The sequence below is a fragment of the Ciconia boyciana genome, chromosome 7 (genome assembly GCF_034638445.1).
Source record: "Ciconia boyciana chromosome 7, ASM3463844v1, whole genome shotgun sequence".
Lineage (NCBI taxonomy): Eukaryota > Metazoa > Chordata > Aves > Ciconiiformes > Ciconiidae > Ciconia > Ciconia boyciana.
Genome location: NC_132940.1, coordinates 19730128 through 19971619, shown reverse-complemented (window position 1 = coordinate 19971619; position 241492 = coordinate 19730128). Strand labels below are relative to the sequence as shown.

At 37.4% G+C, this 241492-nt stretch overlaps 6 protein-coding genes across 19 annotated transcripts; 2 read left to right on the top strand and 4 right to left on the bottom strand.

Moving 5' to 3' along the window:
* The first annotated feature begins 26621 nt into the window (after positions 1-26621).
* Positions 26622-107156, top strand: BCAR3 (BCAR3 adaptor protein, NSP family member). Of its 7 annotated transcripts, none has more exons than XM_072868353.1 (12): positions 26622-26724; positions 48429-48756; positions 66066-66105; positions 93781-93909; positions 95071-95513; positions 96568-96668; positions 98515-99155; positions 101904-102019; positions 102874-103045; positions 103231-103354; positions 104218-104430; positions 105304-107156. In XM_072868353.1, exons 2-12 carry the CDS (start codon positions 48437-48439, stop codon positions 105489-105491), a joined length of 2487 nt encoding a protein of 828 aa, XP_072724454.1. In that variant the 5' UTR covers positions 26622-26724; positions 48429-48436; the 3' UTR covers positions 105492-107156. The 7 variants fall into 7 exon arrangements, with proteins under 7 accessions (XP_072724454.1, XP_072724450.1, XP_072724452.1 ...); XM_072868349.1 differs by lacking the exon at positions 26622-26724 and adding an exon at positions 41550-41653; XM_072868351.1 differs by lacking the exon at positions 26622-26724 and adding an exon at positions 41755-42116.
* A 79-nt stretch (positions 107157-107235) lies between these two features.
* Positions 107236-166165, bottom strand: FNBP1L (formin binding protein 1 like). Of its 3 annotated transcripts, XM_072868358.1 has the most exons (16): positions 165882-166165; positions 136532-136647; positions 128261-128314; positions 126571-126718; positions 126105-126167; positions 124403-124507; positions 123735-123863; positions 121427-121573; positions 120419-120622; positions 117861-118019; positions 114598-114612; positions 112503-112612; positions 111747-111879; positions 111206-111300; positions 110555-110703; positions 108939-110157 (listed from the first exon to the last, which is right to left on the bottom strand). In XM_072868358.1, exons 1-16 carry the CDS (start codon positions 165903-165905, stop codon positions 109979-109981), a joined length of 1830 nt encoding a protein of 609 aa, XP_072724459.1. In that variant the 5' UTR covers positions 165906-166165; the 3' UTR covers positions 108939-109978. The 3 variants fall into 3 exon arrangements, with proteins under 3 accessions (XP_072724458.1, XP_072724459.1, XP_072724457.1); XM_072868357.1 differs by lacking the exons at positions 114598-114612; positions 117861-118019 and adding an exon at positions 107236-108921 and having other exon boundaries at positions 109999-110157; positions 165882-166144; XM_072868356.1 differs by lacking the exons at positions 114598-114612; positions 117861-118019 and having other exon boundaries at positions 108944-110157; positions 165882-166149.
* A 10931-nt stretch (positions 166166-177096) lies between these two features.
* On the bottom strand, positions 177097-189913 carry DR1 (down-regulator of transcription 1). The gene is made up of 3 exons (XM_072867587.1): positions 189240-189913; positions 183394-183557; positions 177097-180073 (listed from the first exon to the last, which is right to left on the bottom strand). The coding sequence occupies exons 1-3, from the start codon at positions 189457-189459 to the stop codon at positions 179927-179929; spliced, it is 531 nt and encodes a 176-aa protein (XP_072723688.1). The 5' UTR covers positions 189460-189913; the 3' UTR covers positions 177097-179926.
* Positions 189914-191606: 1693 nt separating this feature from the next.
* LOC140654444 (retinol dehydrogenase 8-like) lies at positions 191607-199579 on the bottom strand. The gene is made up of 6 exons (XM_072867728.1): positions 199246-199579; positions 197928-198089; positions 196486-196665; positions 195298-195391; positions 193379-193562; positions 191607-192417 (listed from the first exon to the last, which is right to left on the bottom strand). Exons 1-6 carry the CDS (start codon positions 199340-199342, stop codon positions 192184-192186), a joined length of 951 nt encoding a protein of 316 aa, XP_072723829.1. The 5' UTR covers positions 199343-199579; the 3' UTR covers positions 191607-192183.
* A 2436-nt stretch (positions 199580-202015) lies between these two features.
* On the bottom strand, positions 202016-229471 carry CCDC18 (coiled-coil domain containing 18). Of its 6 annotated transcripts, none has more exons than XM_072866563.1 (25): positions 229379-229471; positions 228041-228188; positions 227700-227856; positions 227270-227437; positions 226221-226330; positions 225192-225320; positions 223105-223201; positions 222198-222319; positions 220325-220634; positions 218854-218957; positions 218587-218744; positions 217683-217903; positions 216758-216868; positions 215433-215564; positions 214528-214662; positions 213871-213948; positions 212271-212387; positions 210750-210917; positions 210150-210292; positions 209518-209681; positions 208447-208660; positions 207771-207870; positions 206556-206672; positions 205959-206102; positions 202016-202931 (listed from the first exon to the last, which is right to left on the bottom strand). In XM_072866563.1, exons 1-25 carry the CDS (start codon positions 229434-229436, stop codon positions 202917-202919), a joined length of 3420 nt encoding a protein of 1139 aa, XP_072722664.1. In that variant the 5' UTR covers positions 229437-229471; the 3' UTR covers positions 202016-202916. The 6 variants fall into 6 exon arrangements, with proteins under 6 accessions (XP_072722664.1, XP_072722668.1, XP_072722665.1 ...); XM_072866564.1 differs by lacking the exon at positions 202016-202931 and adding an exon at positions 228345-228564 and having other exon boundaries at positions 205917-206102; positions 229379-229455; XM_072866565.1 differs by lacking the exon at positions 202016-202931 and adding an exon at positions 228470-228564 and having other exon boundaries at positions 205917-206102; positions 229379-229455.
* Positions 229472-229602: 131 nt separating this feature from the next.
* Positions 229603-235698, top strand: TMED5 (transmembrane p24 trafficking protein 5). The gene is made up of 4 exons (XM_072866569.1): positions 229603-229889; positions 232460-232557; positions 233260-233443; positions 235105-235698. Exons 1-4 carry the CDS (start codon positions 229698-229700, stop codon positions 235321-235323), a joined length of 693 nt encoding a protein of 230 aa, XP_072722670.1. The 5' UTR covers positions 229603-229697; the 3' UTR covers positions 235324-235698.
* Positions 235699-241492: the final 5794 nt, after the last annotated feature.

The following is a 241492-nucleotide window of genomic DNA, read 5'->3' as shown; positions in this document are numbered from 1 at the left end:
TTGTTATGTGAATATATATTTTTATGAGTAAATAACATATCTTGTCAATTTTCTGTCACATCTCCAGTCTGTAGAGCCAAGAGGTGTGCAATGATCAAACATTCTGTAACAACAGCTTTTATCACACTAAAGAGTACATACATTGAACGTTAAAATCCCAAAAGAAGAGTGAAATCTAAACAGATTCCTCCTCCCTGCCCCGTCTCCCTCCAAACCCTCGGCTATCCTCTTTAGGTCTATATGGGAAGTATTTAGAGAAAGGAAAAGAAGTTGCATGGTGAATACTGATAGAAAGGACCTGGTTTTGCTGGGAAAATTGGAAACTTCTGTATCCCTCCAATGGCATTATTATAAACAAGGTAGCTGTGCTCACTGTTATTTGGAAGGTTCCTAAATTCTTTTACCTGGTACCTTGACCCCATGCATGACACATAATGTATGACATCAGCCTTTTGAGATCTAGCATAAACAAATACAACATTGAGTGACCATATGGCAGGAATTAATTTTCTCATATAGAATAATTCCTATTAAGAGCCATACCAAAATTGATGGTATTACTCAGAGGGACCATTCAGGAAGTGTCAAGGTGTCTAGTGCTTCTCTGTGGACATGGTGGCCACCTTGTGGGAGGTGGGCTCTGGCTAAGGAGCTGATTGAGGAAAAGGAGCTGTGAGAGGAAGTGAGCAGGCTTTGTACCATCAGGGAAGAAAGAAGAGTTCAACAGGAAATCAATCCCAAGATGGAGGGGGCTGGAGCCTAATTATTTCCGGGAACGGAAGAGAAGGCTCCTTCTCTGCCTGCAGAGCTGCAATCGCAGAACAAGTGCGGTGCCCTGGGAAAAGGTGAGGATGAACAAGGACCCATTGGGGGAGGCATCAGAGCCAGCTGAGCCTGAACCAAACATCAACAAGAAGAGTAAAAGACAGCTGATAGGTATTGGAGATTCCCATCTGTAGGGAATGGAAGCACCCATCTGTTACCCTGATGTGATGTTTTGGGATGTTTGCTGAATGCTGGAGCTTGGATGCACGATACTGCAGAGAGACTGTCAAGGCTTGTCTGGTCCTTAGACTTCTGCCCTTTGCTGTACATCTGCATGGGCATGAAGCACATAGCAGGAGGGTGAAGATTACAGGGTCCCAGGTGTCTCTTCAGTCCTTTCAGTGAGCAGAAGAGGCTTGGATAGGAGAGAATACATCCCGAGGAAGGGTTATCATAATCTAAAAAGAAGTGATGACGCAGGATCAGTGAAGAGGTGTCCTTATGATGGGGGAGGATCTCACTCTTCCTCTGTGAAAGCAGCACTGCTGGAGGCCTATCTTAAGTGCCCGTACATAAACGCTTGCAGTATGGGAAACAAACAGAAGGAATTGAAAGTTTGTGCACTGTTGGAAAACTAAGATGTCATGGGGATTATGAACATTAGAAATAGCATAGCAGTTACCTGGAATGTATACTTTGATTGTGACTTTCTTAGTAATTTTTAGCCTTTTAAAATTCAATTTAATGACATCAAATGGTTTTGTAAAAGAAGATAGATTGCGGAATTCCAGTTGTAGGTAGACTGACTCATGGTTAAGTGACTTGGTCAAATACATCTGCCAGTCACTAGCAGAGCCAGGTCAGCTCTGAGTTACCAGTCTGGAGTTCTACTCTATCCTTCTTTTTCTTATTTTCCAGCTATAAAATTGTATAATGAAGGTGATTATATAATGTAGTTTGACTAATATTTTCAGAACTGTAGATCTGCCAAATTTATTGCTGATACAATAGATTATACTCATTATTTGAGGCACATTCACCATCTTGTCCAGGCCAACTTTAAATCTGGCTCATTTGTATTACAGTTGCAAGACTTAACTTACCATGTATTGAAGGTAATAGATGTATCTGAGGCTGAGGAAAGTGAAAACAGCAAAGTTCCCCATACACCAATTAAACTAAAATTTGCTCTCAAGAATCTTCATTGGAATGACTACATAAATAGGCAGCTGCATTGTATACTGGTATATTATAGTATAGAATATTATAGTTTGATCAGTGCTTCAAGACTGACAAATGTAAAAAATAAATGCTTTGTATCTGTAAACACAGTAAATTTGTTTTGGAAGTCATTTAGTATATTGTATAAGTGAATGCCATGTTGCAATTCTGCAGTTTGCTTAAAAGCAGAACACTGAACTCAGATTCTGCACTTCTGTAATCTATCAGCAAAACTTTTTTCTCTGTTTTAACAGCCATAGTGGAAGAATGTTGAACTAGCAAATTATTTTTATAGCTAAACCTTGCTTAATCATTGTTCCATATTCTTCCTTCCAATTTTTGTCTCATAAAACCAGTCATTGATTGGTGAAACCATAATGCAATGTACCACTCTACAGAAGTTACAGTATGAAGAAACGAAGAGCTGCACATCAAAGGCTCTTGTGTGCAGACAGTGCAGACACAAAGGGTTCTTTGTGATCAGTGTGCAGAGTTAGCTCTGCCACTCTAAATCAGCAGTGAATTTTCCTCAATTCCAGCACTGAAGTAAAATAATGTCCTTTGTTCTTTTAGGGGGCTTTACTTCTTTTTCCAAAATGCTGGCAGGCAGTAAGCATTGACTTAACAACCCAAAAAATTTATTTCCTGTGTTCAGAATTGTGATATACATTTGTATAAGTTTATTTTGGTTTATTCAAATTAGTAATAGGTACCAGTCATTTCTGCAGCAAAGCGAAACAAGCAGCTTCCAGAGTCAGTGATATCTGGAAATTATAGGAATCACTGATAACAAGATCTCTTATTTTATGCCATCACCCTCTGTGGAAATAATTTAAATATTATTGTAATATGTGACTGTAGCTGATTTTGTAAATATTCAAGTTTGCAACCACTAGGGTGTGGAATCCAGAAAAATAGTCTGAAAAAGCTGAAAGAAATACCATCACAGCCCCCATCCAAAATTACAGAGAGATTTGGGTAGACATTTACACGCAGCTAGAGGCTCAGGGACATTTCAATCAGATTTTGATACAAGTGGCTTTTATTCAATAAGCTTGCTACAAAATTATCACTTGCTTTTGTGAGTGTTGTGATGACAAGGTATTCTGTTGTACATGTAAAAGTGGGAATATGGCTTCTTAATTTACCTTCAAGCACTAATCCTATTCAAGGCTAGTTTGGAAGGAAAATGGGCACTTTTTGTATTTAGTATTAATTGCTATGTAATTGGTATTAGTTACATAGAGGACTTACTTTTTTTGACTGACAGTTTTGCATCTTGTTTTTCAGCAATACAGTTATCTACTAGAGATAGTTGTATGTTTTATGTTACTAATCAGAATGAGAAGAGAGTGAAACAGCATTTGGTGTAAGTGTGAGAAATGGTATCTCTAGGCAGGCTGGACAAGTAGCATTCACACTGAGTTAAAATGGAATAGCGGAACCTGGCAGAGGAGTTACTCTGGAATCCCTGGAAGATGTGAGAGTACAGTGGAAGGGCCAGGTGAAAAAAAGAAGGGGCAGAGGAGAAACATAAAGACCTGGACTTTGGAGAAAGAGAGTAATGTTGATAGTGCTAATAAAACTTTGATAGGGGGTTGGCTTTGGTTTGAGATTGTTCTTTCAGGGTCTTCACTCCTGTAGTACAGAATGGGGTTGGGGTGAGTGTGCAGCTAATCCCCAGTAGAACATGATGAAATCAGTCCCCAACAGCCTGTATTAGTTTGCTTCTTCATAAAATCAGAAATTCAGATTGTTTCGCAATTGCTGTGCTGGCAGAGCTTGTGTGACATACATCTGGCATGGGAATTTACACCTGCAAGCCATATGTAGCTCAACTTTAATATACTTACATAAATGTTAAAATCATTAATTTTCAACTCGTGAATTTTAACATTCCTGACATCATACCTCTCTGCCTTGGGGTTATACCTAAAAGCAATCCAGTGACCTGTTGTTTTGCACCAGGAGATACTGGTTCATTATGGTCCCAGTAAGGAAGACACTCAGACTGTAAAGTATTGCTTAAAATACCATTTATTGGAGGTAACACTGTAAAGAAAAAGGCTAGCGTAGATAATTTTATGTCCTTCCAGATGCTGAGTTGTGTGGTATCGAACAGGTCTCAAACCAGAGTCCAGCATGCCAGGCAGATCCTGTCCATGGAAAGCTCATCTGACATTTTGGTCTTTTGAGCTCTTACAGATTTTCTTAAAACAATTCTAGTTCTCATTTCCACTGTCAAACAGAAAGCTGGTTCACTTGAGAACCATTTGCTGTACTTTTAGATAAAGACAAGGACACACAGGTGATGTAATCGCCAGTACCGAGTGGGAGCTGCCTGCGGGCTCCTCTGTTACAGTGAGCTAGCTAGCTAAGTTTACCCTGCAGCCAAGGGAAATGTGCCGCACAGCACAGGCCTGACAGCCAAGCTGTACTCGCAGCGCAGCACTGGCCTGCGCCTGTTATGTGGATCACTAACTCCTCAATACAGTGATCTTCTGGTTAGGATCAATACCCCTGTAATTGCAGAAAAAATCACTTGGATAAATAATTGCAAAGTGATGCAATTATACATCTAGGTTTTGAGAGGATAAATGTTTTCAGGGCAGATATACAGCCTAGGTGAGTGGGGAATGATCCTAACTGAAACTCCTAAGTGGCTTCCATAATCAAATAATAATAATACATGATAAAATATAATGTGATACCTGGAGTAGATAAGTTTACTTCTCCCATCGACTGAGCTCTGGACTGATGGAGGGTGTTCTGAGCTTGTGCATAGTTTCACATTGATGTAAACACATCAACTTTGTTGTTGTTGTTGGGGGGGGTCTTTTTTGGGTTTTTTAAAAAGTTTTTCTTCCAGTTTACTTATAAACTTTTTTGGAAGAAATTTTTCATAAGAAATATTTTTTAAGAAATAGCCTGCAAAACTCTCAGCTGAAAGTAGGAACTTCTGTATTTCATAATGGCTCATTGGCAAATAGTTGGCACATTTTTCACCTAGTAGAAAAGTAATAATAATAATTAAAAATAAGGTGTGAAAAAGTTCACTCAACACAGTATACAGCTTCTCCTTGATTTAGTGGGGAAAAAAAAAAAGAAACTCACTGCTCATTTATCGTCACTGATTCATCAGCTGCTGTCTCCTAGGCAGGTCTGACTGCTGATTGGGCATAGGACTTCTCAAGGTGTGTCTTTTGCCAAGAAGCTTTTGCATTTTAAGAGTATATAATAGACCATGATAACCTCCTTCTCTGGTAAGAACTGCTGTATGTATATTTATTAATCAGTACTGTCTTATTGTTATGAACAGTGCTTACTGTTTAATAACAAATAATTAGGTATGCTAGCATATGCTTCCAAATCAACTTTTTGTGGGCTTAAAATTTGGAAAGATCTTAACCTTGGATGTTAATTGTGGCAGTTATTCCTCAGTATGCTAGTACTGTTTTTTAAAATTGGGAATTAAAAGAAATGTGGCTATAAAATAGTAAGGGGTATTCTCAAATCCATTGAGAATAAGATTAAAATCTTCTTTGTAATAAAGTAATATTTTGAGAGATAAATGTTTATAATAAGATTTTACATGGTCTGCATTTTTCATTGTGTTAACTATTTGCAAGCTAAGTAAATATTTATTCTCGTGTTGTATAATGTTCAGGGCAATTTTATTTTTTTCAGACATCTGAATTGGTTTTATATATTTTTTGGTCAATTTATCAATCTAAATTATTTGGAAGATAAAATTAATCTTATTTTAACATATCTTTTCAGCTGCCTTTGAAAAAATAAGGGAGAATCTTGAGGAAAAATACAGGAATATGTTGAATAAATTTTTGTTTTGTAATTAATAGTATCATGTCAACTTTACTATCAAACAAAAGGATGCAATGATTGCTTTGAGAGAGACAAAGAGGGATTGAAAAGATTTGAAACATGCTGCGTTGACAAGTTTGCATGTAAATGTCCGTGATCTAATACTGTTGGAGTATGGTAGAAAAGGCTTAGGAAAACAGCAGCTGTAATACCCAGTCAGTGTAATGTCTGCTTTCCCACTTTTACAGCAGTAGTGCTTAAAACTCATTTCATGACTGTACTTGTTTCTGCTCTTGGAAAAATGTTGCAGTCATGGCACAAGCACCCTCTTTGTGAGGGATGATACAGTGAGCCATACTAAAGAGAGGTTTTCATTTTAATGTTGCAGTAGTAGTTATCTTGTTTTTAGCAAATATATAACCGAAAACAAAGAACCTTTTAATGATAAATAACTCATTTTAAGCAAAGAGATATTTAAGAAGTAACTCTTTCACCAAAATATCAAAAATACAAGGATTTTCTTAGCTATTCAAACAAAGGTTTCTTGCTATTAAGTTACATGGATTGGGTTCTAGTGCTTCTGCATATTTCTTATTTTTGGAGCACTAATTTTGTGCTTTAGAATAATAGGATCCTGTTCTTTATGTACATCAGGAGCGTCTCCACAGTTACTAATGTTACGGAGTGGATTTTTTCTCAGAATTTTAACTCTCGGCACCAGTCAACACCAGAGGGTGCCGAAGTGCAATACAATATTCACAAATTCCTAGTAAAATAGTGTTATATCCAGAATATACCTTTTCTAAACATTGCTGTTTTGATCGCTCTCAGCCTTTTCTTGTTTGCATGTTCTCCACCATGATACTGTAATACCAGAATGCCCCTGGTTCTAGGTTTCCTTATAATGATAGCAACACATTCCTCTCACCAGCGGCTGGCACTGCCAAAGATTTTCAAGTGTGCAGATAAACTTTACTTAGCTACAGCAGTAATTTATGTCATGTCCTTGTCTTACTTGTCCTGGCTTTAGTTCTATGTGCAGGGGTTAGAGGCTGTGGTTTCTATTTCTATATGCCACGCTGTCAGCAAAAGAAGTTAGTAAGAACTTTGTAATGCATTAACCATTCTTAGGCAAGATCTCATGATGCAATTAATTTTATAATTCCCTTATTTATGTGATGTTTTTGTCCAGGCTGAAGCTTTTAGAATCCACCCGTGTTCCTCTGTTCAAGCTCATTTCCTCAGTCTTGCAGCTAGTGTGCTTCAACAGAAGGGGAACCAAAATGCAAGTATTGATAGAGGCAAATATTGATGAACTTAGAAATTTGACTTCAAGAAATGAGATGTTGTGCCTTTGTTCCTTGGATGTCAAAAATTATAAGATACTCTGAATGAATGATATATATTTTTAGGTTGTTTTTACTTTCTCTATCCCAGCCGAAACCAGGACACTTTTGAAAGATAAAGAATACCATACCTTATAGTCCCTACTGCTGAAGAATTGCAGTGTATTTCTAAAGTCGGCGTTAGTTCATGAACCAGCTAGGGGAAGATACATGTCTCTGGCTAACGAATACTCTCGGAAAGTATTTGCCAGACTTGAGTCAAGGAAAATCGTTCAGCAGTTTACAATCATGATAATGGTGGACTGGATTAGTGAATGTCCTCTCTGTGCACGTGCATTTGATCAAGTGCTCATAAAGAAGCAAACGCTTCTTTGTGTCTTCCTCTTTGGTCACACTCAGTAATAAACTGAGTTCAAATAATAAACTGCTAAGTCTAAAATTCTTGAAAGCAACCATTAATTTCATGCTCATAATTTTTTTTTTGCCCCAACAGTTGATTGCAATCACCAGTGCCAACATTTAGACACTTACCTACCTGATTTGTTCCATTGAAGATACATATCCAAGTGCATTATTGGTTCCTGCAGTAAATTACACCTCCAAATTGTGCAAGGACTGCATAATCCTTTGCAGTGGATTATATTATATAATTAGATGCCAGGCTAAGAACTCTTTTTGTCATATAAAAGGGTTTCTGAAAAGAAGGAAAATAATCTAGTTGTTGGAGTCTTTTCTGTATATTTTTAATGAAAAGCCTGTCACTTTATTTGTTGGAGTAGTGTCATCAGATTAGTGCTGCTTTCTTAACTGTGTCTAATCTCATTTGATTCAAGCATCGTGGAATTAAAAAAAATCAATGTAGCATAGGTTTGTTTTGAAATAAAGGGGGGGTGGTTAGCAAATCAGTAAACATCAGTTCATCATGTTTAATTAGCTAACAGGGATTTTCTGAAGCTATTAAACAGGATCTGAACTAGCAAATTGGATGTAGGCTTATTAATTTATAGGGAGGTTCTGGTTGGAAACTGGAAACTTTAAATCTGACTCTGTTTTCCTTTATACAGACACTTTCTTTTTTAATTCAACAGAAATTAGGAAAAAGTTTGTCTATATATTTTCAGTAGCTCCTTCAATAATGTGAAGTATTTCTTTTGGTCCCCTTCCACCAAGCTATGAAATCGAAAAGATTAATATTTGCCTCCATCTTTGGAGCGTTTGCAGGAAATAAAAGATCATAAACAACTCAGAAATTCCTTTACATATCAATATATCAAATGCAAATCAAGTGAACTTTGCAGTGTTAGAGCAGTGACCTTCAACCAGACTCTGAGTCAAGAATTTCTGTTTCCAAGGCTTCTCATTCTTGCTGAGTATTTTCCTGGCATAATGTATGGATCTTTTGTGGTGTGTTGTTTGCTGGAGAATGAATGAAGGCCCTCTGGCTCATTTATCCTACTGTCTCACTTGGGATTTGAACTATGTTGCCAGAAAAGAAAGTCCAGTCCTCTCACTGGACTTTCTTTTCTGGCAACTCATTCTAATCCTCTCATCATTAATCCTCAAATTTTAGACATAGTTTTTGGGAGAACAGAATAAATTCTCTTACAAATTTTCTTTCTTGAATTAATTATCCAAGAAATGGCAAGGCTATAATCTGTATAGTTTGTAACCTTATTGATTGATGTTATTAGAGTAAATGGTTATTAGTAACTTTAAAGAAAACCTATTATTACTTACCATAAAGTTTGGGTTGTTTTTTTTTTTCTTTAAAGTTCCAAAATATCACTATATTTCTGCTGAATCTATGAGCTGGCTGGGGCATCTCTGCACCTTACATCACTGACCGATAGCTGAAGTAATTGTCTCAATCTGAGAAAGAGTTAAGGAGCATCAACAAAGCTGGCACAGAAGAATATGTGGAAAGCCTGACATTCACCTGTATGGAGGGCTGCTGTTGTTAACGGACTGTAACACTTGTCGTGGAATAGCTGCATCAGTTCTCTAAAATGGTAACTGGATATTCCATTTTATCAGAGATCTTCTATGTTGATCTCTGTAACAGTACCTATTTTCTCAAGAATGAGAGACATCTAGGATGTTGAACTTTTGAATAATAAATATTTAGATACTAAATACTAAAATTATTTTTAGAAATATTGATCCCTGCTCCAGAATCCCTAATTTCCACTGGCATCTCTGTTTGATGCCTGTCTTTTAGAGGTGTTGTGTACCCATATCTTTGAGGACTGATATATTTGTGATTTCTTCTTTAGAAATCAAGTCTGATTGTTATCTCTTACTGTTATCTCTAAACAACTAACAAAACTTAAAATCCAGTTATGGCTTCAGATTTTTCTGAACTTGCTGATTCTTTATTGCATTGGCGAAGGACCTTAAACCAGTTACTTAAAGCAACTGTAAAACGGCATAGCTCATTGTTCTGGAAAATGCTAGGTGGTGAAAATCCATTGGAAGCTTTGTGACACAGTGGACATAATATAACCTGGAAAAAGTGGCAGAAACTTTGATGTTTCATTACACAGTTAAAAAACTAAAAATGGGGAGGTTTTTAATCCTAAATTTCATTGTCAAGTAGTAGTTGATACATTTTAGACTGATCTGTTATTTTTAAATCTATGAAACATTTGCTTGTCTGAACCTTAGTTGTATTTCAGCAGTATATTTTCCTGTCTTTTTCTTACCCTACATCACAACTGTTCAGAATATTAATGATTTTTTACAAATCTGTTATCTCACACCTCTGCTGTTAACTCTCCATTAAGACCTGACAAAATAAAGCTAATCAAAAAACTGCCTTGAAGAAGGCATCACTTTACAGGGATTCAGTCAAAAGACAGCATACCAACTGATGTAGTTCAAGTATGGAGTTTGTTTTTAACAATGGGGAGAAAAATTGTTTCTTTTAAAAAATTGAAACCTATTATCTAGCCAAGTGTTGATCTACTTCCAGAGCAATTAACATGTTTACAGACTCTTCCACTAGTAAAACTGCACTATTGCTCATGTAATGGTGGGGGCAAAAAAAACCCAAGGAAAATTCTAGTCTTTTGTGTGTGTCAGTTTTTTCTCTAATCATGCTTTACTGCATGCTTTACTTTCAGATCTTTGTTTTGGTCTGCGCTAGATTCCTGTTCTCTATTCTCTTTTCACTAACTTCAGCTTAAAATTTTCTTGGTGTCTTTTCATCTGGCTGGTTTTAGCTTCTGTTTTTCTTCCTCTTTACTGCATCTCACATTTCTCTGTTTGGGCCTTTCTTATTAATACGGAGTTTATTTCCTATTTTTTGAAAACAGTTTTAGAAAGACTTCTCTAGAAGCAGAGGAGTCTATGAACCTATAAGAGGGAAAGTGAAAAGTAAAAGGACAAGATGGTTTGAGGAGGAGGATAACAGAGAGTTGTTTAGTTATACCTAGATAGACAATTACTTCAGAAAAACGGCAATAAAATTTAAAAAGATCAGACTTAGGAAAAACAGTTTAGGAAACTTCTTACAGTGCTCTGTCCATTAAGTTTGGGAACCATCAATAATCGCTAACATTTTAGTGAAGGAAAGAAGAGCTCTCAGAGTGATTTTTCATACAGGTTGGAGGCAGAAGTCCTCAAGAGCGGTGTTCTTGACTTGTGTTCCACTGTCTGTCTGTGTACAAGCTCCGTTTGTACACCCATGCCCAGCCATGTCATTAGAACTGAAAGCAGAAAATTTCCTTACAATGTTAAGTATCTTATGGAAATATTTCTTTATATTGTAGCTTAATGTAGTTGGGAGACTTTAATACAGCCCTCTTACAACTACACACTTAGTACAATGACTACTGTGTTACAGACTGGTGTACTTCTTTCATCAGATTTCTGGATGTATTGGTTAATGCTAGCATGACTTTTAAGATTGACATGGACACTTGTGCTAGTAAACCTCAGATTTTACAATGTAATGCTGTCAGTCTTGAAACTTGCTTACCCTCTTGTTCCAACAGAGAACAGACCCTCCCCCACAGTGAGCCTAATCCAGGCTCCTTTTGAAAGCCTGTCTATTTAAACAAGCCCTCCAGGACATGAGCTAGGTTCTGGTTTAGTTTAATTTTGTGGAATACTACTGCTGGTGTACAAGTGTGTGTTACTTTTGCATGCAGATTTACTATTGTATTGTAAACACTTAGAATGTCTTTGAAATAGGTGGAGTAGAAATGAAGGAAAATATATCAAAAGAGACCTGCTGTTACTACTGCACAGAGTTGTAAACGAGCTGTTTCTGTCTTCTTTTGCTCTTCTAATGAGAATACCTAAAGTTTCAGACAGATGCCAGAGGAAAAGTTTAATGAGTTAAACTTCAGTGCTTGAAAGCACTGAAGCACTCCTTTCAGGCTGCGCTTGATACAGCATAAAATTTGTGATGAGTTTATCTGGTAATTGCAAGACTACAGACATAACACAATCAAAGGCAAAGTAGTACTGCAGGTAGAAGCCCAATGCTTCACCTGCAATGCGTTGGGATTTTAATGCAATCTAAAACACACTTGTGCCACTCAACAGCTGTTCAGATATTGGTGCAAATTCAGGGCTTGGCTGAAGCAATAAGCTTTGCTCTGAATCACAGCTGAGTTCCTGTAAATTACACTTGAGGACCAAAGTTCTACTTGATGGTGTCCTATACTGCACAGCAGTATGGATCATCCTGTCTCTGCACTGGTGCTATGTTATTGCAGCAGATTGCTACACGATATCATGATGCAAGGGTGGAGAGCCCTCTGATGAAGAGGCTCAGTGCACAGCGCAGTCAATGGAAGCTTGTTATGAGGAATGCCACAGTACAGAAGTCAGCAGGTAAGGGAAGCTTAGTGGTGATGACTGAGAAATCAATAGAATCCAACCTCAAGCCTTCATTTAAAGGTGGTTCATGGCTTGAATGCAGTAACACTGCATCAAGGAGTAGGAGGGAAACAGGAAGGGACTGGAAAGAAATCCTTTGGGCTGTCTGCAGAAAGACCAATAAAACTGTTGTGTAGACAGACTTGGTAAAGCATGAAGTTTGCTACCACAAAATTAATCAAAAATACTTTGAACAAATTTGAATTGGCATTGCAAGTTTAGACTGGCTCAGCATTTTGTTATCTACCTGTGGTGTCTTTTTATCTGGCTCTAGGACTCCTCACACTGCCTTTACCGTATCTTCAAAGGGAAAGGAAATAGTTCTTTGTTTACCAGACTTGCCCTGTGTTCACAAAAATACGACTGGTAGCATTTTTGCAAGTAAACTCAGTTGATTCAAAGAAATTCCTGACTCACCACCAATGTTTTCTCCAACTAGAACCCAAGTATCTTAACATTTCAGCTAGCTAGCTCTTTAGGTCCAAAGGTGTAGTAGAAAAATGAGCTATTGCTTTTTGCACATACGATCAGATGCTAGAATTTAGTAAGTAAAGGCTCTGTCTGACTTTTACAGGCAGATTGACTTACTAAGAAGGTTGATGAGATTATGACCCATACTGCCCTTTATGGCTGAGCTCCCCATAAAGCAGCTTCTGAACTGTTGCAATTTTTAGTCAAAGTTTTAATGATACTCTGAAATTTTTTTATTGCTAGCTGTCTCAATGTGAGTTACCTGGTCTTGGGAGTTATAGCCCTAAATGTCATGTATGCAAGGACATTCAGTTTAGAAGAGGGAGAGAACATCAATCTAAAATTAAAATAGGATTTAGGTTAAAACTACATTTGTTCCAGCTTTGTGCCCAGTGCTCTATAGATCATTCTCACTGAATACAATAGTTTATTTTAATAAGCCTGCTTATTCGGACTCAATGATCTTAAAGGTCTTTTTGAACCTCAATGATTCTATGATTACTGTTCATCTTCAGGAAATGCACTCTTTTTCTTTTCCTGTGTAATTATAAGTTGATTAAAAAGAAACAAATCAGTGAGTGGTTTTACTTTCTGAGGGGGTTGAATTTACAACTAAATTATTTTTCATTTCAGACAAAGTTAATTATTTCTGTTATTGCTTATTATGCAGCTTTATGAAGTATATCTGGAGGTAGCAGCTAGTATGTTATGTCCTGCTCTAAACAGTTCTTATCACTTCATTATCTTTGCTAGATAACCAGACATCTGAAGCAGTAAATGTTTTTGCTATTCGCTTGCTTTAGAAATAATACCAGGAATTTTTCTAAAAAAATATTATTTGCTATGATATCAGTTTGCTATGTTTTATAAGGAAGAAACATTTTTATTTCAAAGCAATTTCATTTACTGCAAAAAGTTACCATGAAAACACCGTGGCTTAGCAGGAATGTATTTTTCCTGTTCTCTTAGATCTTATCATTAAGTATATTTTGTCACTAGGATTCTGTTCGTTGGTTTTGTGAGATTCAGTACATAACCGGAACAGCTATAATCTAAGTAATCAATATGAAATGTTTTGTCTAGTGTCTTTTCCTCTTAATCCATTATTTAAATAAATAGAAGTAGTTTACATTAGAGGTTGTGCTTGAAATTGTAAAATAAAAGTCAACAAAAATGAGTGCATAGGTGGCTAGGGAAACATACCAGGCATGGCTTTGCCATGACTAATGGGGTACCAGACTAATGGGGAGGAGTGAGAGGGAGAGAGAAAGAAGGAAGGAAGAGACAATCCCTGTTGTTAACTACACAGTTCAGAAGTTTAGAGCAGCCAAGCAGTAAGAATACATGTACGTGAGAGCAAAGGCAGGTTGCAGAGTAGAGAGGCCCAAGACTCCTAAGCTGTTGCAGAAAAGGAAAAGCCAAGATCAGGTAAACTGAGACTTTTGTTCTAATCCATGTCAATGCAAAATCAGCTGGGTTTGCTCAAACCACCTTTATCAGTGTCTTAAGCTAAAAAGATTGATTAGTGCTGGCGTATGTGAGGAGTGCCAGCACAGCCCTTTCTTTTGTTACACTGCAATAAACTGCAATATAGGGGCATAATGAAGCACAACTTGAAAAGAGAGCATGTGTTTGTCCAGTAGTCATAATTTAGCAAACACACACCTGTGCTCTATTTTGTTATTATTACTGCTGCCAGTTTGATTATCATAAGTCTAATTTGGTAGGTTAGATAGCACTCAGTTCCTAGAGTTAATCATGTGAATATCTCGGCCTTTTAAAAAAAGTTACATTATTTGTAGAACAACTTGAAAGACCTAAATTTACCATAAAAGTTCAAGCACCAGAAGGCAAATAAAAAGTGTCTTGTTATTAAGCAAAAAATTGTGGGGCCTGATTCAGGAGTTCTGTATAAAGTAAAATATTGTGTATGAGCAGCCTTATTAAAAATTACGGCAGTCCTACTATTTCATTCCCATTCTGTAGGGCAGAAGAGGTGAAGATGAATCTATTCTATGAGAAAACATTTCAGAAACCTATTGCAGTAGTAACTAGTAGTTAAAGAACTTGAGATATGCTCTTTATTTGAGTGGTCCTGGATCTGCGCATTTTTAAAAAAACACACACTCTGCAGGGGAGCAGTTGTTTTGTTTTGTTTGCTTTGTAAAAGAGGACCATTTCAAGTATACAGTTTAGCATTTCACCACACAAGCGGTAGACTTGGTGCAATGGAGGTTAGTAACTTCCAGGTTGATATGGCTGAGGAATTGAAAGGAGCAGGACTGGAACATTTTAAATTGGATTAGTCTACAGTGAAATTTTAGCTTGGAATCACAGCTGTAATTTCATTTTCTCTTGATCCCCTCGCCCCACAGAGAGCTTAGCATGCTAGCTTTAACCAGATTTCTGATTATGGCATATGCATTTGCAGTCTGTTACTGTTAGGTGCGTTATAGGCTCTGCCTGTTCAAGCTGAGGAGCAGCTGTGGAGTCTTTTCAAGCAGTGCATACTGGCTCAAGTTCAGCATTGCACTAACACTTACGCTGCTTGTGATTGCCTTCAGGTGTAGGTAGAATGAATTCCCATTTAGCTACAAAAGACCACATAGACATACAGAAAGAGGAAAGACTTACTAGACTGTAGTGATCAACACTTTCTGTTGAAGTGCTTGATGATCTTAGTTCTATTTATTTATTTAACTAGAGTCTGCATCACATGAATACCGTTACAATTAGCCCTAGTCTTCAAAATATCTGCTAAGTTGCATGTACTGAATAAATGTGGAGATTTGTACAGTCTTTTCTGGTGAGATGCTAAGTTTGTTAATACTTGATCACCTGATTGCTGTCAGATCACCTGCCAGGGCAAATCTGACCTGCATCAAGCATGAACCTTCACCATTTCTGTCAATCAACAAGCACACACAGTACGCCAGGTGCGGGAAGATGGACAATAACTAGTCTGGGCACAGACTTAGGGAATTGCCAATATGCTAGGTCAAATATTGTTAAAGTCTGCAAGAGCAAAGTGACAGTTTGAAAATTCTTTGAACTAATGTGCACTAGTGGAGCAGGTTTATGCCAGATCCGCACTCCCAAGTGAAATGCAAGAACATCTGCATGGAATCAGACCAAAAGTGAATCAGTCTCTTCATGGGACAAGCTTATGCTTATAAAAGTGTTGTAAGAACATAAGTATACAGGGATACTTATTACCCCAGGATATCACCACAGCTGTTGGTAGTTCATTGTGTAAGGATTTTCAGAGATTTTGGTTGTCTCTGTGTCTTTGTTTTAAATAGTTTTTGATGTTGTTGTTTTGTTTTCTCTGCACATACTGTCTTTTAAGCTCATTTATGCTTTTGCTACCCAGAACATCTGTGACAGTATGTTTCCCATTGAATGAGATTGTGTGAAAAACTGCTTCTTCTGTTTTAGAGCTTCTGCTTAATAATTAAAAGTATGTTGGTGTTATGAAATGGAGAAAGTTGGACTTCTTTTATGTAAGGAAGGTAAATGAAGGGTGGTTACTCTATGCCTTCCATAAGCAGTACATAAAGAATGATAAGCCACTGTCTTAGTTGTTTCTTGTAAGCTACTGGTGATAGGTATTGGCTACCTATACCAACTGAAAATATCCGGTTTGAAGACTGACATAAGGATCAAGTAACTCAGTGTTTGTGGTATTATTTGTGAAGCACCTGGAAGACAGAGCTGTATCACAAGGAGAAAACCAAATAGATATATTCCATATAACTGAATTATTCTGACACAATAGTGTGAGTAGATGTTAAGGCATACACTTTAATTAGCTGTGAATGACAATCTGCTGTGTGGTTACTGAGTTGCTGAGTCAGTATGTATTTAAGTCCTAATTGGTATTTTGTAGACTCTTTACCTTCAGATAAACATTGGCCAGAAAAGCATATACAAGTTCAGTAATGATTTGTGTTTGTTTCTCTGTAGTCTGTAATAGATTTGCTAAATGTCAGACTGAACTAAAAATCCAGGTTAGAAGTGTCACTTCAGTGCCTAGCCTGCCAACAATATTTATGCTAATGGTTTCTTTGCAAAGAATTCAGTATCCTTAAGTCCTTCACAACAATTTGTCAAAATTTTACCAAAAATATTTTGATTATGATAGCTTAAAACAATTGTTTGAACAAGGAAACATGAAGTAAATCAGATATTAAAATAAATGAATGAGAGTATTGATAGTCTGCTCCTTACGTTGTGTGATACTGCATATTCCTACTAGCTTTGTCTGCTCTGAGCTATTATTGTAAAAAACACTCCTCTAGGTTCAGGCTGAACAGCATGTGTAATGTCTGTGACAGTTTGAGGCCCTGGAGATGGAATTGGTTGAACAGAGTAGTCTATTCAGATAAATGCAGGGGATTCATTCACATGGAAATCATTCCTGGCACAGTTGATAAAAAGTATGAGTGAAAGAGGAGACAAAAAGGAGCCACAGAGGGCTGCGCTCCCAACACCAGTAAATCAGCAGAGCTTCATTGTTCACGGTACATGTAAGTTACTTTACATCGCATCAGTCTCACCCAAAGTTTTAAGAGGTAGTGGTGAGACATAGTCCTACAGTAAAAGATTACTTTAAATTCATTTGAAACCTGATTCTCATTTGTGTGTATAAATAAACCATGTTACACCATTATAGCAGCAAACTTTAAAGTGATTGTCATCTTCCTTAAAAGCCCATAGGTGTTTTTCTATAGTACTGAAAAGTTGGATGAGTCTAGTTTAAATTGGTAAAGAGAGTAGAAAAAATGCAGAGCTAGCTGGCACCAGCAAAAGCCCAGTATTATACCTAGGAAATATGCATTTTTCTGAATTTTGCTGTGTCAGATGTGCTTCCACTAGGAGGAGTTGTCATCATATACTTATGCTGTAAGAGTATCAGACTTGTGCTTTAATTATTTAACTCATTTGATGGAAGATGCAATTACTTATAGTTACAATGTGAAATATCGATAAAGTTCACCTATATCTGACTGGCTCGTTGTACGTACTGCTAATTGGTATCAATATAAATATGAAAGGAAGCTTGCAGCTTGTGATATCTTACAAGCAAATTTATGTTTGTCATTTGCATTTAGGGCAAAAATTGAGTGCATTTCATAGAGATTACAATTTGTTCTGAATTTCATGTTTTCCATAGGATATTGTGATAACTTGAGAATTTCAGAGTTTTAAATTATGTTTTAATAGTCACAGTTAAGGGAAAAGCTTGAAATTAAATGCCAGGATGTCTAGAAAGCCCGAGAAAGAGGCAAGAGGGGATAAAGTTAAATCCAATATGTGCACCGCCTTAGGATTTTTTTGTTTAGTTGTTTTCTGTTTAACACTTATGTTGCAAATACTGATTATCACTTAAAAATATGGTGGTTTAGAAGTTCTAATGGGACATGCTTTCATTTGTATTTTAAATTCAATGTAATACAGTTAGTGCTTGGATTTAAGTGCTTCCTTTGATCTGTTTGCCACTCAAGTGTTGCAGGACGGTGGTACATTTGGTGGTACACAGTTTTGCTTTGTTTCTCATACTGTTTTCCAGTACTCATCTTTTAATCAAAACATGAAATATGGTTCTTGTAAAATGTATGTTTTGGTAGTTTTTCAGCAATACAGCTTCTGCATAGACTCCTGAGGGATAAAGAGACAGAGACCTTAATCAAGCCTGTTCTTTCATTAAGAGAAGGGGACTGCTTAGAGATGTATATCAACTTCGTATGTTAAAAAGACTTTCAGATTGTTCTAGAGCAAAAGAAAGCAGATGTTTAAACCTCTTGGGTATCACAAACCAGAACTGAAGTTTTCCATGCAGCTTTACTATTTCTCTCATCTAAGGGCCTTGATTTTTGCACTGAATCGAACAGCTACAATGACTTACAGTGCTGCCACTCCCCAGCTGTCTTCCCCATCCCTTTGCTGTAGTTGTTTCCACAACACAGTTGAGAGAAATAAGGAAGTCTGTGCCTCACTTGCTTTATTTCGCAGTTCAGAATGGATTAAAAGGGTGTATGTTTACATGCAGACTGTGATCTGGATGGCAGAGGAGTCCATAACCTGTAGCAGAATTTAAGAGATGTCTCAGATTCGCACTTCTGCTGTTTGACCACTTCTTCATCATTGCTTGCTTTGTGCCAGCACAAGCTTTTCTGTGGCTGTACAGTGAAGGAAATAAGGGACCCGATTTGACCTGAAATAACAACCCCTTCTTCTGGGTCATTTTCCCTGCTAGATCAAGTCTCTGATCCCCTTCACTGCACGGTCAAGCAAATGCTAGTGCTGGCACAGCAAAGAAATCAGTGCAAGGGAGGAACAAGCACCTCGAGTTGGAGGCTAGTAATAGATGGTAGCTACATAAAATGGCTTCAGCATTGCTGCCACCAGACGTGTAACCATAGCTGAAAGCAACTGAAGACTAATGGTTGTAGTCAAATGAATTTAACAGAGAAAAGCAAAGCAGTGTTTAGACAGTCTATTGGAATATGAATACATTTCTTCTCTATTCATTTTTACAGCTTTTATTCACATCTCTTGAAAACACAGTAGCTAAATGCTTGATAGAACTGTAAGAAAATTGTTCTTTTACAATATATTAAGTGCACATTTGGTATAGACAAGATATTTCCATGTTTGTGGACAACAAACCTCCACATTTTATGTGGACAGTACAAGTAAATAATCAGTTTATGTTAGCTTATAGGTTTTGCTATATTCCAGAGTCTCAGTTGAAATAATTTTAATGAGGTATGGGTAGAAGAAAAAAAAAGAAAAATAAGATTAAACACAAATAAAAAATGCATATCAGTTAGCCAAAGACCTTGGACTTTGTTTGTTTGTTTGATCCAAAACAAATTTTGTTATTCAAGTTTTTTGATTTATCTGCCAAAGCAAAAAAAAAAATGTTATTTGCCTCTTCAGCACAGATGAAGGCAAAATTGAAAATGCAAATATATTTCTAAATTTTTCAAGAATGTGATATACAACCTAACAGTAGTTTAACACCGTTTATGTCAGCCATTACTGTATATTGCCAGCAGTATGGTATGCACTGTGCGAATGCGTAGTGCCTTTGGAGCTGTCTAATTTATTTGCTTAGGCAGATAATATTTAGGATGCTGGTTGCTTTGACTCTACCAGCTTACCCCAAATTACTTAAAACCCCACTAAGTATTTGTTTGCGTTCTCCATACGTACAAATGCATTTATTTTAAATAGCTGATGTGACTCATTACACAGGAATGTCAGTCTTGGAATCTATTTTAAATTGGATATCTGAAAGAGAAATTCTCAATACTTTTTTCTATGTTTCAGTAAAAATTGCCACCAATCGAAATAATACACTGGAAAAAGTATAAATGTAATGATGAAAATTCAGCTGTGTGATACTATTTATGAAAAATTTAGATTTTATAATAAACCTAACCGTAGCTAACACCTTGCTAGCTCTAGCAGATAACATTTGCACTGAAGGTTCATGTTCAGTAATTTGCCCTTTTAGTTTCTTTCTTCTGTTCAGTTAATCCCTCCCAGCACAGTATGAGATTATTAAAATGAAGAAAGTAAGTACATTAGATAGATAGGTGGTTCAACAGATATTTTAGAAATTGCTAATTACTATTGCGTATGCTCTTTTGACAACTGCCTTCATATAGATATTTTAATTGTAAGACTGCATGTTTTTTCCTTTCTGTAGTATGAACAACACTAGAGTCGAGAAAGTAGATTACTTATGTTCTTTTTGTGGTCAAGCTTACTGAGTACCTGCTCATGCTCCCTTCCCCCCATATGTATACTTCCAGATTTTTTCTGAGATCTATTCAGTTACCTATTCCACTTTGTTCACATGCTGCCTTATGGAAATAGCTTGACCTCCTATTTTCTCCTTTTCTAGTACTGTGATAGCACCTGGGCTCTTTTACTACTGTTTTAACTCTGCATGCTTACATGATACAGAGAATAGTTGTATGTCAACAGCTGATTCATAAAGTGCAGAAGGCATTAATAGTTCAGGTCCAGACTGTATGGATGTAATTGGTTTCCAAGAGAATGAAGTATGTATTTCACTTTACTAGGCTACAGATTTTCTGAACTTAAATTGCATGTCTTTATGTTGTCTTAAGTAAAATAATTGGATCATCCACATTTTTTTCCATGATTTTCCTCCTCTTGTGTGTTTTCTACATGTTATAACAGGCATTTAGCAGAGGTACTATGATAATTTTTATTTCTTTCTTTTATTTTGTTAAACCATCATCATTGTAAGAACACTAGCCTTTTTTCGCATTATGTTCTTATGCTTTCTTTTTCCCTCTCCACCCTTGATGCCCTCTGCATGTGATTTGTACATAGGTCACATACCTGTCTATGACATTTTCTTATGTAGGTAATTCTTCCCTTGTAAGATGTTTTTTGATGGAAGTCTAGAGATAGAATCTGATTGTAACCATTAGTACATAAGTAGTTGTTGCCTATTATTCCTTTTCATGCAGAGTTAACCAAAACTTCAAGGTTTTGCATATCGTTCCTATGTGAAGAAAAAAAAAACAGTGGTAGCTTATCTTTGATGTCATCCAGTTTATATGCAACGTACCAAGCTCTGTTTCTGTGAATACAAGAGGATTGACACAGTAGGGGAAACAGTTTTTTTAGTCATAGTTTCCCACTCCTTTCAGCCACAGTCCTTGGCCCAATAAGTGGTTTCTCTGGATTGTCTAGTGCACAGTGCCAGTATTTGTTTGATCAGTGTCTGACACTTTGGTTCTGCTGATGGATTGCTTTTCAGGTATTTCTGCTGCCTGTCTGTCTCTTGCCCTGTCTTGCAGATGCCCTATCCTTTTTGCTAGCAGAAAAGATGGGGATGGCTTTATAATACACTGGTTTTGATCAGTGCATTACCAACCCATAGTCTTATTAGATTAGGAGAACCATGCTTAATTCTTAACTAGAAAATTTCTGGTTTCCATTTAAGGCAGTAGGCTAGAACAAGTCTCACAGAAATTACGGTGGTTTACCATTAATGTATTAACAAATCCTAGAGAAGAAGGTTACTCTTCTCACTAAGATGTTATCACTGCCATAGAGGTGAAACAAGCTTTGGGTCATTGACTGGTATCTTCTGACTTTCCCACTCTGCATTTAGTATTCCTGTTACAGAACAGTCAGCTTCTGAGTTTTTTCCAAAATACACTGATTTACTGTCTGAAACTGTACTACTGACAACATGCTTTACACTTGGCAAATTGTTTAAAGAAGGGAGAGGAGAAAGAGAAATACAACCTGGGCTGCAAAAGAAAAGGTAGTTCTTTTGTATTAAGATGGTAAAATCTCGGAGAGGTGACATCACAAGCATGATGACCACTTCCAGCTTTTCTACTTTTTCATTCTGCTGCATTCAGAAACTGGCACTCCAATGGCAGAAACTTTCTGCCATTCGAACATGCATTACAATAGAACATTCAAGAAATACCTGTCTAAATTTCTTAGCTAACCATAAATAGTTAAGATGTGATCAGCAAAGAGAGCAGACCTTCGGTTGGTGTTTCTACTTAGTGCCACAGTACAGGACCTGAGGTGTACAGAATGTTGTATGGGAAGATCAGCTTTATTAAGGCAGTAATTTAGAGAGTTTGTTGATTCCACTGATGCCAGAGGAAGATAAAGGTGCATCTGAAAATGAAAGTACATCTGAGTACATCTGAAAACAAAACTGATGGGCCCTGGATTCAAGGGAGCTAGTTAGGAAGGCATGCCAAGTTCAAGTGATTAAAATCCTTAAGAAAACTCTTACTCATGCAGGTGTCCAATAAATCAGTTTTTCTTAATAAATGGTTGTGTCACAGCAGGAGGCTAGTCTAAATTTGGAAGTACAATACAAGCCAATTTTGCTGAAGTAGAAAAGGCATAATAAGAGAAATGACTTTCCAGAAAAGATGAAATTGCTGGCTCTGCTGGCTCACCTGAGTAACTTTGGTGGGGACAGGATTACACCATGATACATGGCTTGCTCCTTGTCATATTACAGCCTGAATCCCCAAGGGAGACTGAAAAAGGAGCATGAGTTGTCCCTGGAATACTTACTATATCCACACAGTGATTTTGAGTTGCTCAACCTTGGTGTCTTTGTAATACACATATACCCACTTTTCAAAAATTACAGTGAAGCTAATTTGATGAAACTATAACTGAATTAAGAATCTGGTATTGCATGTCCCTTACCTTGTGTCCGGAGTATAACAAGCCAACATCAGCAACAGCATCTTTTGATAGTTCTGGGATAATGTGATAGAGGAAAGAAGAAAACTAATGAATTATCAGTATAGTAAAGCATTGCAATATGAACAGTTGGATCTAAAAGCTACATATAAAACACCTTTCTCTGTGCTTTGCTTCAAATATGCCCCAATATGTATGACTGCAACTGTGAACATGTTTTTAAGATAATGCAGAAAAGCACTCCAAAAGTAAAAGCTAAGTTCAGTTCAGTAGATCAGAGTGCCACCGTAGGAACCTCCCATTATTACCCATTTGATAACTTTTTGGCAGCAACTTCATTTCATAAAAGCCTCTGAACAGCTGGTGTTCAGAAACAGAACTGTACAAACCTAGGTTGGATTTGAATTGTTTATTGTGATGTAAAAAAACCTGAAATTATATAAATGATGTGGGTACTGCAGCAAGACCTTCCACATAAGGATTTCAAAATACTGTAACTTCACTCTTGAGCTTGTTAAGTAATAACAGAAGAAAAAGTCTCACTGAATAAATAGAAACAAGTCATGGAGCAACCATGGTTTTATCCCATAAAAATCTGGTGACCTGACTAAACCTATGACGATCTCTTTATTGCAGGAAACCTGAGATGTACAGGAAGTGACAGTGTTTAGAATGGGTAAATAGAACATAGATCTTGTATCACCCTCCAATACGTGCTGTCATCTTATATTTTTGTTTCCTTCCTTCCTCTGGAAAGGATATTCATTTCTCAGTGGTGAAAAACTATGTGCCCGACATCTGCCACACACCTTGCTGGTGTATTTATAATTGTATTTTGGATGTTAAAAAATGTTGGCATTACCTTAGAGTTAATCCTATTTTCAGAAATAAAAATAAACACTGTAGAAGTAAAAGAATAATAGGAAGCTAGCTGTTCCTAAAAACAGTTCTCATAATGATATATTTAGGGTCTTTTACAATTTATTTTGTACTTCCATTTTACTCTTAACCTTGAGCAGGCTCTGAATATATCTTGTGTCCTGACCACTAGGTTGTACCCTGCATCCAATTAACAGTGTAATATTGGTTAAATAAGAGATGTTGAGTTAAAGTTTCTGTTAACTGTCTTCACCAAAACTACCATTAGCAGAAGGATCAGGAAGGCAATTAGTTATCTGGTGGGAGAAAGGAGATTCCTTCAGCTGTAGGAACAAATTTTTCATTAAAACAGTAGGGAAAAAACTACACAGGTGTCAACAAAGACTTACTAGCACATAAAAGTATGCCATAAAACAATCACATGCAAAGGTGTAAGTGCCGTATATTTGAAAACAATTATCTTGTATCTCTTAGTAACTTGTTGTATAAGGTTAACGTCATTTTCTGCTTGCACTTGATTTTCCTTTGGTATGGGGGTTTCGAGGCAGGGGGCTTGTTTTTTGTTTTATTTTGGTGGGGTTTTTTTTCATTTGGTGTAAATTAATAACAGAACAAATGCAGCTGGCCAAGTAAGATTAGGTAGCCACTGTTTATCACTATATTGTTTAAAAAGAATGTTGCTCTGTGGAAATTCTGGGATTCCTTTCATGCTTAGTGCTGAATTTCTTTTTGTTCTGGAATGATAAGTGTGGCCACTCTCCACCAATTCTTGTAGATATTTTTTAATTGTCATGTACTAGCATGGAAGCTAAATATTCAAAATGAAATATAAAATTTGTAGTCTTAAATATATTCCTAGTGAGGTTGCTAAACAGTTCTGAAAACAAGTTCCTTTATGACAACAAAATTAAAGCCTGTGACTGAGTTAGAAGTGTATGAACCAGAAAAGAGCTATTTGTCCATGGTTTTACTAACGTCCTAACCAACTAGCTGTGTTTTCCTTTTATCTTCCTGAAAATCGTCTACCTTTCATGCTGACCATCTTGCAATCTGAAAGTACCTGTTTAAAGCAAGCCAATAAATGAAAGATTTCAGTGGCTGAGCTTGTCCTCGCCTTGCATAAGAATGTTCTCTGTGGCTTTAGCATTCCTCAAAGAAATTCTTTTGTGGTGTGTCCATTAAATGTTGAGATTTTCTGATCGATGTTACTCCACAAGATGCTCTTAAGTTACTATAATACCACCATTCTTTAGATGTATACTTGTCATCTATAGCCTGCAATATTTTCACAATAATGAAAAACCTGCAATAAAGCAAGTAATATAGCGGAGTATTCCGGTGGAGGATAGAGGGATTTCACAATGCGATTTGCCAGTTAGCGGGTTTTTTCTTTTAATAGATCATGAAGTGACAAATTCCAGGATACAACGTCCGCAGTGTAATGGTGTATGTGTCTCTGAAGTGTAACCATTTTGACTTGTTTCCAAGGTTGACCACTGAGGCAAAATTAATAGTGGCTTCCAAAACCATGTCTGGTCCAAAACATTGTGTGTCTTACTAACGATACTTGTTCTAATTTAAATGTTTTCAAAATATTTATAGGAATGTATTGTACTTTAACACAGGTAATGCTGCTACTGTCGCCTACCTTTCTGCAGGACAGTATTTTTGGTTTTGCAATTTCTATTTAAAAAAAAAAGAAAAAGAAAAGCTTCAACACTTTTCTAGTGTTCCAAGAATTATAAAAATGCTAAACAGCTTTATCTATCTAACAGAAAGCAACGCTGGCTCTTTGCTGACCATAACATGTCAGCCTTTGGGCAGCTTCTTGTCACATGTTCAGAGCAGACAGATGTGTTGGAACAAGTGGTTTGTGGCTGGAAAGTCATGATTCCAATTGGTTTATACAGAGCTAATGAGCAAGTACTTTTCCTGAAGTATAGATGAGAGGAAAATCTTCAAATGAAAAAATGTATCAAAAACATATGGTTGAAGACACTACATGTCTGAACATGAGCATTTCCTGCTTCTGGCAACAGTGCTCTGATAGGAAATGTTCAGGTCACAAGTTACAGATTTAGAATTGGGCATCCTTGAATTTATTTAGGATATGCTCAAACTTGCAAATAGAAATCTCTTCACAAACTCAGCAATTCTTTGGAAGCTTAAGTATTTGTTTATGTCGATCTTACATAACTGCTTACATAGAGCAGTGGTGTTGGGAGAACGTTTTGTGCATCTGTCTTTTGTCTTCCTGTGTCTATCGTGTCCATCTTAATGTCTATCTTTTATTTCATTTCAGCAACTGGAAAAAAGGTAACAAGTATTTTTATTTACAGATAACTCAAATTCAGATGACATCATGATGGAGACCAAACTGTAACAATCTCTCAGTTGCTCTTGTTGTAGAAATACTCTATAACAGGTTGACTTTAGCTATGTTCACATCTTGGACAAACACCCACCACAGAATCTTTTTCATTTTGACTGTCTTACAGAATATGCAGTTTCATTCACTTCCTTCATATTCCTACAGATAACACTGCATCTTTTGCTATTCCTCTTCATTTTGTACATTTTGTCATATGTGTTACACATGTAAAAAGAATGGCATTATCACTGAATGAGCATATTGAGGAACATTCTCTTTGAATACAAGGGCTGAGTATTTTTTAATTTGTACTACAGTATTGAGTGACTGTTGATTCATCTTCTAAAAGATTAATTCATCTGTGAGAGCTAAACAAAATATAGTCTTTAACATTCCATGTTTGTATGAGGATTACAATGAAACAATGAATTAAATGTAATAATCTTAATGCATAGATAACTACCTATTACCAAGTGGCCAAGAAAGTATTAATCTCTTTGGCCATAATGGTCGAACTTGCATGCTATTAAGTGCTGAGTTGTTCGGTCATTTAACATTCCTATGCAATATTATTTTTAATTGGGTTTTGTTTTTGTTTTTCAGAGTAAAAGGCATTGTGAGGTGAGGGAATAGATAATGAAGTATCTACCCATTTCTAACTGGCTGACCCAGCTTTGTCTTGCAGAATATTGCACGCTCTTTGAACAATATGGTGGCATAGAGGTAAGAATTGGCTTTTTCAATAAAATTCTTGAGAAAATGTCAAGCAAGATGATGTAATGCAAGTGATTTACTGTTCTGTGATGTGATGTTGGAGCAAAAAACCTAAAGGCTGATAGTTTGCTTTTGTCTTAGGAAAGGGGAAAATAAAACCAACGTCTTTTGTAACTGTGTACTAAAACTCACAGAGAAACAGAGTTGCTTACTGGTGAGCTAGATAAAATGAACATGTTACTGTTTCTAATGCTGCTTGTCCTATATTAGTCTTGGCTGTCTCGGATTGTAACAAATGGGCATGTTCACCAAAGCAAGAACACATAGATAACTTTTGTTCTGCAAAAGTTAAAAAATAAGTTTATTAAAATTCAGAACTAGATAAAACATAAACTTATGTGCCAATTGTTATATGAAGTTGTTTATAGGTAAATGGATACTATGTGGCTTAAGAATAATCTTCTCTATTGAGCAAATACCACATTACAGAAGGACCCTACATCAGTCATCTTGAAGATCCCTATACATTTATTTAGAAATTCTTAAGAAGTCCTTTTCCCACAGGTCTTACTTGATCAAAATTTCCTCTTTATTTTCCATTTTGTGTTTTCAGTTCTTATCATCCATGTACAAATTTATTGACACTTGCATACTATATCCTCAATTAAATGCTGCTTTGACGTGTTTTAATTCAGAAAATAAATTCAGAAAATTCAGAAATAAATGTAATTTAGAAAATAATTCAGAAAATAAATGTAAAAAATACAACTGAATATTCTCATCAACCCAAAATATCCTTGGATTCACTTTTAAACAAAGTTTCTACAAATTTTTTTTGTCACTAATCAAAGTTTCATGAAGTGGCATTAAAGTTTATTTAAAATTGGCTTATGTGTCACATCTGTGCTGCTTGTATACCAGAGTTCTTAACGAGTGTCATGGTAATCTCATAATCCAAGCAAAATAAAATTAAAAGGATTTTAAATATAAGTAGAATTTGTCACAACTAGGAAAAGGACAGCATTTTCTCCTTTCCCAAATGGACTCAGTCAGTACGACTTAGAAGCACATTGGAAAATGTTATTATGTGATTCACACTACCATTGTAACACAGAAGACAGTAATATAGAACCATCGGACAGCTGTTTTGACAGTCAACAAACAAAAAAAACCCTTTAGCAAAGATAGTTTACAGCTTACCGAGCCTGAAAGCTGCTTGTAAAAAGTTTTTGCTGAAGTGCAAAATTAAAAATAGGCTTAGTGCATCATTCTGGACACAATGGACTTTTTTTAAGTTCAAGGCCATGAGTCAGAATTTCAGTTCTGCAATATCTGTAGACTAGAAGCGTTATATAATTTCTTAGTTGCTCAGACAAACTGAGTATTTTTCTGAAACAAAACGTTAATTTGAGAAAATGCCTGACTTACCCTGACTTCACATACTAACCTGCTTAATACTAGGCATACGCTTAAGAACCATGTTGAACCAAGCTTCTAAGTTCTTGAAAGTCTAAGTAATTGCCTTTGATGTCTTCTACTTTTAAAAATAATTACTAATAACTATTTACACTGGGGTTTTTATCTCTGCAGTAGAAGGTATGATTATATCCATTTTGCTGAGGAGGACAGTGATGCACAGTTTCTTGAATTAAATTGTTCTTAGCTAAGTAGTAAATTCATGGCAGTAGAAGACAGAGTTCTTGGATTTCAGTCAACTGCTCTAGCCAGTTCTTAAGCCAGACCAGAAAGTGCTTATGATCTTGAATGAAGAAAGAAAACTTCAAGGCAGGAGACTGTTCTCCCTGTCAAATAAAATTTCCACATATGAGTGTTGTCTGCTGCAAAATGCAGCAAGTTCTTTAAAGCTACTAAAAAAACCCCAAAATGCTCCCACTGTGTTACCCTGAGCATATGCTGTTCAGTACTGGAGTTAACACCAACCCTTTTTGTGTCCCTCCTTGCAAGCTTTTTACTAAAGTTTGAAGAGCAGGCATATTGCATTTATACTTCTTTGTATGTGTTTTTTCTTGGAGGATGATTTTGGGGTTTGGGGGGCAGGGTGTTGGGTTTTTTTTTGAGAAGCAGAGGGAGCTTCTGTCACTGTTGCCAAAGCTGAAAAATCCTTTCTACTGAAATGTGAATTCATCATTAGTACCAATTTTTGCATTTGAGTAAACCTAGAAAGGGATAAAGTAAGAGTAATAATTATTCAAAGCCCTTTGTTCACATCATCAGATACATATGAGGTATCATTTGAGAAACACTTAATATGACATTTCAGGCATGGCTAAATTCCCCTAACAGCTTTTGAACACAGTTATACCTAGTGAAATAAAAAACTGAGGCTTTCAGCAATTAGAGGACTACTCAGCCTAAATCAAAGAATGTCACGCTTTTGCAGTGGTTTTAGTTTGAAAGAAATATGTAAAAATGACAATTTCAAAAACAGTGGCTCACTTAGAGTAGAAATCGGTGTCAATTGTCTGTCTTACACAGTGAAACACTGATTTTGTATTTTAGGGTCCTAGGCCTGGCTTGTCAAATTTCCATTAGAAAAGGCCACTTTTAGTAATATGACTTGCCAATAACAAAATGGAGTAGATCCTATGGATTTCTCTATCTGATTTACAGTGAAAATACAGAACAGTAAAAATAAAAAGAAATACATTTGATTGTAAATTTTCTGCTTTGGATGTGTTTTCTTTTTGCTCGGAAAGATGTCATCATCGAATGAAATTTTGTACATACTTATAAATCAACATCAAATTGAAATTTTGTACTGGCTTATAAATAATGCCTTGAGTTATTCAGCAGCTTATTTTGAAAATAAAATAGTAATGATTTTGTGGAGAGAAAGGGGAATAAAAGAGAACAGTTCAAGTTTGATTACCCAAATGCATTATCTTGGAAATTCATGTTCTTCAAAACAGTGTCACAACCCATGTTATCTATTAATTACAGTGAATATCCTCTTGATTATCTAAAACCTTCTTTTCCGTTATTATTATGCCCCTCAGTTCACTCTGAGATTAGCTTCATTAGCTTAAGTGCAATTGGCATACTAGCACTTCTGGGGTTTTTTTTTATTCAAAGGAGTAATAGCTTTTAGAAAGTGTCCAGCTATCTTGACCAGTTTTGTTCTGAGAAAAAATTTAGAGACAATGAATTAATGTTTTAAAATAAAAATTCTTCCTTCAATGACGTAGCTTATCACGACAAAGGGGCTTCATATAACACATAAATATACTTACATTTGCTGTTACGTAGCTTACAGTATCAGAAACAGCAAACCTGCCTGAAAGAAATGTAAATTCTCCTGGACTAATAGGTATAGTATGTTCCTTACTCTGGCATTTGCTACAGAACTTACTCCATCTTATGGAAGTTGATCTTAGAAAAATGGGAGTTGAAAATCAAGTCCACTGAACACACATTATTTCCAATACCCTGCTGCTTCAGGAGGTAGGAAAAAAGAGAGGTAAGATTTCCATGTTGTCTCCTAAAGACTAAGAGAATGAGTTAAGGCAACCCAAGCTTTCCTATCACAAAGAGATGACAAGCTAATACTCTGATTCAGCCTAGAATACTGCTCTGAATACAGATCACAGGGGTACTTTACACAGACAATAAGAAGAATAGCTAAACATTATTCTTTTGGCAGGGTTTTAAAAAATAATATAACCTGTACTTTTTTTAGAAGTTGTCATTTAGAAAAAGCTCCACTTTCATTTCACTTTCTATTGCTCTCACAATATTCAGCTTAAGAAGATACAGTAATGTTAACAGACCATAATTGACAGAAGACTGTTGTGAATGTCTTCCTCATTTGGAAAGTTCGTATCAAAAGGTCTAAACCAAGCTATTTTGTGTGTATGCCACCTCATCCCTAGTGAGGAGAGAGGAAGAGTGCTTACACAGGCAGTCCTGACCCTCCTTTTCCATTTGGGACTTTGCTATGAATTAAGACTTGATCACTACATCTTTTGTTGCTTTTATAATGCTTTTATCAGTTCAGTATCAAAATTCAACTCAAGTTCGTGAGAGCTGGAACAAGCCCTGTAAGACATTCTATTCTGAGTGGAAGGATATAGTGAGATGTTACTCAACTATGACTTATTGTACAGGATATTTTAAGAGTAGTTAACAAGATAACAAGATATGAGTATTACACAGTCTGCCCAATAATTCTAAAGATCACTGCCTAAGGCTTTTACAAATTTAATGTGAAGCAGTGATTTACTTGGCTAACATTCCTGCTTTTACCCTCTCTTGGTCAAGATAAAAAGACTTTTGGAGCATGTGTAGAAATCGAATATTCATAAAATGTGTTTAGCTACTTTAACTTTTCAGAAGAAACTAGAACTGGTTGTGTACAAGTAGATCAGTGTACTTTCTTGATGTTTTCTAAGGAGTTCAAAATTGGTTTAACAATTACATAACTTCTACAATCAATTGGTTTAACTTTCTTAAAATATGAATATAAATATGATGGTTTTGTAACCGCTACTGTGAACAGATTAGGAAATTATTCAAGTTGATTACTGCAGTGAAACTAGACATATTTCAGTTAGAATCTATTTTCATGTGGCTTTGGGACTGCATTTTGTAACCTTTTCAGGTACTGGAGTGAGGAATATATTACAGTTCTCAATGTAACATTTTTTCAGAGGAAAGGACTGTTCAAACTGTCATTCACATGGTGAATTGATTTATAGATAGTTATGTGACATTTCAATCAACTCACTGGAATGTTCCAAATTCTATTAATATAACTATAACTCATTATTGTTCAGCTTCAGATATGTTGAGCTAAATCTAATCTTGCCATACTGCTGGTGATTTCAGTGAATTTGAATTTGAGTCAAACATTTTATCTCCAAATTGGAGTGTATATATTTCTTGACCTTTGGGCATATGTCTTGCAAGGTGACAGCATGATGTCATTTGTCTTTTTTTTCTTTTTTTTTTTTGGCAGTTAAGTGCTAGAATTCTTTAAGCTAAGTTCCAGTAAAAGTAGTGGTGGTTCATATTTTTATGGGCATTTATCTTGGTGAGCAATGTTTTTGTTCAGTCTCTGGTTTTGGCTAATGAAAATAATTAAGTGTATAATTGAATTATGTGCTTGAAAAAATAGAGCTAAATTGATCTCTTGAGTTGTTCTGTTTACGCCAGGATATTTACATTGTAGAGAGCTTGTGCCTATTGTATTAAAGAATTCTGGGAAGGCTGCAAAATAGATCAGTTCAGTCAGTCATACGTGAGTGCAGACTGTTCTGTTTTCACAGTAGGGACTAATGGTTGTTATCTAGTCTCCAGCCTATTATGACATGGCTTTGTTTTGTGTCTGTCTTTGACAGAGTGCTGTGTCTAGGAGCAAAGTGCCTAATCAGTTACACTGAAATGCTTGTTTTCCAGCACTGAACTGGACTAAGTCAGACATTAGAAAAAACATTTATTTAAAATCTTCCATTCTATTAAATACTGATATCCTACCAGTACAGAGCAAAGGCTATATTATTCTGTTTGTTGTCATTTTGAGCTTTAAACAACAGCATTGTATTTGTTGCTGGTTCAACAGTTTCCAGACAGTGCTTGATGTGATAAGTCACTTTAATATGTAAGCATTTTCACAAGGTTAATTTTATACAACTAAGCATTTCTTTGTACAGTGAGGTTAAGTTTTGGAAAATTTTGTCAAAACATTTTCCGTTGTCTAAAATGTTATCTGGTTCTGAAACTGCTTTGAACAGAACATGTCTCAGTACACTAAGATTTACATTCGTCCCGTCTAACTCTAGCTACTCAGGCTGTGTTTCCACAGTAATTAATACCAAGATCTGTGCATTGACATAATGCCCAGCAACACATTTGACCTGGATCAAATATGTGCACATGATCACATATCTGTTGAATTAGGCAGAGTACACAATACGACATTTACTACCTTTATGCTTTTACGCTATCTTTATGCCAGCCAGTGGTAGGGAAGTGATTACAATAACTGGTTTGACGTGAGTAGCATTAGCTAATCAGTAGAAAAATAACCATTCAAAATTGTTAAACCACTTCAGTCCAGCAGAATGAATTTTATAGTAGATCAGTGCTTTGAATAATGGGGCTCTGATATTTTTGATCAGTGTTGGAAAACTGAAAGGCTGCTGTGCCATTGACTCTTGACCTCAATTGAAGCTGGGATTCCAAAATGCCAGCCTAAGCAATCTGTGCCCTCTTCAGCTTCCCTTTAGCTGCTTTTCCCCATCTCTGTATCATTCCTTTTAGTTCTTAAAACTATCCTGCAGCTGCATGGTGAACCCATTGCGAAATTTGTCTGGCTGAAAACCAACTTTTTTAACCCTCATATTCATCCAGATCAAGTCCCTGTGCCAGTTCACTGTTCAGCTGCACAAACACTTGCACAAGTATGAATGGCCAAGGAAGAGACAGCAGAGGTGAGCCCTGGTGGCTGAAACAGCCCCATTGCCTAACATGAAACCACAGCTGAAGGTGTTCTATTAGGAGGCAAGTCACTCTGTGCTCCCTCTAGCTATTAGAAAGAGACAGATGAATTCAGCAGATAATTCAGTCCACTTTCCATTTGAATTACCTTATGTAGGTGTCTATATTTTTTTGTTGATTGTAGAGATATCCCAGGATGGCTGACTTCCTGGCAGATTACTCAGCAAGTGCTGACAGCTGGTGGAATGAATTTAGGCCTAAAAGCTACAACTGCAGTTGGCCTGGAACATTTCATCTCGTCTTTTGAGTGCAGCCTGCCAAATTTCAAGAAAGCGTTTGTTTCCTTTTCTCAGGATTTCTGTAAATCCTGATGATCTCAAATATTTGCTTAGGGCTTATCACTATATTTTGTTTCCTTGCAAATTGAAGTACACAAGTGGAAAAATTTTACCAATTTCTGCAAACTTTCTTCCTAAGTGCAAAATTGTTACCAGTTCTGAACATACTTCCTACCACTGTTTCAGGAACAGAAGAGCACATGGCTGTGTACTGAGTCAAACTGATAGTTGCTCAAGTCCAGGATCTTGTATCAGGTAGCGGCAAAGTAGATGTCAAGTGAAACATGAAAGACAGCAACCTGTAGTGATGCTTTCCCAGAATACTCTCTAAGCATTTAATCTAACAAAAATGAAGTTTCAAAAAGGTATGAATGTGAAGAGCCATAAATACTCTTCCCACACTCCTTTTGACTGTATCTTGACTTACCTTCTGATGTGCACTGCAGCACATTCTGGATCTTGGTGTCCTGCCATCTAGGCCAGTATCCATTCATGTATTCATAGCATGCTGTGACTCCTTTGAGACGTACCTTTTGTTTTATGTTGCAGGGAAATTGTAGAGTCAGAGGGTGGGGCCTGCAGCTTGCCTGGGCTTATCCCAATATGGAATCAAGATGCATCCAAAATTTGGGTACTAACCACTCTCAAGTAAAGCAAAATATGGGCTGTGCTTCTGTCTGTGCTTATAGGAATGTTCTCAGCAGCTATCTAGCACCTTTTTGTAGTCTTAGAAATATTTGTTTCACATTGCAAAGAAGCCAGGAAATAACGTATCCTCTTCTATAAGTAGCTTCTTCTGGTATGAGAGAAACTGATGACAAATTAAGTGTAATCTGACTCCTGTATTACACAAAAAGGTTTTCATTCCCAGAGCATGAGGCATAGCAGTCTCTCCTGTAGCAATCACCAGTTCAAGACAGGCATCCTGGAAGCTATAGCCCAGTACTTACAGAGTAGTGCTCCAGGAAGGAACCATGGTTTTCTCAGTATCCTCTAATACAACTGAAGCAGGGTTTAATGCTATGTGGGATTGGGACAGAGTGATATTTAATCATGTTACCATGTCATGCTACAGTCTTTGGGAGTGTGGTTTTATTATGATTTCTTATGACCTATAGTGAAAGAATAAATTGTGCTTCAGATGTGTTGAGGAATCCCACCATATTGTGACCAGCTTCTTCAGTGCAGTAGAAATGTTACCTATAGAGAGAGTAATGTAAATATGTAAATGCAAATGTCTATTTTGATACAATAAAAAAATACCTTGGATATTGCCAGACATGGAAGATAGTTCTTGGTTGCTTTATAACTATGAATTTAAATATCAAATTATTTTGGAAAGCATTGTATCATTTGACTATTAAAACGTTTGTGTACATTTGTAAGTATTCATGATGTGCTTTTCTGTACATCATTGGTCAAGTTATGAGTGGAAAGATATATAGAAAGCTAAGTGACAAGAAGTTTTTTTTATGAGGTGTTCTAAGAGCTAGAACTTTGTTTTTCCAGTAATTTCTTCTACTGAGCTGAATTCTGATTAATAGCATTTTATGGCTTAATGTGATTTCATTAACATCTTAGAGTGTTTTCCTTTGGGAGGCTAAAGGTATAAAGAATCTTTCCTTTTTGTCTTGTACACATTTTCTTATACAGAGAGATTGCAGTTCTAATAGGATATATATTTAGATCTTTTATAATTTTATTTGTCATATAAAGAAGACCAGCCTTAATGGTTTTAAATAAAATATATGCATTGACATAATTTATTGTGGGTGAATATGAAATAATATGCAAAACCTGAATTAGATTAAATGTAATTAATATTCCATAACTTCTTGCTTTTGGTGGGGAAAAGAGATTTTGCATTTAAATTCTTAAATAACTGTTTCTGCATGTTCTGTATTTCTTGCCCTGCTGCAGTAGTGTAAAGTTAAATATGAAGTGCTTTCTTGCCATGTGGGTCTTCTCCTTGTCATTTGTTATATAGAAGACCTAAGATGTGTGCTATTAAGAAGGAGGATGAGCAAGCAGTACAGATCCTTGCTTATGCTTGGGACAATACAAATAGAGACAAGTCCCTCTTCGAAGGAGGTTTAAAATAACTGAGGGACTCCCTCATGTGTTTTTATTAGATGGCCAAAATAGTTAGCATAAACCCATAACTGGTTTTGCCTTGTCAAACCCAAATATCTTGCCTTTGTCCCTCTCAGATAAAGCCCTTTTACTCATTCTGGTTTTTTTGCTTCTCTTTGAAATATTGCAAACACAACCAGAGTGCTTTGGAGCAGTGGTATCTAGTGTCAACCTGGCAGATTCCAGACTAGTGCTAAAGTATTCCAGTAGGTTTGCCAATAGATGGAGAGGAGGCTGCTTTGAACACTTTCATCTGCATAATAGTTAGAGGTGGTATTGCTACCTGTGTGGTCTATTTTGCTCTCTCTGAGAGATACAAGGATGTGAAGGTTTTTGCCATTTCTGTTTGAGGAGGTCAGAAATATAGATGCTGTTACAAAGTTGTAAACATATACCTCTGACTGTATCATTTAATCTGTTGAAACTTACAAAGTTGTTATTGCTGCTTTCTGGCCTTCTGTTTATCCTGTCTCTACATCAGTTATGTTCTAAATGAAAAATTCCCCAACACCTGTCACATGCAAAGAGAGGCTGTTAATTCTCTTGTATTTGAGACTTTTTACAGAAACATGGAAAAACAGAAGCTTACAAGGAAATCTTAGCTCCATAGTAACAGTTCTTCCACTGCTAGAAGCAAAGAGAGGAAAATAGACCCCCTGGTAAAAAGGAACCCATAAAACCTTGTGTCCAGCTTCTTTCTGGTATTGTTTCCCAGTTTAATATGTCATTTACCAAAACTAGTCCATAAAAGAAAACTGGTTTTAGTGCAGTTTTACCCAGGTATTTCAAACTTCTGAAACAGGTCTGTCTAATCTATGCCAGTACAAGTTGTTTGACATGAATTTCAATACCAAATTGAAGGTGGAAGGGAGGAACACAAAATGTTATTGTCACAGAATATGTGCAATAATTTATTTTTACTATTTTTAATTACTAATTGTTTTTTGTTAATTATGATACTCAGTTTTCTTGTATTATATCTGACAAGGGCTGTACTTAGGTTTTTTTGGTTCTAGCAGTGGCTGATACTAGGTAACTCAAAACACATGGAATTCTGTAGCTCTGAGAACTTTTGATAGCTACAGTGGAAATTTTTTCCCAAATCCTTCCAAAAGTTTCTGTTTCTTTCTGACTTAAGATTTACAATAGTGAGCTGCAGATTAGAGGAGTTTAACAGTAAACCAATTCCTATTGGAAAATACTGATTTGTCAGAACGAAAGTTTTTAGCCAGTAGTAAATGAAGATCAGACATCTGGTGTTATATGTACCCAGTTTGTAGTCTCCTAGGTCTGCAAAAATGAAATGTGCTGTAGCCAGAAACTCCAGCAAGCCAGAGCACGTTCATGCTCCAGTTTGTCACTGAATGAGCTAAGGTTTATACAATTCCTCAAACTCTCCTGCTTTACTACAGCATTATTTCCAGGATGATCAGCTATGGGACATTTCTGCTTGCAGACTTTTCTGAGGCTAGGGATCGCGGGGCTTCTTGACTGTGACTCATAACAGATAGCTCTTTGGGAGTTTCTGAAAGACCTTGTGTCTCCAGACCTAAGACAAACCAAACAGCAAGACTGGATGTTGGTAGCTTTATTGTGCAGGTCTTGTTAGCTGCTGACTAAACTTGCCATTTCAGTTGGCAGCTGGGGGGGGGGCTTTAGAAAGTACAGTTGCATAGGTCATAGTTTTCAAACACAATATTGTCAGATTTCAAGTATCAGAGCATTTTTCACTTCGTATTGTCATTCTAATTTGGCCTGATATGTCTTTGATTATTTTGACAATTACCATTGAATAAACTTGATTTCCTAGCCAACAGTTATGCTGATCATTATTTTTTCTATGTGGCATCTGTGGGAGTTAGGGGAATGTAGCATTTGGTTTGTTTGGGTCCTTTCTCTTCTACAACAAGTCTACAGTAGAAACTTGCTTTGACTTTAGTTTATCAGGAAATCTACAAGAACTGCTGTGTGAGCAATCCATGCATACCCTGTCCTCATCTTGTGTAGTTACTTCTTCATTTTATCATTGCAGCTGCACAGCAGTGCTTTTAGAGTAGATGTATTTTCTCCCAGTTATTTTAGGAAGACTGGAATTCTGATGTTTAAGGTCAAACTGAAAAGTTCCAATGAATCCTCTTGGTTTGTCTCATCATCTCTTTTGTTACCATAAGCCACGCACATTTTGAAAATGGTCCCTCAGGAACTGGCAAACACAACTCTGGGCACAATTAAGGTACACGAGCTACAGCATCACAGGTCTTGGGACCTAGGTCCCAGTTATGTTCCTCCTCACTCATCTGTTTAGATATCTGCTTGTACAAGTGTCTTTGCACTAGGTGGAAAGATGCACCTGTACATACTCCCTTCCTTCAGAAAGCAGAAGTCAAGGGTGACTGTAGAAGGCCACAGCAGTGTGTGATGTGTGGCCAGCGATGACCAGCATGCTGCTGGTGTCTCAGCCTCCCCTAGGCTGATGTCACAAAGGACAGCACTTCACCACTAACGTTTCTGTGGCAAGGTGATACACAGACAGCATGATGGCTGATAAACAGATGATTAAGGGGTGTGGAAGGTCAACATGGAATACTGATGGGGAGGGCTTGACAGAGGTGGTGTGCTTGTTTCAGGACATTGGTGCTTCCAAACTTCATCCCACATCTCAGTGAACCCATTTCCAAAGTAGATATAAAGTATGAAAACAAAAAAAATTTTGCAACAAGGAATCTAATCTAGCTTAATTCAAAGTACCTCACAACTAATATAGGTAGTGTAGGCAGTCCTGCGAATTCTTCATTCTTACAGGATGCAGACAAATTATCTTTAATAGCTTTGCATCAAGTATGTACAAGGATGGGTTGTGTAAATTGTCATATGTGAAGACAAAGACCAATTTTCAATTTCATCTGAAGACAGAATAAAACTCCTAGGAAAAGGATGTAATGACTCATGCAAGAGTAATCACAGTTTATGCAGGGCTGCCCAGCTACCAGTCCCATTACTTAGCACCCAGTCATGTTACTAAGGAAATTACTTCTCCTTTTCTAGTTCTTATTCATAAAACATGACAATGAACCATGACATTACTTCCTATGTCATTGCAGTGCCTGAAAATTTCCTGAGTTTTTAAAATCAGGTAATAGAGACCATCTTATGTGCTAACTGATCTGAGTTTTTGGCATGCTTTTAGATGTTTTTTACCTCAACTGTAGAACATATGGTTTAGATAGAGAAGCAAGACATTTTCCTGTATGCAATGAGGAAAATAATAGTGTGCACTTCTGTAGCATCTTCCACTTGATAAGCTGATAAAGTACTATAGAGTCTTTCCTGAAAAATATCTACCACTGATGGTATGTTACAAAAATGTAAGTATAGGTCATACAGGAAGTAAGTGGGTCAGAATACTAGAACTGAAAGTGTAATCCAGCTATCTCAAATCCTCTTTCTGTATTCTCACCATAATTCCATTTTTCTTGCACAGGACGTATTAGCGAGGCATTTTGGTGTCCAAGATGGGGTCACAGTCTGTTGGTTTTTTGGTTCCTTTCTCCTCCCCCTGCTCTTCCCCTCCCTCTCCCAGGTATATTTTGAAGAAGATTGTGCCTGAAATATCGTATGGGAATTTTCCATAGATTACTTGTGGCAGTGAAATTCTGGAATCTGTCACTGTGCCTGAAACATTTCTGGTACCTCTCTGTCCTCAATACTAACCTGGTTTTGCACAACTGGCAATGACAAAAGCAGAGTGCCATCAGCTATTCAAGATTTGCTGGCTTTCCTAGCTCATCAGTAGCTCAAATGTCATTGCATTTGGGGAAAAACTAAATTGAAAAAAGATTGGAGTGAGTTTTTGGTGTGCATTTAGGCCTCATTTTATGTGAAATTGGTTTGAATTTTGATCTTAACTTCAAGGTTCTGTTCAGTGTCAGTATGATGTTATAATTTTTGTAATTTGGGGGGAGAAAGTTATGTAAGTGTAGAAGTCTGCATCCATCAGCATGCCACAACTGGTGACTTATGTCCTAGCACCAGTGAATTAATCCTTTTGGAAACTGTTGTCTTTCACATTTACCTCAACTTTTCTGTTTTGGAAGTTGTTATTGTAAAAGGTGTGTGGCAATACCAACAGTGATAATGCTTTTCTACTGCTCATGCCTGCCTTAAGGAACCAAAGTGGGGTTGCTATGGGAAGGGGAGCACCAGTCAGAAACACCACTGTGAGTTTCCTTTAGCTTGGTATATTAGATAAATTTAGTTTTCTAATCTTCTGTCTCCTCTTCTTCCCTTACTGCATATTTGAGCACTCTCTGCCTTTATTTTTTTCTCTCTTATGTTATAAACTTAATCTTACTTGAGCTTTCTTATGCAAAGATTCTACTCATATCTATGAAAATTCCCAGACTTTTCCAAGAACTTTCCTCTCCTACTTCTGCAACATACATGATGGCTAAAGAATCTTGTCTTGATGGCTAAATGTTTCTTAAGCTCTAGCTACACTTCAAAGGAAGGTCCAGTGCTCTTTTTGTCTTGAATTGCTTCATTTAAAAAAAAATCTTTTTGCTGTAAGATATTTTATCTTACATATTTTATTGCAAAATTCAGTGTCCTGGACAATGCATAAAACCCCAGACTACAAAGGGGTAGATGTCCTGGTTCTATCCAGCAGTACCCAGAGATGTCACTATGGTAAGTCACTGTGTGGAATTTTAATCCTGCTGTTGTCACCATTGGATGTAGCTTAACTTGTTTGGAGTGAGAATGCCACAGTTTCATTTACTTTTGATGATTGGTTTGATAATACATAGAGGTCCTGGAAGATGAATTATCTGCTCCTTACTGACATTTATAATTTAGATACTTTAGGACCACAACTTCAGCAACTTCATGTGGTTAGGCTCTGAAGTTGAAAAAAAAAGCAGTTTAGTAAAACTAGTCCTGGTAAAAATGGAGAAAGAGAGTGAAAGGATTGAACACTAACGTGAAATGAAAATAGTGCATGAAGAGGATCTCCCAAAACAGAAGAACCATACGACTAGTAGAGATCAAATATTTAATGTCAAAATCAATTAAACGTTTGGTTAGGCAGAGGAATATTTGCCTCTGGAAAGCTAACACCAGTAGGGTAGCTGTGAAGAGGTTTGCAGAATGTTGGCTTATGAATGTTGACAAGAGGGAAAGAACAGTGTCACCAAAACTGCTCTGGACAACTGGAATAACTGCGGCAAAACCAGAGAAATGTTGGCCAGGCAGCCTGAAAGACGGAGCCAACAGGAAAGAGACAAATAAAATGTTAAAGAAAAATTTGATCTAGACGGTGCCTCAGAAGTCAACTGAGTGTACCTTGATTTCAATTTAAGCAAAAGCCCTTTGGCTGAGTCAATGGTACAGCTGAAGGTGCCTGAGGTAATTTGTTAAAAATCAATGTTCTATTTATAATTATCTGGTTGTTTTAAAGGGTGTACTTTACAAAAGGAGATTAACTAGCCATGTGTTCTGTCAGTAGCTCTCGATCCTTTAGATCCTTTACCACTGTTTGACTCTCTGTTTTAGAAAATGTGTCTTATACCACCAACCTGTTGCACAAACTTCATGTAACACGGTGGGATGAGGGGGAAGTCTGCTAATGTAAGGAAATTGTGTGTGTGAAGTATGTAATAGACTCTGAACTGCCCGTGAACAGGGTGGATTTACGAAACTGTTAATTCTTGCTGTAGCGCTAATTTGGGAGGCGAAATTACGGAAGTCAAGTTCTTAAATCCATGGAAAAGGGCACGGAGAGGTCACTGCATGTGAACAGCTCGTGTGCCGGGGGTTCGGCGAGACTCAGCCTGAATAGCCTGCGGAGGGGTGTGGTTGCAGAGCCGTAAATCACGGCTCGGCGCGGGCTGTGCTGCTCAGAGCGCCTGCGGCCGCCGCGCTGCCTGAGCCGCTGCACGCAGCGCACGGCCGCGGGGGGCTGCCGGGGCCGGCCGGCGCCGCCGCCCCGCGCCCGCCGGTGCCGCGCTCGGCAGGTGAGTGGCGCCCGGGAGTCGGTCTGGTTTGCTGGGCTGAAAGCGTGAGAGGCACGGAACCCGGTCCGTGCTTCGCGGCCCGGGCGAGTGAGCGATAAGGCGCCCTTAGAAGGCTCCGGTTGAGTCACCCTTCGCGTAGTTATCGCGAGCTGCTCTTCTTTAGGGCAGGCTGGTGCAAGTGTATGCGCCGGCTCCTACCGCGGCACGGCCATACCTTGGGCTCTCCCGAGAACGCCCCAGTTCATTTCCTGGAAGCGCTCCGGACCGCTGGTTGTTGCGGGTCCGGCCTCCGGCCACCCCTTCCTCCCGCCCCGGCTGCCAGCTCCTCCCGGCACCGCCGCCCGCGGGGCTCCGCAGCCCCGGGGGACCTGGACGGGACTCGCTGCCAGGAGATCGCTTGGCCGGGACAAAACCTCCAACTAATCCCCGGAAAGCCTGGAGAGAAGCAGCAGTGTTCGGACTGGTAACTGTGGAAGCGTTGTCTTCTCGGGCGGAGAATGAGAAGCCGGTTTTGTGTGTGAGTGTGTGTGAGCGTCCCTCGGTCCCTCCGCTTCTGTCGGGGCAGGGAACGGAGGAGCAGGGCGAGCGCTGGCCCAGGCGGCGGCTGACCGGCGGACCACTAGAAGTGCCGTAGCTGTGGCAGTAACTACTGAGACGTTTCATCCAGTGCTTAGATTTTGTAGGAATGGATCCCATGGAATCCAGTACGTATTCTTTAAGTATAAAACACTGGTGTACTCGAGATACCGAGCTGCTTCACTGAGTAGGCGAAAGGAAATGCTGTGTCCTTTTTTTTTTTTGTCAGTTAAAGAGGAGTGTATATAAAAGCGCTTCTTTCTGTCCAAATCTGTAATTTCCGTAAGTCGGGTTGTTAGTTCGAAATAATTAAGTGCATACTCGCTGCTGAAAAGGTTTTTTAAATACTTCATTTTCAGTTAGAGTGGGTTGTTTTGTGTTTTGTTTCTTTTTTTTCAGTAACATCGTGGGAACAGAGGAGCAGGCAAAATAATAAATGACTTCCTATACTAGAGGAGGAACAAAAGCTTGTATTTTGAAGCATTAGCTGAAAAACGCTTAGATTGGACTAACCTTGGTGAAGTCCTCTATTTCTGTCAGCAAAATGGGGAGAGAATGTTTATTTCAAGTCAAGGCTTCATACCGTTCAGGATTACTGAGCTAACTGGTTGGGCACTTAAGTTTCTGAGATAGCTTCGTAGTACACGCCAAATGAGCAGGTCTCTACTTATTATTGAGTCCTCTTAATGATCACTTTTTCATGGCATTTTTTATAGACATCAAGGCACGTGTGAAAACTCATGAAGAGAAGTGTGGGGTTTATCTCTTTCTCTCATCTCAAAACAGAGAAATTTCAACGATAACTTTTCCTGACCTGTGTGCTTTCTGTTGCCTGAGAAAAGCAGTTAAAAATAACATTTTAAATAGATTGTCAGATTACAGTGCAAGGATGTATGGGGGGGTGTAAATTGTATGATGTATATAAGGAGAGAGAAAGAGAGCACGAACACTTTGATAGCACTTCAAGACCCTTTGGAAGCACTGACCTGGCTGTAATCTTGTGGGGAGTTTTTGATGTTTGACAGACTCATGTTTTTTCTGATAGTAGCTTAAAGCCTTTGAACTATTGCGTATGCTTTCTCAATCTATTTCTCCTTATCATAACAGGCTGTCGGTTCTTGAACCTTAATATTCTTCTCAAAGTCCTGTGACCTGTTTGCTGGAGCAGTTACTGCATCAGTTTATCTTTTTTAAAAAAAAGGCAGAAAATACAGGTTATAGAAAGCTGCTTCTAAGCCGCTTTTGGGAGCAGGAATCCTCTCTGTTTTTGTTATACTAATGAAGAAGACTACGTTGCTTCTAGGGAACAATTAACATGTAATCTACCTTGAGTTTATAGTGGCTATAGTTTTAACTATTTCTTCCTATTGTATGTTAACTCTAGTGGCCTTTCAGTCATGCTTTTCTGTTTCCCTAACTTATTCTCTTACTACACAAAAAGTAAATCGGAGGAAACTGATCTGTTATTTGTCCTGAACTTTACTTTCTTCACCGTTAAGGTTGATCACTTTCATTATTTCCTGTGTGCATCTGAGTAGTGCATGCAAATGTGCCACGTAACTTAGCAGGGAGAGAAGAGTAATATATGTCCCACTCATGTAACTTACTGTTACTGGTTTTGAGGGAGAGAGGGCAGGTGGGTGGGAGGAGGTTGTGAGGAGATTTGCTGTGTCAAAAGTAAGTAGGGTTTTCACAGAAGTTAACTCCATCTTGTAAAGACCTGAGAACATAAGGCAGTTGTTCTTCAGTTGGATGTATTAAATCATGTTCAAGCCCTCTTAGCTTCATAGCATATATAATGATAAAGACATGGTAAGACTTTGAGTAAAGTATTGTACCATTGGTGATATGATAACACCAGGTGTAAACTTCAGAGAGTTTGATCTAACAGGGAGAATCACCTGGACTGCAGATCAATAAGACTTTGAGAGAAGTGTGAATCTTTTAATGACCAAAACCGGTTTAGATATAACTCAGAGTTTTGAGATAGCTTGAGAGTGTGATTCAGAACTCTGAAATTGCTTTTCTGTTTCCCTTTATGAGGTTTCCATTAGCATGGGCATATACAGCCTCAGACTCTTTGTTATGCCATTCATGAATCTCTGAGGCCAAACTGGAGATTTCCATTTCTCTGACTTCCCCTCCTCCAATGTATTGAAATAACAAAGTGGCAGCCATTGGCGCTAGTTGTGTTATGTTGTGGTATGGAAGGGACACTTATTCTTGTACCTGTGTCAGGTTGAATGAACCATCAGAACACTTCTTCAGACTGTGTGAACATCGGAAAGTTTTCATGAAGGCAAGCTGAGCCAGAAAGTTTGTGTTTGCATCCCAAAGCCAAGGGAGCAGGAGTAGAAGGAAATTTTGTATGTTGTTTTGGGAAAGCAAAGGTTATTTGTTTCATTGTTCATATGGTTCTTTTTTGTTTTGAGCAATGATGTGAAGAGATGCGCACCCCATTGGATTAGAGCTTGGTGCATGTTTGGTCTTGCCCACCAGATATGTATTTTATTCTGTGTCCAGTCTCATACTGTTTTCCTAAATGCCATGTTGATTTTAAAGACTTCTTTGTTTGTATTCCCTCACCCTCATTCGTAACAAAAAAACAGGACATTTCAGAAGTTACCTGGGAACATTTCATGCCCTCCAGTTCTCTGAATTCACAATCTGACTCCTGCCAGTTCCATTCCTGTATACTTTCCCAGATTACAGACTGAAGAAAGAAATGCCACTCTATATATAAATACAAATTCACCTAGCATTTTTAACATTATATTGGCATGAGTCAACCTTGTTTGCATCTAGTTAGAGGAAACTTGTATGACTTCCAAAGTGCTCTGTTTTGTTAGATGCTGCATTTTGACAAATGGGAATGTGTACAATTAAATTTCAGTTCATTTTGGGCTATTGTTCTGCTATAATTTCTACCATTTCCATTGTTGATTGCATGATGGCAGATGTTCGAAGTGCACTGTCTCTTAGGGAGTAAAATTTTCAGGGTTTCTATATCTAGCAAAGTCAAACATTCTTTGAATCTTATGCTAAAGTATTTGAGACATTCCTGAGTCTTCAGCTGAAGAGGCTCCCTCCTTGCAGTGTTTACATTCAATATGAGAAAAAATGTATGTATAGTTTGACAGGACTTTTGTTACTGAGCTAATTGTTGTAGTTCTTGGTTTACATTTATGAAGAATACACAGTACAGCAGCAGATAGGCAAGCAGATGAATTCATGGGTAGAAGTTAGCAGACCTGTTGTTTTTGGTGGGTTTTTTTTTTTTTTGAGGGGTTTTGCGGGGAGGATTGCTTGAAATATCATCAAAGCTTCTGTGCACGCGTAACTGTGGCTAAGTGTCTTGAAGGTTTTGAATGTAGGTATTTCTTACTAACTTTGGAACTCTACTTGATTCCTCAAAGCAAAACTTGGGTGTGAATTCGAGGATTGGGTATTGAATTTGTAAATCATGGGATGTTACAGAGACTGACTGAAAAGGTGCAATGATTAGGATATAACTGAGGGAGTTTGGTTTTCTTTCTTAAGAAGGGCTTCTTAGGAGGGGAGGTTAAATGGAAAATGCTGTACTTCTGAGGGTCATTGCTTATTTGTTGAAAATTCTCAGACTGTTGGATTGGAAACCTACTGGATTGCTATAATAATTATCCTGTTATTTGGTTAGGAGAGGGAATTCTCAGCTTGCTTTATGGATTCTCAAACATGAAGGGGTTGACAGTTCACTATCATTGTAAGCCTATCATGGACTCATCTGGTATCAACTACTAAACGGAAGCTTTCGTTGGTTATATTTATACTTGCTTGGTTTTGATACCCCTTTGCATGAAATGTTGTATGTTCCATTTCAGCATAGTGGTAATCTTGCAGGAAAGCCTAAGGAAAATCTCTCTGACTGGATAACCTGCACTTAAATAGTCAGCATTCAGAGATTTGGAGGTGTTTTTTATAAACCAATAAGAAATTACGATTATTAAGTACAGAATCTCAGCAGCTGCAAAAAGGAGAATAGCAACACGTTTGTGCAATATGAGCAAGCTAACCTCCAATTTTTCAGATTCTTGGTGTTTGTTGCCTTACTACAGTAAACACCTAAAGTTGAGTTGTCAAATGAATGTGTGAATTCTAAGAAGCTTCCCCTCCCCCTCATTATTTGAGGTAATTTTTATCAGTCCTTTCTAATAATAAAGCTGAATTTATTGGAAACAAGCTCTGTTAGTTTGCTTTAGCTATAGGAGGTTGTAGCTTTGTGGTAAGCATTTGCATTTTAGAGCTTCCTATCTCTGGACCAGTTGTTTTGCTTAGAACAATTGTAATGCAAAACATCAGTTTACAGGGCTTTTTAAAAATTATTTTGAAAATAATTATGTGATATTTTTAATACTAGCCACCAGAAACTGTGTCCTCAAACCACATGATAAATGGAGAAGTGATTTAGTATTTCACATCAAGGGCCCATATGATAATTTACGGAAGATTTTTTTGTGAGAGTGTGGTTTCTTTAAGATTTCAAATTCTGTTTGGAACTGTGTAACTAAAAATGTCAGTTCTTATTAACTTCTCAACTCTTTTCTACTCTTTTCAACAAGAAACCTGACCAAAGTCAAACAGATTCTCTCTGGGCAGAGATGCTATTTCCAGAGGCTTTTCTACTATAGTACATAGTAGTTGTGCTCAGACAGAGCCTTGGCAAATTGAAGGTTTTAAAAAAATTATATAAATGTTATTTATCATCTGTAATTAATGAGTATTTATTGTAGGACCTTCAAGAAGGGAAAAGTGGGAAGGGATTTGTTGTTGAAGCCTGGAAACCTTATCCGCAGTGCAGCTGACTGGAAGTAGCAGAATTCTTTCATAAATTTGAGATCAGCTTTAGTGTTACTGTAAAACTAAGCCTGTTACGATAACCTCTGAGTAAAGTAGCAGTAGTTTCAGTGCAGCAACACTTTGATAGTACCTGTGATGCTGTGGCTGGAGAAGGGAGCAGGAGGACTATAGAGCTAGCTCTGTTTTCTTTGCAACACCTGTGCGTTCCCCAAAACCAGAGGAATTCTTGTGTAGCTGTAAGCAGCTGGCTTCCAGGCTGCTGGGCCTTCAGGGTGCTACTCCTATTTTTCAGCGTGAAACTTGACCAAGGGCAGAACAGATTCTCTCTGTCCATAACTGTTATTTCCAAAAGATCTTCTGCTTTCTGATTTCGTATCAATCTCTGCTGCTCCTGTGGCTTTTCCAGTTTTTATAGGAGGCACCTGGTTGACTACCACCTAGGTTAAATAATGTAGGACTGGTTGACCTTTAGGTCTGTGTGTCTGTTCCATAGAGTGGCTTTTGCAGGCTAATATAACTGGATAGGATAAGGCAGCATGTCTTCTGTAATGTAATACTACGAAGTGAACACAAGGCAGCATTTTCTGAGGAATAGAACAGCAATCTGTTAATGTGCCTGAAGTGTTTGTCTGACAAAGTTTTTTGCTCACGGTAGCAGAAAAACCTGTACTGTACGGCAGGCTATAATTGATTGTACAAGAGACTGACAGCTATGCAAATTGCTAATGTCAACAACGATTTGAGCCAGCAGGCTGTGTGTGCTGAAGAAGAGAATTCCAGTAATCTGCTCCTGCCCTTATCTCTTGGGTAGAGCCCTTTAGTTTACAGCCTGTTAGAAATACGTGACCAGTTCTCTGCTGGATTTATTACTTGAGCAAGACTCTTCAGAAACAGTTTTTTCCTCACAGTATGCCAGCTACTGGATTTAGAAACACATTCTTCCAAACCAAGCTGTAGTGTGTCCTTTATTTTTTGTCAAAATGTTCTTAAAATTTTGCTTTTTGTTAATGATTCCAAGTTGATGTCTGAGTCTTCAGAGGATGTGAAGGAGCAACAAAGAGGAACTTTGTGGATAAAAATGGAGAATTGCTCAGGGCCTGCTCTTGCATGTGCGTCCAGATCAGTTGGTTTTTGTTGTGACTTTTCACACGTATAAAAGTTAATATACGCATGTGCTTGATGTGCAGTTGGGAGCAATGTGACTGGATTATATTGCAGGCTACATCTTGAGGTATCTGACTGCCTCAAAGCAAAGTAGAAGTTCAGTTCTAGATGTTGTTGTTAGTCATGCTATTTAACTCCCATTAAAGTGGGGGCTTTGATGATTGATGTGCTATGATAAATCTTGGTTTTGTTTTTCCAGAACCAAAAATGATAGCTGCAGGAAAATTTTCAAGTCTTCCCAGAAATGGCCCAGTGAACCGCCAGTTCTCATTAGCTTCTTCCATGGACCTTTTGACCACTAAACCTTCACCAACTGAGCATTGCTCAGACTCCTTTCAAGACATCTCTATCCATGGCACTCTCCCGAGGAAGAAGAAGGGGACAATTCCCATTAGGTCTTGTGATATGTTTAGCCACATGGGAACACTGCCATACACCAGAACACACCGGCAGCAGCCACCTCTTGTACAGGACGTTATAGAAGAGTACCCTCCGCAAAGTGGGAAGAGCAGCAAACTCCATGCCAGGTACCTTGTAAAACCTTAATTTACATATGTTTGTTGCATAGGAATTACTATGTATTTTTCTAGACCTTTTAATGTCCAGTTATAGGTGCAGCTGTTTATTATAACTCTGCATTCTAACAGAGTTTGATTTTTTTTTTTCTCCCTAGTACTCAATTTAGGTCTTGATGGAAAAAGCCAAACAAAAACCAGTGTGAAACATGTGCAGGGTGGGAAGGAGTGAATCTGATGTGTAGATTTCAGGAATTCTGATTATTTCTTTTTTTGACTTACTGAATAGCTCAGGCTTCAAAATAATTTTCCTTTTGCAGTAAGATCAGTCAGTATATGGACTGTTAAATACTCATGCCTGTTTAAAGTGCCCTTCTATAACACTCTTTCTGTGGGATCTAGTGATTTGGACTTTTAGTCTTTCTTTTGACATCTATGTAGTTTTTAAAAAATAATTTTTAAGGACTAGGTCTTGCCTCTGAATGTTTAAAAGGTATAGCATTGCATGTAGTAGTCCCATGGAGGAAACCTTTAAAAGTCACTGAATTGCTTTGAAATGACCCTTTGCATTGTTCTAACAGAGCAGTTATAACAAGGATGTCAAAACTGTTCAAACTTGGTTTTGATTTGGATTCACTGCTTATATGGATGGAGTGCAGAGGAAGAGGAGAGAGTGGTGTTCCAGCTGCCTCCAACCTAGAGCTACACGTGAGCTGTTTTTCTTGAAGACTTAATGGAACCCAACGTACGCTGAGCTAATGGCAAATTATCCCTGTTTATTATTCTTGCCTGACTTCCTGGTTATGACATCCATGACTCTTGAGAAAGAATTATACTTTCACAACTAGCATTTATCTTGGGAATCTACTATCATCACCGATATTTCATTGCTTACAAAAAAGTAATTAATTTTGTAAATGTCCTTTTTTTGTTCTCATATTGAGGTCTGTAAAATGGGAAAAATTTTCCAGCTAACACAAGAAAAATTCAGTGTAATGCAGTGGATCAGTTAAAGGCACAAAGATGAGAGTGTGTTAGGTTGCTTGGGTGACAGAGTTAAAGGTTGAGAAAAGATAACCAAGTGACAACTTCTGAATTAGGATTTATACTTTTGCTGTGTCCATCACTATAAGATTTCTTGTTCTCAAATCTTGTGAGGGAAGGACGGTTCTAATTATGTGGGTTGTGTGTGTAGAGTGGTTTCTGTCTGCTTTTTGCTTGCGGCATACAGGATCAAGCTTTCTTCTCACTTGAAAATAAGTCTTTCTTCTCTATACCCCATTCACTTTTAAAGAAGGGCCTCAGTGTGTTTAGTATTTCTCTGTCACTGATCTCTGAGCTGTACCTGCTTACATGAAGGCTTTTTAACATAATTTGCTGCTTTGATTTGCATACTCTCAGAGAACGCAAGCAGCCGGCACTGCTGCCATAAAAAGAATATGGTGGTATACACCGAAGTTTTATCTTATGTCTTCCTTCTCAAGAGCAGTTACTAAGCATGATTTGCAAGAGATGTTTTCTTTTCTTGAGAGACCAAAGCCTCCATATGAAATATATTTATACTTGTAACTGGTAACTTTCCTTGTCCTGTGAAGAACACTTTTGCACAAGCAATAAGCGTATGAACAGAATGCTTGAGAGGAAGATGTCAAGAAGTTCTGCCTACTCAGAATTAAAACATGATGCTTTTGAAATAATAAGAGATTCAAAGGATGTTGTTAGTGCAGCCTATTAATAGAATTTGCATCTTTTGAGTCTTAGCAGCAAGTGTTTGATCTTCCAATTTTGATCTTCTGTTCCTGTGTTTGATCTTCCAATTGCTTTGCTAAAACACACACGGAATGCTATGGTAACAACTTCTAACTTTAGCTTTCTTTAATTTTTACAATGGATCTTTATACGTTCTGCTCCATGACCTGACAGCCCAGTTGTATTGGAGCAGAAGACACTACCAAGTTGACAGTCAGCACATATATCACTTCTTGAGTCGTCTTGGGATGACTCTGCACCTTTCATTAGTATACTTAAAAGAAAATTGAAAGCATAAGTCTGATTTTCCTATGGTAAACATTCTGCCATATATGCTAAGTTATATATTCTAATGCTTACACTCACATTGGAATTAGTTGGGACTAATAGTATAGGGAAGTCCATTTTATCTTATCAGAGTTTTATCACAGAGCCTTGTAATATTTTTATTTCAGTGTAGGAACTTGTGAAATAGTATAACGTTACATGGATATTCTCATTCAGGAGTAAATCAGTCATTGCTATAATGCTGTTTAAAAAAATTAAAAGTGTGAACACACATTTTAATCAAGCTTTTTCATGATGCATTGTTCAACCCAAGTGCTGTATTTGATGTCAGTATACCAGAACTAATAGTCATTAGGGTTACAGTGTTCATGTGCACATGGATCCGATTATACTGAACTGTGACTCAGGCATGTCATAATTTAAGTTTGATTAATTCTAATTTAAAAAACATAACTATGATAACTTTTTCAATAATTCAAAGTGAGTAATATAATCTTTAATATATAAATACACATTACATAATTTTGTGGGACAAAAAATAAACCAAAGTGAGAAGAATAGGAAAAAGATAATGTCATTCCCTAGTGGAACTCTTCTGATTTCCAGAATATTTTCTCATGTCTTATATTACAGCTACCTAATTGCGTTACTTTGCAGCCAAGATGCAGTTTATGTATAGTAATTTATTTGAAGGATTATATTCTGTCAGGATTTTTACATCTATATGACCAGAAATAGTATCTCTTTATGGGATTTCTAGTATCTTCTGGATTAACATGGAAAAATAAAATTCTGACATACAAAAGCACTCTTCTAATGTTGCAGTAACTAATTCCTGCAGTTTCAGGGGAAAAAAACACGAAATGACAGAACACACAAGAGATAAAGTCTCTTCAAACCTGGTAGTCACTTCTGAAAACTTGGAGAAATTATTTTGTCAACTTTCAATACAATAAGGTTGTGTTCTCTTCTGTTTGGTTTGTCTGTTTGGAATGTACACCTGTGCTAGTTAGTTCAAGGGGAAGAAATGTTTTCTTTCTTGAGAAAGCCTATATCTGATTTTTAGAGTTTCTTGGAAATAATTAAATGGCCAGAGTTAGAAGCAGCTGAGCTCTTGAAAGTTAGTTTTATTGGCTAGAATAAGAATTCTCACTTTCAAGAGAGAGTTCTTATTTTAGCCTGTAAAGCTGCTTGTGTGTAATATTCTTTATTATCTGATGTTGGCAATTAAACTGAAATAAAGCACAAGTGGAATTTCCCTCTTACACCTGGTCCATGGGTTATCTTTGTTTAATTAGCTTCACCTTATATTATGTTACGTTTATTTAAAAGAAAAATTGTTCAAATGCATATCTGTTGCTAGAACCTGTAGCCTATTTTTGGCCTGTGTCTTGTGGCTGTCATCAGGAAACCCAGAATTTCCAAGCTCTTTTTAACTATTAAAGTTTCACACTTGTGTGGATGAAGAAGGGGGTCAGCCCTGACATCTTTCTTGCTCTTCTTATGGAGGCAAAGAGTACTTGGCTGTATTTGCTGTATCAAATGCTTCCTTTCACTATGCTGATACTCATGGTCTTTTGCAGCTATCTTGACTAGTATCTCTTCCAGGGAAGGACAATAATTCTTGTTACTCTATTCTAGTGGTTTTGGAAGGGTGATTCTTCCACCCTGCCCCCAATACTTCCCTAGTTTTCACAGGCAATGCTAGCTCAATTATTTGCATAATTTTAGACTCTCTATAGATCTTACAAGGCATATTTCATTTCAAATAAATAAATATTGGAAATGTCAAACTCACTTCAATTTTTCTGTGACCAAGCACATCACAAGTCTGCAGTCCTTATTAGGAAGATTTGTCGTGTACCTACATTTGGGGAAAAATCAGAGAGATGATGAGTTGTTATAAGCACAAACTTGAACTTACATTGGATTAGCAGAAGAAGTGTTGTCACTTGGAACTACCTGTGTACTTGGATGATTATGGTTCTCCCTGACTGACATTCCAGTTTAACAGACATGTGGCATTTTCATGCTTTTTGATTAATGCAGCCAAATATCCCTCAGATAAACAACACCTAAAAGCAATGCAGAACTGGCACTATCACAGCAAGTTTGAATGTAGTGATGAAGGCAGCTGTCTAAGACCAATTTTGACATTCTACGCCATTTCAGTTGGATTTTAACAGTACCCACATAGTCTTGGGTTAAGGTAGTAGTTGTCTCTGTGGGTCTGGTACTAGCTCTGATATGAACATACTTAAATGTTTCCTTGTTGTAGAGATGCAAGGAATTTCTGAGGGTTGTTGAGAGGATGGAATGGAGCAAAGATTTTTGCAAAGAATCTTTTGCAAATATTCCAAAGCAAAAGTAGATTCCAATATTGATACTGTGCTGTCTGTTTCACGAGGCAGTGTGATTGCAAAAGATAGCAGAACAAGTGATTGCTTCTTGGATTGTCTGGCAGCTGACAGCTATACTATTCTGTGTTCCTAAACTTCCTAATAAAAAAATCTAACAGACAGTTTCATAAAAACTAAGAGAGTCTGATTCCAGAAGATGTTTCTCATACAAGGCTTATGTTTTGTTTGAATTTCAGTAGGGCTGCTGTCGTGGTTTAACCCCAGCTGGCAACTCGCCCAGCTGGGATGGGGGAGAGAATCGGAAAGGTAAAAGTGAGAAAACTCAGGGGTTGAGATAAAAACAGTTTAATAGGGAAAGCAAAAGCCGTGCATGCAAGCAAAGCAAAACAAGGAATTCATTCCCTACTTCCCATTGGCAGGCAGGTGTTCAGCCATCTCCAGGAAAGCAGGGCTCCGTCACACCTAATGGTTACTTGGGAAGACAAATGCCATCACTCTGAACATCCCCCCCTTCCTTCCTTCTTCCCCAGCTTTATATACTGAGCATGATATCACATGGTGTGGAATATCCCTGTGGTCAGTTGGGCTCAGCTGTCCCAGCTGTGTCCCCTCCCAACTTCTTGTGCACCTGGCAGAGCATGGGAAGCTGAAAAGTCCTTGATTTAGTATAAGCACTACTTAGCAACAACTAAAACATCTCTGTATTATCAACACTGTTTTCAGCACGAATCCCAAACATAGCCCCATACTAGCTACTATAAAGAAAATTAACTCTATCCCAGCCAAAACCAGCACATTCTCTGAAACCAGCACAGCTGCGTATATACTATCCATTATTGGTAAGCCAATCCACGTACCAGGGAAAGAGGAAGAAGGAGGAGCATAAGACAAATTCTGAAGGTTTTCGCTCCAGTTGGGGTTTTGAGTTGAAATTAGTGCTTTTACAAGACACACAAAAATCCATTCCATAGTCATGCGTGCTGCTGCATGTATTCTTCAGTACTTAGTATAGAATAAACGTCAACGAAGACTTTTTCCATGGTTAGGATATTCATAGCGTTTCTTCTTATGTGGATTCTCTTACTAACAAATTTCGAACCTTGTGCCACAGTCTTCCTCTTAGGAAGTTGTCATGGAGGAAGTAATTCCCTCTGCTGCCTCTAGCCAGTTGGTTTTTTTTTAATTGTGAGAAAGAAATATATTTTTGATACCCCACTGTCAAACAGGTCATTAGTTGTTTTGTGGGGAGAGAAATAATGCAAGTGATATGATAGTTTCAACATTGTGTTCTTGGAGAATTAGGCTAATAAAGATGTGATCTTCACAATCAGTTTAAAGCATGATGAAAGAAAGAAAAAAGGTACTCCTTTCTTGATACTGGTAATTCCTCTATTGCCTGCAAAGTAATGGGAAAAAAACCCCCAGCTGGTATTCCTGTTGAAACAAACAGGCTTTGCAACAAAATTAAGTGAAATTCAGTTTAATAACAGCTCTGGTGTGAAATTGTAAACTGTTAAGAGGCCAGAAATAGGATCCAAATTTGCATCACGTTGGCATTGTTGGTTGGTTTTGGTTTGGTTTTTTTTTTTTTTTTCATGTTTTCATGGTTTTTTTGTTTCATGATGCTTTGAAGGAATTTAATACAAGTTTCAGGATGGATAATCTAGCACAGTAGTAAAATCAAAGCTAGACAGAATTTCTTATGAATAAGGTTATTAATTGTTTATGCAGTTTGTAGAGTAACTTGCCTGGTTAAAGCCCTTAGTGTTTCATGTGTGTCCAACTCAGACTTTTTAGTAAAGATACTTGGCTGATAAAAGCATGTGTATGAGAAATTTAGCATTTGCTAGAAAGAAAGATTAGTTACTTTTGTCCTTGCCCTTTATGTGTAGCATGGGACTCTTCAAAGCGTAGAGCTTTGGATATTTTAGCAGAAACTGTATGGTCACACATTTGCATTAAATCACTGTCTTCCGTCTGCTGAGCCTTCCCCTAGGAAGTGTTGAAGTGCACCATGTGCCAGAAATTATCACTCTAAGTTTTCATGCTAATTAAAGCCTTCAAACAAAGTTGACATTAATTTACACTGGCTGTTTCCCGTTATACAGGATTTTTGTGAATATATTCCTGTTTACTAGCTGTCTTTACACTATTTCATCTGTTCACACTGGCAGAGATGATTTTTTGTTCAAATTCCATTCTTCGTCTATACTGACATTTCAAAAATAGAGTCACTGATAAACAGTAGGGCTGTACTGTTGAAACTGGCTTGGAATCAAAATACTTTGTACATTTCTCTAAATTTTGTATAATGCCCTGGATGCTTTCTTGTATCGCTGTTCATGAGAGGTTCTGACCTACCAGCTGGTCAGAATTAGATTCCCCCCCGCCCCTGCCCTGTTGTCAAAGCTTTACTTTTAACTGTCTATATGTTTAGAAGCATAGAGTTGTAATTACTGAGCTATAATTTCAATCTTTTCTCCTTTTCTCCTGTCTTGATTCTGTGTTTTCAAGCCCCGTAAGTTCCTGGCTACACTGAAAGTCCTGAATGCGCTTGTAGCTACAACACTACTTCTCTTTTTATTGATGTGGCTACAGACTATTCCTTTTTGTAGGTAGGTAAGGCATAACAGCTTCTTTTTACTCTACCAAAACCTCAGACATGAACTGTTCATATCTAACATATTTTTTAACATGGTTTAGGCAAAATTAGGAAAAAAAGAAAATTAAATGGGGGGGGGGCAGGTTGTGATTAGCTTGATTCCTTCACTGAGGAAATGGGCAAACCAGTAGCTCTAACGTCTTCTGATACTCACTGAACCCTGTTGCAAAAGATCAAAATGTGGCAAATAACCTGTAAACTAAAATGTATTTTATAGATTAGCCCTAAGTATCTACCTACAGACGCAAAGAATACACTTAGTTTCTGTAGTTCTGAAAGTATGATCAGTGTATCCAAGTGTATATTTAGCTAGACTTCAGACTCTTGTTTGAGTACTGGTCAGCAGACTTTTTTTTCTCTTGTTTTCCTGTGTCAGCTTTTTCCCCGATTTTGTCAGATAAAGTGCTATCATCTAGCATTGGACTTTCTATTGCTGCAGCAGAGAGTTATTCTAGAGTAGATTAGTTTATCTGGTCATTTAGGATGTTCTGTGCTCTTCAGCATTTCTGATCTTCAAGGCTTTGCATGTTTAGCTGGGTGAGGCTTGCATACTTGTCTCATCATTTATAACTGTCCAGGAAAAAAATAAAAATATGTTCAATTTTAAACTCGAGTAGTACCACTGACATTAATAAGGGTAACTTCATCCACATAAGGTTAAGCAGGCTCACTGTCCTCTGCAGGAGCTTGTCCTTGGAGGGCAGTACATTTGGAAGTTAGCAAGGTGTTAGTCTTGAGGTGTAAAGCCATTAATGGCTGGATTCTGGGTTCCTGAAACTTTTCCTTTCCTCTTAGTGATATTACCACAATAGATGAGACCTGCTGAAGTCCTTGAATTGACAGGTGATTTATAAGGGAAAAAGCTGGCAAGGCAGTACTTGGTGAGGAGCATGCTCTTCAGGGATTTGCTTCTTCCTTGTCAGAATTTGCAGCCTGTTTTGCTTCTCCAGATGCTGCAAGTTCTGTTTTTCTTTGGGTTCTGAGAATGTGGTGGGTCAGGTATTTAGATGGCATTTATTTTGTTCTAACTAGTGATTTTGAAAATGTTATTTGTTGGATAATTTTAGTTTGAATATGTTTTACTTTTTTCTATGAATACTGTGTGTGCACTTACAACATGTGGTTAGGTGGACTTTGAAAATTAAAATAAAATTTTATCAAGTTAAGATTGGAATATGTCAAGTAAAATGAGTATTTTACATACTTCCTGTGTGGCAAAAATAAATAATACTGTTTCTTGAGTTTATAGAATGCAGTGTAGTTCTTCAGGTATGAAGATATTTGCAAGATTAGGAGGAAGAAGATCAATACCTTTGGTTCTCTTTAAATTTTAGGGTAAGGTGGGGAGGAATTTTTTATAAAACCACAGAATTTTTAAAATAAAAATAGTTATGGTTTTGGTATAATGCCTGAAACTTCCTCTTAGGTTGAGTTTTGTTTTCCAAAGAACCTGAACCAGACTGTTTGTGAGCTTGTGGTTGTGTTTTTTAATAGGAGTAAGACAAGTATGGTGAATTTAGGGCTACTGAATATCTCATTGACTTCTTCCATGCACACATAAATGGTTTTTCAAAAGGAAGGATTCCTTAGATGTTGCCAAAGCTTCATGCTTTTTGTCTCAGAATTTCCCATTCTTTCTCTTGATCTGTCCTGTTCACATATGTACCTGCAAATCTGACCTCTGCTGTCTCAGAGGTGGAGCAGAGCTACCCACTAAAGCTGGTACATGTTATTGGTAGAAGGAATGCTCTGTTGTATAAGCAGAGAATAGCTAATGGTCTCTGCTTACATGCAACATCAGATCCTCTTATCCTTTACATTTGGGGGTCATTTCTGTTTTGGCTTCTCTGCCTTTCCTTTCCAGTCCCTCTGTCCATTGTTGGGGCCAGATTCTTCTGTTGTGAAGTTCTACACAACCTAGTTCACCCCTTTGTTCCCATTTGATGCTCACACCTGCTCTCTTTGCTTGCTTGACAGAGACCTGAAGAACCAAAGCTTCACTTCTTGTTTTTTATGGGGATTTAGGCAACAATTATAAAAAGTCTGTCCGTGTGGGATCTTGTGGGAGGGAGATGAGGGGAACGGGACAAAATGTCTCAAAAAGAGAGATGATCTCTCCAGTATTGGAGATTAATTAAACCCCAGTCCTTCAGCTTCTGAGTAGAGGAAATGAAGTACCATATGGGATGGGCACAGTTGTATCATTGTTTGAAATTAATTGTGGGATCAGGACCTTATTGCTAATGAACGACTTGCCAGGTAAACTTGGGCCCAAATTCCTCAAAGCCCAGCGAAAATGAGTGTATGTTATTTTTTTAAAAACTTCCTGAAAAATTCTGTCTCTTCAGGCTGTTTCTTCTTTGGGCAGAGGACACTGTATGTAGTGGAAAGTTTCTTGAATTACTCCTTCCATCACATCCAAAGTTTCTCTCCTAGCTCTGCTGTTTCCTGGTCTCTTTTGTAAAGATTCTGGAGAGCCCTATTCACTTGCACCAAGTACTGTACTGCTTCCTCAGCTTGCCTGCTGTCCACATGTGACCATTTATTTTCCTTTCTGCCCTTTTATGGTTTAAATGAAGATCCACTTTCCATGACTACTGCAGGGCATAACAACGGTATCTTGGTACCTAGGGCGAACAACCAACAATCCTGCAGATAAATGTGAAAGCGATTATTTTCTTTTCAGTCCCTGAATGAAGACAGGTAGAAAGCACGTAGCAAAAAGGCAACTACAATTTTAAAATACCTTTTTTCTCACCTGCGCTTAGGTGCTTACTTCTAGTAAACACTTTTCTTAATCAGGGCAGCAATCCTTTTAGAGGCCTTCTTTTTAAAAACACAATAAATCAGAAGAGACCATGACAATATTGTACTAGGACAACAGTCCTTATATTTTTAGATTATGATAGACCATTTCTATATCAAAAGTTTTACCAACTTTATATATGCTGCCAGGCACCTGTTAATCTGTCCTCTTCTGGGTGAAACTACCATTTGTAGCTGTACTTCCTCCTTTCAGCAAGAAGCGTTTGTTAGCAAAAGATATCCTGCATTGTGATTTCTCCTATGCTATGGTCTGATACGTATTTTTATGATAGGTTGTGAGATACTTGCTGGCCTCTGAAAGTATTGTAGAAGCTACAGTCAGTTCTTCACAACTCCTCTTCTTCCATACCCTTGTTATCCTTAATACCTTAGAACTGCTTTGTTACACTTCACAATTTGTTCTTCTTAAAGGTATTTTCAGTCTTTCTGTTCTGTAGCTGGAAAAAAGTGTAGAGCCAGTGAATTGTTCATGTCTGTTCTGGTAATAAGATAATTTGACACTTCCACATTTGAAGAATTTCAGCTACTACTGCAGAAACCAGTTCACCTAGCACAGAAACATACAGACACATGAAATTAAAATGAAGTATCCCTAACATTTGCTAACCAGCTCCAATAAGGGAACAGTACTTCTATGCCCACTTTTTGCCACTTTTATGTGCTAAGGTTGCATGTTCTCAGAGTTGTGTTCTGAGCTTGTTGCAACTCACTGGTGCAAACTTGTCAAAATACAATCTATTTTGATGATGGGAGGTGAGGAGGGGAGATGAGTGATCAACTGTAATACAGGATTATACATTTTTGTTAGTTAGGAGGAAATCAGTGAAATTGAGTAGAATATCCCCAGTCTAGTTAAATGTCACATAGGGGGATATATTCCTAATGCTCACTCGCAATATCCAATGTAGAGAGGCATTTGATGTAATGAGCTTCTTAAATTGGGCTAAGGGAATAGATAGGGAGGACAGTTCTTCCTCCCACTATCATCTTATTCAGTACTAAAGCAAAGGATTAACTTTCCTATGCTTCAGTCCAAATACGCATTCCTGAAAGACTTATCAGCCAAGTGACAACCATGTGAATAAACTGTACCTAGATTTACATGAATTTCAGATGAATTGGTGGAGTCTGTGATTCTGCTGAGCATTTGTCACTCTTTTGGGAATGTGCATATTCATTTTGCAAGGTTAAATTATTTTTGAACACTTAAACATTTTTGGAGCTAGATTCTGAATAACTACAGCAACTAAAGTGCTGACTGTAAAGAGTTGCCAGCTGAAGGTGTAAGTCGACAGGTGACAGCACATATATAGGGAAGTTTGTAGAAACAGAGACTGTTTCGGATAAGCGATAGTCTTGCTGCCCAACCACTGCTTTCACAACATTGTAACAGTCTTGGGAATAGAGAAGAACAGAGTTTTGGCTCTGGGACTCCTAAATGTTAAGAAAAATAAAGGAAAAAGAATGGGGGTGCCCAGTCTGAGCTTTTGAACAGGTTGTAGAAACCAGTACTGTATGTGGTGCAGAAGTAGAAATTGATTTGGAAAAGGTAGAAAAAAACGGGGTAGATTTTCTGCTGTGACAGGTAAAATGGAGCAAGTGGGGAGATGCAGAAGATTGAAGTGGTAAAAGTAAATGGCTGTAACATTATCTCTGCAGGGGCATTCTGAACAAATATGAATGAGTTGAGATTTCATTAAATTCAGAGAAAGTAATTGTATCTTTTCTTGAACTTTAATTATTGAAGAGTCCCTGCTGTTCTTCTGTGAACTGCAGGTTGTTATGCAGTTAGTCATAGCAGTTTGCACTTGTTTCCACTGGTGTTTGAATGAGTCATGTCCATGGTGGTGTGCAGCTGTAGACAGAAGGGTGGAATGGCCTCAGGAATGTAGTAGGAGTGTGTGTGTGAAGCAGAAGCTGCTGGAGGATAAAATCACTGGGTCTTTACTCTAGTTTACAGTACAAATAACATCGGTCTGCAGTACATATACTTAAACACAGTATGTCTAGCATGCTCAAACTTGCACCTTCATACTTAAGTAGTAGTGTATTTCTTAAATCTACATAGATGGAGAGATTTCAAAGACACAAATTGAAGAAGGCTTTTGATCCCATCTGGTGTCTTTATAGCAGTTCTGTCTGTGTAAGCAGCCATGCAGCAGCTTGGTACATTTTCAGTTTCTTAGGCTCCCTTTGAGTCTCTCTTGTCTCTTCACCCCGATTTGGTGTTGGCACTGTTGAGAAGATTGTTCTTCTTGGGATTGCTCTTTCAATGTAGTAGAAAGGAGATACTTTTGAAAATGTCCCCAACAAAGGTCACTTTAAAATAAATAAGCAAACATACTTTCATACATCAAGTACTGGCAAAGTGGCCTGATGTTTTTCCCACAAGTACATTTATAAAAATGTGGAGTAGCACAAAGCTGCTTCAGGGCCTTTCAGCAGTTTCCATCCCTGTAAGAATGTCTATATGATAGTTGAATGATGGTGAGGATTTGGGCATTTCTGATAATACTGTTGTGTCTATGCTTAAATTTTGTTAAAGTTATCACAACTAATTTATAATTGTGACTGATATGTCTGTGAGGATGCTAAAGGCCTGGAGAAAGCAGATGCTTAATATGGCTTAGTCTGTCAGGGTCTGTATGTTGCAGGATTCTTGACAGCAACAGTGAAGAGAAGAGGTAATGTACAATTGTTAGTAGAAAGATGGAGGTTTTCATAGAACTCAATAGCTAAAGATTACAGGATATCTGCTTAAAGGTTCTTTATTGAAGCAGTGCTATAGAGAGCTATTGGATGAACCTCAGAGTCTGAAAAAAAAGACTGACTATTTCCAAGTTACTGAGATTCTGGCTATTCTTCTGCACCCACTGAACCAAATAATTTGTGTTGGGGTTGAACTCCAGGATTTGGTTTTTTTGTTGTAGCATTGATTATAAGTACATAACAATTTTATCAAATGTTTTTAAAGAAGTTACTAGTTACTCAGACTTCAATGTTTTCTTTACCGGATTTTCATATTTGTTTGCTCATTGTCTTCAAATCAATGCAGGATTTGTAGTTGGCAGTATGGTACCATTTAGTTTGTCATACCAGAGGTACGATTCATGTTGCTTATAGGGATTTTTTCTTCCTATTAGCTTATGACTGCTGATGTTGACAACTTCAAAAGGCATTTCTTTTAATTCTTCCCACACATTTGGCTGTCATTTAGAGGTGTTGGGAAGTGGAAGAATAGCATCCAATAACATCTGAATTCCATTCCCTTTTCTCATCTCAGTCAGCTTTAGCTGTATCTTGAAGGAGTCTACATATAATGCTAATCCCTGTTTTCTGAGAAGTTATATTGATTCTCACAGAGTTCAAAAGTATCAGTACTTGCTCATAGACAGTCACTTCCAACCAGCATGATACTAAGCTCTTCATTGTTGCAACAGATTTTGTTTTGGGGGAAGAAGAAGGAAGCAAGGGAGCAGATCCACATTTTCTGTGGTCTTGTCATCTTCATCTTATTGTAGGGTTGCTGGAGCTCCATGCCTGACTTTAAAGCTCTGTGTATTTTCTTGGAAATATCAGTAAGAAACCCATAAATGCAAAAACCCCCATAATTCTAATAAGAATCTTGTAGCTGGCCTGAAAAGAAATTGAGATAGTTTCCAAGGACTAGTAGGGAGAGATTAAAGTGTTATATGTCTACAAGATCAGCCAGCAGAGAGGAAGGTGTTGTCAGATGTCAGTAGGGATGCTCTAGAAAGAATGTGTTTCTGGCTAGGACAGCCTCAGAACGGTGAAGGTTAAGATAGATTGTGATGACTAGCTGCTTTATTTTAGTGATGAATTATTACTGGAGGAGTGTTTATGCTACTACAGTTTCCACGCAGACCTTGTGCATGTGGAGGGTCAACAGAGGGCTTACACTACTCAGGAGAATGGCTTAATTACATGTATCAAGTTGGGTGCTTTTTTTCCTTTTTTTCCCTTTTTTTTTTCCCCTTTTTTTCCTTTTTTTTTCTTTTTTCCATTCATTTTCCTTTTTCCGTTTTCCTCTCTTTTTTCCCTTTTCCCTTTCCCCCCTTCTGTTTCCCCCCTTCTGTTTCCCCCCCGTGAGCAAAAAAATGCTGGAAAGGGATTTTGTTTCGTCGTGAAATGAGGTGATAGAGTCTGGCAGCAATGTGAATACTCAAAATGGATGTGCGAGTGTGTTTGCATCCCTTTCTTAAATTCTTTTCTGTGACAGAATGAGTATGAAAAGAGCATGAAGTCAATACTGTGTGTCCTACTGCAGCCCTTACCCAACACCTTACCTTGAGGTGTTCTGAAAAATTCTCTATTCCAGGTGACATCTTTCTGCATTAAATGTGCTTTTTATCTGAATGGAAGTAGGGCTTACCTGATTATTAGGAAGCCAAAATGTGTAATAAAACCCAATCTGTGAACCCACAGTTTTACACAGTAATGGTTGACTTATGTGCAGACTCTAATACATACATGTTGTAGGTAAACAGATGCAAATGAATACAGCTGTAAAGTCAAGCTTATTATGAAGATAAACATTAGCATTACTTGAAACATAGTAAAATCTGATGAAAGATGGAGAACTTAGTATTATTGAAACAAACCTTCAGCTGAATTGATTTGAGAGATGGCAGAGCCTGCGAGTACCTTTCATCTGATCTGGTAGTTATCTGAAAGTGTTTTTTTTTTTCTGCAGATCATCTAATACAAGAAGTGAGATTGTGGGTTCACCATTTTTATTAAGATTCCTTGAGAGGGAAAGTGGAAAGGAAAAGAAGTGCTTTATATTTTTCTTAGGTTCCTGACATTATAGATTTCCGTCGCTGGGAGCATATGGCATAAAGGAGCACATCATCATTGCTAAGAGCCAAGATTCAGGAGTTAGTTTTGTGATCTAGTTATTTGGTTAGTTCCTAGTTTTTTGGGCAAACTGCTTAATCTGTTTTTCTGCATATAATGTGGCAGTATTATGGTGGAATCCAATGACAGGAAAGTGCAGTAGTTAATCTTTACTATTAGTTACTGCACATCAATGAAAGTTACCATTCCTTGAAAATAACTTCAAAAAATTTGCACAGAGATGAAGACTTAGACAACTTGGGAAGATGGGGAGAGAGGGGTTGATCTGGTAGGAGAAAGGTATCTGAGGTGAACAGGGCTACAACATAAACATCTTTATATATAACCTGTGCTTGTGGTGAATTGCAGGGTTTCCTACCTTGCAATTAAATATTAAATATTATAGTACTTGTGAAGAGATCTGTTACACCATCTATTTCCTAAAGCCAGAATTTTCAAAGCACTTTTGTCATGTGGCTGATGAAGGAAATGTAGGTCACTTTTTTCCCCTCTCTGTTCTGGTTTTCCTGCTTTATATAGCAGTAAATAGACTGGTTTGTCTTCAAGCTTTTCTACCTCTTTCATTTTGCTTTGGCTTGGTCTGTCCTAAAGATCTTTTGTCTTGTACCTGACAGTGGGAACAGTGGAGTCCGTAGCGAGGCTAGTCTGGAGGAGCGGAATTTGTAAATGCAGATCATAACAAAACATGTTCACTGCTGAAGTCAGCAAGTAAACTAGTTGTTAGCCTTATTGCTCAGGTTCGTTCTTTTGGAGTGTGTTGCATATGCAGTGCTGGTAGACCCTTTTTCCTGAAAGATTCCATGGGCAAGTGAAGAACTAAACTGCAAAGTTTTTCAGAATCATTTGGTACTGGGACAACTTCCCGCAGATCATTTGAATGTGAGAAGAGTTCAGCCATGCTTAATGACTTTGCTGAACTGATTAAGAATGGGATTTTTTTTCCCAGTCAGATTGCAAAGTGTTGAGAAGGAAAACTTTTTTCTGTTTAGAAACTTCCTTTTGCTTTTTCCTCTGTGCTTCACCCCTGTTTTCTCTGATATGCTTGTACGTATTTTATGTTCATACAGTTACCAAGCTGCCCCTTCTTAGTATATTGGCTAGGAAAAAGTTTCAAATGGTCCAAATTCTATTTCCATTGAATTTGGCAGCATTGTTGCTGTTATTTTTTTTTAAACTAAGCTGGGAATGGAACTTGACCCTTGATAAATATTGGGATAATGTGAAACAGTAATGCATGATACAGCCTGAACAGCTGAGCACCATCATTTATGGGCAGGGCTAAGAAGTGGAAGGCTCTGTTTTGCTTCTGTATGGGTATTCTGGATTAAAAGCTGTTAGGGAACCAGACTAAAAATAATAATATAAAATAATAACTTCGTTTCAGGCGATATACAATTACATTCAAAACAACACAGGGAATTTAGAGACTCTATTCTGGGTTGGTTGATTCCAGTGTAACCCAATTTTTACATATCTGAAGCTGCTTATTAGGTTTCCAGTGTTACATCATTGTAACGACTTCCATCAAACAGGATTCTGTTTCTAAATTTATGGGACATATGTTGTCCGTGTGGCAAACTTGATTGCTGTAACAAGCTCCTGATCCCTCTGTAAGTTTGCAAGGTTTTCATTGTGCCTATCAGATGTTTGTATTTAAGGCAGCACCATGTATGTCATCCCAGGTTCTGTAGAAAGCATCCAATCATGTACTGCAAACTTTGTTGACCTGCTAGTTCTCAAACAAAAACAAATACACAAAAACCTTTGAAAATGTATGTTTATTTTAATTTCTATTTATGGAAAGAGTTGTAATTGGTCACAGGGCTCTTCACTTGGGCTTCTGTGCCCTTTGCCATCTGTATGCATAGAAAACCTGCAAAGAGATCTTTACTTTTTAAAATAGAGCAATGACTTGATTATCTGGCTTTCAAATAATTGTAATGATGAAATTATGATAATTTTTAGAAATGTTTAAAAGAGTGCAAGAACCATATGTATTTTTTCCAAATGTAAAGTAAAACATTCTACTATTGCAAATCTATGAATTCTTTGCTTTGTTTTTATGAAAAGTGAATGTTTTACTTTCTGTTTTCTTGTGTTAGCAATGCCCTCTCAATGCTATCAGTAGCAGTAGCTTAAATGGGAAAACATACAAAGAAGTAAATTTAGAAGCCATTGGGAGAGCTCTCTTTTAAATTTATTTCAAATGTTTTAGGTGGTATATAAGTACTTTCAGCCATCTGTTGAAATTTCAAGATTGTTTTTGCTCTGCTTAAAACTGTACAATTAACTTTATTTCCCAAATTAATTACTAGTGGCTCCACTACCTGACCTTCTAGAAGAAATCAGTGATTTATATATTTGTTAAAAGTTAGATAGCATAGGCCATCTAGCTATAACACACAGTTTTTAATGAGGATTTTAACACTATCTGGTAGCCTATTGCTCTTGTGAATGCCTCTCTTCAGTATGAGATTATATTTCGACTCACCATTTGTTTTTTTGTTTGTTTGTTTTTGTGTCCTTTCTTCCTCCCTCCTCGCCCCATTTTCTTACAGAGATCAGAATATTCTGGATCCTACTTTGGAATACGTTAAGGTAAGGTACCATTTCTTACCCTCAAAATATTTTGTTTGGTATATAACCAGCACTGCCAGAGCATTTCCAGTCATTTGTAGTTAAATAGTGCTTCTGTTTATCTTTTGCTACAGAAAAACTAATTCTATATGTCAGACTATTTTCTGCCTGCTTCAGTGAAATACTTGTGGGCACTGTGCTTTGGGGGTAGGTTGCATTTTTATATTGGGGCCTCTTTTCAGTTACATGGTGACTACTTATGGTCTTGTCTTTGTTAACAGATTAAAAGAACCCATATTTCTTGCTTATGGTTTTCTGGGGAAGTAAAGGAACACATCTGAACAGATCATAAAAATGTCAGATTTAGGTTTATGGTTTTAGCAATATACTTAATAATATTACAGTTAAAAATTCACTTCTGGTCCAAAAAGTAACTGGAATCCTGGCAAAATTGTAAATTCTGTTTTCCTTTTGTATAAGATCAGAGTGCTGAAAAATGTATAAATGTGTATTTTGTTAGAGTAAATAAAAAATACTTTGGAGCATTCATAAATTTTATTCAAAAATCAGTCCTGGATTGGCAATATGGAAACTTCGGAAGAAACCTTAGGGATGTGATTCTGTACTGAGAGTCTCTTGCAGTGCTGTAATTTCCACTGAATTAGTACCTTTCAACATGTTTCATTTAAGTGAATATTATTTCTCAGAACCTTGAAAGAATCTGGCTTCTATGTCCTGTCTCTCAACAATGGGCTTCCTTAATTGTTGGGCTTTGTTCCCTGTCTTTTAAAAGACCGTAATCTTCTGAAAAGTGTCTGATAAACACAGGTTATCCTTGAACATAGGATATTTCTGTAGCTCTTCATGTGGACAGCCTGAATTTCTCAGACACCTGAATTTCTGCTTCAGGTTAGAGTTTGGGTGAGGAAGAGACTGAGGAGAGGCAGTTAACTGGGTTCTGCTGCTAGAATTCCCTCTGTGGGTGTTCATAGTTGAGGGAAATGGAGAGGTGCCCAGGTTAGGGTTCAGGCTGATCGAAGAAGTAAATTAGGAGAATGTAATGCAGTGTTGAGAGGGGGCTGCCAAAGGAAACTGCTGATAATTAATTTGCCTGAAAGTGAGGTCCTGTGCTGTGCGCTCTGCCTACGGCTGGGATGGAGGTTTGGAAGAAGAGAAGGGGAAGAGCAGAACACGAAGGTCCATGGAAAAGGGGCTGCCAAAGGACTCTTGAGGACTGCTGCTGGAATTCCACTCTAAACAGTTAGCTTAGTGTTGCAAGGTCCCTGGCCTCAATCCCAGCCTGAAGTTGGGGTATGGTAAAGTAGCAGAGACAGAGAAGGCTAAGAGTCTTCTGAAGAGTACTGCAGAAGAGGGGATGCCAAAGGCAACAAAGTGGTGGACATGTTAATTGCTCTATTTAATTTACTGTGTATCTTGCTCTGTGCTGTGCAGAGTACGTTGTTACAGTTTTAATAATATGGCCAAGTAGACAGCAGAGGTTTCGTGTGCCAGTTCATCAATATGTGTGTCTCGTCTTGTTGCAGCAAGTTCTATATTTTAAATGCGGTTTCTGATCTTTTCAACTTTTCTAGTAGAAGCTTGTCTTGGACTCTTGTCAATAGCAGTGGTGCTAAGCTTAGTTATTAAAACTTTGATGTTGGGGAGGAAAGCCTGGGGAAAAGAGACTTATGAGGGAGAATACAAGGGTTACCATCCCCTTCTTTTCTCCTTCCTCTTTCAGTTTTTCCTGTCTATATCCCTACCTTTAGTGAACTGTGAGTCTGGTCCCCAGTTCAATGGTATTAGAACAGGAATTCTAGACGAGAAATCTTAAACTAAAACTTTGAAAAATATGCAGAAATTGCTTTCTAATAAATATAGCCCCCTCCAACATTTTTTGGCTGTAGAAGTCCAGGTTACTAACAAAACTGATTCCAGAAATGTACTCTTACACAAAAAATGATCATTAATGCCAAATAAAGGAGGACTTTCATCAATAATTTTTTATCAGTTTACTATGACTGTAAAAGATGTGCCTGAATTCATAACAACAGGATCTTGGAACCCGCTTTGTTGGCTTAAGTTTTAGCAAGTATGTGTTCATTTTCTTCTGTAACTTACCTTATGGTAACTATTGTATTAATGTTTATAAATTTTCCAGCTCCTTGAATAAATTATGATGGCAGTGTTAAGTCATGTATAAACTGCAGAACGCTGACCTACTCAAGTTACAAAGCTGAAAGAATAGATTTCTGTAGCATCTCACTATGCTTGCACCAAAGTTGCCATTTCCACAAGTCTATTTGACATATAATGTGTGCATATTTAGTTTGAGCAAGCAGGGTGGGTGCCAATTGGGTAGGCTTTGACAGATGTTGCTTAAGTGGTGAAAAAATACCTTTAAATGAAGAAGAGATAGTAAGAGAAGAGGGAGAAAACAACAAGAGCACTTTTGGGAATCCTATTTTGCCAATTCAGGATACCAAAGTTCTGAGAGACAGATTCATATTTCTGATGCACAGGAAAATAGGTAGTATTGTCTCGAGGCAGAGAAGTGTTGACTGACTGACTGAAAACACATATAAACTTGAGTATTAAGCATGTGTGATATATCAAGCATACATCAAAACTAACACTAGAACAAGCTAGTTGTACACAAAGCCTTGATACTGATTCTTGTTTCTCTCATCTTGCTGTTCAGACTGTGAAGAGAAGCAAGACTTTGGATTAGTTCGCCTTGTAAAAAATTGCATTATCTTGAAAGTAGTACATTGCACAAATTTAAGTTGTATTAGGGTAGTTTGGCTGCTGGTGATTCTAACCAAGAGTTACAGTCCCAAGCAAAGTGTACTATGTCAGGGCCCTGAGGGCACTAATTGGCCTTAAGTGTCCTGACCAGCCTCACTTAGGACCTCCACCCACACCCACTGAGCAAGGGCTCCATTTAAGCTCAGACTGGGGCCTTCAGGCCCTGCCTGAGCTGTGTCTTAGGTGTGCCTGCCCCTAGCCCTGTTCCTGAAGTGCTGTGTGGGAAGCCCTGGATGGACCTTGGACCTGGGCTGTTACCATGTCTTGCCTGAGGCTCACTGGACTGTGATAGGATCTGTTGGTGTCAGCACCCTGCTCAGCTTGCTTGCATCTTGGTGCTGTGGGACTGCACCTTGTTGGTGAGCACATTGCCCACCCTGTGCTCCCGGATCGCCTTTCCCTAGGGAGCAGCCCCACTCTTGCTGCTCCCTGACATGCTAATTGTAGCTGGCTGTTTTGAAAGATCCAGTATGATCAAATATGTGCCATCCTCGTAACTGATCCACTTTATCAGGCTGCACAGGCGTACCTAGTCTCCTTCAACTCCAAGACAAGCAGCTAGTTTTAAACTAGCTAGATTTAAAAAGTAATTTTAAAAAGGGAAGCTGGGCACAGAGCTGATCCTGCAGCTTCATAGTTGTGAATTAGCATTGTTTCTGCAGTGATGCAAACATGCTACTTGAGTTTCTTGTGAGTCCCATAAGAAAGATAATTAATACTTGTTCAGAATGTGCTCCTGCTGGGGAGTGATCAACATCTCTTCGGAATTGGACTCTATTGTAAATAGAATGTGGAGAATTCATTCAGGTATGAGGAAAAGTAACATGGTTATTTTTTTGGTTCAGTGTGCTCTGTTTCACAGTGAAGAGTATCATAGTGTTTATTGTGGCAGTAGTGACTACAAGCAGGTGTTGTTGTATAGGGCAGATGGTAAACTTAGAAGCTGACTGTATCAATTTGCTTTTTATACAAACCTTTCCTTGCTAGAATCTGGTGACTAAAAGTAAAATAAATAGTTCCTTGTATTTAGAAATACTCGGGACAGAGGAAAGGCAAAATAAATTGTTTTTTCTCCTGTTTTATTCTGTTCAAGATACAAGACAGAAAGCACTGATTATAAAATTAATCCTCTGAAGGCGTTTTTTTTAGAGAATGCTCTGTATAGATGTACTACGGTTTCTAATACTTGAATCGAAATTACAGCTCACAAATGGCAGTTTCCTGCATCTTGAATATTGATGTATTAGTTCATTCAGTATATAAAGAGAGCTAATTATGCAAAAGCAAGTTCTAAGGAAAAAAAAAAAAGTACTGATTTGCTGGAGTCTGACTACTGAAGTGTCCATATGGCTTCAACCCTTCCTTTGTCTTCATAGCATTGCTGAAACCATGGTCACAGTTAAATGGCTCTTTCAAAAACCCTTTTATGGTAGAAGAGAAAACAGGCCAGACTGCTTTGAGTCAGGCTGCTAACCAAGTCATGAAAGAGATTTACGGACACAATAGCACGTTGTACATTCTGTGAGATTTTTACAAGTTTTATGAGCCAAATAATAGATCCATTGGTAGTCTCAGCAGGTTCTTCCCACACCCTGAGTCTGCACATCCACAGAACAGACTCCTGCAGGGGAGAAAGGATCAAGTGCTAGCAGCTTTGAGTGTGTCAGAGAACTTCGTGTGAGTCATTTTGATCAAATTCATGTGAACTAAAGATAGCTTTCTGTCCCATTCCTATTCACTATAAATACTTTAGGATCTTTTAATAGAAGTCTGTGCTGTAATCATTAAGGCTGTATCAGGGTGGAAAGAAAGAAAAACAGATTTCTCTCCTCCTTTCATGGAAACCTTTCAAGCATTTCCTGTGGATATAGTGCTAATAATTACAGAAATACTTATCAGCGATGAGTTGATAAGTATTATTATGGCCTGCGGTTTTGGAGTTGTGTTTTAATCCATTAGTGGAAAAATTACAAAATTTGTGACTGATTGTCTACTCAGCATGGTCATAAGGGAAGTTTATATTTAGATTCAGACTTGAAAAAAACTGTCAGTGGTCTAAGGAAGTTACAGCTGCAGAAGAACATCATTCACTTGTGAAGTTCTACTGAAGGATTCTTGTTTGTCTTAGCCCCATAGTGTTTATTTTTTCCCTATTTTTACTCCTTCTTGATTCTGTTAGAAAGCAAACTGTCGCAGAAATTATTGTCATTTATGGTGGCTTTTGTGAGTGCAACTGAAAATAAAATTTTGAGGACATTCTGATGTCTTGGTCGTTCTCTCTGGCTTTGCAAGATAGGACAGTATTTTGTGGGTTTAATTCAACTTTGATCAGGTGATGAGGTCTATTGATGCACAGTTTGTATAGTTAATTGCACAAAATCATAATATTGTGGATGCCAGTCACATATATGTGTGGGTGTTTGTCTCTCATCATTCTAATGGCTGTGCCAAGAAGATAACATGGTAAGGATACTATCAGAAGCGAAGTTTGTATGTGTGTACGTATGTTTGGGAAAGTTTAGAAAAAAATCTGTGCCAGCATGACAAGTAGTCACAGTTCAGGAAAGAATTCTTCCTGATGACATTAAAATTTCATTGCAAGGAGCCTTTTTTAGACATGGAAATATATTAGAGAAATCCCCACCCCACTGGAAAAGTTGCCAGGTACAGTGTATACCTGTTCATGAGCTGCTGCATATCGCTCTCCTGTGCAGACTTGCCTGTTGAGATGCGAGTTGTGACTTGTGAGCAAAAAGTTTGTTGGGTTTCTGCGCTGTCTCACAGCATTATACATTACATATCTGAGTTTGGAGGAATGCCTGACACTAAGGCACCAGAAGATGAGGAGGTTCTTTTTGAATCTGTAGCTCTGTTTTCTTTATTTTTTCCTTTTTGCAACTGCAGCAAGGGCAACAGCAACACAGAAGGTGTAATTATCAGATGGAATGTATTTTGTTGAGGAGAAAAGGTGTATGCCCATACAGCTGACTTTGACTTTACACATCTGTCATTACAGATTTGACATGCAACTCAAAGATCATTATTGGTATCAGTGATGTTTCAGTCAGAAATATTTACCTTTTTTCCCATGTTTCTTCTACTTGAAGCTTCACAAACATCACTCCACAGCAGTTCCCTTTTGTATACAAGTTGTATAATTCAGAAAGACAAGATCCTGTTAGAGGTAATGTAATGTTAAATACATATATTTATCTGTCTCAGAACGAAAACTCAGTTTTGATGCTTGGTGGGTAGTTGCTAGTTATATGCTGCCCTCTGCTGGAAAAAAAACACTATAAGTGTATGTTTTTTTAACCAAGTCATGGCTATTAAAATCACATTCTTCATAATAATTTCATTGTAACTTTTGTAGTAATAAAAAGTCTGTAGCCTGACTGTTGGAAGTTGGTTGCTTTTTTCTGCAGAGGCACAGAATGGGGGGTAAAGATTTCCTCCCCACCACCACCGTTAAGTTACAGAAGTAGGTCCTAGAGGGAACTTGAGAAATTTCTTTGTTGGGGTGTCACTGAGACTGTTAGAATTGATGTTCTGATTTGTTCAAAACCTCCAGCAAAAGAGATTCCATAGCCTCCCAAGATAATCTGTTCTACCTCCCAAACTAGATTAGTCTAATGGTCTTTTCATTATTACTGTGGAAAAGTTTTTCCTAAAATGTGATGTAAATAATCTTTTTTGCACATACAGGTGATTTTTTTTTTTTTTAATGTCCATCTGTCTTCTTTTTGTTACCTAGATTTAATTTTCTAGTGGGATAATTTTGACTGTTGCAATAAGTTGGACAAATAATCTTGTCTTGTACTTTTAATCCTGTTCTGTTAGTAGTCACGTTTTGGGTCGTAGAATTTTTTCCTCAGCCTTATACCAGGCTTGTTTCTTACAACACGTGCCCTTTCTCTACTTAGAAGGGGCAACTGTTTCTTTAAGTATGTATCATAGTTATTCCTAAAAGCTTTCAGCAGCCCAGGAAAATTTCAAAAAAGACTTAAGGAGTTACATATGTAGTTGAAATTCAGCAGCTCTCAAGTAGTTAATTCCCCTAAAACCATGATGAGAATCTTGCCCTATTTATTTGGAGTTAATGAAAACTTGTTTTATTTGATAGAATGCAGTTATCCATAATTAGTGATGGAGTCTTATGCCCAAGTTTCAGTATTTTCTCATGTTGAATTTTGTTTGACCAACAGGGTAGTCTCTGAAAAGATGGTTGAGTCAGCAGGTCTGTAATCTTTTGGGTGCAAAGTGATGAATAAAATCTAAGCTGGTGTTTGCAGTAAATATGCAGGAAGTATGATTCTACAGCTCTGCAAGACAATGCACTTTTCAGTCTACTGTCCTAGTTCATGTTTTCCTAGGAGAGAGATTCCCAAGTTAGCCTGTTACTCCTGTTACTGTTTGGGGCTTTTTGTTCTTTCCCAGCCCCCAATTCCTGAATGACCTGATTAGCTCTAAGATCTGGGTTTTTTGGTGGGGGTTTTTTTGGTTGGTTGGGGTTTGGGTTTTTTTGGGGGTTTTTTTAGCATACTGTGAGGAGGGATTTTTTTCTTTGTGAATGATAATCCTCATATGAATTCAGTGAAGTGGATAGTGGCTTTCTAATTATTCTGGCCTTTATTGTGAAGTCTTTTAGCAGTGGCTCTTACATTCCCTTCTTCTGATGCTGAAATAGAGTTTAGGGTATTTTGCTTATGGAGCATCTTTTGTAATGCTGAGTATGCTTTGGCAAATCTAAAATGCTGATAATTGTTAGAGCAGTGTGCATTCTCTCTATTTGCCTGCTCAGGGCTTAATCTTACGTCTGTCCTATCGTGAATTTGACCCTGTTAGTGTCTGTATTCTACTTCTTGTATTATTCCTCATTAACTCTTAAATTATGTCTGATCTGGAGTCATCAAAAGCTACTACATGCACTGAGATTGTACTGAGCTTTGAGTTGAAAACTGTCTATAAAATTACTTTGCGCTAAATTCCTTGGCACCAGTAGTAATACTAGTGGCAGTAGCTATTTAGTTGATCTTTTCAATATCTTTGTTAGATGATCAGTAACTACTATCAAGCCTTATTCACAGATGAGAAACATAAGCTGGAAAGGTCTGAACCTGAAACACAGGACAGAAGTTTTGAGGTACAAAGAAATCTTATTATTTTGTCTCTAGTGATCTTGTGACACTTGGATTTAAATGAATTACCCTTCTTCTCCAAACTATTAATGCCTGTGGCTCTCAAATGCTGACAGTTTTATATGTTGCTATTGATAATATCCCTAAGTCAAAATGACAGTGTCAGTGAAAGGAAATACTAGTAAACGGTGACATGCATTTACTTTTCAAAGAAAGGAGAGAAAAAGGGTGGTATTTACTTTTAAGACATTGTCTGCTTCACCTTGATGGTCCTTTTTTTGGTCCTTTTGTGGTCATTTTTTGTTGCAAACAGTTATTGTATCTTCTATCAGATACTGTGATTATTGAAGTGACTGATCATTTCTGCCAAACAGTGTTTTCCTCTACTGAATTAAGCCAAGGTGTAACCCTGGACCCATCCATTGCATTGCAGTAGGCACTGTATTGCCTCATTTGCCAGAAAAGAACATGCCATTTCCCACAAAAGTGGTGCCTATGGGGAAGAAAGAAGGTGCTGAATTATAATATTGCCATGCCTATTTTTTTCTACCTCATCTGTATTGAACATTTTATCTATCTTGGTAAAAGCAACCCCATGCATAATGAAAAGGATCTGAAGATTTGAGTGGAGACTAAGCAGTAAAGTGCATAAAACTTAATCTGCTTGTAAAGTGAGTTTGGGTTTTTTTTCCGTTTTCAATTTCTGTGCACATACTTGTGTCAATTGACACAAAGAGAAGAAAAAGGTATCTTTCTGTCTGTGTGATGGCATCAGCTGGAATTCTTACAGCAGGTTTTTATATACATATATGAATAGGTGTGTATATATACAAAAGGTATGAGTGCCACACAGAATTTTACTCCTTTTCATGTGAGATATTTAAACTGTTCATAACAGCAGAGATCTGACTACAGTCTGCCATCTTTTGTGTTGATCTTTTCTTAACTGTTGCTGAGCTGTCTCTTGTGTGGAATACTTATTTTTCTATTCATTTTGGGCTTTCAGTATTGTTCCACAGGAGCTATGCATTAAAGATGATAGTTACTGATGTTGTTGGATCCTTTTCATAATTTTGTAGATGGACTAATAGCAAAAGCAGACTGGGACATGAAAGTATTTATATGTAACTCCTTCATAGCAATGCATTACTGAAGTTGATTTTTAAATGTATATAAGCATATGAACCACAAGGGGGAGTGAGTATATAGCTCGTGGAAGGCGGATTGTGAATAAGCATTTCGGGTACTCTTACTGATAAAGTCTATGGAGGTAAAGCTCCTAATCTCTTGGGGCTGTGTTTATAGATAATAATTAGAGTAAGACTGGTACATTGTGTGTGTCTGTACCTCTTGCCTCTTTTTGGAGACATACTGTTTTGATACTGTTTAGCAGAAGGAATGTTAGTACATTTCAGTTGGGATGCCATCTATTAATGTGTGCTGTCAAAGGAGCAGGTTTGTCTGAGATTTTTGTATGTTGGATACTATTAGGAACTAAGCACCTACACAAATGAGGGAGCATAATGTTATGTTGGCTATCTAGAATACCCCAGAGGTCGTTTGCCTCCATGCCCTCAAATCCTTCTGTTAGTAAAATGTTGAAAGGGAGGTATATGAGCTGAGGTGAGCTTGCTGCTTTTGCTTCATCAAAGTGTATTGTGCAAAAATGTGGGAGGGAGATGAGCCTCTTCAAACTCATACATGCTGGTAAAGACTTTTGAAAAACTGAGCTGTGACAGAGCCCAAGTGACTTTTGAATTTTATTTTCATGTGCTATACATCCAAAATCTCCGTTTGTGTAAAACGAAAGCATTTTAGGGTATTCAGGAGTTTTGGATAAATAGCTGATGTTGAAATGCCTCCACTTACCCTGGTGAAGTAACAGAATTTTTTCATCTTTGAATTATATTTGGAATTGGTGTAAATCTCAGACAAACACACACTTTACTTTGACAGGACTGGGGAGGCTTTCAAAAACAGAAATCTGAAGTTAGCAAATGTGTTAATGGCTTCTTTTTATATGTGAGACAGCTCTTGTACGCTGTCCAGCAAAGCTAAAGCTAGACTAATGACAGCTAGGTCAGCAGGAAAAAGAAGAAAATATGAGCCGTAAGTTGTGAACTAATTCTGAACAAAAGGAAATTCATGCCTTTTCATATTTTCTTTTTTTTTCCAATCCAAGGAACAAATTTACGGAAAGACGGGTGAAGCATTACAAAATTGCTTAATGTTTGTACATGGGTTGGCAGATAGTAGATGGAGCTCAAGAATACGTATACTAGTTTTTGGTAGGATCAATAAAACCTGCTAGTGGCTTCTTAATAGGAAGATGGCTAGTAGGAAAACCAGGCCTATTGCCAGATGACTTTAAAGTTTGTATGTTTTAGTTATAAAAGATCAGATTTTTCAAAGGTGTTTGGATGTCTTAAAGTGCAAATTAGGACCTAGTAGGAAGCTCATAAGCAGGCTGGATGCTTATTTCTTGTAGCTGCCAATCTGGGTTTTTATATGAGTCAGATTTTCAAAGAGATTTATTCAAGCAGTGTTGAAAACAAAATAGATGCAAATTTTCTTTTCTCACTATTCCTGTACAACTGCAGCGTATTTCTGACTTTGCCTCACGGAACTGCGACAGAGAGAAGGAAGAAATTATGCTGACCTCTCCTATACCACGCCCGTGCAATGCAAACAAGTATAATTACAGTTGCAGCTGTATCTATTGATTTGTGATCAGAAGCTGCACCAACAACTGCCTGTAGGAAGTGAGGTTATAGAAGACAACACGGAAGAGTCAGTTCTATTAAGAATTGAGACAGGACATGAGGACATGAGCTGGGTGGTGGGACTTTAAGTGCCTGTAGACAGTTGAGTTAGGAACAGATAAAAGTAAGTGATGCTTTCTGACAGTGTTATCATCCCCTTTCTTCCACTTACTCTACACTTTAAAAAGTGTTCAGCTATAAACAGTTGGGCACTACCTGTATTTGGAGGCATCCCCCACAGAACTTTGTTAGAGGCAATGGGCTCATGTCTGAAGGACTAAGTGCTAAAACTAAATGGCATTGTGAAGTGGGCATTGTGAAGTGGGCATTGTGAAGATGTTGTTTGTGTGGTCAAATTATTTGTCAGTTGTTGTCCCCTGTTTCCTGACTTTTTCTTACATTAAAAAGAACAAATAACTAGTTATAGAGAAAAGTCATACGTATTAAATGAAGAATGTTTCAATCTGAAGATTTAAATGCTTTGATTTTCTTTGGGTTTTTTCTTTCAAATTTTATTCATGTTGTACTTTATTACAACTTTACAGGTGCCATTTTATAGCCATAGGCACTCATAACCATAGTAAGATTGTGTATATGCACTGTGTAATCGGGATGTATCTGTATTCCATATGACGTCATTAGTCCAGCGACAGTGAGCAGCGTGCTCTGGATTGGTTGCGTGCTATATCAAATCAGATTTATATTGTTGACCCTTGTATGGTACACCATACCTTCTTTCATTTACAGCTGTCTTTCTGCCTGGATTGCTTACTTTCATTTAGTGGAGAGAAATCTAAAGCATTACATGTATTTCACTGAATATTGTTAGGCTGATGTAAATGCTTAAATGATTTGTTGATGTGGCAAGCTACCAATAACAGTGGCAAGCCACCAATTCCCTCATCTAATTTAGTCTGAAATTATTTCTCTGTAATATGAAGTCACAAATGATTATTCTGTGTGTGAATTACAAGCACTTCCATGAACATGAGTAGTATTTGGTTCAAAATAGCTTCTTGTAGATCTGCAGACTGTTTTGATAACTTCAGGCTGCTTGTGAGTTTTTGAGTGTTTGTATTTTTATGGAATTCGGTTGCTTACACCAGCCACTTACAACTTTGAAGCCAAAGATTTTTTTTTTGCGGGGGAGGGATGAGAGAAAAAGAAACCAAAACCCCCCTGGAGAAATTATCCCTACATTCTGTCTTGTTTAACCTGTACAATTAAAGCACCCTAAGAGGATTCCCCCAGAGTAGGTTCACACTATCCAGTGTGAAGGCTTCAAACTCCTGCATATGCAATGTGCTGTGAGTGGAGCTGGACACAATTTAGGTGTGTCAGGGGAACAGTCCCAATATGCAGTTCTGGGTAAGTGTAATTTAAACCAGACCATGAAAACACGCTAAATAACTCTAGAGGCTGTGTAATAACATAGATGGGGTTGGCAGAGACACCTTAATTTCTCCTTCTGATGACTATTAGGAACTCGACACAGAATATATGATCAAGTGCTCTTAAACTCATGTGGCCTTGAATTCTATGAACTTAGAAATCCTTTCTTAATAAACTTAGTTATCAAAACCACTCTAGCCAGCCATCCTTAGAGACAGATGAAGGGATTATCAGATATTTTAAGATTCTTGGCAAGAATCTTTGAAAACAAAGAAATGAAGCTGATGGTTGGTTGATGGTGGAGAGAATTAGAAATACATCAATAGATTGACTTAGCAGAAAGATAGTATTTGATGTTTCTAAGGTGCAGGAAACAGATGGTTTATTTCTCATGTGCAGAGTCTAAGAACTCAAAGTGCCAGCAAAAAGTCGCAGGACAAGAGAGTGAAAATGTGGCTAACCATCCTTTGTTTCTCTCAGTCAATATTTACAAGTGTAAATCTTATCTACGTATGAAGTGTAATTTGGAGCAGCCTGAAGGCTGTTCTCGATCATGCTGGCTGAAAACAGCTCCATGATAGCCAGCAGCCAGCAGGAACTATCATACTATCACCCAGAGGTTTCTCATGTACTCTTTGAGATTCTTTCCAGGAGCCTTAATTTTCATACTGCTGTATCACAAGTGTCATGCAAAGGTTCTGGTTCTGACTCTTAAGAATGTGTCATCCATTCATTGAACTATATGTGCAGAAGTCATGTTAACCTTTAATAAAAACAAAAATTCCATTAGTTTTGTTTAAAAAAATTAGATTCACTATCTAAATAAAGCACCCTCTTTCCTGCCAGTTACACTGTTGATAAAAAGTGTCAGCAGCTGCTGCATGAAATTGTACAGTATTATTTTTTAAGGTTCATTATTTCTGGCATTCTCACAGCATACATAATTTTTGATTCTTTACTTACTCCATTACAGACAGGAAATAAGGAACTGGCAATTACCATTTGTAATTTATGCCCTGCTGTTCATGTTGAGCTGTGGATGTAACACTTAAACTTTTTTCACTGCTGCTTAGTAACAAGCTTTTCAAATGAAAAATAGACACGCCCACACTGAATACGTATTAGGCCAAAATTACTTTCCAGATTGAGCTGTGCTATTCCCATTGAAGGGGGGAGATTGTGCCTACAATCCAGGGAACCTGTTGAAGATATACCCATTATGTCCCTTTGCTCTCAGTAGGGAAAAGACTGGAGGGGAAATCTAGGTCCTGTTGAAAAGGTTTGGGAAGATAATTCATATGCAAAAACTTCATTCTTTGCCTCCCTTGTGTTTTTACTACTTGTTTTGGGGGAAGGAATCATATTGAAAATTAGATCATTCAAACTAGACCAATAGAACTATACTAGTAAGTATCCCTGAGTAAACGAGTTATACAAGAAGATGCAAAACTAATAGGTCTTTCTGTAAGACATGAATGTACACGTAAAGTTATCGAGGCCTGGGGAAAGATGTGTGTGTTCGCTAGTGAACTACTAGGATACTGCATCCTCTCTATTGTCACAAGTACCGTATCATGCTACTATGGGGACTTGGGTGTTCTTTTTTCTTTTTATAAAGTGCTTCATGTTGAACTCTATAAGAACTGCCACTCCAACCCTCAATTTTTTTGAAAGTTGGGGGGTTTTATTCTTGGTGATGATTGAGAACCTTTGTCTAAGTTCCAGTGCAGGTTTACTCATTACTAGGTCATAATACTTCTTGTTCTTTTTTTTTTTTTTACCCCATAAAGAACGCCTCTCCTTTTTGGAATTTACTTCTAATTCTTTTCAGAGCAAAAGTGGCCCACCTTATTTTGCATGGCTACACCAGTTGGTTTCTGCTGCCAAAATAGATCAGTCGTCCTAATAGCCCTTCTTATCACCTGCTGTAGTTGAGTTACTTGTCTTGATAGTTTCTGTTCATGATATTCCAAGTGAAACCTTAGTGTATTGTGCAGTGATACTAATACTTTCTTGTCACCATTATAAAGCAGAAATGCCTCGACTGATGCATTCTTGACTTTCATTTCCCTTTTTGTAATCCCCCCCTTCTGTAAATTGGATTAGGGTGTTCTTATAAGAACTTCTTGATGGAGATTCTTCAGAAATACAGTGCTTGATGAGATGCCCTCCCACAGCACCAAAAAACTCCAGACAAGAAGTCACAGTTGAGGCTTTTGTGTTTGGAGTTCTGCAGAGTATCTTTTCATCTTCTCTTCCCTGGCTACCTGCTAAAGCAATCCTATGGATTTCCTCAAAGTGGAAAAACAACTTGAAGTAAATTAAAATATGCTGCAGAATAGAGTAGAGAGAAAAGGAGGATGCTTTCACATTCTTACTATTTATCTACTCATTCATTGTTTGAGGTTGTCATAAACTACTTGGAGAGGCATTTCCTCTCCCCAGCTATAGCAGGACTCCATCTTCAAAGTCATTATTTTCTGCTTCTTTTCTGAGCCAGTCTTTCAACCCTTTTCTTGCTAGGGTAATCACTTTTCAGTCCATTTAATGCTGTGATCTTTTATTCCTACAGAGTTTTCCTTTTCTCAAAAGAGTCACAGGCGTTACATTCCTACACATCGCCAAGTAATCTGATTAGCTTTATGAACATTCTGGTTTTAGTGCTTAACTTGGTGCTAGATACCTGCAAACCTTAGGTGGTCAAACAGGTAAGAGAACTTTACACATCACACTTCCTTTTCCTTGTTATCAAGACTGAGGTTTCCTTTTCTTTTTGGATAGGCTCTCCATCCCACTTGCTTTGAAAGGCAGTGCACATTTTATGTCTTTCCTTTGCTCAGGACTGCTGCTTGGTTTATGTGCCGAGTCCCATTGCTTGATGCAGGCACTGAGGGCACTTCACATTGTTCACCCAATGTGGGAAGGAAGTACTCTATTATTAGTGAGAAGTATTGCCTTGCAAGTAATACCTGAGGACATCAATAAGCATTTAATATATGTGCCCTCCTAATTATGGAATATATTTGTTGCTGATGAAAAAGACAAGTTACTCTTCCTTTTAACCACTCCTTGGGACTCATTTATTCCTAATCTGAGATCTGAAATACTTGTGACTTCTGGACTTTTTGGTACCATCCAAGTTATAAATGACTAATCTCTTCAAAGTTTCTCTTTTTTAAGTGTTACAGGCTTTCTTGTACCCCTCAATCCAGTGCATTTTGTTTCCTTTCACCAAGTCTGTTAACTGGGCTGCTATGGAGGTGAGGTCTTGTCTCTAACGGCTATTACAATTAGCCAAGTTATTTGCCTTTTTTGCCTTCATTCTCGAGAAGGCCTTGAGGTATGTAGGACAGACTCTTTGCTGATGAGTGCTTTACTGGTCAGTAAGCTATGGACTATGCTGTCCAAGAGAATAGAATCACAGGCATAAAAAAACCTGCTGCTTTTTATTTTGTTTTAGTGTTTATTTTTACTTTGCCAAATCAGAGGTGTTCTTGAATTCAGTTCTTTCTTTCTCTAGCAGTTTGCACAATCCCATGGGAATATCACCAAGCTAAAGCTGTCCACTGATAGCTTTAAATACTAAACGTACCTTGGTTGCACTGCTAATACTGGCCATGCTGACAGTGTTGGTTTCTTGCTATTTTTTCTGAGGACTGCTTGCCAGAAGCTTCCTAATTAAAAATAAACAGATTTGTCATTTTCCTTGGTTACCTAAGCTCTAAGGATGTAATTCTTATTTGAGTATGAAGAGTAACAGTCATCAAACAGTAATCAACTGCTTTTCCTCTTCGTTTTTTTCTTTTATGAATTTTATGTGTGTATTATTGATGATGCAGATAGAGACATTGCATGATTGAGCTGGAGCAACTGATTAAGCCGTTATCAGCACAGGGAGACAGTCAGGTATTGTATCTCATCAAGAAGAGAAGTTTGCCTTGAGCTGGTGGCTTAAATACATCTCTGAGCCAGGGGATACCAAGACAGAGGAGCTAGGATTTCACTGGTGAGTGAAACAGATCACATGAGGATTCTGGCACTCTCTATATGGCATGCTGGAAGCAAGCATGCCAGCGGCCACTGAATTGATAGTATCAGCTTCAGTTGTGGAAAGTGTCGCAGACTGATACGTGAGTAGGGGGGTGTAGCAGCTCTGGCAGGCAGTGGTGATACTAAAGAGCTTGCTAAACCTTGGAAAACTGTAATAGTGACTGTTTATCTTCAGTCTTGAGAAACCACGAACATCAGAACTGAAAATGCCAAAGGATTATAATGTTTTTCAAATGCTGCTTGCAGCACTTTGCTGCTTTTATCATCGTAAGTCTATTATCAGAGTCAAGGTAGGTGCCCTTTTTCAATAACAGTAAATACAGTGTGCTAGTCAGTAATGCTTTTAGTTTTTGTTCAGAAGTGTTTGTTTTTATACAATGGTTGGGCACAGTGTGTTTCTGTTCTGAAGAACATCTTTAGAATTCACCGTTGTCTCAGAGAGAAGCTTAAACAACTTTCAGTTTCATGAGCCTGAAGCTGACTGTCTTTATGCTTAGGCACTAAGTTAAAAATGCCATGGTTTGGGACTTCCTGAAGAGAATTTTAGCGAAGTTTCAAGTTTTCAGAATTTAACTGATCAGACCACTTGGTTCCCTAACTTTTTCACCTGCTTATTGAAAACACAGGCAATTGTGCTCAGGAGCTCAGGTTTTTTAAACACTTCAGACAATTTTGGACTTGTTCTTATATTTTAGAACTTTTAAAATTACAAAATACACAAAATCGTATACTCATAGAGTGGTTTGGGTTGGAAAGAACCTTTAAAGATCATCTAGTCCAACCCTCCTGCTATGGGCAGGGATATCTTTCACTTTATGTAGAAATGCACTATATGCAAAGAAAAAGCTTTTATAAACATTTTGAGCCACACTTACAGAACTAAGTGACTTGGGAATGGAACTGTAATCAGGTGGGTATCTAACTTTTGAGGATCTGTGAGCTACACCTAAGCTTTTAAATCTTTTTATTTAAGATTTATGCTTGAATTGTTATTTGCATAACAAAGTGTCAGCTCTGTAAGTCACTATGTAATGTGTATAGATTCTCTGGAGTACTTGCAATGAGGAAGGATGTGAAGGTTGCTATCTTCTGGCCTGTCAGCTTTCAAACTTTGATGGACACACTTAAAAGTTGGGAACAGCTGCCCCCCTTCTCTCTCCTCCAGTGATTTAGCCTTTTAACTGTCCATTTCTGAAAGTCGGGTGTGGGGCTTAGTCTTTTGGGCACACTGAAAAAGTGACTCTGCTCAGGCTGTCTTCTTTTTCTCACTGAGGCAAATGTCAGAAGTTATCATCAGAATAGAGAGCTAAAGATGCTCTCCTGTTACAGAAGAATTACTGTAATTAATTTTCATTTTCATTCCAATTTTAAGCATAAGGCTTAACTATTCTGTTCTAAAACTTTTAAAATGACATTGAGTTTTATTGTTGGCTGTCAGAACAGTTATAAAGCTGTTGTTCTTGACTATGCATGCCCTTTGTTTAACTTGGCGTGAATTTCTAATACCTAAAATAACGGTGGTGTTGTCATGGCAACTTTCCATTTAGTCTAATCCATATAGTCTCTAGAGAAACTGAAACATTAATAGTGTTTGCTGTATGGAGGGTAAAAAATAAAACCTTTTATGTAGAAACAAATTACAGCTGGCCTCTTTCAAAAATAAGGTTCTATTTAAAGAGATTTGCAGCATTTAAAATAGATTTGAATGCATGTGTTCCAGCATGCAGATTTAGCATTAGTTGAGTCTGATGAACTGCTATTTTAAGAAGTTCTGATGGTAGGAAACTGAGGTGCGTTTGCTGAAGAGAAAGTGGCTGTAGGTATAGCTGTTTGCTGGTGGTCAAATCAAGTAAGGTCTGCACCTTGGGGCCAAATGATGTACGTTCTGTGAAATGCCAGAGTGCCTAGGATGATATGAACACCTGAGCCTAAGTCGTCGTCTTACTTGATTTGTGAAAACGTACCACTTCAAGCAAAATCAGTTTGTGTAATTAGATGAGATTAATTCTTAGTTTTAATAGTAATTACAATTGTAATGAAATACCAAATTGATCCATAAATAAGCATGCTGAAGTCCACAGCTGCCTCTGAGAGAGTCAGAGTTTTTGCTGCACCGAGATAAATTCATTGTAATTATGTTGTCTGATTTAATTGAAAACAGTATGCGGCCAAGCTCAGAGATGCCTTGTTGTGTCCCATCAAAGCACAGGAAACAGTACAGCACTTGAGCACTCGCGTTTTCCTGTACTTAGTTTCAGCATGTGAAATTAGGATCTCAACAGCAGATGTTTGGTTTGTTTTCCAATACATTAATAGAAAATATAATGATCAGTGCAGAAGATCTGAACTTGGATCAAGTCATTCTTCAGTCATGATGTGTCAGTACCTTTTACAATCCCATTTGGTTTTAATAGCTGTTTACAGTTAAGGGCAGCTTCTACATTTGAGGAAAATAAAGGGAAACTTCAAGGCAAGGGGTTCCTGTCTGTGGTTAAAAATTTGTGAATTATGCCACTTCCAAGCCAAAATATTGTTCTTTAATTTTTGCATTTTTTGGAAGTTAAGAATTAAGTTAAGAGTCAATCAGTGATAAATCGTGACTTGAAAAATGAAGAGGTCTAAATTAATAAACTTTGCCACAAGACAGTTTTTTTAGTTCTAGCTAGTATGGTTGTTACGACGGAGGGAAAGACCTTGAAGTTCAAGTATTTTCATTCTTAATTCTGTGCTATGATTCACCCTCAGCTGAAGCTGCGCAAAAGGGGAAAGCCACTCAAATTATCAGGACTGCCAAGTTTTAAAACTTCCAGCACATTGATGTAGCTCATTACTGGGCAATGTACTAATGCTATGAATGTGGCATGCGTAAGAAGCCTTTTATAAGCAGCTACTTATTGCAAGTGCCATCTCTTATCTTGGATGAATTGCAAGCACATTTATAGATAGTAGATCTTAATTAATATTTCTTCAGTATGTGATGATCTAAATCTGTTTCACTGGCATCCTCAGGCTTCATGTATCCAGTTTCAGCATGTATGCGGAGGCAGTTGGATTTGATAACATGAGTTTACAAGTCATCACCACCCAGCACTATCGGTCTGCCTTTTTGATGTTAGATTTGTTGTTGGAGAGGGCCAGATGGGAAAAGACTGACATCAAAATGATGTGAAGTTTTGTATAGCTCCCTGAACTTTGATTCCCTGTTGTCTTACTGCTGAGTTTGAATTTCAGTGAGTCTTATACTGTTGTTGGTGGGTTGACCCTGGCTGAATGCCAGGTGCCCACCAAGCCGCTCTATCACTCCCCTCCTCAGCTGGACAGGGGAGAGAAAATACAGTGAAAGGCTCATGGGTCGAGATAAGGGCAGGGAGAGATCACTCACCAATTACTGTCACGGGCAAAACAGACTCGACTTGGGGAAATTAGTTTAATTTATTACCAGTCAAATCAGAGTAGGATAATGAGAAAAATAAAAACCAAATCTTAAAACACCGTCCCCTCACCCCTCCCTTCTTCCAGGGCTTAACTTCACTCCCGAGTTCTCTACCTCCTCCCTGCCAGCGGCACAGGGGGATGGGGAATGGGGGTTGCGGTCAGTTCATCACACGTTGTCCCTGCCGCTCCTTCCTCCTCGGGGAGAGGACTCCCCACACTCTTCCCCTGCTCCAGCCTGGGCTCCCTCCCACAGGAGGCAGTCCTCCACGAACTTCTCCAACGTGAATCCTCCCCACGGGCTACAGTTCTTCACAAACTGCTCCAGTGTGGGTCCCTTCCACGGGGTGCAGTCCTTCAGGAACAGACTGCTGCAGCGTGGGTCCCCCACAGGGTCACAATTCCTGGCAGCAAACCTGCTCCAGCGTGGGCTCCTCTCTCCACGGGTGCACAGCTCCTGCCAGGAGCCTGCTCCAGCACGGGCTTCCCACGGGGTCACAGCCTCCTTCGGGCATCCACCTGCTCTGGCGTGGGGTCCTCCACGGGCTGCAGGGGGAGATCTGCTCCACCGTTAACCTCCATGGGCTGCAGGGGACAGCCTGCCTCACCATGGTCTTCACCACGGACTGCAGGGGAATCTCTGCTCCGACGCCTGGAGCACCTCCTCTCCTCCTTCTTCACTGACCTTGGTGTCTGCAGGGTTGTTTCTCTCACATATTCTCACTCCTCTCTCCGGCTGCAGTTGCGCAGGGGTTTTTTTTTTGCCTTCTTAAATATGTTATCACAGAGGCACTACCAGCATTGCTGATGGGCTCGGCCTTGGCCAGCGGCAGGTCCGTCTTGGAGCCGGCTGGCATTGGCTCTATTGGACATAGGGGAAGCTTCTAGCAGCTTCTCACAGAAGCCACCCTTGTAGCCCATCCGCTACCAAAACCTTGCCATGCAAACCCAATACAACTATATAACTTTTTTCAATTTCCCATGGTAATTTCATACAGTTTATCAAATTTTCACTGCAGTATACCCTCTATCATATATATATATATATAGATAGATAGCAGAAGGACCACTGGTGCGCTGTAAGCAATTCCTGTTCGATGGGAATCGGAACATTCTCCAGTAGATATTTATGCATTTAACTTCTGGGTAATACCTTTCATTTAGGTATTTCTCAGATTAAAACAAAAAACCTACCCAACTTCTAAAATCCTTTAGATTTGGTAATCAAAATCCTCAGGGTCACTGAGTGAGGAGATTAGCATTTGACTAACTCTTAACTCGGGATTTCTCAGGATCCGTATTCCAGAAATGAGGCTGTCCTCCTAGCTCTGAATGTGGTCACCTAGAAAATGAAGGAATTGTTATCAATGTAGTGTTGTAGTGGAAGGTGGTTGCAGAGTCCACTAGAATTAAGTCTTTCTGTTACCTTCAGTTAACATTAGGCTGAACTTGGTACTAAAAGCTGTTTTTATTTTCTTCCTCCCAAACAAGTATCTCACTTATTAGTTAATAAAAAATGGCCCCTTTTCTGTGAATGTCAGGCAGGTCATGTTTTTCATACTGGCAGACTAAGAACATGCACATGACGGAGTTTATTTGATTTTAAAGAGCCATCACAGTCATGATGGAAGTTTTCATAGTGATATGTTTTTATCAGTAACCTCAAAAGTTGTCACCTGTTAGCTAAACAAGCACACAGAAATCTTGTGGCTTCAAAATTGCCATTCTCCTGTATTAATTCATCTCTCTGATTAGTTCAAGATTTCTCTCCTCTACCTTGAGCATAGCAAAAGTTTATATATAATTTGTTCTATCTCAACCAACCAATTAAGCCAGTAGAAAATAAAACTAAAAACCTGCAGAAGCTGGCAATCATCTATGCAAAGAGGCTTTTATAATCCGTTTTGTATCTCCCATTACTTAACATAGCACTTGTAGTCTTGTGTGAACTTTGTGCACTCTGGAAGATAAGAGAAAACTGCCCCGTGAAGAATATTGCCACAGTTGTAGTTCAAAGTGTCCAAGTTAATCAGAAAATGGTCTCCTGAATTTAGAAACTCCCTTTTTCCCATTAGTTATTTCTCAAAATAACTATTCAGAAATAACTCTGTGTGGTGTTGTCACTTTGTAAGTTCTTGGCCAATTATACTACTTTTTTCTACAGGAGAAAATAAGGACCAACAAGAATGTTTTCAAAGATGGAGTGTCTGGTTCCACATACCCATCTTTTAAATGCTTAGTGCAAGTCTGTTGGTTTTGGTGGCCGATTAGGAGAGTTATAAGTGAAATGAAATACATTGTACTCGTTATAAATAAAATTAAAACATATGATAAATTGATGTAACTGTATATTTTAAAATGGTTGTACTCATAGTGCCAGACAGGCAGTCTGATCAGGATCACAAGAGCACAGGGTTAGAGACTTAAGGGATCTCTGCAGCCAGTGAAGTATATCTTAATCCAGAATTGGAACTTTGACAATAAAATATTCATTTTCCGTACGAACACGTTGATTGCTCTCTAGTGGTTTGGAAATAGAAGAATTTCATTAATTTTTCAGTTTTCCAGATGTTTTTAGTGTCCTGTGTTTATGCGTCCCCTCCCTTCTTTCTCGCTTCACATCTTTGTCTTCCCTCTTGGTATTTCCTGTCCCTGCCCCATCATCCCCTCCACATTTTCTGTTGATTGGTCTTTCTGTTAAATTATCCACTTGGCTAAAAGCTATGTAAATCGCACAAAATTTAAGCTTTTGCTGAATCACAAAGTATCTCCCATCTCTCTTCATTTATTTGGAGATTCTGTAGGACCTGGTGATTTTACAAGGTCAGAAGGTTGTAGTTCAGAGTTCATGGTGCACTTGAGCAAAAGTAGAAGGCCTCCAGTGTTGGAGAAAAGATCGTTTGGGGAGAAAGCTATAATAGATTTGCTTTAGATAGATACAGTACATTTATTAAAAGTTTAGGAAAGGTACTGGCTTGATTTATTTTCTCAATCAGATCACACTTGAGTTTTCACAGAGCTGTTCTCTCTTATCACTAATAATTATCTCTTTTCTTTTTCTTTTTTTCTTGAAACCTTCAAGGCAACAGGAAATCAGGTGGTTCCAAGGCTGCTTGTTGGGCTAATTTAAATATCAGCTGGCAGAGCTGTGCAAAGCACAGGGAAATAATTGAGATTGGATGGAAATGTGGCCACCTTTAGTCATGTACCTGTAACAGTCCTCGGCTGTGCTTTAAGAAAATAATACTTTGCCAGAAGGGTACAAAGAGAGGTGATATGAAATTCTGCATTATCAGGACTGAAGGAGATGATCTAGCATGATAGATTTTGGACCACTTCCAAACTGTGTCTAAAAAGTAAAAGTCTTTCCCTCATAATTCAAGCTGTTTAAAAAAAAAAACCAAAAAAAACCCCCACTTGATCACCTTAGAGAGGAATTCATTAATAACAATTGAGGTAAGCCACGAAAGCTAGAACACATAAGATGCAACTTTGGGTATATATGTAGAAAGCTGTGTGATTCTCCTGTCAACTATTTTGATATTCCATTGGTACATGTACTTCACTGGGGTTGTTGCATATATGAACTGGAGAAAGAATCCACTGCCAGTAGGCAACAGAAATAACTGTGGGACTTCTATTTTTGTTTACCACCGAACTCATACAGTAGATTATTCAGCACAATTAAAAAGTATTCTAATCTAATGTGATAAATTCAGCTAGGATGGTTGACACAAGAGCTTGATATAGTGAGTTTCCTTTGGAGGATGCCAAACACTCAAATGAAAGTAACCCCTTGGATGAACAAACAACAGATTATTGTGAGAAATTCCAATTAAAATGTGTTCACAAGTTTCATAGGTACAGCATATTGTGGTAGGTGAAGTCCTCTTTAAATTTACCCTGAATAAGATAATATTTTAATGTTTTACTTCCTTAAACCTTCATATTTTCCAGGTTTTGGTACGCTAGATTAATATTTGCCTGAAAAAATGTAAAATAATGTGTAACATCAAGGGTAACTTGTAACATCTGTAAGCACAGTCTGCTTTTAGTTTAATGGCACGGAAGTAGAAATCCTTTGTGAAAGATAATAAACTTGTGCGGCATTTATTAAAAACACTAAAATAACTGTACTGACTGGAAATTTTTTTTTCCCCCTTCTAAACTCTTGGCTCTCTAGGTTTTCCATTGGGTATGTAAGTAGGAATGAGGGCTTTTGCTGGAGGTTGATAATATTGTATTGCTAAATAGTTTTGTATTTTTCTTTTAAGGACCTGTTCACTAAAACTCAGCATGGCAGGAATATCTTAAAATAGCACCAGGACTGGAAACAATGTGACTAAAATGTGAACAAACAGTTCTGGAAAGCACATACTTAGGGAGAGTTCTTGGTGGGTCAGGAAAAGCATCTGTATTTGAAAAGAGTTTTGCTGATTTGATTTGCTTTCATATTCCAGGCATCTCTTGACAGGGTTGTTACTATTTGGAAATCTTAAAGAATTTAAACTGGAAGCTTCCCTGTGTTGCTTCAACCCTGTTTTGTTGCAGAATATACTGAATTCTTCAATTTTTGTCCTAGATTTTTTTAAAATGTCTTTTAATCAGCCACTTCACTACCTAGCTGTAAATGTAAATTCAGGTTTCTTTCTGTTGTTGGGTAGGAGCCAACAAAGTGTCTTAGGCAAAGGCATAAACTGAGGACATACTACTAAATGAAGGTTTGTCACTATGAAGTTAGTGCAAATTTACAGCATACCATTACTGTCCGTGAACTTTTGGGTGCTACTGGGAAATGAGGCTGAAGTATCTGTGTCAAGTTGTGTGGAACAGGTCACCTTTTCTTTGTCCATTGACATAATGAATTACACTGCTCTAAGCTTACACTCTTCCTTATTGAGAGACTAACATGCTTGTGTAGGCTGTGCCTGGAGTGATTTTTGAGCCCTTACTTGCATGGTGGGAAGTTCAGTGTATGCAGAGATTCTTGCAGGACCAGAGGCCTTGGGTATAACATTTGGAATAGAAAGGCATAGGCTGATATGATTACAGACAGTTCATTGGTCACACTTCTTTGATGTACGTAGGTTGTATAAGAAATCAGTCTCAACCAACAAAAAATTGTCCAGGAAGACATGCTATTACTAAACTTGCTTACCTAAGCAGTTTCCCCCCTGTGTATTTTGAGATTTGTGCTAGCCACAGGAGTTCTTTCACTAAGTTCAGAGTTGCCTAAGAGTTACTTAAGCATGTTTGCTTCATCTCAGGAGATGTCTGACCTCTATCAATCAGAGTATGCTCAGTGTGGTAGACCATGGAGGAGAAGATTTTTAACAAACCAATAATCATGAATGTTAACGATTTACTTGGTTTGGATTCCTTAAATGCTTTTCTTGTTGTGTTGCTAGATGTAATTCAAATGCAATGTGTGTCTCATTACGTTCATTCGAAAAATCCAGTTAACCACCAGAAGAAATTCTAGGTTTCTCTGCTGCGTTTGTAATTCATGTGTATCTGTAACTTGATCAGCCTGGTCTTTTAAGATAATTTGTGTCAGTACAATGGATGAAATTAGTCTGTACACAAGGACCTATAGCTCTTTTTGTTGGCTAAGAATCTAGCTCTCCTAAGCAAATTCAGTTATTGCATTTGTATGCTATAGTCTGTTCCATTTACAGTAGCTTTGCCTACCACAGATACAGTGAGATGCTTTTGGAATGATGGTAACAATTTGTACATTAGTTTTGGTTTTTTTAAGATCTCCAGTCAAAAGCATCTTTCAAATGCTTTTAAATACAGTTCACATAAAAGTAGTAGTTCCTTTCAGAAGGTCAGCAAAATACACAGCTATGAATGTAAAAGATTTGTATACCATTACAACTGAATGCTGTTGTTTAGATTGGAGGGGATACATTAAAAGTTCTCTAGCCACTTCCTTGTGCCGTCAGGGGAAAGGTGCTCTTGAAAAGTCTACCCTCAATTTGTGGGCTCGTCACTCTACCTTCAGCATACGTAAATGCTATAATACTTGCTATCATTCTGTAAGATGTGGCAGTGAAATGGTTAACTGTTAATTCTGGAATCAATGCCAGTCAGCTTTAAATGGGTACCCAGCCATTTGAGTTGGGAAATAAAGGTGGCAGGCATGTGCCACTAGTCCTTTAGCTGTGTTAGTCTGATAGGTCACAGGGGTTTGGAGCGGAGGGGGGATTTTTGGCCTTACTTGACTACGTTTTGATACTTCGATATGCTTTTGGTCTTGAGTCCTCATGAAGCCTCTTCTATGACTCCTTCTACACCCAGTAACTTAATCTCTTCACATTGTACATGGTTTCATGAAAGAGCCCTTCCAGTGAAGGTTTTTTTTTGTGGCATGGTTTGTTCCTACAGACTTTTCTTCTCGTAAAGCTTGGGAGGAGGTGGTAAAAGACCTTGACTGTACAAAAGCACAAAGGATTTAGTCCTTGTTGAAAATGATTGTCCATTTTGAACCACGTTTGTATGGATAAATACCACCCTGTTATGGTTCACAGAAGCAAAACTGAGGTGAAAAGTGATTCTTTACCAGGTTGTTTTTATCTGTTGCCTTCCTGTATAAGCTACTATGCTCATTTGTGTTTGTCTAAGAGAAGCCTTAGTTTTCTCTGAGAAAAGCAGAGAGAAGAGAAGAATTTATCTCAGAATTTCTCTGGGCTCCCGGCATGTTTAAATAGTCTTGGCAGCAGGATGCCTCTTCTGGCATTATTCCACCAAAAATCTGCTGTCTAGTAATCTGTTGTAATTCAGACTGCTTGCAATTGCAGGGAGGACTGTTGAAAGAAGTGCTAAATGTATGCCACCTGCTCCCACAGTTAGGTGCTGTGAGTATTCAATATGAAGAAGAAAATGCTATAGAGAGCAGTGTTCACAGAAAGAACAGGATTGGTGGGCGAGCATTCCCAGTTCTTTTTTAAATAATGCATGTGTTGCATATTTACATCAGTGTGTCAGTGAAGGGAACCTGTGAGCTTTGGCTCATATCCAGAGCTAAGAAAAAAATCCATAATGCACTGGGGAAAAATGTTGCATTTTAGTCTGCTATCCAGCTGGAGGCCCCTCTCTTTCCTTCTCTCCCTCTCTCTTTTTTAAAACGTACTGTCTTTTAAGAGAGGGTATACTCTGATTCTTTGACCAATGTAGAACATGTTCCCTGCAATGAACCTGTTTCTCTTGGGTATCATAGGCTTTTGAAACTCTTCAGCAACAGTAAAGATGGGCTGGAGTCCCCAGCCCTTGGAGAATGTAAGGAAGTCCAAAGAACTTCCCTCCACTGAGTGCTTATGAAAGAGTACATGACAACTCTCTAGAGAAGATACTGCACCTTACTTTGTTAGCAACACTGCATCCACAGAAAGGACTAATGAGCCAGAGTGGCCAGCATGGAAGCAGTACTCCAAGAAGAGATGAAGATTGAAAAATCTTATAGTAGTTGTAGAGTGGTGATGGAGATACCTCCAAGCAGATCTCATGCTTTTTGCGCTAAGGGGCAACAAGAGCTTTTTTTCCCTTAAGGAGCTAGCATCTTGGACGTGCAGATTTAATGACCATTAGAAGTAAGCCCTTTAGGGTTGAAAATTTGTTTTGGCAAGGTTTTTTTTAGTGCAACAGAAATATTGAACAGCTATGTATGTCCAGGTTAGCCTGTCTTGATGCATTTGGAATGTTCTTAATTGGATGGGTTCAAAGGGGGTGGAGGGGGAAGAATCTGAATTGAAAATGGAGGTTTAAACAGGAGGAGGAATATTAGAGCAGGGCATTTGGGTCCAGCTCCATTTTTTTGGGTATAGTTAGAATTCTTGCTGGGAAGAGGAAGTAAGAGAAGTAACTTTGTAGGTGTGTCATTATTAGCTTGGTGTACAGACAGAACACTTTGTTCTGTGCAGTGTATAACAAGTACATTATCTCACTGAATGCTGGATTTTGCAAATACAATCTAGAGCGAAGCCAAGCCAGCCTGCTAAAAGCAGCACCTGCATTCCAGTGGCTAGTGCAGGTCATGTGATGGAAGTTATAACCCAGGTAAAATGTTAATCACTAAACTTGGCACAGTTGAAGCTTTTAATCTTTTATTGCAGTTTTCTAGGGAGAGGCAAGTTATGGACAACAGCCCAGAAAAACTGAAGAAGGAGTTAGAGGAAGAACTGCAGCTAAGTAGTGAAGACTTGCGTAGCCATGCCTGGTATCATGGACGTATTCCTCGGCAGGTACGTGGTCTTTGCATTGCCAAATGTGCTTTGAGCTTTTACAGACAAGCAGAATTGCACTAAAGTACTATAAGCATCTCTGATATCTGCATTAATTTAGTAGAAGCATAATGCTTATTTGTGTGAAAGCTATGGTATTTATCACAGCTCGGCATAAAATGAGGCTGAGAAAGGATTCAGGGCATGTGCTGCTAGAAAATGTAGATATTTCAGGATTTGTGTGCACTGAATAAAGGCGGAAATGGAATTTAAGCTTTATGTGAGAATACTATCCCCACATATTGTTCAGACACACTGACATTACTTTGGTTCAGTATTCTTAACGAAAATAAAAATGTTCTTGTTTATTTTCTTTCTTGCACTTGGAGTTTGGGGGAGGGAAAAAAATCCACAACAAAATCTGTGCAATAACTTAATTTTGATCCTTAAAATCGTAGTTAATATGTTAACGCTGCCGTTGGATCGGAGCTTGGGTTCCCGGAGCCCCTGGAGCTCCCCCTGCGGGCCTCCCTCCTGTGCGTCCCCGGCTCTCAGCAGAGCTGCGGGCTGCCGGCTGCCCTTCGCCGAAGGAAGGAGAGCAGGCACGGCACCCGCATACACCGCACTTAAGATTAACTGTTAGATGCGTAGGTTATCACCTGAAAGACTAACTCAAAACAGAAAACCAGGATTTTTCTGACTCTTCCGAGTACTATGAAGTATTCACAAAGAATAAAAAATGAAAGCTGCTGTCACTTAAGGTAATAATGAAAGGACAATCTCTGGGGTCCTGTAGTAATAGCTTCTAAACTTCAGTGTGACTGTCTATTCAGATACTTTAAGCTCTAAAATCCTGAGTCATTGCTTTCCCTTCATGCCTTATTTTCTATTAGCAAACTAGAAGAAATATAGAGGCAAAAGTGGGTCATGCTTCTGGCTGCTGGGCATTTTCCAAGAAGCCCCTCCAGATCTCTGCTGTGGGATGAGCTCTTAATTTTAGAATTGAAGACATCATTCTTCTACCACACTTCATGCTTTGCTTTTTATTTCTGGCTTTGTTTGTCCTCCCAGAGCAGCCAAATTAAGTCCTATGTTTAAGAATATTTTGTTGCAATGTGGTGTTTGACTACTTGTTTTCTGATTCTGAAAGTATTTTTTTGTATAATTCTTTTTTCCTCAAAGGTGGCAGAAAGCCTCGTTCAGAGAGATGGAGATTTTCTGATTAGGGATTCTCTCTCCAGTCCTGGGAACTTTGTTCTTACCTGTCAGTGGAAAAATACCTCTCAGCATTTTAAAATCAACAGAACAGTTCTAAGACTCAATGAAGCCTACTGCCGTGTTCAGTATCAGTTTGAACTTGAAAGTTTTGACAGTATCCCCGGCTTAGTTAGGTACTATGTTGGGAACCGCACACCAATATCAAAGCAGAGTGGAGCAATTATTTTTCAGCCTGTCAACAGGACTGTGCCTCTCAGGTGTCTAGAAGAAAAGTATGGTGTAACTCCAGTCCGACAAAAAGAGCCAAGTATCCCTGAAGGAAAAACAGAAACTGCAAAAAGGCTGAGTCTTGGTGTATCCAGCATGCAATCCCCGGAGCAGAGCATACCCAGAGGAAATCTGTTGAGGTACTTAAATTTTGCTGTCCTTAGGGAGGGAAATGAGGTAACTCTATCAGCTCCCACTATAAGTGATGTGAATTTTCACTCTGATTTTAGATGGAAGACTAGACGTGAGGGTTTGCTCATTTTTAGCAAAGGATCTTTTAGGGCCTGGTTTTTGAAACTTCCTGATGTTGTTAAGAAGATGGTAACTACTTTGTGGTTATGGGGCTTGATCTTCAGAAAATTTAAGCTACGTTAAGGAGGTAAAATAAGTGGGGATGGATGAAGCCATGATGTAAGTGGCAAGGCTGCACACAGTCTTCAGTCATCATGTGACCCCGAGCATGCCCCAGGTTTATGGGGAGGCTCTTACCCCTGATATTTGCATTGCAATAGTGACAAAAGAGTGCTTCCTGAATGCCATTTGATTGTCCTAGCAAAATAAAGTAATTCTACCAGACTGGTAAATGAGTGCAATAACCAAATTCTGAAAATATCTTTGGAAAAACAAGATGCACGTCTGCAGTTCCAAAGGGACTAGTTGCTTAAAGATGGTGATGTCTTTGGCTCTGGTTCTCCATTTGCAAGTTGATGCAATTGAGGAGGGGGAAGGGATAATTCATTTAAAATCTACAGAGCAAGAGCACATGTAGACTCTGGAAGCACAACAGCAGTGCAGCTTGTTCTTCAGTGACTTGGCAAATCTTGACTAGTATAAGGCAAAGGATTAAAATAAAATCTTGCTGCTGCTCCAGAGAAGTGTCTCTTTCCATATTTGACTTCTGCAATAAAAATAACAAGTGTGGGATAATGGGTCCTAATTTCAGCATCCAAATCAAATGTTTCATTAAAAAGTCTCAACATTCAAAGAAACACTCTCACGAATGCTGCAGGGTCACACATACAGCCCATTTCATTGCTACCACAACAGCATGAAGTACCTTTTATTCTTATAAGCTGCCCAAGTGGAAAGCTAATGATCCTTGCCCTGGTTATGATATATTCTGGCAATTAGTTATGTATGTTAAGAGTGTTGGATATACTGATATGTTTTTGTTTGCATTTTTGTTTACCCTAGAAACAAAGAAAAAAGTGGTAGCCAGCCAGCTAGTTTGGATCATGTTCTGGAGAAAAGATTCCCTCTAAAGGCTCACCAGTCAGAGAGCTATCTGCTAGTAGGTATGTTTCGTAATTAAATGTTTCACGCTTAGAGTCTGTGTGTGCCCAGGTGGTCTGTTACACTTCAGACCAAAGTGAGACTGTTGAGTGTTCTGTGTCCTGTACATACAGTTATATTTAATGGCCAATGTATGCTGTGTTAGCATACTGCTTGTTCTTTAAGTCATCGGAACAGGTTTTTTATTTACAATGCACCAGCGAGTTGAGTACCTTAGCACACAACTCAGCAGGCTTCCACACCAAAAAAAATGACAGCTACAGTTGGCATTAATATGCTTTTTGACAGTATTACCTTTCCCCACTTGCGCTTTACAAGAACTAACTTGTTTCACTTGTGTCATTCTGACAGAAGTCTGTTAAGTAGAAGCAGTGTTTCATGGAAATCCTGGTAACTGCTTTTTCTCAGGGTAGAGTATGCAGATGTGGTAGTGTTCCTCACCAGGAGAAAAGCGCTACCATGGCTTTTGTACTCAGTGCTATCCTTCTGTCTCTCTCAATCTCTCTCTCTCCCCTATCCACCCCATCTCTTTTGCTTTTCATTCCTTTCCACACCTTTGCTGCTGTCTGGTTCCATGGCCACTGCCATTGTCTTCCTCCAGTGATACAAGTGTACCAACACTTGATCAGTTGTTGATCGTGGCTTTTTCTTTCTCACATTCTTCAGAGATTTAAGCAATTGTTTCCACACTAACATACTGTGTAAGGAAGCTTGCAATGATGCATCTATTCCCATGTGGACAAATTCCAGTGTTTGACTTCCAAGGCTGCTAGTAATTTTGAATACAGTAGCTGTTAAAATTTATAGTGCCTATTGTGGAAAGACTTCTTGAGCCAAAGATAATATTAAGTATTTGTATAGTGAGACTGTATTTTGATAGAAAGGGTGTGCTCCTTTGTTTTAGCAGTGGGATGGACAGACATTCATAAAACAAGTTTCTGTCCATCTGTAATTGAATTGATTCTCTTATTCCAATCCATGGCTGCAAAAACTTTTATTTTGATACTATAACAGTTAACCCCATGCATTTTGTCATGGGGTCCTCCGAGCGGGTTCTGCTGTCATACTGCTTGTAAGTGGTGACAGGCTGTGATTTGCAGGTTTTGTTGTCTGCATAAATTGAGAGCCCCCTGGAAACAAGCAGTAAAGCCCTCATGATGCAACTGGCCACTTTGCTGTAGATACCAGCAAATGCACTGAGAACTGCAGATTGGGAATGTCTGTACAGGGTTCAGTCCTATATTGGATGCCGAGGTTTGCGTATGCAATGAGTACAGGATGAAGCATAAATACACAGAAGTATATGGATGTGTTTCTCCAGCTCTTCAAATCATCCACGGTTTAGCAAAAAGATTATCATCCCTGAAATTCATTCCTTCCATACCTTATTGCAGGTTCAGGCTTGACTTTGGGAAGCTTTTCTTTCATCTCCAACTTGTCATTCTCAGAAATGACTCATCTTTTATGTGGTGTGGCTGGAAGTTTCTGTTTTTATAGCCTAGATCAGGTTACAAAGAAACCTCCTATTCCAAGCCATGGAGACTATCCAGCTCTGACAGTATAGCCCATGTATGCAGGAGGGACTGGAATTATTATCAGCCTTACCACAGAATAATATTATGGTGCAGCTGTTCTGTGTATTTGGGATTTTGGGAGGATCAGCAAGTGAATGGAATTTGCAGGCTAGCTCATTCCTCAAAATACAATTTCATATACATTTTTGTCAGCAAATAATTGGCATAATCTGACAATATATTCCTCAGGAAATAGCATTAAGAGATGAACCCTGGGACAGGCATCAGGAATTGTGTATGTTTTGGCCTTCTAAATTACCGTTTTCCCCTCCAGGTTCAAGACATCCATCTCGGTTACCTGAAGCAGATGCAGACTCCTGTCCCAGCTCTCCTGCATTTAGAACAGGCAGTGAACCTTCTCTAAGCCCCACAGCTGTTCAGAAAGTCACCTCTGAGTCACAAGCAGGGGAAGCTCTTAGAGGATCAGACAGTCAGCTCTGTCCGAAGCCTCCACCTAAACCCAGCAAAGCACCCCTGATGAAGCCCCCAGATTCTCCTTTAGCTTCTCACAGTTCAGAAGGACACTATTGTGAACTAAGCCCTGCCAGAGATCCTGCAGCAACAAAACAACATTTATGTCAGAAAAATAGCTATGTGGAACATCTGACACGAAAGGAGAGGGGAACACACTCATTCAGGAACTCTGAAACAAACTATTTGATCCTGGAAGACGACCTTACAATGAACTCCGCAGATCCTTTAGAAGCTTCAACTGAGATGGCTGAAGAAGACAGCATCTTTTCTGCACCTGTTTTTGAGACGGTGTCTAGTTTTAAACCGAATGATTTTGAATCCAAACTACTTCCTCCTGAAAACAAGCCATTGGAAACATCAATGTTAAGAAGAGTTAAGGAGCTTTTCACCAACAACAATCCAAAGATTATCGCACAGCATATTCTTAGAATGGACTGCAAGGTAAAAAAAAAAATTCTTGCATTATATTTTATATTATGCAAGTTTAGACTTTTTAAAGAACTGATTTTAAAAGATTAATAGGTAAATTTGCAGCTAATGTAATAAATGTATTGACTTGCTTGCAGGAATTTTTAGGGTGGGGTTTTTTCTTTCCATTTGAAGAACAGGAATGTAACAAACCCTTTGGACTAAAGATCTCCCACCATCCTTGACTTTAGACTCACATTCTCAGTGTTCCATACATCTTTTTAATCTCCTATCAGTTGCTGTATATCTGTGATTCAGCCTTTCTTCTATACTGGAGGAAGAGCTATCTACACTGTAAACCATTGTGGAAAGAACTTACCATGACAGGAAATAGCTAGTTAGCTCGCAAGGGCAAGCAGCAGACAGACATTACCTGGTTGCCATACTGCTGGCCATAATATAAGATGTTCAGTGGACCTTCTAAAACTAGCTGCTCTTCTAATCTTTGTCTGAGTCTCTGTCTTACAGCTGGATATGTGGTGTGGGAAAATAGCTATCAGGACGTCTGCATTTCTCTCCTATGAGAGAACTGTATTGCTAGTGGAGTTGTTCAGAAAGATGTAAAAACCCAAAGAACTATTTTTCACAATGTAGAACTTTCACAATGTTCAGCTGACAGGGCTTGGAGATTATCTATTGGATCAGAAATATGGAAAGACAGGAGAAGTCATCTCATTATGAGATTATGACTTTGTGTAATAAAAGAAATGCAAGTTCAGTTGAATCTGCACTGCTTTTCTGGGACGACTGAGTGCTGTACCTGCCACAGAGCAGCTACAGGAACCAAGTGTCATGGGCTTTGTTGGGTTTTGGTGGTTTGTTTTTTTTAAGAGCAGCTTGGAAAGCAACAGACGTGGATACTTACTGGGAAACTCCATTGCAGACAAGAGAGGAAGTGGGAATGGTGGTGGTCCAGAAGAAACACGTCTGTAGCGCTCTCCTAGTGCTGCTGCACTGATTCACACCACAGGTCTGGGAAATGGGCAGTTCACTGGAGCAGCAATGGGATGAGTGTGTGTGAGTGCCTGCCAGCTGCTGAGTTCCTGCCAACGGCAAACACAGCTTCTCTACTCAGTAGCAGCGTTGGCTGCTGCTAAGTGAGGCTTCGTTGCAGACATGGTGACTCAGAAAAACTCAGCTCCACAACTGCTTGGTCTTTACAAAGTGATAGATAGGCTGCTTGACTGTGGTACCAAGAGTACTAACAGCATTCTCTAACGTTTTAGTTCCAAAATTCACCTTTTCCTCCTTCAACCTAATAACAATAACCAGAATGTCTTTTAATATATTGTTAAAGAGTATGTTGCTTGAAGGCATAGGATATGCATACCTTAGAGAAGTAGTAAGGGGTTTTATATATATACTTATATATTATATTCAATTAGCTCATTATTAGTCTCCTCTTTTAAATCCTATAAACTTTGGAATGGGGCCAAGGAGACTGGCCTGCTGGAAGTGTGGGAGCTTGCACAATTAAGAGTCACTGGAGTGTTTTACAGAAACAGGGTTTTGGATTTTGCAGCAGGAACAGTAACTAGCTGGGACATGTAGAGAAGTCTATTTTATCTTCATCTTGCAGTGCTGAGAGCCAATGGCTGTCATTCATTGGTAACTTGTTGCACACTACTGCACTGATAAGAACTGCATGATACAATGAGATTGGCATGTGAACTGGGCCAGAATAAATGCTTTGTACCAAGATCTGTGATAAGGCTGAAGTACGTAGGTCTTCCTGTGGCATCAGCAGCTCAGTTTGCCTTTTAAATAATGACATTTCTAATAATGAAAGAAGCACCCATATGGTAAGTGATGGAGTGAATATCTGCCACTTGCATGCCTGAGACTTTTTGATGAAGGAGTAGCAATCAGTGTGTCTCCAGGGGCTTCGTATCACTCCTGCGTCTCTAGAAGTGAAACAGGTTTCTCTAGTGCTAGATTTTGTACCAGTGAGACTTGTTGTGTGGCCCAGATAGATTGCTTTCATCTTTTCATAACCAAGAAAGCCTGCTGATGGGTGTATCAGAAAATAGCAGGCAGATTGGTGTATAACTGTGTCAACATAAAGGCCTTAAACCAGCAGATAATCTCACATTATCATATTAATGTGGGTTTGCTTGTATTTAGCATATATAATTGTTATTAATATAACCAGTAGCTAATACTGTATGTTTAAAAAGCAAAGACAAATTGGTGAGGGTGTCAGCTTTCATATACTGACTTCATTAGGCACTCAATATTCAGTGTCCTCCTTAAAGTCCTTTTACTAATTCATCCTTTTGAGGACCCTGTGGTGTAATCCAAAAACATTGAGCAGTCGTCTTTTTAGAGATGAAGAAGGCGAAGCAAATGCATACATCTTAAAGACCAAAGAGCAGTGCCGCCCTGACAAGGATCAGGCCAAGAGAGCACCACGTTTCCTGGAGCTTGCATATGAATCTTTCTGGAAGTGGAGGATGGAAGTTTGATAAAGCATTTTGGTCACACCTTTTATATGTCTTCTGATGGCTGAATCATGCAAAAAAAAATTTTATTGGTCTTTTTGTGTAAGGTACTGAATGTGCCTAAGTTAATTTTTCCTTAGATGACTGTATTCTGATGTTGCACACTGTGCACCTAGCTCTATATGCTCTGCACTAACCTGGAGGACTTCTACATGGCTAGGGTTTTTTTTTCTTAAGTAAGTTATTTCAAAACTCACGCACAAATTTTTGCACTTGACAGGTGGCAAGGATACTAGAAGTTTCTGAAGAGATGAGGAGGATTATGGGAGTGAACTCTGGTCTTGAACTGATTACCTTGCCTTACGGACACCAACTGCGCCTTGACCTAATTGAAAGGTAAATGTTCCTGTTACTCATTTCCAGGGCAGATGGCCAGAAGATCAGATCATTGCTACATTGTACTCTGCATTTCCTCAAAGAATGCTCTCCTGTATGTTTTCTGAATTCACGGGTATATAAGATAATTTAGTGAGGTGGCATATAACTTCTGTTTGCATAGGAAGAATTCCTTAAGGTCATGAGGCAACTCCATGCACGTAATACAGGGAAAGGGGAATTGTATTGAAAGCAGGGTCCTTAGAGCTGCTGAACACCTGCAGCTCTCCTTTAAGAGCTCAGGTAAACTAAAGTTCAGGGAACCTATTAATCTAGCTGAGCATGTAAGTGTTTGTGGAAGAGACTGAAGGTAGTAGCCTTCTGCAACTAGGGAAGAGGCTAGGGGATTTAGTAAAGTAAAAAAATGATCAGCAAAGCTTTCTGTAAAACCTCTGCACAAGTTAAGGGGGAACAATTAGGGCCTTCTATCCCTGATCTAGCTTTTCTGCTTCTCTGATTCAGATTTCAGTAGTATATTGCTGAAATTTAGGGGGAAGGTCCCAGGATTTGAGTGTGGAAGACAAAGGGCATTGGGGCAATTTTCCAGTAAGTGTTCATTCATTCATTGCTTGAGCAGAATTTTGTGTAGTAGTAATATCTTAGGAAAATTTATTAAATTTATTAAAATACAAATTCAAAGCCAACATATATAGTTATTCCATATAATGGCATTGTTGGTCTTGATACAAAGATGTTCGTAAGAGTAAGTTTGCTGGGCAGACCAAGATACTGAAATATACCTTTGAATTGATCTTGTTTGAACACATATATCATTAATAATTTGTAACCAGTAGTATAAATTGTTTCACTTACAGGCACAATACCATGGCAATAGGAATAGCTGTGGATATCTTGGGTTGCACAGGAAATCTAGAAGACAGAGTGGCAACATTAAACAGGATCATCCAAGTCGCAGTGGAGCTGAAGGACTCACTGGGGGATTTGTATGCATTTTCTGCCATTATGAAAGCACTGGAAATGCCACAGGTAAAAATCTGTTTCTCTTTTTGTTCCAAAACATGGAGTTGTTTGATGGTTTATTTAATTTAATTTATGCAATTTCTTCAAGACTAGAGAGATCATCAGAACAGAAACCTTGTTAACTAGCAGTGTACTTATCCTGTTTATTGCTATGGAGTCAATAATGGGTATTCTCTGTTTTGTTTGAACAGGTCACTAGGTTAGAACAAACCTGGACCTCTCTAAGACATCGTTATACTCAGACTGCCATTATGTATGAAAAACAGCTGAAGCCATTTAGCAAAGCTTTGCATGAAGGACAAGATGAGTGGAATAGTGAGTATGAGCAGCACTGGTTTTTATTTAGCCTTTTAACTCTCCCACTACTGATTTCCTGTGTAGGGAGATGAGGCAGCTGCTGTTTCGGTAACTGTGCATCATATGTTAAAATGATTGTGTGAACTTGTATAATGCAGTATAAGGCAATGAAACAGAAGGAAACAGTCTGCCAGCCAAACATCAGTATGTGCTTGTGTGCATGTACCTATGTAGAATGTGACGTTCTGCCCAAACCCACACTCCCTCTTCGTGGAACAGAAACTGAAAAGACTCTGCATCATCTTGCCTCAGAGACAAGAAAAAAAATCTCCTTCTGCAGAGGAGTTACTTCTGGCAGATTTTGCTTTTTATTTCCTTTGCCTGTTGGATCAGAGGATGAATCCTCAAATACAAAGAATGGGTTAGTCAGATAATTCCTCTGATGACATCAGGTGCTCCTGCATCAGATTCTTTGCAGCGCTAGTCTCCAAAGGGGTGCAAGGCAGGGGTAGCATTACTCTGAACATTTCTCTAAGAGAATGGGTAGAGAAGGAAAACTTTTTAGCCTCAGACTTTATTGGAATGACCCAGATTTCAAATGTGTTTAAAATGTCTGTGCCACTGTCTAAATAATTCAGCAGAGCCTTCTCTTGTAGCAAATACACTTTTCCAACCCTAATTTGTCTTGGCCTTCTCCCCCAACCAGTTCACTGGAAACTGGGAGGACAGGTGTATCTGAGGTAAGGTGCTAGTTTGAAAGATGGAAGACAAATAGTAGTTGTTTCCAACTTTGAAAAGAATACTGCAGTTACAATACCTTCTTCAATTAGCAGGTTTTATAATGTCTGATGATATGATTAATTTGTTACTCTCTATCCCAGAGACCGTCAGTGCTCCCCAGAACAACGTAACAGTGCCACTGCTGATGCCTCTCATTACCTTGATGGAGCGACAAGCTGTCATTTTTGAAGGCATGGACCTGTGGGAAAGCAGTGACCAAAGCTGCGAAATAATGCTCAAGCACTTGGCCACAGCGCGCCAGATAGCACAGAATGCAGAAATGTACAGCTTGACTGCAGAACGGATGCTGGAAGGTAGGGAGCACTAGGAGGAGAAACTGCTGCACATTAACAGAATGCATGCGTTGTTATGTCTGAAGAATAAAGTCTCTGCTTAAGTGCCACTAAAAGTTAGTGTAAGAAATTCTTCTCCTCTTTCATGGGAGCTGAGACAGATAGTAGCAAATGTCCTGCAGGAAACTCACTCCGAGGACAACATCAATAGTTTAAAAGCAGACAGTAAATTATTCACCACTATAGTTCTCCAGTAAGCAATAGAGCATTCATTTTTGCTAAACATACTCAAAGTTCTCATAACTTAATATGTTGACCCTTCTAGCAACTGAATAGAAGTACAGTAAGGACCAAGGATAACTTCCTGTCTTCTGTACAATTTAAAATTCCTACTCTGTTTTTTGCGAATAAAACACCACCCATCATAAGATGATGATGATGATGGTTGGTACTTTACAGCAGCGCAAGATGCAACACCGAGATCTTGACTGCTTGCAGCCAGAAAGCAGCAACATGTTAATAATGTGACTTTGTATTTTAAACTTGCAGTGAAAAAGTTAAGGGAATGTAATTGAGAAATGTAAGTATTTCTGCAGGCAGCGTGTATACATCAGTAAATTATATTTAAGGTCAGGCTATAATGACAATTCTAGACTTAGAATTGAGCAAAGGATAGCCTGTCCCAGTGTCCCTACAGCCATTCGTGTGCTACTAGAATGTCACAGATGATGGAAAGGATTGTCACTGTTTTACTAGCTTGTTAAAATCATTGTGCAAAAGGAACCCAGCACACTAAAGCTTATCTTATTTGGAGGGAATACAGTTTAAAAGCCATTTCTTCTGAATAAAAAACTTGCCTGATGGTGGTATTGTGGGATTCTTTTTACTTACTAGGTTTCCAGCCAGATGAAGAGATGAGCGAAATCTGCAAGACAGAATTTCAAATGAGATTGCTCTGGGGCAGCAAAGGAGCACAAGTTAATCAAAATGAAAGATACAAGAAATTCAGCCAGATTTTAACTGCACTTTCCCGAAAACTGGAACCTCCTCCAGTTAAGCAGGTGGAACAATTAAGTATATAAGACTCTGTAAACACTATTTAAATGATATACTTGAAATAACCTTAGCTTTCTTTTGGCAATTTGATACTGCACAAACTTCTTGCATTTCACAAGATGTTTAGAACTTAACTGCACAATGCACACTTGTTTTAAAACTACTGATTTCTAAACAAATTATTTATTTACTGTGTCACCAAGTCATTTAATGATCCCTTTAAAGAGTTAGGTTATCCTGTAAGATATGTCATCTTATAGCTTTCTGTATCTCCCCAGAGTTGCAATGTTTTGATAATGCCTAGGAGTAAGGGCATTGGCATCTTAACATTAAAATGAAGCAAATAAGTGTAAATAAAATGATAGATTAAGTATGTGACATTGCAGAAAATGTGTTGTATAATATTCCTTTAATGAATATAAAACACTGCACATAGAATTGTGAATTCAAGTGTATCTTTATGCAAAATAATTTGCATATTTGCAGGTTGCAGAAATGATCCTTTATCTGTGACCACAACAGAAGGCTCAAATATCACTGCACCGATGAAAGTAGAAAATTAGTTGTATATATGTTGGGACAACTTAGGGGTTTTTTAAGACAGCATCCGTAGTAGTTTAGCTTTTGCTAGAACCTGCACGACAGCTATGCTGCCAGGAATGAATGATGAAATGGCAAGAACAAACAATCCAGATAGATAATTAAAATGCTTTCAGATATGAGTAAATGTGGGTGTATGTATATATTAAACTTGCTTCATTTACTGAGGTGAATCACTTTGGTAAGTAGTAGGGTTTTTTTCTTGGATGAAGGCAAAGCACAAGCTGTTAGCACTTTTAATATAGGAAATCAGTGTGCATGGTGTTTATATAAAGAGTGCTTTAGCAGCAAATTCCACTTTGTCACATACAGAATTGGTGTATAAGCATTATCCCCAGAAGTTGTATAAATATTTAAGCAAGAACTATGGTTAGAGCTGCATGTGCTCGTTGTCAGTAAGCCTGTTTCTGGAGTGAGATGTTTGTTACTTAGGCATTTGAAAGTACTTGAGGAGGTTAGGGTAGCACCAAAACTGTGTATTACCAAATGTAGCACCAAAATGGTGTTATCTGTTCCCCCCCATCTACAATCATAGCAGAGGTTCTACCACCATAAGAAGAGGTTACAGACCCCTCATGCTGAAAGTCTCGCTGGCAATCTTAACAGAAGACAAATGGGGAAGCTAATTACTTAGACCATGAAAAGATTTTTTTATTCCATGAAAATATTCTCAACAGAGAACACTATTTTTAAACAAAGCATTTAACATTTAGGAAATCAACATGTGCACAAAAAAGGATTAGAAATTACTGGAAAATGTAAGATTCTTTAAGACAAGTCATGTTCAGAATTTTAGAAGTGATTTATAACTAGCTGTGCAAGTACAAATGTTTTTTTCCTATGTTTAATAAACCTCATACAAGTTGCACTCTCCCTCATGAAAGCAACCTGCCTCCAAAGGAAGCAAATCCTGGTTTTAGAAAAACAAACAGTAGCGTGAAAAGAACATTTAGTCCTTTACCAGGAAGTGTTATTACTGACCTGCAAGGCTGGTAGCCAGGCAAACCACAGGCCCTTTAGCAGAAAATACACAGATCACATTTCCTCCTTTTCTCTAACTTTAAAATAAAAAAGCACTAGATTTAAAAAAACAAACAAAACAAAACCCACAAAAAAAAAAAACCAACCCAGAAAACCCCAAACCCAAAAACTACCTAAGTAGTTTTGTCAGTATTGAGTAATGTCACATTATTATATAAATAACCCTGGATACAGGCTCCAAAAATCTAAACTTTAGAGTTTAATAGCCCCCATAATACACTAGGTCAAGCTGTGTAATAGTGGTATACATAAAAGGAATAAACCTCTACACAAGTCACTCAAATTCAGTTTTACTGGTAGTACAGTTCCTAATAACACTGAAATTAAAAAGATTCCAGCACTGCTGCATCCAAATATTGCTTCAGACCCCAGAAAAACAGGATGTTTTGATTATTATTTCATTTCCCCAAACAGCAGGTGGCTGGTTGACAAGCTTGCTTTGATGCAAGTATCCTTCCCCCCCACATCTCTAGTCTAATTCTTATCGCCCTAATAAATCAGATATGATGTATTTATTAATAGAACCACAAATGGGAAGCAAGACAACATAAGCAATAGGGGCACTACAGACAACTATATTTACACGTATAAACATATCCAAATTTCAATTGTTTACAAGTAAAAGTGCACATAGATCATTACGAAGTATCACTCAAATTTTAACTGGTCCATACAATGAAGCATCACCTGGAAATGGACTAGCACTGCAGTAATTAAAATTGGAACTTCATAGTCAAAAACTAAGAGACAGTTTCCATAAAAATATTTTAAAAAATATTAAAGTCAAATGAAGAGATACACGTTTCAATGTATAAAATTCATGATGCACCATGTATCCAGTAAAGTAGAGCTCTAGAAAACACCTACCATGGCTACCTCAGCAGCTGCAGCACTGTGAAAAGAGCTGAGACACAAAGCCCTTTGTGGGATACTGTAAGTGGTAGTGTTGGCAAACAACAGATTTAGGCACTCTAGTTTAAGGCAGCATTTGAATGGCAAGTGGTTGACTTCTGAAAACAGTCATTAGCTTGCAGTGGTGAATCTCTCTGGTGGTGTTCCAGGTTTTCAGTGCTCCCAACAGGTTACTGAAGTGCTGAAGATGGACCACAGTCTAGGAGTTTCTCTTGATTGCATTGTAGGCTAGAGCTGAGATGTATTATTTCCCCAAATCAACACAAATACATTATGGTCTCTTATCCGTTATGCCAAAAACTGGAATGTAATGATGGTTGCAGTGGTATAGTTATAGCAGCATACATGGATACTGGGATGAAACTCTAGTGCTGAAGATATTTAAACAAAATGATTTGTTACAAAATAAAACAAGCAATGATGGCAAAGTGTTATGCAGACATGCCTGACTGTCCTAGGCATGCAGGAGGAGGTTAAGGGCGAGCATGGAGGTGGCACAGGCAGACTGATAACTGACATATGGTTCTAAATGACTGCCAATTAAAATGGGTTGGAAAAGCGCATGATTAAGATAACCAAAACATAGCACAAGCTAAAATACAGCTTGTGCATCTGGGACAACCTAGGACAACAAAAATAAAGCAATTTTAGGAGCAGTAGCCTTTCTACTCTGGTAATGGATCTCTATTTTCCTGCACAAATTGAAGAATTTGTAATACATCCTTACCTATGTATGGAGATGCTAAGATGTTAGTGACTAAATGTATGTCTGCATGCATTCATGCAACTAGCTTTTCCCCTTGGGCCTCCCAGTCTAGCACCCCATCCCCCCCACCCCCCCAGCAGCTGCATGTAACCTCCTTCAAGATCTCGCCCATTTTCTCAGAAACCCGCTTCAGGAACCTGCAGTCCAAGAGGAAAAAGAAAAGAACAAAGTTACTGAAGGCCTTCAGAAGACAGAGAAGCGTGCTCAGTTCTAACAGGCCATTCTGAGTGGCTGTACATTAGCCTAGTACTTAATTCCACAAACTCTCATTAGAAATACAAGCCACAGCTTTTAGATTAGATTTTTTTTCCCCCCTCGTAGTCAGGTAGTGCAATGCAGTTTCCAGTCCTCAGCGATTTAACAGTGAGGGGAATTACTGTACATATAAGACCTTGATTTCAAACTAAACATGATGCAATTAAAAGACTCAGCTTACAGGCACAGATTAAGAATATAAAATCATTCCCTTTTCAGGAGCAGAGAGAGGTTTCAGTAAGACATCAAGCATTACATCTGGTCTCTTTTTTTTGTTTGTTCAAGGTATCTAGAGTAAAAACAATTAAGTTGTGTCCAATACACAACATTCTACATTACAAGTACTGAAAAGAAAGGAGAGAGGCAGGTCAGTGGACTTTCTGTCCTTCTTAATCATAATGTTTTTTCCTGAGTATTTTTGTTGAGCTTTCAGAATCAGAAAACATTTTCCTGTTTAAGAAGTGAAAGCTGCCAAGTATTTGCTAAGGAAGGAAATTAATAATTTTCAGTAACTGAGTTCAGTTAGTTATTAGAGGAAAAAACCCTCTGTTTTAAGCATATAGTTTAAGTCATAAAAGTGTGAACAGTAAATATTAGAGATCTTTAAGTAATTTTTCAGTTCTCTATAAAAACAAAGTATTCTATAGAAAAAGCAGGAATCCTGTGCTTTTTCAGTTTAATAGCTGAACTGGATTTAGTGCTTTGTAAAGCAGGAACATTAGATCAGTTAAACAAAGCAGAAGACATTGGTCAAAATTACAGACCAGTGTAAGACGCATAATTTAATGTGGTCATCTCTAAAAAAAACTATAGCAAACTCACATTGCAAACAACAGACCATGCTGACTTCTGATACACTAATGCTTTCCATGAACCTGTGTAACTTACTTTCCACTATTTTCCCTCGGGAATGTACAACTGAAAGCTGCCAGTTTACTGTTAGATATAGGTTACTGCACCTTTGCTGTTTTTCTCTAGCGTTACATCTATATATGAAGTTGGCACATAGCCTTCTTCTCCATTATGTCTTCGAGCTCTTGTCCACCCATCTCCTTTGTCCTCCTCAATAATGTACAAAATTTCCCCTTCTTTCATTGCTAGAGTGCCTTCATTATGACCTGGGAAAACAAGAGGCAAAGAAGTCTCAGTGTTCAGACAGAATTTCAAGTCATCTTTTTCCCAGGGCATAGTTTCCAGATTATATATAAACAGGAAGAACCAAAAATCTGTGCAAGAGAACATATGGTCAAACAGGCTTACAGACAAAAACCTAGTCCAATTTGTAAAGCTGAATATTTGCCAATAGCTGTGCTAATATTTATCTTAGCACAAAAGAACTGCTCATGAATTAAACTGATTTATAAAATATTTCCACTGATGTTACAAGCAACTAGTTGCTCATACCATTAATTTACTTTAAATCATTTTACCTGTCTTCTCTATAGCAAATAATCCATGCCTTATAGTCAAGTTGCCTTATAGTTAAGGAATCATAGTGCATGTTGTTAACCTTACCATCAAACGGATATATTGCCTTGCAATGTCCTATAGCTGGTAATGGATCATCATCTTCAAACTCATCATCAAACTCATTTGGATGTGCATGTTGCTGTGGTGGGCCTCGAACTTCCTGATTTGCATCATCTGTGTAACTCCCTTCAGGGCTATAATGCAATGATTGGAGCGTGAGGACTCTGAAGAGTTCTTAGCTCAAACTCAGAACATACATGCATCACACAGAAAGGGCAGACTGTGGATATCGCTTTGGGAATGCCTATTAGCAGTTTTTATATTTACTGCTGAAGGTGATTTTCTGAAAATACCAACCTAACAAAGGCTTGGATTGAATTCTGCTACAAAAACAAACATGAATTTGACATACCTGTCTCTACAGAACGTAGAAAATGGGTGAGCCTTATGCAATGGAATAAGATAGCTTTAAAAGGCACTGCTACTTAATGAGTGGGTGTTTCGATTAGACTCACTATTTTTTTGTGTTACCACAATGACATGAAATGACCTCTAGAATTCAGAACCAGTAAGATTTTCCTTTAGAAGGACATAAACTTTCAGAGGATAAGTAACAACCGTCACCTACTGTTAACTATCAAAGAGATGAACTGATTCTAGCATAAGATATAAAAGTGGTAGAGATAGAATAGTGACCTCTCTCTGCCCTGTGTTACAAGGTGGTTGATATCACTGCTGTGCCGCCTGTCACTTCTGGCTGCTACTTTACCTTCAACTTCAGAGAGCCAGGCCTTGGGGAAAGAGAGACAAATATTGGTGTCAAAGAAAACTTGATTCTAAGCCAGCAAATACCATTTAACAAATGCACTTAACTGCATAGAGTTTGTCAGTACACAACCACATAGAGACTGCATTCACATGTGAAGTGTCCAATTACTTCACATGAAGCATGAACCTACCCCTCATGCTTAGCCTATACTCCATACTAGTCCTAACAAAAAAATTATCTTTAATCACATATGAATTTCAGAATAGTGATAAGAAATTCTTCTAAACAGTTTACATCTTTAATAATTTATTCTAGCTTATTCTATCTAGATGACTGTACTTGAAAATACAGCACCCCACAAAAAATTGACTCAAGTAGTTTTTCTGGGTGCTATATTTGTAACCCATAAGGCAAACTACAATTTTACCACTCATTTACATTTTCCAAGGAATTGTTTTAGAGTCCAACCTCATTCTTGTGTATTTCCATCCGAAGACGGTCCATGTTGCTCATAGTCTCAGTTAATTTTGGCTGCAAACTGCCTGGATCACCCATCTGGGGATTTTTTTCATAAACATCCTTCATCTTGATGAGGGCATCTCTAAAAACATACAAATCCCAACAATAATTATAAAAATTACACACATCAGTACTGATTCATTAAAGCTAAAATAATGTTTATGTGTTTGAGATCCTGACCCATGATTAGATACTAAGCACAGACAAGAACTACTGCTCCCCACACCACGCCTAAATCCTTTTCCCATTCTGTCATCTTAGCGCTTTGCCTTCCTTTCTTGTGTCACGCACAAGCACACAAGGACTCCAACTGTCGACTCTTCTCTATCCAGTCTCAATACAGTTTCCCACACTGTTTGTTATACACAATTTCCTAAATATTAATCATGTTCTTTTCTTAATGCACTAAGTTGCAGCTCTCTTGCTCAACACACCTACGCATTGATTTATTTTTTTTTTAAAATGCATGCTTTTAGATCCCATGTTTCCTATGCAACATTAGGATCAAAATGTGTGTTACAGTAAAGAAAGAGGAAGCAATGCTAACAGAACCTACATACAATAAACCATGAACTAAAAAATGCTTTGTAATAGCCTGGACTAGCATATTCTCTCCTAGCTTCTGAGCACTGTTGGCTTAGGTAGAGGACTTCAAAAGAAACAGACGTAGAGAGTTTTTGTAAAAACTCAAAAAAATGCACTCACTTTTGGTCTGTTTCCTTCTGTAGTTCTCTGTTGAGTTCATCGATTCTCTGTTGCAGTTTCTTGCGTCTTTGCTCAGGAGGGAGATGGCTGAAGTCTTCTTGTGCAGGGCCCTGCAAGTAGAAATACTATTAAAACAAGTAACACGCATGTATCTGGACAGCTGAACTGACATACCCACACACGGACAGTGTTCACTGGAAGCAGGATGGACCGTCTTAAAAACTCTACTTGACACACAGCTCTATAGAAGACCACAACAGAATAAATGCATGTTCTTGCTGCCAGATCGTAGGTCATTCATTCAAGGTTCTTTCTGCCTTCTGTAACAGTTGGCTCTCAGATGCAATTCAAAATTTGTAGACTTAATTATTTTTCTGAAAAGCTGAGCCCTGGACCTCCTATTACATCCACTGCACTTAAAGCAGATTTAGAAAGGACAGAATTAATTACTACAGAGTAATTTCAGTCAGAACAAAAATCTAAGATGTGTATATAATAATAGTATGTATATAATTGATTCTTTCTCTGGAGTGTGTGTTCTATGGCGATTTGGATACTATCAAAAGAAAATTCTGTATTTTGGATCTTCATTCCAAAGTACTATTATAGTTCTCTTCCAGAAGTTCAGCAATCTTGCTAGGAAACATATTAAAACTTAAAAAGTTCCGATGCATTTTACCTCAAGTAAAACTAGTTCATAGAGCACAGAAAAAGCCTTCATGACATCAACATTTTGACTTAAATTTGTTAAATTGAATCAAAACTTGCTCAAATATTCCAAGTCACCTTTTTCATTATAAAAAATAATGTTTCAGGGAAGAAAAAAAACCTCCTACTTTCCAAACTAAAAAAACCAAAAACAAACAACAACAAGCTTCAGACCACCTATTATTATGAGCCCAAACCTGCAAAGGTTTAATTGCAAACTTGTGCCAAGATTATACGTAGGATGGAAGGACTTGGGTATGAAAAGCACGGGAAGAAATTTTTACGTATCTTGGGAGTTTGTTGTGAAAACTCTTCCCTTCAGGGTGACAGACACTGACAGAGCTAAGAAGGAAATATGGTACACGTCTTAGTAGCAGAAAGTTAAGTTACATTATTTGTGTCCTAGTTGCCTAAGAAAGTTGGTTTTAGCACAAGAAACCCACTTGCCATTACAGTAACCCTCCATGGAGGCAAACCGAACTGGACAGCATTTCTTTTGTCGAGAATAAATTTGACAGAAACTTGACTGTCAAGATTTTGACACAAGCAGCCATAGGCACAGGTGCCAAGTTTCTAATGCTCCCTCTTAAGATCTTCTTGCCCCTCAACTTCTTGGTTCTTTTGCACTCGTAAAATCATAATCTCACTGCTTTTTAAGAAGGGACTACAAGACACCATAAAAGGAGGGAAATCAAGATATGATGTTTCCAAAATAAAGCAGAAATGTTTCTTTCTGGAGAAAAAAAAAATTAATTAAAATCCTTTCAGGTGCTTTTACACACTACAAAGAAACAAAAAGACAATCACATTCTCTGTATCATTCTTCCTTACAGGTCAGTTAAAACCAGAATATCCTACAGCAATAATCACAAGAACAGAGGTCTTTTTGTGAATTTTTACTGATTTACTCTGCAAAACAACAATATTGATTAAGGTGTGGTTTTCATTTAATACAACAGCTTTCTAATATCCCTAAGCATAAAGGATAAGCTCCTCTGCATTTTTTTTGTTAAATTCAAAGGAGTGAATTTTGCAGTATTCAATATTTCTCCTTTACACGAGTTTCGTAATCTCTTCATACACCTATTTTATGCTGCTTTAACAATTTTCCTGACAAAGAGAAATCAAGTATTTCCATCATGACCAGCTTGTGAATATTGGTCAACCCTAAAATTCCAAAATCACAGATTTAGTTGCAGCCAGATCACAAGTCTAATTATCTTACATTAAGCATGGATGATTAAGAAGACTGTGTATATGAGTGGAAAATCTGAAGATGTATTTCAGCACCTGACTTAACGCAGTTATGATATGGAAACACTTTCAAAAGATTACTTTCATGCTATCTTAGCAGAAGTACAGCAGACAGATCAGCACACGGGCTTACCATCTTCACCGACCACTGCACAGTTCATTTGAAAGCAGAAAGAAACGGGAAATTATTCACATGCAACGACCAGTTACGAAAATGATTAATGCCTAAAAATGTATCTTTAAAATATTACTTAAGGATTAAAATTTTAATTTATAAAAAATACATTTTACTATGACCACAAGAAAAGCAAAATACAATAATCAGAAATGCACTTCTGCTTTAAGAATTAATGATTTAAGAATTACTGATTTAAAAATTACTAGGTGATAATGGGTATTTTAACTTATGAAATTCTAATATACAACTTCATTAAACTACTTTTGAATTTTAGTGTTTTGAGTAATATGCTAAAGAACTTCTATTGTAGAAGAAGAAACAAACACACAGCCAACACTGCACAAAATAGCAGAACTTGATGATGATGAAGGACTGGTTAGCCATATGCAAATAATTTGTTAATTACAGATAAAAATCTGCTACCATCACTTTTACAAACATAATTTTTACGATGTATTTACTTTATCATCACAGTAGAACTACAATAAACAAAGATCTTTTTCAAGTTTAGAAGTTAGTAATTTTACTTTCCGAAAACAGCATTTGGGTCATTGCTGCTATCCTAGAAATGTTTTAGTTCAGATAAAAACAAAGACATTTAAAGAGTAAAGACTTTATCCTTAGAGGAAGCAAATAAAACATGGGATGCCAGGTGTCGTATCTTGGGTTTAACATTCACAGCATTTTGAAGATCTACCATGCCTTCAGTGGCTTTGGATAACCCTTTCCAGAGAAACACCAAGCAACTTAGAAGATATGTATCTCCGACATCCTTTATGACCGTCAGCAATTGTTAAGGCTGTTGACTGGGGCACACGCACAAAATTAGAATTTCTAGCAATGAGGAAAGTAAAGCACCTTAACAAATGATACTTTGGTAGAAACCTCAATAAAGTCCAAAGATGTAAAACGGCTATAGAATAAACTTCTTGTTCCCTTTAGAAAGTGTCTTCCAAGAAAACACAAGTAAGGTTTACATATCACTGTTGATGATGCATCTATTTATGTATAGACTGGCATTGAGCAAAGGCCTCTCATAAGCACTAACACTACCTGGAAACGTTAAGATTTCAAAGGATAATAAGCAGCATGTAACACGAGTACTAATGAAGCAAGTTACACTTGCTTACACTTCAAGACTTTTTCCAATAACCTATACTGCAGCTACTGTTTGCTGCTTTCGCTATACATCACGATAGGACAATCTAATGCACGAAGCACAGAATGAGGGCAGTCTGGTTTTGTGATCACCAGTGCCTTGAGTGAAATCTTGTACAGGGCATGTTAAACAAAATAACCAGTATGCTTACTGTCTGATATGTGCCAACTCATGGATAAATTTCAGTAGAAGCAGAAGCAAATTAAATACCATTTGGTAGTTCTGCATGTCAATACCACTTGGACATGATTTCCAGGGACAAAACTGTGGAGAACAGCATCATGTACTAGCAACTATTAAGCACTGAATCAAGATATATTATAAGGATAAGACTGATTAATGAGATTTAAAAATCTATTAGAATTACAGTATACATTTAAGTTGAAAAGGCGCTCAATATGTGATAATGTCATGTCTGTTAAAATGCTTGCAAGGAATTTCATAATATATAAAAATTAAATGTTCATCCTGAAGATTTACAGAGATTTTATATTGTGGGATATTTGAGTTAATCCAGATTTGCAGGATACCAGTGATCCTTGCTAATTTTACAGAATACTATTCTATATTAAATTCATTCACTTTTACAACATGAACAATGAATTGTAAGATTAAAAAAATTACATAAAAATATTGTTTCATTTTCCATTAGCATTCTGTAGTTGTTAGGAGATGATCTTTTGCTTCAGGAAGAGGTTCTAGAACTACTGATACTACAAGGTGTTGATTTGTGAGCCAGGAGTCAACACATTTAGTGATCAACAAAAAGGATGTGTAATCAAGACCTGTGCCATTTGAACAACTATCTAATCCAGTTTCTCACTGAGTACTAAAGAAGGAACATTATCTTCATGACCAGAACAACTTATGATATATGTGACTCAGAAGGGGAAAGGAGAAACTGTCCTCTGTAAATACTTAGAGGACCACAAAAATTTTCTAAAAAATGGTGGTGGTAGAAAGGGTATTTCCAAGATATCTGGGGGCCTGAAATAAGACGCCACAACATTACTTAAATAAATAAGTTTTAAGTGTAACTCTATATTTCAGAATGACAGCAAGGGAGCCTCTAAATCATAACTTTACTGCAATATAACATTGTTGTATTTTGATCTCCACATTATGTCAGCAGTAGTCAACCATTCATGATGCACATGAGACAGCAAGTCAATATTGTTTTCAAAGATCAGAAAATCATGAATTATATATAATCAAATACACCCAATTATATCATTATTTGGATCAATAAATATCATAAAACATACATAAACTGGGCAGCCTATGCTTCCCTGACATAACAGGGAAGTGCCAGTACATTTATCACTAGTACTATAAATGTTGCTAGGAAACCACTTAACATTTCCCTTTTATTGTCTTCCAAACAAATTCTATTTGCAGAATATGCCACTATAAATTAGTAAATGAATTCAGAAATCTCAGGAGGTGGCATTTGGCAGTACTTTTTCAATAATTTTACCCCAAAAAACCTTGGACAAACAAGAACAATTTATGAATCAGGAAATGCATTAAAATTGTAATGTTTCAAAAATCAGTATTCCAAAATCTGCAAGCACCATGTATTTGATGCACAAAAGAAATGAAATTTCTCCCTTCTTAGTTCAGTGTCTCGTAATCAACTACTATTATTTCAATTAAAAGTCAGCAAATAAGACATCTGTCAGATGTTTTTTGTGGTGACTATATACCCAATGATAAATTACTGCAAAAATATGTTACATGATGGTAGGAAAACATTTGTGAATGTGAACAACAATGAAGAAAGGTATCAAACACATGCTGAGCACCCTCTTTATAACACCTTTCTTTTAGGCACAAGTATTTGGCATGCAATAAAGAGTATTTCTATTTTATTTTATTTTTAACCTGTTGGTAACTTCTGTGTAATAGAAAACCAAAGTATCCTAACAGCGACCTTATAGCTGAAGTGTTACTTTTAACAAAGTAAGCCTTATAATGAGGGTGAAGAGCATTAGAAAAGCCACATCACAAACACACTGTTCATAGCCCATCATGCATTTCAACTTGTTATCAAACTTACCCCTCTTTTGAGGCTTCTGAAAGAAGGAATTCTGGGCTTCCCTGTTTTTATGTCACTCATGCAATAATGCACTGGTTCAATGGAGAATATGGGATACTGGGACCCATTAGGAGTACTGGATGTGTATAAACTAGTAGGGGTTAGGGGTGGGGACTGTGGCTAATGTGGAAATAAAGAAAGCAATAAATAAGCCAAATGTTCAAAGTGATTTTAAAATGAAATTTTGTCTTACAAAAATAAAATTTCCATCCAACACAGAAACAGCTTGTAACGTTCCAGACATTTACACTATAACTGTATTGGTTTTAAAAGGTTTCTGTCATGAATTAATCTTCAGAGTTACAGGTTGGTGCACAGAATGAAGGAATATTCAAAAAAGCTTAGACTCAACACTTCCACAAGATCCCAAAGTTGCCTGTCTCTTTTCTTAAAACAGGAAGTTCTACTTTTCCCAAGTTTTAGTCACAGCCATTCTGGAAGCTTGTGCATTCCTGCTCACCATTTCTTCCTACATTTTGATGTACCCTACCAGGTAAGCTAAGATAGAAATATTAGATACTTCTATGGAGAATGATTAAAACAAAAAGTATACTCAATCTCTGTAGTCGAGCTGGACTGACACAACGCTGCGTGGCATTCTGAATCAAGATCATTACGAGAACTTTCTCCACTGTCTTCCTCCCCTTTTTTCAAATTGCTTCTCTCATTTTTTTGTCTCTCATACCTCTGCTGCTCTTTCCCAGTTCGATTTTTCTGTACTATTTTCTCTGCTGCACAACTAATTTCCTTTCCAAAAGGCTTTTATGTCTTTGGCAACATCAAAAATAGGTAAATGCATATCTGGAAGTCAAGACCAGCCATAGTTTCAGCTAAATGAAGGCCCAAAAGCCACCACGAATGCCCCAGCTACAATAAATCAGCCTATTTTTATATTAGCTAATCTAAGAATATATTTTACAACCTGTAAATAGTATTTGGAATTAAATATGTATCTCCTGATAAGTATTTTGCTCCCAGCTGCTGTTTTGTAGAGCACCCCTCCATCCTCCCCCAAAAAAAGGGGGAAAAAAAGACATAATCTTCCATTTCCTCCAGGCCCTTAAGGAACAGATGCATATAGTATGTATACACGTATGTACATCTGTGATTCCACACAGGAAACAGTAAGGCTGACTCTCTGAATGCTACATACAAAGTGAACGATCTGGGGAGAAGAAAGAGCAGGGAAAGTCCTGTCAGCTTTCTTCAGCTATCATCATACTAAGGAATTTCTTGTAACTACAGTAAATGCCAAGGTCCAGATTGAAAACCAATGCAGATTTTCATAGCTTCTCTCTCCAAAATTCTGAGAAAGATGTCTTGTTGTCAAACGGGTGATTATGATCTATTTTCAAAACAGGCTGAATATCACCCACCTCTGCAGCCAAATGCAATAAATATGCTAATGTATTAATGCACTTAAACTATTATCAATCATTAATTATACTGTATGAAAAGTAAACAATCAGTTTTCATTTTAACACACAGCTGCAGTTACATAATATACTGAGGAGGGAATAAAGAATCAGCTATATCCTTTCTTTCTGAAAGATCTGCTTTCTTGGAATACTATCAAGTGAAAAATAAATCTTACCACTAACCAGCTCTAAGAATAATTTCCTATAATAAATGGCAGAAAATTACTTGGAGCATTAAAATAACCTCATAGAAATTTGTGGGAGTCATTAAAATGACTCACTGATATGCTCCAATACTAAATAAAGACCTAGCATAAAATTTAAAGATGTATATGATTCAGTAGTCATTTATATAGCTACTGCATGTATTGATAATCTTTTTTGTTGATCCATGAAGGCATCTTGCACAGAAAGTGTTAACTGAAACTCATCTAATACAAGAAAGGAGTAATATCTCTGCTTTCAATTTTTTCTTGAGCATAGGAATATTTTTACCTATTTCACAGTAATATTTCTTCTGGGACATTTACCTGTATGGAGCTTCAACAGTATGTTTTATCAATGAGGTATTATAAATTTTAATGTTTGCAGACAAACCTCAGAAGTTTTCAAAGCTAGCAGCAGGTGTAATAAAAATCTATATAGCACTCCTATATATAAACATCTACAAAATGTGACATTTAGAAGGGAGTTGCTTTTTGTAGTACAAAAGAGAGATCTGAAGTCTACCCGATTCCAAAGCATACTTCCCCCCCCGATTTTTACATTCACAATTAACACCTTTTCTATGGAATTGCAGAAAGTCTTTATGGAAACTTAGAAATGTTACAGAAATGGGAAGCTACATTTATCAAATAACTATTAAAAACATTCCCAGACACAAATCACTAAAAGAAAAATTGGAAAACTTCCCCCAGTGAGAACTTGATTTTTAATATGGTAAGTACCCAACCCTACTCAAACCTTCAGATCTCCTTACATATATTTTAAAAGACAGTGGCAGGCAAGGGGAAGGTTATTTTAAAATAAATAAATTGCTGCTTCCATACACTCTAGATATTCACATTTTAATTTTCCAAACAGTAATTTCTTAATTGTTACCTTTGGCTTCTTTCCAAATAGCCACAGCTTTCCTTTAGCCTTGCCCACTGTAGTTTTTGAATCAATTCTCATTCCTTCCTGCTTTGGTGTACTGATGGTTCCATCAGAGATAGTTCTGTAAATATTCTGACTGTAATCTTCAAATGGAAAATCTCCCGGAGGTTCAAAACCGGATTTGAAGCAGTCTATCACTAGTTGAGAGTCCTAAATGTAGGACATTGAGGAGTTTAAAAAGCAAAACAAGCAAACCCATCAAGAACCAGAGAGAGAAAAACACGGAGACATAAATTTTCCCTTTAATTGCAGAGATGCACAGATGGGAAAGTGAGAGAGAAGACCTCAAAATGCATGCTCTTGGATAGATCAAGTTAAGATAACATATGTTCTTTATTCTCAGCAGTGTTACCATGAGTGTAAATCAGAGCAAACCCTGCTATTCAGAATCCAGCAAATACTCCCCAAGAGTTATCACAAATTTGAAACAGGACATGCTTCAGGGCCAAACTATTACCCCACCTTCTAATCCTTCAACATTAGCACTGGAATGAAGATAACACTAAGAAACTAGATGTAGTAAGATATAATAGGGAAGAACCCATATTGGAAGAAATAAAGAAGTGCCAATTGCTGCAAACAGGACACAGAATGATACTTTGTTAACTGAACACCCTTTATATGATTTAATGCTACATACTGGAGAAAATACCAACCATGTTGGTATTCCAGGATGTTTCAGGATAACCAAAACAATGTGTCCAAAATCACATACCATGAGAAAGTGTCAAAGATCTTCAGGTCACAAGAAAGCAATAAAACAGGAAGAGAACAGACACTGAATGTGGAAGTGACCATTTAGGCTAAAACTGAAGTCACAACACTTTTCAAGCAGACAAATATTTGACAACAGAAAGATAAATGTACAGGGTAAGTCCATCTTTCCCCTCTCCACAGCTTCCATATCAGTGAAATTGCTCATGCACATTTAAAAAGTCGTTCAATTCTACTTACTCTATGTTCATCAACTGATTTTGCTGCAAGGATCATCCCTTCTAAACATTTAGAGATAATCGGAATAACCTTGCGCTCAGAGTCAGCAAAGCCTTTGTAACATTCACTAAGTTTGATAGTCCTTCTTTCATCCATTTCTTGAAGTTGCTGCAAGCACAAAGTAAGATAAAATAAAGCTTTTATTTGCAGATTTTTTTTCCCCCGATCCCGATTTATGCAGTTACTGTGGTCACCACAGTGTAGTACAGAATTTCTGTGCTTTCCCAGTATTTTTATTTGCTTAACAACACAGAACTTAATTAAGTTAAAAAATCAAGTCCTTTCAGACATAGACTTAAGATGCCCAGAACAGTTATTACAAAGAGTTGATACTCTTTGATTTTTAAAAATGATGTAAAGGACTGGACATTCTTTTCCTTATTCTTTTTTAAAGCACTTGTACAGTGTCTACAGCCACCTATTTAGTTTAAAATATTTGTTTCATGCAAAAATGAAAACTAAGAAATTCTACTAATTTCTACATCTCTGCACTCTCCTAGTTCCAAATAATTTCTCTCTGGTGATAAATATCTTGCTTTTATTTTTATGCTTTTCAATAAATACCAATGATTAAATAAATAGGAAAAATTAGAAATATTAAAATTATATGCTGTTTAGACATGCTCTCTGATTTGAAATACAAACCATTTCCTTTAGAAGTGTGCAAGAAAATAAAGAAAAGAATACCATTACATAAGATTTGTAATAAAAGTCTACTGGAACACAACAAAAAGAACAAATTAAAAATAAATACTATTAAGGTAATAGCCTTCGACTTTTCACCTAATTGAAGGTGAAAAAAAGAAAAACCAACAAAAGAAAACGCAATAGTACATACATCAACAGGTTATCAAAAATGGGATAAAAAGTTGGGTCTTTCCTCTATCTACTCTAACAAAGGCAGATGTCTCAAACAGCATCCAATTTAATCACTCCGAAACAAAGCAACAACCTAGTCATGCTAAATCCTTCTCCCAAGGTTTTCCCATAGAATGTAACCAAATATTTGCAAGGAAATAATAAAAATGTAGTCCCAAGAGAAAGTAGGACTAGGCCTTTCTGCTCTTACTGGAGATTTCAAAAAACATAAGTAGTATCTTACAATGATAATAGATTTTAACCCTAGAGAAATAAAGGCAATAAACCAAAACTCTGGTCCAAGCTACAAAGATGATCGAACTGTTTCTCCTGGAAGTTGACTGCAATTCCTCCATCAGTGTGCTGATGTCAGATCTACTGTAGTGCTGCTTAACAGTTAAAATATCACATAATTCTTTAATAAGCCAAGCCAATTTTCTCCTGTGAATCCTAGACCTTCTAATAAGTATTTTTTAAAAATATGAAGTCCCTTATGCTTCTGGAAAATATCAAGTATTCTTAAGCTGGCACACCATCAAATAAAGTCAGTATTTTTACTTTCCATTTCCTCACTCCATGTCTCAGAATCAGTTTCTACAGTCACAGTATTCTCCCAAATGGCTGAACGTATATGCCAATACACTTCTGAACTCCTGCTCACCTGACACCCCCCCAACCACTTTACTTTAAACTAGTTTTGCAAAGTCTCTCTGTTTTTGAAAGAATTAAAAAAAAAAACCAAAACCCCCCAAAAAAACCAAAACCCCACACCAAAAACCAACACACAAACAACTTAAAAGTTACATGAAGCACCTTGAAAGCACCTTTAGATGCAAAGTATTGATCTAATTTGACCTTTAACTTTATTATTTTAGAGAGTTCTGTGGATTGCCAGTAATATTGATGAAGCAATGACCAATGGGGGTGGGGGGGTGGGGGGGTAAGTAGTTCTGCCTCCGGTCCACTCATTTTATACCTGCACATGAGATACATTAAACCAGTCACCATTAGCCATACACTTTCCTTCATCTCTGCCAGAGTCAAAGCATTCACAAACATACACAAATATCAAGAGAACTAGTGATCAAACCTTATTAGAATGATTGTTTTAAATGTTTGCTCTCACCCAGATGTCTCAAATGTTTATTTTGCCATACCTCTTCAGCAATATTTAAACTAAGAGTCTATAAAATATAAAATCTTAATAGAAAATGCAACAAAATATTTTAATTACAAGTCTAAGCATAATTATGTAAGCAATAAGTCTCATGGTAAAATGCAGGTTGTATCATGATTATGCTAATTTCTGGATAAAATTATGCACTAAAATCCCCCTCCCAACTTTTAAATTGTAAAATCTACTTCTCCCTTAAAAGATGATCAGACATACTTTCTCTGTTAATTATTTTACCTTATAAATCTGAGGAATTACAATGTAGTAGTGTTTGTGCTGTTCCCCATTAAAATTCTGTAGTTGTGCAGCATATTCATTTTTGTTTTCATCAGCCATATGTGTGCGCAGGTTTAACTGTTGCTTAGCCTAGAGGAAAGTGTTATCAGTTCAAACATGTCTTGTGCTTTTCAATGATATACAGCATTATTTTAATTTATTTGACCAACTATGCAAAAACACTAATCACAAGTCATCAAAACTGACATCCTCATAACTGAAATAAAAAGAATGTGAGACTTCATATATACGGACAGTCTACAGACCTAATTTATTATATACAGAAAGAGCAATGATCATTTTAGCTTCCTTAGCCACATCACTTAAATGCATATCCTAAAAACCATAGAAGTGACTGAACATATATACCACAAGATACCAAATACCAGTAAGCCTGCCTGAGGAAGACAGTCATCATCTCAACAGCATCACCTCAAGACTAATGAAGCATACTCCCTCTCTGTGCTGTCTTATATTTTACTGTAACTTTGATTTTGCACGTAATAAGCAAGCATATTTTATACACTATTTTATACACTCAAAGAATGTTGTTCCAGCACTGATGATAAACATGCAAAGAAAATATTTTTTATAATAGAGAGTAAAGAAAGAAATGGCACCGCTCTTACCTTCTCAACATCAGCCTTTGTTGCATTAGTGTCATTGTCCAGTCTTTCATAGCTTTGCTGTGCCTTCTCTGCCTCTCTGCATTCTCTCTCAAATTTCTTTTTGCTCTACAAAAGCCACAAACTTACTGCTTCAACAGCCACTAGCCCCTTTTGGTTTTGTATAGCAATTTTGAATTCTAAATATCAAAACTCCATTTAAATATCTTAAATTCACTAAGTACCTTTAAGTAAATACTTTGTTCTCACAGCAACCAAGTCTCAAAAATTTTCAACTTTTCTATTTAAAACCTATTTCCTTGAAGTACCAGCAAGGAAACAACTGTAATTATGCTGTAAAATATCAGATAATCAAAATAACCTATTACAAAGATCCACAGTTAATTATAAATGAACAAGTCCACTTTCTAGCCTGACTTCAATAACCTAAATAAAAATTAGGGGGCAGAAAACTTAACCCTGGACTTGTATGAGTAAAATTTTCAAGTTCCCTTCTTCAGTGGTCAATTTTAATTGAATAAATTCAACTGAATTATTTTGAAGGTAGTCTGAAGGATTTTTCTATATTACAAGATCTTAGCATACCCATTCATTATCATCAGTATTCATATCCACTGGCACAGCTGTAAGCAGCACAGACAACAATATTGAATGTACTTGATGTTCAATATATCCTGCTGTTGTCTAGACAACTGCTGTAGGAAAAACTGTTGCAGCTCAAGAAGTTAGTATCTCTAGATACAAACTGGCAACAGAGATTGTGTGAGCACTGCTCTCCTGCTTCAGTGCAAAGTCAGGCAATTGAGGTTAATGTGTCACTTAGAGATTGTATGCATTTAAAAGACTGACTTTGCACTCAAGTAAATACAGTGCACACAACACAACTGATTGTTTGAGGTGAACGCTGGGAATTATCTTGGTGAAGGATGACAGCATCTAAATTACCACATCTGTTTCTACTCTGATCCTCTGACCATGAATTAAACTCTTTGACATGACACTGAAGCAAGACATTGCTTATCTGGGTCCACAAAAACAGAACAGAAATTCACCTCTCTGGTATTGCTTCACAATAATCTGTATCAAAGATATAATAAATTTCTAAGACTCAAAACCAGCAGAGTACCAAATGCATCTTGAACACACTTGCTTGAATTTTATATTTTCTCATTTTTAAAAGCATTTCTCTCAAGAAAAAGGGGCTTACAATCTGTTCTAGAGAAATTCACTTCCTGCATTTCTCTGTTCAAAAGTAATTCTACCTCCTGAAAGTATAGTAGTCTATAGTGGTACGCTTGAATAGACCTCATGTAACAAGCCCTCGAACTCAAGTCAAATACAGTGTCTTAAGATTTCATCTTCATATAAATAAATTGTCATTATTAATTAGTCTCTAAACAAAAAGTAGCCCACAGAGAAGCAACGAAAGAAGCCTGTACCCATGTTAAAAACAGATTCCTTTATGCTGGATAGAAGCCAAGGCTTCACTCAAACATACGCAGAAGTTCTTTACAGGAGATTTTCTTTAAGCAGGGAACTACAAATACATTGAACTGTATTTTGGATGTTACTAAGTCCGATTTGAACATTCAGTAATATAGCTAAACATTGAAGTCTAAGCAAGCAAGATGACAACAGTTCCATTTACAGACTATATATTATTATGATTGATAGGGAAAAAAAACAAAACAAAACACAAACTCACATTATCCATCTGTTTCCAGCACATGTCCAGATACTGTTGAGCCTTTCGCCCTTCCTGAAGATGCTAAAACCACCACAAATAAGTTTAATTTACTTATCTTTTTAGTACTATTACCATTAGTTAGTCCCTGCTCTAGCTGACACACTACGATGTGCAGTATCTCCCACAAGTTACCAGTACTCTTTGGAAGACTTACTAATCATAGAAGAACAGTACCACAGATGAAAATTACACTGGCAAAAAAGTTACTAGTAAGCACTATCTCCCAAGATCTTAATTTTTATATTTAATAACTGTAGTAAACCAGTACATAAAAATACAGAATAACTTTAAAGATGTGTTTTATAAATGTGTTACAAAACCTACTTATTGCCAACTTCATTAAATTGGGTAAACAAATACACCAATTCGTTAAGACACATACCCATTTTGATATCCTATTATCAAATCAAAATATAGAAATTACCATTTTTCTCTCAGTTTTTAGATCATGAGAATATCTCATCAATTCTCCGTACACTCTGTGTCCCATTTCTTCTGCAACTACTTCTCGTTGTCCTGCATAGTCATTCAACTCATTAAGGATGTTAAAAAAGGCAATACACGAAGTAAACCTGACAGAAAGCACACACGCACAAACATACATATAGAAAAAGTGAGACAGGTTTTTTAAATGGACTTCTTTTAGTATAGTCTGTACTCCTGATTAAATTAAAAAAAAAGAAACCCACATACATATTTTACAATAAACCTTATCTTAACGCTAATTCAATTATAGTAGAAATGCAAGTTGGGAAAGCCTACATTAAGCCTAGCATGTACTATATGTTGCAATGTCTCTTCAAATACATTTTTTAAGAATATGGATTTTTGTGGATGGAAAAGAAAGAAGAAGAATACTACCTGGAAAGCCCTGTAGTATAGTGGTATCTCCTAAGCTGCCAACTGAGAGGCCTGAGCTTGGGAACGGATATATACGTCCCTAGGCTCGGAGGCTGAACTTGCTGCAGAGATGATGTGCTTGGTAGTCTTGAGGGTGGAACATGCCAATCATACCACTCATATGCATCCCGATGGATGATCTACAGAACAAGTTTGCTATCAGCTCTGGAGACAGCTGCCTGTTTGCCTGCCCACCTCTTGGCTGGAAGTAAGGTGCCACTATGGCTGGCACTAAAAAGGGGGAAGAGGAGGGGCATAGGGTAGAAAGTGTGTGTGGAAGGGAAGAAAGGAAAAAAAAAAAAACAAAAAAACAAAACAAAAAACACAAAAACAGGCACCACATTAAAATATACATCTTTCTCTCTTTTAACTGTGGAATACTGCCATCTCCATAGGCTTGGCTCTGGGGAATTCAAATGCCACCCTAGCACTAGAAATCCCATTCCCTGTGGTCCAGAATCTTTAAACAGCTGAAAGATTTAGAGGAAATCCTAGTGTGAAGTCTCAGGCACTCTGTGCACAGCATGTGCTCTGGCTGCAACCTGAACCTTGCCCACTTCTTAAGAGTTATCCCTAAAGAAAAAAAGTATTGTGTTTTTCTAAGTAAAAAAATAGCTATGGACATGGACAGTAAAACAGGCACCTCTCTGATAAATAATCATGAAGTTGTTTAGCACAAATTGCTCCTCCACAGTTAGACATTCACTTATTTTGTCTCCGGAGTTCAAAGCAAGTCAGCAGTTTAAGAGCTCTTCTTGCCAAAAACATGACAACTTTGCGCACACTCAGGTCTCAGTATACAAATGTATAGCTACATTTGTATTGCCATACAAATGTACCGAAAAACTCTACTGAACTAAGCAAAAAACACAGCCTAAGGACACATAATTGCTTTTCTATATAAAAAAAAAAAAACTAGACTGTACATAGCATACTAAACTTCTGCTTTCAAACTTTAAGCTAGCTAAAGATTAATTTGGAACGGAGCAAGTACAGCCTGCCATGTTTACTCCTTCAAAATACTAATAGAAGTAAACTCAGGTTTCATGCTTAAGAATTACAGCAGAACTATAAGAAGCCAAGCAGAATTCTTTTGTTGTCTTAGTCAATTAAATACTTTGTCTTAAAAAAAAAAAAAAAAAAAATCCATAAAAGGACAGAGCATACTGTAGTCTTCGTTTCTTATACATACAACTTGAAATGCACATTTTTACCTGGGTTCCTCGTCTTTGGGTGAACGTTTAGGACAGTACTTCTTAACCAGATTTCTATTAAGGAAGAACGAAAAAAAGATGCTATTTTAGAGTCTCTTTTGAGAATAGAAGACATACACATAGAAAACTGCATGAAGAAATTATTTCTTTGTAATGACTTAAAGGAACAAATCTATTCCCTCTGTCAAATTATAAGGGTCCTTCAGATAACACAAGGCAGAAATCTATTACATTTTCAAAGTTTTAAGTCACTTTGGCCTAGAACAATATATTTTTAAGTATTTTAAAACCTCTATTGCACAGTGACAAGACATGAAATAATGAGTTCTTTATTTAACATCCTTTTCACACATGCAAAAGAAGCTAGCAGACAAGAAAAAAGCAAATGTATGATCACTGTGTAACATATAGATAGCACACACTGTATGCTATACCCATGAGCACAAAACTTCATGCCTGAATTAAGCTTTGAGTGTACATTCAGGTCGAAGGTTTTAACCACAGTATCTCTAAATCTTCAATAAGGATATTTCCAGAAGAGAAGAGGCAACATCTCTTTTCAGGAAAGATGTTACATTTTGCCCTACCACCAGTGTTTTAAATATCAGGTTTTTAGAAACCAAGAAAATCTCTAAAAGACGAACCATGGGACCAGCACTTTACACAGTATCACAGTCCAATTTCCGAGAACACTGGTATGAACTCATTGCTTATCATACAATGCAGAAACAGCACGTTAAGAAACATACAAACCACATCACCTACTCTACCCTAGAGCATAAATAACACAGGCATACACTGCTTACACAAACGACCACAAAATATTTGCAGTTACATATATTGCTACAAATATCCCAAATCCTGTGATGAACATGAAATGAAGCCACACAATTTTACAGACAGGAGGGGTAAGAGGAGAGAATGTTCAATGATTTTTTGAATTCTTATCTTCCTGTATGTCAACCTTTGCTTTAAACTTCCGAGTACACATTTTTTCCAGCACAGCATTCTACCTTGACTTGCAATATTGTTTTTCTGATAGCAATGAGGTCTTTTAAAATTCTGGAAATTCAAAAGGATACATGTTGTCAGTCTTGAAAAAAAATCCATACTCTCCTTCTCAGTTTTAGTAGCTGGATGTTCATACCTTCAATTGGTTGCATTTTTTATTCTAGCAATTTTCAAAATTGTCAGGTTTTTCCACAAAACAGAAAAATTGAAATTATAATTCTACTACAGTTTTTTTCCTTTCCCTGTAAGAGTTTGTCATTTTACAGCAAATAAAGAATCCTCTTTTGTACGAAAGAAAAACAGGTAAGACACGGGATTTTTCTCAAATTGCTTACCTTCAACATTTGTGCTTTTTGAGGTCAAAGCAGTGAAACATCTCGGTTGCTGTGTATTTTTAAAAGCAGCAAACAGTATTTAAAGAGAGATCTACTACTCAAATTAAATAGACTGGTATTTAAATACCGGTGCCCACCCTTACAAAAATTCTCATATTTTCCAAACATTAGAACCACTTCATCGAAATCTTGCTAGTAATGTTTAAGCTGTGGACCAGACTGCCTGTTATGGTATCACTCATTTACACTATCAAAGTAATATTTTTAAGTGTGAATTAACATCTCCGCAGAAAATAATGCATGTCAATTATTTGCTTTACAACGCACAAACAGAAGCAACACAATGCTGGCAGTTTTTTTCCCCATACATCTCTAAATAATCATACCTTCCATTTAAGAACAAAAAACCCCAAACAACAAAACAAGTGCATACAACTGAATCTTTTTGTTCAAGAGACAGAGTGTTTGCCTTGAGCTTGTTAGGGAAGACTTCTCCAAGTGTGATCTTGAGGTGGACCTAGATAATGCGAAGAATGCTTCTGCTTTTTGACTGGTATGAAAGAGACTTCATTCAAACTTCTGTATTGGGTAAAGGGATGATATTTTGTAATGAAACTATTTTATACATCCACCCAAAGAAGAAATTAAGTATAAAACAATGCAAACCTAGCAGAGCTGCTTTAACAGTTGTCTTTCAATTGGCCTCTGGATATCATTCTTCCATCTATCAGTTCAGTAGTAATTGAGACAATTGGTCATTGACTTCTTAGACTAATTATTAAAGATAGCCCAAAACAGTTTCCCCAAAAGCAGCAAAGAAGTGGACTATATAAAGCAATCTACACCCCCAACGCTACAGAAAAAAGCAGAGGAGGAATACGAGAAGATTCTATGAAACAAAATCTCGCATGCATGTTTTGTATCTCATTCCCACTGTCTGTGTGTAACTTCGGTTGTCACAAACTATGAACCATTTTATCATTACAACAAGGGTGCTAATCCTGCTTTCATCTAAAATAATCTTCTGCAATTTCTCAAATCAATTTATTTGGAAGTCATATTATCTCTATGGTACAAGGGTACAAGTAGTGAGACTAGGTTCAGTCATGAAGTACATACTAAAATGTGAGCAGGGAGTCAGTATGGAAATAGCAAGCTTAGACCCTTTGTCTCTTTCCACACCTTCAGAGACTACAACCAGAAAGAACAATCACAATGAGATAGTCAAGTCCTTTTTACATCAATATGTACTAAGAAACAGAATAAACAATGACCTTTTTAAAAAGTATCTACAAATTTTATAAGAACTTTCTCACTGAAGTTAAAACAAGAATCTCTTTTTGATACCACCAGAATCCACTGCCTGTTATAACATTCTACTTGGTAGGGATTAAATGCAGACATTTTGATTGGAAAATGCATAAACCCAAGTAAAAGAAAAAAAAAGAATAATCTTCTTCGCTAAGTAACTTTCCCATGTTTCATTTGCCCTTACATTTCTGCTTTGCTCCTCAGTGCTTATTAACAAATGGGAAACTCCTAAAATTCACCTTATTATTATTCAGAAGGTGAAATGCATAACAAGCATACAATGCTGTAGCTAAGCAACCACGCACAAGCCTTTTCAAGGGAAGATTTTCAGTGATGTTAAAAATGAGAAAAGAAACCACTTACTAAAAAACGTACAGTTTAAAGTGACAGGCAAAAAGGGTCACAAATATAGATTATTTACTAGCATGTTGATTTCTGTTCTGGTTTCATTTTTTAACGCAACTGTTTACTATTTCTAGCGAGACAAAAATATTGCATAATCCTTTCTCCTAATAAAAGCCAGTTTCATTAGTCAATCTTGTCTACCTTAGGATCACAGGAACATACAGTTTTGAGACACTGTGTGATCAGGATTTAAGGTTCAATAATAGCACAAGGTACAGTAATCAAAGTCAATAAATATGAAACAAGCAAATGCAGAATTTAAAGTTCAAAGAAAAAGCCCGTGTTCACGGGAACGATGAAGCATAAATGGCTTTTTCCAATAATTGAACACCAACACTTAGAAAAAAACAGAGAAATTAGATTTAAATCTTTGAAAAAACGCAAGTTGACAAGCAGCTAGTATGAGTGTGGATCTGAAGAGTGAAGCATTATTTCAAAGAGGAGCCAGCTGACACTTTAAGGGGACATAACGTTCTTTAACATTTTTATCTAAACATGTGTCTAATCCTCAGGATCCAAATATGGATCTGGACTAGTTTAGAAGAAAACTGCAGAAGTAATTGCAGACCATCAGAACTTAACCAAATCTATGCGATAAATTGGTCTATATTTCCTTAGAAAGTGCAGATCGATGACACTTTAATCCTCTCTGGAAGTACAATTTAGACAACTTCTATCACACTATGTCTTACAGCCATCTGGAAGCAGATTTCATACCGGACTAACCACATACAATTGTGCTGCTCCTGTAATTTTATCAGCCTCTCTTCTCACCATAAATTGGTCTCAGGTCAACACCAGTGAGATAGCAGCCTGGACTATATTACTGATTTTTAAGACATGTACCACCTCAGTCATGTAGCCAGAAGTTTCAAAAAGCACCCTAGTTAATAAATTATTTATAGTCATGTACATAAAACATCTACATAAAATTTTACAGACATTTGTATAAAAATTGTGTTTATCAACTCAAAACTAAGTTTTCTTCAGTCAATTAATATAGAACATAAAGAACGGTAGCAGCAGCATCAATATGGTAGAATTTGTGTTAAGATAGAAACTCAGCTACTGTGGCATCTGCTGATACTAAACCTCTACAGCCTCTACACATCATATTACAAACGAGCTTGGGAACAAACTTTGAAGTCTGCTTTCATAAGTTACTAAAAAAATTGCAGGAAGTACTTAAGGGCATTTCATATTTATATGTAAAGTAATACCTTCAATAGGGTTCTGATGGCTTCAGTGATTGCATATCAATATTGTGGACTGGGTGAAAACAATGACAATGAACCGTATTTAGTAGCACATCATCAGAAAAAGTTTTAACCGAAGAGATGAATCTTAAAAAATTGTAACATGGAATTTGAGTTTAAGAAGCTGAATATCCTTGGAATCGTTAAAAATTTGTATGTTTTGGCTTGCAGAAACATCACTATAAGAAAACCTGCCACATCCATATTTGGATAATAATCAACAGCGTAAATTCTGAGCTCCAATCAAAGGGAGAGAGATTTGAGAAATGAATGCATATGGTGATAATTTGTGTCCCCAACTTCACATTTGAGCTTACACCCATTTTAAATAATGTTTTCAAGATTCTGCATCTAAAAATGTGGTAACTATGTCTCAATTTGACTAGACATATGCATATATTAACATTGTATTTAGGAAAAAACCCACTTATACACAATAGTATGCAGAAGGAACATGAAAAATACATTTGCTCAGATTAACTAGACATCTCCAGAGCTCACAACGTACAATTTTAAAGGGAAACACTGAAATAGTTCAAGAATGATCACTGCTATTTTCTTTAAACTGACAACAGAGAAGCTGACCAAATTCAGAAATCTTATTCCACATGCTAGTTTCACCTATAACTGCAGGTATAACTTGTATTACTGCCTAACATCACAGGAAGTGGAACTCCTCTGTCTTCTCAAGTGCCATAATGCTTCAGACAGAACAAAGAGGGTGTGAACCTCCAGAATTATTTCGTGTGTGATGATGTGGAAGTAAACAAAATAGACCTTTACCTCGCCCCTTTTAAGCAACAATGCTGATCAAAACAGCATCTGAGAATTCAATTACAAAATTCAGCCAGGGCCCAGTAATTTGGCACATACTAAATCTATTTTTTTCCAATTATAAAATAAGAACAAATTAAACAGTCATATAATTAAAATGAAATCTGTTAATCTACAATGTATATTGCAATATGTTTGTCCTGATTCATATCCCTATAACTCAGTAACAGCCTATAATAACCTTCACAATCCTTGGGGTACCACAATACATTAGTTGAGACCTAAGCTACACAAAACTTAAGATTTTCCTTTAAGCTAGTTCAAAAAAAAATATGAAAAAAGTAGTTGCTTTTTTTCAGAAAAAAGTATATTGCAGACAAAGACAAGACAAGCTCTCTAGACTTTTTTTTTCTCCATAGACATTTGAGGATTCCTCAATGGTTTCAATTTTTCTTGTACTTTTCCTCAGTATCAAGAACTGCCTATCAAAGAAGAATAGCAAGGAATGGCTTGCAACCTAAAAACAGCATTTGGACAGGACTGTCACAAGTTATCATTTCTGGAATTACTCAGCGACCATAAACTGCAATAACTGCATACAGTAAGAATATAGTGAGTTCACTCAAACAGTTCCTCATATGCTTTACATGCATCACTTGTCATCTCCTAGAAGACTCAGAACAGCTGTTGCACCTGGGTAAGTCTCATCACTAAGTTGTGACGGTATTAAAAAAAATTTTTTATGAAAATGCAAGGGTATACACAAAGTGAATATGAATTTCTGCCAGGACACAGACTCTAATTTGTGAAAACTGCTATGAAAAAGTCACTCAGGTTTTTGTCCTTGGGTTTAAGTCTATGAGAATAAGATCCATCAACAACCTTAACAGAATGTTCACGGCCCACAGTGAAACCAAGACAGAAAAAAAATACCACCATACATCACTAGCATTATCTCCCTCATTAAACTTGGCTTTTCTTGGTCTCCCATCCAAGTACTAAGAGAGCCACAGAACTACCAAGAGGTGACCATTCACCGTACTGTTTATACATCTACTAAACAAGGGCATAATAAATCTCAGTTACAAAGTTCATTATGAAGAGATTCTCAACAATCTATTTTTCAGATTGTATTTCATTACAAAAGGAAAAAACAATGATAAACTAGAAATTTCTATTAGAGATACTAATATCTGTCTCACAGGCCATATGCTGCCAGCATTAAAATTCACCAGAACCATAGTCCATCCCCAAGATTTTCTCTCTCAGAACTTCTAAGGAGCAAGCTGCAGGATGACTAACTCTTCTGGAGGTGAAAATTTTGCTTGATCTCAATCTCCCCTGGGGCCTCATGATTGTTTTACATGGTTAAAAACAGTGAGTGTCCTCCAGAGCAATGATGGCTGAATCAAGTTGTTATCACAAGACAGTTCACTACTAACAATCAATTGTCCCCCGAGGAATACACAGGCAAGAATATCAAAGAGTAGCTTCATGAACTGGTCTACTGGCAGAAAATCAGTCACCCTCTTGTGTGTGTGCTTTCCAGACCCTTGTTGGCAGCAGGCAGGAAGTGCGTGCATGCACTGTGCAATACGTGTGCAGCAAAACCTGTGTTTCCCAAAACTGTCATACCTGCTGCACGTGGACAGTCAGTCTAGTCATCTGACAAAAGGGGTACTCGACCTAACTCTTTCGTTTTTGAAAAACACTTTGAGAAAAATCAATAGTTTTACCCAAAAGAGTAAAATGCTGAACAGAGAAGATTTCCTATTTTTAGTCAAATCCTGAAGTAATAATGTAGTGTCTCATCTTGCTAGCTGTGGAATGAACCTTTAAATATAATTAAGCAACATGGCATTTGTTCATTCTATTTAAGGAAAAGATCTGGATAGATTCGTGCAAATAAAACACATTTCCATTTTTAAACAGACAACTGAAAACAAATCAAAACTGGGCTGTGAACTGGTGCTGTGCATGCTTCAAACTTTCTTTTACCTCCAGAAGCTCTTCTACGCCAGCTTTGGAAAAGTGGTATTTATTTCCTTCCTTTTAAGAAAAAAATTCCTTCAGTAAAGTAATGGGGTATTATGTTAGGTGAATATACACAACTGGATCAAAAGAAACTGATTTAAAAAATCAAAAAGGAAATGAGCAGCCTAGACAGAGAACAGCCATACCCTCAGCTATGAACCTCATTAGTGCATTTATGAGGAAGGATTCCTCAACTGTATCTGGTGACAATGATGGTGAAAATCTAGTTTGCCAATGATAAGACGATGGAAGACACCATGGACGAGAAGCAGCTATCAGTTTCAATCTCAGAAGGGCTAGGCAGCAGCTTCAGCTGAATCCTCAAAGGAATTCAAGACAGCAAAGATTTTGGTGAAGGCCAAGTTCACAGGAATGTCTTATTTGAAATCTTGTTCTTCAAGCACTGTGCGCACCTTTTGGTAAAAATCAATCCTACTTTCCTCTGAAGAATGTGATTCTCTGCCATTTCATTGCTGCTACTCTTCTTGTACGATCCTTGTACGATCCCTGAGGGGAAATTCCTATTGGACCTAAAAGATGTTTCACTTGGCACCAACAGAAAGTAAACTGGAGATAAGACAAAGGGTGGTTGGGTTACAGCCTCACCCAAAGGGACAAGACCAGCTACGAAAAGGGCACGCTTCAAGGACAGGAAGATCTGCTGCTTTCTCAAGTTCTACTCAATTACTTCAATCAGATTTCTTAACACAATGTAGTGTAGCTCTTACCAATTCAACATGAGAAATTAATTAGTAGCAGAGGCTTGAAGCTGGTTGAACACACACACACATAAATGTAGATATGAATAATGCACTTTGCAACTAACATGCTGATAGTGGAAAAATATTACTATGGTTTTGTTTTGAATCTTAAAATTTAAGTCTTAAACCTTTTTAGTTTAAAGATTTGAAGGGTGGGTGGGAAGAGAGGGAAGGAAGAAGGCAAAAACAAGCAAGCACACACCCAAAGGTAACTTTCTGTTTTGGACTGGTAAAGAAAAACTTATCTGTCATGAAAAGAACTAGTGATCTAATTGACTCCGTAAATGAAAAACACTCATTAATCATGACGTTACATACTTGCCCATCATCTGATACAGTGATTTTAAGTAACTAAGATTCTTTTTAAAAGAAAAAAATCCTTACCTCAGTTGTTTTGCATAGTTTTGCTCAATTTCTATCCTTTCTTTTACAAATTTTGCATATTTCTCCAAGAAGTCAATGCCCCACTGCGTATGCTTGTCCAAGTTATCAAACTGATCCTTTAAAAACAAAAGGAAACAAAAATACCCAGAATTAGTTAAGAATCACAGCAGCACCAGAAAAGACATATGATTTATTTATGAGTTGTGCTGTGAGGGAATGCTTGCTACTTTGTAGAAGTTATTCAAGTTATAAATCAGTCGTGTATATGTATATACCAGCCATATACCAGAACAGTAAGCTGCATGTGCAGGCACATATATACCTCTTTCTGTAAAACCAGCTCTAAAAACTTGCATTTTAATTTGTATGCAGTCTTTGATCACTTTCACAATGCAAATATGTCTTTTTTCCTCCTAAAAATCCTTTAATTCAAAAGTGGATCTTTTCCACCAAGATAACGAAGATGTAACCAAAGATCAGTATTAGGTAAATAAGAGACTTCAACAGAGATGTGTTTGGCAGTTTTAAAACACAAGAAGTTGTAATTTCATTGGATAAACAAAAAAAACTTACTTCCAGTCTTATGATTACCCATTGAAAGAAAAATAATATAAATTATAGCTGCATGACTAAGTTGGGAGTAGTCTGCATATGAAAAACATTTATTAAAGCAAATCTATATACACAGTTCACAATCAGCTCTGGCAAGAGATTCCTAAGAAAGCAAACCTGTCCTTAGCCATTAAGAAAGTTATAGCAAAGCAAAGGCACAAAACAAAGAAGAGAAACAGTCAAAAATAAACTACGCTTCCAAAAAAAGTTGGGGCATTTTTAATAAATTAAATCATCTTCAAAACCAATCTTTCACTGTATTCTGTACTGATCAACAGGTAGAGGATACACTAATTAGGACAAGTTGAAAATTCAAAAAAACAAAGTGGAAATATGGGGGTTGGGAATTAGACAGGAATGAATAAAGGTACAAAATACAGCCTAGCAAATATTTTTAGTCTAGCACATATTTGTATTTCATGCTAAAAAATCTGCCACAGTGGAAAAATCGAGGATTTTCAGCTTGCGACAGCATTTACAGTAAATTTTTCTTAACAGTTACTTAGTATCCCAAAAAGACAAGCAACTGCAACATCAAAGTTTGTGTCCTGTATATGCTGAATCCAAACACGCTTCACAGTAAATTTAAAAAATAAAAAGTAGAAAAAGAAAAAAAAGCTAAAGAAAGCATTTAAAGCCAAAGTTTATTTAACCTGCAAAAAAACTGTGAGGGGTGCTTATCTGAAGCTGTGTCTTGTAGATTCAGTAACTTGCCTGAACCTAATGAATTATGTCGACCTTTAGTATTAGCAATTTAAGTTCAATTTCGACATGCAGTAGGATGACCTGAAGTTAAATCAAAAAATGCCATAAAATGCTACAGGGCTTAAGACTCAAGGAAAATGTATTCACTAAGAGAGATAACAAGACCACACAACTATATACAACCAACAAGAATAATCAAAAAGAACCTAACGGGATTAAGGTTGCTCTCAAATCTTGCCTTGCAGCTCTTAGTATCCTACACCATGGACTAACAACCATGGCTGTTAGTGCCTTGAACACTTCCATCCAATGACATGCAAGTACAGCCAACCAAAAGTACCCATCCTGTTCCACTAGCAGCCATGTGCTCCTGCCTCTGCATCACCCTCTCCACCAAAACCACAACCACTCTCCCTGATCTGTTTCACCAGAGAACCATAAAAACAGCCAAGAGACAGGAGAGGGACTAAACACAAGATTTTAATATATTTGGGAAACCATGTCCTGTATCTCGTATTGTTCTAACGTGCCCACTTTACACCAACTGGACATTTCCACACTAAATATCTTTTGTCAAATAAAGTGACATTCCTGCTACTGGTTTTAGAAAAATAGAAAAAGAAAACATGCATTGTTTGTGTATGGGAAGAGGGAGACTGTTCCCATACTGTAGTGTCAAACCACTCTTGCATATATGGATAAAAATAAATCATCAATCTCAAGAAGCCTTTCTTTTTTACATTCCACTCATTTTTGTAATTACTCTGACAACATTAACCTGGCATCCAAAAGAAGCTTCCAAAAGGTACTTCTGGCATGGAGCCAACATTCAGTACCATTAAGAAGAACTGACTTCCTTCAGTGCACAGCAGAACAAAGCCTTTGCTGTCCTACTTAGGCTCTTTAGTCTACAAAGCTCTCATTTGCTGCTAAGGTTTCATTAGCATTACGGAACACCACATTACTTATGTTTCCGAACATGTAACCAGAGAGGATGGCTTGCCAAATATTTTGTTCAAACAAAAAAGGACCCTACTGGTTAAACTTAATTCTCTGCTACTAATATGAAACTGGAATGGAAAAAAGTGAGTACATTTGACAAGCGTTAAGGCTATTCTCCCCTCATGCTTTACTAGAAGTATTTCATCACTGACCGAGTGCCAAGAAGTCCTCCTTTCCTCAATTCTTCTTCTTCATCTGATTCTAGAAATGATACTCTCTGTGCAAAGACAGCTTCGTAGGATTATCCCATAGCCCCTCAAGGGAAGAAAGAATTTGTTCCCTCCCTATATGAGGAACATGCATATAACATAAACAGAACAACCTGAATGGAGTAAATCCCGTTTAAGAAAAAAATTAAAAGCCATTAGCTATCTCACCACTCTGCGTGCCTTTACATTAGTCCAGCTCCTCCATCATTATTGACACCTACGAAACTACTCATGGATGCATTAATGATCTCCTAGATAAGGAACAGAAATCCTAATTTAGTGGACCATTAGTCCACATTTACTGTAATTTAAAAAAAAAAAAAAGTAGTAGTACATTCCCACTCTTAGACAGTTTCACAAAGTCAGTTTGTTCACTGCCATTTTTTGGTCAGCAATTATATTATGCACTACCTTAGAATGAAGCATACAGTAGGAAGGATTAAAAAAATAAACTTTCAAGAAGTACCAAAGCATTTTTTGAAAACTGGCTTATGAATGACCAAAGTTGGATGCCTAAAACAAAAAAAACAACCCCAACAGCCCCCCCCCACCACTACAGATGATATATAGATTCGTATTCAAAATAAAAACACTATAATAAACTCTCACATAAACATTGATTCCTTGGATTAAATTGGACATACTGACAATGTCTCAAGTTCTCTGTAAGTCATGTATGTACTGTAAAACAGAGCTCTCAATTAAGAGATAAATATATTAAGCAAACACATTGGCTTCATAATTTTTCAAATTCTCTGTAAACAATAAACCGGTGAATGAAAGTCTGCAGTCACAAAAATCACCTTACACTGCTCAATAATGACACTGAGATAAATGAGCAGAAGATAAAGGCAACATCAATGAATAAGCAGAAAGGAATGGCCTTTTCAGAAAGGCTTCTAAAGGTGAGTCACAAATTTACTTGTAGTCCTTTCAAGAACTTCTCTCCAGAAGCATCCATGTTTGACCTCTGGGCCTCAATTAAGCAAAAAGTTTCCTTTTCATCCAGGAACACAAGCAGAAAATCTTCCACACTACTACAAAGGAAATCAAATTAATGCACTGAGATACAAGCCAAGCCAAGCGATATCTTGAACAGGAAAAAAAGGCACAAAAATCAGGCAATACTGTACAGAAGAGAAAATGGGCCAAATAGTTGCACAAAAATTTAAGCCTGGAATTTCAAAATAAATATCAGTGTATTAATTTGGCTGGCTCCTTTATAAGAAATCTGAGAACTGCATTAACTAGAGATCAGCACAAGGCAATTAAAAAAAAAAAAAAAGAGCACATCCTACAATATCTGGCTATCTACTACCCTGATAGCAAAGTATGTTCTCAACAATATTCCAAGGCGAATATATATTGCTGTTTGTCTAGTAACTCCCCACACCCCTTAGCAGCTGAGCAGGGAATTTTTGTAAAAAACTCTATTAAAACTACAGCTGACTATCATTAAACTGATTAATGTCAGCTAATGGACGGTGGCCCTAAGTAGAAACTGCCCACTCAAAAGCTGGAATGTAGTCCAAAGACTCTACATTATAAACAAAAAAATCTGACACTTCACCAAAAGTTTGTAGTAGGTCCATATAGACTATTCCCAAAGAAATGTTACCTCCCTAAATTCTGCTTCCAGACTATTTACTGGAACCACAGATCAATGTTACAAATACTTATCAGGTTTTTGCAGATACCAGGAAGTTTTACAATAATAGCAGCTGAAGCATCAAAGCAAGGAGCCAAGCTAAATCAAATCTGCACCAAAGACAAAACAGTCTTTCCTGGGTTGAACTCAAGATTTGCTCTCCCCCTCTTACAGACACCTGTTTTTTCCCCAAACAAGCCTCAAGAACCAACAAAAAGAAAAACATGGACGATCTCTTCAGAGGGATGAGCATGGAGGGAATGCTACAGCGTAAATACCAAACCTTTAGTCTTGCAAAAGCTATCAGTAGCTAGTCCAGACACTGTTTTATATGGGAGTGTCAAATAAAAGGCATTAAACCAGACTGAGATTTTCAAAGGGTTAATGTTCCCACCTTTTACCAACTTTGGAAAGCATTTCTACTCACATTAAAAGCTAGGATTGTGGTATCAAATTCTGTTTAAAAACAAACAAACAAACAAACAAACAAACCTGTTTTACTAAATGATTCCTTTACAATAAACTCGTTTACTGCATCAACATCGAATTGCTGATTAGTCTCCGTTTCACTGACCTCCATTTTGATGGTCTCCAGACAACACAGTTGAAAGCCTTAAGAATCATACTAAACACAGAACTCCATCAAGTTACAAGTTTAAGCAATCTATCTCAATTACTATAATTAAATAAATCTGCAATATCTTTAAAATATATCATTTAATAAAACATTTTATTTGAAATCATGACACTTCGCATTAATTATGCTACCATCATTTTATTCTCTTTTGACTCAATTGTACATCATTACTTCCACACTTTTATCTGACCATAGTTTTAGTCTACAGTTACCCAAGTGATCTTATTTGCAGTTTTGAAGCACTGGCACAAGATTAGGTTTTTTCCCCAAGTTTTTGTTCCCCAGGCTGCATAGCTTGGCCAGTCTAAACTTCCAATTCAGTGAATGGGAGATTAAAAGATCAATCCTGTATTTTGCTCTCTAAATTCTTAACACTTATGCAGTCCCGTATAAGGAAATACATACTATGCCCTAATGAGATTCCATGAAGAAAGTCTGGAGCACGAAAAAGCAGGAATCAGGTCTTGTTCAGGAAAAAAAACAAAATATTTGGCATCAAAAAAGCCCCAGTGCATTTGTGGATAAAAATGTTGTATTTTATTATCACTTTAGGAAAAGCAACAAATTACTTAACCACACAACTGCAAGTCCAAAACGTGGCCAATTATGTAACTCAACATTGATCATAGCAGTTCTTGTTTACTCAATTAAAGCCCATGAGGGTTTCTCAAATGAACCTGAATTATGGATAAATTTAAATGATAGGTTAAATTCTGCAGAATGTCCTTTGTTCCTGCATCAGCAGTACTGCAGAAGACAAAAAGACCCAACTCTATTCAAGAAGTTAAATATTTTAAGTTACAAAACATTATAAAGTGACTACTTCATATATTAAGATTTTATCAAACTCTTCTCCTGAAATATCTGAAGTGTTTCTATGAAACATTATGCAGCTTGCCTCTTTTTTTTTTTAAATAAAGATCAAGGCCTTGAATTAAGTTCAAACAGTTCAACATTTTACATGAATGAGATGACACCAGGTAAATTTATTTATTTTAAAAATAACTTGCAGTGTTTGTGCAAAGAACTACTTGATGTGCTACATTAAATATTATGGGAACTATAATCAGACATAAATATATTAATGAGAAGTACCAGTAGAGTATAGTATAGTATACCTTTCCCTATTTGTCTTCAGGACAAATTAGATTATAAAATTTTATTTTAATTAGAGTATGTTACACTAATCTACTTCCAAGAGTGCATTTCAGTTTTTCTGATGTTTGAAACCTCTTCAGTGCCTAACTGTTTTTGTTTTCTACTTTTGTCTCTATCTTTATGCATTCCTGCTTCCTTTTTTATCCTAGGATAATAGTTCTTCTATTTTACTGTCTGAACTAATTATCACTTCTCTCTCTCCCTGCCTGCTTGTTTTTATAATTACCAATTTGGTCTTCTGGTCTTCTCTTTTTCTTGCAACTGCAATGTGCTTCTTCCTAACAAGCAGACAAGAATTGCTTCCAGCTAAACAGCAGTTTATTTTTTTTAAACATCCTGTTAGTTTTACATCTAAAAACTAACAAAGAGCTGTTTCTATACCAAGAACAAAATAGAAAGTGTCTTGCTTTTCTGCCTTCTATGAGTTCCAAATTGTAGCTTCCAGACTAACCTGCAAATTATACCTCATTCCTCTCTGAAAACAATATACATATTAAAGTTAAGAGAGTGGAAAAAACGTGGCTGTAAGCAAACTTAAAGGCTAAGCATTTTACAGACTAGAAGATTAGTATCAATGAGAAGGTTCAGAGTAGCAACACCAAAAGCCATAGCTACACTGGCAATAAAGCAGAGGCACCCAGAGATTAAGATGAAAATAAGTTACAGGTGCATACACATAAACTAAACAGTACTTCGCATTTTAATTTCATATTAAAACAAAGTTCAGTATAGACTGTACAGGCCAGATAGTATGAAGAAAATCAACTAGTCTTTTCAAGACAAAAAAAGGAAAAATAATTCCTAAAAAGAACTTCTGAAAACAATTTGTTAGCTGACCTTCAGGACATGGAGCTATTTTGCTTGCAACAATTAAGACACTGGTGTTACCAGTAAACAGTATGTTGCAGCTTGAAAATACTTAAGTGAGAAACTCTGCTAGAAATGCAGACTTGAAGTGCTTAATATGCAAAAGGAAAACAATGGGAATTTAAAAATTACTTTTAGCTGGATGAAAGACTATTTTGCTCTAAAAAATAAAGAATTAATAAATTCATAGCATGACTGCAGTATGAAAAATCCATTTGCCTGTGAAGCTTTTGTATATATTCTTAAAAAGCAATACCAGTGTCAACTTTGATTTTAAAGTCAATTTCTGTGATTAGAGAAATGTTTGCACGATAAAGTGAGCAAACAACTCAAAAGTGGTACTGAACCGCTGGAGACCTAGCCATGCTGTAAGAGAATGTATACAGCAAGTCGGGTTTCTAAAGTGAAGCTAAAAATGGAGAGCCACATTTGAGGAAGAGAAATACAAAACCTATGCTTTTCTCTTTAAAGATCTCCTCAGATCAGCAGCAAAGGTACTGCTTTGGAAACTTTTGATGGCAAGTCAGGTCTGGCAGGAGGGCATGTCTTGTTTGGCAGCTAACAACTTCACAGGTGTGACAGACACATTTATTTTTGTACAAAGGGCACAAATCTACCACAGAGAGAACAGGAGTAGAAACATTTGTGACTGGTTTTGGAATGAGCAGCCAGAACCACAACAAAATCAAGTTCTGCATCTGGAGATCAGCAGATCAGCTGAAAGACATTAGAGACTGGCATTAGAGATTACAGCTGTGCACTCCAGTTCACCCATGCCACTGAATATATCAGTTGGACTACTGATTTTAACAGCGTTAGTTTTCTACCAGCAGAGTAAACCGATTGAAACAGTTCACAGCTGGGACACTGAACACCAACGTTAAAGACAAGAGAGGAAAGCAATGTGCTGCCACAGAGGGCATCTCAACAACCACTCCTATTTGTCCAGCTTATGAATAGCCTCCAGAATTCTTCAATTAATGGATGGGCACCTTCATAATATAAATTAAAACAGTGTATTTACCTCACTGTATCAGGATGCAAACTTAAGTAAAGAAAAACTCAATTCTTCACAAGTTTATCTATGGGTCTGCTTTCTCTTTCTCTCAGGGGACTCCCGCTCTGTCTTCCCTTGGCAGGCTCACCACCTGCCTCACTCTGCAGGGAGTACTGTTTCCCAAATGCACCATCTCCTCGTCCTCCTCAGGAACCAAAACAGCGCGTAGTAGCCAGAACATGGCTACAGGCATCCTTCCTCTCTGCTACCCATCACAGCCTCCTCACATTGTGCTTGTCAATGAACAACTAGGGTTGTTCACTGTGGGTATGTGTCAGCTTCAATTTAATGTCTTTACCTACAAGTTAGTAAGGAGGTAAGATACTCTGTCCCAAGCAAATAGAATGGACTTCCTTACCACCACCACTTGAGAAACACATAAACACACATACATATAAAGCAGGTATCACTAACCATACACCCTGCTTGTAGAATACAAGCATACATAAAATATATACCAGGAAATCCTACTTTGAAAACTGGATCTGAATCCACTCACTTAGCTTTCAAATAGTCCCTTAATCTCACTAAACTTTTAATTGGGAGGAAATTTATTTAAATAAACAACTTCTGGTTAAAAAAAATTAACCAGATTTTTTTCACATATGCTCTTTATAAAGATCTTCAAAATACTTGAGTCTTATCTGCATTTGAACCAAAGCTTAATTCTGAAACAGTAATTCTCCACTTAGTTCTACTTTAAACATAATTCCTATGTTAACACACATCAGATCATTTTCAAACAGCTCTGTCCAAGATAACAGCAGATCACAAATCATATAAATATGTTTTCAAGCATTATTGGATTAAAATAGTTGCCACTTTAACACAGGGACAGGACTACACTTGCCTTATACATACAAAGGACATAATTATGTCCATTCCCCTAAACACCAAGAAAACTTATTTTCACCATAGCCAAGCCAGAAAGCAGGCACTTCCTGAGTCTTCTGGGAGTCACTGAATGCTGTTAATAAACAGACAGAAGCATAAGTAGATTTTAGTCCTAGTTATGTCACTTGCAAAAGGAGCCAGGAAGACTTGAAGTTTAACCATAAATTAAGTGTGATATGATGCATCACAGTAAAAAAATACTAGTCTGTACAATGCTTAGAGATGCTGTTACTCATCATAAGAAATACCTGGAGAAAATCCCATCTTTACAGCAACACTGCAATAACACATAGTATAAAGCAGTGGGGCTATACATCAATGAAGCAGCAGAATGCTGAATTCACTGCATGACCAATAGCCATGTGAGGCCTCACATGAAGCAGAAGTTCTGTACAAAACCAGAGCATTTACTGCATGACTAACGTTAGCCTGCAGAAAATCTGCAAGAACAAAGTATCTGGCTTTGAAAACAATGCTGCAAGATTTTTATTTTTGAAAAATTGCATAAATAATCATTTAATTCTTCAGTTAGAAAAGATTATTACATGGTTTGACACCCAGTGTACAAGGTGAACATTTTAGTGTATGACTAAGGAATCCATTTGTGAAACTACTGAAAACTTCAAAAACTTTTAAATGCCTCTCTAGAAATTATAGATACTTCCACAATATTAGTAAAAATGCATCCGCAGGAGACGAAATGAGCAAGCAGCCCTGATACTCTCCAGTTCTTGCATATGTGACTTAACAATCTATTTTTGCATTCTAAAGGATCTGTTTTCCGAAAACTTGTAGAAACAGGAAAGAGATCTTACCTACTGCCAACTTCTTCAGAGAAGGCTTAAGTTCCTGCTCTGGCCAGTCTGGCATAGCATCTAACAAGCAGAGAGAGTATGCACTGATTTTTTTTCCTCTCCGTACACTACAGGAGTGAACTTGGAACACTGAGCTCAAGAAAAGAAAGGAGTGGTATCGATGTTACAAAGCAAAATGGTTTCCTGAGAGTAGGAGGTTATTACCCTGGAGGTATAATACCTGTGCAATACCTGTACCCTGGGGAGAGCTACAGAGGAGACAATAGGAGACAAATGGAATATTATTAGAGAACACCTAGATGCCCTACATCACAAATTCAGAAGGAAACAACCTCCAACAGCTTTGCTGCTCATTCTGTTGCAATGAGCCTGCATCCAATCCACTGCTTTGCAGCACACAGTGATTGCTTATCAAGTTACATCTCCATCCCTTACATGTACATGCACAACTCCATATAAGCTGTATTACAGTATGTTCAGTTGCACTACCATGAAACCCAGATTACACTGCACCACTTAGTGAAAGTTTTACTTAATTGAAATGTGACATAAATAAAATAACTATTAGTTTGCATATAACTTAGTCAGAGTCTACACTATAGACTACACTATAGTTCAGAACCATAACAGAGTCATAGCTCTGAACTCGCCAAAAAGCCAAGATGACTGTGATAGCAAGCGATACAAATTTAAAACAAGGAAGTACTTTCTGCCAGCTGGGGGAGGCGAAAAAGAAGGGAGGGTACCAACTTCCCTGTCATCCAAATATCACTTCCTTGTATTTATCTGCTCAGCTATTAAGTAGACCATTCTGAGGATACCATTTTTACCTGACTTAAAAACCATGAAGTGTTTAGCAAGTAGGGTACACAAATCCCATGCAGAAGAGTCAATTTGGTGTTTCACATTTAAAGATGCACATTTAAGCCTTATCTCAGTGGAATAAGCAGAAAGAAAACGTGTTTGGTATGGGTTGAATCATACTGTTTATCATTCTGACAATTAGGACAAACATCGTATAAAAATATCTATACAGAATCCAAGCACTGAGTATCAGCGGCAGAACTTCACCATTTCAACACACAGAGAGCACAGTATATCCCTTATAACTTTCCTCATATGTATTTAATAAAGGTGCATGTTATTTAGAATATTAAACTCAAGTCAACAGTTCCTTAAACAAAGTATCTTTCATGGCACTATTTCTAAACAGTAATTGGAGTAAACAATGAACTCATAAAAAAAAACTTATAGCACAGGAATAAAATAAACATATCCTGGTGTTAACTTTTAGATCACTTCTCACAATAGGTGTAATTAAAATACCCAATAAACCTACAAGAACTTGGTTACTGAAATAATACATATTGGATCTTCTGGTAAATGTGAATCTTTTACCTTTAAACACAGACATAGAGATCCAGACAGAATCTCCTTATTTAGCATAGCTCTGATAAGCTGTTTCAACCACTCTCACTATTCCTAATGTAGGTACACTGTAATACAGTGAATGCTACTGGAATATAAGAAGGTATTTCCTAGTGCTATTATCAGCTCCCATCAGATAGATTTAAGATGAAAGCATATACCTTACATTTGTTGCTACTAGTATTCAAAAGATACAACAGTACTATACAGATTGTCAACAAATATCTGCTCTTCTAAATCCCTGAGAGTAAGATACCCATACACAGGTATTCTGATCAGCTCTTCAATTTTACTGAACTGAATCATTAGCCTTTTGTTGTTTAGGAAAGGCTGCAAATATTAACAGAATTAATCATCACAGACTCTGTTCTGAACACACTCACTTCCCATTAAATGGGAGCAGACACTGTTCAATACTTCAGATGATCAGAGATCACTGAGGACTGGTTAGGTGAACAGCTACGGAACTGGAAGGCTCGTCTGTTAACTGATTCACCATATACTGTTTGGTTTTGTCAACTCAATAGACGAGGGGATTTTTCTGTAAAAAGTCCTACTCTAAGGTGAACTTCCCTTTTCAATATCACCTGTGAATATTTTAGTATTCAAGAGAAAGAATACACAAGTCACATCTTTTCCCCTTCATTAATATCTTGCAAACAACAGTAAATACTTTTCAAACTTGATCATAAAACCAGATCCACATACTTAACAGGAAAGTAATATGGCAGTAAATTAGAGCCTTCCTATCTTCTTTGGAACACTATTTCAGATGAAGATAACACCCTGGGGGGGGGGGGAAATAACAAACACCAAAAAAACAAACAACAACAAAGAAAAAAAACCCAAACCCACAAAAATCATCCTCTATTCGCAATGGAATCTACTGCACTCATTGTTTTTAAAGCAAAATTCATAGTAACATTAATATAACTGAATAAAGAATTTAAACTAAAACCAGATGTTACTACTGGCATCTTCAAAACAATGGAATTTTTCAAGGTTTTGTGATTCAGATAACATTAAAATGTAACATAATTCTGCTGTGTGTCAGTTTATCTCAGAGTTTTTAAGATATGAGCCTACAAATATACAGTAAAGTCCTCTTATACTTCACCACAGACTTCAGAATCATAACCTGTATTGTAAGAATAATATTAAAATTCTTCATAAAACATTTTTTTCCTAGTAGAAATGTACTTTCTTTGCAAGATCAAATAATACAAACACATACTGTTCCTCTTCCAGGTTAACACGGTATTTTTCCTTCCCAAATACCTTAAATTACAAGGGAAATTATCAGAGTGAGGTAGCTTGACCATAAGCATATGCACTTTAATTAGAAAAGTTACGTAAAAAAACGCTATTACAACGTATTTGCACATTGAAGTTGTATATACAAAAGCTGAGTACAAACATCAGTGTACTGAAAAAAAAAAAACCCACATTTTTAAACTGTCATAGCTACTTTTCTCATTCTTTCCAAAACATATACAAAGCCCAAACTCAAAACAGCTCAATTTCATACTGTTTCTGTAACCCGGCATAGCAATTACATCAGGATTACAAAGACAATGGGCTCCATAAATATATTCCACAGCACTACAGGAGTTCAATATTGAAAGCAAGCAAATCTATAGCATAATCAGTGCAAATATTTCTGAAGCAAGACAAATAGTATTCACATTCAGGAGAGAAGCAAACATGGAACGATATGGTAACATCTGGCAATACTGACACCAGACTGCATCCATTTCTTTTTGAAGAGCCAATTTCTTTTTGAGAGCCAATCAAATAGCCAATGTAGAAATTAAAAGTTATTTCAGCAGTAGCCTACCTTCTGCAGTTATTTCCTTCCTGTCTAAATTAATAAAAATACAAGAGAATTCACACTGAAATACAGTGGAGATCAGAAAGGCATAGATAAACAAGCATCAAACTAGGTACTTTATCTGTGACTGAAACAGAAGTGTCTTGGTCAACTTTTTCCCCTCATAATTTCTCAGGATCAGTTTTTAATCATAATCTAATTTTTTCATCTCCTGTCCATCTACTATTTCCCTTTTAATTCCTTCTTTAAGCCTCTTTTGAACAATTTACGTGACTAACATAGCTTCACTGTTTACCCAATAGGCAGATACCGAGAATCTCTCTCTGCCCTAATCAAGAAATACTTTGGGAAACCAATTTAACAGCAACATTTTACGCACTATGTTAATTCTATACTCCACACAAAGCAGCTTGCTCCATTGACGACAGCCACAGAAAAACTGCTACTGTAGTAAATAATTAGTAGGTCTCTTTCCTAATGACTTTTCAGTATTGCCACATCAGAAATAATAAAGAGCAAAACAGTAAAAAAGCACTCAACAATATACTGGAGATGTAGTTCAAAACTCAATTGCAGATCAGCACAGTAACTCGCTACAAATCATAGTACTTCCCTTTCAAAATCCAGTTCTAACCAAAAAACCCTATAAACCTAACACTCCTTACTACACATCGACCTGTAAGTAGAAGAAAGTGGCACAGCCTTTTTCTTGCATAAAGATGTGGAACCTCTTCTGTATTTTGTATCATTGCCACATCACATTCTTTATGTCCTATATGGAAAACCCAACTATTTGTAATTTCATTCTTCAACATGAAATGCTACTCATGTCTTTACTAAGTACGCATTTCACTAAGTCCTCAGGGAATTAAAATAGCAAAACATTAAACAATAAGTGATAAATCTCAGTAAATAATCAATGTTCTAGGAACTGTCATAAAATGCTGAATAAAGTCTGAGAAACAGCCTCAAATATTGAATAAAACATTAAATAATGACAAAACCATTTATTTTACACTGAATAAAACTGTTTTGTCTTTTCTTATTACATTGACTATAAAACTGAAACCATCTAATTGCATATGGGAGTCCCTACTTTGTTTTTAACACTTGAGCTTGATTAAAAACCCACTGAAAATCCATGTTTCATATCTGGGGAGCCTTAACACTTTATATCCTAGCAAAAAACATTTTCAAATCAGTGATTAAAACATGCCTATTTGTAATCAAAAAATATATCAAGATTTTGTGGTAGAAAAAATGCAAGAGAAGTGCCTTTTCCCTAAGTATCTCTTTTTTCATTTCATAAATCATTACATATCAATGTGTTAAAACCATGCCTATCTTTTAAAAAGAAAATAAATAAAAACAAAATAAAATTTAATTAGTCATTTTCTTATCTGTGTCAGTACCTGAATTCAATGCATCTTCAGCATATAATCAGAAACTAAAGAAATTAAAGAAGCTCCCCAGCCACCCATGTTTTCTGAAGAGAATGATTTGGAAAGGAAGCAAGAAAATCTCAATAAAAGAGTTAAAGACAACTACATATCATTCCTGCAAAGGAATGATATCAACCTGATACAATTAAAAATGCACTGCTGATAGTAAAATTAAAATTTCTTTTTTTCGTTACATACAAACAATCCCAAATTTTTATGCCTCTCAAGAATACATAGTAGCACAAACCCATAATAAATTCTTGAATCTCTAGCATTCCACAAACCGGATCATTCACACAACAATCAAATGTATAATCCAGTTCATAGAGGCAATCACTAGTAACACAAGAGCAATTTAATGTTATTTAACCCTCCCGAAACTGCTATGGTTCTCAGCATCCATCTTTATGCTTGTCACCATCTTTAGTTTAATTTGTTCTACTTGCATTTTAAAATCATGCTGAGATACAATATTCTAATATCTTAATAATAATACTTTTAACTAAGCCTATATAATGTGTTTTGATTGATACGGAACTTTGTTGCTCTTGAGTACTGCAAACATCTCACATCAAGGATTCCAAACTCAACAATGAACTAAAATGTTAATGAAAATGTTTTTCACCATGCTGCAAAATAGTTTTCCCCATTTCAACAAACAACTGGAGATATTACAATATACACTTACCACCACATCTGCATAGGCATCTCTGATTTCTGAATCTGTATATCTTAGAAACAACTCTATTCATTTTTTACAACTGTAATGCATAAACTAATAATAGCTTTTTTTCAATAAAACAGATGTAATAGATAAAGAACTCAAATGGAAACAAGTAGATTCCCAGTAACTATAGCAGAATACTGAACAGCAATAAAACTGGGCCACAACATCAATAAATGCACAACTAGTACACAAATACTGAGGTGAAATCAGGCATATAAAATCATGGAGAAAATACTGAACAAAGGTGTTTTTCTCAAGATATAACTTAGGATTCCTAATATTGAAGTAGGGTAACAGCATACCAAATGTAATTCAAATGAACTACTTGCAGTTGAAACAGTAAACCGTTTCCAGCCAGATGAATGTAATTGGATGAGCCATACTACCTTCTGTGTCAGCTAGTATTAAATACAGCTTTACTGGAAATGTCTTTCCATATACTGTCCTTAAGGTTTAAAGCCAACAGATAAACTCGTAAACTGCACATTTAAGCACTACATAAAACATATCTACCATTGTTTCCACTCAAAAAAGTTAAAGCAATGACAGCTACTGAAAAGTGTTCTTCATATGCCAATACTGATTATGAAAGACTGCTGAAACATTAACATGAAAGCCTTTGGTAATGTCTTTACGATGTTGCAGATGCTTCATACCATGTAATAGAGACAATAAACCACAGCTCATACAAAGCCCAGAAGAAAACTGCATACATCAGAAAGCATGCTATACCCAAAACAAGACCTTCTTACACATAACTTTACATATCTGGTACTTTTTCATTGTTAACTTGCTATGCTAACTCTTTACTCTTCCACCTTCCTCATAAAATAGAAGTTAATACTAAGCAGAAGACAGACACTAATGCTGTTGAAGCAACTCAATGAATTGTAACTCTAAAGACATAAAAGATTATGAATAAAAATAACTTAAGAAGATAGTCTAAACAAACTAAAAATGAAGCAAGTAAATTGTTAGGAACTTCTAGCAAATGAAGATAAAAAGAAATTGTTTCCAGGAAAAAGAAAAGCAGAATCTCATGGTAAAAAATTGCTTAATACGTTAGGGTGTCATTGCCTGGTATAAACTTACTATTGCATTAGCTTGTTTAGTGGCAGATAATATGGAAAGATAAAGGATCCAGCTTCAAGCAAAGCCTCAAACCCTTTACTTATGACAGGAATACATAGATTTTTATTTAGATTTTTCAAGTGCCCTCATCAGCTCTCTACAAAATATAGTAACATCTCAAAAAAAAAAAGAAAAAAAAGAAAAAAAAGAAATTCTTGCAATGGTTAAACTCCATACTGTACTACTTTGAGATAACTGAAATCAACTGGAAATAAATGAAAAATTTGCAAAGTGCTCTTGAAGAAATGCTTTAAAACTTACCACCTGAAATTACAGATACGGAGAGATATAAGGCATTTTTGCTATGTACGTGCAGCTGACTGGACAATTCATGTACTTAAAGAACAAAAACACCTTTACAACATATGAAACATTGTTTTACATTGATTGCTTTAGGATGGATGAAGCTTGCAAGTGTTCTGTCTCTCCTCTGTATTTCATTATCATGACCAATTACAAGACAAAAATTTACAGAATTTTAAAAATATGCATCACTCATTCCTCCATGTTTAACGAACAAAATATATAACCCAAACTGAAGAGAAAGTATTCCACAACAGACAGATGGTGAAATTACTTATTGAAAAGTCACCTATAAATCCACTGAAATTATTAACAAGTTGGAGGGTACATTGTATTGACTAAGATAAATTCACCTAAGAAAGGATAGGAAGAAACAACATTATGAAAAGCTATGCTATCTTCCTAACAGAGTAACTGGTACCAGTCCTAAAAGCATCACAAGTGACATCCAAACAACTGTCAGATTAACTTGGAGATATAGGAGCATGATCCTCTTCCCACAAATGAACAGAAGTCAGCAAAAAATTAAGCCTCTTTTCCAATGACCTAAGGAAGAAAAATAGTCATGAAAGCCACAAGCTTTAGGTTTGACTTACAGTCCGATTATATCTGCATGATAAAAGTCTGAAATGCTAAGTAAATACAAAGTACTACAAGCAATCTATCAAGATCATAAGAAAAATTTACATATAAGGTCTTTGTTAGAAATCCACTGTTCTCGATTTCCAGCATCCAGTATAGACAAACTAATAGCATTACTCCCTGCTATTAGACCTAAAGTCTGTATAAAGATGAAACAACACATCTCCTTTCGGAATTAAAACTCAAGATTGAAACTTGTGTTTGAAGCACTGATATTCCATTGTATCTCATTATTGAAAAAAGCATGAATGCTGGCCATTCAGTACTATCACCTTCAGTTGGTTACATAATTTCTCAAAAATTGCAAGGCATTTCATACAAATGATGTCAAGATATATTCGTAGCACAGCCCACAATTACAGCCTTGCAGTATAAACCAGACAGAATGTGGAAAAATGTTTTACCTAAGAATCACTAAGCATAAATACCACTGGCATCTCATCTTTAAGACTTTATTTTAAACCTCGAAGAAAATTACTTCAGTTCAGCTATTGAAATGTCAGTGAAACTAAATGACATCCCCTCAGAACCAAAGTTATTGAAAGTCTCTAGGTGCTAAGCCATCCAGCACAAAGAGTAGCTAGCATACACAGCCTGTTGTTGTTTTTGTTTGTGCCCACTAAGGTTTTAACATATAGGGCCAATTCCTGGTTTTACATGACTCCAATTCCAATCCATCGATTGGATGTTTCTTCTAGTAAAAACTTCTTAGTTACCCACAACTACTCCTACCTCACTATTTCCCTCTCAGGAATGCAGAGGACAAAGCTGGAACTGGGGGAATCACACTTGTATCTCTCAAGTGCTAGGCCAGCGCTGGAGGAACCGCAACATTGTTCCTGGAAAGAGATAATCATTCCACTCCCTAGCACCAGTATCAAAGTAAAAATGTTTCTTAAAAAGCCATTTTGGAAAGAAGTTGCCCTTGTTATTAGAAAGATATCAGTCAGGAAGAAACTACTCAATATTAATGGTGTCTCAAACTCAGGGAGATAGATTTAAAAATCTAGGTTATATGAATGCAATACTTCAGCAGGAATGAGAACAGGACAAGAAACACAAAAGGCCTTGCAGCTTTTACAAAACAAAGAAGCAATCAAGCTAAACCAAAACAAATAACCCACAACCCCTATTTCCTTAGTCTCAACCTAAAGACTTAATCAGACTTAATCAGATCACCACACCTCTTGCTACAGGAATAAATATTTGAGTATTATGCCAAAGACTCAGGATACCTCACTAAATTTTTTGGCTTGCTTCACATGGTGACGTTTCTATTTAAGTTTCATGGAACTGTACAGCCTACATTCCCTTCGCATTACTTACGAAGTAGAAGAATCCCAGGCATTTGGATTTTCCTGATAAGTTACTATTTATTTTCAAGAAACTCATTTTTCCTCTTTTAAACATGCCATCTTCTTAGATACAAGACCTAACCAGATGTTCCAGTCTGTTTTTTCCCCATTTTATTACATGCTGAAGAACCTTTCAATATGCTGAAGAACCTTCCAACACAAGTTTATCCTTTTCTTCCCTTCCTCCAAGTAAGTTTCTAACACCTTCTTGACCATACTGCAGATCTCAAATGTCATCTACTGTTTAGCAAATTCCCCAGATAATAAAAAACATAATTAAAACTTTTAATTAATTAAAGTCTAAATAATTTGAGAGTAAGATTTTCACCATTCATAAATCCAAGTACTAACCTATATCCTTGTTCTACTAAATCCCAGTTTACAGCAGTCAACGCTCATAAGCCTGAAAAGAGATCCCATTAAATTAAGTAATTAAAGAAAATAACAAAACATAGTAATTTTTGCTGATTTAAATAATGCAGCACAGCAGCTACAGTCTACAGGTAGAGTCAGGAAGCTCAGATGCAAAGTCAGGATATACTGCACTCAGGATATACTGTACATTTTGCCACAGAAACACATGGGCAGAGTGGAAAATAGAAGACTGTCCTGTAAGATCACCTTAAAGAATGCATTAGTACTTCAATATCACTAAAGTATCTGCAGATTTAATCAGCTTTGCAGTTACCCCCCCTCTTAAAAAAAATATGCTCTGAAAAGTTCCTGATATACAATACTTACTCTCAAGCACATTAATGAGTTTCGCTGATCCTGTGAGACCTTTGCTCATAAAATGAACAAATATTGGTAAAATTAAATATATAGACAAGTATCTGCACTATTAGGATCCAAATAAAAGCAGATCCAAGGCAGATGAGGGAGACCATACTTGACTCTTCAGAACAAAATTGTTTTATCATCAGTCCTCATTAACGAACCTTCATACAGCTTTCCATTTACTAATCACGAATTTGAACTTATTTTCAGAGAAAAACTAAGATAAACCATGTTTCATTAAAATCTAGATAATGTATATCATCTCTTAACAGCTACTGCACTTTATTGCTTTGTACCTTTTATAAACCAAGGTCTTAACCTTTAACTTTTCTTTCACCTGAGCATTTGACTTCTTTCCTGAATCTCAAATCTATGTTCTATCCTAAGATTTGTTATTTCTACATCATTTTTTGAACATCAGGCTCTTTCTAACCATTCCAATAGCTGCAATCTATCCATTCGTTATCCATCTCATTTCTCAATTACAGCAACATCCTCTTCTCTGGTATTAATAGATTCTCATTTCACCCGCATACGTTTCTTGAGTGTTATCTCTCCCTGTTTCTTTGCATCCTTCTCTACTGCATCAAACATTAGCCTCTAACCTCACTTTCAGGGGCACTGCTGACTGATTCCAGGTCTATTACCTCATTATACCACAGGATTACCGTTTGCTTTGCATGAGACTCCAACACTCCCTTCTATATTTCAGCAAGTATTTCCTGCATTCTCTTAAGTTGCTTATGTGCTAATCCCCTGCAAACATGACAAAGGTCCATCACATTGCTACCCTTCGCTTGCAAGGCTTACCAAAGAAACAGTTAAGGTGCTGAAGTTGAGATCACTGCCCATCGTGCTGACCAATATTTGGTTTTGCACAACTCTGTCATTTGGCATGATCAATAAATGACCCATCTTCTGCTGAATTTAAAGTTAACTGAATTGGGGATGGTCTTTATACTCTGTATTTGTGTAGAACGCAGCACAACACAAGCCCACTATGTGACTAATGGTTCTAGACTCTAAATAAATACAAACATAAAATACACTCTAACTATTGATTACAGATGTCAAATACCCTAAATATTCCTCTAATTGTGACTGACGTCATATAAATAGGGCAAAAAATTGCAGGAAGATTAGATGTCATAACAGATAGCTAAAACAGGAATAATTTATCCACTTATTATTAAAAAAACCCCAAACAAACAGAAGTGTTGCATATTAGAAACATTACAATTTCCTCTACCAGAATAGTCCTCCACTGCAGAGAAAGCCAACTGTATCATAGCACAGATATTGTCTTGGGTTCGTACATATCAATTATTTTCCTACTCATGGCCACAAGAAAACCCTATGTCACCTACAGCAAATGCTTATTTGAAAACATTATTAGAAAAATAAAACATTATTTACCTTCTTTGAAAGAAATGAAGCATCTAGGGGAAAAACGAAGTGTACAAGAAGCATACCCCACATTCAGAGAAAACCCCCTCAATTACTCTGCCAACCAGAAGTTACAAAGTGAGGTTTTCACATCCACTTGAGTTGGGCACCCATCATGAATGACAACGAATCCAGCAACCAAATGCTGTCTTTCCACAGAATTTACAAAGCAGATAAAGATCCAAAAGGCACACCCATCTTCATCACCCTCACTCACATCTGGTTCCCCCAAGACTGCCTCTCAACTCTCCAGTGCAATTGCTGTCATATTTCAGAAGTTCTTCAGTACTTAAATAACACTCCAAACTCAAATCAAGTAGATGTCATTTCATTGCACAATGCTGAAAAAATATTGTTTACTTAATATAGAACCACAAAAAAGCACGTTGTACTATTTCTTGTGTACCAGCTGATGAGAAGCGATCTGCAGGGTACCTGCCTCCTAAACAAATACTTGCTAAGCATAAGCATTACACTAATAGATACTGTGATAAAATGGTCAACTTTCTTGTTAGTACACAGCAGATTTTACCTTTTCAAGTGAAGAGTTTTAAATGGTTACTTCAAGTAGACAGTCTGATCAAAGAGAATCAGGATGAGTTACTAGAACTTGCTGCTTTTTGTGTTTTGCTTTTAAAACATTTTAAAACACTATATTGCTTTGCACTTACACATTAAAGAATGTTGACGTATTCTACAAATGCAGGTATTGTTACAATTTTCATTTGGTTTTAAAAACCCCAAACTTTATTCCAATTTTACAACCCAGCTAACAGAGGGGAAAAATAAATTTACTTGCCCAAGACGACTCAAGAGTTCCACAGGAAAGCCCAAGAAAAATTCAGGTCTTGCAATATTAGCTTTTTAGCTCACTGTAAGACTGCACTTTTCCTTCGAAAGATGTAAAAAGTAAAAAAACTATGTACAAACATACAAACCACAATGCCAGAAAGCAGTTTTAGCAGTCTAATGCCCTTTTATTGTAAATGACAAAGCAGAAGCAGAGTTCGGACTAAAGAAAAAAATCAAGGAAAAGTTATTAATGAATCTCACATGTAACTATTTCAAATTTCAATACTATTGAAATGAACAGAAAAATAAGTACATCTGAAATCAAGCCCTTTCTTGTTCTTGTCACCTAGGAGGAAACACAATACTGCTGCCACTCTCCCCTTCGAATAGAACTTGTGGAGAAAAAACAGCAACCCAGACTAACAAATTTATTGCAGATAATTCCGTAAACAAAGTCAGTGTAGAGGGTCAGCATTTTAATGAAAACCAGAAGGTTTTCATTAGTGTAATACTTTTTTTTTCCTTCTCCTCCCATCCAGCTGAAGCACTGACATGCATCCGAAGACGAACCTCTAAACTTTCTGCCAAGACAGCACTGGGACTGGGGTACGTAAACTCACTAGGGGCAAAATGAAACAAGCTGATTGGAATCTCAGCTTTCACTGAACAATTTGTTCACCAACACAAGGAAAAAGCTGAACATAGCTGGACTTTGGGGAATTATTTTTCTACCGAAAAGAATTCAAGTTGCTGAATAAGTATGCACATGTGTGCTACGAACAATGAAAATTTCATCTGAAATGTGTTAAAAGAACTTCCCCTCCATTAAAAAAAAAAACCAAACCAAACAACAAACACCAAAAAAACCACACCACAAACCAAAACCTGCATTACTCAATTACTGGCTTTACTGAGCATGCTAAAAAAGTGCTCTGCAAATGGAAAGACTGAAGTATTTAACTACTTTATTAATAATAGAGGGTCTCACCCAGACCAATCCAGTATAAGAACTAATCTAAATATACAAATGAACTTTCAGACACTTTAGACTTATTTCAGTATGTCTATAGCATCAGTAACAACTCTACACAAGCATTAACACAAACCTTCTGTCTTCCAGTATTCACTTGCAAACTGTTGAAAGCACAAATCATACCTACTTGGACACCCCTCACCAAGAGCAGAAACCTGAACACATTGACAACAGACTTTTCTCTACTCGTGCTTTTCTCCATCCCAAGTTCTGATGGATTTGCCGTTCCAAAGGATCATTATTTTTGACAGATACACTCTTTAAAGAAATCCTCTGCTTGGCTGAGAAAAAAGATCTTGCAATCTCAAACAACCTCCTGCTATTCTCACTCAGGAAATCAAACTGCCAGCTGTAGCATTTAGAATCTTGATACAGGCAACTCTCAGATTTTGTATTATGAATAAGGATACTACCTACATTTTTAAAACGGCAGAAATATTTTTCCAGCATTCAGCATTTCCAGATTAGTAAAGTCCTGTGTATGTTTGTACAAACTTCCTTGAAGAGCATATACATTTCTAAGTACATACACAAGTGGGGCCATAAATAAAAACAGATGCCATTTTGATAGACATCAGGTGATAAACAGTTTTCAAAACTGAAAAAATACTTTCTAAACAGATACTCAAGGGCACAAACACGTATGCATTCTTAAATTAAATTATGTTCAACATCCAAACCAAACTGATAAATTCTGAAGACAATGACTCACCCCTTCCTGGAAAAGTCAGTAAAAAGGTCAGATGTTTATGAACCAAACAATTGCTGGAAAAATATGGACAAACATTATTTCTAACTAAAACTCGATACAATTGTTTTCATTCTGGAGCCTGAAGTAACGACACATTCAATAATCAAGTACTTGATCCTTACATAACTTTCTATTTGGAAATCTCAGAGGTCTTCACAAGGTAAGTTGCACAATACTCCTTGTCAAAGACTGTAACCTCACAGAGGTTAAGCATTTTATCCAGTATCTTACCCATGACAGAGGAAATGTATGGCCATCCCATGCATCTGGAAAACTCTGTAATTTCATACTTTAGCCGCAAGACACATTCCTAGCACACATTTGCAGACCACAACAGCAAGAATACTGAATGAAAAGAGAATCCATACAGAGTACTGCTTGCAATCTTTGGGTTAAGTTGAAGAAGAAATCTGGAAAAAAACATCCAGGTTTCATCTCACAAACATCTATGTATTAAATAGAATACTGCCGTTAACACAGTATATGTTAGCACACTGGAAAAGAAGTTTACAAAGATTAAGATTCAAAAGCACAGAAGAATTTCCACATGGGATACGGTTTTATATTTAGAATTACTTTCAATGTTTTTTTAACTGTTTAAAAAAAACAATTTACTAGTATTAGCAGTGCTAGTGACTACATAACCACACAGTCATACTAATTGTAGAGAAAGGTTTCTCAGTTTCAAACTGCTTTGAAAAAAAACTTTTAGCTAAAAAAAAAATAAATCAATTTTTATAATCTAGTGAACAAAAATATGATAAATTATTACAACAGAAATATGTTACATAATACTTAGCTATTTTTTGAAGTCACCTTTTTCATATTTACATTCTGTGGATGTTTTACATATAATCAAACTTGGCAACTTTTAAGATTACACAACATCGCCACACAATTCATCTTCTTCTACAAAAAGAGAATATATAATTCTAAAACAAGAAGGAAACAATGTCTGAAACAGGCATCAAAAGCATAAGAAATTTTTTAACAGCTTTTGAAAAACAACTGATGCAACTGAAAGATAGTTAATATTTTTGTAAATAAAATATGGGTTTAGGCACAGAATGAATTTTGTTTAAGGAAAGATTAAAAAGAGCACATCACCAAATATACTTTGATCTTTCTTTGGTCAAATGTAACTCATTTCTAAAATAGTATTCTACAGTGCCAGTGGTTTCTTAATTATAAAAGATGGTGTGCTTCTGGCCCCAAGGAGCTCACAACAATAGTATCATTAAATCTTCTATAGCCTTTTTTTTTTTAAATCATAAAATCTTAGCACAAAAGCCCTCAGCAAAACTTCTACTTTAAATATTTATCAAGAGGTGAGAAACAGATGGCTAGACTGGTTTTACAGACTGCAAATGTTCTGAAATGGTATTCAAACTCTTTTTCTGCCAACTGCTATTAAGGGGTTCACAGCAGTTTGAAAGACAGAACGTGCATCAGAAGTTGAAAAACATCCTTCCTGATTTTTTTAAAGAGCACAAACTCTTTCATTAATTTCCAAGGAAGCCAATTCAGAGTGCCAATCACACGGAGTTTCACTTGCCTCCACTCATTAAGCCACCAACTTCATTATCAACCATCCTCCAGTCTCCAAAGCTCAGTGAACCTTTAGCGTCATAGCAAATACACTACATATTCAATTTAACTGAACAAAAACCCAAGATGGCAATAACCAGATACATTTTGTTAAATATTCTATGTTAATGTTATTTGTACACTTTATGCCCATCACAAAAAGAACTCCAGATGTACAGAAACATACACACTGAACAGATGTTCATGCTGAGTAGATTCTTTAACATATCAGAATCCATCATTTTTATTTCCAAATATTTCAAGTTACTAAAAAAAACAATTTTACTTCCATTCATCTATTCTTGCCTTGGATATTGCAGTACAGTTTGATAGAAATTAGACAGAGGCACCTTATTAAGCAAAGTATGCAAGTCTGCCCACAACTTCAATGTGTAAACCCTATTCCTGCTCATGAGGTGAACATAAGCATGCTGCATTTGAAAAAAGCATGTTGAAATAAATCAAAACTCTGAAAAGTGTATCTAAATAAACAGCAGCAATTTTCTATTACTAATGAAGTGCAGCAATGCTACTTTGCAATTATGTGCCCCCCTTCATCAGATGATTATTGCTTTACAAATATTACCTAAGAAAAAGTTAATTACAGATAGGAAAATGTAGCACACAACAGCCAAATTCTCAGAAAATATTATTTCACTGGGTTTACAGAAGACTGGACTTCCCAGTTCTCACTACTCCGTTCTAACCATTAAGAGAATATTATCATGCAAGGCAGTTCACTGAAGTATCTTCGTTTTTGTGGGGACATACCATAAGGAATATGCTGCAGAGTGACCACAAAGATAAATGCACTAATGAGAATAAAACTATTTGTGGAATAATACTTTCAAAATTGATCAAAAAAGCATAAAAGGGGAGCACATTTCACACAGCGTAGAAAACGTTGTAGAATGAAACAGTTCTAATGACAGGATGGCTTAAATGAAACAACATTTATTTTATTATTATTAATTTGCATTATTTCATACAATGCTATCAAAGGAAATACATTCATAATTGGAAGCAGTAACGCAACAGGGAGCATGCTGTTCAGCCAAGACATAGTGAAAGCACGAAGTGCCTCTAACTACTTCAGCCTACTCAACACATACATGTTTTGGCCAATGCACATCTGCTTCAGAGAATGGCGGTGTACATATAAAAATGGTTGCCTGAAAACCAAAAAGCCCCATAATCCACAAACAGAAATAGCAGCTACAGAATTTAAAGAATTAGAAAATACTGGTCCATCAAAGAAAACCTTTCCCTTGTCATGTCCCCAAATATAATCACTTAAGAAATAAAAAGCAGCATATGCGTCATTTCAATACCAGAACAGCCATAAGTACCACATAAATACCGGACATGAATTACCTTCCTAATTCCCTAATTTTTCTTCTGGCTCCTTAATTTGTCTCTAAATTCATCCATGCACACTTTTTACTTTACCAGAAATAGCATAAAGACTCCAGGAAAAAAAAAAAAAACCAGAACTGTGAATCAGCGTAAAATATCAATAATCAGCATGAAGAGATGCAATTTGAGAAGGCAGGGTTAAGGAGATATTAAAACACCTGATACAAAATAATCAAATTTGCCTCAGTGAATGAGCAAAGCCTACATACATATTTGCAAATGTTCTGAAAAACTATCACCTAGATACCAGTCTCAATCCTGAAAAATTCTACTTTATGACCACAGGTCCAAGCACTAATGAGGGAGAGCTTTAGGCTCAACGATGTCTCCAGAAAACCTGTGCAGAATAAGTCGCTCTGCAGCTGGAGACTAGTGCCCTGCTGCCATTAGCAAACACAGCGTGGCTTGGGCTGCCTTCTGAAGCTGCGCTGATGCTAGCAATGGGAACGATGAAGGAAAAGCTACAGTAGAACACAAACACATCTAATAGTTTATTTACTCCTTGTTCAGAGCCGTCTTTGAAGCTCCACAAATACTGTTTTTCCTTGTGTTTTTAACCTAGATTTAAGCTATTTTTTAATGAATTTAATTTTGTACCAGATTTAAAAGAAAAATAGCTTTATTTGCGCAACACAAGTTGTTAAAACAATTAAACGTTCAATACTCTTCTCAATCAGTAAGGGAAGCATTGAATATTTTTCCAACTAAGAAAACAGTTTGCTTTATAACTCTAATAGATATTTTTTGAAAAGTATGATTAGATTCAGCAGGAAAAAAAAACTCACTTAAAAGGCACACTTTAATGTAAAAACTTGTATTGTCAGAGCCTAGTTGTATAGTTACAAACAGACCATTTTCTGCATAGTTACCTCATTAGAGTTGCAGGTATCTCCTGATATCAAGCAAAAAGTATATTAAATTTTGCTGAAATAAAAGCGTTGCAGTAAAAGTTTTAGCTTAAATTCTGGCATTATTTCTTCAAACTAACACATAAGAATTAGTGACTTAGGAAACAACATATAGGCGGTCTAGATAAAATTCAGCTAGTTTAATGACACTGTGAATAAAATGCCTGTCATTAAAAGGAAGTCTGAGGTCAAAATCCACCTTTTTGTATATATTCCTTAAGCACGTAAGGAAGATAAATACCTTCTTACAAAACTGAATACAAGATAGACCACAAAACCTTAACTGTCATTTACAAGCTGAACAAAGAAACTAAAATTAAGAGGCTGCCAAAATGAACAGAGATGAGTAAGCCAAAACTCTGTTTTCTAAAGCAATACATACTTAAGTGCTTACAGAAGAAAATTCAGTGCTGTCCTAAAATGCAAAACCCCCCCTTCCAAAACACTGACCTACAACCTCTCATCTGAAGTATATACAAGCATGAGCTACAAAGATACACTTGTGCTGCCAATATAAATCATGACTTTTACTTACTCCTTACTCCTGTTAATATTACAACAGTTTTATATTTCAGTTTTGTTACAGCAGTGCTGTCAGCACTTCACAAGTGCATTTTATTCGAATTCTCATCATGCCTATAAATCCTAGTTAAGTACAAGGTACGGTACAAAACACTAAAGTAACCCCTAAATATCTTTAAATCAGGCTTTTCCACGTAGTACACTTGATGCAATGCTATTACATCTTCATTTTGCATAGCCAGACACGACTTATTCAGGTGGCTTCAGGAGCTTCACTGGCCCAATCCTATACCCCACCCACACACTCTGACTGCAATGCCACAGCCTGCCTTTAACTCCCCAGCTCACTCGGGCAACTAGTTGTCTCGGTGCTGAGCAGATCTTTGCTCCTCCAGAGACTAATAGCCCTGTACTAGAAAATACTGATAAAGGAATTTAATTCAACTTCAAATTAAAAAAAAAAAAAAAGTATAATGCTAGGTCCAAGTTAAGAGTTCCTGAATAGACTTCAAGTTGCAATGTTTAGCTTTCTGTAAATTTTTTTCTGAGTGCAAGTGTCTGTGCTTCGCAGTCTTTGATCTTTAAAAGCAAATAAATGAAAGGCGGCCAGCATTTAAAACGGCGACGTTAAACCCTCCTTGGTACTATAATTTTTTTTGCTTAAGCTTTCCCACGATCAGTGTCAGCTCCAGTTATAGCAGCAACAGTAGGAAATCTGATAGAGAAAATAAAACATCTCACAACTGCCTGCAAGCAGACATCGCTGTGCTTCACTCGGGCAGATTCCCCCAGGAAAAGCCCCTTCTGTACTGCCCTCGGCACAGCCAAAAACCCTTCGGAAGAGGAGTGGGGGTTTAAGAAAAGATCTAACGCAACGCAGACACAGGCGCACAGACACTGTCTGTCTCCTTGCTGCCAATTCTCCGTATTTAAAAAAATACAATACAGTATTAGCCAATGTTCTAGGGTACTTTTAAAGACAAAGCTATATAATAGCTGCTTCCAATTAGGGGCGACAGCTCAAACGCTTTACTCGTCAGAGCAGTCCGGTGGTTTCCGGGAGAGGAGCAGCCCTGCGACCGCCCGGCACCGCCGCCCAGAGGGTGCCCGGTGCGGGCCGCGGCCACTGCCCGAGCCCGAGCCGCGCCGGGACCCCGCCCCACGCCACCCCCCAAGCACGCCGCCGGCCCCAGCCGCCTCGCACCGAGAGCCCTCCCCTCCTTTCGCCTCAGAGGAAGGCGGGGGGGAGCGGGGGGCGCACACAAAGAAGCCCGACCTGCTGCGACCGTTACCGGGCGGACGGTGGAGGGCGAGGCGCCGCGAGCCCCCCCACCGCGGTGAGCGCCATAGCCGCGCGAGGCGGCGCGCGCGCACCCGCACCCCGGACGAGGCGCTCCCCGACCCACCGCCCCCGCCGAGCGCCCGCCCCTCCTCGGCTCCCCCTTCCCCAACGCTTACGCCACCTCCCTCCGCCGCTTCCAGCGCCTCGCCCCCCCAAGCCCCCCCTGCCCCGTGCCCGCCGCCCCAGCGCCGAACAAAGCGCCTCGGCGGCCGCCTCAGCTCCGGCCGCTCCGCGCCTCCCCGGGGGAAGCCGCCTCAGCAGACAAGGGAAGGCGGCGAATCCCAGACACAATGAGAGGCGAGCCGGGACTCACCCACAGCTCCGTGCCCCAGCTCATGGCTGCTCCACGGGCAGTGCCGGCGCCAGCAGAGGCGACGGCGAGGATCAGGAGTCGGACGGCGGCCGGAGAAGGGGTCCCGCCGGGCAGCACCGGTGCCCTCGGTCACAGGGGAGAGGCGAGAGGCGGCGGCGGCAAGGAACGACGTCGCTCCTAGCTCCTGCTCCGCCTGGCTCGGGGAGGGGGAGCCGCGGAGGAGACTGGGAGAGGGGCGGGCCCGGCTCAGGCGGCGGGGGGACGGGACGGGGTGAGGCCGCCGCGCCGCGGGAGGGAGGCCGGGCGCCGACCGGGAGGACCTCCCAAGGGAAGCTCGGCGGCGCGGTCCGCGCCCGGCCTCCCTCCCGAGGCGCCACACGCACCCCGGAGCCCCCAACGGGCAGAGGGGTGTCACGGTGTGAAGCGGCTCCTGTTGCCGGCTGCGTCGTTACTCATTAACGAGGGGAGGTGGGGGGTGTCTGGCGGGAGGCGGCAACGAGGCCGCGGGTCTTTGTATCCCGCCCGGCTGCGACGCCTCCTGGCCTCCCCCCGGGAAAGCGCTGACTCACGCCCGGGAGAGAGGCGGGAGCCCTGCCTGGCAGCGCACCGGCGGGGTCTCGCACCCTCCTCCCTGGCACGATGGCGAGGAAGACATAAACAGGGAAGGATTTTATTTTTCTTTTAACCCCACAGGTGTGTAAGTCAGTCATAAATTGCGAAGTTAGGAAGTGCGAGGCTGACATCTGAGGAAAAAGAAGCTATTTTTGATGGAGTAGTTGGATGAATTATATCGTTGAATTATAACAGGGAGTTTCCTCGGCAACCGGAAAAGCAGGGGTGTTAAATCCTTGTCAAAGATGATTTTTTTCAGCGAAGTGTCTGTTACGAAGCTACTAGTAGAAAGCAGAGGCTTTGAAAGCTACTCGAATTAAATTCTCCTCTTAAGGCATCAATTTCTTGATTTTCCTCTCATTTTTACTTAAAATCGTTTTTATAGACTGCAATAAAAACACAGTGAAAATACTGCTGTTTTAAGTCTCTATATCATGAAACAAAAATTACTTCAATTATTTTTTCCTTTCCAAGTCACTTTTCAGGTAATGTTCCTTTGCATCACACTTTAATTTAGGTTTAGTCCTATTTTCCGTATGAAAGGAAAATGCAAGTTCTTCTAGATCAATATGAAATTACTGTATTAGAATAATATTAACATCAGAATTTATCAAAATAAGCAGATGAGACCACAGATCAACAATGTAACTTCTGGAGTGAAATGTTTAAGTTAATCACATTACACCAGAAATGCTTTTGGTCTGTGGGGATCAACGAGATGAATAAATGTGCCACGTGCTGTGGTGGCCTACATGTATGTTTTAGCAAGCTGGTGGTCATATAACGCCCAAATTTTAGACTCCAAAGATTAAATTCCACACTTGGGCACACTTCAGTTGAACTCTTGACACACTAACTCAGTTTGTAGGTTGCATGCATTACTAAAAATATTCACCAAGCAGAATACATGTTGAGGATTTGGGTAATGAAGCATAAATAAATAAATTTTAAAAACAATAAATAAATATATATTTGAATTCGCTCAAATTGCATGCCTTTCAGGATTAGGAAAAAATAATTTCTGTTAAACACTGTAAACTTCAATCAACTTTTTGCTTAGCTACCAGTTCACCACACACCTTTATACAATTCTTAAAAAAAATATAATAAGATGATACAATGAGATAACCTGGTTCAAAACATAATTAAGTAAAAATTAAAAGAATGTGCTCATTTTATATGCTTTTTAATTTATCTCTTTTAAATTAACACCTATGCTATAACTTGCTGCATATATAATAACTTTAGAAAGAGGGATTTCAAAATCTTTAATCATGCACTGAGTAGAATCCATATTCCACTGTGTCCTAACCAAGGTTTATAAATGCACCCAACAATCTGGGCACCTTTGGTTTTGGATGCCTGATTTGGCACTTTTTTTTTAAAAAGCATAATTTTGAGAAACAAATGTACACTGAACCTTTAAACACTGGGGGTGAGAGTCCTGACCATTTAAGTGAATTAGAAATTTGCTGCTGGCTTCAGGAGAACCAGGATTTTTTTCCTGAAATGATCAGAAAATGAACTCATCTTTCCAATTGTTTCAGCTTAGATATCTAAAAATTAATCCTAAAAAATAACTTTTGCATTAAAATTTTCAACCTTAGAAGCCCCAATGGAGTACTGAAACTTAATCTACGGGAAAATGGATCCTAAATTCTGGATCTATGGATCCAGAAGCTTTGAAAGTCAGGTACTTATCTGGCACTCAAATTTGAAATGCTAGCCTTTCATTGCAACATACATCAAGAGAATTTCAAAGTGTAATATATATATTTATATGTGTATTTATATTTGTGGATAGTTGATTGATACCTGAACCCTCAGGTTCTTTTACTTAACTGCAATTTAAGAATTAACTAATTACTCCTATTTCTGCAAAATGTGCAAGGCCAACATTCTCAACATGTCAGGATTTGTTTTCAATTCAGAGCAATGTAACAAAATGGAACGTTTTATGGTGATCTCTAGCCATTTTAGAAGGAAACTGCAGCCCGAATCATAGGTACCTAAATACAATACTTAAGCATTACTGAGAAGCTAAAAAGCCTAAATCTAGCTAATGAGAGGTTTTCCCAGGACAAACAGGATTCCTTCTTTCCATACAGGTCTCTTCAAAAAACATCTTTAACAAGCCTTAGGGTAAAGCAAGCGTCAGGAGCTGGACAATGTTGCAGATTCTGGGTAACTTCACAACCTCCAGAACAGGTTGAGAGGCTGCTCTGAAATACTGTGTAAAATAGGACAGGTGCTACCACAGCAGCCTCTGGGCTATACCTACCTACCTTTTAAGAGCGTATGCACACTATAAAAAGGAGCAATCAAAAGATATTACTGAACAAGGCTTTGAACAAGCTAGCACCGGAATAGGAAACTGTATTGTTGTATTAGAGCACTACTGCAGTCTGGCTAATTATTCATGTTCAGAGGTTAACAATTAGACTTGGGAATGAAGGTTGATTAGGCCAGAAGCTGTAGACATTAACATACTGTTTCTGGGACCCAACCTAGTATTTCTGCATGAAAGCATGATGAGCCATTTAGCTGTATCAGTTCATTCACAACTACCTCACATATTGGACCTTCATGGTGCAACACAGAAACACCCCTAGAGAATTAGCACAAAATCTGACTCAAAGGATACAGTTCACAATTATCTGAGATGCTGCTGATAGCCATTGCCTCTTCAGGTAGAGTAAATAAAACAGACTGGGGAGAGTTGGACAACATAATACACGCTACAAGGAAATGGAGGAATGATTGCTTCCAGTATTCCTGGAAAGGTAGTTAAGTATTTCTTAATCTAATCTGGACATATTATTATTTTAAAACATAAAAAAAACAATGTAAACTTTTAAACTCTGTGTGATATAGGATAAACACCTTCATAATGCCTTTTATGTAGTTTCATTCAAGTGCAAAGCCTACTTCCTGCCAACAGATTTCAGTGGCTTTATTAGTGTTTGAATTGAAATAATGGACACAACTGTTTTCAAGATTGGTTTCTGATTTTTAGTTTGCTTTCAACCTGTACTTCTTCCAAAAACAGAAGTACATAATATGTATCAGGTATGCATATGGAGATGTGCATTTCACCTTTACTTAAACTAGGAGCCACCTCTTCATCAGTAAAGATCATATCATAGTTCATTACAATGATAAACTACAAAGGTAATTGATTGTAAGTTAAAAGACAAAAAGCACTTAGATAAGTTATCACAGAACCTGGAATTCATAAACATTAAGACTATGTGATCAAATCAAATTTTAACTAATTAAAAATAAAACAGAAGTCTTAGCAGCATAACACTTACCGTTTCAGCTTAGCGAGAAGTCTGACATCAGTCATTAGGTCCTTCCCCTGCTTGAGTACACTCTTGCTTTAGGAGATTCCCATCTATATGCTGAGCTATGCTCTCCTCCAGTTTAGCACTTCAGGATGTGAAATGACCTAGCTGTAAGGTGAGGGAAAGAGTCTACTGCATCTCCACAGGATATTGCCGGAAATGTTATAATTAATAATTTAGAATTTTGACATTGTTTCCGTTATCGGGGATTGCAACTGGCCCTAGGCCTAGAAGTAATCAAACAAACATTACCCCACAGATTTTTATTCTTCTAGTCACATCCTGAAAAACATTAGTCTTGGAGGGGGGTAGGGGGTGGGGGTGGGGTGGAGTGTATCACTAAAAGGACTCAAGGATACATTAAAGACATTTAAGTAATTCACACACGCAGCAAAGGCTTCATGATAAATTGCATTGTTCTAGTATCCTTGTAAACCATTAGCATTTTCTGGAAGATGATGGCCACTTATTTTTAGCTTAGAAAATTTACTGTTATAGTTAGCTGTTTTCCCCATCATTGACTAATTAATGCAGGCTTTAAAAGAAAACTGCCTGAATTTATTTTTAGACTTAATCCACATCATTCCAGTTATTACAATAGTTATATATTTTGTTAATTCTGTTCACTTCTCAACAGAATCTACTTGAGTTTACAAGTGTACCCAAGGATATTATCTTGGCAGAACAACAATTTGCATGATTAATTTGGAGTGGCAGAAAAGCTGTCTGGCACTCCCTGTGGGCACACTTTCTAAAGAGAGAAGCAGCTTAGCTTTCCATTGCAACAAAAATCAGCAGGACCAAACAAATTACTTCCAAATATCTCTTTCTCAGTGTGAGGTGCCATTAATCCTTTTCTCTGCTAGCCAGCAGTCTCTTTGTCATATTAAAATTGGATTTTTACTCCACAAAGAAAATGAAGTGTTGCAAAAACCCTAAGTATTACCTCTTTTCCCTTGAAAACCAAAGGAATTTAGCTCCCCCTCCACCTTTAGACTGCTGGCGATGGGGGAAATACATGTGTAAGTGCTCTAATTTTAAAAAATATTAATGTTCATAACACTTCCGTATGATGAGTGGATAATCATTACTTTATGGGAATGCTCAGGAAATACTCTGAGACAAAAGAATAGGTGTCTTGACACTTCAACTTGTGCTGAGTTCTCCAGACTTCCTCTGTCTCCCAGAGGCTGGTTATTTAACTGTAACCAGCAGTATGCAAAGAGTTTGTAGCTGTGCATCTGACTAGAGGCTTACTTCCACTGGGTTCCTATTTCAACTATTAGGCAAAATAAACTTACAGTTTTACTCTGAGTACTGATTTTTTTTTTAAGCAGAAAATTAGCAGGAAACTGGGAAACTGTATTACTTAGACCACACCACCTCTGCTTCAAGGCAGAAGGAAAACTGCACTTATTAGTGCAGCCTCAGCCACTGCTTAGGGTGACCCAATTCTAATTTTTCTCCTCTCTCTGACTTCTTGTGGGAAGAACTGTAGCTCGCCTCCATCTTTTCCAGTCTATACTGAAATGCATTTTATATAGCAGAAGAAAGGTATGTTTCTTCTTTTTCTCTCATCTCAGCAAGCAAAACAGAAAGACATCACCAGTGACTGGATAACAGAACTGAAAAGACACTACTTACACCAGCTATAAATAGGACGAAAATGAGAACTTCCATCTGCTTTTATGAAATATCCTGTGTTCACTCTTCTTGCTTGCACTATAGCCAAGAGCACATCTTTCCGTGCCATATGTAGCAGAGGAAATGTGGTGTCAATCAGCATCAACTAGCAATATTCTAAGTACAAAGAACCTCTTATTTCACAGGAATTTGCTTTTTTCCCGTGAAGACAGACTATCACATGATAACTTAGCATTTCCTTTTGACAACATACAACTGTATCCCAATCTGGAGGCTGGACAATTAGAAAGTATCAGGGAACACCCATAAATCATGATCTCAATGTATGATTTTCAATTCTTTAATGCTTGCATTACCTGCTTGAATACTAGAAATCCACTTGCTTTCATAGCATATACTTACAGAATTATATCAAAACTTAACCAGAAATGCCAGGGCTTTGTTACCTTAGTTTCTGGTCTCTCCAGTTTACCTAACCTATGTCTTCTCCATTCTCCCACCAAGCCCATCCATGCACATTTCCTTACATTAAAAGAACATTGAGCTGTATCTAATATGCAGAGTTAGGTATAGCTATGGTGAATTCTGACAGTAAAAATTTTTAATTACCATATTATCTACAGGCATAAGGATTATTAGTTTTGAGATAATAGCAGTTACTATTCAAGTCTTTGGTTATCTGCATCGATTAGCTAGCCGCTTTCAAGCAGAGTGTATGGACTGACATACTGTATCAATATTGAAAGATGGAGAGTCTGTCATGGTACTAATTCAAGCTGTAGAAAAATGAATAGTGGATGAATGTGTAACTACAGGTCAGCACCACCCATTTTCAGACTTGTTAAAATATTTTACTATCAACTGACATTGAATTATGATTAGAAACACAAATATATATGCAGTTGTGCATTTGAACATAATCAGTATCCTGGGTTACTGGTTAATCTCATTAAAGGAATTTTAATTTAAAACTGGTTCATTAATTATCACCATGGACCGTAAGGTTCAGTTAAGAGGTTTTCAGTAGTTTCAACACATCCAGCCGAAACCCATTTCCTGAACTTGACAGCCACCTGCTGGCACGCAAAAGAACAAGCAGTATAACATAATACCAACCTGTTTCTGCTGTAATCAATCAGATCCTATTTCATTGAAGAAGGTATGAGTTACATTAATTTGAAACTGAAAAGGCCAACGATCCCTTGATTGTCCTACCTTCCATACCACTGCAGGTCTTGACTTCTCTCCTTCAAAGGATTTCATTTCAGTGGTCAGTGGTTTAATTTCAGGTGTCCCTCCCTTCTTATTTTAAATCTGTGGTGGTTCCTCCTTTTCTCATGAGAAACTTTATGTCCACATTGCATAATACTACATTTAATTGGTGCATGAAAAAACTGTCAAAGGATCACAGTCTGGAAGGACACTCAAGAGTAACTCATGTAGCTATGAAAACTCTCTCCCTCCCACTATTAATCACTTCAAAAGAACAGGAATCAGTAAATAAATCAACAGTGGGAATGAGAACACAGTGTGCTGTGCATAGAATAGATATCGCACTAAGCAAATCAATTACCTTTCCACATCTCCCTCTCATATTAATAAAGATAGCTACAACTCTGTTTATCATTATTTGCCCCAAGTAAGATTCTGATCAGAGACTAACTGCAGAAATTTTCAAGTAATCCCAAAGAAACAACACCAAAAATAAAGAAATCACTTGTTTAGGAAGGAAATTTATTTTTTGAGCTCTATTTAACTAAATGTGAAGACCAATGCCTGTTCTTTGGACTTAAAAGGCAGATCAAATCTAACAGGTAGCCATCTGAATCCCAGTAAGAGTCCTTCCCCCCATGCCCCTTTGTCTTTGCATATTCTTCCCTTTGAGGCAAGGTGAGATGCAGAGGGAAGAATATACACAATTTCTTAAGAGTGTTCTTTTCCCTCCCTAACACACCCATCTTCTAGTAGCCAGGGTTTTTCCCTTTGGATTTACCGCTACCTTAGGTACTCTCCTTATGTCCAGATCTCCTCAGTTAATTAACTTTTGAAAATGAAATACACAAAACATAAGGGTTCGGTTGTATTGCTACTACCTTTGTGTCTTTAATAGCCAGTCCACAAAAAGAAGTTACCATGTCACTATTTCCTATGACCTTTTTTTCACACTGCTGAAAATGCACCATTTTCAGCACAAAGTAAAAAATTTGACTGAATTTGAGGACTAAACTGCCCCTCTGGGTTGGAATATATACACCATTGAGGCAGGTTACAAAAATATATCTGAACACAGATACATATGAAAAAAAATATATTTCAGCATTCAGAAGCTTTATTCTGCGTTCATAAAGGAGAAACTTTTAAAATATGCTATTATAACACAGTCAATACCAGAAATTTCATTTTAGGGCAATGTCCAATTCTCAATCCCTTTTTCACATCATTAAAGCAAAAATACAGTTAAAGCAATCAATCAAATGCCCTCTCCCTCCAGGCTTGTCTGCTACTATAGTTCTTCCCACAGGACTCTGTGATTCATGCCCTAGATCCTTTTCATCTATGAAGGGAAGCCAGTTCATCATTTTCCTGAGAAAAAAGTTTGAGTGGTGATTTTTGTCTCAGAACACCAACTAACCCTTAAAATAGGTAAAACAACATTTTTCCACATTTTGGAAAAGACAGCTCACTAACAGCAGTGACAGACAGTTTAGCCCTGTGTTTTCACATCCTGCAGAAAGAATAAATATCTTTTCCACATTCAGTCAATAATTGCCCCTTTAATTTTAATGATACAATATATTAAGATAAACCAATTTAATTTGTCTATAAAGCTTTAGTTTTGCTTAAATTTTATTTGGAACTATATTTTTAAAAGCAATTTTGTAAGCATCTCAAACTAAAATTTTTGTAGAAATTAAAACAGTATTGTTTCCAACAGTTTCAAGTTTCAAAACATTAGAACATATTGAAAACAAGAAAAGAACAAGTTATTCATAATTTAAGGGTAATGAGTTTAGCTGTATACAACTTACCCAGCAATCCCAGACAATTAAATTACCATAGGTATAGAATACATAACACCATCAGAGAATATGGAAGATGTACGTAAGTGCATATTTAAGAAGCAACTGTGTTTACTTAAAAGTTTTGAATTTTACCTGCCTGAAAAATAATTATCTATGCATGAAAATTGTACCAGTTAGCTGTTTGCATTACAGTAGGGAAAAAAAAAAGTCTTTGTTGCTCATATTCCTCCTTCATCATACAGATTTTCTTACATTTTTAGAAGTGAAGTCTACTTTACTGCAGAATGGATGGTGAAGACTTTCAGATTTTTTGCGTTACTAACACTGCCACTGCCCTGATAAATTTAGTTCTCTTTCACAGGGTACACTGCTGCCTGAGAAAAATTCATACCTGAAACAAAAAGGATGTTGAATTCGATTTCTAATTCAGTTGTGGTTTTTCAATTCTGTAGGTGACAGAATGAAACTTCAACACAACATTAATGACACCAAGTCCTGGCCCATAACCAGCTATCCCAAGCACTGTGCTATTACAAACAAATGGTTTCATCTCTGACGATGACTTTTGAAACAAGTCTGTTTGTTTTCCCAATTACTTGCTCTCTAGATGAGTCAACCTTCCATGAAGTCTGACATGAAGATAATATCTTTTTCCTCTATATAGTGCACCACCTTTTAGTTCTGTAGCATGTGAAAGTGTTAACTTCAAAGCAGAGCATGGACTGTTCAAATACTGACATTATTACACTGGGCAGTGTAACATTGCCTATGCCTAATTAATGCTTGTACAATGCTTTCAAGATATAAAAGTATGATTACTGACTAGTAACTCTATTGAATGAATACCAAAACTGGACTAATTCCTACTGAAATGAGTGTGGAAATCGTTTAAAGTTACACCATGCAATACTACTACTCCAACAACATTAGGTATCCTACGTGGGGGCTGAGGGGAAAAGGGAAGAGGAGAAATCAAGTCCAGACCTTGCTATGGTGATTCTTCTGCCTTTGATGCAAATGAAAATAGAGTTCAGTGCCTCTAGTTTAATACCCATGACTTTCTTTGAAACAAGAAAAAAATCTCTAAAGTATTAGAAAAATTAACCACATGAACATTCAGCCTTAAAATTAAATTTAATCTTTACATAATTTAATATGCTTCTTATAAATCTTCACCCCAGATATGTAAAGCATAGTAGCTCTTTTAAAAGATTTAAAACCCAGAAAAAGGAAACAGGTTGTAGCAAGTACTGTCAATCCTTACTTGAACATTTTGTTCAGGCTGTGGGATAGACATCTTCATGTTGTACTGCTGTAGTTGACGTGACAATAAATCATGGCCATGATGAATTAAAATCAAATGTCCCCTTCCCCGACATACGCAGAAGCATCATCTGCCACATATTTCTATCCTAAGTTATTCACGTTTATGCTAGACTCATCCACACAGCAAAACCCATGCTTATGGGATTTATGAATGATTGATGTATGGGATCTGGCGTATCCAATTGGATTCACTGTCTGATCATTTTGCTGCAAAGCCTCCACTCCCCAAGTATAGACTCAGTTGCATTATAGCACTGTACCACAGAAAAGAACAGCCTCCAGTTCAAGCATTCACTGGATCCGTTTCTTTCCAGGAATGCACAGCTCTAGCATACTTGTTGCCCCACGTACCCAAGAACTGGGATAATTACTTCCAATGCCATTATTAAATTCTCAAAATTACTCATTTCTGTAGTTATGTTTGCATGGAACCAAAAAGAAAAACACTCACTGCAATCAGGAAAAAAAATATTCAAACTAAGCACAAACATGTCTTGAAAAGGAACCTATCACTCATGATTGCCAGCAAGCCTTAACTGGCCTACCCTAAGCCTCACCGACACTCCTTTTCATCACTGAGTTATACCCAGCATACTCTAGTCACAGATGGCACATTCATTGAGTAGACTTTTAGCAAGTCCAAGGGATCAAGGAGCTTGACTGTCTAATTTATCTGTAAGCAAAATCCATCTTAACACTGGCCAGTATCCCAGTGATGTGCTCCCATTGTGTAAGCTGCAAAGTAAAACTTTTCAATCTTAGACAGACTAATAGTGTAATACCGAAAGTAAATTTAACCACAGCATCCTTAACCTTTCCTATTACACTCCTCCCTCCGCATTGTTTTGTGTATGGTTTACACAAAACTGCAATCCAACACTGGGGGACTAAAACAAGGTGTACATTTCAGAGTAAGGGGTTTTGCTGTTCCACAACGATCATTAAGTCACTTTATGCCCTTCACTTGGCACTGTTTCAAAATTGTGAAAAGATCAACACAAGCATTATTACACAGAGTCCTCCTTAATGGAGGTACTTCTACAAAATCTGAACAGCACCATTTATAATTGTGGCTTTCGGAGACTTTTTCCATTCTTGCAGAAATTCCTTTCCAGTGTTTCAATACCAAACTCAACTAGCCACGTTCAACTAGTGAAATCCAAATACCATTTCAAGTATTCGATGTTTAGAATCCTTAAGACATTTCCTTTAAAAGTACCTCAGTGTAGTAAATACAACTATATTCATTATCCACAATGTCATGCAGACATATGCTTTATTAAAGTAACAGAAAAGATTTTGCAAGAAAGTCATTTAGTTAAAGCACTCTGAAACAGACTGTCAGAATAATTATGGAAAACCCACAGATAATCTCAACTCAATATTTAAGAAATAGACACATCCTTATACATGTTTCTTCTGAGACAAAGTAACAACACAGTTCACTAACCAAACCTTACACTATATGTATCTAGTGTACCAAAAAATCCGTGGTACCACAAATTCAGAAATCCCTTGTCTTCACTGAACAGCTAGTACATGGAAGCACAACAGGAAAGTAATACAAAAATCTTAGTTTGTTGAAAGATCAGTGAAGATTTTTCCCCTGCAACTGCCAGAGTTTACTCTTCATACTTGAGGTGGAATGGCTGAATAAGTAAAGTAGTCTCTAAACAAGGCTATCTATGTGAAATTAATTCAACAGGAGACTAGCATATATTCTCATTTCCCCAGCCTCTGCCTGTGGTCTTTCACTTTGTTAAACTGAAAGTATTTCAGTAGGTTATACAAGATCTACAGGGGTTTTGTCCAACTTTTCAAGTTAAGAAGGTCAGGGTATAAAAATGCATATACACAAAATGCAATTCCCAAGAGGAAAGAGAGCAGGTCAAGCCCAGAAATATTGTCTGCAAGCATTAACAACCCCAGTGAACAGCAATGCCATCCAACAGCACTCAGGTTGCAAAGACTTTGATCACAAGAAGTGTTCAGTGGGTCAAAATAACAGCAGAGTTTAAGTAGTCTTAACTTTTTTCTTTACAAATGCAATGAAGAAGACAGACTATTCATTAAATATAAAAGCAATTTTATAAAAACACATCAGAATTTTATTGCTTGAAGAATACAGCATATGAAAAAGCACAAGAATGTCCAAAAGAAAGGTCACAAGGATCCAAACATATTACACCATACATACCAGATGCAGTAAAATGTTAACCTGAATTCTGCATCAGAAAAGAAAGGTGTGAAAATATACCTAATATTATCTAAAAGAAAAAGACTCATTTAAAATAGAAAGTGTGAAGGTGTTACAGTACAAATTAGAAAAGCCAACACTGCACATTAACATTGTATCACTAGACTAGATTTTCTACCTTTGGTACTTAAACCTTTACAGAAAACCACTTCCTCGGTCAAACCTTGCCTAACATATTTCATATAGTATCCATTAAAGGTTTTTTGTTTTGTTTTTCTTTTTTTAAACTTAAACATTCAAACAAATACTTTTCTGAGTTTTCACTGCATTAGTGCAGTTAAGGAAGTGTTCACATTTATTCAATATGCAACTCAATGTATCTCAAATTTAAATCAAAAGTCACTATGTGACTGAGATCTGAATAAATGCCAATTGTACCTTGTTCAGATCTTTATGTAAAAATGGGCACATCATTTTCTGTTTGCATCCTTATGTAAACAGGCTGCTGCAGCCCTCCTCAAGAATTCAAACTAGAGCAACTTGCTGAGGACATAAGTTAATAAAAAAATCCACATTGTTAGAGAGCTATTGGATCATCTACAGCAGCATGCAAGTGGCTTTTCTAGTCTGCTCAGATTAGCGTACCAGAAGATATGCCAGTATTACTTCAAGTAACACATTAAAACTCAGCAATGGACACTACTGTGCTTTATTTCAACACAAAGAACAGCTGCTCATCCATTTATCGACAGAATTTTCAAATCAACTATCAAAAGGACTACTACATCATTTCTGTTCCATGTATTGCTGATCACTCTTGGGGAATAGTTTATCAAAAACCTGGACTTTCCTACAAGCCAATTTGAATGAAGAAAATGTTATCTTTCAACAAGGTATCTTAGTAATCCAGTGGCAATCTAGTCTGGAGAATGTTAGCATTATGCTGACAACAATGACTAATCAAGGTTAAATAAATTCCCTCTTTTATGGTAAGCATGCTCTTAGCTTCAGCTTTTGCCTTCATAGGCTTGAATACTCAATCATTCCCAGTTACGTCAGTGGAACTAAAACAATTCTTTTCACCAAGTTCCAGCTTTATATTTCAACAATGTGAATAGATCTGGACTATGAAATACCATCAACAACAGTTAACATTAAACTGGAGTGAAATAATAGAAGAGTTAGTTCTTCAAACCAGGCAGTCTTTGAAGTTAAATATTCAGTTAGGACTGTCAAAAGATGTCATAATAAAACCGTGGGTTTATTTTTTTCACCCCTATACAAAAAAATGACTGAATTTGTACAACTCCTATTAAACATACCTTTTCCTAGCTTGGTGAAAATGTATCATTTTCAAATTTTAACAAGTGTGGTATTTGAGCATATTAATATTTATTGCCATATACATCCTCATTTTAAAAAGAACTAAGAATTCAGACTCTACTATGCCGAACTCTGCTTTTTTCCCATTAACAGATTATGTCTACTGTACCACTCCCCCAAAAAACAATTAAAAATTCTAAGTAAGATTTTATAGTTTAGTTAAAAGGGAAGAAATGCAAATGTGGATTTAGAGCTTTTTGTATAAATCTCACTATATTTTATAAACTCGTTGTTTATTGTAACACTGTTTATTGATCAAATAAATGACGCACTGCTATCTAAAATTTCCATATACACCATTAAAAATCCAAAGTTGATATGATACTGAACCTTAAATCTTCAAGAGTTCAAAAAAAGACAGTTTATACATGTACAGCACACAACAGCAGACACCCCTAGAATACCAATTGCCAGTCCATGATGCATACAAACTTACAGGTAAGCATTCATTTCACTGTTTTCATTTGTGCAGGAAAAATATTTCTTAATAAAGACAAACTCAGCTGGTGAATTTCAGATATCATCTTCATCATCTTCATCCTGAGAGGATCCTGCCTGATTGGATGCACTGGCTGAGGCAGCAGCAAGCTGTGCCTGTTGAGCTGCTTGTTGCATCTGTAGCCATTCCTGCTGCGCCAGTTCTGCTTGCTGTTGTCTAGCCTAAAGACATGAATTTAATTGTTAAGGCCATGCATAACTTGGAGAATCTCTAGAGCACCTTATCTTTAAAAGCAGTTTTATCTGCACCTGCAGATTCCTTTTGTGTAATTTTTATTAATTGTACATATAAAACCACATCTAGAAGTACCTTAATTATTTGTATCAAGATGTTTAGTTATATTCTCTCTTCCTCTGAAGAGGCCACCATTTGGAGGATTTCATTACAAAAACAAAAGGCGGGAGCTAGTGTACTTAAGTTCCACTGTAAGGATTGTGCTGAACCACTTCCTAACGGAAAAATTAACTGAGGCAAAGCAATGGAAATTTTAGGCTTCAATTTCAAGGGATCTTAACATTTAATCACAGTTCTGAGATGAGAACAGCTCTACTTTGTTGATTACAAATACTAAAACTTGCAATTATGAAATCATCCAATTGTACCACAAAGACACACGCTATTACGAAAACAAAGAAAGCCATTATCTTACTTCGCTAAGCAATCTTTGGAAAACAGAGCAATGTAAGGTCTTCTCAAATTCAGGCATGCAGATTGAGGATGGCTTTGCTACAGAAAGGTACAGTCCTTTACTGAAAGGCACAGTAAAGTCCCTTTACTGAAAGATGTTCTAACAAAACATTTCAAATCGTTCAACTGGTCATCTCTCATTTTTCTATCCAGGGTTTTCACTTGTTTTTCAGCAACTGCTGTTGATTTCACCAGTATACTAGTCAATTGTGTTAAAGTTAAAACTTCAATTTCTATTTTGAGTGAACATTAGGAAAAAGTTCTTAAAATTAAAAATCTTCAGTCTTCTTTACTTTTCTACTTTTAAAAGTCATCACTAAGAATGTAATGATTTCCCTTCTAATCCCATTGCACTCACTGAATTTTCCTATTTTTTTCCAAAGCATCAACAAATTTTACAGTTTCGCAAGCTCTAAGATGCCAAAAGATGATGCTTTGGAAAACAATCAAAGCCAGTTTACCTACTTAGTCAAGTGAAAAAACTGGAGTCTTCCATTATTATAACAAGTGTCACATTTCCTCAGTCTGTTCTAGCACTAAAACAAAATACTTTTACAGGCATAGAAATCTCTTCTCAATTAAGACTTTTCAGTATTTCAAACTTCAAGTGGTAGTGAGGTTACAAGGGTTGGGAAACAATTTAAGACATTGTCAAGTTTTAAACAAAGGAAGACAGCAGCATCTGTACACATAGGAGAGGCATAAATATTTATCACGCACAAGATAACAATAAGGTTCCCTACTAACCCTGCTACAATTAAGTTTACTGTACACTCACTGAGGTGATACACATGCATGCACCAGAAATCAGAGGCTCAGCACTTCACACTGGATGGATTGTTTTGTCAGTGCCTACCCTCACTGCTGTATTTGTAACAGTATCACTTAGCCATTTCAAAAATGGAAAAAAAAAGAAAAATTCCATTGAGTTGTATTGACTAAGAAGCTTTATGAGCATCTGGTAAATTTAACTCATTCATTGCACAGATGAACTTTAATGAGGAAGCCTCAAAAAACCCCAAATCTGTTAAGGCCCTTGTCTTGCACAGAAACTTATAGACATGCATGAATATTGGGATAAGCCATTCCACTGACTTCAAATATTTACAAACATCCAAGCTATAGGCAAACATTCATAAGATTAACAGGAAAGTATTTTAAAACTAGAGCAAGAAGTCAGCATTAGTGTCATGCTCTAGAATATTAACAGGATTAGCACAAATAAGCAAACATGCACTTGTGTAACTATTTTTAAGAATAATTACAGTACCTCCAACAGCATATCACAACTAGCATTTTTGAAAAACAAGACTGCCATCTTTGAATCTAAGCAAAGATTTCCCATATTACCAAAGACTACTTAAAAAAAATCATTCATACAACCTTGTCAAACTTGCATGCATTGCCTTAATTTAAACATTAAGGCACAGTATTATAGAATTTAAAAAGAACATACCTCAAGGGGTCATTCCTTAGATAAAGTGTGTCTTACATAAGGTGGCCATGGTTCCTTTTTTTTGTTTTTTAAATGTTACTCAGGAGCTAGTACTCCCTTAACACACCTTATTTGCTTTTTTATTTTGTATACTGTGCTAAGTTATTTGAACAAAACAGTAAGTAAAAAAACAGGTACCAAACTGACTGTTATTTGTAAATCTCACCCTTTAATCAAGAAGCAGCCACATTGGTCTTTCTGATGTTAGTAGTCAAACAAAAGTACAGGCACACATGAATTTATCATAACTAGCTCACTGCATGCTGACAATAGCTACATGGTATGCTGAAATTTTAAATGCCTTAAAATTCATCATGCAATTAAGATTAAAATAGTTGGCATGTTATAATATGAAAAACTACAGTTATTAATTGTTTCGGCAAGATACAAGTATAGCGAAGGGGCGTGAAGGTCACAGTCATTGGACATGATAACACATAACTGAATAAGCATTTTCACCAGAGGAAATTAAAGTAAGCAAACTGAGAAAATAAGACTCATGCCTTGGGTAAGAAGAAAGAGAAATCCAAGATAATTTTCACATCACTTAGTTTAGAGAATGGTCTTCTTGTCAAACTAAGAGAATAGTAGAGAGAAAGATGGTGTAGAAAGATAAATAAAATTGGCTTTTAAACTTGGAGATGTTCACAAATTATCTGGGAAAGTTGGGCAGGGAAAAGGCTGGGATGAAGGAGAATGCGTGTGCACACACACAGTATTTGCAGGCAAATGCTCTTCCTATGCCTGAATTGCCTCTTTAAAAATTTATGCATGAATTCACTCAATTAGAGTCTTGCCAAGAGTAAAGGAAGATAAGAAAGGACAAATTAGAAATTCTGAACGATTAAATGCTTCTTTCAAAGCCTGAGAAATAACACTTGTGTGCTGATGGCCAGACACAGAAAAAACATTTTCACTTTTTAATGCATCAAAACTGGTAATTTCCTAGAACACCAGCTGTCTTTCTTTTATTTCCTCAGCCAAGTAATTCTTAATGTATTCTCTACAGTAGAATGGAAATACATAAGTAGGAGCAAAAAACGTGCTTTTTAAACCTAGAGTATAAAATTTGTTTGTGTACAAAGTCCTAGAAGTCAATTCACAGAAGTAACAAGTAACAGCATCTTATTTGTTGACTTTACCCAATTCAAACAGGCCAACGTCAATAGCATCTTAGATGCCACAGCATCTAAGGATTCAGAAGGAAGGGGATACTTGAGCTGTGCACATGTTTTTGTGGCACTAGATCTGCAGCATTAATTATTCCAACCTCATCAGTACAAGTATTGCTTCACTTACTTTTGCAAATAACTCCTGTTGCTGCCTTAAAAGCTCTTCTTCCGGAATGCCGAGGTTCTCCAAGCGTGAACTGGCCTTTCTTCTCTTTAGTGCTACTGTTTTGCATTCTTGTAAGACTTCTTTTACTTCACTGATATAGGAGCCAAACCCCAAACTTTCTAGTGCTAGAAAGAAAGAAAACACATTGTTCACCTTTTACAAAGCTTTTGATAATAGATATTGATTTGTTTCTTTAAAAGATTAAGAAAACAAGTAAAAAAGTTTGATCACTCTTCTATCATCTGGTGACAAAACTCTGTGTTCATAGGAAGATCTGACAGCTATTTTCCCTGTCTCTTCTCCTATGGCATTTAAGAATGCAGGCTAGAAGAATGTAGCTTTCAGGCTAGAAAAACTAAGGTTAGTCAAGTACAACCAAAGTCATCTGCACTTGCAGAGGATTCAGGGCTTTCAGATAAATTTTATTCGACATAGGCATTATTCTTCAAAAGACATCTTTCTCCCATCTTCTACATACAAGAATCAAGCAGAATTTATACAACTAAAAAATCCTTCCTATCTGAACTGTTAACCTTTAATCTCTCAGGGATTCATCTTTCCAGTTTTGTTACAAGTCTTCAGTAGAAGGTAAATTAGCAACCTATAACAGAGCAAAAACAATGCATGTAAAATGATCACAGATGCTTCATTAAGACAGAAATTATTATTACCCTAGACCTATGAATTTTAGCTTTTGTCTTTTAATATCTAAATTCATATTTCAAGTGCCAAGAAGCTAAAACTGCATAGTTCATACATGCGTTCGCACATGTTCACACATATAAAGTTATATAAAATTATGTAGGAGCTCTTTATTGTTTTATTTCTCAACAGAAACCCTTTTATCTATCTCCATATGAAAATTTATTCAGAAACTAAATCTTGCACTTTTATCTGCCCAAAGAAATCTGACATGCAGCTATAACCTGCAACAATAGTTTTTTTTAAAGAACGCAAAAGTAACACGAAGGATTATGAAAACCCAGGTAGAACATATGACAAAAGGCACACTGTTTCCTGATTCACCATTTACTATGATATGCCTCTATACACACACCCCCCTCAAAGTGGAACCTATTACAGAATATGCTAGGAATATTACATAAACACCAGTTAGACTAGAAACAAGTCTCAGTTCAATAGAACACCTGGTTCATTTCCAGTGTTTACACAAATCAGAGCTTTCTTTATGGAATGATAGGGTTTTTTACTTTATTTAGTTTATCTTACTTTATTTCAACCTTATGTCACAAGCTATTCAAGAAATAGCACTAAAATACACTGCATAACAGCAATCAACAGCTTGTTATAAACAAGCTGTTACACTCACTCACACTATATTCTAACACTAATTTTGTAAGCAACCTTTCCCTACCCATAATGACAGCAGCATGCCATTGTATCATACACCTAAACAATAACCCAAAGGCATTCTATAAGTTTTCAGCTTCCAACCTGTGTTTAAGGAGACAATTAATACACTGTCTTCAATAGGGCAGTACAGTGCAGCTGTCTACCCTAGGTAGACATGCAGGACTACCATTCCTTTAACAGATAACATTTAGCAAATGAATTTACATAATACCTGTTTCTTAAGAAAAATAAAGTTAGAGGACAAACTGATTTAGAAATAATAAAATTACTTCAAAGACAGCATGTCAGTTCAGCCTCAGCCCACACAGACACTGGAAACACTTTTTTCAATTAGCCCACAGTTTCTACGAGAATTACCAAAAACCTTCAGAAACTGGTTTAATCCAACCTCAGCAGATAGGAGGCAAATCCATGTCTCATGGTCCAGAACTTGTTAGTTAAGCAGTCTATAAATATTTAAGAACTCAATCAATTTTAAAATGTAAACAGTATAAACAGTAAACTACACAAAGTAATAATTATTTTTTTTAACCAAAGTATAAAATTTTAAGAACTCTACAAGTCTAACATCACTAAGACAAACCATCATAGCAAATACATAGGTGTTCATTAAAATAACATTCACAGTGATCAGGGTTGGCGATGTGCTGCATAAGAATATGAACAACTGCCCAATCTGAAGTCAACAGCAAGATGTGTTTTTACAGGAATTTTAAATGTCCCTTAAAAGAAAATAAATTAATGGAAAGAACTTACAGTTATGTATTGAATATAGCACACAAAAAAATCCAAAAGAAAACATGTGATATAACCAAGACAGATTTGTACAATGGCTCAACATAATAAAGCTATGAAGAAGCATATAAGCACCATAGGTCTAATGCATCAAAATTCTGCTGGCTGTGAAATGACTTAAGAAATTTACTGCCTTGTTGAAACACATCAAGGCTTTACAGAACACATGCATGGAAGGAATATGAATCCCTTTATACCAGCATGGTGCTAAAATGTGGGACAAGTGATTACTACTTTAGCAGAGCTACTGTTCCACCAAAACTCAGACTCTTTCTATTTCTTGAGTCTGAAATCTACATGTCTACCCAGATTGCTGAAAATCTGGTATCTTACTGAAGTCAGAATGACCACACCAAATTTAAACAACTGAATCACAAAACACAGCATCTTTGGAGGAGGGGCGGACTTCTCATATTTACAAACACCAAATCACAACTACCCTTTCCCCTGTTTCCTCCCACTCTTAAAGACTGATTAATCAGAGATCTGCACCTTCAGGCAGTTAAGCATAATTAGTTCTACATTTGTTTTTTATATAATCAGGTCATTCATATCCAAGATTTTTAACTTTTTATGCTCCTTTCAAAGAAAAATAACTTCCACAGTAAAATCCCAAACATTAACAGTTGTTGGGATTTCTTTAACATTAAATGCCAATATAAACACCATCAGTATCCTAACAGTCCATGAAAAGAAGCTACAGGATTTGCCATCAATCCACAGCCTACCTTACTGCACAACAGTTCTATGTAGACCAACTAATCAAAGTAATCAACTTCATAAAAATGGTGATTTAACATCTCACCATTTGCAGAATTCAATGGAACTTTAATTTATCATAAAAAGCCTGCTTCGTCACAACTCACATAACTGTCAAATGAGGCTACTTTCTGTTCCAGGGTGGAAGGATATTAATTTGCTTATTAGAGTCTCAGACTCACAACTGTGTTCCTGATGGTGGGATTCAACAATAAACATGGAGACTATCTCCACTTGTGACTATTACACAGCCTTGATGCCTTTGGGTACTCTCCAGGGAAGCTGCTTTGTGTTTTATCACTAGCAGTGAGTGCTTGGCATAGTTTGAGTACATCTATCAAATCAGATCTCTCATGGGATGCAAGAAGCCTCTGCTTTCCTTTCCCTATGCTGTTCACAGCACTGTGCCAGTCAAGCATTTGTGCTACCACACAATGAAACACAGCAGGGACTTCATCTATGTGAAGCATAACTCAGTGGTAGGGGGAAAGAGTTCTACCTCAGCACATGGCCACACAATCATTTTTACTAGTGCAGCAAAGGAAGGGGTATCTTAGGCACCACTGCTGCCAAACACATAAGTACAGTGACAAAGCACAGTTTCACATTACCTCTAATACAGTCCAATGGCAGGGTGTCACCAGCTGCAGTGTCTCTTTCCCCTTCCTCCTTCCCAAATACCCTTCCTGCTCCTTGCTTCCAATCCAGTAACTTCTTGTTTACAGGAATAGTCAGATGAGCAAACTCACCTGACAGAAAACTGCTCCCCTCCTAGATTCTCAAAAATCAACAGGGTCAGCTGGATCAGTGATTGCTAGATCCAGCTCTAGGGAGGGTTCAAAAAGATTCCTATTGGAGGCAGCCTGTGTTTAGACTGGACCAGGTGTGACGTGATGGCCATTAGCCTCATTTTACTTCTAAATGAACGGGTTTAAGCATTCAAAAGGAACAAGATATCTGGATGACCACAACAAACATATTTCAATCACTTAATTTTTTAGCATCATTGTCATGGAGCTACATTAAGAGGCAGTCAACGTAGCCAGTATCTAGAATGTACGACAATGGATGAAAATGCTAATTTTGGAAACAGTTGTTATGTGTATATAGGTACAGCATTTCAGCAATCTAAACTCTCATACCTCACAGAGGGAGCATCTGCCAACTGACCAGCATCTGAAAGAAGCTAATAGCACATACACCTCCCTAAAGGTAAGAACAGCAGAAAATCCAAGAACAACTCCTTCCATCTCCAGAGCATTACAAAAATTGATACATCTCCAAAGTTTTCCTTAGCAATATTTGACTAAAAAGTACACATCTAATTTGAAAATAATTTTTCCTAACTCTAAAATCTGGTAAGACAAAGACATAGAACCCAGCAAAATACATGGTTTGGGACCACCTGCTGATGATATACACACACACCTTTTAGTTTCAATTTGCGTGTTTCAATTTCAAAAAACCCAGACTAACCCTAGGGCTGCAACACGTGAAATCTTTTCTAAGGACCACCACTACTGGGCAAAAAATACTTTCATACACGAATTCTTTATTGTCCTCAACCTTGAAGATCATGTCTGTTCCTGTGTTAAGAACTGAGCTCAAATGTTTTGGTGGTCACTTGAAGAGGCTATCCATGTATTTAGAAGCATCAGACCCAATTTGCTTCCACATGCAAGCACAAGTTTTACTCTTTACATCCTGAGCTTCTGTGATGGAGTTGCTTTGCTAAACTTCCAGATTTATATGTATTTTATTTAATATTAAAGTTCATACATGCTACATAATTTCTTTTGCTGTTCATAATCCAGTCAAGTACTTGAGAGTCTTCTGGAGACCAAATTGATATAATCCAAAGGAATAAAGATTTTTGTTTGTTTGTTTCAAAGAGAGAATCCTTACCAAAAAAAGTAACATTTTTTAAACTAACTTGACACCACCACAGTCCTGAAAATAGGTCTACTGCAAATGCTACTGTTAATATCTCTACCAGGCAGCAGAATAAAGTACTCTTTCACCATTACTGCTATAAATTTGTTTGCAGCAGACGCTGGTATCAACAATCTTTGCTTAAGCAGCAAAGTGAATTATTCCTGAAAAAAGATGCCTATTGCAGACTTAAGGATGAGGCAAGGAAACTCCCTGTTTGTGGCAGAATTTAAAGGAAAGCAAATGAGAGACAGAGAGAGAACTCTCCTTTTATTCAAGCAAGGGGAAGTGGAAGTCAACAGCAGAAAAAGATGCAAGAGCATAGGTCACATTTAAATGTCGTATCTGTTGTATCACGTGTATCTGTTATAATATCTACAACAGATACAAATACTTAATTTTAAACAATCAGACTCCAAGGATAGCCTTGGAGGAAGCTACCTTTTAGAGGAATATTTTAGTCTTTACAGGATCCAGACAGGACGACTCTGGATTAAAGCCTGGGCTGCACATACCCAATTGTACATCTTTTGTCAGTCTCCAATTAGAAAGATATTTAATAAGCTTAGGATCTTAAAGCATGCTGTAAAAGAAATCTGCATAACCATTCGAAAAAGCAGACCTCGTTTCACAGGTAAGAAAAAAACAAATGGATTTAGTGACTTCACTCAAAACATCACAGACTTCTCTGAACCACAAAATGAGAGCTGGTCCTGAGCACACTCAACAGTCACTCTAACCACACAAAGACAACCTTCCCTTGCCATGCGACTGACAAGCCAGACGACACGTACTTTTCCTCCAGACCCTTAAAAGACGCCTACCTTTTGTCTTTTATATAGCTACAAGAAACCACAGAGGAAAAAGTCGCACCGGGCCAGGAGTGGCTCAAAGCCTGAATGACCCGTGGCGTACCGGGCAGAAGCACACCGCCTCCGGAAGCTTACCTTGTATGACATGCTCTGGGGAGATGGTTTTCTTCTCCGATTTGTTGCAGATCTCGTTGGCCTCGGAGGAGATGAGGTGGATGAATTCAGTGCAGCAGTTTACCACCAGCTCCCGGGCATCGTTTGCCACGCGGACGTTGGGGAGCGTTTCTTTGATCATCTTGTTGATGGCAGCCCTGGGGATGGTGAGGTCGTCGTCGTTGCCCGACGACGAGGCCATCCTGGCTGCCGCTCGCTCCCCGAGAGGCGCTCAGCTCCCGCGCTCACGGGCTCCCCCTCAGCTCCCGCGCGGGGCTCCAGCGCGCGGGGAGCCGGCGAGGGGCGGGCGGTGCCGCGGGAGGCGACGCTGCGGAGGGGCGGCGCCGCCGCTGGACGAGCGGGCCGGGCCGGGGGCCGCTGCCGGGCCGTCGGTGCGCGGAGCCGGGAAGCGCCGCTCGGGCTCAGGGCTCCCTCGGCCGCGGCGCCTGCCACTGCCGCCTCCGCCACATCCTTCGGGCGCTGGCGCCGCCGCCTTATGAACAGCCTGAGGGAAGACGAGCTGCCAAATTACCCGCGCGCAGCACGGCTCGCTCGGCTCCGCGCCCTCCTCCCCCGGCGGCGGCGGCGTCTGGCCCGTCGGTGAGGGCGGCTGCGAGGCGGAAACGGTCTGACTACGGGCTCGACCTGCGAGGGACGTCGCTTCCGCCGGAAGCCGGGACACGCTTCCGCCGCCTGGCCCCTCCCGCCCGGGGAGCGCCGGAAGCGCCGGCGGCGCTCGGCCCGCGAGGCGGTGCCACGTGCGGGCGGCGGCGGCGGCAGTGGCGGGGGATCCGCCGCCCTCCCCGCCGTCGGGCTGAGGGCTCTGCGCGGGCGCCTCGGCCTGGCTGGGCCCGACGGCTCCTTCGAGAGCTGCTCTCTGTCCCTGCCTGGGCTCCCCCAGGCCCCGCCCGTCCCTCCCCTCAATTTCTGTAGTAGCGGGGGATTTTACGCCCTCGGCCAGCTCGGTCGTGAAGCAGGACGAGTGGCTGGTGCCCGGCTTTTCATCCGCGGTTTATCCACGAGTTGCAGTCATCGCTGCATTTACTCAGGATCTGTCTACGAAGCTGCATTTTCTGCTTTCACCCACTCTGTAAACGATAGCATAAGGGTTGCATGAAACAAAATTAACCAAACCACACTGGTAATTGTGGAAGGCCCATTAAAACCTGGTAGCTGCTTTGTGCTGCAAAGGGAAAACACACGGTAAAACAGCCGAGCCCCGAGCTGCAGGCCAGAGATAACCACACCTAAGCAATATAGAGAGGAAAGGGGACGCTCCAGCTGCAGCCTTCACCACTGACAGGCCCTGCTGTTCTTTGGATGCCTCTGCCCAAGCCATGACCCTGTGCTGAAGCCTAACCCTCAACGGACAGTGATGGGGTCTCTCTGGCTGCACCTCGGGGTGCAGAGGGGCAAGTGGCCATGCTCCCTTCAGCCCCAGCAGCACTCAACTGTCATTTAATTCCTGCCTTCCCCTTTGCAGCCTAACTGCTATTCCCACCTCTGCCCCATCCACACACAGATGTTGGGGTGCAGGCACCAGCCTACTATTTTGGAGGAGGAGGTCTGAGTTACAAGTGGCATGTAAATGAGGCCTCCAGCTGTGCACAGGGGGCTACTGCGGGTACTGTCCTCCAAGCACTCCCCTGCCTGTGGTCCTAGGGAGGTCCCTGTGCACCCCCACGCCTTGCGCCTCACCAACGAGTGACTGCAAAGTGTTACCTGAAGTGCGCGGTATCCGCAGGAGCTGCCTACACAGGGGCTGCTGCTTGGCTCCTCTGAGCAAGCCTTTGGGGAGAGGCAGGGCAGGGCCACTGCAACTCTCAGCATGGAGTGAGACTTAGGCTTAGTGAGAAAGCACTGAGGGAAAGAGAAAGCCAGTTCCTGTATCCTCAGTGAGCTCCAACTGGGTGCTCCAAGTGAAACCAGGACTGCTGCTGGAATGTGCTGAGAAACTGCAGCCTGGAGGCCCGAGGGGCACTGGGCCTTCATCTCAGCCTGGGGCAGCACCGAGGCAAGGCTGGAGGGCAGAGAACAACGCCATGCAGGAACAGCACTTAAACCCAGGCCCACAGCTTAGCCTCAGCTGACTTGTAGGACTAGGGTGAGAGAGAGAGGGAAGAGACCTTCTCCTCATGCTAGAATTTTGGTTTAATAAGTATTTTATTAGGATGCCTTGGAAAAGGAGAGCCTGTGGCTCAGCTTCAACCACTCAAGGCCCTGAAGGCATTTAATGGATTTAAATTACTTCTTACTGATAATATTTTGTTATTTTTGAAAAAAATAGTACCTAGACAGTAAGAAGATACTTTATTTTGAGATGCTTTTAGAAAACATTTTATTGTCCACTATGTGTAATATGCGGTAACCATTGCATATAAAGGAAGCATTCAGAATATTATAACATATATATATGAATAATAAATATTCTAGTTGCAACATTTTATGACTGATGAGACTTTCTCTTACGTTAGTGGTAGACAGACCTGATTTCTTGTGATTGAGGGATTACTGTACTAATTCTATTATATTCTAATAAGTAAAAAGATAAAATATTGTTATGATATTAAGAATCTAATTTACATACAGTACACATCTCGGTATGTATTATATTCTAGTAAGTGAAGGGGATTTGGTTAATATTGAATACGCAAGTATCAGTCAATGTTCATGTTCCCATGAAAACAGATCTCTGTAAAAAGCAAACACTAAACAGAATAAACCTATAATTAGAGGATTTTAATTTCAAGGTTCTGCAAACTGTAAAGTTCAAGATAAACGCATTGAGCTGAATATCTTAGCTAAGCTCAAATAAACACCTTGAATGCCTTTTCACAATTACAGAGCAAAGGCATTTGAATAACAACATATTGCATTATCAGTAGCTACAACAAGTAATTCCAATTTGCAGTATATAATCTCATACTTATTGTGAGGGTTTTCCCAGGTCAAAGCTCTTTCTACTTCTCCACCTTAGCAATTTGATAAAGTTAAGACTTGCACTGAAGATTTTGTCGTGATGAAAAACCATTTTGTAGAATATATCAATGGGTAGATCTCCATTTGGATCTGCGTATTTCAGGGTTGTCATTGGAGTATACAAGGTGTTGGTCTGATGGCGAAAAGGTGGATTTTCTGCAAGAATTATCTTTACTGTATGCTGTCAAGAATGAGAAACAGAATTGTTGAAAAACCTTTGCCAAAACAATAAAGTTAAAACCTAGTTTTCAGTTAAGCAGAGGAAAAGTAGAAGAAGGAAGTGCTAGAATTATGTAAAACCTTTCTGTAGTTTTATTAGAATTTCATTATAATTTTTTCTTAAATATTCTTAAGGCCATAAGAAGTACATGTTATTTATTCTTAGTCCTATTTCTGTTTATCTATACCATGGTGATAGCACCTGATACCTAAGTATCCTGACTAGTCCTCCAAAATTATGCCTATATGCTCACAATAGGTAGATCCTTTCTTTTACAGTTCACTGGGAAAGGATCGGAATGGTGCACTTTGCAGCAAGATCTGGGAATCTTCAGTTGACACTGAAGCTATTCCTTAGCAGTAAGCACCTGAAGTCATTGTCCCCTTCCACAGCTTGCCTAAACTTGTCTTCCTGCAGGAAGCCCCAAGCACCAGAAACTACGTCCATGCATCTTCTATTGTGCCTTGGTGGTCTGGGGTAGCTGAGAGAACTTCACATTAGCAGAGGGATTACTAAGCGAGATGGAGAGGAAAGTGGCTTTAATCAATGGAGAGGAGAGTGGCTGTAATCAATGGTGGGAACCCTGTGTAGATGTATGGTAACGCTGCAGAATGTTCAGACTTCACCAGATTATGTATAAGTGCATCTAATACCTCACTGGTATTTAAATTACAATTCATAGTTGTCTTCAATACTTCAGAATGAACATTCCTTTAATATTCTAAAGGGTTTTGCTTAAAACTCTCGAGATTCTCTTGAGTTTTTAAAAATAATTTTAAATTGTGTAAATTACATTTAATTAAATCTAATGCTTCTACCAAAAAAACCCACCAACCAACCAGAGCATTCGTAAATTAAAAAGACCAAATAAAAAAAAAAAAGAAAAAAGAAAAAAGAAGATGGAGAATTATTGATGAGTTACCTCTGCAACATCTTCAGCACTTTGTCCCAGGCTCTGGAAAATTTGTTTGTAATTTTTAAGGTAAATATTAGTAAACATCTCAGCTGTTTCCTCATCTGCAGCTGAAAGATCCATTTTCATTCCATCTTCAAACACTTTTCTTTCAAACTCTGTAACCACTGGGCCTGGTTCAATCAAACTTAACCTGTTCAAAAAGCAAAGATATACTGTTTATTGACTGTCCTTCCTGGGAAATACACCTCTCTATCCTTCTCAAAAAAGAAGATTGAAGAGTTGCACTGTGAGTACACGTTACCAAGCAATATTAAACAGTACATTCTGTAAAGGCAATCTGTACCACATTATTGCTCTCATGCTCCTACCCATCCACATGTAGTAGCAGAAACCTGCGTACCTTAAATTTCAGGGAAGTGCTGTAACTTAATTCATAGCAGAAGTGAGTGGAGTTGTTACCTGCTGTCTCGCAGCTGTGGAATCAAAGGATGATTTATCCACAAGAACTTATAAAATATTAAGAAAAATAATTAAAGGTTCATAAAAAAATTCATTACTTTCTGGACAAAATCCTACACAGATTTCTTTGTTACAGCTTTCCCATTATAATACTAGAAGTAGCTGGAAGAGAGGGGGGAATTGCCCAAACATGCATTTTCTTTGTCAAGCTGTTAGTGTTACATAATTCAAGATCCCTCCACAATATTATAATAAAATACAATATAGAGAATTTTGCTGAGGGTGGACAGATTTTGGCTGCTGCCAAATCTGGAAAATTTTATTTTGCTCAGTAGTTTATTATAGCAAATCACTGAAGTACAGTTACTGGTCAGTTCTTTCACAGATCTTTTCTCAGGCAGTAATTACTCCCAGCCACGATGTTTATCAAACACTCTTTGGGGTAGGACCTCTTCCTAGACTTGAGTCCTGGTCAGGCTCTTCTTTAGAACTAAATCAAGCTGGTGACCTTGATAGCAGAATTCCAGCTGCTGCTGCTGCAGGAATTCAAGCCTTTTCTCTTGCGTCACTCTTCACACTGGACCTTGGACTTTTCCCATTCTACTTTCTTTTTTTAACCTTTTTTTTTGCTGTATCTTATACTCTTGAAATCTTATTATGAATTCTGGTATACCCTGTGTGTAATTTACAATATATTTATTTTAAATCCCTCCAAACTTTTCAGAGCGGTATGCAAAATCACACTTTGGATGCCACCTTGTCTCTGAAATCCCATAACAGCAAGCTCTCTCTTCTCCCACAGCACAAGAGCTAAACGCTTAGGCATGCAGAGATGCAATGGATATTTAACAATTTCACACAAAGAATAGTAGCAGAATTACATGAATGTGAATATACATGTGACAAATCAAACCCCAAAGTCCCACAGACAATGAACAGGACCATTATCTTAAATACTGTCTTAAACAGTAATAGTACACCACATTCTTCTCACTTTCCTCCCACCTCCTGTCATTATAGGTATCTTGCCCTGTGTTCCATTCTGATGGATTTCCACCTGCTTTCTCTCTATGATGAGCCCTTGAACTTTTTTATCTGTGAATTGCCCAAGAAGCCTGTTAACCTTTCTGAAGGAAAATATTACAGGTTGATATTATAATTTTATTCCTATGATATTGTATGCAAGAATCTGTTTTTCAGAAGTGTTACATAAACTGTATTTTATCCAAAGGTAAACAGCCTTTAACTGATCAAGAGAACATGTCTATTTTAGCATCTAGACCTTTTTATTTGCTTACATAATGTGAAGAATGTGGACATTTCTATGTCTTTTGTGATGTACAATTTCCATGGGTTCCTCAATCTGTTTCTCCTAGATAGCAGCAAGCTTTAAAAATTTGCTTGCTAGCTCTGAATATATTTAAAATTATCTAAAATACAATTTACACCAGCAGATCAATACTTACTGCAGTTTGAACTTTAGTGCTTGTATAGCTAAACTTTCACAGAATCCTTCCACAGCAAACTTAGATGCAGCATAAACATCATTAAATAAGATACCTGATGGTACAAACAAAACATCCTGAGAATGTGATTGTATTCAACATACTAATAGTTTAGTTTTTAAAACTCTTGTATTTTCCCAAAATTTCTACAGTCTTGCTGGGAAAACATTAGAAAAATCCTTGTGCATACTGAATCCAAATACTAATTTTTTGTATATGGTCTCAAAATTGAAGGTCTCTAGGAAAGGATGCTTGAGTAATGCTTTTCTTCCTCCTAGCTGACGCTGTGATCTCTTTGGATGATACTAAATATTTTGTAGTCTAAGGTATGAAAGTGTCTATACATACAACACCATCTGCATTATTTATCAGCAAGACTTTAATAGGCTATAGACGAACACAGAAGCTGAGTGCAATGCAGGAGATAAGATTATGCAAGAGATCCAGCTTGCATCTGAGTGATTTAGAAAAAGCACTACATCAATCCATTTAGGTGGATGGTAAGTATTGTATTAAGCAATAACAACTCTTGCAGTTTGACTTAGGACCCTTGCTTACCAGAATAATCCAGGTAAGATCAATGCCACTGTTGTAATAATTGAAACAAATACAGCTAGACCAGATGGAACACAAGAGTAGGAGCATCATTATCTGTGGCTAAAATTAGACTCTGTGGAGTTTTAGGAGAGGAGAAACTTTACAAAAAGGTGGTACAGTCGTCTAGGACTTGATTGGATTTCATTCCATTATTCTTGTGCAGAGTGTAGAAAGCATGTTTGCCTGTCCCCATAATCTTTTGCAATAGGAAAGAGAAAAGTAATGCTACTAAGCCCTGTTTTCCAGATAACAAAAATAATACAATTGTTAAAAATAAATAAAAATAATTAGAGTTACAACTCTAAAAAAAAAAATCACTCTGCAGGTTTTGTTAAAATGTCTTGAGAGTAGTTGTGTAGTAACATACTACCTAGATGCATAAAAAACATCAGGTCTAAGCGCTGTGCTTTTTATAGTTGGAACTTCAGCATTACAATGCACAATAGTTAGATATGCTAGCTCCTACATTTACTTTTTCCAGATAAAAAGAGGTAAGCTTTAGATTTTGAATACTGAACTCTTCGTTCAAACAAACAAAAAAACCAACTTTGCCTTGTATTCCCATAACACTGCTTATTATAACTATATGCCCGCTCTTTCTCCTCTTCATGTCAGGCAAAATCTCCTTCAGGAGTCGAACCAATCCAAAGAAGTTGGTATCCATCACAGTTTTCATTTCATCTATGGTCTGACATTCAATAGGTCCAATGAGCCCCATTCCAGCATTGCTAACTGCACAAAATGGAAGACAACAGTGAGCAATAACCTCCGTAAACATTAACTTGTAATATTTGTTGGAAAGCATTTGAAAGTAAGATGAGGATTAAGGATTAAATAATCCTTAAATAATCCTTAAAGAAAGGATTAAAAGATGTTATTCTGTCACTAAAGCGTTGCAAATACACTTGACATTTCCATATTTTTTTATTTTTAATTATGCTTTTAATCCAATTTAAATTATCTGATACTTTGCATTTTAACTAATTTATTTCTGATTAGTCCTTCTTCTTTAAATGATAAAAGGATTACAGGAAAATGAGCCAAGAATGATCTATATTTGTTTAGAATTCAGTATTAAGAATTAGTCAATATCCATAGGAATGAACATAAGTCTTCAATTTATTCCAAAAGGTGATAGACCAGGCCATTTTTTGGACTGCTTTTTGTTTTGTTTTTTAACATTCACATCTTCAAGAAAAAAAACCCAAAAAAACAAACCACACACTTCCATTGATTTTTATTTGCCTCCTGGATATTTATAAGTGGGGAATGATGGATAAAACTGGCATTCTGCACTACAACTAGTGTGTCAAATTAGAGTATAATACAGTTTGCAGAAGCAGCTTGTTAAGCAGTGCTTTAATAATTAATCAAAATAAAGGCAGGTCCATAATTTTCTATTAGAGAAGATTTAATAGTTGATGGTGTAAGCAATTTCCATCTCACTAAGAAACTAATATTTATTTTTAGCAAATCAGTATGAAAACACTTCTTGTTGAATGATTTGTAAAGTACAATTACAATTCTCAATATAAAATGAGAGTACCCTTACTTTCTCTGCATTTATTCTTTTACTTGCTAATTCCCAAATGCTGTTGCTTTCTTAGTACAGAGAGCTGTTGGTTCATCGTAAACAGGGCTATGCTTCATCAATAGGGCAGAAAGTCTTGTACATGAAGATGCCAATTTAGGCAAAAGTTCTCCTCTCACATTTACTAAAAACTGTATCATCTTATCCAAGACACTTCTCTGTTTGTAAACAGAGAAAACAAGCTTTGTAAACAGGGAAAACAAACTTCCCTACTTCATAGAAGCATGGTGATATTTAATCCACTTATATCTGCACGAAGCCTTAAGAATCTTGAACAGAATATACTATGTAATTACTTTGATAATTTAAAAAAAAATACACTAATTGAACTTCTTCAGGGTATTTGAGAAGATGTTAAATAGAAAACTGATATCTGTTAATAGCATACACATCCTGTACTTGCCTAGGACATCAATCCTCCTGTCGGGGATACTATTCACACAAGTTTTAATAGATTGTTCATCACAGACATCCAGTTGTTTAATTTCAAGGGTTTTGCCCAGCCTGCGACCTGCAGCTTCCTCAAGTGGCTCTTTCTTGGCCAGATTCCGCATTGTGGCATACACTGCAACACACCAGAAGCAACAGTTATCAGAAATAAAACCTTTTCTGTGGCAGTCTTACTGAGAAGTATTAAAGAATATTGCTTTTACATCCATATCTTAAATATCAGTGACAGAACCCAGATAAAAACTTAAAGTAGAAAGAATCTATTTTCAACATATATTGTCGCTGATTTCCCAGAGTCTGGTTCTGAAATCTTCAAGAAATTCAAAAGGAGAATTAAATCGCTATGCACAATGAAGAACATGCAGTGTATGAAGATAATATTATCACCAAAACTTTAAATAATGGGTATCAAGTTATGCCACAGGATCATTTTTAGGTACCTAAAACCTAATTTTGGATTCCAGATATCCTTTTTTTTTTTTTTTAAATCACCATCAACATGTTTAGCAGAACAACCATAATTTTATTAAAAATTGGAAGACAGATGCCTCATTAAATTCCAAAAATGTCTATTTTCGCAAGCTACTTCTCAAAATATAAATTAGTTTTATCATCATTGTGGCCTAATTACTCAGAAAACTATGAATCTGCATCCAGTCAGTTAGCAGTAAAATACCATGAGAGTGTGAGAAACTGAATTACCACAGATTGCTGTATTTGCCTTGCCATCCATTTTCAGTCATAGCAAATATCCAATTTTGCAGCGGAAAGACAAATCCCAGCCCCTTTGTTCACCCTCTTACGCGTACACAGGGTTAGAATAATGAAACATGCTTTAAGGAGAAAATTGCAAATTTCAGAACTTTTTTCCTAAATTGATTTCTTTGGTCCTCAAATGGGCATGTACGTTTCATTCAACAAAGATTTTAGTAGCGAGAAGCAAAGCTAACTACAACTATGAATGTATATCCAAGGTAGCATACTGCAGACATTTTCAGCTATTTGTTTTTATAGTATTGTCTGGCGGTTTTTTTGTAAACTATTCTGTTCAAGTAGCTGTTCAGCTTCAATACAGGTACAGAAATATAATCTGCTTTCAGAAAGCAGTATATTTTCACTGTATTGTATTTTCATGACAGTAGGAGGGGGGAAACTAACAAGAAACAAGTCACCAAACTGAATACAATCACCTGTTAAATTAGAGGGAGGAAAAAAAAGTACTGCCTTGAAGAGTATCTTTTTACAAAGATAAATAACAGATACATTTTTACCTTTAAATCTTTTCTGTTCATCTTTTGCCATTTTTACAGCTAAGGCCAGTCCAATCCCTGAGGAGCAACCTGTAATGAGGACATTTCTTCTTGCCATTCTTTTCACTGAGTGGTTCAACCAAGAGTTCTTGTTCAGAGGAGCAACAACCTAAATGTAGCTACAATGGCATTGGCCTTTAATGTCATCTCCAGCTTTCCTGAGTCAACAAATCTGAAAATGCACACCTGGACCCTGCATGATTAAGGGATAATCTCCAACTAGACAAAAACAGAAGCAGATGCTCCTGCATGAGCTTATAATCTGCATTATCAACATGGACTATATTTAATACAAAATTTGATTAATCTTTAAAATTAGACATTTGTAAGCTACATGGATTTTTTTAATAGTGGAATAACCAGTTTGCATACTACTGGCAGGAAAAGCCTTGCCGCAATTACAATCAGTCTGTAGCATCAAGTCCTCCACTCACATCTATGGAAAGTAAACTGCACCCAAAATGGGATCCCTCTGCTAGAGGTGTTCAGGCTTCCTCCTACACTTAGAGCACCCTCCTCATTCTTTTGCAACAGAATGACAAATGGATTTCTTCCCCAATGCCTTAATATTATGAGTCCTAATAGACTTCACAGAAAAAATAAATTGAAAAATGGGATGTGGATTTGGAAAGAGACAAGCTGTTTAGACAGATTCCTCACATTTCTTTTTGGCACTGTTCCCAACCAAGAATAGAGAAAGTAAGCAAGTATGCCGGCGGTGGAGAACAGCCAGGAAGACGTTGAACAGACCAGCTTCACTACATCCTTGCTAACACTGAAATCTCTTTGAACACTTTCTATTCTCCAATTGACAAGTTAGAAAAAAAAAAAAAATATCAGAACTAGCATGATGTCTGACTCCGTTTTAGTTTGGGAGAAAATATTCCACCAATTTTGCATACAAACTCTGAATTAAATCAGAGGGACATTTGGACTGGCAATTTGGTGCAGTTCATGTTTAACATACAGTAACTGTAGGCATACTACATTCAGAAAGAAAATCAGTCTCGTGAAATTTATAACCCATCCTTAGTGACAGAAAAATAATCACCTTAATAAGCAATTAGCCTTCTGAACAGCATTCAGCTAATTGCAATGCCATTATACACAGAAAAATGTTTTCCAAGATTCAATAACCCCATGTTAATGCAATGCAGTTCAGAAGAATGAACTTAGTGTTCCAGAATTTGCATAGATGTAAATTGGTTAGTAACTCAAGAAAAGTAGGACTCTACAGAAACATTTAACTGAAATTATATTAGGAAAAAAAAAGTCCCTCCTTTCCAAAACAAATAAATTCAATTGAACAGTATAACAAGTGCAATCATTAGCTTCTCAGGCAAGCAACAAAATAGCAAGACAGCATCTAAAGTTAATGAGAAAATGTAATCATTATTCTACTTATCAGGTTTGACCCACAGTTTTACCAGGGAAGTTAGTATCCAGATACACAATTTTAGTGCAAATGCTATTTAGCTGATTCAGATATTAGGCTAATTGCTTTTGCTGCTTGTGCACATTTATATTTAGTGCACGTAGGAGGAGCAAGCAAGGCTTTATGCAACACTATGTTAGTGGAATTCCACTAGTGTTGTGATGCAACTGTAATTACAGAACAGTTACATTTTCCACTTGAAAATCCTGGTTTGAAAGGCTTACGTGTTCCTTTGCTTTAAAAACATCTGTCTGAAATTTGATGCATAGATTTCTAGCCTGAAGGCAAACTGATCTGCCTAAAGAGAGGATGAAAATTAGTTTAATATTTTTCAATTACTACACTGGTCTACTGTCCTGGTTCCAGCTGAGATAGAGTTAATTTTCTTTATAGTGGCTGGTGTGGGGCTATGTTGAAAACATAGCTGAAAACAGTGTTGATAATACAGAGATGTTTTAGTTGTTGCTGCACTAGTCAAGGACTTTTCAGCTTCCCATGCTCTGCCAGGTGCAGAAGCAGCTGGGAGGGGACACAGCCAGGATTGTTGATCCAAACTGCCCAAAGGGCTATTCCATACCATATGACGTCATGCTCAGTATATAAAGCTGGGGAAGAAGGAAGGGGGGGGACATTTGGAGTGATGGCGTTTGTCTTCCCAAGTAACCATTACGCATGATGGAGCCCTGCTTTCCTGGAGGTGGCTGAACACCTGCCTGCCCATGGGAAGTAGGGAATGAATTCCTTGCTTTGCTTTGCTTGCGTGCGCGGCTTTTGCTTTCCCTATTAAACTGTCTTTATCTCAACCCTCGAGTTTTCTTACTTTTGCTCTTCCGATTCTCTCCCCCATCCCACCAGGGGGGAGTGAGCGAGCGGCTGCATGGTGCTTAGTTCCTGGCTGGGGCTAAACCACAACATCTACCTAATTCTAATGTTTTTCATTTACTATCATATATAGAAACAAATAGCTTGATTTAAAACACACAATATTTTTCTTTCCATAAGTAAACAGTATTTTTTTTGCTACATAATTTTCATAATAGCAAAATAAATATTCTGGAAGTGCAGAAATACTTTAGATGAATGTATCTTGACCTTGTGAACGGTAGCAAAAAGTGTGCCTGATTTTGTATAACCACTTAAAGTAGAATGGTTGCCTTTGTGGAACATGTTTGCATAAATAGTGAAAGGAGTTTAGCACACTTCCACCTGCAGAGTTGCTGAAATACAACAGATAGGTTTGTTGGCTGAGATACACTTTTAATACACAAAACACTTAACTTAAGCCTAATCTTTAATTGCAATACATTCAATTCTGTTCCTCTGCTTTATGTCAAATAACTTCATTAACTCAATTTTCAGAAGTATGAATCACATGTCTTAATGCACATAAATCATGTTTGCATTAAATCAGACTCAGATTTAGGCCTCTTATAACCCTATTTGCAGTTTCTGATGCTTATGTAAATATAAAAGTATTAGAAACTGGGGCCACTAGCCATTTGTACTAGCTAAATTGTGTAGTACTTATGGAAAACTGGAAATAAATATGTTTCAGAATGCATAGTTATGATGCCATTTTAATCAACAGTAATTTTTGCATGGATTTTGGTTTTGGGGCAGGGGGGGAAGTTCAAGCTTTATGGCCCTGTCCCACACCCCTTTGCATCTGAAAGGCACTGCTTGGAGTAAAGCAAGCAGGTTTTGCCAGTGTCTATGATCAAATCAGTGTCCTAAAACTTCTTACAAGCAGGTCAATTTTAATAAGATATTGAGTCTGCAACGTTGTATGTGTACAAAAAAACCAAACAAACAAACAAAAAAGAGAGAAAATATTCCCAAACAAAAAACTGTTAAGAAGGTAATACCATTGTGCTCTTAATTAGAAGTTACATGTGAAAAACACAAGTACACAGTTTAAAATCCTTGGGAAAAAAGGACAGCTGAAATTAATTCCTGCAACTGAAAATACTTAAAAAATAAATTTATTTTTTGAGAAATAAATTAAGATGTTATTATATCAAGGTAATAATCTCAAAAACAGTTGGAAAAATAAAAAGGTTGTCATTTCCATTAGTACAAATAACCACATTCATTATTTACAAATACAATGTTAAAATTTCCTCTTTGAATGCACGGTTTTCTTGCCAGCAACAGCATTCCTGGGTTGCTGCTTGTCCAATGGGCAACATTCCTTCCTTCACAATTCTTGCCCCTGAAACAAAATATCTGTGATCAGAACCTTCCTTTAAACTTCTGCACTCAATTTTCCATATCTAAATCCATTTGTACCAAGATGTTACTCTTCATTATTAAGATTTATCTTACAAATTCAAGAAAACTAGCTGCAGGTCTCAAGTCCATGGCTTCTTTCTCAAATTCTGCCCCATAGACTGAAGTTATTAATGCATTTTTGTTCACTGTTCTTGTAATTGAAGTTGCATTTGCTTTCAAAATTAGCATAATTTAAAAATTTTTCAGCGTATGTTAAGTTCTAGCAGGTAAGTAGGAAAATATTATGCAGAATATTTTGAGAAGAAATCTTTGTATACAAATCCCTGTGAAAATTTTGTACAGTTTAAAGGAACACTGTCTTTTGGAATAACTCCTCTGTGTAAGGCTTAAGGTTTCACGTTGAACTGCATTATTGTGTTTAAGTTCCTAACAACTTAAGTTTCTAACAACTCAGAAAGTGTTTGTAAAAACCCTATCAGCAGTATCAAGTATCAAGAGGAAAAAAGCCTATGATTTCTACCAATACAAAGTGAGGAAAATCTTATCAACATTAATGTAAGTATTCTGGATTTTCTACAGTATACAGAAATAAATGCAGCCAAACACAGTATGTTTGGTGTTGGGGTTTTGGGTTTTTTTCTTAATTTCTAGAGGTTTAGCTTTTTTTTTCCCCTCCCTTTAAAAAACAGGCTTACATGCTGGACCTAGTTATTTGACAATTTATTTATAGAAAGAACCAAACAGGAGAACTAGGTGATCGACAAAATGGTCTCTCTAGTATGTGATCCACAGCAGCTATGTTTACGTTAGCCAGTACTGTGGCAAAACAGAGGCCATATCAGCCACTAATATTTCATAACATCACATAATACTATGGCTCTTGTTAATCATAAATATAAAAGTGATTATGTTGTATCTATTCATGTTTAGATAGATACTTATTCTTTATGAGGAATGCTATAAATAGAGTACACAGACATCTAAGTAGCGCATAAGCTTACAGCTAATGAACGAAAGTTTATTACAATAACTTCTAATTTTTTTTTTTACTATGTATACTTTTACAAAAACGTAAAAGTTACTCTTTTTTTAAAGTCAGTCTTTGTAAGCACTAATTTTTTCTTAGTTGGCTTACCATTTTCAACACAATTTTATTTCTCATTTCAGTACGGAACCACAAAAGATTAATTTGCTATAAGTAAAATCTGGGGGTTTGTTTTGTTTTTTTGGGGTTTTTTTGTTTTGTTTTAAAGAAAGGAAATTACTTCAATTTCCCAGAAAAATGAAAAAGACATTCTGAATGTTGAGTAAGATGTTTCCAGTTCCTTTATTTGGAATACTTACAACTTCTAAGGGTAGCAGAGTGCTGTATTGTTAGAAGATATTCACTGCAGATTAAAGTAGAGTAAGAACAAAGACCGATTCAACTGAAAAATCTGTGACCTGGTTGTTTCATGAGTCCCAAAAGGGCAGAGTGGACCAGGACAGAAATCAACCCTAGCTAACAATTCCTTCCTTGAACTAATATATTTCTTGTAATAAGCAAGGAAGGTAGCATATTAAGGGGAAAAAGAATGCGACAGATTATACCCCCAGGCAAAAAAAAAACTCTTCCCCCCCCCCAGTCTCTCTCACACTCTCTCACTCTAACCCTTTTCCCCAGATAGATTAGGTAATTGAATTTTTGGGGCTAACACAAAAAGTTCCTGTGGAAGATTGGTCAGTCAGTCTGCAATGTGTTACTAATGGAGAAAGTCTTTTCTTACATCATGTTCAAATACACAGTTTTTAAACAAAGAAGCAAACATATCCTATCATATTCTAAGTGGAGCCAGAATCCCTCTGCAATGTATTTCATATTTTATGCAGAATGCTTCCAAAATCCAGTGTTTTATCTACTTAACTGTGATGAAAATAAACTTGAAATTTCATTTCCAATCCCAAGTCTCTAAAGGAACATGACTGGAGTAGATCTATTTTCAAAGTCTTTCTTATATCATTGTTGGGCCTCCCCCTACATGGTAAATAACAACAAGGCAATTTGTCTGGAAAGTAAGGGTCTAGTCAGCAGCTGTACAGGTGCTAGCTAGGAAATCCTTTCCTTCAGAATCATCCCCAAAGTCTTAGGAAAAGTTGGAAATATGTTAATGATATGTGCGAAGGGTAACAGCAGGCACTGTCCTGTTTTCAACTGTCACAAATAACCTTTAACAGAAATCAAGATGGAAGAGCTGACATTGCTTTAATTTGCAGTGAAAGAACCTTCACATTCAGCTGCAACGTAGCCAAGCCCCCATGATCTAGAATACAGATCAAATGCCTTTGGTGACTACACAGAAAGAAGATTTCTCCAGTATCTTATCTGAGGGAAAGAAATAATACACAAATGCAGCATAATCAAAATGGCAGGAGCCATTTCAGTTTTGGTATTTACCTCTAGCTGGCAAGCATCTTTTAATGAACTTATTTCTGCAGATAAAGCCTGTTTATCTCAGATTACATTTGTACTTGTAGTGACTGACTCATGCCCCAAACCAAAGATTTGTATCATTCATAAAGTAACATTAGCGATCTTCTCTATTCTATCTGTATGCTCGCATTCACTATGCCATTATTCTCTCTTCATGTTCCTATAAGCATGCTAGATCTCAGTGCTCTTTTGATGCAATTATTTTCACAAGATAGATACCTAATCATACAGCGTATTGTTTCATTTCATTTCAAGGAAGACCATGTCCATAGCCAGAACATCAGGTTACTGAAGATAATCAATATTCAAATTTCTCCACAAAGCAGACAATTAAGAGCATGCCATTAAATTTGTAATTTTTAAATCATTAAACTGGTTTAACTTCAGGGGATTAAGATTCAGCAAACACCAGGATATACAATACAATTACCTGGGGAGAAGTAATGACACTTAGAGACACCGTATCGTTCCTTCTAGGCAGTTATGGTAATGGCATTAAAAATCGATAATTTGATGTGTATCTAAGGAACATTTTACCTTTTCAAGAGCTTCTAGGCTCTGTTGTTTTCTTTCAATTTTTTTCTTCAGCTGATTAATTTCTTGATCTCTCTGGAGCAATTTAAACTCTTTTTCACGAAGCTCATCTTTAGAATGCTGGAGTTTCTTCTCTAAGCTCTCAATCTGAACAGAAAATGCAGTTAAATCAGAACAGATGTTTTATTGAAATCAGGACAATTTAAAAAAAAAACAAACAAACAACACTCCAAACAAAACTCACAAATACCGTCAGTATTACCTCTGACTTTGGATTCCTTTGTCAATTTTTAATTTTATTTTTATTTTGTCAACATCTTCCTTTAATAAAAAAGCAGTTTGCAAGCTATAACATATCAAGTAAAAAAAAATTTTCATCTTTATACTGGTATTTCCCTGCAAAATTTTTAGTTTTAATTGACAAACAAAATATTTTTGCTGGTACATTAAGGTACTCCCTTCTCTCTCCCTACAATAAGGAACCAGTTTTACTCTTCTAGATTAAAACTGGCCAGCTATTGTGTCCTAGGACCAGACTTTTTCATTGAATTAGCTGCCCTTTGTTAGGGAAACTGGGTTTTTAATTTAAGCAAGAATTACCTGTTTATTGCATTCCTTAATTTCTAACTCTGACTTCTCTAAATTGCACTCTAATCGAATTATTTGTTGTTCCATTTCTCCCCTATGTTCATGAACTCTCATATCCAACTGTGTAATCTAGAGGTAAAAAAGGAAGAAAAGGAAATATTTTATTTTGAACCAGTATGCATATTTTAAGAAGCAATATTACAAAACATGACAGCAAAAGGCATGAAACTAATCCTTTCTGGTCTCAAGAATATTCTCTCAAGCAAGCAATATAAAAATGCACCCTAGCCATCTCATTTAAAAAATTAGGGCCAAACACAAAGAGAAAAGGGGAAAATTGGGAAAAAGTTCATAACTGAATATGTTTGGACCTCAAATACACAGAATACAAACCTAGTTCTCATTTTAAATGGAATGTAATGAGTAGCTTAGTATAATAATCCATCTTGTAAGAAAGTGCCAAACTTTGCCAAAGCAAAAAAAATCCTGTTGCTTTGATGAATTCCCAGAGCAGCTCACAGGGTACTGTGGCAAGAGTATATTGGAAGGTCTGGCCTCCTTACAGTGTCAGTTCCTTGAACAGATTTTTTTTTTTTTTTTTTTTTTTTTAAATCCCCACCCTGCCTTCTCTCTGTACCTCAAATATTCTTGGATACAAAGGCTGGTAACTCCTGCAGGAAGTAGCTATTAGAAGGCTAATTATAAATGACAGAAGAATAGTTCTTCCATGATGGGTATCAAATCCTGAAGCCAGACCAAAAGACTGAAAATATTTCAAGTGAGCTACAGAAATTTATTCACAACAAAGATACTGTTTCATATTTAGAGGCTGCTTTAGAGCTAATCAAATATGCTCCGGTGCAAACAAGGAAAGGAATCTATCATCTCCAAGCACAGTTCAGTGCAGATCTTTCCTTATTTTATCAAGCATCAAGACAACAGTTGTCCTATAAGTTTATCACTAAGGAAGAATTATGGGACAGATTTGCATGAGGCTTGTGTTCTATCAAAACAGTAGTCTGTGGTCACTTAGGGGTGCACAACCTGATTTTCCTGGTACCATAAGGCTTCAGTAACATACAGCTGGGTTTTGAGGTTGACACGGTGGCTACATTAACAGTACAGTTTGGAACAATGCGTGAAGGCAATTAAAACTTATAAAAAGTCCACTAGGTATCTACTACATAGCAGGATTAATTGTCAGTAACATACTTAAAGTGATCTGACCTGAGCTGCTCTTTGTTTCAGTTCCCAATTCCTTTCTTTCAATGCTTGGTCCATGTCAATGAGTTCTTGGTTTTTGTCTTCAATTTCTCCCTTGCAATACCTGAAATTCTCATATGATGAATTGCTTAATGCGCATTCAGTTGCTTAGCTTCAAGCATCCAGCTTGAAAATCATGAGATCTATTACTTACTTAAAAAACATGAATCAACTAATTGATTGCAAAGAAACAAACCCAAATGGAATAATTCTGTTAACTACATTCCAGGTGGATATTTCCCAATAACTTCATTATTCATGTTATTTAACCGTTTATCAGGACATGTTGATAAAAAAGAATAGTACAGAAGAAAGTATCGTTAATTTATAGTCAGAAAGGAAACTGGACAATTTCACTATAAAGGAAAGTAATTCCTCTTACAATTATTTCACAACTTTGGGATTCAGAAAATAATTTTAGCAGATTTTAAAACAGAATTCCCAAAAAAGAACTCAGCGCCACTTTTAGAAATTAAAAGTGAGCTGAGGAGCCTCTGTATCAGGTTATCTTACAGACATAAGCCACCTAAAATTATAGAGAGCTGCTAAGAAGATTAAAAAAGACCATCCAAACTACTTGCTATTCCTAAGGAAAAACTAACACAACTAAGTTTTCATGATGGAAAAGATACCAGCTTACCTGAGCTCAGTTGTTAGATTCATGATAGCAACATGCTTCTCCTCCAGAGAGGACTGTGCATTCTGTAATGCATCTTGCAATTCCTGAAGCTGTGTTAAAGTGATTTTTAATTCTCCACGAGCATTCTGTAATGCAGATTCTAGTTCTACTGTTTTCTGTAAGGCTTCCCTGCGGCAAGTCTCACTTTGAAGCAGCTTATCTTCTAAATCATTCACTATTTTACACACACACAACACAAAACAAAATGTTTAATCATCAGTAAGTTGGGGTCTTTATGCAACACGACTGCCTACTAGCACTTGTGGTCATAATCAATTTTCAGTATCACTATTTTTAGGAAAAATCTAGAAAAACAGTGACTCCTGAGGTTATACAGCAACCTTTTCATGGCACCTAAGTCTTTGCTGTTTTTATTCATTTCATAATCTATAACTGACTTGAAATATGAGGATGTATCTAAAAACATTTGGCCAAGGAGAAAGTACAGAGACAACATAGTACTGATTATGTAGTGCTATAGAAAATGCAAGCAGAATTGCTAGTAAGCCTCCAGTTTAAAAGAATGGTAAAATTAAATGGAGGAGGAGGGGTTGGAAATTTGTTATTTCCATAGACTGTCTTGTGGGGGTTTCTGTTTGTTTTAAAAAGCTGAATTTTTGTGAATAGCATATGCCTTTATTAAATCTATGTGTTTGATTACCACATTAAGAATCTGCATTACCAATTTACAGGGAAAACTACTTATTGAGCTCACCTGGGGTAAAGGTACATCCCACAGAAGTGAGAATTTGCAAAGGTATGTTAAAAAAAAGTTTGTGGGTTTTTTGAGTTGGGAGGTAGGTTGTGGGGTTTTTTTCCCTTTCTTTCTTTCAAAACCTATGGAATTACCAACACATTAAAATAAAAAAATAAAAATAAAAAAAGAAGAGTGACCCCTCCATCAAAATGATCATATTTTTACTCTCATGTACTTCATTATAAAACAGGGGAAAAAGGAAAAATGTCTAATCTAATACATACAGAGAAATAGCATGATGAAAGGAAGCCTGAGAAACAAAATAGCAAAGTTACCCTCATTTGCCTTTTCATTGAGCTCTGATCGTGCTTCTTCCAAAGTAATACCCAACTGATTTATCTGCATTGCTTTGTCTTCACCATCTCGTTTTAATTGCACTACTTCTTTTTCCATACCAGTAAGTTCATTCTTGCACTGATCCATCTCCAATTTAATTTGTCTAAATAGAAGACACAACCAGAACAAAATGAACCTTGTAATAACAAAAAAAGTGACATATGTATGTCCTTAGATGCTCTAAGAAGACAAGCATTTCTGAATAAAATAGGAATTTAAAAAGTCATATTAAGTAGGCTTTTCTCGCAATCAAAACTGTATTCTTTAAGACTATGAAGCTCTCCTAGAATCTACTACCTAGAATTACAAGCAACTTGACATATTTATGAATTGAATTGCATTATGAAGTGCCATCTTAAGGCTAAATAGGTTGCCAGGACACGCATTAATTCCATTGGAAGACTGTTCCAGAAACTCATGCCTCTGCTAGTTAGACACTTCCCTTCTGATTTCCAGTCTATGCTCATAGGGAGACTGAATTGTATGATTACATAGCTGAATACCATTTCAGACAGCACTCTTTTTGATATGTCTATCTGAAGAATATACCTCTCAGTTATTCTAAACCTACCTGATTGTACTATTAAGTTCATCCACCTTCTGTCTGTTTAAATCTGCTTCCTGAGCAGCTAGGCGAAGTTTCTCCTCTACCTTTCTCAACTCATCTTCTGCATAATCTTTTTGCTTCTGAAGCTCTTGTTCCAAATTGGATACCTATTTAAAATGGTATTTAAAAAGTGTTGGTACTTTTAAATTACATAAAGAAATACACATCCTTGTCTTGCAACTCGCATAGTGAGTTTTAGCACAACAGATTTATTTATAGTCTAAAATTTATATAAAATTTAAGACTAGAACTTTGCAGTCACATTCAAAAGACAAATAGATTCCAGTAAATATAACAAGATTCAACTTTCTGAATTTCAATACACCTCTCCTTAACTGCAGTCTAGGGTTTGATTTTCCAAGTACTTAGCCACTCTAATGCTAGCTAGAGTTTCTAATAGCACAGAACCTAGTTTAAGACAAAACAAACCACTAAACTCTTTATTTTAGATATATCTAAAATAATAACTACAAAAAATTTCATATTTTAAAGGTATTACAAAAACATATATATAAACGCATTTAATTATCTGTCTTTATGTAGACACTTCTCTCCATACTGTACCTGTTTTTCAAGTTTAATTTGATTATCTTCCAGCTCCCCATTTCTAATAGTTTCTTGCTGTAACATTTGCTGCTGATGATGCAAAGTTTGTTGTAGGAGAATATTTTGTTCACTTGTGTCCTGAATATTCTGATCTTTCAGTTTTATTTCTTTCTGTAAATAATGAACCTGAAAACACATTTATTTTCCATTACAATAAAACATTTTTATTTGCACTTGCATCAGCTATTCTCTTCATTCTTAATGAGCACAGAATCACGCCTATAATTCAATAAAACTTCTGGCTCTGAATTTCATTGCATTAGTTTCAACAGTACATAATACATCTCATAATTCATCACTGAGTTGTGCTTTATAAAGTGAGGAAAGTAACTTGTCAGCCCCAGTTTTTTACTTTTTGCTTTCTAAATATACCTAAACTGGTCAATATTTTAAAAACATAGATAACAAGGATCTTTCATTTCTAAATTGCTGAACCACTTTTCTTTCTGTCACTCTTCTCACTTTATTTCTCAGAAAGTCCTTGTTTTCCCCTTGAGATTTTGTTCTCAGTCCTTCCCTTTATTTCTTCCTGCCTCTATGACAACAGTCATTCCAATAAAAAACAGGAATTCTGAGTGCCTAACTTGTCACATGTTGAATGGTCTGATTTCTCAGTGATGAATGCCAAGAATTTTCTGGAAAAAAAAAGGAAAGGCTCTTTTAAAAAAAACAAACAAAAAACCCACTAACTGCTCACCCCAAAGTGGAAGTAGTGACACTCTCAGTTAATTACTTAGGAAAACATTGGTCACCATTACAAAACCTCACTTGCTACCCTTGAATTTCACACAGCATCTCTTCACATGCAGTATAAGAACAACAGATTTTAGGGCTTAGAAAGCAGCAGTAAATATCACAGGCTTATGTGTAACACAGACAATAGATTTCTATCCAGTTACTCCTGTAACAGGGTCTAGTAATCTCTGGTTGACTAAAGCCTCTCTCAACAGGTAGGGCAGCATTGACGTGAACAGCCTACTATGATAATTCATGTGGCTAGTCATCCCCACAAATAAAAATTCATACTAATAATATGTAAACTTTATTCTTTCTTGCTTTCATGTAGTAGTGGAAAGTATGACAAAACTCAGGGGCGTGAAGTAAAAATTTTTGTGTACCCAAGACTTCTTCCCTATTAAGACAGTTGAAACACAAATCAATTATGTGCACCTAAGTTTATATTGCAATAGTGCTATCTTCATTTTTTTCCAAGATAATGCTTTCTTTCACTTAATTCTGATTTTGTTACTTCTCTCAACAATTCATTTATCTTGGTACTTCTTGTCCCTAAGCTTTTCCAGTGTTTCTTAGTTATGGTTTTCCCCTTTGCCCTCATAAAATGTTTAGTCTTCCCAGCTTACTTCCTATTCACAGTTCCTGCTGCAAATGTTTTGTTTCTTATTTCACAAACTTTTAGATTAAATCATTCATAACAATTGTTCTCTGCAATACAGAAGAGTTGTTAAAACAAGCTGTTACCTCTTCAGACTTTTTTTTGAGCTGATTTTCAAATATCTCCTTGTTTTCTTGTGACTGACTCAAATACAGTGCAACTTCTTCCTTACATATGTCTAGTGCTGACTCAAGTTCTCTCACCTAGTTGAACATAACAGATTACTTAAAATTGCATGGTATGGCTTTTATTAACTAGTCTAAAAAAGTGTTAAAAACGTTGTGTAAAATGTCTGAAAAGCTACATTTTTATCTAAAGAGTATTAAAACAGGCATGGAAGACTATGATAAACTTAAAAACCAAAATAATATTTGGAAATTAAAATTATTTGTGAAATTAAATTACAATACTTTAGACTGTGTTTAAATCAGATGAGACTATCAGTTATGACAAGATATTCCAGTGTTTGTCAACAGCTAGAATTTAAAAGCAAACATATGCCCAATAGTAAATCATTAATCCACCATGGTTTATTACATATTAATGTTACATATAGAATTGTATAAATAAATTTGGAATGATCATCATATGTAAGTTGTGACAAGTCTTTTTCAAAAATAGTATTCAGATCTTAATACAATTCCTCTCAGAAAGCTACTAACCAGCATTTTTTTTTCCTTTCTGCACTGAGAGACAGTGCCTGTGTTCTACCAAAAAGGAAAGGAAAAGCTTGTAGCAATGTCAACACTGGTAATCTATTTTACCATTTTACTATTAATTTGGATTTGAGTAATCTCTAACAAATATCTTATAACCTCAAACAGATAAAAATTATAATGAGCAAACCCCCAGAGGTCTTAAGCCATAGAAATTAAACTTTTCTTAACTGTTTGGTTTCAATGCTAAAACGACTTTTCTCATCAATGAGAATTGTACTGAATTTAGCTGCACATTGGCTACTGCTTTCAGTGCTACCAATGTTCTAAACCATATTGGATTTTATACCTCTCTCCCCACCTGATTCAAGAGCTTTTTGAAGAGAAGTGATCATGGGTCCTAATTTTAAATCTCTGGAAAACATCCCAAATACTGCAAAGCCACTTGAATAGACAACTGCTCCAATAGAAGTTCAGAAAAAGCATGCTACCAGCTAAGTCCCCTTTATCTTCTCCTAGTGATATCCTAAAGATGTAATACTGTTTGAAACCTGACTGTGGTAAATCCCCACATGGTAATGTTTTATTAAAATATTGTTGCAAGTGTTGCATGGAAAATATTTATCAGGCAAACACTAGGAAGAGGTATAGATGGCTAAAAACATGATCAATATTATAACATCACATATGTCTAATATATATGTTGTATCTAGAGCAAAAACCTACGTAACAGTATCTTTGTTAGACAACGTTTTACTTTAAGAGTACAACAAGCACAAATCTGCCCTATTTGTAACTACAGCAATTTTTTAAAGCAATTATGTATTGCATAATCTCTTATTGCAGGTTTCACCATACTTTTTTTTTTAATTAAAAGGACAGACTTCAGGTTAATGCCTTCTGAAATATTTATGTGAGACAAATTTCTATAAAGCAGCCTTTATATAGTTTGTTATAGAGGATAAAAGGAAATACACCATTACTGCAAAGTTTAAAACTATTAATTGAAAATTACAAAGAGCTTACTAACTTTGATTGTTTCTTCTGTTAACTGACTTTTCAGCATCTTCAATCCTTGATCTTTCTTGACATTTTGATTTTCTATTTCCTGTTTGTACACATATTTTTATTCAAGAGAACATAATGTAAATACAGTAGTAGTAGTTCAACTAATAAAAACCTCATACTAAGAACCAGGAAAAAAACAGATCAGTATTTAAAAATATACAATTGCTTGTATACTGTACTTGTGTACATCATACTTTGAAGTGAATTTGGTTCCTGATAGGTGTCCCTTCATATTCTGCAGCAGCAGCAATTATTAAAAGGAATAAAACATTGCCATAATAGAACATTCTTGGTTTTCCACCTAGTGCAGAATAGATGCAATTGTTCTTTATCCAGATCTCTTTCCTTTGATTAGAGCGAGAATCTCAAGGGGCAAACCAGAGGCATAAACAGAATGCTGAGACAGAAAATAATGAAAGGTCATTAAAGTTTGTACAATTTATAGTAGTAGCAGCTAGGGACTACACTAGATTCAGTCAATTACTCAACAGAATTAAGAAGCAAAAACATAAGTATCTTCAACTTTCTCCAATTTTTCCATGTGTTCATGTATATGCTTTTCATCATTATTAGTCACTTGTTTGATTTGCTTTTAAAGAAAGCCAAGAGCCAACCTTACCTCTCTGCTTTCTATCAGCAGCCCATCCAATGATTCAATGTGATGCTGTTTATGTATAACATCTTGTTGCAAAATAGATATTATTTTCTCTTGTTCAGTGAATTGTTGATGTTTCTTCTCTAGCTGTGTCTGAAGCTGTCCATAAGTAATTCATGGTTTATTATTTTAATAAGCTTTTTCAGAGAATTTGTGCGTCTAAATATGTCATTCAGTTCTATACACCCACCATTTTAAGAATGAAAAATAAATACATTGCTGCCATCAGCAGTATTGCACAGTATTAAAAATATCAAGAAATCCCAAACCCTTAATATTTTAAAACAACAAGAGAATCAAGAGAATGAGGACAGGCAGAGCGTAATTGCCCGTCATCACCCAAGATGGTAAAACATGCATACGTTCTTTAGTAAAAGATTACAAGCTTCTTTAACGGCTAGAAATAGCCACAGTTATATTTCTAATCACATGAAGCAACAGAATTCTTCTCTAAAGAATGAAAAACCCTACTGACAGTTCTCCCTGAACACAGATGCTCATAAGGCTCAGGCTGGCAAAGGTTCAGCAAACAAGAAAATATTGCTCAAAGCTGTCATGCTTTAACCCCAGTAGGCAAAAAAGCTATATTTTTTTTTGTGCTAGGTGTTTGGAGCAAAGAACAGTATTCTTCCTAAGTCCCTATTTCTCTTCAGTTGAGCAGAAAAGACGATATGAAGAACTCAGAGGGAAATCATGAGACTGTGTAGTGTTAGATGGAAGTGAACTAAAACCAGGAAATGTCAGGAGATGATAATATAACTTTTTAATTGAACATCTGCCTCAGAATTACTAAAAAGACAAAGAAATTAATGCAGGAAAAAAGTTACCAAGTATCATTCATACATACTAGCACACAAGGAAGGTCTTACTAGTTCAATCTGTTTCTCCATCTCTTTGTGCTGCTCAAGGTGAACCAACTTTGCTTTTTCAAAAGCAGAAGTTATTTGCTCACATTCTTCGCTGATAGTTGTTTCCAACTCATGAATGCGTCTGTTTTTTCCCTGGGAAACAGCAACAACAAAAAGGACTTAATAAAAATACTTACCTGTGATATTAAATAGTGTTTTATTTGATGATAGAGTTCCTAGATTTCATAAGAGAACAACACAGAAAATACTGAAGTTATACACAGCATGTTTCATCTCAAAGGATGTCACACCTATAATATCGGTATAGAATGCCACTAAATGCAGCCACTACACAAAGACAAGGTGTCTGCCAAGGTGGACTACTGGCACAGATTATAGCAAGTGGAGAAAGGCACTTCTGACAAAGACAAGAAGAAATTCTATGTTCACATGGGTAGATGGAATCTTTAAAATACAGGTTTCCATTTGAAAGGGACCATGTAAATATCTTCCTTTTCTAGCAACCTTAGACCCCTTACCAAATCAAAAAAATTTGTATAACAATACCCAGATTGGAATTTACAGTGCTCCAAGTGTTATATCACCTTCACTTATTACCATTTAGAAGACTTTTTTATTCACAGGTCTACATGTATTTCTTAAAAATACACAGTTTAAGAACAACAACAAAAAGAAATAGAGAAGTGAAATGATTTGTCCAACGGCCCAGTTAACATTCGAAATCCACCTCTATTACCTCTTACCCCAATAATTTCATACAGAATACTGCTTGAGAACTTCAGAAAAAGAAATAGAGACCAGTGCCAACACAGTGCATCCTAACCTATTCATCCTATACACCAAACCAATCATGTATATGCTATTTTAGGAGTAGTTTTTTTCTGTTGGGGGGGAGGTAATTTTACTAAGTGGGGATTAAAAAGAGATTTAGAGAATGAGCTCAAAGGATGGAAAATCTCAATTCTGACAAAGACAAAAAGAAATTTTTCGTAGTGATGATAAAATTCTTATCTCACTGAAACAAATGGCAATGCTACAATTAATTTCAATAGGACCAGATTTTCATTGCACATATCATCACAAGGAAAGAGTAACATGTCCGTTAATAAATTACCATGTTCAAAAGCAGGAAAAAAGGGGTGTTTTATTTGAAGCAAGAGTATTCAGTTTTTAAAAACTGCACTGTCTAAAAACTGCAGGGATCGTTTAGCAGATCTGAAAGTCTATCCATTTTGAATACATGGAATAATACTGGTTTAACTTAAACTTTAATCTCCATTTATGTCATTTTACATAAATGTAGTTTCGCACTGAGAACATTTTACCATAAGTTCCTGTTCCAACTCAGTATTCCTTGCTGCAGCAGCGGAATAAGCAATAGTCTTTTCTTCCAACTGTTTCTCAAGTGCAGAAAGTTGAGAAGATTTCTTTGTTACCTGAAATTAAACATGGCACAAAACAGCATGAGGACAGCTGTTTCGGGTTTATTCATGTATTTGTATATACTTTCTTACCACGAATTCTATTTTAGCTACTACTATTTCCTAGTATTTTTAATGTATTATATATTTGTTTGGGTTTTTTTGTATGATCTATTAAACTTTATTACTTACAGAGAAGAATTCAGGACAATTTACCTCAAATTTGTCCAATTCAGGATAACTATCAGTGCCATATGAGTGAATTAGCTATTACAGATTTATAACATTTATGGCCATTATTAGGAAATACTGCAAATCCCATTATGCTGCACTTCTAAAAACACATTAGCACCAGAATGTAAATATTAGCATTTTAACTTATTCAACCAGAGAAGAGCTACCTGAAGCTTAATTTCTTTCTTTTGTGACTCTCTGGTAATGATGTTAATCTCTGGCAACTGTACTAACATTTAATGATGAAAGATACAACTGTTACTTCAACATCTATTTCTTAAGATTACACGTTAATTCAACCATACCAAAGCAACAAGACTCTGCATATTTTCCACGTGACAGATCAAAATAGTAGTAGTAAAGCCCACCAACTACATCAGCTTTAAAATAAGATTTCTGACAACTAACAAATTAAGGCTGCTATCTTAAAGTTTTTCTGCTTGCTCAAAGGTTTATTTCCAATTTTTCTTAAATAAGCCAGATTTTAAAATTAATATGGCAATTGCTGTTTTTCCATAACTATTGTCTTAGCTATCTTTGATTACTGAACTAAACAAGAAGTGACATATTTTTTTCAGTGCTGCTAAAAACTTACTTCTCTCTCTAAGTTACTAGCTTTTGAAGCCTTCTTCAATAAGTCTTCCTGTATGATTTGAAACTGACTGGCTCTCTGAGCCATGCTGGTCTTCAAAGAAGAATTCTCATCATCTGCTTTTGTCAGTTTAGTGCACAACTCTTCTATCTCTTTCTGGAATCTTCGCCTCTCCTTTTCAAATTGCTTGCTGATAAGTTCCAACTGTTGACATTTTCTCATCTCTAAGTAGAAAAAAAAATTTAATATTAATTTATAAAAGAACATACAAACCAGCACTCCAGCAAGTAATCATACAAACCAAAGACAGGAGAAATATAATTTAATAGCAGCATGTTGAACTAACACACATAGTATTCAGACACAAGACTCTTTATTTTTTCCCTTTTTTTCCCCCTAATGTAACTGAAAGCTGTGACTCAGGAAAACAAACAAAAAAACCCCAAACAAACAAAAAACCCCACAAACAAAAAAATGGAAGACAGAATCATTATATAAGTGCCCTGATGTCATTTCATAGAGCAGTCCTAATAGTAATCACAGAATTGATTGCAGAAGTTCTGCAACAGCAGGATACAGAGAAAAGAACCAAAGAAAATCAAAGAGACCTTAGCATAACCTGCATAAAGGAAAAAATACATGGTTCTATTTCAACACAACTCATAACTTGGATATTGCTGAACAAGTAACTTAACTAGCAAAAGGAAGAAGAATATTGTGCCTGGAGAACATGACAATTTCCAGAATTCCAAGGTGGCAAAATGCTCCCTGTTCAACCAAACCATACCTGTTAGCTCACAGAGATATATTTTTTAAAAGAGCTATAAAAACTATTTAAACCCCACCAAAAAACTCCTGTTCTGTGGATTAATTAGACAGAACTGCACAGCGATTTTGGAAAGCTTACCTCCTTGACTTCTGATCAATTTGACAGGCTCTGTTTCCAGGCCACACAACCTACTATTTTCTTGTCCATTATTATTAGAAAGATGCTCAGCTCCATTACAGATAGTTAAGTTTGCATGAGGCTTTTGAATTTCTGCTTCTTTCATTGCTGGTTTAATGCTATTATAAAGGAGGAGATAATTATTTAACATTTCTTCTACATGCTAGTTCCAATACCACCTTATTATCTGCCTATTCTTGCCATAGTTCAGAAACCAGAAAGTTATACCTTAGGTCTGCAATCAAAGGTTTACTTGATTCACAACAAGATTCAGAGAACACTTCTTTGGTTGAGGAACTGGATAGCTGGTGTTTCAAGTGGTGCCATTTAAACTAGAAGTTAAGGGAAAACCAAGATCAATGCAAAAATTGACTTTTTATTGCTGCACAGCATGATTAATTCATGTGTTATACTAGCATATAAATTTTAAGACACATATGCCAGGATGTTAAAGGTTTGGATAACTTGATCTTTAAAGTTATTCTCTTAAGTAAGTGCTTGCAGAGCACTGCAGGTTTGTCTCACATTAGTAGAAATTAAGGGTGTTAAGGCCCTCTGAAACTGAGACCATTCCTTTAGATATCTTTGTACAGGTACTGAAGCATGAACATTTTTGCTGTGAAAAATTAAGTAAATGGAGATACTATCAGTAATTCCACGTCTTGAAATTCTCACATCATGCTTCCTTTCAGATTTTGATGACTGCATTTAATACCATTTTTTCCTCAAGTTACAGAAGGCGTCTGAATAGTCCATTAAATTACTAGAATAATCCTGAATTTTTCCAAAAAATGTAAATGTATTTTCCAAAAGGGCCCTAAAACAATTTTTAAGGCTCTTCCAAATAAATGTCTATGGTCACAACAGCACAAAACATCCTTTTTATACAAAATTACTATATTCTCTTCAGCAGAGGTCACTTTGGCAATTCCAAAATTGTACAGAAAGCATACTGTTGATTTTGTTTTCATTACAGCTACTCGCATTTATACTTCAAAAATAAAGATATCTGATGCAATCTGTACTCCTGACCTCATATGTCTCTCTAGCCCTTCCTGACTTTCAAAACAGTTCCTCCAGTAACCTCAGTCAGTTCACAACTTTGGGTTTTTTACATGACTTTTCCAATCACTCAGTTTAGTGATAAACTTCACAAGTACAAGCTTCAGGCTCATAAGCCAGGGTTCATCCTGGTAAAAGAAAAGTTCATTTGCAGTCAGGGAAAGTGTGCCTTCTCTTTCCCAGAAAAAAAATGTTCCTACAAACATCTCTCCTGCTCTAATTTCTCCATTGCTGAGGCTGACACATTGACTCTGGCTGTGTGACAATGTGTCTGCCATATGGGAAGTGTCATAGTGTTCTACTGAGAAGAACCTCAGTGTCATATAATAGGACATCATCATGTTTTAGAGAATATACCTACACCTGAAGAATCAATACATAGAACAGAGGAATGGAAAGGTGTAACTTTAAAATGCTTGCTGATAAATCGATTCCAAAGCACCTATTCCTCATTCTTGAATAAGAAGACAAAAGTAAAATATTTAAATTAAGAAAACATTTCATCCATGCATCTTGAAAACCAAAGATATTTTACTCAGATTATTTCTCAAGAACTTCACAAGATCTCCATGCAATGTCAAGTTAGAATTGCTTAAGACACATAATACACTTTGTAAGGATGAATCAGTTACTGTACCTCTTCAGATGTACTTAGAGACAACTGGGAAATAATGGTTTCTAGTACGTTGAGCTCTCCCCTTGAATCCTCAATTTCTTGATGGCATAATTTCAAGCGGTTATGTTGCTGTGCTGTAAGTGCTCTCAGCTCTGCGTTTTCACTTATTAGAGCATTTTTCTCTCTAAGTACTATTTCTTTTTCACTAAGTTCACTCTCAAGCTCAATGATCTTCTGATCAGACCAAGTCAGCATTGATACCATTTCAGTGTTCTTTGCCTCTAGAGTCTTAGCTTCTTCTTTTGTGCTATGATTCTCTTCCTTTAATTGCCTAAAAAAAAGTATATCCATTTAAAAGGTATAGCTCAACACAGAGAAGTAGACTAGGATTTTTGTTATTAAAAGTACTAGAAGAACACACCGTAACTATGTTTTACTAGTGTCCTCCCTCTCAAAAATCTAGAATTAGCTCTACACAAAGGACAGAAAATTTTTCACTGCTTTACTAAGCTTTCACTGTTCCTAAGGACCAAGATGCAAACTGCTATCAGCAAACAAAAGGAGAGAATAAACTTAAGCAACTTCATTAAGCTTTAAGCACTATCAGGAGCATCACTGGTAGGTAACAGATCAAGGTGGCTTTAACTGTACTGAAGCCAAGGAAATTTAAGAACAAGACAAAATAACCATATAACTACACCTAAAATGACAATGGGGATGAAGATAACGTACTAAGACTGAGCTAGTCGAACATTCTGCTGCTAACAAGAGGAGGGAGGGGTCTTATTTCTTCTCTCCCCTCATATCTGACTGTACAGTGAGCAAATTGTGTTTTTAGCCCATCACAAATTATTCACTTTAAGTACCTGTTGATTTAGCAAACTGAATTAGCTCGGCAAAGGTCCTAATGAGTGCCAAACACAGTGCAAGTTAGCAGAGAAAAGAGAGCAGTCTAGACGAAGGATACCCAGCAGCAGCAGAGAGCTATTAAACAGGCTCAAGCTAGTGTAAGGGTGCTCACACACTGCCCACCCTTGCCAAAATAACCTAAAGAACAATTGTTAAGACAAGAAAGTGGGTGTGGACAGCGCGTGTGAATGGGATACCCAACTGTCTGATGTGTTTGTCCAAACCTAATAACACTAAAGACAACCAGCTGATGGTTAGTAGTGAAGTCATTAAAGTAGTGAGGGAATTACCAAAAGACTTCTGAAACAAAGGGGGTTTCTTTTCAGCTTGAAAAGAAACATATAAAAATTTGTAACACTGGGAAAGGACCTTGGAGTAGGAACAGAATAGCAGTCAAAACCTGGTTTGACACTCCCAGAAGTTGCAGCCATCATCACAACCGCTGTTCAGGCCTGAGTGCAGCCTCCCCATTGAATGCCAAGAGTATCCTTCATTCTAGCTAGGGACTGACAATATGGTGTGCAACAAGCAGGGACTCAAACCTGGCCATGTAAGTGAACTCATAGGGTGCTTTCTCATTGGCATGTACATTAGAAGATTGCAGGCAGCAGGACAGGTATACATAAAGCCAGAGTACCCACATCGCCCACAGAAGCAGTCTGCGAGCAAGGGAACCTATGCTCCCAGAAGGCTTGGTGGGGTGTTGCTTGTTACTGTGAATATGTGGCAGCATGTGGGATTAGAACTTATAAGGATTAGTTATAGAAGAGAATTTAGAAATTTGTAAGTGTATGCTAACATTTTTTACCTGTTTAGTATTATGGTTTGTCTGTTGTATTGCTGATACTGATCCTAAGTGTTCACTGATGCTGGTCCTGATTTGGTTTGAACTACACAAATTGAGCAGCACGTTCACAGTGACAGTTGTAACATGCAATTTCTTCTCAAATAACCGTACAGAAATTTTTAAAAGCCTTTGCATTACCTTAATTGCTCTTCTAGGATGTCTAGATCCTTTCTGTAGCTGACACACTTTTCATTCAACTTCTCTTTTTCTTTTTCACAATTAATTAAATGTTTTCCCAAGACTACTTCTTCAGCTTTAACCTTAAAAAGCAATTTTTTTCATTACTGTACAACAATAATCTAAGCTTCCATGGCCAACAGGCTTTTTAAAAAGAATATTATAAACACTATGGTGTTTCTTTTTATTTTTTCCCCTTCTGGTAAGCCTGTAGATAATTCTATTGCTCACTGCTGTGAAGAAAAGGAAAGTGGCAAATAAGTTTTCTTTTCTTCTGTCATTTGGGAAAAAAATAATGTTATTTTGGTTTAATATTTTAGGGCATATTTGTAGTTGGCAATCTCCTTCCACAAGGAAAGAAGTCTAATCAAATAAAAATTCTCTGTAAGAGCTAACGGTCTCAGGCCTGTATCTTCTCTTCCCACAAGGCAGGAAGCATTAACAATTTTGACCGCTGGAACTTTAGGAGATGACGTCATTTTCATCTTAGCTCTTCTCTAGCTCATGTTTCATTGAACAGGTTATACAGATGGAGTCAAAAGAGTACTTTTAAAAGGATCATATACTTTTAAAATGTAAAATTCCCAGCTGGCAAGCAAGAGACAGAAGAAACAGCAGCAGTATTAGGATACCTCAAAGATCCAGGCTATCCAGACTGTGCAACGACATTTTAAAACTGGATAACTGAAGTTATCACCACAAACAGCTGCTTACCCTGTCCCATCTCTCTTAAGACTTTGCCACCAACAAGCAGAAACAATTGACCCACAATTGACCCACTGGTGAACCCATTGCTGTTTGCCGCCCAGCTTACTGGAAGAAGGAAAATCCTAATAGCATGGCAAAAACAAGTGAAGAAAAAACTTACCTTTTTTAGTTTTTCAGTTATTTTCTCTTTATATTTTTTGAAAGCTCTTGTCAGCTCCTCTGCGTTCAACAAAGCTTCATTTCTTTGCTGTTCTGCTCTACAAAGAAGCATACCAATTTTAAAAACTACAAATTTCAGTCATTATGTAACTATCTCCTCCAGTTATTAAAAACAACTACTAAATTAACTGCTCCAGGTAACTTCCTTTCTTCTTCCAACTTTCCAAGCCCTAGATAAAAAAAGTTTAATGAGGCATAAGTTAATTTTAAATATCATTTTTGCATATTAATATAAACAAAATTCCAATAAGACTAAGAATGTAAAAATAAACACTTATGATTCCCCTTCAAAGAGTTTTATTCAAATCATCCTCCTGTCCCTACCAGTAAAAGACCATTTTAGAGACTGGAATAGTGTGCATAAGGAAGCAGAAGACAGCAGTGCTCCTTAAAATTCAAACTGCTCAAGGGGAACTAGAAAAGATTTTGACACTGAAGGGAGCTCTCGTAATGGAATTATGGTGAGACTGACAGGAACTGATCAAAGGATAAATTATTTGGGGGATACTGGAGAGATGGCATCAATAATAGTAAAGGAAGCTGAGACTGGGATGATATCAGGTGAGCAACTGTTCAAAGCAGCAACCCAGACTGCCTACTATTTTGCTCTATTACTCCGCGTCCCCGCTCCTTTCTTTCTTTCCCCTATCATTACTCACTAGGGAACAACTTGGAACAGTAATCTCAGGACAGCTCAGGTATGCAGTCTGTTCAGGACACCCAATACATGCACACAAGAATTACCGGTGCTCAATAACATTTGTTTCTCTTCCGCTAAGGGAACCATGGGGATGGGGCAAGTGCCTCATGTAAGTACAGCCTACCCTCAGGCCGGTGTTCCTCAGTCTGAGGACCACTGCCCATTTGGAGATCGCAAAAGTATTCAGAGAAGGGGATAAAGGGATTTCAGAATAACAAACAAAATAGTCTAAAGCACTTCAGTTTGCTTGGCCAAAGAATAGTAAGTGGTTGTAATTACTGATTAAAAAAACCCCTGTAATAATTGTTAATACTAACTATAACAACATATGTTGCCTTTAACACTTGGCAGAAGCTCAGTTTTTCTAAAGTATCAAATTATTTACATTTGCAACTAGTAACTAAGTACAGCTAGTTCCAACCCCACATGCTCTGAATGAACAGTGAACATAAATCAACACATATTGCTTCACCAGTAGTGTGAGCCCCACAGTATTTCCATTTGTCTAGCTATAAGAAGGTTAGAGGTAATTTCATGGGTAGATAGACAAGCCAAACAAGGGTTTTGCATTCAAGAGGCTCAATAAATGCTTTCCTAAGTCATTACTTCAGTTATTTTTTGCCCAGATAATGCACTTAAATGAACTGGGCAGTTAGGAATCTTTTTATTTATTCCTCTTGTTTCTTTAAAATTACATTTTGGAGGTGATAGGATTGTATAGGGTAACTTCCAACAGTTGAAAGAAATTGCCTAACCCTCCCAGTAGCTACACAACCACTAGGTTAAAGGAAGCAATAGGAAAGGGAAATGGAGATTGGAATGGAATTACAGCACCCTTTTCAATAGCACCATAGAGATAGATAAGATTAAGAATAACATTAAAATGTTCTCTCAATTAAGTTGTGCTTCTATCACTTTTCTCACACCAACCCCCAAAAATACAGCACTCAGTACTGTTGAATACTGAGTACTGAGCATATGCTGTAGGTTCTTGCAAGACAAAGTCAAAAATAATTCAGGAAAAATATATTCTGGACATATTTCAACTCTCTACTGCAGTACATCTATTCGGAAGGGTAAAAACAGGTGACAAACTGGTTACTAGCGTACGATATCAGCCTACAACTACCAGCAAATTTGAAGATTTTAAAAGTGCCTATTTAAATAATAAGTATCTTCAAGCAGAATTTCCCCATTTAAAAAAAACCAACACACAACATTCATAAAGCAGAGAAATAATTTGCTTCCACAAAGTAAACATCTGCCAATGGAAATAAATACTTATGCACTATTATTCTGTATTCAATTTATTAAAATTCCTTAGCTACCTCTTTCCTTGCTTGCTTCGTTCACTTAACTCCATTTTCAGATTTTTATAGTCCCTTTTATATCTTTGCAACATGTTTTCTCTTTCCATTCCTGTTTTCCGGCTTTGATCTAGTTTATCTTCTGCATCTCTAGCAAATAAACAAGCACAATTAAAAGATAGGAACTTTTTTGTAAAGAAACTACATTTGTGTTGTTATTTTCTGCACATGATGCTTGACAAGCGCTAGTCAAACACGCTGCAACTCTCAAAACCAGGTTTGGAACACCCGTAGTCTCCAGACTCCCCAGGACTATGTCTGCAGTCTGGAGTGGTGTCCAAACCTCATCAAGAGCCCTCAGATGTCTTGATTGCCAAGGACCCAGATAGCTGACTTTGTGTCATGAAATCTGAACATAGAAATCGCCATTTTTCTGCTGATAGGTATGACTGGTCAGGATACACATGTGGGAAACAAGACTAAAATATAAGTTAAATATAAGTACTTTTACTTGCTTTGTGAAGACAGACTATTGAGATATTAATTGAATATTATATAGCATGAGGTTGTAAGATAAACTGACAGCCAGGTACGTCTTCCTGACAGCTTCTGGACACTGTTTACACTAGCTTTATTTGGCTATTTGCCTTGATTAATATATTCATGAAGAAAGAATCCTTTACACTACATACTGCACAGTCATGTTTGAAAATATATATGCTTGTTCACCACAGAAGATATGCAGTCATGTAGCATACAATCACTCTAGTCAGTTATAAGGGCACATTCATGTTTAGCGTACGTTACAAATGGTTTTTTTTTTACCAGCCTTTATTATTTTTTTCTCCATTTCCTGAATTACATTCCCCATATATAAGATATCAGTACAAAATAAAGCACCTCTCTCCTCCTATATACGGCTCCAAAATGAAAGTTTCAAGCCCCAGATTACATGACCCACACAGTACCAATAATTATGTTATCCTGCAAAAGAGACTGGACTGGCAAGCAGACCACAATAAAATGTTGATTTAAAAGCACACTTATTACCTCAGAATTTTATCTTGAGCTGAAACTTTTGCTTCCAAGTTTACAATCTGTTCTTTTAACTTCAGAATGCTGCCTAAACGTGTATCTAAAGTTGATTCAAGATAAGAAATCTGAAATACAAACATATTTGGGGTTTCATTAACACTTGCATACATACCTTCAGGCGAGACACGTAAGAACAATCTGTTTACTGAATGACACAGTGCTCTTAACCTTACTGTAGAAGATGTTTGTTCATCTACACAAACTGACCTCCAATTTTCTGCTCATTTAATATCCTTCCAGTTCCCTAGCACCATTCCAGTGTGATACGCAGAGTGATTTCTTTACATGTTGATCTTGTCTCTTGCTTTTCCCCAAAAGTTTATATTCCACTATTTGTTCTTTCCATGTCAGACAGTCAAACGTTTTGTTTATCTACTTATTTGTACTGTCTTGGAGATAACATTTCTCACACAAAAAGCATTAAGCATAGCTATGTTTTATTAATGTTACGTATAAACCAAATACAAGAACATAGTTGTCCTGAAAAAACCTGTAATGATTTATTAGATACAACATTTCCTTCTAACTCACCTTCACTTTTTCAAAATAGCAGTATTAATCCTACCTAAAGGTCAGCATTTTTCATTTCCTAGACAAATGACTACCATGTCATTATTATTCACATTAATCTTAACGTAGCTCAGACACATGAACATACAGTACTAAATACCTTATTGAACTATTTTCTTACGTAATGTATTCTTCATTCTGTGACTTAATGGCTTTAGATTAAACTGCGGAACATGAATAGATAGAATTCATAATTAATATAGTTGTTTTTCTCATGGAGAAATAGATTCCAAACTATTCTGTTCCAAGATTAATGCTGAATATTATGAAAAAATAGAATATTAAACTTAAAGTTTAAATATTAAATTTAGATAGATTAAGACAAGACAAAAAAATAGCATGTTCTGCTTGGAATTACAGACTCAAAAGTCATGGTCACTGGGGTGGTTTTTGGGTTTAGGAGTTTTTTTGATGAATACACTGAAGATACATACTCTTGTTTTTGACTGCATCAACTCGAAGTTCATTGTTTCCACTCTGTTCTTTAGGTAGTGGTTCTGAGAAGCCAAAGATTCTTTTTGCTCCTGAAGGGCATCCAGCTTCTCCTTAAGACGTTCATTTTCTTCCACAGTTTTATCAGAAGTTGTGGATACTGAGTAAGCCTAGACATAAAAGAAGTTTTATATATATATATACACACACACACACATATATGCATATGTAAGCAATATATATACATCAGTGGAAACTCTGCAGAACAAATGTATTTAAATCATACTATGTTTGAGAGTTTGCTCCATCAATATAATTGCGCAATGCTAGAGTGTATCAACTCCAAGCCCTAAAAGCAAAAAAATATTCATAAACATAGCAAAGAACAAAAACCAAGAGTAATAAAAATAAGTAATAAAGTGCAATATTTACTTCAAATTTTCTCTGAAAATCCTGGCAAGATGTTTTACCAGCATTCTTCTTACAGTTGGAAAAGCCTTGATAGTTGCAATTAGGCTGAACAAGGTCCTCCAGAGTGAAGTCTACGGCCTCATCAAAGCAGTGGCCATAATGTTCACTTGTACTAGTGCTAGGAGGGAGGGTAAAAAAAAAAAATTTGATATACCATTTTGTCTTCATTGTTTTTAAATTGCTCATAAAGAGTATTCAAAAGAAAAACACAAAAGGAGCTACTTGCAATAATCCATTACACTGAATAAGACAGATTTACACTACAAGAGACAGGCTGTTCTCATTCCCAAACACACTGATACCTGGAAAGCTCTTCCTCCACAGTTTGTAGGTTTTTTTCAGTTCTCCTCAGCTGATTCTGTAATGAGTGTAAATTTGCAAGCATGTCTTCATCAGCAGCAATTTTAGACCAAGTCCACATACTATATTCCATTGGTATCACACGTACGGCTAAAATAATTTAACATTAAAACATTTAAAAATGTGTGCGAATACTATTTGCAAAGATATTTTTAAAGATACCAAAATAAGGCAAATAGAAACAAAGGAAAGGAAGGGAGAAAAAATAGGAAAAAGGAAATACTGAATTTCCAAATGTAAACATACATTTTGTACGCTGCCTCTTCCCACGTTCACTAAATAAAAATTACTCTATACAAATTGTCTTCTTTGAGAAAAAGAGTTCTGTATGTATTCATGAAGTATGAGAAGCTTCATGGATTGCCACTTACGAAAACTGGAAAAACCTGCTATATATTAGTTGCCAAAAATCTCTTATACAACGCATCTCGGTTACTTCAGAAGTCCCATGCAACTGGCAGCGTGCCTAAAAAAAGTAATAGCGCATACATAACGAATACACAAAACTTGCCTCGCTGTCCAACGACCCGCGAAATTTAAAAAGTCAGAGCAGCGAGGACTTGACAGCACAGAGGATGCGAGCTACTAAGCCGGGGGGCAGCCTTCACCACAGCAAATAAGTCTTTGCAGACCGGGCTTGAGATATTTTGATGGGAAACGGTCAAATGATTCAGAGAAACCAACGCTCCCGGGCGAGGCGCTGCCGCCGCCCGCCCTTCTCCAGCAGCACGGGGGTCCCTCCGCCGCCCGGCGTTGTAGGCCGGAGCTGGCCGGCACCCGGCCCGGCTGCGATCCGTCCTCTGCCTTCGCGCACCTCCGCCCGCCCCCGGCCACGGCTGCCACGGGCGGACGGGAAGCACCGGGCGGCGCGCCCCCGCAGCGGGGACCAGCGCCAGCGCGGCGGCGCGGCTTCGCGACGGCAATGGCCGCTCCTGTGGGGCGCCCGGCGGCGGAGGAGCCGCGCCCCGAGAACCCAGAGCGATGGTGCCCAGGCTAGCCGAGAGCTGGCGGCATCGGGCGCTCACCTGCCTCAGTGCTCTCCCTCCAGCGGCCCGAAGCCGCCAGCCAGCCGCCCACCTCGAGGGGAGGGAAGAGGCGGAAAGGGGCTATCCCTCGGCTCCGAGGAGATTCGTGTCGGTAACAGCGACGCCTCGGAGCCGCCTCGGAGCCGCCTCGGAGCCGCCTCGGAGCCGCCTCGGAGCCGCCTCGGAGCCGCCTCGGAGCCGCCTCGGAGCACCCCGCTTCCCGCCCCACGAGAGTCCCCAGAGCCCGGCCCTTACCCCACTTCAAACAGCGCGGGTCATTAGAGACGAGGCCAGCGAGGCCCTTGCAGCGCATGCGCAGCCCCCCTTCACGCTGCGCAGCCGCCACTGCAGTACCTGGGAGGGGGATGTGCGTCTCGAGCAAAGGTGAAACCGACCTATCATGTCTCTCTGCCGCGGTGCACTGTGGGCGGGCGGAGAGCTGTGCTGCGGTGGCTGCGATTGGGGGAGCGGCGGGAGGGACGGGCCTGGCCCCGCCCACCCCCCGGGGCCCGGCCCCGCTCCTCGCTCGCTCCGTGACGGCGGGTGGGCCCCGCGCACGGAGGCTGCTGCCGCCATGGGGCCGTTGCCGTGGCCCCGGCAGCTGCTGCTGCCGCTCGGGTGCTTCGCGCTGCTCCTGCCGCCGCCCGGCGCCGCCGAGTTCAGCCCCTCCCTGGACAGCGACTTCACCTTCACGCTTCCCGCCGGCCGCAAGGAGTGCTTCTACCAGCCCATGCGCAAGGAGGCCTCGCTGGAGCTCGAGTACCAGGTCGGGCAGGGCAGGGCGGCGCGGCTGCGGGGCCGACCGGGTTCGCCGCGGGAGGGCGAGGGGCCTGCCCGCGGGGTAGTACTGAAGGGAGCCGGGCGGTCCCGCATCCTGCCGCGACGGCGTCGCTGCCGTTCCTGGGCCGTGGGCGGCGCTGGGCGGTTCGGCTCCCGGTTCCCTTTTGCACAGGGGAGGCTCCACCAGCGGCGGCGGCACCGCCCGGCTCTGCTGCCGGGAGCTCCTTCCCGCTCTCCTGGGGTTCCCCATCCCTCGCCCAGGCCACGGCTGGAGCCGCCTTGCGGGCCTCCGCCAGCGCGGCCCTGCGAGCGGCAGTGCCTGCGGAGGCAGCGGGATCCCGGTGCCCTTTCCCGGAGCGGCGGCCCGGGTGATCCCGCCGGCCTTCCCCAGCCAGCTGCGGCGGCGGGAGGCCGCCCCGCTGCCCGCACAGTCCGGTCCGGGCAGGGTGCGCGCCCTGCCTGTGGCTCGCCGCCGCGCCCCGTGGGGCTGGGCTCCGCCCGCCTGGTGTGGCGCCCGCAAATCCACGTTGGAATTGCAGGCTATTAAAAGCTGTATCCTTGGGAGAAAAAAATACTTTTACAACCTTTCTTAAAATATTCTAATAGATTTTTTTTTTTTTGCTTTAGAAGATGTCAAGTTGCCATCCTTTAAAACGGCAAAAACGTAGAAAGTTAATGGCTGCGACCTTGTGTGGTAGCTCTAAAGCATAAACAGAATTGTTGCTGATGCCCTTGCCTATCTTTGTGTTGATATTAGACACCTTTTATCTCAACGATGAAAGTTTTTCAAAAACAGTCTTATTTAACTAGACTAACATTAAGGTCTTGATGCCCTTCTCGGGAAGAGTTGAGTTCCCCAGATATCTCTGGGAAAGATCTCGGCCTTTTTTTTTTTTTTCTTTCCTTAAAATAAAGACTTTTTTCAGTAGAACAGGCACAGTGAGGGAAGCTGCAGTGAATATTTTCCCATCCTGCTACTGTGCCTCAGAATTGGCCGGGATCTGTCTCTCTCCACCCCCACCCTCCTTTTTTTCCCTCTGCTTCCCAACTGAAAATACAAAGCTGAAATTCCTGATTATTTTCTAATTATTGTCACATGCAGAACTGAACAAGAATGAAAGATTGAGGTGTTCAAGCTTTGTTCAGAGCCCTTTGTCTAAGCAAAACAGAAGTTTATTTTGCACTGACCTAGTAGGATTTTATTTTAATCATAATCAAAATAAAAAAAACTTATTTTAGAGAGAACAAATGTGTATAACAGTGAATTTATTTCTACTCAGGCATAATTTTCTCAGCACTACTGCTAACAGTAACAATTCATCTTTCTATTTGAATGTGTAGAAAAGGAGCTCTGTATGTTACTGGAAATATTTATTTTGTACCTAATTGTCCTGAATTGTTAGTCACTAAAGCATTGGAATATTTAACATAGAGATGCAGGTCATTCTCCAAAGACATACTGCAATAAACACTACGTTGATATGAAGTTTTGTTCCGGGTGTTTAGATTGTGTCATAGTCCTAAAGGTATGTCACTATGTATGGTTTTTAATTTGATCATCTGTTAGCTACTAATTTTCCTTGTCCTTTCTCTTTTTTTGGTAAGTCTCCAGTGTCACTTCAAGTTGGTGTAAACTTTGCCCTCAATTTCAGTAGGAGGAGACTGCTATACTCAAATAGTTCACTGGAAAACAAGCAAACAAAAAAATCCCCTAGCATGGACCTAAGTAATGTCATAAATGTATGTCATTTATGTATTACAAAAGTAATGTCAGTTACTACCTTCCCTATAGAGAATTTCTACAACGCAACAGATGTAGTGATGCAACTGTAGCCATGTTATAAAGTTAAAGCAGCACAGTTTTGGAATTCTGTATACACTTATATGAGCTTAGGAAGCTAAATGCCTTCAATCCCTTCTGCCTTTAGGAAATGAGAATGCCCTGGGAGAATTCAGACCTTAAATCTGCATTAAAATGTGAGAAGGTCTGTGGTACAGCTTTAATTGGTATTAGAAGTCTAGTCCTGTCTTCTACGCTGTTAATTCACCCAACAAAGAGATCTTAGGGATGACACTGCACAAATTGTGTTCTTGTACACATATATATGTGTACATACATAAAAGTGACAGATTTTTGTTATAAAATTTTTCTGCCACTGAACTAGCGCTGGTACTTACTGATCAATGATGTCTGCCATAGAAATGCTAGATTAGCCATCCGTTGGTATTCTTAGAGGTTGCCTAACCCTGCCCATTGATAAAATTGTATGCATTCTTAAAAACTATTAGGGAAAGGTTCAATATAAGCCCAGCCTAGCATGATTAGATCATGTTTAGTTTAAGATTTGAAATAGCTAAAACGCTTTTGGGTTGAACCAGTTTTTAATCTATTTCCAGTTAACTTGGTGTGAACTCATACAGACAGATTCAGCTTTCAGATTCTTTCTGTGTCAGTTCCCTTACCTAAAAATGTTTGCCTTCCCTAAAAATGTTGCCATCAGCAATGCAAACAGGAATTCCACTGGTTGGAGGGGGTTTTTTTTGTTTATTTCACAGGTTCTAGATGGAGCAGGATTAGATGTTGATTTTCATCTACTGTCTCCAAAAGGTGAAACTCTAGTTTTTGATGAAAGAAAATCAGATGGAGTTCATACGTAAGTTTAAAATCTTCAAACTTAGAAGTGTTACATAAAGTACTTTTCTGGTTTCTTTAACAAATATAACTAAAATAAAGGTCGAGTACTTTTTATTCCTTAGTATTACAAAAGACTTTCTAATAGGACAGTTTGAGAATACCAATTACCTTTTTAAAAACAGTGAATGCTTTTTACATGGATCTTACCATAAAGTGAAGGATATTTTTGTTTTAGTGATATCTGTTAGTGGTCAGTGAACAAAAATAATTATTGTGGAGTTGAAAAAGGCCTCCACATCTAATATCAAAAGATCTTGTCAGTCATATAAATAATAAGCTGAAAAGTCCCCTATTTTTTCCAGTTCTTTTATCAAAATATGTAGTAGTTATTGTAATTTTACTATAGAGTATAAGAATTCCACTCACATTACTGCTTTTTTGTAATGATTAACAATGATTCAAAATCCCAATAAAGGAAAATGAAAGTAAGCTTTTGTCTTCATCATTATAAGCCTTTAGAGTCAGTGGGATTGTTTTGCTGTGACTGTGCAATCTGTAATGTGTCTTTGGAGTTCTTATTTTTATATAGAAAGCATATTCAGTTATTTCTAAGTGCATGATTGTCAGTCTTAAAAAGGAAAGTTTGCTTACAAAAACTCGCTTTTTGAGAACCAGCACAAAAAGTATAGTTAATTTAATGACATTTTGCTTATATGCACAGGGTGGAAACAGAAGATGGGGATTACATGTTCTGCTTTGACAACACATTCAGTACTATTTCTGAAAAGGTGATTTTCTTTGAACTGATCCTGGACAATATGGGAGAAGATGGACAAGATCAGGAAGACTGGAAGAAGTATGTTACAGGCACAGATCTCCTAGATATGAAATTGGAAGACATTCTGGTTAGTATTTGATCTTTAATTCTTTTCAATGTAAGAACATTTGGAAAAAAACTCAGTGTCACTTATTCTGCCTTGGCCTGGTGCATCATCCTGGAAACTATTCCAGTGCCATGTATTGCTTTTACTGATGCGTGAAGCCTAGCACTATGGATCTCTTGCTTCCACACAGAAGCTTGAGACTATTTTCAGAATAGACCCTTAATTGGCAAAAAGAAACTGCCTGGCTCTCAAAGTCACTCTGTTTCCAATTCAGCTTCCTTTCTTCCTACTGCTAAAATGGGACATTTTTCCCTAGTGGCAATGAGATGAATATTTATAGTATTAAAGTATTGCTTAATCCCAATGATGTAGTTGGAATCACTGCATAGATTTTTATCAATGTTTGAAAATAAAGTACTGTGTTAGCCTCTTTTTCGCATCTTTGCAGAAGTGCCCCAACCAGTGTATGGATTAATATTTCTATCTTCAATAATTTATATATTACTGTGAGGACTTACATAAACACTTAGTAGTTTAACTTTTAAAAGATAAAGAACATATTTGCTCGGGAAAATGGGGAATTGTGTCTTATTTTTAAAGCTCTTCTATGGTTTTGATGTTCCTTATTGCATAACACGTGAACTTTAGTATCATCATAAAATTATTTGGCTTCCAAAAATAGTTCTTTCGAAATATTTGTTAAATATGCAACAGAGAAAATGGCCATGGAGAAAATGTTACTGTTGGGTTTAACCTTTTTTGCTGTTGTTGTTGTTTAATTTATAGCCTCCTGTTACTGCACGCATTACTCTTCTCACTAAAAGTTACTTCAGGGTCCCATAATTACAAGAACATAAATCAGCACTTCATGAGATCAGCTTTGTAGGTTGCGACTATGTATTATGTTGTGGATGAAACTTTTAACAGATTATAGGACCAGGTGTTTACTTTGTAAACGCAGAATAAGGAGTGGATCCTGCTGCTGCTGTTATGGCCAGAGTGTTCATGTACTTCCTCTGGTTCCCTGAGACACACTGTGTGTCCTTTGTTAGGACCTCCAGTTGTCCTATTCACAACTTATTGTCAAAGTTCTGCTTTAGTGTCAAAGCTGAAGCAGCAGTTCATAGCCACTACAGCGAAAGCATAAAAAGAAGATGGGAATATAACATTACTGTACTACTACTTTTCTTTTGCTACAGCTGTAATCGTGATAGTAGTTTGCATTAAAAAGTGCCTTAACTTGATTATCCAGCAGAAAAAAACCCTACATTTGTTTGCTACTACATAGCTTGTTTTGAGACTAGTTCTATAGAGATCACTGGTTTTTACTTGTCTGAATACTTGGAATCACAGTTCCCCAAGATACATGGAGTATTAAAACACTGATTTTAGGTTTGATTTCACTCTAACCTCCCTAGCCTGTAAAAGGGAAAAAACAAATTACTATAGAACCTTAATGCTGTGTTAATTAAGCCTTTTTAGGTGATATACAATAAACAGGCTAGACAAATTAATGAAAATTCTGTGATGTGGTATATATTTCAAAGTGAAATTAACTGTCTACTTAGCAAGAAATTAAATTACAGGTCATAATACAGTATTAATATTTTGTATGTGTTGCAAGCTATAAATGTAACTCAGGTGTTCTTTTTTCTTCTAAATACGCTTTTGTTACTTACCAGGAATCCATCAACAGTGTCAAAACCAGATTAAGCAAAAGCGTCCAGATTCAGACCCTGCTCAGAGCATTTGAGGCTCGTGACCGAAATATACAAGAAAGCAACTTTGACAGAGTGAATTTCTGGTCCATGGTCAACTTGGGAGTAATGGTGGTGGTATCAGCTGTTCAGGTTTACATGTTGAAAAGTCTCTTTGAAGATAAGAGGAAAAGTAGAACTTAATATTCAGTATGGTCATAACAATATAACAGGTGTGGGGGGAGAGGGGGAGCAATAAACTACTACAGTAAAGAAGAAAAAAAAGAGAAAAACATGACCTTTCAGATTCTTTTGAACAGGCAGTAAACATCAGGTATTCAACTCATGTTGGCCTTTTTGGTGATGGTCTTGTTTGTTTGTTTTAACAGAATGCCTTGCCCCAAGCTCTTCCATTTTTGCAAGTGCTACTAAGAATATTTTTTTTGTACTTGTAGCATTTGTTAATTACTGTTAATGACTAACTTATGCATAGTGCACAGGATGCTTGGTACATATGCAAAGTAATGTTAATACTGTCATTTTTTTTGATGTTCACATAAAACTTTAAATGGTAACTTAGACATTGGTTTATCTGCTGTTAAACATTGAGTGAATTTACATATGTGCCTAAGTGTTTACAGGATTGGGGCCCACAGGGGTAGTCTGTAGTTACTGTCATTTATCTTCAGAGTTACATGTTTTTAAAAATCCTCGGCTTTTATTGTACAGCATCATGGAGAAACGCTGGGCTAACATTGTGAGAACAAAATGAGAACTCTTTTTATATGCAGATGACTAACGTCAGCACTTTAAAAAAGTATCATCAATGTGAAATTGAGGCAGTGTTGAAAATAATTGAAAAAAATAGGTGCAATTCCTGTTCATAAATCTTTCTGTCCTGTAGTTGTACAACCCTATTTTCCTTTTTGTCTGTTACATGAGATTCAAGAGAACTGACTATGATATACAAACAAATGCACATACACCTTCAAGTATGGTTGTCAAACTCTTAGTTACTGTAACCTCATGTAATAGATAATTTTCAGTAAGTCATTTCTCATATTATTCCTTCCCTTTAATAAAGGGCAGGGTGTCACAGTATGTGAAAACATTACCTTAACATTAATTTCTGTAGTCTCCAAATCCCTCCTATTTGCCAATTTATTTTTTATTTTTGTCTACTGTATCTATGAGTAATGTAGCAGTTAATAGGGTGACTTACATAGGCATGAAAAACCAAAGCTATTTGCCTAAACTTTCCCTGGTTGCTCACCCTCACAAGTCTTTTAGCTATGTAAGTATACTCAGCTCATATGAGCAGTGTTTCTGTATCTAGCTATTTATGAGTGAGGCATGAATTACATGAGCAATAAGTACAGGCTTCAAATATTAAGATCAACTGAGTATGTAATATCACTTAACTAAGGCAAAGCTATCCTCAGATCAGTAATTTGTAATCTCTAGATGAAGTGGCTTTTAACAGTGTAGGGAGGGTATGGAGAATTTTTGCCAAAACCCCTGGTGTATGAGAATTAACTTTTTTTAATAGTTCAAAGTTAGTAATTTTTACAGTGTGCCAAGTCACTGAAATTTCCTGTATAAATGTGTTAAACTACATTTCATCACAAAAGTGTTTTTAAAAACCACTTTCTTAAACACGTTTTAAAAAAGTGTATGTATTAGTGTTGTGCCTGTTGTTGGGTCATCTGGGTATGAACAGCAGAATTGCAACTTTGAGGCTTTCTGTAATAAAAAATTATTTTATGGAGATGCAACAGGGTCAATAGATGCATGAGGAAACACTGTTCAAATGAAGTAGATGCTAGCAAGGGCTCCAATACATAGAAACAGCACTTCAACTTCAGACAATGGGACCTAGCAATAATATTTCTACATAGTTTTTATAAGCAAAAGTATTATTCCTTACAGAACTTGTTATAGCAGGATCCAAAGGCTGTTGAGCTACTTTATTTCTACAAAGCTGTGTGCAAAATAAGATTGTTTCCCTTTAGGAGTCTGCATATCTTCTTTTTCCACCTGGTGCTTTATATTCTAAACCGCCTGGAATTTGAAAGCTTATTTCTGTGATCAGGACAAAGTCTAGGAAAAATTAATTTTCTGCTACAGTGGCAAATAATATTTTTCTGCCATTTCCCTGTGTATCGCCCAGTACCAATGTGTAGCATGCGTCTACATCAGGGCATAAGCCAAAGCTCACTGAAGTCAGCTTCCAAGGTCCCTTCACGACAGGCAAATAAGATTCTTAGGGCTCTGCCCCTTTTGCTAGAAGAGGAGATCTATCTTTGCTTGCATCACCATGAGAGTGATGTTACAAACCATCTGCAAAATACTGAACCAGCTCTGTGAAGCTGTGACTAAGACATCTACCTCTTATATCAAAGCTAGTAGATTCTAGATTTCAGCTTAGACCTGTAACAGATGAGCTCTGCCAAGTCTTCCAAGGGCACCTCTCAAGGGATTAAGTTGCCCAGCTGCTCTGCTGTCCCTGTCTAACAGTGGTTATACATCCAGGGGCAAAACAGTATGGTGTATTAGCTAATGAATGCAGACTTCTCTGATCAGAGACACAAGACTGAACTGCATCAGTTTCTCAGATTACAAATAGCAGTCTCTGGTAGAAGGAAAATAATGCAACAATTGTCAGCAGTTTATCTGGAAGAAATTATTATTTTGCAGCTGAGAGCTCTATTTTCTCCCCATTCAAGGTTCATTACAGAAAACAGAACGGGGAACAACTATAAAGGTAACTGTGCTTTGACTGCAGCAGCTGGAATATGTTGATCATAGGTGAAGGATTTAGCATTTAAACTTGCAGCTCAATAAAACTTCATTTGGATTGCTTTTGATTGTATAAAGTTTACAAAGGAGAAAATAAATCTAAATTTTTTTCTTAATCAACTTTTTATTCAGAATTAAATGTTTTAAGACTTGCAGAAGTTGAATAAAATTATGCAAAACTCAGATTTTTCAATAAATGAAGTTTAAACCTGTGTTTGTGTTCTTCATTTTATAATGAAGGAAGAATGTTTGACCTGTGAATGCTGCAAAAGATCAAGGAGGCTAAACTAACAAAAACTTTGGTTTTAGTAATGCAGCTTTTTCATTTCTTCCTCATGCAGTGTTCAAATTCTGTTCTTACTGTAATCCAAAATCAACTTTATCAATGCAAATAACTTAAGATTTACATAGGTGTCAGATCAGAATGACACCAACCTGATCTTTGTAACAGAAAATACATTTAGTTTTGAAGTTTAGATGCATGTCACATATGAGCCTTAATTTTTTTTTTCAATATTTGCACCTTAATACTTATATTCCATATTGCACCTGCAGTTTATTGTACACACACACACACAGAACAGCATAGCTTCCAGTTATGCAGGCAGTAAGGTTAGGAGCAATTCTGGGAAGAATAGTAGGTACTGTTTTGTGCGAAATTATAGTAGAGGTCAACAATACTACTGAGAGTAGTAGAGTTCTGTGTTCAAAGCAAGAGAGTATGACTCTCAGTCAAGATAGCTTGGTATTAAATCAGCACCTGTGACTTTCAGAAACTATTTGTCTAGTTGGGTATTGTTAGTAACTAAACCAAGTCCCAAGTTTCTCACCTCAAAAAAAAAAAAAGAGGAAATATCCCAAGGAACAGATTTTTGGAATTTGTAAGGTTGTGATACCACCGAAAGACAGCAGCAAGTTGACACTTGAACTCAAAAAACTCTTTATTGCTCTAACCCAACGGCCATCTGTCCTTACAAACCCTTTTTAGAAAGGATTTTACAGATGGTACTTGGTCTTGATATGTTGTTCTAACTTGTGTGCATGTTTGTGCATTTCCAATTAACAGCAGTACATAAGTCACATGAAACTATGAGAAAAATTTTAAAAATAAATGTATTTTTCAGCAGCAAACATCAATTGCATCTGTTGAGTGCTTCCATTCTTATATTTTCTGCCTCTAAAGAAACAATATTTCACAACATAGGTGTTTTCATTTCTGATTAGGTATAGTCAAGATATTAAAAATAAACACCTAGGGAAATACAGAAGGAAAACAGGAAAGTACTATCACAGAATATCAAACTAGCAATTAAGGATCCCATAATATAAATTACTACTAGTCATTAATATGTAATAATTTCACATTATTCATAAGAGAATATACAAGATCCTGAGACTAAAAGCTCAAAAGTTTTAGAGCAGTTCTTTCAGCTTAATCAAGTAATACACATGACAAATCTGAGCTTGTTTACTATTTCATAAGACTCCCGAGAAACCTGGGCCTGTCCGGAAGCATGCTAACCACATTGTTCAAATAATGAAACAGGAACTTCCTTTTTGTACTGTGTTTTGAATTGATGAAGTAGATACCATAAAACACTAAGGTACAACGTTATGTTGCCAGATTAGGCAATTAATTGTAGAAGGAACAGCGGTTTGACTTGAAGAGGTACATGCACGGTGAAAAGTAACAAAAGCCATTTTGGACAAAGACATCAGAAATGCATGCAAAAGTTCCCTTCCCTGGTCTCTCGAAGTGCGCACTGTGAGAAATGACACCTTCTGCCTTAACTTCTTCCCATGTACAACACACTACCCTTGCACCTCAGAGTGGCACAAGTCCATTGCATCTCACATACTCAGCAGTGCAGCACTTCCTTGTTTAACTCTGCTCGTTTGCCGGGTTGCAGCACTATCCCCAGAGTCCATGACCATGTGGTATGGCGGTAAGACTACCTTGTTAAAAATTTTATTCAACCAGCCACAGCAATTACTTTTTTTTCCCCCGTATTTCCTGAGTATTTTTAAAGTAAATATTCACATGGCAATCTGTCCTAAAGACTCATTGTCCCCAGCAGTTAAGATATATTGAGCTATATCTGATGTCTTTAAAAACTAACAGTTCCCGTGCCTTCCCTAGTTTCAAAGAACAATTCTCTTCGAGACTGTTTCATTTTAAAACTTACCAACTTTTGGTGCAGACAGGAGACATACTACTCAGTTATTCCTGAGAAATAGCTTATGTTAAGCCCTTCTTTCTCCATGCTTCCCCCTGCTCCAGTAGTACCCTATCACAGAAACTCACTATTCAGACAGGAGGAATGCAAGTACAGACGTAAGCAAGCACCATATTCCCAAATTATTGCAGAGGAGATCAAAAGCTATATGCCTTATTGTATGATTTTGTTTTCAAAACCAACAATTTACTTAAGGTAACTGTTGAATTTTATCAGCAGTAAAGATTTAAAAAATATAATAATAATAATAAAATAAAACATAATAATAAAATAATAATAAAATAAAAAATTTAATGGTAAACACACCTACACTGCTGAAGTTTCACCAGAAGCATCTGAATTACATCATCTTCTCTCATGCTATCAATTGCTATAGTTGAGGACAGTTAATGAGGCTTGGAACCCATACAGCTCACAAGTCCCTTTCTTCCCTTAGTATGTACCAAGTTTCTGGAAACAAGATACCATCTTCACTCTCCATCTGCTACCTGCCAAATTGGAATACAGGTGTGTAAGGAAGGCATACAGTTACCAAGAGGAAAGTTCTAAAAGCATGTTATCTATAGTCTGTATTTCAACGTTATGTTAAAGAACCTGTTAACCATCTAATTGAGGTCACTTTTCTATTATACTGGATGATTTCAGGGAGTGGTAAAAATCACAGTCAAGTCAAAAGATACTTATGACTGTCCATTCAAAAAGCTTCTGACAGTTCAATTGATCCCAGTTCCAAACAGTTAATGAGAAGACTCTTGATTACATTCTCTGAACAGGAAAAGGGCAGAACCAGACTCCACCTTCCCCAAAGCCCTGAGTATGCTTCAGCCATTAGTCACTTATGCTGCCTCTCCTGAAATCATTCTTCCCAGTCATTTCTCTCCCACAAGACGACACCACAAGACTGATAAGAAGGAAGCAGACTCAAGCGCCAAGTGGTCAAACAAATAGGAGTTCCCATTCTAAAGCTTCAGCACTTACCTCTGAATAACTGAGGCAGGTGAGCACCTACAGTACCTGGGTTCATTACCACAAGCAGAGAAGAAAAAGCATGGGAAGAAAGAAGGCAAGGATTGAGTTAGCAAATTTTTTTAACAGTCCATCAAAGGCTGTCTTTTTAATAAGCATTTCACAGCCCACTTAAAGACTTCCTTAAAAACAATAAATCCCCATTGTAATTAAATACATTCATTTATTATTGTATTACTCAGACTCATATATTTCTACATGTAAGTATACATATTACATATATTTATATATACATACTTTTCTGCAACAAGCCAGTTAGCCTCCCTGGTCAGTTTGCCAGAAAGGGCAGTTCTGAGCATTGATTTTGTACA

Bases quoted from the DNA above. Each gene is read 5' to 3' on its own strand.
- CCDC18 (XM_072866562.1), bottom strand. From the start codon at position 229,436: ATGCGCTGCAAGGGCCTCGCTGGCCTCGTCTCTAATGACCCGCGCTGT. The intron at 216,869-217,682 runs GTAAGTTTTTAG...GTTTAATTTCAG, and splicing joins CTAGTAACTTAGAGAGAGAA to GTAACAAAGAAATCTTCTCA. The intron at 207,871-208,446 runs GTAAGCTGGTAT...TGAGAATTTCAG, and splicing joins AATCTAACAACTGAGCTCAG to GTATTGCAAGGGAGAAATTG.
- DR1 (XM_072867587.1), bottom strand. From the start codon at position 189,459: ATGGCCTCGTCGTCGGGCAACGACGACGACCTCACCATCCCCAGGGCT. The intron at 183,558-189,239 runs GTAAGCTTCCGG...CTTTCTTTCTAG, and splicing joins CCCAGAGCATGTCATACAAG to CACTAGAAAGTTTGGGGTTT. The intron at 180,074-183,393 runs GTAAGTGAAGCA...TCATGTCTTTAG, and splicing joins AACAGGAGTTATTTGCAAAA to GCTAGACAACAGCAAGCAGA.
- FNBP1L (XM_072868358.1), bottom strand. From the start codon at position 165,905: ATGAGCTGGGGCACGGAGCTGTGG. The intron at 128,315-136,531 runs GTAAGGATTTTT...CTTCCTTAATAG, and splicing joins AACTATGCAAAACAACTGAG to AAATCTGGTTAAGAAGTACT. The intron at 110,704-111,205 runs GTCACTATTCTA...ATTGCATTATAG, and splicing joins GTAACACAGGGCAGAGAGAG to CCCTGAAGGGAGTTACACAG.
- BCAR3 (XM_072868348.1), top strand. The intron at 93,910-95,070 runs GTACGTGGTCTT...TTTTCCTCAAAG, and splicing joins ATGGACGTATTCCTCGGCAG to GTGGCAGAAAGCCTCGTTCA. The intron at 99,156-101,903 runs GTAAAAAAAAAA...TGCACTTGACAG, and splicing joins TTCTTAGAATGGACTGCAAG to GTGGCAAGGATACTAGAAGT.
- LOC140654444 (XM_072867728.1), bottom strand. From the start codon at position 199,342: ATGGCAAGAAGAAATGTCCTCATTACAGGTTGCTCCTCAGGGATTGGA. The intron at 195,392-196,485 runs GCAAAGTTGGTT...TTGTACCATCAG, and splicing joins CAGTGTTATGGGAATACAAG to GTATCTTATTTAATGATGTT. The intron at 192,418-193,378 runs GTAACTCATCAA...CATTCTTGACAG, and splicing joins GTGCTGAAGATGTTGCAGAG to CATACAGTAAAGATAATTCT.
- TMED5 (XM_072866569.1), top strand. From the start codon at position 229,698: ATGGGGCCGTTGCCGTGGCCCCGGCAGCTGCTGCTGCCGCTCGGGTGC. The intron at 229,890-232,459 runs GTCGGGCAGGGC...TTTATTTCACAG, and splicing joins CGCTGGAGCTCGAGTACCAG to GTTCTAGATGGAGCAGGATT. The intron at 233,444-235,104 runs GTTAGTATTTGA...GTTACTTACCAG, and splicing joins TGAAATTGGAAGACATTCTG to GAATCCATCAACAGTGTCAA.